The sequence below is a fragment of the Perca fluviatilis genome, chromosome 3 (assembly GCF_010015445.1).
Source record: "Perca fluviatilis chromosome 3, GENO_Pfluv_1.0, whole genome shotgun sequence".
Taxonomy (NCBI): domain Eukaryota; kingdom Metazoa; phylum Chordata; class Actinopteri; order Perciformes; family Percidae; genus Perca; species Perca fluviatilis.
The window spans coordinates 33923493-34211850 of record NC_053114.1 but is presented as its reverse complement, the minus strand read 5'-3'; the positions used below and the strand labels follow the sequence as shown (position 1 = coordinate 34211850).

General features: G+C 40.0%; 2 protein-coding genes across 7 annotated transcripts in view; one reads left to right on the top strand and one right to left on the bottom strand.

Annotated features, from left to right (window-relative positions):
- igdcc4 (immunoglobulin superfamily, DCC subclass, member 4) overlaps nt 1-3202 on the top strand; it is a 51281-nt gene extending 48079 nt beyond the window's left edge. For all 3 annotated transcript variants that reach the window (XM_039795695.1, XM_039795694.1, XM_039795693.1), the window contains one exon: nt 409-3202. In XM_039795695.1, coding sequence (XP_039651629.1) covers nt 409-903 — 495 coding nt within the window. In that variant the 3' untranslated portion in view covers nt 904-3202. The remainder of the gene's footprint in view (nt 1-408) is intronic.
- A 49727-nt stretch (nt 3203-52929) lies between these two features.
- On the bottom strand, nt 52930-175253 carry LOC120555884 (protein unc-13 homolog C). 4 transcript variants are annotated; one of them, XM_039795046.1, is made up of 34 exons: nt 174933-175253; nt 163239-167490; nt 147214-147236; nt 146502-146548; nt 145298-145376; nt 142866-142871; nt 142458-142529; nt 137854-138073; nt 136684-136911; nt 133473-133614; nt 131449-131618; nt 129551-129666; nt 129072-129235; nt 117209-117365; nt 116714-116782; nt 106114-106203; nt 104978-105106; nt 98422-98555; nt 96040-96125; nt 80624-80750; nt 79303-79399; nt 78272-78415; nt 77964-78041; nt 75716-75793; nt 74869-74895; nt 71399-71487; nt 70972-71109; nt 68214-68337; nt 67629-67688; nt 65523-65603; nt 61331-61478; nt 57236-57328; nt 55582-55741; nt 52930-54617 (listed from the first exon to the last, which is right to left on the bottom strand). In XM_039795046.1, the coding sequence occupies exons 2-34, from the start codon at nt 167290-167292 to the stop codon at nt 54332-54334; spliced, it is 7716 nt and encodes a 2571-aa protein (XP_039650980.1). In that variant the 5' UTR covers nt 167293-167490; nt 174933-175253; the 3' UTR covers nt 52930-54331. The 4 variants fall into 4 exon arrangements, with proteins under 4 accessions (XP_039650980.1, XP_039650982.1, XP_039650981.1 ...); XM_039795048.1 differs by lacking the exon at nt 74869-74895; XM_039795047.1 differs by lacking the exon at nt 142866-142871 and having other exon boundaries at nt 142458-142511.
- Nucleotides 175254-288358: the final 113105 nt, after the last annotated feature.

Sequence of the window (288358 nt, the reverse complement as noted above, 5' to 3'; positions counted from 1 at the left end):
TTTTTTTTTAAACAATAGGCCTTTTTTCTCTTAGGAAGAGGTTAGCAAAAGCTAAAGCAGGGTTCTCATTTCTGGCTGCTGAACATCAATTGTTCTGGCCAAAATGACAACTGTCTTTGGCAGATTTTATCAGGTAATGCTGGCTGGCAAAATAAAGCTAACGTTTTTTTTATCTTTTGCTTTAACTTTTTTTACAGGGGGAAACATAATTTGGATTATTAATTACTAAGCTATGATTGGCCCATCACTGTTCGGGGGAGGGTTTTAGCAAACTGCTGATATCAATGAAAAGAATAGCCATTACACACTTTACATGTGCTTAACCAAAAAACATTACATCTTTTAAGTGACCCAGGTAGATCAACTATTAGAACAACCTGAATTAACAGTGACATTGTTTTGTTGCAGGACGTAGAAGATTGTCTGTGTACATCTGTGTGCAGTAACCAGGTGGAGGCGGAAGTCATTGTTCACTCAGAGCTGTCAGTCCCAGGGAGGGAGAAAGAGGAGGAGGGCACCACCAGGGGACCCTCATTATCAGAGGACAGATATTCCCTTTTGAGTCAGCCAAGCCCACCAGGAGAGGGGGACACTCTCAAAAAACTATCACTGGCCCAAAGCCCCTCGAGTCTTTCCTTGATAAAGTTGGTGGCTAATCACAACGGGGAGCTACAAGGCACGGCAGACATAGAGCCACAGCCGGACATGGGGCTAACCAATGGCTTCCACTCCCCAAAGACTGTGCATTCTGTGCTGAGGTCAGAGCATCTGGAGAATGGGGACTCCAGACACTGCCTTTTGGCACCAGGGAAGGCCATCTCTGCAGGGCTGTCCCCTGCCCCCTTTGTCAGCTCTGGCTTTGTCCACTCTACCTCAGCAGCACACGGTTATCTGTGCCCATAGCCCCTGCATGGAGGGCATCGAACCTTACACACACATGCAGACATCAGACTGATTTTCTTTTCTGATTTCTTTCTTTCTTTACATACCCAGGAACAATCCATAGGGATTACTTTTATGCACCTCATTATTGGATTCTTTTCTCTTCCTTGCAAAGTTTTTATAGGTACTTTGAATCCATTGTTTCATACGTGCGTGTATAAACAGTATACATATACAGTATATTTTTAATAGTAGAGTACTGTATATATGTATGCATTCACTAGCATTGCAACCATATTTTCCTCTGGGTTTTTTCCTGTCTGTAGGAAAGAAAAGAAAGATTTAACTTAACCAAGCAGATGGAACTGGATTGAAGGAGGCTATTCCCACATGCTTATGGCTTTGTTCCACTCAGGAATGAGAAAGCTAGTACATATGTTCTGTGAGTGAGACAGGCTATCTATCATCATGGATGGAAGGATTGGAAATGCAAGCTTGATGGGTCTCCCTGGGCTTTGTCATGTGGATGCTACTTTACCGTAGCACTGAGGAATAAGCCTTAAAGGATATCTGCACCTCTGAGAGTGCAGAACACCTGTGTATCTCTCCAGCCTCCTGCTGTCTCAGGGTCCATGGTATCTCACAAAAACTCAAACGGTCACCCATTAACATACATTTACACACACATTTTTTCTGACTGGAGTGTGGGTGTCTCAGGTGCCTAATTATGGTAGGTGCGTTTATAACCTCTGTATATTTCTATAGATGATTCTATTGAATACAAGTACAAACACGTCAAAATTAAAAAGAAAAAAACACTCAAAATGTAAAAAGATTAGAAGGAGTATACAGATTTGGTACTAGGCACGGGCCGGTTACCGGTTTCAAGGTATACCGCGGTTTGAAAAAGTCCCGGTTTTAAAACCACTAACATTTTCTGTCATATGTCTAAGGTATGAGCTGTTTTTAATGAGTCTTCAAGGACAGAAAGTGCACTTTAGAAATCCCTCTCCCTGCCAGTGTGCAGTGTTTAAAAAATAAAATACATTGTGTTCAATGGAAAAAAAAGTTTTTTCATTTAAAACATTTTAAAGCTGTAATTGCAATACTGCAATACCGTGAAACCGTGATATCTCATACCGGGCCATGCCTATTTGGTACACATGAAGTATTCTTTTCCAAAATGTCATATATCCATGTGGTGTGATTTTGTGAAACAGGGATACTCAGTTGAAAAGTCATATGGTGGATATCTCATTTTGGAATCAAAGTATTTACGTGTTCATGTTGGTATTGGTTTAATTATGTTGCTGGGAGAACTAGAGAAGTTGTAACAACAACCCATTTGTAGACCACTTTGGCTCCCAGTTAGGGATGCACCAATATGATACTGTGCCATTAGTTGTCATTTAAATTTTCCCTATATGTGAAACACCTGCACCCCATGTTTTTAATTCAAGGGGAATTGAACTTGACTCTACAAGCATATCTCATTCCCGTTGTATGAGAAAATTTCCACAATGCTGTACTCTGCTACAGTACCAGAAATCATTATAACATTTCTGCATTTATCAGATAGGTAAGAAGTTTGATTAGAAAAAATAAATAAATGTGCTCCAACTTTATTTACATTGACTCCAGACCATTCAACGTATTTAGTATCAGATTCAACGTATTCAATCAGATTGCTTTCCATAATTGACTGATATGTGAAGCAGAATGAGTCAGTATTGGTTTTGTCAGTGTAAACGGGGAACTGGTGCATCCCTACTACTTATGAACAACACTACCTCATTTCTTTTCATAACGGTTTCCAGTGTGGTTTTATTAGTTGTATGTAACTAGCACCTTTTCAAGAACTTTTTCTGAACTTGTCTAATTTTACAGTCTTTGGTATTAGCAGAAATAATCGTCCGACGCTGACTGTATGTTCTTGTTATGTCAAAGACACGTTTAGCGCTTTAGTGCATTGCAGTTTCTTCTCAGATCTCTGAAGATTGTGTCACTCAGTATTTCGTAATTGTTAAAACCCTACAGAAAACATCAACACCCAGTGTTTTGATACGAAGCACCTGAAACTTAAGTCTAGTCATTTTCATCCAATTGCAGTTTTGGACCTGAAGTTCCAGTCAAAATCCCCCAACTATGGGCAAGGAAAGTAATTATGGAGGGAATATTTATTCATAATTCAAATTGAAAGTCCAAAGAGAAAATGAAGCAAGATCAAATTAAAAATAGTATTCTTATTAAAAACAGTATTATTTTACTACACTACTAGGAAAAACCATGCCATAATTAAATGTGAAATGTAAAAGCTTAAATGGAAATACTTAAATTAAAATCTCAAATAGAAAAAAATAAATAATTTTATTTTAGCCTTTTCCCTTTATAATTTTCAATTTGACATTTTATCTTTTGAATTTTATGTTTTACATTTGACATTGACATTTTAAGATTCACCTTTTAGATTTCGATTTAACATTAAGCTTTTCATTTGGAAGTGACAGGTGTCAATTTAAATGAGGAGGTGTGGCCCAACAGCTGGTGGGAGGGTCTGAAACCACTTCCAGCTGACAGCGGTTGCTGTGAGTATTACTGGCCGCCGGTAAGCAAGCGATCCCGGCCACCGCCAGCTGGCTGTCACCTAAGACTGGAGCTTCCAAGTCCGACAACATATCGGAGAAAATGTGCAATTGGCCATAAATTTTTGTAAAACTGCCCATATTCAAACTGTACACAGTTAATTTCCCGCATCTAAAAGGTTAATCTTAAAATGTCAATGTCAAATATAAAACATAAAATTCAAAAGATAAAATTGAAAATTGAAAATTATAAAGGGGAAAGGCTAAAATAAAAAAAATAAAAATTCTATTTGAGATTTTAATTTAAGTATTTCCATTTAAGCTTTTACATTTCATTAATTAAAATAATACTATTTTTAATTAAAATAATACTATTTTTAATTAAAATAATACTATTTTTAATTTGGACTTTCAATTTGAATTATGAATAAATATTCCCTCCATAAGTAATAGCTCCTACAATTTGACACTTGTGCCACTTGCAGGCATTTTGTGTTACTACCGCATTTTTTACAGGTTTTGTTTAAAGGCCGTTTTATGCATCTGCGTCGATTGACCAATAGCAAGCCGTCTTGACAGTGCTGATCTTTGAGGGGATGGAGAGTCCAAAATGGAGGATGTTATCATAGGTTATTAGCTGTTTTTCAGCATCTAGTTTTATTTAACCTCCTCTGTTGGAGTAAAAACTGTTCCATAAAAGAACAATGGTAAGCATACAGCAATGAGACAGGAATCAATGGTACAAAAACGTCATCTAAATAAACTGTGAACTTGTTGTCCTGTTAGCAACTGACCAAAAAACAAACTAGCTAACTGACTGTTAGCAGGCTTGTTAGCTCAGAGAGTGTTATTTAACCTCTTCAATAATTTTTTATTGAAGGAAATGGTGTGCAATGGTGAACAAAATGCCAGGGGCAAGGCAACAGAATGAGAGAAAGTAGAGAGAAGCTCAGGGGCATATTGTGACAGACTATCGCTAGCCCGGCTAATGAGTTAACAGTTCGCTCACCAGCTATAGCAATTCACCAACTAGCCCTGCGAGTAGTCACTACGTCACCAAGCTTCTGGCCCTATTTATTTCGCATGGACAGAGTGAATATCATTTTGTGGTGTGACCAGCGCTTACTGTAACAATCATTGCCTGCATGTGGCAGAACTGTTAAAATTACAGTAGCTTTAACTTTTTTTTTGCCTGTAGGAGCCGATAGTTGACTTGCCCTTTACTTATGAGAAATACTTTGTGAGTTAGTAACACGCTTCTTCATAGAGGTGCTTCACATCAAAAACTATTTAAAAAATGCTAACACCATACTATAACTCATTTCATTTGTGGTGGGAAGAAAGGACAAGGGTTACTCTAGTGTGATATCAACTGTAGATTAAGTTATGTCGTACATCTGTGTGATTCTGTGATAATGGCAAATTTGTCGAGGTTGGGATCAGTTAATAATAATAATAATAATAATAATAACAACAATATCCACTTCAAAGATTAACAAAATTAAGCAGAGCATTGAGTCCAGCCCTGTTGTGCATGATGTCTCATCTTCTCTGAGGTGGCTTTCTTGTCATCCAGCAGGGAAAAGGGAGTGGCTAAACCCCTTCTATGTTGCCAATGTGTCTAGCCATGTCCATGCAAGTGTAAAAATCTCACCAGCTAAACTCAATCATATCAGCAACAGAAATGTAAATGGTTCCTCGTGACATGTATGAAACACCCTGAACATGTTTCTCACCAACATAATGTGTTTTCTCTAAAACTTTTTTTGTTCTTAATTTTCCAAACAAAATGCATGGTTGATACCTCAAGGATAATTTTTTTTCTTTAGCCTTGCCATGTATGTACTTAACATCACAACAATTTTAACATGTTTTCGCTGCAGTAGCAGTCATTTAGGGACAGAAATGAATGTGTTCTTAGCAATCCTGGGTCAAACATTAACTGCAAAATATTTTGGGGGTGAAGGATAACAGGATAATTTAGATTTGACCAACTGTCAGTTACAGAAATGTTGATTAAATACCTTATCAGATTATATGGCACTCACTGTACCATGCTTTTTTGGCAAACCACACATAGATGCTATAAGGAGCATTTAAACAGCAAGGCATGAAGCTGCTGCACCACTAAACTCATCAATCTAAAGTGACAAGCATGTTTTACTTGTGGCCCCATTCCAATTAGTGATGCCAGAGCAGGATTCCATCAGCTGTGAAATCATTCATTTGTGTAACAATATAAATGTAGAGAAAGCAGTGCAGTTACAGCTTTCCACCCTGAGGTTCGATGGCCATTTGCCCTTTATATGCAGTAAGCTAAATCAACCCACCTAAACTACATGTGTATATTTTTGATCCAGGTTCTTTACTAATACTGTTCTATATTGATGCTGTTTCTTATTATCCTCAAAAGCCTGTATGTCCAGAAAGAAGCATAAAATGAAGCATAATCTCAAAAGCATTCCAGTTTCATACCTTAAACATACCTCTCTCAGTCCAGGTCAGCAATGATAATGAACGTTGAGAAGAGAAGTGCTAAAATCCCAGCATCTGTTCCTGCTCTGCTGTAATAGATTTCATGCAGACCTGGATTCAGTTCTTCCATTAACCATTTGCAGATACTGACGCCTAAGCTGCAGTTTTTGCAAAACTGCTTGGACAACAACCAAGTGGATGGAGGTCACTGAATCAGAGCCATAAAGATAGTGTTTCAAGTAAGTTGTCAGTTACTGTGACAAAAAATTAAATTGACCTTTCAAACAAAAAAAAAGTTTTATTTTGAATGTATATATCTAAGTGGAAGCAAAGCAACCATTGCTTTGCACATAGCAACGTTTCACCCTTCCAGTCTCTATTGTCACTGCAGACGGAGCACAGCCATTTGGCAATCAAGTAGACTAACATAAAGTACAAATTATTTGCTGTGATGCTTTTCTGCCCAGCAAAAGATCAATTAAACGCTACACCACTACACCAATTTGTTTAACACATTTGGAAATTGATTTGTGCCAGTGAGTTGCAGTATTTGGATGTTATTCAGACAAACAAAGAGTTTTTACGATAATGTAGCTGCCAAAATCCAATGTAGAATCTTAGTTGGAAATTGAAATGGTACAGTGTAGATTAATTTTAGTTACATACAGTATTTAAAATGAAGGGTTGTACAAATATTTCAGTCAATTTGTTTTGCCTGTTTTTCAAGTATTGATGCAGTAGTGGATCATTATGGTGTGTGGAGCCAACACATAGGGTCTGAAATGGGGATTAGCATAAAACCTGCCTCCAGCATAAAGGATGTATGCTCTCCTTATAAGAGCTATATTACCACTTTTAACCACTATCTTTATATACATGTAACTTTCTTCCTTTTGTTTGTCTTTTTGTTGGCTAGAACAATCAGATTTGATGAGAAGAAAATTACTCATGCTCTTATTTTGTAGAGATGATAATTACTTTGATAATTTGTTTATCTCATCCTCTTTTGTAAGGGTTTTATTAAACAGTATACCTCATGTTGGTAACTTGTTGATTTGATTCTGATCAGTTTCTCGATAATGCACATTTTGTAACGAGTAGAATATATATCTGTGAGCATCCTGTTGTTGTGTGAGCCAAGAGAGGACAGGATCAACTGTTTGATTTTACCTCAGTGAGAGTTTTTACTCATAACAGTGGCCTGGATGGTCCAGTCTAGTGGTGAAGGGGTAAACAAGTTAGGGGAGAAGGGAAGTGGAAGTCATCTAAATTGACTTTTACATTGTTATTCTGCAATAGTAGTTGCTTATTAAAGAGTTTAAAAGATGGGTTCACTCAAATGGTACTCATGCTTCAAACAAAAAGCAAAAATATGTCTACTTCTGCTGAATAACAGCTTAACAGTCAACTTTTTGGACGAACACCACTGTAACACAACCCAGGCGACTGACGTACTAAGCAAGGAGCAAGGGGGCAAGGAGAAGGGCTAAAGGGACATCCTCCCCAGGCAAGTCATACCTCTCAGTGCAGACAGCCATTTCAAAATAATTGTCTTTTTTCTTCTCAGGTTCCCCATCTTTGCATAAAATGGTAGAGGATCATGCCAGCATATCTGACTCAGATACATGTAATTTGTTGTCAAACGATGCCTCATTTTCTTCTTTTAGAAAGTAAATCAAGGAATTATGCATAAATGATATTTTGTTTTGTACAAATCTCTCAGTGTATTCCAGACTCTCTGGCTTTTCTCTGTACATTCTGGTGCTTTGGTGGTGAGCTGCTTGTGACAACTTGACAAGATGTCACATTGATTTGCATTTTTTGTACGTCTTCTTAGTTTTTTGTGCACCAGCTCAATTGTGCTTCTCAGAATGTGTGGTTATGTGCCACCAGCGACGTTCTGCAGCTACTCAGACACCTTTGTAATCATTGTGTACTGAACAAGACCTCATCCATGTCAAAAGATGCTACTGTGGAAGCAAACTGTAGGAATCACTCAATAGATTAGCACTTATTCTTGGCCCATGAGCAACTTTGGACTTTCATCTTTACATTTCTAGAAGTGCAATTTTTTTAGTCTGTAAAATGACTGATGGATTACTCAGTGTTAGTCATGGCGACCGTAGTCATGATTTGTGATAGAAACATTTCTTGTTCAGAGGTATCATCACAGGATAGGTACTTGTGGTTTGTAGAAATATTTCCACTGTGTTACCATAATGTGAAAATATCAAAACTCTCAAGATGTCTGTGGAAACTACTCTTCTGTAAATAAACATCAAAGAAAGTAAGGCTCAGTGTGATTTTTTTTTTAGTTTTTCAAACTCTGATTTCTTCAGCCTAACTTGAATCTCACTTTAATTTCCAATCACTTTATTTATCAGTCAATTATAATTCCCCATGTTTTTCTGGGATTTACGTTCCCAAAATTGCATTTACTGTAAGATGCCAGGGGACTTTGCTTCTTGGGTTATTTATGTTATATCTGTAAGATACATTGTGCTGGTTTGCAATGACAGATTCAAATTAATCTCACCCTCTTAACTGTGGGAAGGGCCCTGCAGATGATTATGTAAAAAGTATTACAATTAAAAGAACACATTATGTACTTACTGTTACTTACTGTTAAGAAGTTCCCCTCTAAAGCACATATTATCTACTGTATTGTGAAACACTGAACCAATTAAAGAGCTATTTTGGTCTATTATTTCCATTCAGTCACTTACGTTAGCCTTGATTTTGTTACTTTGTTGTTTTATATTTGTTGTCTTACTAAGAGTCACATATACGTAACTGAAATGTCACTTAATGCAACAGTTTGACAGTTTGGGAAACATGCTTATTGGCTTTCTTGCAGAGAGAAAAGAACAATTCCAAACATACATATGGTAAACATGAAGCTACAGCTAGCAGCGGATAACTTAGCTTACAAGACTCCAGGAAGTCACTGCTCCTGTTAAAGAAATAGTCTGGCCCATAAAACCACTATTTGTTTGTTTTTACACTTCAGCTTTTGTAAAAATTAAATAAATGAAATATAACATGGTAATTGGTGAGCTTTAGAGATGCTGCTAGGCAGATTTTGTTACCTTTAGGCAGAGGACAGAGATATTATAATCTAGTTTTTCCAGTCTTTATGCAAAGCTATTAAGCTAACTAGCTGCTGGCCGTAGCTTCACAGTTAACGCACATAAACAAGAGTGATATCAATTCTAGTACATCGTTAAATGCTGTGACTTGTGGAGCGTTTTTGTGTCAACTGAGACAAGAACATGTACTCATTTGATTATACTAAATGTGTAAATCAGAAATGTGTATAGGCTTAAGGGGATACTTTCTTGGAGAACAATTATTTACTGCAGACAATTACATTTGAATATAGTCATTTATCACTTAAAAGAATCAATAATATAGTGTGCAATTTAAATTGCATGCTTAAATGTATACAGGAAGAGGAGAAACCACCCAGGGCCCAGGCTACAGTTAAAAAAAATCCTGCATAGTAATAGCCGTTCTCCCAGCTTCTGTTTGGGCATACACATCAGCCGCGAGCCTGACATGCCCTCAGTTGCTTTGTGCCCCACCCTTTTCACTCAGCAAAGCCTCTGGGTTATAATCAGTCATACTTAAAGCTGTCATTATTTTATGAACCACCAGGGGGCAGTGTGAGCCTTCCCAATGATTCTTGGAAAGAAGCATAGTAACCTGGTGCCACTCCCATTAAGAGAGATTGCTGCCTGAGTGTTGAGCTGACCTCATAGCTTCCTTGGCTGCAGGATTGTGTAAATGTATTGAATATTGTATATTCCTTCCTCACTGCTATTCATTACCTAGATCAAAAATGAAAAAATAATAGTGAAAAACCGATTTCCCCGCAAGAAACTCAATCCTAATGTCATCAAAACCAAAAGGTGTGAGAAATATGTACGCATGTGATTGTGTGTGCATGTGCATAATGGGGGTGGGTGGGTCTGAGTGTGTTTATGTGTGCACAGTGGAGGCAGACAGACTGACTGAATAAAAAAGACAGGAGAGGGAAGTGATGGAGATAAGAGGGTAAGATAGACAGAGCTAAGACAGGAGCTGTGAGGTGACATCACGTGGCAGAATCCCCAGAAGAGTTAGATAAAAGCTACCGCTGAGCGACAGAGGGGTCGGGCTCACTATCTTCAGCCACTCATCACTGTTAATCAGAAGGTGAGGATCCTCTGCAGAGGTCTGATAGGGCACACGTGCACAAACCCACACATGAACACACAATATCACACACAGGCATATACGTAGACAAATACAAACACGCATGCATGCATTCTTATACTTAACTGTAGTCGCCAATGCACCTGTCTGAATGTGTAATGTGTATTGTTAGTGTGTGTCCTCCAGCAGCGGTGGAGTGGTCTCTGGGCTAGTTCAGCATGCCTCATATTTCATCACAGAGGCAGGCAAGTGGAGCACAGCAAGTCAGGTGAGGGCTGTACTCTGCCTATTGGGAAATAACTGCGAAGCTCTTGAATCAGCCCATTCATTCTGCCTCTTCCTGCTTCTGCTACTGTAGTAGTGTACTACTACAGTCTCCACCTTCAGTGTCAGCTCTTCTTGTTTCCCTGCTGAACTGTACGTGCTCTCTGACAGTTCAAAGCATACAGTAGAAGACACCCTGGGTTGGCAAGCATTTGCAAATCATTTTCTGTGTGCTGATAGAAACTGGGGCTTCTACTATCCAGTTAGCCACAGTACATAAAGAAAGACCAGGAGCAGAAATGCCACTATCATTAGATCCAAATGTTGTCTTGTATTTTATGCATTAGCCATGTAATTTTACATCTTAAAACATCATCCTGACATTTCTACAACCATCTGCCCTGAATGGTAAAATCCATCTTGTCCTCTATGTAGGTTAAAACAAAGGCTTATGTTCATTAGGTTTGAAATGTCACTGTTTATTTATCTTCGGATATTGGCTCGTTCAATTTCAACCTCTTACTCTAAAAGCATTATATTGACCGCATTCCATTTTCTTTGACTATTCCTGCTTTACATCCCCCATATAAAAGCTGCTGGTGTCATAGTGGGTGTAGGTGTACGTCATGTGCTGATGACATCGTGGGTACAGGTCTGCCGCATGACCTCAGCTGAATGTCATTCCATTTCTGCTGTCTTCCCTACTGTTTACAAAAAAAAAAGAAAATACAGAGAAAGTAAACCAGAAAGAAATATTAAAATAAATACCTATGAGTGTGTGTCTGTTGTAAAAATGTGCTTAGGGATACACCTGCTGTGTGTGTACTTTATATTTAAGCCATTTTTCTTCTCTTCATGTGAAAACTTTACTGGTATTCTGATAGATTTCACAACCACGCACATGTAGTTGTCTATATGCATATCCCTTTTTCCATCAGTATCTACATTTGTGTCTGCTGTCTTTCCCTGCATTCATTTGGCTAATCTCTGAAATAACTGTAAGAAGTAACGCTACTTACAGATGAGACATTTTCTCAATGTCAGCCCTGCTGCGAGTTATAACCTGCCAATCAAATATTCCCCAAACCAAACAAAGACAGCCTGAGAAGAAAGAGAATGAAGGAGGATGAGAAGGAAGATAAATGAATGAAGTCAGGCAGTGGAGGATTTGAGAGGATGACCGTGGGGAAAGTCATCTGCTTTATTTGGACTATACATATCTCTGAAATTATATTAAATCCTGTGTGCTTTACAATAAGCCTTAATACACCATATAAAGTAGCAGTAAAAGGTGAGCTCACAGGGGCATGGCTTGCAGAGAAACCAGAGAGCTGTCAGTAATGGCTGTGGACTGTTTGCCCCAGCTCCTTCTCTCCCCTGGGTTCTGTGTGCCGCTCTCCATTCAGTGTTGGCTGGCCACAATAGGACCCCAGAGAGTGAGCAGCTTTAAAACTCACTGTATACCAATTGTATATACTATAACCACGGGCAAAGTGTGACACTGTTATTTGAAGTGAAGAAGTGGTGCATACTTGACTCCCTTGACCAGACAATAGGAGGATTGAATGAAGGATGCAGGAGTTTTATACAGTTACAAATTCAATTTCTTTTTGACTTATCTTATCCTTCATTTTATTTCACTTACTTGCAGTCCAAAGCACACAGGTCCATGGCTGATAAGGGAATGCCTTGAATCTGACTGACAGCATGCCTGTCTCCCTGGTATTACATTGGGCCAACAGTGAGTTGATCCACCTATAGTTGTGAGCCAACCATGGCAATGAAAACCTCCAGCTTTGGGCGATGCATGTGGATTAAAGCCTGCATGATGCCTGCCAGTGAGAGCTTGCTCAGAGTAAAGTGCTGGCTCGTGGCCATCAGTCATCCGACAAGGCTTTTACTTGCCCTTACATTATATCGGCTCTGACCTGATGTCAAAGCTGCAGAAGCTCAAATCTCTGCATTCATTACACCAGACCTGGCAGAGTCATATAAACATACAAGTCCTCTAAACTCAAGGGATACAATTCTATCAGTGTTTATGCCTGCTAGCAACACAATGTTATGCCTTTCTTACTGTTTTGCAGTCTGTCAACAGCAGTGACATCCAAATTTATGTGGCTAATTCTGTTTGAAATATGTGACTGCATGAGAGTTTATGAGGTGGATGCAATGCACCCTCTTTGCATGTTTCCCCTGCTTTTGTTGTTGGCTTTGCTGTATTAATGCAGAGGAAATATGACAGAGTGCTATAGAAATAACGGCTTGTTTCATTGCCAATGACAAAGGGCAATGACAAAAAGTCAAAAAGCAATTTCTTGGACAAATAGTAGCATTATGTGTTGCATCCAGTGATAATAACCTCAATGCTAAATACTTACAGTAGATTTTGAGTGCACAAATTGAGCTTGTCTTCCATTACCAGTGAAATGTCTCCAGAGTTTGTCAACCTAATCTCAGATGATTTTTCTAAATTGTGATAATACTGGCGGGTTTATACATTTTTAACACATCCATGTATGCAGTTTGGAGCAGCAAGCATTTCTGTCACACAAATTATCCTCTCATCATGTGTTGAAAATTACGAAACAATGACTGTAGTTCCACATTCTAAATATAGATGTTGTGAGAACAATGACTCATTCTTTATCGAGCTTTGTGTAGTACAAAGCCGGCTGCTGACTGTGGCAGTGTTTGGTAGTGCAGCCTTGCTAGCTGGGCCTGATGCATGATACTTATTTCCACATCAGTGAATGGTACAGGCTGAATCTCAGTGGGCTGAGTGACCCACTTTTCAGCTCTCCAAGTGTATGTAAGCATTGTGCGCTGCACAGCACACAGCACTTGGCCGTTATCTAGAGTCACTCACATGTCTCTGCCAGCTTCTCGTGGAAAAGGGCTGGGACGACAGCAAGGCTTGCCAGCCATTAACATCACATCCCAAAGAGCATCAAGAACATTAATTAAAAAACTATTTGTTGTGTATCTTGCTTAGGCTTTAGTGTTACCATCACAGACCTGATGAAGAACCTTTGATGGTGTTGTACACTTTGCTGAATTTGAAATTAAAGAAAAATGTCGAGTGTTTGCTTATTGGTCATCTAATGTTATTCTGCAATAGTTGGGCCACCACTATCATCTACTGTATCTCCAATAGAGAAATGTGCTGATGCTATGATCCATATCCTAGAGTATGCTAAATGCCCTACTAACTGTTTAGAAAGTGCTTTACAAAGTAGCAAAAAAAAACAGGAAGGTTTGTGGTAACCGGCAGCAGTCAGGATATAAACAATTTGGTAACTGATAAACACATATACAAAACTGCAAACCAGAAGGCTACAGCAGCAAAACAACATAGACCTAATAGCAACAGCAAGCTTCCCTGTATTTTTGTAAATGTTCACTTAAAAAATGTTTTATGATTATTTTTTGGGCTTTTCCACCTTTAATTGATAGGACAGCTAGGTGAAAAAGGGGTGAGAGAGGGGGAAGACATGCAAGAAATCGTCACAGGTCAGACTCAAACCCTGGACCTCTGCGTCGAGGCATAAACCTCTAAGTATACGTGTGCCTACTCAACCTCTGAGCCAACCCGGCCACATTTTTTCAAATCTTTCAAAAATGCTCATATGCCCATTTGTACTTTCCATCTGTTCTAATCACTGTAATAATTTCTCCTGTCCATACTGACACTGAAATGATCCCTTAATGTGAGTCTAATGAGAGAGATCAGTGACAAAAATCTGTTCAGAGATCTGAACAAATGCATTCAGAATTTTAGCAGAAGCTAATATGAGTTTGACAAATCAATTTGTATTGCTATCCAATGAAGCTCAACAAGGAAATACTGTCCAGGACCTGATTTGGTAGAAAAAAGTCTGTAGCTTTAGAAGATACCCACCTGGTTTGTCAAGCCTGATCCAGTCTTACTGAAGCAGCTTCAGTCTGGCATCTTTTTTTTTTTTTTTTTAATTTTTAAAAAAAAAAAAAAACGGCACTGGAGGCTTTTCTCGGAGGAAAAGATGTTTTTGCTCTTCTCCCAACTAGTTTCGGCAAGAGTTTGATCTGATTGGTTGATTTGGCCCGTCTATCACCAACATAGGTGATGATAGACAGATGGTTTATCCAATCAGCTAACCAGTATTTTCGCCCCTTCCCAAAAGTTCTCCAATGGAAAGTTCCCAGATGTATATGCCGAGCAAATACGAAGCAATCCATCTGGCGGAGTCAGGTTAGCTTTAGAGTGCATTTCCACACAAATGAGGGCTGTGGGTTTTGTGGTAGTCTTTTGTAGAACCAAACCTATGGAGGGTTGGAGGTAAAACTTGTGCTTTATTGTGTGAATGCTGATTCAGCAGCAACATGTGACTTTTTTCGACATACTATACTGACTTTTTTCTACATACTATACATTGTTTTTTTATGACTTTTTGGACATAATACACTTTGACTATTTTGGACCTAATATACTAGGACTTTTTATATCACTTTTTCCAAAATACTATAATATGACTTTTTTGGACATGCTATACTGACGTTTTTCAAAATACTATACTATGCCACTTCAAAATTGGGTGGCAGTAGCTCAGTCTGTAGAGAGTTAGGTTGAGATCCAAAGGGCTGCATAGCATACCTGAGGGTTACTGGTTAAAGTCCCCACACAGACCAAAAGTACAGTGGTGGAGTGGTAGCTGGATAGGTGCCACTTCCCTTCCTTTTGACATACTATGATTTTTTTTTTTATTACTTTTTTTGACATACTATACTATGACTTTTTTACCGCTTTTATCAACACACTACATTATGATGTTTTTATCACTTTTTTTCAAATTACTATACTACTATACTATTCAAGTCACGTTTTGACCAAAGTACAGTTATGGACTGGTAGCTGGAGAGGTTCCACTTCACCTCCTGGGCACTGCCAAGTTGCTCTTGACCATTTTTATAATTTTTTTCCACATACTATGACTTTTTATCAATTTTATTCGACATCCTGTACTATGGCTTTTGTATCACTTTTTGTGACACACTACACTATGATGTTTTTATCACTTTTATTCAACATACCATACTATGACTTTTATATGACTTTCTTCGACTTATTGTGACAATTGTCAACATACCATACTATCACTTTAGCACTTTTTGAACATTCATGTTGGCACAGTGGCTCAGTGGTTAGCACTGCTCCAACTAGCACCAGCCAGGGCCATTTTGTGTGGAGTTTGCATGATCTTCCAGACTTTCTTTGACGTACTTCTGACTTTTTTATGACTTTTTCGACATACTATGCTGTTACTTTTTATAGCACTTTTTATCAACCCACTATGCTATGATTATTTTTGACATACTATACTATGACTTTTTTATGACTTTTTTCGACAAACTATGACGATTTTCGACATAGTATACTATGACAATTTTCAACATACTATACTATGACTTTTTTCAACATAATATACTATGACTTTTTAAGATTGTTTTGGCATTTTAGGCCTTTATTTTAGACAGCTCAGACATGAAAGGAAAAAGAGATGGGGAAGGACATGCAGCAAAGGGCCACAGGTCAGAATTGAACAGGCAGCCGCTGACTTTTTTTATCACTTATTTTGACATACCATACTATGACTTATTTTTTTTTCGATATACTATACTATGACTTTTTAATCCCTTTTTTCAACATACCATACTATGACTTGCTCGAATGCTCTTTAATCTCTATTTATTTTCTTTAAGGCTCACCAGGGCTGTAGCCAGTCCAAGCATGCACCATTAGAAAACACGTTCATACAAGACCCCACAATTATAGTTTTGAGTCTCCAGTCTGCCTGACTCACGTGTCTTTGAACTGCAGGACAGAACCAAACAGAACATGCACTTTAACATTAACACAGCATGGACAGGACCAACCTGAATCCACATCTGTGCTACAATGAGGCTACAAAAGCCACTGAGGCACTTTGCCCTTGACTGCTGCTTTTACTTGACAAAAAATTAAAAATATATACACGTTATTAATAAACATGAATTACTGTTATAAATAGACACAATATACTGTATAAATAATTAATATAAATCAATTTTAATGTGTGGTTATTGTTCATATTACTGTCTGTAATTGTAATTTTTTTGTCTGAAAAGTGCAGTGTCATGGCATAGGAGAGCAGCAGCTGGTCCCTCCAGCTGAAATCAAGCGTTTGCCCTGGTTTGATGTTTAATTATCACACCTGATTTTTTATAAAGTGCTTGCTACTGAGATTTACTGAAAGAGCCCTGGTAAACTTACCGTGGAAGGAGCCTCAAAAAAGCCTAAACAATACGTGATATCAATATAATGACCTCACCGTGAATTTGTGAACGTATTTTGTGTGGATAAAGTAAAAAAAATGTGTGTGTGTCCTGAGTATGTTTACATCTAGAGCTGTCTGCAGGAAATGCATTTTGTAGTTATAGGTTTAGTCTATATCCACGACCTTCCACTTCCAGGATTGCTCCTTTGCTGCCGGAAATTTCGCTGTATGTCCTTCTTTTCGGCTGGATGTCCGTTACCTTACGCTTTCTTTGTGTTGGAATTTTAAACTCTGGTCGATTTATAATAATAATAATTTATACTTTATTATTTATTAATCCCGCAAGGGGAAATTCCAATGTCTTCCCTGTTGTTTTTACACACAGGTCTGAATTATACACACATGCTCAGAACCTATACATGCACTAATGGAGAGATGTCAGAGTGAGGGAGCTGCCCATGGAAAGGCGCTCTGAGCAATTGGGGGTTCAGTGCCTTGCTCAAGAGCACCTTGGCAGTGCACAGAAGGTAAACTGGCACCTCTCCAGCTACCAGTCCACCACCATGCTTTGGTCCGATGGGGACTTGAACCAGCAACCCTCCAATTCCCAGCCCAACTCCCTACAGACTGAGCTACTGCCACCCATCAACCCATTACGAGGACTATGGTTATGATTTTATTCTTTAATCAGACCTTAATTGTGCATTACACATATATTGTAGAAATAAACAAATAATTGAAATATGTAAAGAAAGAAAGAAATATAAAGATACATCATGTGTCTAATACATTTGGTGGTTTAAATTATGTTTGATGTTAAACACTGTAGATTAAAACATCTATAAGGGGAAATCCCCACAGGCTGTAGTTTGGTGATGTAACTTATATAATAAATAGTTGCATAATGATGAAACCTTATTCATATTCAGATAAGCTTGATCTACTGTTACTCAGTAAAATGCTTCAGAAAAGTTAAACAGAAGTTTGAACATAAGAGAATCTAAATGATAATATCATAAATTGCAGTTGAAATGTTTAAGTGTCAAATGTTTTCATTCAAATTTGGAAACATTCCAAGAAAGAAAAGAAATTAGAACACAGTGATAAACATTCTATGACAAAGTGGCTTTGTGATGTCATAGAATGTTGAACAGACAGAAGGGGGTTTACAAAGCAGATATCAGTTCAGATCACACAGTCATTACTTTGCAGTAGTAAAGAGTACTTTCGAAAAGACTTAAAGATGAATATCCAAATTTTGTGTCCGTATGGACTGAAGAGCATAATGGAGTGTATTTCCAGGGCGACACTTCTCTCTCAACCTACCGACATCCCCGGCTTTTTACTGCAGTATTTGTCAGAGCTGATCAGTTTTAGAGAATTGTACCCTGAAGATGATCCTAAGATTGTTACCTTCTGCTACCAAGAGATGTGGGGTAAGCTACTGTTTAAATATATCAAATATACTATTTTAGTAATGGTTTGTGATGTCCTAATCTGATAAAGGCCTTTGCAGTAGATCAGTCAAGTAATGCTAATGTATGTATTGTAGTGGGTATACTGTACCACATATATGTAAAGGCTATATATATATATATATATATATATATATATATATATATATATATATAAATAAATATTATTTTCCTGGCTGAGAATTGGCCTTTTGGGGGGGCATATCAAAGTGTGGGGTCTGGGTGTCCTCCCCCAGTGTTATTTTAAGCATCAAAGACTTAATTTCCTGCATTCTGATACACATTTATGCACCAATTCATGGTGGGAATACCTTAATTTATCCTTTGAGAAGGAAAACACAGCTGACTTTCAAAATATATCAAAAATAGAATGGAATATAAAGCCGTAAGGGGGCTTTCACATCAGGAACCTAAGCCTGGATCACAAGAGTTGACCCCAAAGCAACGAGGACAAAATAAAATAGGCTACTTATATTTGTCTTAAATGTGTGGTCAGGGGAGGATACTGGCGTTAGTGTAGGCGGAGCATTTGGGCCCGGTCGCTACACACACATTACCTCTGAGAGGTGTGGGTCGATGAAAGATGAGAAAAGTCTCTCTGCATGTTCTGCAGTGTTTGTGTAGTTTGTTGTCACATTACTCGACCCCGTATTTGTGAATACAAATATCTGAAGTGAAAGTTCTGTCACAAAACTATGTTGTTGCATATCCTTGCACATTTTTAACTGGGTATATGGAAATCCTGGAGATTTCTTAGTGGATATGGTGCGTATACCTGCGTATCACGTAGACTACACCACTGGTGTGAGGTTTCTCAGATTTATACAGACAGCCAACCAACACAGCTACTGTAAAGGACTGAATATATTTTTTAATACCAACATTTATTCTAAATTCAAAACTCACTAAAAAAATTTAATACCATTGTCCAACATCAAAAATGTTTTAACAATTTTAATGCAGGACTAGTTTAGTCTAAATTTTGGCACAAATTCAAAGGGTTTTGATCAGGAATGAAGGCAAAATTGGGACATCACTAAAAGATCTATTAATGTTATCATCACTCAGACATACTTTGAAAAATATGCAGTATGTACTAATCTTGTGTTTTTGTAAATTGCCTTTTCCAGAGAATAAGTTCCTGAAAACAACAGTGAATCCGATCACCACCACCAAGACGTCACCAGAAGTTCCATCTCAGACTGAGCTAAAGGAGGCCCTGAAGACACTCTACTCAGATTTGGCGTCTTCTGGTGAACAAAAAAAGTTCAACCCATTAGGAAAAGACAAAAATCCCTCTGCAACTCCGATGTTCGTAAAACCAGCACCACCTCCCTGTGTTGGAAGAAAGTTTGGGAAGAATGTAGCACCACCTGTCCTTGTTGTTAAGAGAGAAGAGAAGCCAGCACCACCTCCCTGTGTTGGAAGAAAGTTTGGGAAGAGTGTAGCACCACCTGTCCTTGTTGTTAAGGGAGAAGAGAAGCCAGCATCACCTCCCTGTGTTGGAAGAAAGTTTGGGAAGAGTGTAGCACCACCTGTCCTTGTTGTTAAGGGAGAAGAGAAGCATGCACCACCTCCCTGTGTTGAAAGGAAGTTTGGGAAGAGTGTAGCACCACCTGTCCTTGTTGTTAAGGGAGAAGAGAAGCCAGCATCACCTCCCTGTGTTGGAAGAAATTTTGGGAAGAGTGTAGCACCACCTGTCCTTGTTGTTAAGGGAGAAGAGAAGCATGCACCACCTCCCTGTGTTGAAAGAAAGTTTGGGAAGAATGTAGCACCACCTGTCCTTGTTGTTAAGAGAGAAGAGAAGCCAGCACCACCTCCCTGTGTTGGAAGAAAGTTTGGGAAGAATGTAGCACCACCTGTCCTTGTTGTTAAGGGAGAAGAAAAGCCAGCATCACCTCCCTGTGTTGGAAGAAAGTTTGGGAAGAGTGTAGCACCACCTGTCCTTGTTGTTAAGGGAGAAGAGAAGCATGCACCACCTCCCTGTGTTGAAAGAAAGTTTGGGAAGAGTGTAGCACCACCTGTCCTTGTTGTTAAGGGAGAAGAGAAGCATGCACCACCTCCCTGTGTTGAAAGAAAGTTTGGGAAGAGTGTAACACCACCTGTCCTTGTTGTTAAGGGAGAAGAGAAGCCAGCACCACCTCCCTGTGTTGAAAGAAAGTTTGGGAAGAATGTAGCACCACCTGTCCTTGTTGGTAAGAGAGAAGAGAAGCCAGCACCACGTCCCTGTGTTGGAAGAAAGTTTGGGAAGAATGTAGCACCACCTGTCCTTGTTGTTAAGGGAGAAGAGAAGCCAGCATCACCTCCCTGTGTTGGAATAAAGTTTGGGAAGAGTGTAGCACCACCTGTCCTTGTTGTTAAGGGAGAAGAGAAGCATGCACCACCTCCCTGTGTTGAAAGAAAGTTTGGGAAGAGTGTAGCACCACCTGTCATTGTTGTTAAGGGAGAAGAGAAGCATGCACCACCTCCCTGTGTTGAAAGAAAGTTTGGGAAGAGTGTAGCACCACCTGTCCTTGTTGTTAAGGGAGAAGAGAAGCATGCACCACCTCCCTGTGTTGAAAGAAAGTTTGGGAAGAGTGTAGCACCACCTGTCCTTGTTGTTAAGGGAGAAGAGAAGCATGCACCACCTCCCTGTGTTGAAAGAAAGTTTGGGAAGAGTGTAGCACCACCTGTCATTGTTGTTAAGGGAGAAGAGAAGCATGCACCACCTCCCTGTGTTGAAAGAAAGTTTGGGAAGAGTGTAGCACCACCTGTCCTTGTTGTTAAGGGAGAAGAGAAGCATGCACCACCTCCCTGTGTTGAAAGAAAGTTTGGGAAGAGTGTAGCACCACCTGTCCTTGTTGTTAAGGGAGAAGAGAAGCATGCACCACCTCCCTGTATTGAAAGAAAGTTTGGCAAGAGTGTAGCACCACCTGTCTTTGTTGTTAAGGTAGAAGAGAAGCCTGCTTCACTTCCTTGTGTTGGAAGAAAGTTTGGGAAGAGTGTAGCACCACCTGTCCTTGTTGTTAAGGGAAAAGAGAAGCATGCACCACCTCCCTGTATTGAAAGAAAGTTTGGGAAGAGTGTAGCACCACCTGTCCTTGTTGTTAAGAGAGAAGAGAAGCCAGCATCACCTCCCTGTGTTGGAAGAAAGTTTGGCAAGAGTGTAGCACCACCTGTCCTTGTTATGGGAAAAGAGAAGCATGCACCAACTCCCTGTATTGAAAGAAAGTTTGGGAAGAATGTAGCACCACCTGTCCTTGCTTTTAAAAAAGAGAAGCTAGCACCACCTCCCCGCAATATCAACATGAAAACACGTAGAGTGTCCATATTTAGAGTTCCTTGTCCACCGCCAAGTGAAGCAACCACTGATGAGATCATGAAGACACCAGGAACACTAAAACTCAAAACAATTAATAAAAAATCACCTATACCTAAAGCTTTAACATCCAGTGCAACCAGTGACCCCTCCAAACTTCCCAATATCACAATACCAAAACTGACACGGAGTCTTGGTATTCCACCAATTCCACAGAAGAAAACCATACATTCCCTCTCACTTGAGAACAGGGAGGTGGTGCCAGAATGCAGAGCACTGGGGCCATTAAAACGAGCACCAAAACTTGAAGCAGGCAGAGTACCAAACACAGAGAGAGCCAAGATAAGACCTACAACACTGAGGGTCCAGCAGCCAGAGAAGGAGTGGAATCTGTCAAACAGATCACCAGAGAGGAAAAGGATTCTGTGGACAGACAGAGAGAAAGTAAAGCCAGTAGCAGAGAGGAAACCTCAGGGTTTTAATCTGGCACCTACCCACACTTGCCCTCATGTAACACCTGCTGCCATCATAAGATACAAGCGTATGCTGATAAGATCCTTACCTTTCGGCCACAATAGTCCTCTATGTTCACATCGCTATGGATTATAATTAAGACTCCTACCTGGGGATGTTAATAATTAACCATTTAACCGTTAACCAACAATAAGCATTCGGATCAATATTTGGTGCAAAAATAATGATTATTAAAAGTAACTTAAAGAATTATTTTCTTTTGCATGGTAAAAGAAAAATAGGCAGTGCATCCTATTTCTGCTAGTTTACTTGCTAGTGCAAACTGTGATGCGTCAACGACAATGCATGTAACATCGGGGCTGTGCGACTGGTACAAGTCTGCAGCCGTGCATGGACGCTGAACACGGAAAGTATATTTGAGCCTCCCAGGTGAACTAGGACTCAGTTGCCTGCTTGTTGGTTAACGGTTTATAATGAGATCGGTCAATGAGGGTCTAAATTAGCATGCCTACAATAATAGCAGTGACCTCAAAGTGATTTTGAGATGCTTAAAGAAATTGGCCTTTAACTAATGTTTGTGATGGAGCCCACCAGGTACCCATCATCCTTGGAAGGGGGTTCCCTCTTGCGTGGTCCTTCTCAAGGTTTCTTCCTTCTTTAACTGTTAAAAGTTTTGGGGGGAGTTTTACCTTGCCCGCTTGATGTAACGTGGAATGTAATTGCAGTCTCTGGCAATTACTGTAAGAAAATCAATAAAATAAAATACTTAAAAAAATAAAAAATAATCAAGGATATGTGATATTTTATTCATACAGAAAATACAGAAATAAATTATATAGATAGTCTATAGATAGAAACTTTTTCTTAAAATTTAAGGAAAAAAACATTCAGTTGGGAAATTGTCTTTCATTTTGAAATTATCAAATGCTAAAAAGCAACGCTACAGTTCACTCAAACATTTTGAATCATACCTACGGTGGCCGGGAAGTGCAATGCAACATTACAAAGAATGAAACACTTTTACATTTTGGAAAACAAAATAACATTTTGGAAAACAAATTTACATTTTGGAAAACAAAATAACATTTTAGAAAACAAATTTACATTTTGGAAAACAAAATAACATTTTAGAAAACAAATTTACATTTTAGAAAACAAATTTACATTTTGGAAAACAAAATAACATTTTAGAAAACAAATTTACATTTTGGAAAACAAAATAACATTTTCGAAAACAAATTTACATTTTAGAAAACAAATTTACATTTTGGAAAACAAATTTACATTTTGGAAAACAAATTTACATTTTAGAAAACAAATTTACATTTTGGAAAACAAAATAACATTTTAGAAAACAAATTTACATTTTGGAAAACAAAATAACATTTTCGAAAACAAATTTACATTTTAGAAAACAAATTTACATTTTGGAAAACAAATTTACATTTTGGAAAACAAAATAACATTTTAGAAAACAAATTTACATTTTGGAAAACAAAATAACATTTTAGAAAACAAATTTACATTTTGGAAAACAAAATAACATTTTCGAAAACAAATTTACATTTTCGAAAACAAATTAACAAGATGCAAAACACTTTTACCAGTCCCGAAACAAATTTACAAATGACAGATTCTTCACGGAAAGGGAATGTACCACATACCGGAAGTGATGAGGTTTTGTATACATGTCGCCTTGACTACGGCAGTTATGGATCGAATGCGTCAATAGAGCCGCCATCTTGGAACAGGGGAGGCACTGCCTTATATACTGTCTATGGGCCGTCTTTAATGCATCAGCGTCAATGTAGGCAAAGGTCTAACGGAAATAAAATCACTATAAATCGTCAAAATCTCATGCGATGTTCTAGTTTTTTTAAACAAAAAGACAAAGAGACTAATTAATGTGTTAATACAAAGAATATTTATTATAATCAGTTCACAGATATGAGTACAAACGGAAACTTCACCCTTCTGAACTAAGAGGTTCTGCTTCAAAGTGAAGTTTAAACAGACTGAAATGTCCAGGCTCACTCCCCCACTAATGATTCATTTATTTCTGCATGTATTTATTTATTTCGAGACTTTAAGTCGTGTTTCGTCGATCCACAGTCCGAGTCCCGCCAGACTCCCTTTAGGAAACCTGTGATTTAAACTTCAGCAGGCTGTGACAGTCCGCTCCGTTCAGTCCTGGATCTGATTCTCCCGGGCTTCCCTTCCCTCCAGCGGGCCCAGCAATCGGCGCTGGGTCTCCAGCTGCGTGGTGTCGGTTTTGGCTCCCAGGAATGGGCAGTGAGCTCCAGGTCCTGCAGCTGCAGACGGACTCAGCTGCCCCCTGCTGTAGCCGATCCGGCCGCGGCTGTCGATACGTTCCCTGTGTTTCCGTCAGGTCCGCGTCATATAAAAAACTCCAAACAACCACCACACGTAAAGAGACACATAAACTTCATTCACGCCATATACTCACTCACAACAACACAAATTGACTGCGCTCACCAACAACACCTCATCACTTCCGGTATGTGGTACATTCCCTTTCCGGAAGAATCTGTCATTTGTAAATTTGTTTCGGGACTGGTAAAAGTGTTTTGCATCTTGTTAATTTGTTTTCTAAAATGTAAATTTGTTTTCGAAAATGTAAATTTGTTTTCTAAAATGTTATTTTGTTTTCCAAAATGTAAATTTGTTTTCTAAAATGTAAATTTGTTTTCGAAAATGTTATTTTGTTTTCCAAAATGTAAATTTGTTTTCTAAAATGTTATTTTGTTTTCCAAAATGTAAATTTGTTTTCTAAAATGTTATTTTGTTTTCCAAAATGTAAATTTGTTTTCCAAAATGTAAATTTGTTTTCTAAAATGTAAATTTGTTTTCTAAAATGTTATTTTGTTTTCCAAAATGTAAATTTGTTTTCTAAAATGTTATTTTGTTTTCCAAAATGTAAATTTGTTTTCCAAAATGTTATTTTGGTTTCCAAAATGTAAATTTGTTTTCCAAAATGTAAATTTGTTTTCCAAAATGTAAAAGTGTTTCATTCTTTGTAATGTTGCATTGCACTTCCCGGCCACCGTACATACCAACCCTATTATAAATAATCCCTATTGTCTACTGGTATTTAATTCCAAATTTAATTCCATATTTAAACTAAGAAAGAAGAGATATTAGAATATCGGTTTTAACTGCAAACGTCTATCAAGACAGTAGTCACAAATTCTTCAGACATATTTTTTCAGCTAATCAAAATCTAAAACAGGCGAACAAGTCTGATAAACAAACAAGAGGGAAAAGTCACTGCATTCTGTGTCATGGCGGACTCATTCATTTTGTAGTTTTGAGGTTTATCATACCGAGATACATACCTGCAAGTTAAAGGATTTCCAATTTTTACTTTTAAAGCCTCTACACACCCATGGTCCATGCATACATGTGTGTTTTCACTTATGTCGCCTGATTAGACCTCTTCTAGGATTGATTTAGGTTTGATTGACAGCTCCCTCACATTCACCTTGTTATCATTCTTTTTGGCCCATTGCTTTTTGTGACATTGCAAAATTCCCAGCATAGCTCCACCCAACTTCAACCTGACTAGGTGTAATCAGCCAGTGTGAGGGCCTTTAGATAATGAGATGGATAATGTCTTCATTGGTTAATCACTGAGTGCAACATGCACCTGACAACGTTAGACAGGTAATAGTAATCCGCCAATCAAGCTAGTGAAAGTCCTAAAATGTAAACAGCAAATTTCCTTAAAATGTTATATTGATTTTTATATGTTTTTGTTATACATTTACACAATAATATACATATGTGGTCTTGAAATGAAAAGTCAAACTGTACACCTAAATGGAAACTCTTAAAAACAACTGCATTGTTGCTGTCATTGGAACACAAGCGAGTAATGGAGTACCATCTGCAGCGTTTACCAATTTTACAATAAATCGAGGAAAAATGAGCCGAAGCGGGAACTACTGAATATAGATAATAGAAAACGATTTTTTAAATTTTTTTTATTCAATACTTGGTTTTTGAACACCCAAAAAATATCATAACATTGCCTCATTGCCTGCAGCCACAATACCAATAAATGGGAAAGAGTGGGCCAAAAAAACCTATAGATTACACCTGTGTGTGATCAGTACTGTGTGATCAGTACTGTCTGTCTACGGTGGACAGCTGCACATCCTGCTGTCTCAGGGGTGTGCATTTGGTCTAGGTCTCCATACACAGACACACACAAATGTGTAAATACAACACAAGAAATAGAAAGAGTAACATGTTGGACTAGTAAAAGCACTGTGCACTCTGGGATGTCCTATTGCCTCTACACTGCACTGCAGTCTTTTTTTGCTGCTAACTCAACCTTTTGAGAGATGCTGCCTAATATGACACAGCAAGAAGGACAATAGTACATCAGCGACAAGGACCTCCCTGCATCATCCAAAGAGCAAGTTTATACACTTATAGTTGGCAGTCCGTTTGACCTTTCTCAAACTACAGCAGATTGTCCAATTACACAACACACAACTTTACATTTACATTTGAGTCTGTTCAAGCTGCAGTGACCCAAGGGTTTCACAAAAAGCTGTCATGAATATTGTTCAGGGCTGAGCAATGTATGGCTTGTTTATTGGTGGGCTGATTTACGCTTGATGCCTGCTTTTAATGCCACGTGCCTTTAAAATGTGTTATGGAATTGCAGTGTTATCTGTCCTATTATTATTATTGCCTTATCATTCACACATGGGACTAAAGTGTGGGGATAGTGGTAGGAGTAATGGAGGAGGCGAGTCTCATTACTTGGCAACCTCTGTGTGTCATTGCATTAGTCATTAGGGGTAATGGCAGACATGACTGGTATAGAAAAACAAATCATGGCTTGCCTGTTTTGATGTATGAGATGCAAAACACTGCTGTGATACAGCTCCTTAGTGTGATCTGCAGTGTGCATTTGTAATCTGGTTTACACTGCTAATGCAAAAAAAACTGTCTGGGTTGAGGATGATGTATCCTTGCTGACTAAAGGCCTATCACTCATTGACAGGGTCCTTGTGGATCCACCACCTCGTGATGTTTACACCAGAGGCGTTTAACATGGGAGTCATGAGATGATTTTCATTCATCACTCTTTCATTCTGTCCTAAGCTTTACAAGTATTTTACTTCTGCGCAATAATTTCAACAGTAGACCTTAAGCAATATTATCATGCTTGATAAATAGACAGAGAGACAGACAGACAGACAGACAGACCAAGAGACTGTACTGTTTGGTTCGGCCAAAAAAAATACTTTTAAATGTGGAAAATCATGATAACCATTCAAGTGGAGGCATGTGGAATTCAGAGCTCTGATAATAATTTGCACTTGCCTGAAATGCTGATACATTGTGTGGAAAGATACAGGACACAAGAGACAGAGGTTAATTACATATTTGATATGCATTGTCTGTTCTACATCATTTTTGCATCTCTCCGATGGATTTTAGATTCAAGAGATCTTGGAATACCTTCAGAAGAGTCTGCATATGTTCATCTTCGGAGGTCACTTCAATTTAATTGTTTCACTTCTAATTCAGAAGGAGCTATTAAGTCTAACCTGATAGCATCTGCAAAACAATTCAAACAAAAGATTAAACATAGAGGCTAGGTGATTTAAATCATAATTCTGGGCAGAGGCTAGCTTTCATCTGCTGGCAATCTCACTAAGGCTTGATACAGGAATGGCCTGGGCTTGACCCTCATTTTCGGTTTGTTTTGTAAAACTAAGGTTTGGCACCGTCTAGCACCCCAGAGAAACTGCCCTGCACCTTGTTATCAACACATCTTTCAGGGAGGAAGTGTCAGCCATCCTCTAGATGTCTATTCCAGTTTACTGTGTAGAAAGACACATCTATTTGGCATACACTGCATCAGGAACATTCAGCTCAAATGTGTTTATAGCACTGGAAAACAACATACTGCTTTCCTTTTTTCTTCCTATTTTAGCATAAATGGTGGTGCATTAAATATCCCATTTTTAAGAACCAACATGGTTGCTATACTGGATGAATGGCATTCTGTGTGTTTACTTTAAGTAATCGTAAGAGAACATTGAAAGTTTACAGTTTAGTTGAAGGTTCAACTATACAGTCTATAGCTCAAAATGTGCTCCATGGTTTGTTGATGGCCATTTAGAACCCTGTTGTATGTACATAAATCACTGCCTTTGCTGGTTTTCACTGCAGATGTATGGGTTTCACCCCTGACATGCCCACTGAACAAGAGCAAGCATATCTGAAAAGGCTGCTGCAAAACATCGCACACCATTGAGAGGAAACATCACTCAACCAGAAACTGTTGCAAACCACCGAAAGCACCATGAGTAATCTGTCAGTGTTAGGTACTGTAAGCTGTCAATCATAGAATTGTTTATTAAATTGACTTTCAAATAATATAATGTCTGAACCTTTTTACTGCCCTGTGCGCCAATTCCTGCTTATCTAGCAGGGGAAACAAATTCATATAAAGCATTTGCAAACACTATTTGACTTGGGTCAGCACAATAAGGATACAATGACTTATTGAAAGGCTCTATTCATGTTACAAGCATGCCATCTCAGACTGATTTTTCAGGTGAGGACATTAACAGAGTATCATTGTCCTAAAGAGAAGGCCTTGAGACACTCCCAGCCAAACAGATGACTTGTGCCACGAAGCCACGAGGACACTAGCTCAGGCCGAGTGTGCTCGGCTGATTTATGATTTCAGCGCTCTGCCGGAGCTGATGTGATTATGCAGGCAGCTCCCTGGGCCCCAAGCAGCACCATAAAGGTTATTAGAGGTGCTCCACCACTCCACACCGAGCCATATGGAGAGACCGTGGACAGATGAGTTTTTAACTGCCGCATCGTGGATCCAAACCCTCAAGGGGTATGGGATCACTTCTATGCAGCTGGTCAGCAGCATTAAATACCACACCATCACTTTCACCTCCTCTTATACAAGTTTCTAATCTCAGGCCGAGCTTGGCTATCAGCCTATCTATGTGGTTCCCACGACGACCTGACTAGGTCTTGCCAAAGGACTGCGTGCAGGGCCTCTGGGGAAAGAAAGAAATCGATACGGGATTGACTCTCCCTCCTTCGCGCTGATTCTCCCAGGCTGGGTCATGTAAAGTTATTTTCTTTGCCATGCTTGTGTTTATTGGGACTGCAGCTTATTGCTAGTCAGCCTGCACCAATATCCCCCGGCTTAAGAGAGATCACCAAAGATACTCTCAATGGCTTGTTAAAAGAATCTTCATTTGGAAGACAAATGACCAGATGCTAAAAGGCAATGAATCTGTATCTGAACAACCACTGTGCCCTGCCCTGAACTATTTGGTGAACATAACATGCAATCACATCTGAGCACAGATTGGACCAACACTTGGACTAAGACTGCTGGTTTTGCTCTTGCTTTAAACTAATTTTAAATCAATAACCACGGCAATTATTTTTATATTATCTCTTTTATTATCTATGTCTCTATGTTAAACAAAATCAATTTAGCCACAAAATGAAAGTTGTGTTATTATACTGTAAAACAGCATAATTGTATGATGGACACAAGTGGTGTGGCGGCTCAGTTGTTTTGCACTATGACCTCACAGGAAGAAGGCTGTAAACTGGCTTTGGTTTACACTGTGTAAAGTTTGAATGTTTGCATTTGCTTTTAGTGAGCCAGTTTTCTCCACCAGTCTAAAGACATGAGACTTTAAAGCACTCATAGGTGTGAGTGTCAGTGTATTTGTGTCTTCATATCTTTATGTCTTAGCCCTGGTTGGTGACTTGTCCAGGATTTTGACTGCATTCCTTCCACATCGTGCTTCAAATATCTTCTAGGAAAACAAAATCCTGCCCTTGTGACCCTGAAGAGAAATATGTGAGCATGGTAATTAAAAGAATAAATTACCATGGACATGCTCTTTTTGGAATCATCCGATCAATGTATTCCCAATAAACCTAGTGGATAATCAATAGCTAGACAGTCATCAGTGAGATTTATTTTGACAGCAGGCCTTCTGAAAGCACAACAATAGAAGTGTGTGGAGTTACAGCTGGCCTCTCTTGGGCTAACCTTTTTCAACTCATTATGGCCTCGTTCCAAAGCATTTCATTATCACGCTGCAGTAGCAGCCCCAGCTGAATACAACCAATATCTCTAATGACATTCTAATGTGCTTTACCAGCTAAAACAAACAAACCATCAGCCATGTCGTCATTAACAATTCACCATAACATCACATTACATTACCTGCCTGGGTTCATTTTCACTGTGAACCAAGAAGCCTTTCTTTACATGATTTAAAATAGAAAAATATGAAGGACCTTTAGAGCAGTATATCTGATTTGTATTTCTGGTGGATACTTCCCTTTTTGGCTTCAGCTGAGTAATACTTTACAATACGGTACACAAAATCAGCCTGGTGATTGGACTCTGATTCCAGGACTATGTATTAGATAACGATGAGTTACTACAGAACAGACTGTGAAAAAATATATTAATGAATTATAATAATTAGTTCATAAATATCTGTGAACAGACATACTGACCACTTTCTTAATGAGTAGTAGAAAACTAGTTGATTTGTAGATGACTCATTACTTAATCATTACATAACAATTAGTTCCTTTTCGGTGCACCCTCAAGTAAAGTGTTACATTATACTGAATTGTTATCAAGTTGTGATACTGTGGGAGGTGCTGCGGGAGTATGGGGTGAGGGGGTCTCTACTCAGTGCCATCCAATCTCTGTACGACCAAAGTGAGAGCTGTGTCCGGGTTCTCGGCAGTAAGTCGGACTCGTTTCAGGTGAGGGTTGGCCTCCGCCAGGGCTGCGCTTTGTCACCAATCCTGTTTGTAATATTTATGGACAGGATATCGAGGCGTAGTCGGGGTGGGGAGGGGTTGCAGTTCGGTGGGCTGGGGATCTCATCGCTGCTTTTTGCAGATGATGTGGTCCTGATGGCATCATCGGCCTGCGACCTTCAGCACTCACACTGTAAAAACAAAAATGTTGTGAAAACTCAAAATTTCAAGGCAACTTACTGCACTAGATTTTTGAGTTTTGAGGCCAACTCAAACTCCTACGTTTTGAAAATAGTTCAGCCAACTAATAATGTTTTGTTCAAATAATTAACTTTCATATGCTGTGCCAACTAATAATGTTTTGTTTAAATAATTTATCTTTCATAGATATAAAAACTTAAAATCTTAAGTTTCACATACTAAATAATTCAAAAAACAGTCATGTCAACTAATTATCTTTTGTTCAGATAATTAACTTTTGTGTGTAAAAACTAAGTTTCGACTAAAAAGGCGCCCCGCGCCAAATAGGGGCCCATCTAAAGCTGCTGATCTTGCATCACTTGACATAAAGGACCACTAGTGAGTACGGGGCTAATCGCAGAATACTGGCTGAAGGAAGCCTATTACTGCTCAAAGTCTAACACTGCAAAACTCCAGCTCTTCTTATCAAACGTAACAGTCACTTACCTCATGGTTACAAATGTAAACCAGCACAACAATGACAATTACCAGGCAACAAAACATTACATTCTAAGCAGACACGTTTAATAAACGGAATTCATAAAGTTACATTTGTATTTCGAACAAACTGCAAACTTTTCAGCAAAGTTTGACACAACCATTTACTGCCTTGCATCATGGGAATTGACCAGCCAATGAACCACCTGACTGCAGTACGCAAATCGGAGTTCAAGGCATAGAGCAGGCCGAAAAGGTAGGCAACTGAAAACCCCTGCAGAACTGCCCAGGAAACCCTGTTTTAGCGTGGAGCATGAAAAGAGTAATTGACCTGGCCTCAATTTGAGTCTAACTACAATTTCAAAGTGGCGCCACCATACATTTTGAAGTGAGACCAACTTATCACAATAAACTTAATACAGTGAGTTGAAGTAACTACTTTAACAAAGTTTATAATGCAATTATGTGTTTTTTGTTCTGTTTAATTGAAAATCAAAGTAAGATGAGCAATTTCAAGTTCTCGTTTTTACAGTGCACTGGATCGGTTCGCAGCCGAGTGTGAAGCGGTTGGGATGAGGATCAGCACCTCTAAATCGGAGGCCATGGTTCTCAGCAGGAAACCGATGGAATGCCTTCTCCAGGTAGGGAATGAGTCCTTACCCCAAGTGAAGGAGTTCAAGTACCTTGGGGTTTTGTTCGCGAGTGAGGGGACAATGGAGCGGGAGATTGGTCGGAGAATTGGCGCAGCGGGTGCAGTATTACATTCCATCTATCGCACCGTTGTGACGAAAAGAGAGCTGAGCCAGAAGGCAAAGCTCTCGATCTACCGGTCAGTTTTCGTTCCTACCCTCACCTATGGTCATGAAGGCTGGGTCATGACCGAAAGAACGAGATCCATCGTACAAGCGGCCGAAATGGGTTTCCTCAGGAGGGTGGCTGGCGTCTCCCTTAGAGATAGGGTGAGAAGCTCAGTCATCCGTGAGGAGCTCGGAGTAGCTCGCTCCCTTGGCGTCGAAAGGAGCCAGTTGAGGTGGTTCGGGCATCTGGTAAGGATGCCCCCTGGGCGCCTCCCCTAGGGAGGTGTTCCAGGCACGTCCAGCTGGGAGGAGGCCTCGGGGAAGACCCAGGACTAGGTGGAGGGATTATATCTCCAACCTGGCCTGGGAACGCCTCGGGATCCCCCAGTCGGAGCTGGTTAATGTTGCTCGGGAAAGGGAAGTTTGGGGTCCCCTGCTGGAGCTGCTCCCCCCGCGACCCGACACCGGATAAGCGGACGAAGATGGATGGATGGATGGATGGTTATCAAGTTGTCCCTCATTACTTTATGATTATGACAATAGAAATTATGGAATTCATAATTAGTCTCTTAATAACAAACCAGAAACAGTAGGATTCACAAGATAATCTTCTTAATTAGACCACATATATACTAATATTTCCATTTACAAGTCTGTAGCATTAGGGATAAAATTGCCTTAGAAATGTCATAAACAGAGTATGTACCAGTGTGAGTAATGCCTTGCTCAGTTTTAGGCTGATTTATGCCCGATTTACCCCTCCCGAGAATCTGAGAAAAAATCTTGTCGAGGACCTCGATCGGTTCCGATGTTCGGCGCAGATTATCTGGTAATGTGAGGCGTTCACAGATCGAATCTTGCACCTCCCGATCTGCTCGCAGACACATTGGGGCCGCCCCGATAATATCAAACATGTTTGATATCTAGGATTATAATCGGGCGTGAAACGACTATGATTACGTCAGTACTTCCACAATAGCCAATGAGAGACAGGTCTGCAAGGAGACGGAAGTGACGGAAACTTTTGAAAATGTCCGCGAAAGCAGCTGTAGTACGAGTCCTGGTGGACAACTGAGTTGGAAGAAAGGATGGTGGCGATGTGGCAACAGCACGAGTGCCTGTTTAATGTATCATCAAAAGAGTACCATAATCGGAATGATAAAGAGAAGAGCTGGGGAGAGATCGCTTCAGATTTGGACCTACCGGGTGAGTGTACAAAGTTGCTAGCGCACTAGCTAGCAACTTTGTAAACATTAGATCTAGGTCAATGATCATCTGCTACATTCAGGTCTAACAAAAGATGCATTGCACATAGTTTGTGTGAATAATATTATCGTCCACGCTTGTTTTATTTTTCTTTTGTTTTTTATTGGTACAAAGAATAAGTTACTACAGCAAGTTGCCGTGACACCGTATCCATTTTGTTTACATGCGCTTCCCCGTGAGATCGCGTCACATGAGATGCTAAATCTGGCAAGATAATCTTAAGAATATCTTGTAGTGTGTGATGCCCCACTATTTTCAAATCTTGTAGTGTTAGCATGTTTAAGATTTGAGGGAAGAAAATCTGCAAAGATTCTCCTCAAGTGTGTGCTGCAACCAGATTTCAAAATCGGTTAGGATTTTAAAACTCCTGTAGTGTGAGCCAGGCTTAAGCGTAAGGATTCGACCATGAAAAGGCAATAACTCCAAACACTGTTTTTTATTAATCCAATCCAAAAAGAAACTTCAATCTCAATAGATTTATTTGGTGTGTATTTGGTGTTGCTGGGCACACACACTTTACTGCTCCCAATACCAGCAGAAATAATGTTTCATTCCAGCAAATTATTACATCTCTGGTCAATTTAGTTCCAGGACTGTTGAAAAGATGATGAGAGTTAGCGTCGTGCTATGTTATATAGTATATCCAATATGAGTTATTCAGTAACAAACAATTCCTTAATTATCATGAGCGTTTCCTAAATTAGCTCCCCATAGCGCTGGCACGAAATATGACCCACAGGAGCGTTTTCCATCCTTATATCTAAACCAGATAATGTAACCGTTGCGATTTTAAACACGTCGTTAAAGCAACACCAAAGATTCTTTTGTACCTTAAAATGTTTCCAAAAACGTTTCAGTGGTTAACTCGTAACAGGGTGAACGGCACTATGCAAGTTTGCCAGATCGGGAAGCGTTTCTGTAGTTTGAATGAGACATAATGGACACAATTCCGCTTCCAACCTGTAGGGGGGCCGAAGAGGAAAAGTGCTTTGGTGTCGCTTTAACGTTATGAAACAGTCGCAGTTTGGTTAGGTTTAGGCACAAAATCATTTTTTTGGCAAGAGCAGTTGTAACTCCAGAGCTGTGCTGTGCTAGATTTTTGGATAGCCACCTATTATGCAATTTAAATATAATTTGCATCCACCATAAGCTATTTCAAATAATCCTGATATATTCTCAATCTGTGGCAATGGTTTAGCATTTACACTGAAAATGAATAGAATAAAGGAAAAAAGTGAAAAGGAAAAAGAAAAAGAAAAAAAAGATTCTACCTAAGCAATTGGCTTGTGGATTAACAACCAAATTATTTGCCTGGATATTACAGCTCACATGGTCCTTAATTGCATTGGTCCAGTACACTGCTGTTTTATCTATAGCACTATGGGGACATTTCTTGCTAATGTGTTTTGTTCAGTAAATTAGAGTTAAACAGATGGAAATGTTGACTTGGGTTTTGAAAGGCCATCCTAACCTTTTAAGTCAGAACAGCCAGGTCACTCCCCATTTTCCATTTAAAAACTCATCTTTGAACCTGTCTGCCCACTAGTTGCCATCACATCATTCTACCCCTTTCTGTTCTCTAAAACCAATAAATGGTTCCCAGCTTTACCCAACTATTCTAAGGTCTAATCTAGTCCGTTCCAATAACTAAAATATGTACACCTTACATAGTAATAGAATTGGTAAAAGGCCAGTTTATTAGAGAAAGACAGATTTTTCAGGGACAGAACCTTTTGTAGAGGAAAATCTCTGTAACAAAAAGGTAATTCTTAAGTTAAGTGTGTTTGTATTTCAGATCGCAAATACTTATTACTAGCAGTTGTAGCTGTGTAACCCTGCAGCAGCTTAAAAAACAATGTCAGTAGTTCCTGCCTGGATCAGATGACCAATCATAGAAGGCCGGCTAGGTGTTACGTGACATGGAGCCTAGAGTAGAAAAAACAGTTGAAACCGGAGCGTTCAGAGGACTTGGAAATCTAAACGTTTTAGATCGCAGGGATTTCTCTAAAATACATTTAGCTCATTATTTCAAGTTTTGGACACGTTTAACATGAAAATCCGACATTATAACATTATAGATATGACAGAAAATACGGAAAAGCATAATAGGTTGCCTTTAAAGTGTACTCCTCTGTTATCCCTCTACATAACAGCAGTGTTTTTCTTGATCTGTTATTTGACTGCCCAATTTTATGCTAGCCTGGGAAAACCATGACAAACTTCAGGCAAATTTGAGATTTGCTCTGCAAGTCAGTCTGGCCAAGAGCCCAATTCAAGCCCATTACCAATTTTTCCAAATCGAGGCACCAATCACAACCGTTGAGGCAGGCTTTAGACAATGATGATAGCGCAGCGACGGCAAGCAGCTTTTTGTTTACATTCAACATGACGGCCATTGAAGCCCAGCAACCCGTTGATGCCGCTGTCGCTGCTACGTCACCCGGATCGTTGATCTGATTGGTTGAAGTATCCAATTGCCCCCAGAGGCATTTGAGCGGCGTCCGTTGGTGACGCCCCTTTGGAAATGGGCTGTGAATTAACCTTACCCCAGACCCACTCTCAGTTACAACTGAGAAGGGTCTGGCGTCAACCAGGCTAATTTTATGCAGCAAAGTGGAAGAAAACAATCCCATAATCATTTGAAGTCAATTTCTCTGCCTTCCCCTTGGAGATATTACTCACACTATATACGCAATAAAAACGTAGGATCATGGCACTTGTCATCTGTATTCACAAGAGTTAGTCAGTCAGCGAGTGACTTTGGCGTCGTTGAGGCTCTGTGGGCGTAAAGGGATCCTGTCAGGTGTGGAAACAAAGACGAGTGTGTAAAGGGTTAGAGTGCTGGTGATAATGCATCATCTGACGGAGTATATACCTGTGCCATCTCCTCTCCTTATAGAGATTAATGACCCAGGCATCCATTTAAAAGCTATGGACGAGCCTGAACTACAGCATGTCACAAATCATCAAGTCTTTCAATGCACGTAAAAACAACAAATCCTAAATCAGAGGGCTGTGTGGCTGTGACAACCTTATACTGGTGTTTACAGAAGGTAAGGATTTGTTTCATTTAACATATGTTTCTTGTATCATAAAACAGACATTTATTTATTGAGGTATTTCTAAATAAATTCCTAAGTCTAAATGCCTTGCCTTACTCCAAATATGACTACTCACAATCACACAGGTATGCATTTATTGATAATTAATTATATTCAATTACATTCAAAATTCAATATTTTAGGAAGCCAAGACTTGTGTCATAAAGAATGTTCAGTATAGTCGGGGTATGATCTGCCGGCTTGACAAACCTAATCTATTTTCTGGAGCAAAAATACCAAGAATAAACAACACCTGAAAAGCGTCCTGCAAAGCAGCAAGCTCACCTGAGGAGATGCCTCAGAAACAAGCTTTGGTGCTACAGAGGTTGCTAAGCTAACGAGCAGCAAGAATTGCTGCCCTGTACCAGAAGGTGGACTCAAAATCACGAGATGCATAAATAACTTACTCTCTGTCTACTGACTTGAAAGGTCAGATTAACACAAAAAAGGAAAAAAACTTTTACCGCTTAGCGCTACCTCTGCCATTCAGTAAGCTCACTTAACTAGCCTAGAGGAAGCAACAAATGCCTACTCTGACAGAGTGGTGGACTGAGAGACCCACATGCTCCACTTAAAGGCAAAACTTGTAAGGAAGACAGCGGCAGTGAACCATCCGAATTCTAGGGATCAAAGAAAACTTAAGTTCTCACCCGACCCACTCAGTGGCCAAACTTCTTCAAGAGGGTCATTTCTGTACACACGACCAATATCCTGGCTTAAGTTAAGCAGTAGGTTTAAGATAACCCCATATTTTATTGATTCCCCTTGGGATATGAGGTCATTACTGAAAAAGTCAAATTAATCAGCAGAATTATTCAGAAGGGGAAATCAAATTATATAAGGCTTTACTCAGGCATATGGAATATAAAATGAAGCATAACAAAAAGTTTAGGGATATTTCTTACTCTAAACAATAACTGGGTTGAATACAGGGGCGATACAAACATGATTAACAGTGTAAGGTAATACTGTTTGGCTAGAGGCCTAGAGAAAAAATTCAGATAGTGTAAATAGGTTTGTTGCTACCCAGGCACAAAGGTACAGCAGAGGTACTTCTCATTGATAAAATGCTGTGCTATCATATTAGGACTGACATTATTTCCAGTTCAAGAGTGGGCCTCAAGCTCCCGAGGGCTGTGGTGAATGGGTACAATCTATTGCATGAGTCAATCTGGGAAATCATATTAATTTCAGAGCACAGCATACATTAACTATGGTCAACTAATGCTCTGTGAGTTACGCACAGTTGGTGTATTAGTAGCCAGTGTGGCAAAACGGCCTCTAGGTAGTAAAAACATTTATTGCAGAGTCTGATATAATGAATCATTAGGGAAAGAGGACCTTGTTACTTGAGCACCCAAGTGGACCAGAGGGAGTTGGTTAATTTGAATGTATGCTCCTATACATCTGGATCTGATAGCCTGAAGATAATCTGCCATGGACTGTTCGCTGTGCAGCCAAAGTCTACAGAGTGACATACAGTACCCTATGTAAAAATGAACAACCATCAAGAGGGGCCAACCAGAGTTCATTCATATCTTACTTTGCTTAAATATCTTGCTTCCTGAGGCTGTCGTGTGAACTCAACCGGAGAAATAAACAAAAGGAGAGATACGAGAGGAAGCGAGAGAAGGATCATATCCCTGTAATCCTGGACACAAAGAGTAAGCTGTTAAGACCGTGCTGTGAATTCATACTGATAAGTATTTATAGTATATTTTCATGCACAATATTTATCTATTTTGCTGGTACTTTTTTCTCTAGATTTTATAATCTCTGCAGTGATTAATCATATACAATAGAATATAATACAATAACTGTACTACTGTGTGTCTTTAAGAGAAGCCTACAGTAATGTATGGTCACATACAGTAATGTACAGGGAGTATGTGACCATAAAACATGTCTGCAATCACTGAAATAGTTGCAGACATTTGACTTAAAATAACAAATGTCAACCTCATGGGGTCGTTTGTGGAAAAGTCTGTACAAACTCCTGTACAAAGAAAATCTACATTATAAAGTAGTGCTAGTTTCCTGTTCTAATTTTCACTTGTGGATCATGGGGTCGCTTGTGGAAAAGTCTTTACAAACTCTTGTACAAAAAAATCTATATTATAAAGTAGTGCTAGTTTCCTGTTCTAATTTTGTGGAAATAAACTTGGTGTAAAGGTTAGAAGGATTGGCTGGGGACACTGTAGTGCCACATGTCCGTTTAGAGAACCACAGACACCCAAGCAGTTTGGTGGAAAGCGATGAAACCCCTCTCTGACCATCTGCCACAGGGCTTCCCTCTGTACTCTGCAGTCTGGACAGAAACAGGGGCAGACTGTGGTGACCTAATGTTGAAACTGAGACACTGCCTCCTTCCAGTTGGGCAATACGTCCCTGCCTGGTTATTGATGGTCAGAGTGGGAGATGTAGCCATAAGGAAGTTGTACATCTTAAACTGTCACTGCTGATATTTGCAGTCTGGCCACGTGCCTGAATCCCAAATGTTATGCTGCACAAACACACACCCGCACACACACATACTTATGCATATGCAAATATACACTTAACCCGGTACAAAAATAGGCACATATGCAAAAAAAAAAAGAAAAGCCATCACACCACACCGTATGCCATTTAGCAAATGGGCGACATGCATACAGTGTAAGAATGGGGTGTGAAAGGTGGCGCTATTCCAGTGATTATGATTAATAGCAAAACTGTCACTGTGCAACAGCTATGGCTGAGTGCCTGCATATAAGTTTATGTTCCATTCTATGAAGCTTTGTCACAATGGTGGTGGATTTGCGAGGCAGCACATGCACACAGTCATCTCCACACGTCAATTATATTTAACATGTTTGACAGCCATCATGCTACACAAAATTGTATGTGGCATTACAAACATTATAGGCAGGTCATCCATGAAGCTGCCTTAGCCTTGACAGAAATTACCAGAGATTATCTTAATGGTTGGTGGGTAGAAACACCTGTAAATATGCTATTTCTCATATAAATTGTCAAGAAACACAGCCCATTAACCCACTTGTAAAGACATTATTTTTGGTCTTAAATAATGAAACACTGTCTGATTTTGTTTTCCTTTTCAGATTTCCCTCAAGCTCAAATCCAGTCAGCTAGAGAGGTATTTAACAGCTCATTCCTGACTTCAAACCATGTAAGCTGCAGTGCAGGAGACAGAGCCAGCATTTACCTCTCAGCCAGGCTATAGGTTTGTCAGGGGGCCCCGGATTCAGATTGAGCAGAGAGCAATCCAACTGAGGCCCTAAAGCTGTAATTACACATGAACAGATGGCCTTCTTGGAGGACTTTCCTCACTCAGTCCCTTCTCTCAGACCTACTACCTGCAGCGCACAGAGCTCTCGCTGCCCTCAAAGCATTGCTGCACAAAGATTATTGTCCACAGTTAATGGTGGCTGGCAGGTTGGCTTTACTGTTGGAGAGGTGGCTGTGTTAGCAGGGAGCCATGAGCTCACTGAAACAGCCAAACCATCATGTCTTCCATGGGTGAGATAGATAGATAGATAGATAGATAGATAGATAGATAGATAGATAGATAGATAGATAGATAGATAGATAGATAGATAGATAGATAGATAGATAGATAGATAGATAGAAATTTACAAAAGTGCAGTATATAAAACAATGTGAGTCTTAGAGCTGGTGTTGTGTTATTAATCTGATGCACATACTGCAGAGAGGTCTTAAAATTCCCTAAGAGAATACATCCCTGAACATGAATATGTGTTTGAAAAAACATTTACTTTCTCTCAGATATAAATGAACGCTGCATTCACTGACTGAAAAAATACACTATACAGTACAGTGTAGTTGCTATATAATGAGAGTCTTTCTGTGGACTCCCATGACATAAAGATGGAGTGGATAGATGCTTCCTGTGCTAGCCATGTCCTTTGTTCTCTCTTTGAAATCATGCAGGTGATTTACGAGTGAGGAATACAAATAACGCCCCTGTTGTGTTGTGTATCACTGGCCCAGTGCAGACAGAAGCAGAAACATATTTCAGTCCAACTCTGGTTATTTGGCAAAGACAATGTATGGAAAGGAAAAAAGGAGAGCAAAAAAGAACATCTTAGAGAATGTATTTACCTGTTAACTAAAGTGTCATGCTTATGGGGCACCTCACAAATGATTCAGAGGCCCCAGAGCTCTGGAGCAAACAATAAATTGTAGATATTTACTGTTTCACGGGCCCAATTGAGCTGTTTTTAAGGGCCCCAGAATAAGACAGCTGTAATGATTTGTCAAATCAAAGTGATAAACTTGCCATTGAGCGATTTGGTGAACGGATTCTATTTGCAGGCACTTCCTTTTAATCAAAAGCTGCAAAATGAAACTGTGCTCAGTCAACTGAAAACTACATCCTATATGACTGTATCACAGAAGGAAATAAATGATGTCTCCCCCTCCCTTGTCGTCATGTGTGTTTGCTATAAAACTGTCAACCAGCAGAAGCAATTACAGCATTGTTTGCGGCAACTATACGCTAACGGTTGGCTGCTCAGGATCATGGTTCAGTTCAACATCTCATCTATCAGGGTCAAAAAACGGCCGCTCTGTCATCCTGCACGCCGTTACAGAGCTTGCTGCAGAAATCCCTCGCCATGTCTAATCACCATAAGATCCCACCTTGTGCCTCTATGGTGGTGCGTTACTTACTGCTCACCAAGTATAGCAGCCAACCTCTGTGCTTTAATGGCTGGCTCTTACTTCCCAATTGTGGCTGTAGACCTGCTTTTTTCGCTGTTTAATGGCAGGAGGAGGAGCAGGCTCCCCTTGCCCACTGAGACACATAGAGCTGTAATTACACTCAGCCAGATTGGTTAGGGAGGGAGGGCAGAGAGAGTTTACACCCATAGGACACACTCAAAACACATACTCAAGCACATACTATGGGACACACACACTCAGTACATCCACATGCAGGTCCCACAATGTTATCTTTCTTACAGCACATACTGTATATGGTACACATACACATACACATACACACACACACACACACACACACACACACACACACACACACACACACACACACGGTCCTGATGATTTATTAAAGCAGTCAGAGGAGAGAAGGAGCAGCACCACAGTCCAGTGATGGGAGGGGAAACCTGGAGAACTTGTGAGAACACAGTGTTACTGGACAGTAGATCCAGCTAGAAAACACTGCTTTCAAGAAAGAAAAGTAAGACATTAAAGGTCCCATGGCATGAAAATTTAACTTTATGAGTTTTTTTTAACATTAATATGCGTTCCCCCAGCCTGCATATGGTCCCCCAGTGGCTAGAAATGGCGATAGGTGTAAACCGAGCCCTGGGTATCCTGCTCTGCCTTTGAGAAAATGAAAGCTCAGATGGGCCGATCTGGAATCTGCTCCTTATGAGGTCATAAGGAGCAAGGGTACCTCCCCTTTCTCTGCTTTGCCAGCCCAGAGAATTTGGCCCACCCATGAGAGAGAGACATCATGGCTTTCAAACGAGAAAAGTGGCAGTTGGTCAAGGCCACACCCCCACCCTCCACCTTGCCCCCCCTTCTCTCCTCCTCAATAGCTACAGACACAGAAATGGCACATCCTAAGGAAAGCTCATTGTGGGACTGGCTCTAGTGGCTGTAATTCTACACCAAGGCTGAATTTCTGGAAAGAGACTTCAGATACAGTATTAGGGGACCACTAAGGCCTATATAAAAACATCCAAAGAGCACCATGTCATGGGACCTTTAAAGTAAAATTAGTTACCTAGTTTTAAAGGTATTACTGTAATTATAACCCGGAGCAACTTAAGGTTTTCTCCAGGAAAATACATCTGAAGAATAACATGGTGCGATACAGTAACACGATACGTTTCGTAGGATAATGAATCCCAGGAACTGTCTTGCAGGGACTGAAATGTTATAACAGTTTTTTCTCACAGCAGACACACAGGTGTGACAAATAACATTAATGATGGCTGCATTCAATTTAGGTGTGCCAGTGTCATTGCCCTGGAATGGTCCATGCTGGTCCACTGGGCTGGCTTGATAGCACTTCAATTTTTAAAATGTTGTAAGAAACATGCCATGGGCACTACTTCGTTCCATAGACCTTTGTCACAGAAGGCATTTTGACATATCACAGTAGGAAAAACACAGGTGTAAATTATAAAACGAATGATGGTTTCAGGTTCCTGGTATTGTGCATGCTGGTTCACTGTCACCCTGAGCTGTTATTATTATTAGTAACACCTATGCTTTTCCTACTATGACAGACTAAGTGTCTGCTGTAAAAAAAAGGCCTGTTGTGAGACGTTTTTCAGTGCACTATGCAGTGGCACTCAAACGAAATGGCGGAGGGTAAATATAGTGCACTAAATAGTAAAGAAGGTGTGATTTTGGACAGCATATAATAACATTATAAATGTTATTACATGAATCATTGAATTTAGGCAATTTTTATGGAGCTAGAACAGTCTCAATAAAGATAAATGCACACACTACATTCACACATGCACACACAGGATTCATACATGCACACACATGATTCATAAATACACACACAGGATACACAAATGCGCACAAAATTCACAAATACACACACGAAATTTAAAAAGCACAGGAGATTCACAAATGCATACAAAATTTACAAATGCACACAAAATTCATAAATGCACACACAATTCAAAAATGCAAACAAAATTAACAAATGCACGCAAGATTCAGAAATGCACAGGACAAGATTCAGAAATGTATTTCTGATGCACACACAAATATATCTTGATTTACAAACTGCTTGCGGTCTGTGGACTTCTTTGCATTTGTGTGTGGATTTTGAGACTCCCCTGACGTGGCTCAACACACAAATGCATTTTTTTAAACAGGGAATGATCTGCAACCAATCAGATATCTCTCTTGTTTTAGCCAATCACAAGAACGCACCCCACATGACATACGTCACGATTTGGGAGGTGCCTATCATTGACATATATATATATAATGAACCAATAGACCCCGTTGCTCTGGACGGAGACCAGTGAAGGCTATTAGAAGCACTTTTCCGGTGATCTCTTGCTTTACTGCGCAGCCTCCAACTGCGAGAGACAACATAAATGTGACGTGAGCAACGTGTCTGAAAGTTGTAAGTCTTCTGGTAGCTGTGCCAAAAGAAATCTCAATCATTCCCAATCTTACAGAGACGGAGAGCATAGGTATATGTAAGGAGATAACATAAACACAGGCTAATTATTGCTAACTAACATGCTAGTTAACATTAGTAATTAAACCTAAACAGCTAATGTAAGTCGAAACTGCCTGCGAGCTTCTCCTGTACTATACGGTAATTCCTCTACTGTGCGACAGTTAGTCACTTGGTTATGACACAATCGTTAGCCTATTTTTACAAAAACATCTGCTATGGAGCCATAACGTGAGGTACAAGGTAATTGAGCCTTTTATACATTGTCGTGTTTCTTTAGAAATAAACAATGGACAAATAGAGTCTTTAAATGCTTCAGATGTAACGTTATTCGCAGTCAAGTCAAAATGGCGGTCAGCGGAATGCTAACAGGAGGTGATACCTTTGTAGCAACAAAATGGCGCCATCGGAGGTTCGAGTTCTGAAGCGAAGCTTACCCCCTTGGTGCCTATGGCCTGAGCCCGTCCACCATTTCGGCATACCTACACTATCGGTAACCAGGGGCAACCATAGACTGTATAGGGGGCAACAGTGTGAGCGCTGCATTTCAAAACACTTGAAGAAATGGATGTGGAACTGTGAACTGGGCTGTTTAATTTGTTTTGTTGAGATGGAGAAAGTGAAGCAGCGTCAGTCCGCTTGCAGGAGAAGAATATTCTGTCGGCAACTTTGGCCGCAATGTGCGAAGGTAGGTAACGTTACTGACACTGATAGGCTACCGTTTTCTCTTATTTATCCCATGTCAATGAATTAAAAACTTTTCAAACGTTCATGTTTGTACTTTGTAGTTGTCATAACACTTACTGGTAAGGAGAATTGCATTAATTAATCTAAATTACATTAAGCTTACGGTAGCTAACAGTTTACATTAGCTAGCTTGTAGTTTACTGCATGTATGTAACATTAGCTCATTGTCCAGTAGCTTCTAGCTTTCAAACAAATGCAGTGCAAAATATGATCAGCACCTACAACAAGGTAAGGTGAGGTTGACACAGGTAGTATGATATGCAGTAAACTGCAAGTGAGAAAGGTTAAATAGTACTGTAAACACACAAGCTACAAGGCTACAACCAACATAAGAGCTAGGTGTAGCTAAGTGTGTTAAATGATCAACAGTTAGTCAGGTGAGACCATGATAAATAAACTACACCACTACACATTTACATGAAGTACCTTAATGTTACAGTATGCTAAAATATACTTGTGATACAATTCTAATCTTACCAGGACAGGTTGGATAACTACTGGACTAACCTAAAGCTTTCTCTTTCTGTCTGCAGCCTGGAAGCAACACCATCATCATCGGCAGCTGAGTCTGATCGTCGCTTCATGTTGAATATACTTGTGTACAGTATATAGTCATGTTTGAATAAATGTTATAAAAAAGATACACGTTTCGTTAATGTCTTTTAAGAGCTTGTATACCTAACTAGTTATTAAAACAGATAGCATCTGAGTATAATTATTCAGCTAGAAGTTTCCTGTCTCCAGGTCACAATTTGATGGAAAGATAAAATTGACATTGAAAACTGTTTACATTTTATATATATATATATATATATATAAAAAAAAAAAAAAAAATATAAAATGTATATATATATATATATATATATATATATATATATATATATATATATACACACACACACACACACACACACACACACACACACACATACACACACACAAAAGACAGACAAATCAGTTAATTTGATGCATTTATTTTTTGAATGGCAATCTGTAATATAGCAAATAATCTATTCAACATCTTTATTTGGCCTCTGCCTCCCTGCTTGTCTTTTGCTTTCCCTCTTATCTCCTTATGAATGCTCTTCACATGGGAAACTACTTATAAATTGTAGCTTTCATTTAACGTTGCTAGTGAAGTAAACAAGGTGCAGCTTTACCTCCCATCCTGCAGCTACAACTGATAAACACACATTTATAAGTCACTGCTAAAGTTACGCATATACAGTAACAGCTTATAAAAAGAGATGAAAATGCCACCGGACATTAAACTTTACAAACACAAATGGCACGAAAGACAGCGACCCAGCTAACAGCCTTGTGTTAAATGATTAGCATGGGTGTATTCACTTATGCTTATGGTGCGTTCTTTTTGTCTTGTAATCGCGACTAGTAGCTCGAGTGTGACGTCACATCCATGTCGAAAAACGGTTGTTGCGTTCTTTTTGTCACACAATACTACGATTCGGAGAAAAGATGGATTTTTTTAAACATTTTTAGTAACATTTAGGATTCTATTCACACAGTTATTGACATATTACACAAATATATCTCACTGTTTGATACATGAAAATTACATTTTGATTAACGTTAACGTTAGGCTACTGCTCTGCTTTCTGCTCAAGACTCGGCTTAAAGCCATTGTTGTCATATAGCAACATAGGGCATTCTTTTTGCAACTTCCGGTTCGTAACTCTGGAAAACGACTCGTAGATCGACTTCGGTGGACAAAAAGAACGCACCATTAGCAAGCACTGTAGTTAGCTAGTAGGCTAGGCAACAACGTTAGCTAGGTGCACTTCGTGGCTTTAAGAGCCGACAACATAAACACATTTTAAGAGAACTTACCCGAATGAATATGAGAACACACTCCCATCGACTGGGAGATTAGGTCGAAAGTAAAGTCCTTTCTTCTAATTGCAGCCACCCAATAAATCCGACATCTCTAGAATAAAGACCTCCGCAACCAACATAAACAATGAACATGAGCAGTTCAAAATGGAGGAAGGGGGATCTCTGGGGGCGGGGCGCTGTGCCGTGACAACACCTCCTCATTCTCAATTGGCTAATAAGTAAACAATCCCCCATGTGGGGTGCGTTCTTGTGATTGGCTAAAACAAGGGAGATATCTGATTGGTTGCAGATCATTCCCTGTTTAAAAAAATGCATTTGTGTGTTGAGCCCATTGACATATATGGTTGAGCCACGTCAGGGAAGTCTCAAAATTCACACACAAATGCAATGAAGTTCACAGACCGCAAGCAATTTGTTAATCAAGATATATTTGTGTGCGCATCAGAAATACATTTCTGAATCTTGTCCTGCGCATTTCTGAATCTTGTGTGCATTTGTACATTTTGTTTGCATTTCTGAATTGTGTGTGCATTTATGAATTTTGTATGCATTTGTGAATCTTCTGTGCTTTTTAAATTTTGTGTGTGTATTTGTGAATTTTGTGCGCATTTGTGTATCCTGTGTGTGTATTTATGAATCATGTGTGTGCATGTATGAATCCTGTGTGTGCATATGTGAATGTAGTGTGTGCATTTATTTTTATTGAGACTGTTCTAGCTCCATACTACTAGGCCTAAGAGCTGATGATGAAAATACATTCAAGTCTTGCCTGTCCTGAAGGTCAGGAAATGTTTGACATTCAAAGGTATGGAAATTCAAATCCACAGGATAATCTAAATAACATGTATATGCATGCCATCATTATGTAACACTATATTACATTTAGTTTGCATTCATTGATAAATATTTAAAGTGCCCATATTATGAAAAAATCACTTTTTCTGGGATTTGGGGTGTTCTTTTGTGTCTCTGGTGCTTCCACACACAAAAAAATCCATCCATGCTGTTTTGAGTGAGATACAGTTTCTGAATGTGTCCTGCCTTCAGTCTCCTAGTGAGCTGTTCAAAATCGACTCGGACTGTGACGTCACAGTCCGAAATGAGCTGGCTAACCACAACCGTTAGCTCGTTAGCATGCTAACCGTTAGCATTAGCATGCTAACGCTAATGCTAACGCTAGCATGCTACGTCGTTCTCAATAGCAAAGCACTGCTACAACCACACAAGTTACGAACATATCCAACAAAGAACTACTTACATGTGTGCCCTCATTTAGAAGTCTCCCAGCTTATCCTGCCTTGTAACTGACCAAAGTTGGAGAAACAGGCTTTCTTTTACTGTCTCTAGAGTTAGCTAGCTGACATGATCTACATCTGAGCTACTGAGCATGTGCGAGTGCAATCAAAGATAGTACAGAAGAAGAAGATGAAAAGAGGTCTCACTCTGTAGCTAAAACATAAACCAGGTGAAAAGAGGATCTGCAGCAGTGAGAGAGAGCTGTGCAGTACAACAAAAATATGGTGTTTTTTGAAAATTAAACCATGTAAACCTATTCTGGTACAACCTTAAAATACAGTTATGAACCTGAAAATGAGCATAATATGGGCGCTTTAAATAAGTGTTTCCTGTTGAAAACTGTTCCATGTTTTCCCTTTAGAAACATGCTTCCTATATTTTATTCTAATGCCTGAAGGAATAAAATGCAGTAGAATAGGTAATATACATTAAGTAACTATGACATATTGTATCATTTTGCTCCATATTTTGTGTTTGAATATAGTATTGCATTGTGTTTCTATTAGTCTAATTGCATTGGTGAAACTAGCCTATTTCATACATATTTTCATACTTGAATTATCTTGCTTCATGTGGTATCATATTATATGAAGTGCCGATATAAAGTAATAGAAGATATAAGATATAAGTTTATATATACCTTGCATCATATTTCTAGAAATCCACCATTTTGGATCTTTGGCCTGACTTGAAAAACATCCAGCTGTGAATGACTTATCCCTCCCTAGAGGTGAGCTTCATCAATCATCCCCTAAAGAATAAACAGCCCTCTGCTTTGAAGGACACAGAAAAGTCCAGGTTGGATGCTTCATGTCTGTCGGGCTGTTACTCATACATAACAGCTGGCTGCATTCCATTATCACACAGATGGACATGTTTCTTTGGCCCATAACTTCTGGATAATGTATCCTCCTCTTGTTGAGCTTCACTGCTGTTTTATCATCCTGTCATATGCTCAATTAGTTGCCCCAGGAATTCATGTATTTATTAATCTAATTTAAAGTATATCAGTAAGAGAAATCAGCTGCCTAGGTTGGCTGCTTGCCAGCTGCTTGTGCACACGCATACACACGCGCAGATCGGACTGTGAGGTTAACAACATGGCCGCCATCTTACCATAAATGATATCAAACAGCTCATCCTCAGACATCATAATTTGCCTACCATCAGTTTGTCCTTTGAAATGTGATGCAGAGGATGACTACAAATTCCTGCAGGAGTTGACAATATGCAAATGAGAGGTCAAGGTTTTGGAAGTCAAAGTTGATGTAATTTTGCATCTTGGCAGCTCTACGGTAGGATGAGTCAGGTTAATGTTTTTTTTTCTATTTTCCCTCCCTTCTGGGAGTATATGAGTGACAGTGTTTCCCTTCCCACTGCTTCAGTTTGCTCTTGTCTGCATGTTTTCCTCTTGTCCTTCTTTAACAATCTCTGATTATACATGGTGAGGAAACACGCTGGTGTGGCTGGCATACTTGGCTCAGGAAAAGAAAAGAACAGGAAAGAAAAGAAAAGATTGCACACACAATTTCAGGTGGGGGATTGGAGCATTTGGGGGTTTAAAAAAAAAAAAAAAACTGATGCAATTTCCTGTAATGTATTGTCATACCTGTCATTTCCTGTCATGTATTCAATCTGAATTCAGACACATTCCACATAATGCTGTAAATCAGTAATGTCCCACTATTACTGTAGCCATAGTGTATTATTTACAGGCATCTAATATCCATATATATATATATATATATATATATATATATATTGTAACTGTTGTATTGGCTATTCTAATATTTATGACCTATACAATCTGTATCTATATTCATGTTGATTGCCATGAAATGCCATTGATTTGAATCATCTGTCCTATAAACTATATCTGTCATTCAGATGAAGTGTGTGTTTTAATCCTGAATGGGCAATATGTCAACATGTCAGTTTATAAACTAAAAAGATAGGAGAGTGTGGCGTTGTGGTTGTTGGTGGAAGTCCTACATGCCAAAACATCTGCTGTGAAAATGGTATATTGGACATACAGTGACTTATCTGCACACTTCAATTACATTGTGAATTAAAGGATGTTAAAGCTTTAGTGCGTAACTTTTTGATATTAATAAATGTCCGTTACATTGAAACCATTGCCAAATGAGTTGCTACAAAGTTAATTAAGACTTTAATCAGCTCCACACAACTCTCTCTGTATTTCTCAGTATGGCTATGTTCAGCAGATTGTGTCATCCGGTGACTTTCCCGCGCAGAAACTCAAGTGAAGATAATTACCTCTTCTGAAGATTCCATCATGTTTTTTTAATCCTCCTGTCCTCCTTGGTTACTAGCAACTGCGCCGACAGTGTTGTTGTCATTACTTACAATTCCTCATGGGGGTGACAGAAACTATGCACTATAGCAGGGGTCACCAACACGGTGCCCGCGCACACCAGGTAGCCCCCAAGGACCACATGAGTAGCCCTCAGGCCTGTTCTAAAAATGAAAATTGAATATTGATATTATCTGTTTCCCACCTTGTTAAGTCATTGTTGATAATTATTGAGAGAAATCATTAACATGACCAGTGTCTTCACATAGATGAGTATCATTAATCATTAATAATCATATATAACTAAAGGCAAACTGAGCAAATGTGTTATTTCAGAAGAGTGTATCAAATTATTAGCCCTTTGTATGACTCAATACTCATAAAGTAGCTCTCAGTTTCAAAAAGGTTGGTGACCCCTGCACTATAGCTTTAAAAATAGAGTTTACAGTGCAGAACAACTTGGTTAAAATTATTCCGTATAGATGTTCATACATCAAATCATAGAGTACGCTAAAAAACCTACAAATACACACCACAAATGTGTCTTTATTAATCAGTAATGCAATTCCTGTGGAGAAAGATGAGCAGTGCCATCATGTCTGTTTGAAGGAATTCCATTGGTCTCCCTGTGCATTATAACTCTGGACTAAAAATATCTCACACATACCCCAACCATTTCTCTGACGTTCTTTACTGTCTGTATCTCTTTTCTATAGTTTCTCCATATCATCACTGGGCTCTCACACACCTGTGTTACGTGGAACCTCTCATTTTCTTTCTTTCCCCATCTCTGTTGTAAAGCTGTAAAGAAAAGACAAAAGGATGACACTGACAAATGGACTTACTTTGTCAGGCTTACTCATGTGCTGGTTCCAGGTGATTAGATTTACTGTGTGGGCTTTTGACCAAGGTGCCGGTGGGGCCTAGAATAATCAGCTTACAACAACGTCTTTTCTAATGTGGTTTTAGTAGCGGTGCTTTAAAATAATATTTATATTATAATATCAGACATTAACTGCTCTCTGAAGTAACACAGATGACCCAAATAAAAAGACATGAATGCAGAATTAATGTTTTGGCAGGTGACAAGTTTTTGAGGGATTATTTCCTGCCACAGACGTGCATTTCTTCTTGTGGGTGTTGAAAGACTGACAGAAAGTAGAGAATAACTGATCTCAAAACATCTCATCTTAAGCACCATGAAATCACAAAAACAGAGCAACTTTAACAAAGCAAAGTCTTCATGTTCAGTGCAAAGGATTACAGTATCTTGTGATAGTATCTGTAGCGTAGAGTGAACATCAAAAGGCAAAAAAGTCTCAGATGCAATGTGCACACACCACTAGGAAGATGCTATGCAGTAACTGGGGAGGAAATCGTTCAGCAGTGTCTCTCACCCTGGAATTTAAAACCATAAAAAAACATTAACTTTTTCAGACAATCCCGTAGTTAAAGCATCTGTTGTGATTCTTTCATTTTAGGGATATATTTGTTTATGTTTTAAAATGGCAATAAGGATCTTTAGTGTGAGTTTGGTATCTCTGGGGTTGAGTGTGTACAATTAGCCATTTTATATTGCAACACAGCATTGAAGGATAAAGTACATTTGTCTAATTTCGCAAAATGTGCGTTGTATTGCCGGATGTTTGTAACACTTCAGCAAATATACACATCAAAATCTATTAAGCTGTGGGGAGTTGTAGCGTACTACTGGATATTTTACTTGTGGTTCCAGTGGGAGCTGTGCAAAGTGTGATATATTGCCTCAAGTGATGTCATATGAGGCAGCATTGGTTGAAGTTGAAGACTGAAAATGAAAAATGAAAATCACAGTTTGCGTTGTTAGAAATATAACACATTCGAAGCTCTGACCAAACTGTCAGTGGTCAAGTTGCATTGGGGGTGATAAACATGCAAGGTTTTGACAAGGAAGAAGAATGTGTGGAATAAAAAAAGATATCTCTGGTTCTGATGCATCACTTTTTTTTCTTTTTCACTTTTCATTTCTGTCCATTGTGACTCTAACAATGTTACAGCTGTTCCATGCTAAATCAGTGGAGTACTCATTTCAGAACTTATATCATCTTACAGTGGTTGTACTGGCTATAACCCTAAAATACCAACCATGGGAGCAAACAGATCTGGAAACACATCTGCAAACCAGTGCAATGCAATGTGAAATAATTTTCACATTGAATGCAGCCTTTTTTTCTTATATATTGGCATTGATTTTTTTGTTAAAGATAATTTTTTGGAATTTTAGGCCTTTATTTAAGAGGACAGCTTAAAGGGGAGAGAGAGAGAGGGCAGCAATGGGACTAAGGTCAGAATCGAACCCGCGGCCGCTGTGGCGAGGACTGAGCCTCTGTACATGGGGTGCACACTCTACCACGTTAGCTACCCAGGCGCCCCACTACTGGCATCGATTGATTTGATTTGCTCTAAAACATCCGATTTGAATGCCACTGACCACATTTTCCATTAAGCGGGTTTCACACCGCCGTGCGGCAAGTGCCATGACAACCGCCTACCTGCAGGAGAGTTTCCCAAAAAAGCAAAGTGATTTTAAAAGCGGTGGCAACTGCTTCATACCCCTACCTCTGTGATCAAAACCACTTGCCTTCACTGAAATGACTAGAGGCGGCGAGTTACTGTATGGCGGTGTGAAAGCCCCTTTATGTATACTGAGGCAATTTCAGATTAAACATGACAAACTTGCATGCAAACTTTGTCAAACTGTTCTTCACGAGTATATTATATCTGTAAGTTTTTGATTTTGTAATTCTCAACACAAAATGCAAGGTGCATCAGGTGCAATGACTTTGTATGAATAGTAGTTGTTCTAATTACCAGTCACCTGATTCTGAATGATGATTGTGCTATGTGTAAAAGGGATGCTTACTGGACAACTGTTCAAAATGACCCAGATGTTTAAACACATTTGCACATACTTTATGCACATTGAAGAAAAGTAGACTTTTATACAATATCTCACTAAATATATTTACATGACATACAATTCGCCATCAGTGCAATACATAGGAATGTTGCATATTTACCAAATGTTAGACTCTTTCCTTCATGAAGAAAAATAACTCTAATGACAGAAGCTGATATAACTAATGTGTAAAGTAACATGTGCAACTTTCATATTGGTTAACAGCTTCACAGGAAATAACAAAAAAAATATCTTAGTACCACCCTATCAATAATCAAATATAAAGCATTGAAAAAGTAATAGATCACATGTACATATTTATCTTCATACATGTAATGGATTGCTTTTGTACAAATATTTTATATAACTTTGGCAGTTTTTCAGGAACAAAGTTATCGGAAAAATATGAAACAATAATATCAAACTGTCAGCAATGTCATGTAAGCTTGCCTTCCAAAGCTCATGTTCACAGTGGTCATTCAGAAAGGCTGGAAGCTGATGGCTCAAAACAACAAACAAAAAGCCAAAGAAAAAGAAAACATTTCCATCCTTTCTGCTAAGACTGTTAGCACTGGAGGCTGTCATCATTGTTGTCATGGTTATAAAATTACAAACACCTATGAAGGTTTACATAGCAGTCATCGCCATTTAAAAAAACACGGTCTTTTTTCAGGTTGACTTAAAATACAAACAGTTTGAAGGCAAGGGGACAGGACCCTGCTCGGTGGTCACTGTGGAATCATGGGAGAGACATGACCGAGAAGAGGACATGCACAACAGTGCTGTGTGGAAGAACGTGAAGCCAAAAAACGAGGGTGCAAAATGAAAGACTTTGCAACAATCAAAACGCCACACGGTCAGAAAATGACTTACACCGGACAAAATAATCGAGCAAATTTCAAACATACTAAGTTCACCATAATTCATATACGTTGGTTTTGTTCTTTTTTACACTGGTTTGGCACTTTATTGGAACAAATCTCTGTTCAAAAAGACTAAATGTTGTAAAAAAGGTATTTCATGTCTCGTTAACATAACTCGTAGAATATAGTACTTAATAGTAAGCATACGGTAAGTAAACACTAATACTGTAGTTTTAAAATGAACATTCCAACAGATGTTTTACGCACATGCACAAAAACAAACAAACACAACCTTCTCTCTTTCTCTCTCTCTCTCTCTCTCTCTCTCTCTCTCTCTCCCTCTGACTGTCTTGTTGCCTCGCCACATTTGGGCCTCCTGCGCTTCTCTTTGGACAATCACATTCTCCAGCTTTCATCCAGAGAGAACATCTGTTGCTACTGCTCCTTCTCCCTTTCCTCTTTATCTCTCATTTAAGACAACACAACTCAACACAACGGCCATTTTGCTGCACATTATGACACTTCCTCCGCCGAGCGTGTGTCTGTCTTGAGACGCACAAACTCTTTGGCCACCTCATCGTTGGTCCTTTGAGAGAGTATCCTCATGATGGTGAGGCCAGTTTCGTCCATGGAGATGCTCTTCATCAGGGGGTAGCAGGCGGAGCAGCTGCCCTTGTCTGCCAGCTCTCTGAGCTGGATCACCGTCATGCCGATGATGCGGTCCTCGCGGGCAAAGCAGTAGTCCTTTACTGAGACGTGCAGCTCGTAAGCCTCCGGACCATGTTCGTTACTTAGAACACTGGGAGAAAAAGGGAGAGATGAATGTTCACATGAAGCAAAATCAGCACTGTTTTACTATACTGCAAAAAGGAAATGATTTAACCCGCATGGTTAATAGAAATGTAGGGTTTACCACATAATGACATGTTCAGATACTGATGTAGTTTTTGGTTATTGTTTGAACTTAATGAAAAGCCCAGTGTCATTCTGATGAATTGTACATAAGTGCACACCAATTGCTTTTTGGACACTGACATTCAGCTTTGTTCGCAGTGAATATAGCGTGTCAGCAAGAGACTCTGGCTTGGTGACAATTCCCCAGCGGAAAGCCGCCTTATTATACAGTATGTGTGAATGTGATGAGACAATTCAGTCATACTTTGAAAGTGAAATTAATGTTTATATTCAAATGAGCCATTATTCGGAGCCAGCTTTTTGTTTTAGGTTATTTTCTAATTATCCCCAGCGACTTTAACGGCTTCTTAAAATTCAAATGACAATGGCAGGAGTGAATCTATATGCAGACAACACTGAGCCTGCACTGATCACACTGGTGTTGCTACAACTCAGTCTAAGATCACTTTAGCTCTGTGACTTTAGTTGGCGCAGCTCAGAATGACAGTGTCAAAGAGAAGACAAGTCTGTAGATTGCTAAAGCAGTCACTTGGCTTCCTTCAACAGTTTGAATGCAATGAGCAGAAGTGCTGGTAAAGCAATTGCATTCTATTCCCTGCTTAGAACAACTGGGAGGAATAGCAGTAAGGTTTTACAGGTATTTTGTGCAGATAGCATACTGGACTGAATACTAGTGTTTGAAGATACTGCAGCATGTTAAGGTACAGAATGCAGCAGCTACTGACTATTTTAGGTTGTATGTAGGCAGGCAAAATGCTTACAATGTGCTTACTAGGTAAAAACATCTTCCGCTTGCTCCCCCTTCTCTCCACCTCTGTGACTAACACTAAGGAAGCACGATTACTCACTATTGGAATGTTTCATTGTACTTTGGTGACCAATTGTTATTCTTGGTCTTGGTGCTGAATTTGCGCTTCTTGTCAGCCAGATGTGGTCCTACGGCGTTGACCTCAACAAACGGCCGGAACATGGCGTTGGTTTGCCAGGTGAGGTTGTTCACTGCAACCACTGAGAAATACAGAGAAAATAATAATTAGCGACAGCGTGGATATAGTTCAAAAGAAAGTAAAGAAAAATCCATATTATCTCTATAAGTGTTTTTATTATTTTCCCACAGAGAACTGGCTCAATGCAGAAAATGCTGCTGAGATACTGTCTATTTATATTTCTTTCGCATTTTGTTCTGTGGTGGTTGCCAGAGGTAATTCTGGGAAATGTAGAAAATGAATACAAAAACGCTAAACTGCATCTCTTCCTCCTGTAATAATAGAAACATCCATATATGATTGCCATAGTAACCTAACTGGCAATCATGTCGTCATGGTACTGCTGTCGGCTGATTATAGCTAATTGCCAGCTGTAGTGCATATGGTGCTACTTCAGGAGGTGGAACAAAAATTACTGCAGCTGTGGGGATGATGAGTCCGATTTTTGTTGCTGACATTTAGGAACCAAATATCAACAAGTATGTTATTATAGCAGTGGACTTCAAAAACAGTAGTTCCTTTTAAACAAGGCAAATACAAAATCTGTTTTTTTTCCAACTTTAAAAAAAAGTAAAGGCACTTGTTTAGGCGTTGAGCCAATGTGACAAGCCAGGCAGGTAATCACATACAGGAAGGCCACAGTGCAGCCAGATACTTTACAAAATAAAAGGAATTTCAAAATAAAACACCCAGGTTTAGAGAGAGAGAGAGAGAGAGAGAGAGAGACGTTCTGTAGAGTGGAGAGGAGAAGGATTGCTCTGTGCTGAGAAATGCGCGGCTGATATAAAAAGCCAGGCATGCAATCGGACACGAATCTATGCTTCCCAGCGCTTCGCCCGGCAGTGTGTTCCCGGTGTTAGGCTACATCCATACTACTACGTTTTCATTTTTAAAAGACATTTTGAAACAAAAATGATCAGCGTCCACACAACATTGCGTTTATGCTCCGACAAAGCATATCACATGACCATTCATATGTGAAGTGGGCATGCGCGTGTCTGTGTAAACAAGAAGCAGATTGTCTGACAATGACTAAAAGTAAGACCAGGGATTTATTTGCTTGGACCAAAGACGAGGTGGAACTACTGAACAGTATCTAACAGCTGGAACACACTGCACGGGTAAGCGTCTCGCGTATAGCAGCGTAGCGCAGCTATTTTTATTTCGGCACCCATGTTATCCAGTCTGTCCGGCCACAGGCAGGCGCGTAGTGTCTGCATAGACCTGTGCATTGCAGCAATAGTTTTGGCTTTAACTCTATTTATTGTGCGATACGTAAGCGTATGTGTCAAGCCAGGCAGGTGATCACATACAGGAAGACCACAGTGCAGCCGGATATTTTACCAAAATAAACACTTTCAAAATAAAACAGCCAGGTTTATGGTGATTTTAGCTGTCTTGACTCACAGCGAGACACACAATCAGGCACACGGAGAGAGAGACCGACAGACGGGCAGAGAGAGAGAGACACACACACACACACACACACACACACACACACACACAAAAAGCTCACCCTTCACGCTGACTTTGTGCTCTCCAGTGCCAGGGTGAGAGATGAGATTCACCTGCATCGACACCTCCCCCACGGATCCGTTGGATGACTGACCTGGACACACACCAAAACAACAACAAGAGAATTAGCATAATGAAAATCAGAGAGAATGGAGGAGTGACAGAGATGGAGCCAGAGAGAGACATAGAGAGATCGAGAAACAGAAATAAGAGAGAGAGAGAGAGAGAGAGAGAGAGAGAGAGAGAGAGAGAGAGAGAGGATGAAAGAACAGGATCCCAAACTGTGGGTGCAGCATTTTGTGCATGAGGTATCTATAAATTGATCCACAATGTGGTGTATAAACACCTTTCTGTGTGTCAAAGCTAAAATTCTAAACCCAAGAAAAGCAGTAGGGGTATCGACTTGATTCCACCCCTATGCAGCCCAGTAGGAAACAAAGCCAGGGGTTTTTCCTTTAGCTTGAGGCTGAACAAGAACAACAAGAGAAAAAAAAAACAAAACATGAAATAATCTGCCTGGTTTGACGGCCATGCAGGAGGCAGATGGTGTGAAGGGATGCACTAAATAAATAATGTTTTGCACAATGAAATCACAACGGTTCAATAGAAATACAAACAAAACATTGGAGTTGACTACATGCAGACAACTCAAGTGGAAGTGAAAGTAAAACATCGTATGAGAAAAAAGCTAAAGAGGGGGCGAACAAAAACAGAGTGTTCACCCTGGGGGCAGTGGTGGCCCTAATGGTTAAAGAAGCGAGCTTGTGACCGGGAGGTCGCCGGTTCAATCCCCAGACAGACATAAAATCTGGGTGGGGAAAGTGAAAGAGCAGTGCTTGTACCTCCCTCATTACCACCACTGAGGTGCCCTTGAGCAAGGCCCTTAACCCCAACTGCTCCAGTGGAGCTGCTCAGCAGATCAGTGCTTGTACTGGGCAGCTTCCGGGTATGAATGTGTAACTGTGTGAATGTGACAAGTATAACTGATTGCTGATCATGTGTCTCACTTTGCCTGATGCAGGAAGTGCTCCTGCCTTGTGTTTGATCCAGCCCAGATAACGGACAAACAGATGTCGAACACTGCAAGGCAAGTGCTGTTGTGGTTGCTGAAAGGGCATGTTGATCCAATAGCTAATCAATACGTTCCAAACATTATAGCTGGTAATAAAGAAACAAGCCTCCTGATTTATTGTAATGGTGCCCTGAGAGGTTGTGTGTGTGTGTGTGGGGCGACAGGTCCACACTTAAGCCCTGGACTTACGGTAAATTTAACTGAGCAATGGCATCACACACTTTAGCTATGGGCTAAAATAATGTTATAAATAAATATATTCTGTATGTGTTCTGACTGGAGTCAGAGACAAGACATTGCCAGTAAATGCCTTTATGAAATAATAAACAGGCATGTACACAGCTGACACTGGAATGGGCAGTTTGAGGGACATGGGAGGGTAAAGTGTGAATAAGATGAATGGCACATAAGGAAAGCAAAAGAAGATCAAACAAAGGTGGTAGCGAGGAGGGTCAGCAGATCGGGGAAAATGCTAACAAAAGGGGGTAACAGAAAAGAGAGGTGAGTTGTAGGCATTCATGGTTGCAATACCAACACTTTACTCTTAACCCACACAACGTGACACATCAACACAAGATTCCTTTATAAGTAGAAAGCTCTGGAATATTCATATTAAATTACTAAATGAAGAAAGATGTGCTTATTTTTGCCAGTACTGTCGTGCATTGTAGCTTAAAGGGATACGCCACCGTTTGTTGAAATAGGGCTTATCGCGGTCTCCCCTAGCTGTAGATAGGTGGGCCAACGCATTTTTTGTGCATGCATTGTTTTTGTCCGGTGCAACACCGGCAGCGCCGCCGCCGCGAGTAAAAGTGAGCCAACAAAAGACAAAAAAACAACCTAATTACTTGCACTGAGACAAAAAATGCGTTTGCCCACCTATCTACAGCCAGGGTAGACCGTGATAAGCACTATTTCAACAAACGGTGGCGTATTCCTTTAAAGCAGCTATACAACTCCTGTCGCTCCCTAAGAAAGACAAAAGTCTCCTGCAAGAACGGACTAGTGCATGGCACGGTCTAAATGTGTCAGAGCACAGGGAGTGGTGAATGATCAAAGTGTCCACGGTGCTTCATCAAGCATCAGCACATCCCCACACTGTTTACTGACCTAATGCACATCTGCCACCTCAGTAACTCCACTTACAGGCATCACATTGGACTACCTCAGATAAAGAGCGACAACATTGTGTCAACTCAGAGGGAGGAATAGGAGAAACACATTGAGCAATCTCAAAATAGCACACAGTGAAACACTGTGCGTCTATGCCCATCTGCCAGTCAGTGAGAGTGAGAACGCTAGTTGGGCCTGCTGGCTGTCTGGCTGACTAGCTTGCTCCCATTGCCATTCGGTTTCCTGCTGCCTGCCTATGCAGTGTTCTGCAAGAATGAACACAAAGAGGCAACCAGGAGCTTAAAGCTTCAACGCCCCACCGGGATGAAATTCCCTCTCAAATCTCTCCGAACACCTGAATGTATTTGTTACAAAAAGAGAAAAAAAAAGGTTCCATATAGAGACAGATGGATGTGACAAGAACAAATAAAAGTGGGTCGGTCATGATGGAGGGAAAGAGCAGAATGTATACATTTACTGTACACTACACATGTGTCTGTCATGACAATGATTTTATGTGTTTCTAATGAGAGAGAGAGAGCGAGAGCGAGAGAGAGCGAGAAAGAGAGAGAGAGAGAAATGGGAGCATTCAAACCCCTCAGGGCATGGGGTGAAGTGGCCGCTGAAAACTTTTCTTTTTTTCAGTTATTCATTTACAGTGAAAGAGATAAAGGACTTAAACAGCGAAGGGGAAATGCAATCACTGCAATGTCCACTGCACATATAAGCCTAAAGAAAATAAAATGACACAGAGAGATCTTCAGAACACACATACTGTTATGTAAAGGAATCTAAGACTGATGGGAAAACAGAACTATGTGGAGGTTAAAATGAGCCCGGTCTGGAGTCACATTATTTTCAATCGATTCTAAATACCAACAGAAACAGCTAGTGATTTGGTGGTAATAAGGCTTTCCTTCTTATTCATCACTTAACGAGTTGTTATAGAAGTGAAAGGCGGCAACAGCAGCAGCAACGAAATACGTTGTGAATTTCGCTATCAGACTTTATCAAGTTTAATTAAATAATTTTTACTAACTACAGCGGTGTCTGAAGAACGTGCTAAAGTACTGTGGTATAATACCCACAATGTGCCACTTTCACTATCTAAGCATCTTTAAAGGGGTCTACACACCAACCAGATGGCCGACCCTCAGCAGAAAAGCCAGTCGAGATGATCAGTCTCCCCGTGTTGGTCAAAAAACTGCCACAGAACACACCAAAAAGACGAGAGGAGACGAGACGTAATACATCTCTATAACAGCATGCGCCGCTAATCTGTATTGTTGTCCAAGAAATGAAATGATTGGACGAACGCGTCACACGGGTTTGTTTTCTCCGGAAATTCAAAGCCAGACTGTCATGGCGGCCGTTCAGAATACGATCTCATATTGTACTAAAATATCTCACTGAAACATGTTTCTGAAAACATTTTAAGCGAGAAATAGGCCGTGCAGTTGCTGAATCTGTCTTCATTTCAGCTCAACAAAGAGATTTTCGTCAGATTTTGAGAGACTCTAGTCACCTCATTCCGCTCGCCATTTCCGGGTGAGTCCCGACTGCCCTGCCGGCGACTGAACACGTCAGGTCGGCCAAAATGAACGCCGACAGCCCCCCAGACTGACAACGGCACGGGACATACTGAACAGATTCGCGTCACTGACCTCGCCAGACTGTCTAACGGCCGATAATCGGCTAAGTGTGTCCCGGCTATTAGCATCACTTGGTCTTGCTTACATTTCTTACCTTTATAGCAGTTTTCTGTTAGTCTGAATCTACCCCGGTGGACACTTTCTATGGTCACAGGACACAGCTCTTCACCTTAAAGCTGTCATCATTTGAATGCTGAGGTAATTCCATCCATTCCCTGAACTGAAACATAATTGAGGCTGACCTTGGCTAGATCATTACCTTGAGAGGTTTGGGTGCATATATATTTCTTGATCAAGGCATCTGTAGGTTGAGTGTAAAGGCTGAGAGCATATTTGAGGGACTTCATATCGGGGCTCTTTTCGAGGAAGGTTTTCTTCAGCCCATTTCCTCCAGCATGGAAGTATTGCTGAAAAACAAACAAACAAAAAAACAATAAAGATTTACAATTTTCCAAGGTGAACAGAAAGTTCGATGATGGCAACCTCCATTGAGTTCAAACACAACGGAAAGTTACACTTGGCTAAGAGAATAGCCTAGGATTATGTGGACAGTATGCATTTAAATAGGTGGCGCAAACACATAAAGAGACCAGACAAGAGACAGCAGTAATAGCCACTTGTGTAGCTAATTACCATACATTTAAATCTGAAACCCATGCTTGGATGGTTAATGCACATTTGTGCAGATAAGCCTGAAAGCTGAGGACAGACAAGGCTTTGCTTTCTTTTCAAATGCTGTCACCTCTCCCACATGTGGAAGGTGGGAGGGTGGCCACGGCCAGATCTTATTAAGAAAGAAGGTGCTGCTAAAAAGAAGTGAAGATGAAGCACTTGGAGACACATTCCTAAACCCCTAGCCTTTATTATTTTGTGCTTGTTATGTGTTTAACTAGCTCTCCTCTGTAACACATGACCATTATAGGAAAGAATGAGAATTTGTTGGGGTGTTTGCAGAGTTAGTGCAGGGTCTGTTGTCTTGATCAAAGTTAAAGAGTTGACACGGGCGCCCAGATCGCTCAGTTGGTAGAGCGGGCGCCCATGTATAGAGGATTACTCCTCGACGCAGCGGACCCGGGTTCGACTCCGACCTGCGGCCCTTTGCTGCATGTCATTCCCCCCTCTCTCTCCCCTTTCACTTCTTCAGCTGTCCTGTCAATTAAAGGCCTAAAATGCCCCCCAAAAAATTCAAAATAAAAGAGTTGACACACAATTATCTATTACACTTAGAGGCACTGGACAAAAATAATTAAAACTGTATAATAAGAAAACTAAATCTTCATCACACATAGAATGACGCTCCCAATGGGGGCTGGTTGGTAAAAATGTTTTGCCTGGTGTCAGGTCTATACTTGGAGATTGACTCAGCACATTAGGAGAGCCTGTTTTCTGTCTCACTAACGACTCATGAATCACAAAATTTGACTGACGCGTCTCTTCTGAACTATGCATAATCTGGCATGCAGGGGCGGAGTTTATCCAGAGGAAAAAAATTAACTAAATAGGAAACTGCATGTGAATTATCTAAAGGTAGCCTACAGCAAATACATTTATTTTATAAAAAAGTGTCTGCTTTTTGTTACAAAGAAACATTGAAACCAAGGCTAAGCTTACTGTAATTAATGTTGCACCTGTACTTTTTTAGAAATTGTATTGATGATTAAGGATGCAATTGAACATTGGTCTAGCAGAAGCTACATTCTGAGTGCCCAAAAGAGTTCAACCTTTATAAAACAAATATATTAAAATGGTAGAGGTTGCCCATATTAAGGATTTACCAACATTATATGATTTATGTGTATTCAATTCAAATAATTTTGTTGTTGGGGCATTTTAAGGTTTTGTTATGTTGTGGTTATACAGCCATATATGAAATACAGACATATATTAAATACAGACATATATTTAGAAAATACCATTTTAATCACCTACTCATGGCATTAAAACCGATGCACTTAAGTATATTGGTCAAGGAAAATTTAGCTTGATGTTGGAAGAGGTCCATTGTGTTACTGCTAGGCTGCAATGCTGCATTCCCTCTGGCAAAAAGTGCAGCCAACCCGGCAGAATCGAATCAAAACATCACCCTGCCTCTGGCAAAATTGCCTGTCAAACTGCCATCCTATCTATACTGATGTGTAGCCCATCCACACACACACATATATCTAGCACAACAAAGTTGGATTTGGTGAGAATAAAACAGCTGCCATATCTTCTACAATCACTCACAGATCAAGTTTAAGGAATTAATAGTGCATTATTGGGGATCAGTTAAATGGACTGCAGCCATCTTTCATCACATGCATGTTATCTGTTTCATCACATATGCACTCCTCTATGGGCCAGAATATTTACCCGTTATCCTACCCATTAGTTTTCACAGGTTCAAAGTTCAGTCTGGATAAAATATTTTCAGTGGGATAATCACTAACTGCACTCATGGCCAAACTATCAAGTATATATACTGTGTCTGAGCCACTGCATTTATATATCCCTGGCTCCTTACTACAATAGGCTACCCTTGGAGCAACATTTTCACTCAATAGTGAAATACTACTAGTATAATAATATATATTTGCAGTAGTCAATATGTACAGTATATTTGCTCCTTTTTAAATGAATCTATCCCATTTTTGTCTTTTGTAGATACAGGTTTAAAGCTGAAATATGAAAAATATGATGCAAGTAACCCTCTGAATAGCAACTCTCCTAAGGCATTACTGATCTGTGCTAATTGATTGTTCTCATTGTAATAATGATGAACAGAATTCAAGCTACAGGATTGATCTAAACCTGCAGGTAGTTTCCTTGGAGACAGCAGAATCAATTAGTTTTATCTGCACTTTATGATGCACTGTTCCCCCAATGGCACCTCACCATAACTCTCTTCTTGTCCCTGTAGAACTGAGGCATGATCTTTAAGTTGTTTCATATCCCTTACAGTTGTATGGCAGTAAATTAACAGCGTTGCATTTCACACTTTCTTTTGCTGAGAGACTTTGGGATTCTTTTCATATTCCTGGATATTAATAATGTCTCCTCAGATGTGTCTAGACTGGCATTATGTGTTTTGTGTAGAGATGCACCAATAGACCGGCCGGTGACCGGAATTGGCCGGTTTTCAGGTGCTCGGCCATGACCGGCGACCGACAGGTCAGTCTGACGTATGCCGATTTCATGCCGGTCAATGCTACAATTAACTGACAACATAAGTTATACGAGTTACAGTTCTCAAGGACGCACGCACACATGGACGCGACAGCACAGTCTCTTTTTCCTTTCTCTCAACTTTTCCGCCGTGTGTCGCGTGTACCCGCACGCAGTGTGAAGCGCGTGTCCGCGCTATTCTCGCACATGTAGAGAACCTTGTGAATTAACCTGCAACATGTCAGCTGTTTGGAAATTCTTCAGCGTGTGTGCAGAAGATAACAAGTTTGCAATATGCAACATCTGCAAGGAGACAGTAGGGCGTGGAGGGACGACACCAAAAACCAGAATCACATTTTTTTTAGTGTGATATTGGATGTGAAAAGAAGGAAATGGTTCTAACTTTGCACTTTAGATGTGTGTGAATTTCCCACACCAGGAGTAATTTATATAGTTCTATTTTATAGTGCTCCATTATCTGTTAAAAAAAATGTCTATGTTCTGTGCAAAATGTTATATCAAAGAAAAGATAGAAAATAAGTATTTGTGTGTGCTGTAAAGTGGTCAGAAAAAATTAAATCGGAATCGGCTAAAATCGGTATCGGCTGGCCTAGCTCAAAGAAAATCGGAATCGGCCTAGGAAGTTATAATCGGTGCATCTCTAGTTTTGTGTTTTTTTTTTTCAAGCAAGCACTTTGATCTGGGTGCATCATCTTCTTGCAGCTACATTGTGTCTTAACAAGAAGCATCAGGAAGATAAAAGTACTATCAAAAAGCAGAGATTTCGAATAATTCATGCAAGCCTGTTACAAGTCTCTTTTGCAATTTATGAGGCGACAGCGAAGAATATCGCTATCAATTATTATAAAAATTTAAATAAACACACACACATTTATACAGAGTATGTTTTTTTCTCCATTTGACATATACCTGTACTGTTAATGCACCTTTTCAAGCATCTAGACATAACCACTCTCTCAGTCCAGAATGTATACTTGTCATACCTTCTTTCTGTTCCTCCTGTCTAATATATATGTATATTAGACAGGAGGAATGGAGGAAAATAAAAGAAGGGGGTCAATAACATTGTATCCCCTGATGTCCCAAGCACATGACATGAGCCACAGCCTCTACGTTTTAGTGTCTTTGAGTTAAAAAATTCTAATTTAAGTCTGTTTACATACGTATCTCTGCTCTGCCTTACATGGCTCTCCCTTATATGCCTCTCCTGTTTTTTTCTAAAGGTCAAGTTTAGCCATCCAGGTATCTCTTGCTGTACAGCCAACAGTGCAATCGACAGAACTCACCTTGATGGTGGGTAGCACGAGGTCCATGGCTGCACACTGTCGTGGAGTCAGACTTCTGGCTTCCTCTCGAGTTACATGCTCCTGGAGGGATATCAGATCAAGTCAAACTCTCTACAGCTGGCAAAACCGGAAAACAAGTCGCATTTGAATGCTTTATATTTTAAGAAGTTTCTCCAGCTTAGTGGTAATAACCTTAGGTGAGCCATAGTGCTTGAGATTGAGCATTTACAAAACAGCACAAATTGCAGTCATTTAAACTGCAGTGTGTCTAAAAAAGTCTTGCTGTCTCACACAAGTTCTAAAAATCTATTTTAATAATGAAAAATGTTTTTTTTTTCATGATTAATTGAGTCAATTTCTTTTCCTGATTTGTAAATTGATTACAGTAAATAACTTCTGGCACTGCCTAATTTCCCAGATGTGTCCCATATAAGGCATACACAAACGCATTAATATTTTATGAAAGGGGCTTTGAAGAAACTAAATCACCGATGCAACCACTGCTACAAACCTTGGTCCTAATCTACACAGTTTCATGCGTCTGGCCCCTTGTGTCTACAAAAGTCTTGGTGTTAGTTGCTAAAATTTTATCAACAAAAACACACTAGAAGAGGCGGGTACAATGTGCAGCACTGTAGAAATGCACATACCATCCCTCAAATTTGAGGCTGCAGGTGAAACATACATATATATGTCTTTTGTATTCAGAATATGATATAGATTTAGTCAACTAAAAGTTAGTTTTAAACCAATTTTAAAGAGCTGGTGTGAGACAGAAAATGCTTTAATTGACATCTGCGCTAAGATGTTGTCTGTTTTCGATGCCAAAATTGCACTGGGCCCACTTGATTTGTACTGACTCAGTTCCAATCATATCCCCATCCTGTGAAAACAAAGTAATGGAGAGCCCAAAAATAACTAAAGGCTGCAGGCAGAAAGACATACTTCTCTCTAATGAAAACCCCATGATGCAGATGTATGGACACCATGATTATTATTTGATGAAATAAGGCCCTTTATTTGGAGATCATTTTTTTTGCGCAAATAGAATTGTTCGCTTGATTTCTAATATTATTACTTATGAGTCCAGAATTGTATATTCTCTAAAATAAATGGTTATCTACCAAACGGAAGCCAATTAAACACTAAAAATCCTTCTATGTATATATCCTTGGGCAGATAAGTGCAGCCCAAAAATGAACATGGGATTTGTAAAGCTCGAAGGACATGATTGTCAGTCATAATTATAAATAACAAGATGACTAGGAAACCACTTTAATGGTTTGGCAGGAAGACAGAAACACATCCATCTGTGTACTGACGTACTGTACCTAGAAGTTCCCACAAAGGACATCTAACAGAGCCCCACACAAAACACAAACATCAGTAAGAACATCCCAAGTAAACACACACACACACACACACACACACACACACACACACACAAACACACACAAATGCAGATAACACAATCAGTTCGCATCCCCCGTACTGTATGACTCAGAGCTAATATACCTCTCTGAGGTACTGTCATACAGCCGTTGTTAGTGAAACCACAATGTAACCACTGATCCGTTCCAATGCCTCACCGCACAGAGCTCGTGGGATTAAACATCCTCCGGTCACATCAGGAATTAGATACCAGCCTGGCTAGTGTTGCACTAAATTACACTGTACAATGCAAATGCCTACAGTAGCTTACATGATGTGCTTCCAAATTACATAACCCATCTATCCACATTTGTAAAAAAAAAAAAAAAAAGTGTAAAAACAATTAGGTGCAGGTTCTAGCTGATATTTTACAAATATACATTCCCAGCCAAACAATTATAGACTGTGGATGAGAGACACATCTATTTTTATAATTGGGTTAGCTTGTCATGATGTTATTCATGTTGACATTTAGTGGCATATCTGGCCAGCTACAAACATACCCTGTAGTGAGTTTCTTGTAGTGCTGTATATATTTGTATTATCTATAATGCTCTGATATACTGTTTACAATATAATACATGATCAATGTCAGCATAATTAGAGATTTCATGTAATACTGAGATGAGTCGGCTAAGCTTAGCAAAACTCGCCTTGGGTTCATCCAAAAATTACCTTCAGTTTGGACAGCTGTCCCAAGTCCTTGGCAGCATTGAATATCATCTGAGCTCCTTGCTGTTGGACAGACAACAATAATGTTGGAAACACTGAATACATAAATATCAAAACAATTATTATAAGAGCTTAATGTGATGTTGTTGAACTTAAACATTTAACACTTAAACATGAACTCTTTCTTGTAATTGTGTTTTAAAGCTGCACTAGTTATTTTGGAAACTCCGAGTGGCAGAGACGAAAATGTTTGAAAACCGCTTGACATGATGGTATTAAACTACACTTTCATGTTTCCATTGACAGCAATAACAAAAAGGAATAAATAAGATATTCCTGAGATGAAAAATGTCAACCCGGCTCGAAGAGAAGGATTAACAATTCACTCCACGTGTGTGAAGATTTAGAGATGCCATGTTTAATCTTCTGTACAGCAATTTGTATGTTATGAGGGAGTATGAGAGAGCTGAACAGATGGAGGAAATGAGATAGAGACAGGTGGAGAAGAGGAGGGAGGTGGAGGGCAGGCCAAGAGATGAAAAGAATAACAGAAATGGGGAAAAAACACAGATAATTGATCAAACTTACACTCTGGTCACTCAGTGGAGGCAGAACAATTGTTCTCTCGATAGTGTTCAGCACGATTTTCCATAGCTCTTTGAGGACTCGTTTCAGCACAGTCTTCTCACAAATCTTGGCAAATAACATCAAACTGCAAAGTGGCAAAAGAAGGGAATTTGTCAGGTCAACACTCGAAGCACGCGTCTCAAACTGAGCCAACACAGCTGAAAGCTCCAACAAGTGATGACGCCTTCATGAATTGTATAATTAAATAAAGAAAAACACCTGTGATTCATAGAATAAATGCAGCTGCTTTATGCTTTAATCTCACCCTATTGTACAAGCAAGGTCTCAGAGACAGGAAGAAGGATTTGGTATTTCCATATCATTAAGAGGATTCCCTTTAATACCCCATTGGCCTCAATGTTGCTTTGACAAATGGTTGAGAGTGATTCCTAGAGCTCAGCTGAAGCATATCTTCGCTATGGTTTTTCCAAGAATGCCACAGAAGTAAATGCAGTCCCTAGGATTAATTAATGGACATTCAGAGATATAGCTGTTCTCTTTTTCTGATGAAAACAAAGATAAAATGGTAGTAATCATTATACTGCTGTATTCATTTTAATGGGAATATTATTATTATTTTTTTTAAACTAAAACTGGAAATAGAAACAGAAATAAAATCAAACTGAAAAACTCATGAATGGAAATCTGTTGGGTGCTGTTGGCCCTTATTGACACAACACAACTTCCATCTCTGTGCAACTTCTTCAACTAAAACAATTAAAAGTAGATTTTGACACATGGCCATCATTAGATAGTAAGGAAGGACTCACCATAGTTGATATTGTACTTTTGTGGTCCCTAACCCATTGCAATTAATCAAATAACTAGAGCCAATTGACATGCAGTAAACCTGAGACTTTTGGGGCCCCCTGTGGCCTGGGAACCTGGGGAAGTTGCCCACTTTTCCCAGTTGGATAGCCTAGCCTTTGATGTACAACAACACGGCCCATACTTTCAATAAGACTGGGCATACACATGAATGGGTAGAGATGGCTGAAATGTGTGTCTTTATTAATTAACCTGACCTTATAGATTCTTTTTTTGTGATCAAAAATTTTTTATTAGAAAAGATTGAAATGTTACATTTACAGTCACATTTACTCTGAACGTGCATAGCACAAACTACAGTACGACATTGAATACATAGCTCATGAGAGATAAAAGCAAGATGGTGAAGTAGATGAAAGATAGCAGTTACAATGTCAAAATTAGCTACTAAGTATAAAGCATTACCCAGAAAATAATAGAAAAAAAAAAAATATATATATACTGTATATAAAAATAAAAAACACACACAAAAACATATATGTATAAAATAAGTAAAATTAAATAAAAATAAACACCCACAAATCTACGTTCAGGTCAGATTTTTCTGTTTCACAAGATGGTCTTGGATGGACAGTGTAATCTGCGACCATGCCTGGATGGTTGCTGCATGGCCTTGTTGAGGCATGCAGTTGTACACTCAAGAGAAGTAATATAACGGTAGGCAGTTAGCCAGTATTGTGTTAAGAGTAGATTAGGGTGGAACCAAAGCCTTAAGATGGTCTTCTTTGCTGCTGTAAGCCCTGCCAGGAGTAGTCTACGTTGGTTGTGAATCATCGTTAAGAAGGCAGAGGGAGGGACTAGGTTGTATGACAACATCCAGTAGTGATGACACTATAGAAAATACTTCTGTCCAGAAGCGTCGGGTAGGGGTGCACTACCAGAACATGTGCATTGTTGTGCCAAGTGCTTGATCCGGGCAGTGAGTGCAAATAGGATTTGGGACTAATTTCATTTTGAAGCGTTTCAATATGCCCGATGTATCAGCTTGAAGTGTACGAGTTGATGCGCAAGATTTTTTGAAGCACTACTACGCCTTCATAGCAGATCTCAACCTAAGATAGAGGAAATATGATGTACCTGGCAGATCAAAGTTGCTTTTTATGTCTAAAAATTGGCGCAGTGCTGCATTGTCAAATAAATCGCCGAAGACAGTGACTCCTTTACGAGCCCAAGACGGGAATACAAATGGCTTCCCACCGGACTGAAACTGACCTTATAGATTCTGATACAACCACATCACACCAAAATTAACAGTTGCTAAAATAAGATAATCCTTTATTAGTCCCACAGTAGACAAAATTTGACTAATTAATGTGTTCAGGAGGTGCTGTCACACCAGATGTTTTGCTTCGATTTCATTTCTATTCCATTTCACTTTGCACAGAGTTCAATCAATCAATCAATTGACCCCATCGAGTTTGAATGAGAGGGTGGGATTGGCCTGTCTTTTAGTAAACATTTTATCATTGGTGATATAACTGAAATAATACAAGCAGCAAAAAATAAGTGAGTGAAAAAACAGTGACAGGGGTTAATACAGTAAAGTAATCAAATTGAATCATAAGTATAATTTACAACTTTGTGGACAGCTGTTGTTAGCCCACTAACCATGCTAGATCCCAAAGCCTATGCAACCCCAGTCACGCTTCTTCCTGTCCCGTCTCCTTTTCTTCACACCATCATGCGAGTAAATGTCACCAGGGGAAATCCTTTCCTGACATCACCTCAACGCCAACACTCTCAAACTTGATGGCAAAGAATGGTGAGCCTATTTGAATTAATGACTTTCATTTGCTTTGCAAAAGAGGTTGGCACTTACTGGAGACCAAAGTACAAAACCGCCTCACATGTTAGAAGTTAAACTCTGACCTTGCATTCAGTATGTACCCACTTTTTATCCAGGAGGTCCATAAGAGGCCGGAGGACAGTCTCAGCGTCCATTGCAGGGTTGCTTCCTTTGGCCGTACCTTTCATCTGAACCAGCTCCTGGTTCATCTGCTTCACACAGTCCTCGATCACACCTTTGAAACTGTGTGATGGAAAACAATAATCCTTTAAACCCTTTGCTACTCGGTTAAATTTTTTTTTAATTTTAATTTTTTTTTTTTTTTGTTTAACCACTTGCTTTGCTCACTAAGCATTAGTTTGAGTCAATTCTATTTTGAGTAAATGTCCATCAATAACTAAGCAGTCTTGTAGTACAATTTCTTTATAAGAACAAGACATGAATGAATACAATTACCGTAATGAAAATGATCCCACACACACACACACACACACACACACCCAGACACAGATTACGTCGCATTAATGCTCACCTGGAGCCAAACACTCCGCTGAGTTCATCCAGCACCGTGTTGAGTTTATTCTGCAGCTCCTTTAGCAGATCACTGGCCTCGGCATCCAGCTGTCAGTGGAAGACGGACAGTTACTACATCATTACACTCCATACACTAGCCCACACTGAGAGCTCAGCTCTGAATCTCTGCCTCAACTGGGGTGGGGGTTTTAGGGGGGAGAGGACAGGCACAGAGGAGAGGTAACCTGCCTCTCTGGTGGCCTCCCACTCATTCTGCCTGCCATCTGTGCCAAGCGACGTTCTGAATACAAATGGACGGCTCACCTCCGAGCGCTGCAATGACGACTGCTTGCCGAGTCATGAGACATGGTGTCAGCAAAGAAGCAGCCAACTAGGGGTCTCTTAAAAGGGAATATTTCTGTGCACTACTACACAAGTTACAGTAGAGCAAGTATGCTGTTAGACAGCCTCGGCATTCTAACATTTTAGGGGAATAAAGCTTACTGTCATTTATACATAAATCCTTGTAACTACAGATGTTCTTCTGATACTGAAATCCTGGGATTTACTTATTATGTTCAGGAAGGAAATTGTTGCTGCATGTCAAATTCATTTGAGTGTGCAACTTTATTATTTAGGATACATTGGTGTATCTAGATTAAAATCTGTAGCTATACTTAGCTACAAGCCTCTTAAATCCATATATTATGTGCCTACATATCTAGTTGGATTTACTGAAAAATCTGACTTGACCTTGCAATGAACAATTTTAAATACCAGCTCACACAAACACATTTGAAAATTTGATTCACAGCATGTATGTGTCCATGCATGGCATGTGGTGGGTTTCTGCAGCGCCATATTTACGCATGTGCATGTGATGGATGTGCAGATGTGTGTGTTCTTCTTTGGTTTTGGGTATATTTTGAGAAAATGCATGGGTGGATATATGATATCCGTGCTGTGCTTTGTGTATTGTGCGCCATTAAGTAACTGCATGTATGAGTGCGTCTCTACCACTGTTTGTCTCATTGTTTATAAATTAGGTTCGCCATGTACAAATATATATATTGATGTTTTGGATGGGGGTGGAGAACACACATCGCTGAGGCACGGTGCCTGCGATGGATGTGCGAGGCCAGGCACCGCACCACATGCACGACAGATCGTCATATTAGAACTGATAAGCTTAGCCAAGGAGCCGCTCATCTTACACATTATAATGTTATGATGGCTCAGCTGTGAAGCATCGGTATTCTGCAGACATGCCTCTATCTGCAGCTCAACCGGGATAGATGTATATGTGTGTTTGAGTGTTCCCATGTGCACACTTCGTACTGCTGTCACTTCAATGGAAATGCATGCAAGAGTTTTCTGTCACAGAGTAAATTGACCACAGAGGTTGGAGTTGTTGTTTTACTCTTTGAGTAACGGATAACATCTTTTCAAGTGACAGCAAGGAAAATACCGTAGGCCTTGGTCTTTTATCAGTTCCTCTTGGCCTCTTTAGACTGGACTCTAATCTGTAGGCCTGGCAGTCTCTGAAATTGAGATTCTCTGGGGTGTTTTCCAAGAACACTGTGTCTTAATGGGAATGCTGCTACAGGAAATTCACCCCGTTGTCCGATACACCAAAGCACCTGTCGCCTGCTGAGAGGAGAAAATTCCATTCTGAATCCGTGTGGTTCCTAATGCTTCAATCATATGTCTACCTGAAGACTGCAATCCTGTCTGAAAGGCCTCAATTTAAAGGTACTTTGACTTGCCAAGTGAGGCAGTTTTGTAATTTGAAAATATCAAAGCTTCAGCTTCTGAAATGTTAGGTTAATAAAGGTCTTTGATTAGCTTAAAAATTGGATATAATGAGAGAATAAAATTATGAATGTTATATACATTAATGTATATTGGATAATATGAATATATCTGGTGTCTAATAACTCCTTGTCATCCCCCGGACACGCCTAAAAACCAAAGGGGACCGAGCCTTCTCTGTAGTAGCCCCCAAACTCTGGAATTCCCTCCCACCCCATATCAAATCATGTAATACAATTGCTAGTTTTAAATCAAATCTGAAGACGCATTTTTACTCTCTTGCTTTTAACTCTCCTTGATTCCTGTTTTTTTTTTTTTTATACATTGTTCCTTTGTTTATTTTATTCTATGTTGCATTGTTACTTTTTTTTACTTTCTGTAAAGCACTTTGGGTCAACAGTTGTTCGTTTAAATGTGCTATACAAATAAATTGATTTGACTTGACTTGACTAATGGCTTTCACTCATCGTAGATAGTTTCACTCCATGCTGACTGACATCCAGAGTCCTCCAGAGTGCACAAACTCTCCCCTGGCTTACAGCCTATCAACAGCAGCCCAGCCTTGCTTCCCTTTGCCTGTTTCAACAATACAATATCTACTCACTGGCAGGTTGTTATTCTGAAACATAGTTTGTCCTAAACAGTGACAAATAAATAAAGGTTTTTATAAACCACCATCTCTAAAGTGAGAAAAGCGTACTAGCAAACAGGCCGACAACCAAAATAAAGCCTGATACCAATCAGGGGAGATCAGTCCATGATGATTCCATAAATGTGGGCACTGTAAGAGATTATTGCTAATCTTTCTTATTGGCAATGCTATGATAACAGCTCTTGGTAATTACATTGGTTCCCTGGGTGGTAATTGCTGATAGGGAACTATTCTGTAATGAATAGGCTACTGTGCAGAGAGGAAACTAATGAAAAACTTTCACCTCAAATACACATAAGCTGTATAATTAGTTTTCAAGAGAAATTACTTAGGATGTTCTTAAAGATATACCTGATTGTCCATTAACAATGAACATCCATAATTTTAGTTTTCAAAAGGTATGTAAAGACTTCTGGTGTCATTATTCTTCAGACAATAATGGTCTGGGAGTGATCCAGGTCTAGAACTGCTAACTGTGGGGAGGTAGCAGCATGTCAGCCGAGGGCACAGCTGGAGAGATTTGTAAGTGTTTGAAAAGCTCATTAAACACGGTCTGAAAAATACTGTCTGAAGCATTTTGTTGCTGCAGCCTGGGAAATGGATAGAGATGATCAAAACCACAGCCAGCAATTTGGCGAGCCTCTGACACATTCTTTGCGTCATGGAAAGAAAAAGAAATAATGGACCACGAACTAAAATAAATATTGCACTTCTAAATTAGCTATGTATAGAGAAGTGGCTCACGGAAAATAAAAGCAAGCTAAAAAAAAGATGGATCGGGTGGGTTTAGCCACTATCCCCAAAGCGCTGGGGATGGTGAGCTTGAGCAGCCTGTCCAGAGGGGTGATGGGTAATTCAGATTCCATATGCTCTGTGGCACATGCTGCTAGAGGGGGCGGGGGGAGGGGAGTGAGAAGCATAGGAGCGTGAGGGGTGGTGGGGAGGCACGGGGGATGTGGGGGGCGTGCTTTTTCATATCATTCAGTAAATGTTGGGAAGGGGTGTTGAAGAGTCCTATCACACACCTTACAGAAGGACACAACCCCTTCCTCCTGGAGACAGAGAGAGAGAGCACAGAAAGGAAATGGGGGGGAAACAGAAGACACAACGACAGGAGACAAAACGCAAGGCAAGACAGGCGTTAGATACTGGAGAGACAAATGCATGCAAGTCATAAGAAGCCATGGCTGCTGCTTCTCAGGTTAGACTGACAGGGAAAATACTTAATGGTGTTTCAAACCCAACACACAGATTTAGGGTTTAACTCAATACTTACAAAAGGGCAACACATGTTATACACAAGGGGGGGGGGGGGTTAGATGTAGGAAAATAGTGATGGGGTACAAAGGATGTTATTGAGGAACTGTAGTAGAGGTAGAAGTCAAAAAGGTGATATTAGCAAACTGAACTACATGTCAGATAAGTCTATTGGATGGTTAAGTACAGAGCTGATGGAAGGATTACAGCACAGCATCACTGTTGGGGTCAATTCACTTTCACTTCATGTAAATGTCATCTGAAAAGATCATTTACATGATCATGACACAGCATTTATTTCACAGCAGAGAGCTGATCTGAGGATGGATGTTTATAAGCCTTTATATTAACTGGCCCCAACGTTGCCGAAGTGTCCTTCAGGAAGACACTGAATCCTTTTGAAGCCCTGGGGACACTGTTCTTTAGCTAACCTTGTGATTTGATCTTGCAGTGGGAGGATGCAGATCATTGCATTACTACATTGTAATAATTCATATATGATATGCCTTTTCTTAAACTTCTTTTAATTCAGGAATATCTTAATTTAATTGAAAGTGAATTGCCTCAAAACTTGACACAGACACAGCGGACAGATGCACTTAGGTAGGCACAGACCTGTTTGCCACCCATGGACTCAAACATCTTCTCCAGTTGGACACGGAGCTGCTGAATGTTGTTGAGGATGATGCAGGGCTGTAAAAGTACAACAATTAATAAAACTAGATTGTTTAGTATAGTGCAATGTATGATTCAATGTGTGAGAAGAACATCAACTATATATTTAATGGTGTTGAAATCCTACAAAAAACCTAACACATTACATTTACTATTTTTGAAAGCTGTAAGCATTGTACTAACAGTTTGTAAGCTTGAGACTAGCCCATATTAATGTAACACATTCTCGGAAGGGAAAAAACAGTAAAAATCCATCAGTTGTGATTTCCTGACACATCATTAATACAAAGATGCTAGGTTTCTGCGCGACATCGACAGTCAGCAGGGAAACGCAATACGTAATACAACAGGGAGGGAAATGTCTGCACTGAGTACGTCAGGCATTATCGATTCTCAGCTGCACAAGTTTAACAGATGACAGACATTAATCACACTGCTTTTTATGGAGACTGTGAGCAGAATTACTCACTTCAGTCAGTCACAGATTATGTATATTATCCGCCCAAAAAAACACTGACAAACATAGAACGCCCCAAAATTATGATAGTGGTAATGGATGGTAGTAAAATGATAATTCTGTGCCACACAGGAGAAGGATGATTGGTGTCTTTCAATCCACATAGCGGCCAATAGTGTCTCCGCGGCAGCACATAATCGCTTGCGCTCAACTAGATTTATAAGCATATTTGTACGGGAGTGATAAGATATTATAAATCTGAATGAAAGCGATGTAGATTTCCCTCAGCTCATTATATCTGGTGAAAAATCTGGTGAAAAATATAGAATAATGGGTCCGGTCCACTAACAATTTTATTGGATATGTTTTAATCTATCAGTTAAGTGCCAGGGGCAGCTGTGACATCACTTAGGACTTCATACACCAAAGAGTAAAAAGACAGCTATTTCCCAGTGGTTTGTTTATTGATTTACAGTGTTTGGTGGGGTAATGCTGTACGAATAGGGTGATGCTAAGATAACCAATTTGTCTGCAAATATCATTTTAAAGAAATGTATTCATATCAGAACATTGTTAACAAAAGCAGATCAAATTTTTATCTTACAAAATATTACATTCAGCATTGTGACTTTTTGGGGCAGCGCGGTGGTCGCCTCACGGCAAGAAGGTCCTGAGTTCAACCTGCCGACCGGCTTTTGTCTTTTTTGTGTAAAATTTGCATGTTCTCCGTGTGCCTGCGTGGGATTTCTCAGGCTGCTCCGGCTTCCTCCCACAGTTTAAAGACATGCAGGTTAGATTAATTGGTGACTAAAAAAGCCCGTAGGTGTGAATGATGAATGTTTCAGCCCTGTGATTGACTGGCGACCTCCTGTCCAGGATGTACACCGCCTCTCGCCCAGTGTCAGCTAGAATCGGCTCCAGCCCCCCGCGCCCCATGGATAAGCAGCTACAGTATAGCTACAGTAAAGGATGGAATGCGACTTTTGTCTAATCTGTGTCTATGTAAAATACTGTATACTTTCACCCCTTTAGGCTTTTGCAAATCCTTAAAGCAAACTGAAGTAAGATCAAACTTTGAACAGCTCATGTCCACTCTATGGCTGTGGTAACAAGCCACAAAAGTTGGGAACCACTGCTCTAGATTATCATCTTTACTTATACTACTGCTCTCTTTTAATGTTTTATGTTGTTGGCGGCAAAAACAGGCACACAGTACGTTCTCGGGTTAGGAAAGATGGCTATGATGTGGGTCATGTACTATATACGTGGCAGTACAATTAGGTCGAATTTGATGTAATCGTGCCGCTGTACAACTCCATCTGCCTCTTATTTCCGTTTTTCCATCATCTGTCCGCTCAGTGCTGTCTCGAGGACATTTCCTGTTTTCTCTGGGACAATTGTAATGAGCCTGTCAACACTGTAAAGAAACATCTGCCTCCTCCACTAGTACCCTGTGTGTTATCTCTCACTTCAACTTCAAAGACCAGTGAGGATAATTAGGCCCCTAAGAAGGCTCTGCATTTAGTCATCTATCACATTAAACAATAGACAGAGAGCCCAGAAAATACCAATGACTTTTCCCCATCAGCTATGGGCTGTGAGATGAAGAATTGCATCACAGTTAAAAGAGACACTTTGTTCAGTGCATTACAAAAGGCAGGGCAGGGCCAGATTTGCAATTTGACCAAAAACACTCAATGTAACCTTTGCTATTAATGCTTGCAGACTTACCACATTCTCCTTACTCAAATACAAAGGAAAGTCCTTGGATATGATTGCAGCATATTGCAGAAGAACTTTGTTGATAGTCTGCAGATAGGGAGAGAGACAAGTTTATAATTACAGTTTGTTTGCTTTTCTATTATTGAATTTCTGAAACTCACTGAGAAGATCTAAGCAGTCACAACCTAATAACCAGATAATATCAAACCGAATAAATACACCAGAGTGACTCCTTAGATCAATGGCAAACTCTTTAACTGTGAGTTATTACGCCCCACAGGAGTATGGAGGATGGGGAGGATTTCCAAGAGCCTGACCTTCGCAAAACGGCACATGAAGTGAGCCAGAGCCTGTGGGTTCGGACACTCCAGCTTCTTGATAATCTCAAAATTCTGGTTTAGTTGAGTGAACACATCCACTACCGAACATGAGAAGAGGGCGTGCTCCGAGGTTTGCTGGAACTGTTGCAGCATAGAGAGGAGGAGAGAGGGACATGAGGGTGGAAAAAGGGATGGGGGGTGGGGGTGGGTGGAAGAAGGAAAAAAGAGAAAGAGACAAATGCAAGTTCTCAGATCTAAAGCGCTTTAAGCACCTCCGAATAGTGAGACATTATGTAGGCACAGTGAAGAGAACGTTTGATTAATGTACCAATTACTGTATAACTACATCACTCACAGAGCAGAAATCTAGACCACTTACTGCCGATTACACTAACAGGTTTACTGTTATATGTGACTGCCAGGTAACTGCTGAGGTGCATTTATCAAAAGTTCCCACTTAAACCATCTGAAACTCTTTAGAGTTATCTCTCGAACGCATATGAATTCCTGCATTTATTCACGATTGACACAAAAGTCATTATCAAGCATATGTTTCATGTGTTTAGGTAGAGATGAATCAAATCAATCACTTTAACTTTTAACTTTGTTCAGTGGACGTCCTGGGTTACAATAATCACACAATCTGAAACATATAGTGCTATGCAATGTTTGTATGCGCTGAAGATGCATCAATATTTTGCGATCATTTCTTTGCCAAATGTGTTTTGTGAAGCTTTTCACACATTTCCTGTCATTATTGTCTAACATCCTCCTGTGCCTTTTACTGCCCTGAAAATCATGTTTTGCTTCCAGATTGTATTAATTTTTTATTGAAATTTTATTCCTATTCCTGTCTTGTGATGTCTCAGGGCGAGGAGTGTTTTTGACCGTGTAAAATCTTCTCTAACCCTCGCACCCTAATTTCAGTCTTAGCAGACCGTCCTTGTGAATAAGAAATAGGTCTAAAGTGGCTTGGTCGGTTAATACATAAAGCTACACACTGAGTTATAATTCAATGCTATACTTACTCCATCTTTCTTGTCCCTTTCCAGTGCCCCATTGAGGAAATCCATGGCAACATCCTCGTTCTCATCAAGCCACTGAATGACAAATGGCTCAAACCACCTAAAGAAAAAAAAAAACTTTCTATAATCAAATCATAGTTCGTTTTATTTTAACTCTAGAGGACTATATGAGTCGGGGCTAAGTATATAAGAAAATATCTGAGGCCAAGGCTTTTTAGCTTTATTTTTTTTAAATTATAGGGAAACCACTGCATTTTAGAGAAATCAATGAAAATGGATTGTGTTACACTCAAAAATGTATGCTGAAAATACCACGCAGATGTCAGTGTGGTTTTGGCCAAGGCTGGCTCAGGTTTCAGTGTGTGGACATAATTGACTTCGAGGCTCAGACAGAGGACAGCAGAGGACAGGACAGAGGAAGTACATTTGTTAGTAGAATAATAATGCTGAGCTTGTCCTCAAAGCAACGGATGTCCCCCCAAAACAGCTTTGTACTCTGGCTAAGGGCATCTGCTTCAGGAGGGAGAGACAATAAATAATGTGGGTGTGGCGACAGAGAAAGAGAATAGACAGGCAGACGGAAGAGTAAGGCTGTGTGTGTGTGTGTGTGTGTGTGTGTGTGTGTGTGTGTGTGTGTGTGTGTGAGAGAGAGACAGTGTTAGGAGGGGGACTCATTACACTGATAGACTGGGAGGATGGGAAAGGCCGTTGCGTTCTGTGCTTGCATTACACGTGTTTACATGCAACTATCCCTGCTTCACTGCAAATTATGCATGCACACTGTAAAACAGGGCTACGTGAAAAGAAGAACTAAAACTTGCTTTTAGGCTATAAATGTTTCTCCTCATCCAAAACAGTTTATCATCAGCTTGTTGGAATAAACTGCCAGCACAGATTACAGGAACATGACAGTGTTACAGATTCAGTTTTAACCAGAAACTAATCTGAACTGCCACTACCGTACAATATTCTGCACCATGAATGAACACTGTTATGTGTTCTGTTGACAATTTTTTGAAGCAAACAAAATCATCTGTACTCATCTTAATTTTTTTCCCAACATTGAACAGTTGGACATTTGACTTTTTTTGCAACATTTCTCTCAACTCTGAGTTACTCAATCCTTTCCTCTTAGGTTCCTGTTTGTTTTAACAAGCAGCCTATTCATGTTCTATTACGCATTCGTAATCAAATTCTACTATGTACAATTTTAACACTATATATATTATATATCTTTTTTTTTTTTTTGTGTGTGTGTATGTATAATGTATGTGTGTATGCATGTTTAAGTGTCTCACATGTGGGTGAAAATGAGAGGACTTACAGAGAATACTCAGGCGGAACATTCTTGAAGGCCGGCAGGTCACGAACATACTCATTATGGAACCATTTGACTTTGAAGTGAAGATTCATGTATTCAGTACTTTTGCATAGGCGGTGCTTGTCATGCTCTGTAATGCAGATTAAAACATTAGAACCACGCGTTAGCATATATAGTGTATCCACTGAAGTCACAACTCTTAAACAGAAAAACCTTGTTTTTAAATACTTATGGAGTCTAACACATACAAACACGTCTAGACTGACCAAAGAGCAGGTTAAATTGTAGGGCAGCACGGCAACAACAAATTGGCAGTCTATGACACAATAAACGTGTTGCATGTGCTCTGGACAAAAAAAAAAAAAAGCACTTCAGTTTTACTTTGAACTGCTCATGACTGAGACATTTAAATGGACCGCCTGATGTGAAAACGGCTGTGATTGGTTGTGAATGGCTGGAATGATAATTCAATTAGTGGGCCTATGACTTCCGTGTCCTGCATGAACTAACGCAATGCTTAATTAATAGAAATCTGCAAATATCTTAATGAGCATAAAAAAAAGACCTGGGTGGCAGTGGTTGCTTTTAAATCTGACTTTTTAACAGGCTCAATTATGCAGAGCCTTGAGCTGCCAAGAATAAGAAAGTAAAATGGAGCCTGTGAATGTGTCCAGCTCCCTTCAGAAGAAAGCCCTTGACTGACGAATGGCAAACAAACTAAAGCTAAAAAGGACTAGACTTTCATGTCAGCAGACAAGGCTGCTGAGTCATTTAGTCCAGCTCGCTGTAGACATTTCAGAACAATTAAACATTTCCATGGTATCCCCTGGAGGACATATTGATGGCGATGGTGCAAGAGAGGGAGTGAGGAAAAAAAGAGAGGAAACCAATGCAGTTGCATTAACATTATATACAAAAAAGTTAAAATGTAATTAGGGCTCATCAGAATACTTTGAAGCTTTCGATCATTGCCATGGTAATAGACGTATCAGCAATCAAATGCTTTTTTTAAATGTTTTATTATTATCAGTGTTTCTAAATTAGTTACCTAGACTTACTAGACTGACTGAAGACCAGGACCACAGTCGTCCCCTGACCTTAACCAAAAAGCTTTTATTACATCAACCTAACACAACCTTTACCATAGAAGTGGCAGATCTCTCGCGTCACTCTCGCATCACATTCACATGTCAGTCCACATTTGTTTACATAGCATTGTGTTGTATAAACACAAAGGCACCCTCAACTTCACTGAACAATAACTCATTAACCTCCCAAACTCGCTCCTAACCCGAGGCAAGTCACCATGCTCTCCCTCTCCCTGTCTCACTCCAACCCTTCCTGTGTGTATTTTTCGGTCTCTCTTACACTCTTAAATTAGCCTGACAAGCCAGACCCGCCCCTGTCTGCAAATTACATTTGCTGCCGATAGAGCGCGTCTAGATTTCTAGGCTAACTCTTAGTGGCTCTGTGTGACTTTTCAGTGTCTTGTTTTCACTTTTTTGTCTAACCATCTCTTTTTTATTTTGTTACTTTTCATAAAGTATGCAAATAGCCATATGGCTCGTTTCTCTGCAGCAAAGTGCAGACATCTATTTTTGGTTTGGCAGCTGTTAGAGTTTTCCCACAGATCAAATGTGGGGAATGGTGAAGCTACATCTGATCATAAATGGGTATTTGAGACATATTGGATTTTGCCAGGTGTGAACTCCAATCCATCTCAGCTGTATTTAGACAAAATGTGGCGGTAGACTATATCGGGACACAAGGCTAAAGAAGCTGTGATAGATTTCTTTTTTTTTTAGGTGCTTCCAAATGGTAAAGAAGAAATAAAGACACACATATTTGCATGCTGTTTGGCAGATACAATATTCATACATTCACCCAACATCAAAGACATTTTTAAATCCATGCATTGCACCCTGGCTGTCGTGCCTTAATCCTGATAAGAACCTTGGTGCTTACTCTGATGAATAGTGCATACCCTGCCTGCCTACACTCCTCTCTAAGCTTGGAGGGAAATATTTACATATGTGTAATTAACATATTTACCTGTGAATAATGTATTCAAATGCACAATGCAATATTTTATCCTTGGAATGGAGAAGATAATGAGTGTTCAACTCAAGTCAAGTTTAGATTATATATTTATTTATATTAGTGACTGCTGCTCATTTTTAACCTGCTTTTGAAACTGAGGTTTGACTGCATTCAAAAAAACTAAAATGACAAGGGCAGCGTGTCATATACAGCATGTATGCGTGTTCAGGTGTAACTTAAGGATTAGGATCAACTTAAATTTGTGTTATATTAATAACAATGTAGTCAGTGTTTCCCCTATATTCATTCTGCAGTGGCACAAGAGCACCGCAGTAAAGAATTCTGAAAAATTCAAATGATCAGAAATATCTCTGCTCTCGTGTTTCACCGAATGCAGGGACTGCTGAAATACATGGGCACGGACTGGTGCTACACTGACAACCTGTGCGGGCATCACGCTGCACACACGGAGCAGATGAGAGACAGGTAAAATGAAGATAACATCGTCGGTACCGGTTAACAGGCTCTGTAGTGAACAACAAGCTAATGTGCTGATAGATTCTGTGTTTTAAATAAGTGCTGCGCAGTGGATCTAATTTATGTGAAAAGTGGGTAAATATTCTGAAGTTCCTTTAAATAATTAAAGAAAAGAAACCTGAAAAAGTGTCTCTGATACATCTCTGATAGACCATATACTGTGTAACAAAAGGTGGATAGTTGCCATAGCCACCATGGCTTAACACATACTGTAGGAAACAGAGTGTCAGAATCAGATGAGCAGAAAATCACAGTATGGGCAAGTGGTCTGAAAGAAATGTATTGTTTGTAAATCTGTAAATACCCGATGAAATGAGAAATAAAAAATGTTTTTGTGTTAAGCAGCAAGCCTATTTTTTCAAGTAATTTTCTCCACTTATACAGTTAAAGGGATACGCCACCGTTTGTTGAAATAGGGCTTATCACGGTCTCCCCTAGCTGTAGATAGGTGCGCCGCCGCTAGTTAGCTTAGCGTAGTGAATGGAATCCTATTTTGCTGGTTAGCATGTTGTGAGTAAAAGTGAGCCAACAAAAGACAAAAAAACAACCTAATTACTTGCACTGATACAAAAAATGCATTGGCCAACCTATCTACAGCCAGGGTAGACCGTGATAAGCCCTATTTCAACAAATGGTGGCGTATTCCTTTAAGCCTAAGGTGGAGTTTGTTCAACGTGCACATATAGATTCTAACATATTTACACAAATCCCAGAAGACACACTATTAGACTGTTTAAAGTTGTGCAATATTTTACCGATAGCTGATATGAAAAGCCACAATGACACCAGCACCTTAGGGTTATTTTCTTTTGGAGCCAAACACTGGGAGAGGGCAGGGATCGCTGCTTTCATCAACACCTAACCTTCATGGCCGGAGTAGTTTTGATGGCTGAAATTGGTGAGGGAGGATTTAAGGTTTCACATGGATTCACCTAGTCAGTCTGTGTCATTGAAGGAGCAGGTGGCTTAAACATTGTGAATATTGAGTCGAGATTGTTTTACTAGAGAAGACCTGAAGTTATTCTGCCGCAGAGGTTGCGTTATATCTTGGCAGAGCGATCCACTGTGGCAGTGCCACTTTAATAACTGAGCTGGCGCTGCAAGGCAGCCTACACACATACAGGATGGACACACACATGCACACAATCACAGTTTGTCAAACTTTCTGCCCTACGCTCTGACTGCACACACACACACACACCCACACAGTCACACACACCTACACCCACACTCCCACACACACACACACACACACACCTAAAGAAAGCAGATGGAGGTCAGTTAGGAGACTGTAAAAAAGTAGGGGTCAGCAGGTGTTTTGTTTGGTGCTGCCAGACAGGTTCTGCTAGCTTGCTGTGTGTGAGCGTTTGCAGAGCGTGTGTCCACATTGCATCCATTCAAACACATGTACTGTATACAGTATATACCTGTACGTTATCAATGTAGTAGGTTTCTACTGCCCCAAATTTGTTGCTGTTTAAAAAAAAAAAAAAACACATTACTGCTTGACTAGAAGTTTTAAATGACTCACATAAACAAAATTTGTATGCCAAAAATTCATTGAGATATGCACACAAGTATAAACATTTGGTGCATCTGAGTTAAGGAAAGAGTGAAGAGTTTCTACAAATATCATACCAGACAAACGGCATGAAAAAAGTCGGAGCAATCTCAAGTTTGTTAGATGCACTACAAACTTGTTATGCTTTTCTAAGTTACAGTAACAACAACCATATTGAAACATTTGCGATTCTTAGATCAATACTACTAGAGGGGATATAAGTGTAATGTTTATTCCGAGAGTGGCTTTAGAGGAAAGCTAATGCAAAGCAGAAATGTACATCCTGGAGAGAGGATGAATATGCTCATATTTCTTATCTACAAGTGGGGAGTTTGGCCTGATGGTGGCACCAGAGCAAAGGCCAGGGTCACAAAAGATATTAGGATACATCCTAATGGAACTTTAATATTCATACCAATTTTCTAAGAACAGCATGAGGAGTATGCCCTATTGTCTTAGATAAGCATTTCTGATTCATTGGCTTACACATACGAATGTAGTCTAAAACAATGCTCTATATTCTTTAACTGAATTTAATTTACTGAATGGAGTGGCTCATGGTACCAGCCAAATAATCTGCAATAGCATTTTTCTTTCGAAAGCTGTGGTATGAAGACAGAAATAGAGGTTAAAAGAGGGTTAAGTTCTTGAAAAGCTTTCGTCTTTCAAAACCTTTCACTTTAGGAGTCATAAAGCTCATATTCTCTCTCTAGAAAATGGAAGCACAGAGGGACAGAATGCGCTTCTTTGCACACTCTGAATGAAAGCAAAAGGAAATAATTTTATATTTACTAGGCCCTGTGTGATTGTTTGAATAGAGGAGAGAATCTGAGGGAAATGAGGTCGCAGTGGGGCAGTGTTTTAAAAAATACTGCAATAAAACATACAAAAGATGCCTGACTTCAGAATGAGTCATCTGTTGTTGTTTCTTTTAAGAAAATGGTTTTGAATTTTTTTTGTATTGAAGAATTCCAACTAGAAATGTTGGCGGCAACAGAAATTTTTTCTTTCTTCTCAGAAATGTAATATATCATTAACTGATGAATTTCACTTTTCACTGACAGGAATTATTCTGTAAAAGCTGAGGTGTAAGATGTAAATGGGCAATCTGTCATTTTGGAAGGTAAATCAATTCCTATATTTTTGGATTGACATACACTACCGGTCAAAACCGTTACCAAAAACTGAAAAATAATGTACATTTCACTATTTTACAAAAAGGCCTTTTTCAGGGAACAAGAAATGGGTTAACAATGTAAAGCTGTTCTGCAGCAATGGAGGTTAATCAAGCTTTGAAAGTTGGTGCTACCAAATCCCACAGGTGTTCCAACTTGTCTGGATTACTTGCAACCCCCTCTGTTTGTATAAAAGTATTGTTGGAACACACTGTGGTACCATACCCACGTGAGCATTATTTGAACAGTATTGTACTGCAGAACGTAGTGTGTTGCTATAAAAATGGCGGGGAAAAGGCAATTAACAATGGAAGAGAGACAGACCATCATAACACTTAAGAATGTTGGTTTTTCCTACAGAGAAATTGCGAAGAAAGTCAAGGTGTCAGTGAGTACAGTATTCTTCACCATCAAAAGGCACTTAGAAACTGGGTGAAACTCTGACAGGAAGAGGTCTGGCAGACCCAAAGCCACAACAGAATCAGAAGACAAGTTTCTGAGAGTCAACAGCTTGCGTGATAGGCGGCTCACAGGACAACAGCTTCAATCACAGCTTAATAGTGGTCGTAATAAGCAAGTCTCAGTTTCAACTGTAAAGAGAAGACTTCGAGCTGCAGGTTTGATAGGCCGAGTTTTCAGCAAGAAAGCCATTGCTAAGACGTCCGAATAAGAAAAAGAGGCTTGCCTGGGCCAAGAAACATCGTCAATGGACTACTGAAGACTGGAAGAAATTTTCGGTTCATCATGCAGGATTTTTGTACGCCCTCGAGTAGGCGAAAGGATGTGACATCAACTGTCAAACATGGAGGAGGAAGCGTGATGGTCTGGGGCTGTTTTGCTGGATCCAGGCTGGGTGATTTGTATAGAGTGAAAGGCACCCTGAACTAAAATGGCTACCACAGCATTTTGCAGCGCCATGCATTACCCTCTGGTATGCGCCTAGTTGGTCAGGGGTTCATCCTACAGCAAGATAATGACCCAAAACATAAGTCCAAGCTATGCCAGAACTACCTTAGCAAAAAAGAACAAGATGGTAAGCTTAAAAACATGGAGTGGCCAGCACAGTCACCAGACTTAAACCCCATTACGCTGGTTTGGGATGAACTGGACAGAAAAGTGAAAGCAAAGCAACCTACAAGTGCCACACATTTATGGGAACTTCTGCAACAGAGTTGGGAAGAACTTTCTGAAGAATATTTGATTTCCATTGTAGAAAGAATGCCACAAGTGTGTTCAGCTGTTATATCTGCCAAAGGGGGCTACTTTGATGAGTCAAACATTTAGAATACATTTTGGTTTATAAATTGAGTCCATGATTTCTTTTTTAACTTAAATTGTTCATTTGTTCTATTCTTTCATTTCAGAGTACAATAAGACATTGAACTGCATGAATTTCAATAAAAACCTGAAAAAATTGGGGTGTTCTAAAACTTTTGACCGGTAGTGTATTTAAAAAAGCATTCAACATACTGTGTATGTGCAGGCATGTTTGAAAGTGTGCTATTGTATTGTCTTGTAGCATAACATAGACTGAAGCAAGCAGCGCTACAATGTGTTATTTTACTGATATTGAAGGTTTCTTTATCTATTTGTAAGGCATTTTTGTGCCCTGCAAACTATGAATGATGCAAAGGTTTTAAGAGGGACACAATGCACTGCGAATAAACGCCTAAGGACCAGGGGCTGCATTACAGAAACTTCCTATCTTAACTAGGAAGAGTCTAAGATAGGATTTTTTTTTCCAGTTTGGTATTAAGGAAGCAAATCCTGACTTAAGTTAGGATAGGATTGTTGACGTGGGAATTCTTCATCTGAAAAGGCCTTTTTTCCTAAATCAGGTTCTAACCCTAATTACCATTGTTACCAAAAATATGTGGAATATGTTTAGAAGACTTTGATTGCACATTTTTCAACTAGTTGACATATTTTGACAAACAAAAACGCAAGTTTAATGCAATTATAGCAGGAATGCTGGTGAGGCTGCGTTTATAATGAGTTAAAGCGCCCATATTATACTCATTTTCAGGTTCATAATTGTATTTTAAGGTTGTACCAGAATAGGTTTACATGGTTTAATTTTCAAGAAACACCATATTTTTGTTGTACTGCACAGCTCTCTCTCACTGCTGTAGATCCTCTTTTCACCTGGTTTCTGTTTTAGCTACAGAGTGAGACCTCTTTTCTTCTTCTTCTTCTGTACTATCTTTGATTGCACTCGCACATGCTCAGTAGCTCAGATGTAGATCATGTCAGCTAGCTAGCTCCATAGAAGTAAAAGACAGGCTGTTTCTCCAACTTCAGTCAGTTACAAGGCAGGATTAGCTGGGAGACTTCTAAATGAGGGCGCACATGTAAGTAGTTCTTTTGTAGATTATGGTGAACTTGTATGTGTTGTAGCAGTGCTTTGCTATTGAGAACGAGGTACCATGCTAGTGTTAGCATTAGCGTTAGCATGCTAATGCTAACGCTACGAGCTAACGGTTGCGGTTAGCCAGCTCATTTCGGATTGTGACGTCACAGTCCGAGGCCGATTTTGAACAGCTCACTAGGAGACTGAAAGCAGGACACATTCAGAAACTGTATCTCACTCAGAACAGCATGGATGGATTTTTTTCAAAGTTTGTATGTGTGTGGAAGCACCAAAGACACAAAAGAACACCCCAAATACCAGAAAAAGTGTTTTTTTCATAATATGGGCACTTTAAGATTTCCATGAAAAATTCCTCTCCTCCCTACATCACTTAACCCTCTCACCACCTTTATCCTCTCTATATATTTTCAGCCATAAATATCAGGTAACCGACTGCAATAGCTGCGTGTCCCATTGCCTTCTTTCCATCAGGTTAGATTGTTTCATTGTTAACTGCAATATGATGTGATACATAGCAGAATTATGACTGTAATTGGTTTAGTTAAATTAGATCGTGATGAGGGAAAAACTTACGCTTCATCTTTTAAAAAAAAACATTGCATTATAATGGTTAATTTTCTGTTTATGCTATCATGCAAATGGTTTGTGGCACCATACATTAGCAGCTTGCCACTCTCCACTTACTGGACAACAATAGTATGCCTGGAGAAGCCAGTCTGGTCTCTCTTCTTCATTTAGTGAGACATTTTCATTAAGAGCCGTTGTGATTGGTACAGCTGTTTAATAGAGATGTGAATCTCTGAGAAGATAATGATTAATTACCACACCCATCCTATTTATATTCCAATTCTTCTGCGCCTTTGCTAATATATACATATACCAACAAAAGCATCAAGTGTACTTACGCTCTCATATTCTGTACGCATATAATCTAGCATTGCAATAAGGCCGTTAAAATAGGGCCTTCATATTTGTGTGTGCTACATTATGCATGTGTGTGCGCATCTGTGCATGCTTACATAGTTGTATGTGTGTTTGTGCCTTTGTGTCCTGCTGGTGTGGGCGGTCCTGAGGGAGGAGTAGGCTCAAGGTCCCTGGTGAGGATGTCATCTTGTCTGACTCAGCCCACAGGGACAGACAAACTCACAGGAGACTTACTAACTCTCGGCCTTATTGATGTAAATGCTGTGGATATTATGATCAGCTGCAGCGGTTCACCACGGCATTTCCATACTCTAGTTACCATTCAGTGAATAGATCTACAGGAGTGTGTGGTTGGACAGGTTTGATCGAGACAAAAGGCTGGAGGACCAGAGTATCAGCCGAGGCCAGTATACAATAGTTATCTATGTGACATAATTCCTTCATCTTGGCTTCTGACCCAGTTCTGTCAAAGGGCCTCCTAAGCTGTATCACAGGGGCGTACTAACACAGCTCTGCTATGCCACCAGAACCCACACAGACACTAACTCAAACACGATGACATAATGCTTTAAGACACGGCCAAACTTATGATTTACTAATGTCCACTCTGCTTCAGTATAGTGAATCACCATTGCAGTGTAGATCTTTAAAACAAATGTCCACTGCAAAATGTAACATTTGAGAAATCTTTTGTTTTAAACCTATCAATATAGAAAAAGCCATACGCTGTTAGCTGAGGCAGCAGAGAGATCCGAAATGAATGTGCTGTGCTATACTGGAAACGGCAAAAATATATTATAAACTAACAGTTGGAAAACACAATAACTTATTCAAATCACACCGAAGGACAAGATACAGCCTTTAGCCACGCCCGAGCGTCGTACACCACGTCTTTCTTTGGAAACAAAACTCCCCTTGCAGAGGTACTTTAATTGAAATTCAGTTAAATTATTCTATGGATGGAAGCTGTTCCAACAGGCTGAATTTGAGTTAATGGGCTGCTGGAGCATTGGATCTTTAATGACATGCTCCAGAGACCACGGCCATTAAACAGCTATACACAGTGGATATACAGCATGTACTGTAGAACTTCATCACAGAAGTATTCTGAAGTCTAGACATAGTACATCTCCTCTTGATAATGAATCATTGTTTGATGCCAAAATACAGTGAAGTTATTCATATTGATCCATTATTAAGGCACAATTTGGATTGAGGTGACATAGGGGATCTCCTCCCCTTTTATTAGTAGTGATACCCTCTGTTCATCTTATCTGGAGGTTTGGTGAGCTGGCTCCACACTACCTGATTTAGTACCTTTTTGAGCGTTTATCATGGAGATAATGAATGAAAGAGTGGTCTCAGCCATAGTCATTCACTCTCTCACATCCTCCTTTTCCTGTTCTCAGTGTCTTATTTTATCCACTCTCTTTTTGTCTTGCATCCTACCTCTCTCTGTCGCTCTCCTTTTCTCTCTCTCACACACACACACACACACACACACACACACACACACACACACACACACACACACACACACACACACACACACACACACACACACACACACACACACACACACACACACACACACACACACACATTCAGAGATTCACACAGAGATGCTAAAATTAGCAGCATCCATTTCTGCACCAGCACTGGCACCAAAGGCCTCTGAGCAGAAAGCAGATGATGCATCAAAGACCTCATTAAGTAATTCACATGCACAGGCACCTACACGCACAGATTCCTCTTTTATTCTCATTCATTTTTTTCATACTTACATGCACAACTGAACACTTGCACTACTCCACAAATGCACAGACAAACACGCTTGCACGCACATACACACAAACGGAGAAACACAGACCAACAAAGCAGGACATTCTGGCCCGCCTCCTTCAGGGTGTCTCTGTCAGCCGCCCTACCAGTTATGTGTCACTTCTTATGTAATCAGGTCACTCTGAGTTACTTCCATTTGTCTGAATGAGAAAAACAGGCAGCAACCTGGACCTATACCTACTACTCCCACCTCATTATCACCATTCATTGTGTAAAAACACAAAGAGTACATGCATGAGTGAAGGAATATGCACATGCACACTGCAGCATACAAATGTGAACAGCATGCAGTGTTGGCATTAAGATATTTATACTGCCCGATCACTTTTATTTAACAATGGACACAAAAAATGTAATCAAAGATGACCTCGCAATCAACTGCTGGCATTCCTCTGTGAATGTGCAGCCGAAATATTGTTTTGTGACTGATCTTTGTAGAAAGCAGTGAGCCGTCATTAGAATGATTAAATCCTGTGTGGTTTCACAGATTTCTTTGACGTATAACCAAATATTGTTCTTTTCTGTAGCCACACATCTTTTTTTTTTTTTTTTCTAACACAGACACACATGTATGTGCCAGATGACCAGACCAATACAAAGAACAATTTACTTTTCTGTTAAAAGTCATTAAGCCTTTATTTGGCTTAGTCTGCTTACACTGCCTGCATTACTCTGCCTTTCAACAGCTGTGTTTCTGTACAAATGTCAAGCCAATTTTGAGCGAACGTTTAAAACTTGAAGAAATGCAAATGCAAGTCCATCAACTGGTTTGAAGCTAATAAACTAGGCTACAGTGTAGCGTTGTCAGAAGTTGGCAGATGTCAGTTATTAATGTAAATGGGTCATTCATTCAAGAATTTTAAAGATGCACATCATCATTATATTCTCTAACAAAAGCTATACTCACATTCTTGCGATATTAAGTGTGAGCAATACACAGACCATCTGTTTTTTATGTGGTTTTACAATCTATATAGTAAAACACATTATGTGGTTTACAATGTGCATGTTTGCAGCACACTGTTATGCGGTTTATGAGCTGTCAAAATGTCCTTCATTTAATTACTAGCCTGTCTCCACCAAACCAAACCTACAACTGTGACAGCCAGTAGGACCAACAAGAAATGAGCAATAATTCATACAAAGTGCTCCTTTGAGGAACATGACAGTCATGTCCTCCTCCTGGCACGTGTCACTGTGGGCGGGCAGTGATGTACTGACAAGATGAGGCAGAGGAGGCAAAGCAGGGAAAGAGGATTCAGGCTCAAGGAGCGAGAAAGAGGCTATATGTGACTGAGTGCATCCATGATTCTTGTCTACTTTTGTAACACGGACACACACACACACACACACACACACACACACACACACACACACACACACACACACACACACACACACACACACACACACAAACTGCCCAAACCTGCTGTGACAGCGGTCAGTAACACCCTAGGTGGTCACATGCCCAGATGCCCTGACTCAAATATGCACACATACATATACAGAGAGCCACATTTGCCCTGTGTGTCTCTCTCTACTTCTTTATTGATCTACTTAATTGTGTATATTATCCTTCATAAAAGTGAAAAGCCTAGTGATCTAAATAGTTATTGAACTATAATGAAACTGTGCTGTTTAGCAGAAGCATTGTAATCATTTGAAAATAATGAACCAAGACATGCAGCTCAGCACTGTCAAATTTTTTTTAGTCATAAATAAACAATGTGATAAACAATGTGTTTTGGTTAGGCACCAAGTGTATGAGGGCTTAGACCATTAAGATGGAAGTATATGATGCCCCTTTGCCATGCTCAAATATGCCTCATATGTTTTAAGCAATAAGCTAGTTTTGGGTTGATACCATTTGTTATACAGATTTGGTACCAATTTTGACAAGAGAATTGATAGAAATTGTCAAAGATCTCTATAAAAAACACATGACTGTAAGACACCAAGACCTTTAGGAACATGATAGAAAAATGCCATGCTGTGATTTGGCATTAAAGCCTTTTGTTATTTGGAGATTTCTGCCGGAATTGCATTTTTCGGCAATTGGATGGCGGGCACTTCTGTTCTGGAAAAGTGCTCAAAAAACCCTTATTATCAATGTACCTAAAGCCATACATCCTCTGAATGCCCTGAAATCTACTTTGTTGTTGTAAATAGGGTTAAACAGAAAAAGTTTGTTGCATATTAAGAGAAAAATGGGCTATACAATCTATTTATTTAATACAACTCATGGTGACGACACACAACCACACATGCCTTTTGTTGGAGCGGCTTATTGGGGTTGCATTTTAGGCTCTTTTTTTGCTAAAGGTCGAGTCTCTCACGACCAACTTCTGGACGGTTTAATCGGCCGTCCTAACACAAAGTCTGCCCGGCTGACAAACAGCTGACAACCTCGCAGCTAAACTAATTAATGCGGTGAAGAGAGGCTGGGACAGCCTTCTCTGCCTCTCGCATACGTAGACACCTGCAGATTTGTACTGGTCGCACAGTTCCATTCTGGGGGAATTTTTTTTTTTTTTTTAAAAAATTTTTTTTTGTTTGTTGATGGCTGTACAAAAAAAAAAATTTTTCTGATAAATTTTTTTTTTACGCTTGTCAGTTAATGATTGGTTAACCAGGGTTGGCTATCGGTCATTTAAAAAAATCTAGCATAGCAGCCCTAGTTTTAAAGTTTCATGTGGCTGTGATTATTCTAGAGGCCCCAACAGGTCATTTTATACAGTGAGGTCAAGTTTTAAAAAATGGTCTCACTTTCATGAAATGGCTACCATTTTTAGAACAGGCGAAAATAACACATTTGTATCGCATGAGAAAAAAAAAAGCATGGTTTAGCATAAAGTGGGCAGTAAAGGGGAGATTATTATACTACAGTTTTAACTTTCTCAACAGAGATGGTACTCTTTTTTACAATGTCAGTAGGTTGGATTTTGCGCAAAATATTCTGTTATCACAGTTCATTTTACAAGGATATGGTGAATGTTAAAAATGATAGATGTAAAAAAAAAAAAAGGTTAGGATTAGTGATTTAATGTAAATCTCAGTTCCCATAATCCAGTCATCTTCTTGCTGCTTTATAACTGCTGCTTTATAAGCTCATTACCTCAGAAATACACATTCATCTCTGCACACACATTAATGTCATTAAAATCTGATGCACGGGAACATTTAGATGCATAAAGTCCATTCACATCTCTGTATCCAAAAAGCAGATCACGTTTAAAACCACCTCATATACAAAATCATATTGCAGTACAATGTACAGAATCTATACATGTCCTGTGTGGGTATATCAATACACTGCAATTTGCTGTGGCACCTGGTTACCATAGCAACGCAAGATGGCTTAGCATGGGGAAAGCGGTACTGTAGGTGTGTGCTGAAAAGATGAGAATAAATCACCAATAAGCTCCTCTGCCTTTTCTCTAACACACATTAAAGTAGCAAATAGCATCCCCTCTGTCATGTCTAGTTCAACATTGGTCCATAGCTTCAACTTTGACTGGGCAAGATATGTATGAAAAAAATACCTGCATCAACCTAAATGTTATAGTGGGGCCACATAAGAGCACCACATAATCCATTATACCAATACATTTGCTGATTTCAGAAATGTTGTTGGGAATCTTCTCCACTCAAGTCAAATGCAAAACTATGTCTTATACAGCACCACAAAGACTACAAAAATCCATATCCAAATACATTTTGCAGCAAATGTATTGCTTAAATTAGGCACCATATGGATGCTATGGAATGATAGATATACACTCTTGAGTAATTAGTGGTAGTTGAAGAAAGTGATTGACTATTTTGGCTCATGCTAGATTACAGATTGTAAATCACTCCTTTCTTATGGTGCAAAATTCATCATTTAGTGCCTTTATTCTAAACACTATTGGAAATTCATATTATATGCTAATTGCACTGGCTGCTATGTATCCATAATTATGTTAAATTTGGGGGATTAGAATAGTTTGACAGTTTTGAGACACACACACACACACACACACACACACACACACACACTAGGGCTGCACGATATGAGGAAAATGTGCGATATGCGATAAAAAATTTGCGATATGCGATAACATTGTAACAATATCACTTGCGATAAATAAACAGATATTAAATTGTTCTCGGTTCTGCATTTCTGCTGCTTTCAGTATTCTGCTAAAATACAATAAATTGCGTATTGAATTTAAAACAAATACAAGGAAATCATTTCCAACTTTCTTTTACTGAAAAAAATGTAACATTGAATCAACATAAAAGGCAGTGCTAAAAAATAAAATAAAATGACAGTTAGATTTTAAAGTGCAGTATTCTGCTGATATTTTCTTCCTGAGTGTCTTTTGCGATATGTATATTGCGCCGGATGATATTGCGAGAACGATAAAAAAAAAAAAAATTATATATTGTACAGCCCTAACACACACACACACACACACACACACACACACACAAGCCTAAGCATCTCATCTGTTTTCGGTAATACGATTGATTAATTGTTTATCTTGATTAAAAGAAGTTCCAGTTTCTCAATTATGGTCAGTGAATGATAGAGTGAAATCAGGGATGTGTAATCTAGATTGGCAGTAGAGTCGACCACAGCAAGACACAGCCGATAAACAACACCGTGACACATGCCAATAAACAGCACTAAGATAAAAAAAAAGAGCACAGTAACACTTAAAGCTTCTTCCTGAGTAGGTTAACAGGGAGAAGGGACAAAATAGAATTAACTCCTAATTAGTGAATAGCTAACAAGTAGCTATCAGTCGTGACTACTCAGGCTGTTGTGTACCTTGTGGAAGTGGTTTCAAGTGTAACCTATTATTCTTTACCAACACTCAATCTATTTATACCATTTCTCTTCAGTTCCCATTCACTCCCTTACAGACTAACACACACATGGCCTCAAGCAAGAGATAATTGTCTGATCAGCAGCATTACTCACCTTCCATTGCATACTTCATATCCAGGGCAAAGAGGCTCCACATGATCTCAGCGCTGATCTTGCCAGCATTCAGCTCTTGTGGAAACCTGATGGAATTGAAACGGATTTCAATCAGACTCATTTCCGTATAATAACACGCTCGACTGGGTGGCCTGATGGCTTGGCCCAGTCTGAGTCTCTAACAAACGACTTAACAGATGTGCAAGAAGACATGGTTGGTGAATCTCAACTAATAACCCCCCTGTCATTTCCAAACCTGGTTGAATTGGGGCAGGACAGAGAGATGCATGCCTGTGGCTTACAGATGAGAGAAAGTGCAAGAGGAAATGACTACGCAAAGGAAGAGAGAGAGAGGGGGTGGCAACCTATTTGGTAAGTAATCTGCTATTTTGAATGCCTATAGATTTTCAGTCAAAGCTTTAATGTGAGATGTCAATGGTTTAATTATCCGTATCTTCAGACAGTGATGGGAGGACATTTATAGATGACCGGGCCGTGGCCTGAGAATTGATAGGTCAATTTATCTGGAAATGTTTTACTTTTGCCAGAGACCGCCCTGTTTCCAACAAAACATTTGTCTGACGATTTCTATTGAAACAGTTATCTGCTCAGACGGGAAACCAATGCCCAAGCTTGCCTGCACACTTACACACTCAGACTTTCCTCCTCCCCAACCTTTGGCACATCCTTTTATACAAGCACTGAGATTAGAAGGTGGGTTTGTGCTCCCAGTGGCTACTGGAGAAAAAAAACTAAACAAGAATCCCAGAAACAATTGCTCCCTCTTTCATCTCTATTACTCTCAGAATCGTTCTCTCAACCTCTGTTCTTCTTGTCTCATCATGCACACACATGGTGCACTGTGGGTGAGGCAGACAATAAAAATCTCCATCTGCAGCTACTGTGCATGCCTGTAGATGGTTTACAGTCAAGTTCTATGTGGTGAAATAAATGCTTTGTGGTTCACATTCTGCATGATGAGTATGCCTAGAAATAATCTCTAAAGCTTCTTATCCTTTACACTTTTAAAAAAACAACTGCAGCTTTCTGTTTTATATTTCCAGTCATTAAATAAATTCTGTATATCAGTCTAGTGGATCAACAATTTCTAGGCTAGATTCCCAAGTACCTGTAAATATTCTCAGCACAGAGCAACAGTAACATTTTAACATTTTTTTCCCTCTGGCAGCAGCTCCCATTATTTAAAGACAACAAGTCCACTCCTGGATTTGTTGGAAAAAAGCATGAGAGTTGCTGTCACTCTGGAACTTGACCAGGGGAATGTGAGGGAAATGGGCATGAATATTGCAAATCTATCATTAGACAGTATGGGTGAGAAAGCTCAGGGCATAAACAGAGTCGTAATAAGCATCATAAATCAGCAAGAGGAAGGAGAAAAAGAAAAAGGGGGAGGCGAGCGGATATGTATGAGCGAGACAAAAAGAGAAAAATATGCTTCATCTTATTTCTCGTCAGGCTCTGTTTTCATCAGGTTGTTTCATTTGTTGGATTTTATTAACCAAATCATCGGAAGGACGCCAACACAAACCCCCTCAAGTCCCCTCAACACCATCACCACAACCATATCTTTTTTCTCCAAATAAATCTCTCATCTGTTATATAATTCAGCAACACTGCATTCCCCTTTTATCCATCCATACTGTGGCTCACCATACAAACAAAGCATTTTTTACTGCTGACTTCCCTGGCTGCCTCGCAGCCCTCTTGTGCAACACTGTGCTCATTCATGTCTTCACATCAGAAAATAATTTTTTTTTAAATATACAGGAGCAAAAAGGCTTTTTGTTTTCTCTCAAACTCTCTTTAAAACAAATCCTAAAAATACTTAATATGGTACGTAAAGAGGGATTTCTCTTCCTTGTCTGTTTAATCCTGTGTGATGAATAATGAAGCCAGAAATACAGTAAAGAATTATATAAATATTGAACAAATAAGTATAATTAGCATGAGCCTTATTAAAGACCCAAACGTTACTTTTATTTATTTATTTTATATTTCCATATCAAACACTTCCTTAAACCTCCTTTCAAGTCAACCACATCTATGTCCATTTGGTCACGAATGGCTGGGTAAATCCTACAGCATGAAGCTTTAGAGCAAGCACTTAAAACGTAGCCTCTCACTGCATGTTAAGTGTGTTTTCAGTGTGGTCATTTATACCTTTAAATTTAAATTAAGCACACATGGTTACATGCAAATGGTATGTTGTTGACACAATGTTCAACAATGCATGGGTAATGAGAGAGTGCCTAACTGCTTACCACAGAAGCTTGCATAGCAACTAATTAAGTACACGTTGAACATGCATTTGATAAGCTGGCTTGGTAAAAAGCATGTGTCGCATAATAAAGTAGTACATACTGGTTAATGACTGGGGTGTAAGCCGTCCGGTCCTCGTCGATTACAGACACCATGAGAGTGATGAGTTTTGGCCAGAAGTCCAGGTTCTTTATTGACGGACCCTGCTCCTCCCGGGGAATGTCCTGCTTTCGGCTCTACAGAGAATAAAATTAGGATGTCCGAAGACAGTTTGAGTGTGTTGAAGGTGAACCAGAATATATAATATGGAAATTTGAGTTTTGGGATATGGCAAAAAATAAGAACTTGCCTAGGATCACAAAGAGAAAGCCATACGAAGACTGAACGCATACAGTAATAATATATTGCCAAGACATTTTTTACGCAATTGATAATATACTTGAATAAGAACCAAAGGTCAGGAAGTATTATGGTAGATTTTCACATTGTAAGAACAATAAAACAACTGAAAAATAACTGAACATTTTTAAAATGAGGCATGGATACCAGACTTACAACCAGATTCTAAATGTTACAATCCATAAGATTGTCATGAAATCAAAGCCAGCTTTTGATTTTATTCATGGTCAGGATTTGCAATAATGTACATTTACAAATTCTGTGATTACCAAATATAGTGTTTATCATTGTAGTGCAGAGTTCATCATTCCGCGTTGGATTCACATTACCGTCTCACACAAACAATAGAGATACACAGAAAAGAAATGATGCATGTATGTAATTCAGCGTTACTGTTAGGAATTTAATTTCAACGACATCAGCCTTGATCTTTATTGTTCTGCTAATGCAGTGGTTCCTTAAGTGGGGTCCTAGGTCCTTGACGAGGTGCCAGGGGGCCCCCAGCAAGAAAGGGGAATCATTTGTTTTCACTATAATTCCATCCATAAGTAACACAATAACAGTATGACTATTTTGGTCATTGATTTTTAACACTTTCTGTAATAAAACATCTAAAAGCAAAAATCCTATCCGATGAGGCCAGATGTTTTGAAACCAGAGCATGCAGATTGTGGTTGCATGATGGATAAAAAAGCAGATTATTGACTGACAACAACAGGATTTTGTTTGGCTACACCGGAAAGAGATACAGCAAACATAACAGGTTTTGCCAAATCAACAAGGACTGAAATCTTAAGGATTGCAAATATAAAGTTTTAAAAACATACGTATTCACCCTCCAGTATTATTTATGTAGATGGGGGTGTGCGTCAAAGTGTATTGCAGAAATCTCGATGGCTGTCCCGGGGTGAAAGGTGATAAATATGAAACCTCTCGCTGACTCTAGCATCTGCTCACCCCACACTGGGTGTAACCATAATGATCTGCAGCCAGCATGTCACTGTCACAGTCCTCCGCTATGCCTTGTTCAGATTCCACAGAAAACTAGCAAGGCCACGCACACAGAAAACACAGAGCTGAGTGCAAATACTGAAACAAACTCAGCCATACTAACAGCTCTGTATCAGACACGACAACATGCAACACACACACACATGCTTATGCACTCTGACAATAATAAATATGAACTATCACTGTGGACTATGGGTGCATACCCTCCCAAGAGGATGCAATACACATTCTCTCATTTGTGGATGTATCTCTGACTAAAGCAAAAGGTATGCTTGATGTATGTTGCTGAAAAAGAAGTGTTAAAATAAAGGATGTTCCAATCAGTTTAATAATTTAGGTTGAATAATTCAACAACCATAAGCCTATTAACTTTGGTGCAGCACATAGAGTAGATGTTGTAGTGAGAGCTGGGGAAATGGAAATGCAACATGAGGCAATTCATCATTGATGCAATCTTTAAAACCTAATCAGTTCATACAATAATCAACTTGTGTCCGATGACGTTGATTCTTGTTTTAAATGTCTGGTGGTGCAAGGCAGACGTTGCAGCTGGAGAAGCTACAGAATTTAATCTCACAGCAACAAGAAACTCAGATACGGCTTACAGCTGATTCTGTGTCAACCCAGGGTTCACTACTTTAATCATTTGGGTTTGGGGCTGCAAATGTTAAGTCTATTGCTGCGTGTGCCATGGTCATGAAAAAGTGATTACTACTCATTCCATGGGAGGTTCCATCCCAGGCATCATATCGATCAAAGCCTCATGCATTTCTAATTTGCATATTCACTTACGTTTGCTGTGTAGCAAGACATGAAAAATGCCAATGTGGAGGAAGGAATCTTGACCTAAAGACTGTTGGGACTTGCAATTTAAGCTGGATGCATGTAAACCTGGGTTCACATGGATCCAGTAGAGTAAATCATCGACAGTGTGCGCTACTAGAACTGGTGAAGAACGGCTGAGATGTGAAACAACATTGGTTAGTGTGATCATAAATTAAGGCAAGCAGCGTCAGTGACAGATTTGCTTGGCCCATTAATCATGAAATTGAAAATATTGAGAGGTTAACAAGTAGTTACTGGCCCCTTACTCATAGTTAATGAAATTAGAATAGGGATGCTTGCTTCAAAGAGGAAGGTCTGGCCTGGTATCAGAGGCCTGGGCCATCGGAGGAGAAATGCCACTACATGCAACAAGGTAAAATTCTGTTAAATAGGAGGCGTGATATGATGAAACAAATATCTCTGCAGGAGGTAACTCAGCTATGCAAAACCTGTCAGTGGGTGTATCTTTGTGCATGTGCGCGTGCATAGCTGTATGCATGTATGAAAGACACTGAAGGTTGTGTCATCCCACTAAATTGGATGCAGTATGCATCCCGCTAAAACATAGTGTAGACTCCCTGTGCTCATCTGTATTCACCTCAAGTAGGCACAAACACATTGTTAAAGGTGATTAAGTGGCTTTCTGTCTTTTTACAGTCAACAACAAACCCATGGGCTTCACTCTCAGTTGTACTAGGAGGTGAATACTGTACTGAATGAAGAGCGCAGTGTAGTTTCAATACTTTGCGTGCTCAATTGTGGTGGTGGGGGCACTAGCAGACATATTCATAGCTGTGTATCGCTCCTCTAGAGGGTAGCTAGTGGTTCATGTTTATTGTTTAGCACTTTCAGTCCCTGTGTGGGAGAAATCAGCATTAGCATACAACTGGCTCCTCATCAATTCTCACAATGTGACATAAATTACAGTCTCTGGTTGAAGGATGTTCCTGAAGAATGTGATCAAATTCCCAAGAGAAAGAGCTGTGGGTAGAACTGAAGCTGTTGCAATGCATTTTAAGGCCCAGAGATTTTACGTAGGAAAGAATGCACTCTAAGGCACACGTTCTGAAAACAAACGATGTTTTAGTCAAACAAAGTTAAATCAACCATTTGAGTATTGCTGGCAAATATGTGATAATGTTGATGATAGAGATTCTTTTCAAATCAATTTGAATTGCTTGCTCAGTAACAAGTGTAGTAGCCTTCTAGCTCCTTTTTGGCTCTTCTCACAAACAGGCACAGCGGATCCTTGCTTTTGCACGCCTGTCAACGATAACCGACCTCCCTCTTCAAAATCTCTTAGTCTACTTATGCATTAGTATATGCATAACGCATGAGCATGTGTGCATATGTTCATTGTTCATAGATGCATGTGCATGTTACCAGGCATTTCTGATCTGTGTACCATAATTGCCGAAAAATGATGGTAGTTTTTTTCCTTTTCCATGATTCATCTGCCCTCTTTCCCCTACGTCTTGCTTTTTCAAAATCCTCCTTTTCCTGCCAGGATTTAAGAAACTGTTAAGCTAGATTCCCCCTGCCACTCCTCCCCCCAGTAATTTTACGCCAAGGCAAAAGCTGAGAGCTTTGTTGTTATGTTATGCAAAAAGCCTCGTTGTGGCTGGGATATTTCACTGCCTGCCTGGCCACCGTGTCAGCTCTTGTGTCGCCACACTCAGTCACTGTTACCAACTGGAGAATTGGGGTCTGAAATGTGTTCTATCCGCTGAGTCAAAGGCTACCTAGTGTATGTGAACATAATAAGTTATAGTCACAATGAGATTTACTCTGGGGTGAAGCTGATGTCCTTTTCTTTTGCCGTGGAGGTGGCATTGATGGAGAGGCTGCCAATTGTGAAACTGTGGTGGACGAAGATGTAATTAGCAAAAGTGTATATCCCTCCGGTTTGGTAATTGCTTACCAACCCTCAGGCTGTTTAAACAAAGGCAGCTTATTATTCAACTTTTGAGTGGATTGCACCCATTATCCTAAAAGACATTATCTTCTGAGGTGTGGAGGCCATTCTCCTTGGGAAGTAAACCGTAAAATAATCAGGCGGAACTGCCTGTTGCCTGATTATTTCCTCAAGCAAGTAAACTAGCCCATGGAAATCTTCATGTGTTCGGAGAAGCAAACCCTAACTGATACCGTGTTTCTTGGAATTGTAATTAAGTGTGTCTGTGAGTTCTTAATATGAGAACATGTCTCCAGTTGCTTTTGGCATGCTAGTGATACATTCCTACATGGGGAGGCATTATGGCAGTATACTTTTATGCCAGTTTACTTATATTGTCAATGTTGAAACTTATTGTTTGTGCTCTTACATTATCCATTTGGACATTTGAGAGCCAAAAGAGCCTTAAACAGATGAGATGGTGATTTGAATCAGGTAAGTGCTGCCTGATACTTGGCTGCCTTTATGTGGCTCTTCACCACAGACTCTCTCTTTCTCAGAAGATTGAAGTCCTTTATGCAAAGTTTGCAATAGACATGGTGTACATTATTATTGTCTAGTAAATGTGAGTCATTACATATAGCCTATTGATTTCCAGCCAGGCTGGACTGAATTTATATTTTACTTACATGAATTTAAGTAAGCTACATCACCAAGCTTAGACAGCTCACTGTTTCCACTGATGAAGGTAGTACATTCATAAAGACTCCATTAAGTGTCAGTTATCTAGTTAGTGTTGCCTATCTGCCTGGCTAATTACCATATGTTGAGATGCTAGTTTGTAGATTAAATGTGATTACATAAATCAGCAGAGCAGGTATGCTGTCAGCTGCTTTCATTTAAGTTTAGCAGATCTTGCTCACACTGTTTACTCATGAAATTATTAAGAAATGCAGAAACTATACGCAAAGAACCTTTAAAATAACAATAAACACATATGCCAGTGTCCTGTGTGTACTATCCATAAGAATACAAAACCCTTTATTAGAAATAGTATTTTTCTTAATATTTTATAATATCTTGTTTGTTTGCTCTGGAGTGGCTGGGTTGGCATATATGGCTTTTTAATCCAAGGGAAGCCATAACAACAACAACCATAATGAAAGAAACAAAAGAACACTAAAGCTGAACAGCTGGCAAACAAATCCCATAACAAAAACAGGGTGAACAAATGCAACGGCGTTATTACAATTACAGTTAGCATTAACATTCAGCTTTTCAACATTTGCTGCAAGATGTACAAAGATTGCTTCAGCCACAGATGAGGCAATGTTGTTTAAGGTAAAACGTAGGGCTCAAACATTTCCAGTACTGATGCAGATACAGGACTTTCAAATTGGGTATTGAACGACGAGGCATTTTTCAATACAAGATACTTTAGAGGCAATTTGGTTGGTGCCTAAAAAGTATTGAATTTGGTACCCAGCCCTAGTATAACATGTCTCAAGATGATTGATAAGCACGGGGACAGGATTTCAACCAACTAACAAAATACCCCAATCTTTAAGACAAGAAACCAGATGTAGAAAAAAGTAAAACCCTCAGAGCAGAGTTTAACTCCCTGTTCTTCTTCTTTAAAAAAAAGTTTACAATGACTATCTGATTAGTTGGGTGTTTAGGAGGAAGGCGGAGGAAGAAGTGATTGGGTTAAGGGTTTGACTGACCAATGAGCCAATTATCATCAAGTTGCAACATGCAGTCGCCGCAGCAAAGAAAGGCTATATTCTGAAGATGAGAGGCACGGTCCAGGTCTGGTGCAAGAAGCATGCCTGCGCCTTATTTTGATTATACTCTAACACTATCCACACCTTATGACCTGGCACCTTAATCTCTTCTTCATCTTTTTGACACAATTAAACGCACAACTATAGTACAGCAACTATTCTTGCTCAACCTACATTTTAGCTAAATTGTCTCTGTGTATGATTTGACTAGCCTTTAGGGTTTCAAGATATATGAAAACTAAATCCAAGTGAGAACTTATTAAGTGTTAAAGTGACACATTGTTTAGTGTGTGCATCAATACATCTGCAAGATGTAATGTAAGGAATACAGAGTTCGCAAGATTCTGCAGTTATTTACTTTTTTCGGGTAAAAAGTAGTGTAACGCACTACCACTGAAAATTTGGTGACGAAACGTAGTTCCTTTTTCAATTCGGCGCAACGTTACTTTTCCCAGGGAGAGATTTGACAGCGACACTGTCTTCTCAGCTGTGCGCTCACAAGCTCCACACGGGACGTGACAGAGGCTACCAGCCTCTGGCACAGCCAAAGCTAATTTTTGAGAGCGTTTTAAGCTTCGTGGCTTTTTGCTGGACGGCGCTCTGAACTTCCCTAACACTGGTTATTTACTCTGTCCCTGTACCTAGTACAGCTATGTTGGTACCAGTGCAAAAGTAGAGGCCTGGCGTTAATGAACTGAACAGGTTGATTAGTAGTGATAGTCATAAGGATCTGGAAGCTGTTTACCTGGTCAAGGAGTTGGTTGTACAGTTCATGACAGTTATCAAAAATGTATTTGTATGTGGAGTCCAGACACGCCTTCACGCAGTCCTTCACCACCATACTGGCTCTCGGTGGACTCTGGAGCTCTTGTACCTGCAAACATACCCACAAATACACATGATTAAATGATTAAAATGTTAGGTGCTCTCCTTGGTCTCACAGAAGTTTATACTATATATCATGTTAGCAACCCAAATCAATGGCTTTTACTGTGTCTTAAATCAATTTCAATGTATAGTGTACCATCCATCAGTGGAGTGATAACATAATGATATCATATTAGATGTACATGAAATATTAATCCCAAGCTATAACTTCCTTGTGGTAAAAGGGCAACCTATTTGCATCCATTATGTATATCATAATTGGCATGTGGCCAGACTGGCATTTAGGTGTGTGTGCAGTATATCGTAAAGTAAAACTGTAGCTCCTGTGTGTGAGCAGCTGTGCGTATACACAGTAAAGCGCAGCATGGGCATTGCACAAATTGAAAGCATTGGTAAGCTAAAGTGACAGATTTCATTCCTTTGCTCATAGCTGCCATCTTAGCTATGCCTCAGTGCACCAGCGCTACACTCCCACTCCCGCCGAAAGAGAGCTGAATGGAGCCGAGCCCTTCATACAGCGGAAGATGTCAAGACATAGTGTTTGGGGGGGGTGAGGGGGGGTAGAGCGCGATAGAGCTGGAAGCATTTTAAACATGTACAGTAGGCTAAATGTGGTACGCAGTTCAACACACATAACAGAAACATGACCCCATTGTATCGGTCAAGAAATTGTGCAACAATAAATAACTTGGATTTGAATAATCAGTGGTGTTGAGAGGGACAGGTTTCCATGAATTATGAGTTTAATTGATTTTACCTAAACAAAAATGTGCTTAAAATCAATGTGGCTTTACGTTTATAATTGAATGTTCAGTATAGTATTACTAGTCACTCAGTAAAGGGCACAGCTTAAAAATAACCTCTACAAAGGTTAGTTAGCTTCATCATTTATTACAATGTTTAGGTTTCTTTCAATTTGTTTTGAATTTGTTCCTCCATCACCCATCAAATTGTACTTCCCGCCCATACCACACACACACACACACAAGCTACCTTCATTCTAAAGAAGGTGATGCTGGTCAGCAGATCAACAGTGGACTTCAGATCTTGGAGACGCTCTGGGTTTCCTGCAGGGAAATTATCCTGGAGTAAGAAGGAGAGAGAGGAAAAATAACATGAGGAGACATCTTGTTGAAAGCAGCCTTTTAAAGTCGCACACCCCCACCCACCACATGACATTGCTTAGCCCGCAACACTGAAATTGATTACAGAGCAACGCCCAGCAATCATACCGAAATGACCGTCTGTCTAATCGTTTAGTGGACAAGGGAGGTCTCTGCTGATGAAAACCTCTATTTCGGGGCCATGAAGTCATCAGGCAGAGCAGAGCACCGTGACGAGGAGCATATAAAGCCCTGACAGCCTGCAGGAAAGGCATCACTGCCCCATACATTATCCTATTTCTCCTACTCTCTCAGTGCTCTAATAAAATTTAGCTTGTTCTCTATCCCTCCCCTATTTTGTCAATAAATGCTCAATGGAGATTCAGGAAATGGAGCCAAATCTTCACAGCAGCCTGTAGGCTTGACAGTCCAAAAACAGGAGAGGTCTATCTCATATCAAGGCCGATCAGCAGAAGCAAAACTCGCCTGACATCTTTTGGACGTGGGCAGCATAGAGATTTTTATTGGGATGATGAATTAAATAAAAACCCTTCAGATGAGCAGTTTTCAAAGAAGAAGCAAGAAACACAAAACAGACAAAGGAGTTTTGAAAAATAATTGTTCCAACACAACCCGGAAACTCCCACTATGTGTAGGCCTACTCGTTTTTTGAGCAGTTTATCTGTCACCGGATTTACATCAGCCGCTTGAAAGGGCAAAGGCCAATGGGGAAACACCACTCAACACTCATGTCTTCACACTCACTCCGACCAATGGTGGAACATTTTCTTTTTTAGGTTATAGGCCTGGCCCTAGGTGATCCAGCCAAAAATGTCAGTTGTCTACTTACATTATATTTCTCTAGACTAATGATTAATAGGTAGCAGTCTAGTTTAGAGATGAATGTGTAGTCCCCAATAAAGATAAACAGCCTCCAGGAAAACAACCTTGACACACATTCTGCACAAGAAAATGTGAATATATATATATATATATATATATATATATATATATATATATATATATATATATATATATATATATATATTTGGCTTCTAACAGGGGAAAAAAAAAAAGAAAATCATTTGGGACCTTTCAAATGAACAAGTTCTAGTTTTAAAAGATTTTATTCAGTTCAATTTTAAAATGTGATTTAAGAAGCTTGAGTATCCTGTCTCATTCAGCCCACAGAATCCTTTCAATACAAATTCTTACAATCTATTACAATCAAAGAATATAATGTTCTTGCAGCTGTTGTACTGCTACCAGTCTTATTCACAGAATGGAGCATGTCAGTGCCATCATTCACTACCCTTTCTCTGTCTGCTGACACTGAACTTTCTTTAATAATAACGTCACATACATGTAGCCTTCAGACAAAAGTGAAACCATCAGTCCCTTTGAAACATGGACTCTGTAGCTTCCACTGCAACCTTGAGTGATGCCACCAGTACACCACCTAAAATCACTGTGCTGGAACAGTTACAACCACAGTTTGAGCAGATGAGTGACAGTTGTCGACGCGTTTGAATGTGAAAAAAATGTTTATAGAGTGAAACCAATTAGGTCTGCAATGTGCCTTTGTTGCTAAAAAGTAATAAAAAAAAAAAAGCTATGTAGGTAATCGAATAAGGCCCCTGCATTCCTCAAGCAATGTCAAACTAGTCTGTGCTTTCTTGCTTTTCCAATAGATACCTTTTATCAAGGAGAGGAAAATTACCCATGAAAGAGTTGAAATTGCACAGAAAAAAACTGCAATTTTCACTACTGCCAGGCTGCCTTTCAGTGATAGTGGAAGTCTGACCCATTGGGTCTGCTTGGTGTTTAAATGAAACTGTTTTTTCAAATTGCAGACATAATAAAATCTCATATCGTATTCTATACTTTTAAATAAAGGGGAAAAAAAGGTTCACAGTGTAGCATTTTTAATCTGTTAATTAGTGGATTCTGACATCAAAAGGTAATCTAGCTGTGTAACTATGGTGATTGAAGTCAAATAAAGTGAAGTGCTCATTGGCGCTCATTATGTTTGCTGCAAAGGAGGTAGGTGGGTTCCTCACAAACACAAAATATCATGATCTCAGCTACCAATCTAATTTGATATTTGACACCCTGTTTTGATGGGTGCACAAACATGCATTCATTATTGACTACATGTGTGTAAAGTGAGGAGCAACTGAATAGGATTTATCCAAATTACTGTATAATCACAGCTTCAGGAGAGGAAGCAAGTTTGGGATGCTTAAAAAGCTTAACACCAGCATGTACTACTTGTGAAATGGTAAAGCATTACTTACAAAGCACAACTGTGAATTGTTTTTATTTAATTCAGCGTCTCTCTGTTTCTGACGAGCATACAAAAATGATTAATCCAGTGTCTTACTGTACTTTACAATTGCTGATGTTTAACACAGAACAGATGTATTGCCCAGAAGCAAGCATGCATACGAAAAAAGCAAAGCATCCATCTCTGAGCCAAAGTAGAGACAACATCAGCACTGCCTTCCAAAGAAGACAGAAAGTCCATTATGAGACGGGACGAGGAGTGAGTGATGCTGATGAGCATTCAGTTCTTTGTCTTTGTTCTAGCGCACATTACATGTTATGTTGGGCCTGTGCCTACACTGAATGCAAAACCTTAAAGCAGTGACTGCTTATCATCAAAAACCAATACACCATACATTGTACACTGTGTATTTTAACATTTAACACTTTTACAAATGCAGCAGGATGGCTAAAAAAACCATTGCTAGTCAAACACCGGGCAACATGTGGAGTGAGTGCAGATAATCATGTGGAAAAAAGAGACCATAAGCAGCCATGCACTGACGTGTACTGGACCTCAAACTGCCACAGGAACACTGCACTGGTCACACTGCACGCTGACCATCCTGAGCAAAGGCAACGTAGTATGTCTGTATGAGGATTTGAGTGTCTATTTCAGTTAAAAAGGTATGAATGGTAGACTTAATGGGCAGCCTGGATGCCAGCCGAACTTAGCCCCGCCCACAACATTTGAGGTCGGGAAGTTTGGTCTGGACTTGATCCGTTGTGGAGCAACTATGCTCGAACAGAGCTGTTCGGACCAATCAAATTGTCAGGGTGGGCTTTAGACGATGATGGACAGATGATCAACAGTAACGTCTCGCTCTCACACACACACACACACACACAAACAGCCCCTCCCCTCCGTGAACACCGCGTCCACCACAAATTGCTTTCTAATCTGTGGGAAACACTGAATGGAAGGAACAGAGAACCACACATAAGGAAATTGGCGCCTCTGCCTTTGCTCTGTCGAAGGCTGCCTTTGGTTTGCAGCTTCCGTTGCTCTGATTGGTTGTAGGTCTGTCCAATTTCTTTCCTGGTTTGGTTTAAACACGCCCCATAATCACAGCCCAATGGAGCAGTATCAGACTCAGATTCTGACTAGAATCTGAGTATGATGACGTCAGGCTACTTAATAGGTATATATTTTAGATGTTTTGTTAAAAAGGGGCATCTCTCAAGCTCCACTCAGTTTAGGACAGAACTTCACACATTTATGACAGAGTTCTTATCTTCCGTGCATATCATAACTTTTATAATCAATTTTTTCCCTTATCAGAGTTGGCACAGAGGTAGTCTACATACACGACATTCCACTTCTGGGATTGCTCCGGTGCCGCCGGAAATTCTGCCTGATGTCCCTCATTTAGGCCGGATGTCCGTTGCCTTGGGCTTTCTTTGTGTTGGCATTCTAAACTCCGGTCGATTTATGAGGACTATGGTTAACTGCTCCTCAGATCTCTGCAGGGTAAATCCAGACAGCTAGCTAGACTATCTGTCCAATCTTATTTTTCTTGCATGAAAAAAACAACCTTTGAAAGTACACGTTCCACCGAAAACAAGTTCCTTCCCAAAGCTATTTTGCAGAGGCGCCGTTGCTCCGAAAGGCGCATAGCGCCGCCCAAGATGACTGTGATTTGTTTAAAGAAATGCCAATAAACCAGAGTACGTTTTTCTCCCATCCCGGAATGCTGTGTGGACTAGCCAGCCCCTCCTCTGCAGCGCTGTGGAGGAAGGTCTGGCAAAGCTAGACTAGCACAGAGGTTTCTTATCTTCGGCCCTCGGTGAAAGGTAATACTAGCTTGTCTCTTGTACTTGGCTTTTCACACATTGAAATATAATAATAAAGGGTTAGCTCTGGATTATGTAGGTTTTGCTCTGCAAAGAACAAAAGTATCCCAAATACTGGCAACTATGCAAATGCAGCTTTGTTTTATGCTAATATTTTATTCCTCCAGAAAATAGAAAATTACTGTACATTTGTCTGCCATGTGGGGATGACAGAGGCCTGTTTTCTGCTTCTTTAGCAGACTGTGATATGTATAAGTGCATCTTACCATAGAGCAACCTTGTGGATATTATCACAGAAGTGTAATTTGTTGTTCATGTGGTGCTTAACAGCTCAATGTTACTGAATATGACACAGTCCTGCTGTAGAGAGCAACAGGTACAGTATGGAACAACTACTATATGTTTTTTTTACATGAGGTGGCAGCAGGAACTACAGCTCGGTAAAGCAACAAAGCAATAATACTACACAGAGTTTCATTTTAAGAACATAACGCACAACTCCCAGGGGTGCTTACTGAACAAACATCACTTTATATGAAACTGTCCAAACTAAGCCAATGGCCCAAACCCCTCACAGCGTGTTCTGAACACTGAGATTTTATGTCCAACCCAGCGAAACCTGCAAATCCCAGCTGGGACAGACTGTCTATACAAGGTGTCACCCTGTATCAGGGCTGTTAGAATAAAGTTTAAAGGGAAGAAACGCATATGTAGCAAAATGTAGAGTGGCAGCTGCACCCCGGCTCCCTCTCTGCAGATTTAAGTCCCCTGTTTTACAAAAGCAAACTCAATATACCTCAGAATGTCATTATAGGGAAATCCATACGGTGAACAGGCGGAGTAGCCAGATCTGAATCCTATTACTGTCCAATAGTGGCAGGCCGGCTCTGTGGGACGGCTTCAAAAAGTGATAGAATGAAAGACATATGTGTGTGTGTGTGTGTGTGTGTGTGTGTGTGTGTGTGTGTGTGTGTGTGTGTGTGTGTGTGTGTGTGTGTGAGAAAGAACCACTGGTCTGTGGCAGGCTTGACAAGAGAGCAGCAGGGCACTGCTGGCAGGTGAAACCAACAGATATTCTGTGACTGCTCTCAGTGAACGTGTCATCACCAGACAGCCAGGCCATCTGAAAATAAAAGAGGCCATCCCTTCTTCACTTAAACCTCTGTCTCCTACTCTGTTGCCCTCCCCACCATCATCTGTTTCTCCTCTCTTTCCAAATCCATCTTTTTCCCTCCAACTCTCTCTGTCTTTGTCCAAATTCCATCTCCTGCAACTCACTCTCTGTTTGTTTCATCCAACACTCTTTTTTCCAAATCCTTTTTATCCCTCCCTTGTTATTTGCAACTTAATTATGTCTCCCTCAAGTCCTCTCTCTTTCATGATATCTAATCGCTGTCCTCTCTCCCTCTCTTTGGCTGGACCGCAGGCACCAGCCCTAGGACCTCGAAATTCTGTCCTTGTGTCGCTAAGTCACTGAGTCGCTCTGTCGCTGAGTGATGAAGTAATCCGTGTGATGTCAGTTGGAGTTTCCCCATTGGCCATTGTCCTTTCAAACTGTATTGCCGCGAAACAGGCTTTATCTTCGGTATTGTCCATCAATCAGCTGATTGACTTCTTCAATAAACGGGGGATGTTGACGTTCTTGCTGCTGCCACCTATTTCATCCGTTTAAATGCATTGGTTTAGCAGCATGGGCAGAGTAGGCTACATGCAGATGCTCGCAGTGGTTAAATTGGCTTTTGTAGGGAGGGGGAGCCCTTCTTTACGGGGAATGGTCGTCATTCAAAATCGCGCCGTAAAATGACTTAATGTGTTTTTACACCAAAGGGGCTCTTTTTCCAGTATTAATGTGTAAGGTAGGGTTGATTAGTTCAAACAAAGAGAAATACTTTACAATTCACTAACTTTATTATTATTTCTTACCTTTTAGAGGCTAATGTTAACAGGCAGGCAACGGATTTCACCCTTGGAAAATGTATGAAATTGAACATGTTTGAAAATATTGGTTGGCAAATATGTAAACATCTTTTTAAACAAGACAATTATTTTGATTTAAGAGAATCAGAAACCACTATTATAGCCTTTTTAACAGTGATTGGCTTGCCCAGCTTGTTAATAGCCAGTGTATGTTCATTTTAGCTTCCAGTTTGTTAGATGGCACCAACATTTGGTCTAATCATAACTGGCCTGGCAACCCAAAGGCCAAGGTTTTGCTTCCAGATTTGTGTGCTGACTTATGATGTGTGGGTCTGGGGGTCCTCCCCCAGAATTTGTTTTTAGCATTAAACACTTTATTTCCTGCATTTTGGTGAATTTGTATTCACATTACGTGATTGGTCTGCTGATACGGTAGATCTCAGACCGTCTGACAGACAGAGCGCTGTTTGAGACGTTTAGGGAAGTGGCTGTACGCTGCTCTACATCGGAGGTGGAAACCCGAAACTTATGGCAGAAATGCACGGAGCGCAAACGCGACACATTTGCTGCAGCATGTCGCCAGCAGAGCGCATCCATAAACCTGAAGCTGCCCAGCTTTTTACAGCGAGAATGGACACAAAGCGACGCAGTTTCATATTTGTCAGTCAACTTTTCAAAATACATTTGGGGCTGAAGCCCCGGCAAAATGTTTGATGCTGAAGGAGATGGAGCTGAGCTCCGGCAGGATGTGTAGTGGACCTGAGGAGGCGGAGCTGCGCTCCGGTGCGCTCCGGCCCAATTTAACCTCTGGATGCTCGGCACACCACCGTGTGTGTGTGTGTGTGTGTGTCTGCTTGTTTATCTATGTTGCTCTCTCTTCAGACACAAATGAATGTGTGGAACAAATAGGCCTAGTTAATTTAGAAAAAAAAAAACAATCACAAACACCAGTGACACAAGGCTATTTCTATATAAATATAGTGGATGGGCAGGTTTTGATATTTCATCATGTGAAAATCAGGGGAACTGAAACTCCAGGAGAACACCAGGGAGAGTGGCAGGGACAATAGTATACGTAGCAAACTAAGATAAACAGTTAGACTTCACACCGACAGCTTTTGTTTTAGCTTGTCACAATTCACTATTAGCCAAGCTAGAACGCTATGCTCGTGTGAAATATACGGCAGTGGATGAAAAGCTTTCTATATGTCTATATGTTTATACTTGTTGAACAGGTGTATTGATAATAGGGATGCACCGAATATTCGGCCACCGAAAATGTTCGGCCGAAATACTTTTATCACCGAAACAATACGGCCGAAAATGTTGTGATGACGCAAACAGAAACCGCGACCTGCACGTGTGTCAGTACCCGATCCGTTCCACCTGCAAAGCGTCTCCTAAGCAAAGAGGTTGAGACGGACCACGGAGTGAAAACAATGAAAAGTACGCTCTGAGAGTCCGTCAGCACACGTTTCACTGAGATCTATTTGGATCCTCTGCACTTCATCGCGACTGTACTTGTTCCGCGTTATAAAGACCATTACTTGGATGCGGAAATAAAGCAGGGCGCACGAGAAATGATCCAGGCCGCGATGGATACGGAGAACCCGCGTGGAGACGGAGCGCGCACGGAGCAGCGCCCAGCGCAGCGCCCAGCGCAGGAGGAGATCAGAGCGCAGAAAAAAAGACTCTTCTCTCTGCACCAGATGAGGGGCATGCACCCTCGTTGTCTGATATGTTCAGTGAAATCCTGCAAGAAAGTGCCTCAAATAATAATAATAATAATAATAATAACAATAGGTAAGCTATTCTGTTCTTAGGCTACTGTATACTGTATGTGACTATCAGATTGTAGCCATATTTCTGCTAGATATTTTTTTAATTAAACTTTAATATTAATTTATACAATTGCAATGCCTTGATTTTAGTAAAGTTAGTACACAGTCATAGCCATAAATTCAATGGTACTAATAATTGGCTTAATTTCTTTCGGTGTTTCGGTTTCGGTTTTCGGTCTTGGTTTCCTCTTTTTTCCGGTTTTCGGTTTCGGCCAAGAATTTTCATTTCGGTGCATCACTAATTGATAAAGTATTGGCCTTTTTAGTCACAAAGGTTTTATTGCACTTACTCCAGCTACAGTAACGAGTAGTTGTCTCCACAGTGGCCTCTCTGATCTCATACACGTTTCAGCCATACTAGGTTTTGACCTAGTTCGGTTTCCCCAGACAGCAGGATCTGCTCTTATTAGGGTTTTCTCTGTAATCACATATATAGTGTGTGCGAGAGATGTGGGTTTGTGTCTGTGGATGTGTGGTGTGTAACAGGTTTAGCACTCCTTGGATTGCTCTAGAAGATTATGTCATGATTTCTATCTGCTTGAGTAGAATACAGAGGCACCTTTAGAGGCAGATCTCTGTCAATTAAGAGATGCATTTCAGTTTCTTTATTTTACTATTTTTTGGGGATGTTTAATCTACACCATATGTTGATGATTCATGATTGGCACCTTTTCTCATTTATTTTGGGGTAAGGGAGGGGTAGCAATGTTTTTGATTGCTTTTGAAATAACGCATATTCATTGTAATCTGATAAGGTGTGCAGGGATGCAGGTGGTTAAAAAACTTTATATATTTTTGTTAATTTTGTATATTTTTTAATTTAATATAGCTTTTTAGGTATATTTCATTTTAGTAAGCTATGTGTCATTTTATACAAAATATAATTTTATAATAATTTGAATATTTTACACAAATAAGCAGGTACAGCTTATCTATCACTGAGCAGACAACAAGAAAAAGACAACATGTGCAAGACTGTGCCAAATGGCACAGCTTACTGTAGCCCAGTGAGGCATCAAATGGTGACTTTCAACAGTTTACATCAAAGGCATACAGCCATAGATATGACCGGTCAACCAGAAAATTCTCTTTATACAGGATTACAGCGGAACTTGCTAACAAATGTTGCCTGCTGCTCATCATTCAGTGACAATCACAGAACAAATATACCATGGAGAATGAACCTCCTACAGTAATCATACAGTAAAACAAAAAGGCCTATAAGTGTGACCGACTCAGTGGGGGATGAAACGGCACTACACCTGTATAGCATGATTCCTATCAAGTTCTGTCTAACCCCTCGAGGTTATAAAAGTCGAATATGTGCCCAAACTCTCGCCTTCAATGAGGATGGAGCAGGTTGAATAATTCTTTCTGTGAGGTTTGCCATTGTTTGCGTCGACTAAACTACTTCTGCTGCACCCGTTCTTCTTTTGATTATAACAAGTGCCCAGGCGTCACAATTTCACACAGCACCGTCTATGAGAATGGCGAGCTAAACTCATTTCAGGACAATAGTATAAACGCCATTACAAAACCGAAAAAAAAAATTAAATTTTTTTTGGAATTCTATGAATAGAGCTTGAATTGCATTGCCTTTTTTAGCACACCCCTACTATTCCTGTTCTCCATCTTGCTTCATTGCAGCAGTTCAGCTGTTCCTCCCTCTCTCTACTACCACCTGTGCATCACCCTGGTTTTTGCTACAGTATGCATGGTTAAAGAGATATTTTGCTGATTCAAATCCAGCTCTGTGTCATGGCAATGTGGGAAATAGAGCTGTCAATCTTCTTATATAATACCATTCAAATGTCATTCCTTATTCTTCTTAATATTCAAACCCCAAGGAGATGCTACTATTACATCTTGCAAGCTTTTCAACATTACCAACCCTGTTGTTGATGTTTATAAGGTGTCCAATACCTTAAATCCATTACCACTCAATCCATGAACCACCACGGCAGACAGAGTGTTAGACACTCACGACAGAGTCTGTTTATTGGACCATGAGGACCACTATTTCTTGAGCTGCTGATGGACCCCTCGACACCGTAGGGTGATTATTGGTATTTATGTGCCTGGCTACACCACTGGCTACAGTCTGCTGAAACTCTGCAAAAACAATAGTAATTTATCATTCCATTCATTAAATTTGATTAAAACCACAACGTCTTCAAGCCATATACTATGTGTTGTTAATACTATGTGAACATGAGTGTGGCACATGTGACATTAATAAATGTCAAACCATCACATCTAGAATGACATTGACCTTGCCTTATACACCTATGCAGAAAATACACATGGAAATGTGTCCAAGAAAGAAGAAAATTCAGTTGTTAACCACATTTGGAGGGCAACAGGCACACATTTGGCATCAACAACAAAGTGTAAAAGGATTGCTGCTCCAAGCCAGATATAGTAAGCACACAGTGTACTATAAACAGAGTTGAATCAACCTTGAAGCCTATCAAATCAACCAGGTGGCAGGTACCTTACTTGGGCTAAATTTTAACAGCAAACTGTAAAAATGATCCTTCTTTTGAAGTGAAGAAATTCACAGAGACAAACATGATTTCAGTTTAACACATCACATGCAAAGTTCATACATACTCGATATTTAGAGAGGTCGATCCTCAGTGAGTTATGCAGCTGGTCCAGTAATTTGACAAATTTCTCCCTCTGTCAGGATGAAAAATGTCACAATTCAGTTCAGTGTCACCACACCAAAAGCAATTTATTACACTGTGTGGTTGTTAGCATTGCTATGCCTGCAGTGATTCATTTTTACTTCCTGGAAAAAAATTTAGGGGTTTAGCTATAATGCCAGACTCGGCTTACTGCCTGGAAATATTATGTGATGCCTTACAACATTAGCTTATTAAAAGTTAAATCGGAAAGCACTGCAACCTCTGAGATTTTGGAGATTTTAGACAAGGTAGTAGCAACGTAAAGGGTTCAATATCAGACTACAAGACAGCAACTGATGTGACTTAAGACTAACTGGAGACCATAGAACCCACATTTTCATTTAGCACTATATTACTACACATCACTGCAGTAATGTCTGCAGATGTCAGACTCAAACCCAACAATAGGTGCACTTACACCAAAGTTGGACGCAGCAAATCGGTCAGAAGCGGAGGCAGTGGTTGTGGTGGTGGTGGTGGTGTGGGCGAAGTAGGCATTTATATTAGCAAGCAGGTTGCTCATCACTGCTGGCACACCGGGACACATGTATTTGGCGGACAGACAGGAGAAGTGCCTACAGAGGAGAAGAAACAGCTATTACTCTACGTAGCATGAGGAGCAGTGCTGTAGCCATTTTTGGACAAGAATCAATAGACAATCACATGAAAAAATTGAGACAGTTTGAGACCCCACATCAACGACTCAATTCCAGACATAGAAAATGATCAAGCCATGCTATTCAGCAATCCTCAATATCCACAAAGTTAAACAGCGCTAAACGAGAACATAGTTAAGAACAGTTAAGAAATATTTCCCTTGAAATATATATCTCTAAAAATATCCCATACCTTGCTTCTATCCATTGCTTTACAGTAACAACAGTAAAACAATAAAAAAAAAGTGAGCAGAAATATTGCAGTACAGTATTTCATCATTATTTTCACCTTCGTACTGCTGAAGAGAGAGCAACGTTTTTATGTTCCAAACAATTACTTCTGGTGGAAGAGTTAGTGCATAAGTAGTTAACTGCTCTGTTCATGTAGTAAAAAGTGTCTTTAATGACTACATATAGCAAATTATGTAATAAATCACAGCTGTATAACCTATACTATTAAGGACACAAGGCTACCAAGTTAAAGATGGAGCAAATAAGTTTGGTAGTAAATCAAGGGGTCCTGTGGGGGCTGAGGTGTAATCATATCCAGGGGAACAGAACAGAGAAATTTACATTTTACTGCGTACCATTAAACTTGTTTGTTTCTGTAACAAATACAATCGAGACAAACTCAGGCACAGTACGTGCACTTGCCGTAAGTGTTTTCCACTGAGGTGAATCCACATATGTCAACCTAGCACCAACTAAAACTCAATACAATGCACTGAAATGACACAAGTCATATTTACCAGGGGAGGGACTATAGCAGGGACCTTTTACTGTTGCAAACCGTCTTCTGTTTAGTTAAATCGTATTCCCTTTTTTAGTGTCTCCAGCGCCTTACTCCCGGAATTTTAAACTACACACAATGAGACACATCATCTACTACCACTTCAGATTTGCGATGATCTTTCTATCTCTTTCCCCGCACACACAGACACACATCTCCAACAGCACTACCCAGCAGTAATTATGTGCTGGAGGCTGAGATGCCTGGTTTGAGCAGGGATCTCTGCCTGAGTGAAGATCATATGCTCCTTTTAACGCTTCATACTGCTGCTTCACAAGCCATGTGGAATGCCTCCCACATTCAACATTCAATACCACATATAAAAAATGTATGTGCGCAATAATCTGTATGTTTACTTTAATGTAGCAGACAAAAATATACTCAAAGGCTTCTTCATCAGCCTCTGGCATGACCCATAGCAACCAAACATCTGGATGCATTGGATGTTTTTTACAGTAAACATGCCTGGGAGCTTAAAGCCAGCTGGGCTTTATACATATAGCATTTGTTTAATCCTCTTTCTGATATTAGGGGACATTTGTAGGGCTGCAAAATTAAATCGCAATATGGAATAGTGTAATATCCAAATCGCAAGGATATTGCAACATTGCAACATTTGTTAAAGGTGATGTGTCAAACCATTCTGAATTAAGTATAGTGGTGCAGCAGAGACAATACGGCCTACAAATCGTATCCTACAGACTAAAGAAAAAATCTTTGTTTGGTACACATTCTCGCATATCTTTTTTAAAAATTATTTTTTGGGCTTTTTCTGCCTTTATTTTGATAGGACAGCTAGGTGAGAAAGGGGTGAGAGAGGGGGAAGACATGCAGGAAATTGTCACAGATGGGATTCGAACCCTGGACCTCTGCGTCAAGGCATAAACCTCTCAGCACGGCCACTTTTTAGACATATTTTTCAATGAAAATGAGACTAATAATACAGAAATGATCATTCCCTCCAATATCGTGAATCGCAATATCAGTCAAAATAATCGCAATTAGATATTTTCCTTATATCGTGCAGCCCCAGACATTTGTGTAATCAACATGTTGTTTTTTCAGAAGTATTTTTATTTATCACAAGTTAGAGGTGACGATAAGTATCGTGAAGCTGGATGTTGAGCCTGGAGTACAGATATTTTGAAACTAAAAACTGCACAGTGAATCATTGCTTCATAAAGCCAAAGTGTTAGAAAAGGCACTGCGTTATGTGGAGTAATGATTACAGATTTACTCCCCCTCCTGAGTTCAGCGCATGCACACACATGCATACGCGCACACACTCACAAATAGAAACACAAACATCTTCTCATCAGGAGGCCTATTTAATTACTTTGCTTTCAGCCTCCAAATTACCAAAGAGCACTTGGGGTTAGGAGAGCAAAGAGAGTAATGCAAAGAGAGTGGTGATGGCATCCGCTGAATTCCCATGGTGCTTTTAGAGCTGGATCTCCTGAGCCAATTTTCAAGAGGAAGACGTTGCTTCTCCTCGTGTTACTCTGCCTTGGTTTTTACCGGCGGATGAGGCACACACTCACATATCATTTTACGGTTTCAGATGGCTTGGAGAAATTAGAAAACGATGATGAGAAACAGGAGGGTGGGAAGTGAGGGAGGTAGGGAGTGGTGATGAGTGAGATGAAGAAAAACGTACATAAGGGAAGGGCATGTTAGCAGTCGTTGTGTGGAGCATGTGAGGGACAGTTGAGTCTCTGAGCTGCTGTGATTTATGCAGCCATCATGTCAGGAGTGACTGGGAGTCAAGATTCTAAGATGACGAAAACAGAAAGGTAGGGCCTTTCATAAATGAAATGATGATGATATAAGAAACGCCACGCTTAAACAAGGTTCAAGCCTGAAGCATTGCCTCAACCTGAGAAAGCTGGTAATACGCCACTTACTGCTTCACTTGTCTGCAGTTAAATAACCCTACAATCCCTCATATGCTGAAATGCCCTGTCACAACAGTCTGTCACCTAGCATGTCCACACCAGTTTGCAGCACCAAAACAATGAACTGTGTCACCGACACATATTATTTCAAGACCATAAAAGCAACACAATTTCTCAGTGTCGCGTCATCTCAGGGATGCATGTGGCCACATTTCTGGACATGAAAGACAAATGTGAGCTGCGCCTTTCATTCAATTTGCCAACACAATATGTGTGTAATTAGAATCTGATTTACGAAGGCAGCAACTAATTACATAATCAGCTACTGGGAATGCACAAGTGTATTCTGAAAAGGAAGGAGAACTTAAAAGGTGCAGCTTGGTGATGCAATTTGAGATTTTTAAACGGCAACTCAGACTAAAATCACGATGTGGTGATGCTGCAGACACTCATTAACTCATTATTACTCACTAAATACATTAAATGCAAATAAAAGTCATACGCAAACAAAGAACCCCTGCCCTCTGGCAGGAAGTTGTCCATCAGGACCAAAACCTGCAGTCAGTCTTATTAACAAGGCCCCGGACCCCCACTGACATTGACTCTTAACCCCCACACCCCTATTTACTACACTTTGCATTAACCTACATCCTGTAATATACACCTGTATGGAGGACAGAACATGGCTTACGTCTAAATAAATAAATTCATGAATAAATGTTTAAATAAATACAGGAAAAAAATCAATAAATACAGGAATAAATAAATAAATGCATAAATAAATCAATACATGTATTAATAAATAAATAAAAGAATAAATAAATGCTTTAAATATATGTTTACATTTTTGTTCACCTACATTTATTCATTTCTGTATTTCTGTGTCCATATGCTAATGAGCCAGACAAAAGCAAATGATCCCCAATCCCTAGCGAATCTTCCTCCCTGTGTGATACAGATGTATGAAAACCAGCTCTAGTTAGCATAATGGCTACGACCAGCAGTCCTATGGCAGATCTGCTGCTGGATGTAAAATGCCCTTAAATAGGCAACCAGAACATCCGACTAGGGATCAATCCTCTTTTATTGATACTGCTTACTGTCAATAAATGTATCTTTCTTTTAGCTAAATTCAACATAATGATGAGAGAGAGAGAGAGAGAGAGAGAGAGAGAGAGAGAGAGAGAGAGATGTGCTTAGAGCAGAAAAACCAGATTTCTCTGCCATTTAAAAATCATATCCAGAATATGATCAAACACGGGATAAGCCTCATAACCGGAACATTCATGTCCAAAAACACACAAACATGCTAGCGCTTTGGGTCTAGCGATAGCAGCGTCCATAGCAACCACTAGCACTTTAGCAGCGGCGGTTCGAGTCATTAAAATATAATAATAGCGGATGATGGATTGAGGGTAATATAACGTATAATCAATGAGGACAATATTGAACAGAGGAGAGCTGCGGTCAGCCTGCCTGCTCCTGCAAAGTCTCACGCGTTACAGTCTATGGTCTCACCGTAAGGCAAAAGTAGTAGACCCGAATCAAGCTCACTCCTGTAGCCAATCATGCTTTAAACTGAGGTTAGGACCTCCTATATCATTAACATATGGACACAGAAATACAGAAATAAATAAATGTAGGTGGACAAAAATGTAGAAATACTTTTAAAGCATTAATTAATTTATTTATTCTTAAATTTTTTATACATTTATTTCTGCATTTATTTATTCTTCTATTTATTTATTTATTCATACATTTATTTCGACATGCATTTATTTATTCATTTATAATTGCATATATCTATTTATTTATTTATATCTGTATTTATTTATTCCTGTATTTATTTATTTCTGTATTTATTTATATATTTAGTTATGCATTTATTTATTGAAACTTAAAGGTGCAGTAGGTAAGACTTATAAAACTAACATTCTGTCATATTTGTTGAAACTGACCCTATGTTCCAGTAGAACTACATGAAGCAGGTAATTAAAAAAAAAAAAAGAAAATCCAGCTCCTCTGGCACCACCTACAGCCTGTAGTGTGATTTGCAAAAATCAACCGTTCCCTGTTCAGATGCACCAATCAGTGCCAGAGGGGTTGTCTAACTGCGTGTCAATCACTGCTCATGCAAACACATTCATTCTCCCTTGTGGGGGGAGGGGCTTAGGAGACCGTTTTGGGCTTTAGCGGAAAGGGGGGAGGGACTGAGAAGTTGTCGATGTTCACATTTTTGGGCTAAATCCTGGATCTTCGCAATCCTACCTACGGCACCTTTAAGTCATGTTCTGTCCTCCTTACACCTGCCCATTGCATACTATATATTTTTAACAATTCAGCCTCTTTTGTTAAACAGCTATTTTGTATAATTTGTTCCCTGTATTTATTATTTATTTCATATTAATGTTTACTATGTTTGTTTATGTACGTACCAACCAAGAAAATTCCTTGTTATACTTGGTAATAAATCCTTTTGTGATTCGGATTCTGAACAAGAGATAAGGGGCTTAATCCAAAGTTACGGTCTGTATCGGTTTATTTCACATAAATATCTGTATTTAGATTACTACCGTAAGTTGGCAGGGATTCTACCAAAGATTGCTTCATTATCTGTGTTTAGCCACCCACAAAATAACATTTACAACACAATATTTCAACCATGTACCTAAATTAATCAAATAATAAAGCGTGATTTGACTGAAATTCTCTACACTGTGTTACTGTTAATGATTTAAGGGAATAATAGAGGAGGGTTTAATGGTAGCAAATTTCAAGTCATAGCATTAGGAGTTAATGGGCGGATGTTCAGATGAATATGAGGAAGTATCTATGATAAAAGTTAGAAAGTTTTCTTAAAATCTTAAAAGCATGCACGCACTTTTGAGACAGTGTTGGGGGGGGTCGATGATTATTATACGTACTACTGGCATATACGGGTACTTCACTAAAACTCAAGGCCGCGCCCCCTTTTGGGGGATAGAAAACAGACGATCCCATAGAAGTCAATGTAATTTGACGTGTGTTTGGATCATAATTTTGACAAATCTGTGTGAATTCTTTTCTTGTTAAACAGATAATAATAATAATAATAATAATAATAATACATTTTATTTGTATTGCACTTTACACATGAATGACACATCTCAAAGTGCTACATGTGCACAGATAAAAACAGTAAACATTAAAACAGTTAAAAACAGCAAGAAAACAATAATTATATTAAGAAAATTCAATACAAAATAAGTGGGTAGGGTTATGTCTATTGGATCATAATTTTGACAAATCTGTGTGAATTCTTTTCTTGTTAAACAGATGCTTTTTTTTATACACGTCTAATGTTTATTGTGTGACTTTGCCGTCATGTCCCCGCACCTTCAGTCTTCCCATCAGTAGATCAATGACCCAACACGGTGGCCGCATACTGCTTATGTAGAAATACGTATCTGATGAAATCACTATTGTTAGGCTGAGTGTCGTCTGTAATTAATCAACCTGGTATTAATAACCAACTGTTCGATCTATAAGCTGAGATTTAGTTGGAGACGACAGTCTGATGCTGCTAAACTGTTAGCAGCCTCCCACTAAAGCTAACGTTAACTATCCATCAGTAGTAACTATCACCAGCATCATTTACCAAACCGACTGAGAATATTCACGTTTCTTATGAGCCTCATATATCAGTGTGAAAGTCTTGATTAACCCGCTACACAACAGCTTTTCAAGCATTTTCCTGTTTCTCTCCTGATGTGACAGCGCGATTCTTCCCTATCATAGGGAGCCTCAGCGATGCCGGTCTGGTCTATAGCCTGGAGCCAAAGCCCATCTATCAGGATCTATTTTAGGACATGGCAAGAGGACAAATCGAAGACCAGCGTTTTTGGATGTATTGTTGGTGCAACAAACTACTCAGCAACTTTTCGGCATAGTTATTAATTTGAAACGTTTGTTTAAAGAACACGTTTGGAGCGATTTACATTTCCTCCGCTGTTGTCATCTATGGGGAACGCAGAATTGTTTTCCCCCAGAAAGGAGCGTGGTGATGAGACCTTCCCTCAGATGACGTATTACCGGTAGTACGTATAGCAACAATTCAAATGTTGTGTGTCACTAGGGCTGGGCTATATGGAGAAAATCCGATATCACTATATTCATGTCAATTGCGACGATATTGTAGGGTTGACAATTGGTACTTTCACAACATATTTTCACAATGAGATTTTAGATATATAATCATCAATAATGTGGATATAATGACTAAGTGGGTAAAGGCAAATAATAGAACAGCTAGAACTGTCTGGTCAAAAAAATTACATCACTTTACTGTAATGCAGCCTGTAAAAGCAGGAAAAGACAACACTTATGGCATATTACGATATCCAAAATCTAAGACAATATCTAGTCTCAAATCACGATATCGATATAATATTGATATATTTCCCAGCCCTGTGTCACAGTCTGTTTATGTTTAAGTTTATTTATTTCAAAAAGGGACAGTGTATATTAATGAACATTTCGAAGAATGTAAATATACAGGATTATAGCCAAAGGCTAATTTCCATCCTTAGTCCCTGACAGGTTGATGGTCCCTATAAGTTAAGTTAAATCAGAGTAAAACATCACAATAAAAAAAATACATAAATTACAGAACAACAACAGGACAAATTACAGATTATCCCAGCTAATGACAACAGGTTTAATTTTGCAGTAGCCATTTTTTAAACTGTTTGGAAAGTGAGGTGAGAGTTGATAATTCAGGGATTGCGCTTGGTATAGAGTTCCAGGTAGTGGTTGCTCTAAAGGAAAAAATAGCCTGGCCAAATGCACTTCTCCTAAAGGGAACAGTGCAGTTACCTCTGGAGCCTGCTCTGGTTGAGCAGGTGGAACTAGACCATGAAGGATTTTAAAAACTAATATAGAGTCAATGTATTTCAGTGTTCTCCCAATCTAGCAGTTCAAGTTTCTTTAAAATCTGACAGTGATGGTACATTTTAGATTATCTATCTAAAACTATAGCTTGTTTATATGTTGTCTCTAAGGACTTTAGAGTTATCTTACATGCTGAGGCCCAACTAGTTATGCAATAGGTCATGTGAGACATGATCATTGCATCAAAGTATAGCCTAGCCGAAAAATTAGATTGTTTCTAATATATCTAAAATTGGACAAGTTAAATTTAATTTTGTTCACAGTTTTTTTTTATGTCCTGCTTGAAGTTCAGTTGTGAGTCCAAGATCACACCTAGGTATTTAAACTCTTGAACTACGTCAAGCCTTTTCTACCTTACAAAAATGTTGGGGTCTGTTTCAGACTTATTTACCCTTTTTGAAAAATACATGCACACAGTCTTGGACACATTTAGTTGCAAGTGAGAGCTCTCTAACCAGTTGCACACATTACTCATAACAGCTGTCTCTCTGTCCCTCCTCTCCATCCACATGCCCTATTCCCTATGGCATTTTCCTTCCATCCACCGGACTTTTCCTCTTTTCCACATCACCTGACTGCCACACCAATCCACACACCTGTTCCCACTTTACTAATCAGCTTTGCCTGGCCTTCTGTCAGTACCCGATCCGTTCCACCTGCACGATCCGTTCTGCGCATGTGCAAGATGACACGTATGCCATGACGTAGGCGTAGATGATAATGCTGCGTTCATTCCACCACCACCTTGGAATAACGGCAGCGCTTCCACCTGCACGATCCGTTCTGCGCATGCGCAAGATGTTCACACGCTAGCCTCCAGCTAACGTTAGTTAGCTAATAGCTAATTCGGCGGACCGCTAGGTGATTATAGCGGTAGCTAACAGTTAATTCGGCGGACCGCTAGGTGATTATAGCGGTCTGCCGTTAGCCTCCACCGGGAAGCTAACGTTAGTTTAGCTAACGGTTAATTTGGCTAACCGCTAGCTGATTGCAGCGGTCTGCCGTTAGCCTCCCCCGGGAAGCTAACGTTAGTTTAGCTAACGGTTAATTCGGCTAACCGCTAGCTGAGACAGCATGTAAACTTTAAAAGACCCTCAAAATAAAACTTGAAAATAAACATTAACATATATAACAGCTGTTACGTCAGTTCTACTTTACTTGTGCTCATTTAAAATACAATCACTCAATACTTGTCTTTATTGTTATTACTGTAATGTCTTAATGTAGCTGTAGCCTGCTTTTCCCATTAAGTTTAACTTAACGTTATTTTAGACTGAATCTAGCTGCAGAAACAACGTAACCAGTGGGGCGGTGCCTGTTATTTCGAGGTGGCATGAACGCAGCATTATCATCTGCGCCTACGTCATGGCATACGTGTCATCTTGCACATGCGCAGAACGGATCGTGCAGGTGGAACGGATCGGGTACTGACACCTTCACCATCTAACTCCTCACCTGCCTCTCATTCCCTCGTCATCCACTATCCACATATACTGGTCCACTTCCTTTCTTCCATTGTCAGTTCATCATAAGCTATGTTTCCATCCACACGTTTTTATCCGAATTAAGTGATATCGAATTAAAAATGCCTTATGGAAACAGGAAAATCCGACTGAATTTCATGAATATTGACTCAAAGAAAATATGTTCGGTCTCATCGGATTTTCTCTTGATCGATATACGGCTTATGCGATAAACGCTGATGGAAACGTTATTTGCCGAATAAATTATGAATTGCGATTAAGTTTTAGGTCATTTTATGGTTGCAACCCGCAATAAAACGAAGAAGAAGAAGAAGTTTCAGTTCATTTCCGCCCAGTATTTCCGCTCTGTTTGCACATATGAAAGCTATCAACAAAAACAGATGTAAGCGGACAAGCGAGGAGACAAGATACTTTTTTAATTTAATTTACCAGAAAAATATAACGGCTATTTTAGATAGCAAAAATCTAAGAAACGGCATCATTTATCAGGAGCTCGCGAAGGAAATTACCAACAAGGTAACCGACAGGGATTATTTAACGGCGACGAAAGCTTAACCGTGAGCGCGTTTAATGTATCTAAACAACGATCAATCATCACCAAAAAAATCCTCTCCTATATTGCTCATCATTACCACTTAAAACGGTCAAATCTAACCCAATGTCCAAATATTATGGACGTTATCTGACACGATGATGAAGAAAATATTAACGTGAGATAACTTCTATAATCGTTGGATTTCAATTTAGTTTTTTTGACAGGCTTAAGTGTTCATGACAAGCTATGACCATGATACATCTGGTGATGATTGATCGTTGTTTAGATACATTAAACCACGTTAAGCTTTTTCACGTTAAGCGTTTTAGAATGTCCCTTACGACAAGCCGTGGGACGTCCTGCGGAGTAAATGGAAGGCGCTCAAACAGCGATACATGTCTCAAAAAAGAGAGTTGTCTCGCAGTGGTGCCGGAGGGAAAATAAAAGGCAAGTTCCACCTTTTTGATGAGCTGGATCAGATCCTCAGCCAAAGGCCCATCGTAGCTTAGCTTGGCTTCTAATATTAACAACAACTACTACTTTTGTCTAGCAAAACTTTGTTCGCAAAAGTTTGCTTGAATGTTGTGCGATTCAGTGCAAAAATGAATGGAAACACCATAAAATGTCTCAAATCAATTCAATATACCAATTTAATCGCAAAACAGCATGTGACGTCATTACGCACCGGTTTTTATTCGCTTTAGAGCTGAACTTCAGATAATTCAATTGACAAGTGGATGGAAACTTAGCTATAGTTGTACTGTAATGCTGTGTTCTGTCTGCCAGTTACCGACAGTAGCTGCCTGTTACCGGTCTGCCATTTGGACTCTGTCTGTAAGCCATACACAATAAATCGCTGAATTCATCCTGCTACATCCAACTGTCTGCATTTGGATTCTATCCCTGTTCTCCTGCATAACCAACCGCGACAGTTGAGCATATTTCCTCAGAGCACATTATCTGTGCAAATCTGAATATATATTTGTTTACATCCCTACATAACCATATAACTTATATAAAAAGCATTGAAAGTAAGATAAATAACCCGGATAGAAGCTCAGACCAGAGTACATGGAGGGTGTAGATGGTGTCTGATGTCTCCAATGAGTTCCAAGTAACCGCAACCAATTTTTAAAAATGACTCTTCAAAAGAGTGCTGTTGCTGTAGTTCGTGACCTGGTTAGTGAGTCAGTTTGAAGCTCAAGTTTAATGACCACACAGCCAATACTGCTCGTATCCTCTTTGTCTTGTGTTGAACAGTGGTCAAATATTGTAAAAGCAGTATTCTTTTCAGTCATTACAGTTTAAACAATATGTACCAGAACGAGTTTTGAAAGAAAAAAATAATAAATGCAAAATCCTTTTTGGATTATATCTATTTCAAAGGGCCTCATAAAAAATATTATATATGGGAAACACTGCATCTGAAGTTAAGTGCACAGGACTTAGTAAATCTGGCAATCAATGTCTAATGTCAATGTCTCTGTATAGAGACAAAGAAAAACTAGTGGCCACTGGTGCACTGGAAGATAGATACATGTAAGTTTAGATGCATGATGCAGAATTCTGCAGTGGTAACCATTACATCAACACTGCACAAAGTGACATGGCATTGCATGACCTTGATTAATATTCAGTGATTTTAATATTTCAGGTGGTGGGTCTTTGCATGTGTGTGGGAAAGAGACATTTATAGATGGACAGGGTCACAGAAGATCAGAGAGAGACAGAGAGAGAGGGAAACGAGAGTGTTTATTTGTGTCCATGATCAATGTGACCAAGGCAGCTTGGGAGTTTTTCCAGGAGACCAATTAATCAATCAAACTTAGGAGCTCGATAGTCCTCCAAAGCTCTGATTCTGCTGAGGAGACATCTTTACTACTCCTCTTCTCCTTCTGCTCTACTTCTCTATCTCCTTCTCTCCTCCACTCTGCCGAATGAGACGATGACAGATTGGTGAGGTAAAAGGCCATAGATCAGGGTGGTACTCACGTCATAGCCTGATAGATGGACTCCACTCCGTATCTCATGGCAAACTCATCCACTATCTCCTGAGACACGTCGTCAAAGTAGACCTTCCATGCCTCGTCCCCTTTCACCTGCGGGATCTTCACCACCCCGCTGTTCTTCACCTCGGTCAGGTAGTGGAACAGGTTCTGTGAGTGGCACGGGAGATAACACAGAACAGTTTACGGTGATGGAGCACAGTGTCACAACAAGTAATAAAAGAGATAGTGTACACCAACAAATGTAGACCCTTATCAAAGCTGGACAAATCTTTTTTTACAATGCTGTAACTATTGATTGTTGAGAAATCCTGTTAGGTTGCTTTCTGGTGTAATCACAACAAATACAAATATATGTTTTCTTTAGTACCTGTCTTTGCAAACTTAATGCGTTGCTCCCCAAAGATAATGATTGGAGTTTAGAACGAATTTTACCTAACGCTGAATCACATAATGATGGTTTACCTCATGTAAACAGGTGTACTGGCCGTGAGGAGGAACCACATTCTCCTCCCCTTTCATCTCCACGCTGATCTTGAGTCTGATGGCACCAGATACCGCAGACTTGTCAGTCCTTTTATCTGTAACACACAACAACACTGGGTTAGACATAACTGGAAATGAACTGAAAAGTAACTACCAATTACAAGCCACATCTTAGGAAGGTTAGCCAACATGTGCCTCTAAATCCATGGTAACTATCATATTAAAGTAACGTTTTTGCTCGCTTTTCAAACTCCACAATCTCTATTCTAAAAAAAACAGTAGCATCTCTGTTTTCTTTATCCCAATACAGTACAGTAGCTATGCACTAAGAAGACCTGCTGAGGCTGCCAATCTCTTGTTCAGTCTCTGCACAGCTTCCTAAATTGTACATCACTAGTTTGGCATTCAAAATGTTCTCACAATCACTGATGGTGGAACAAATGTGAGACAAATTCAAATTATTATTATTTTCCTAAAGATTTTGTTCCATACAGTTAAATAGAGAAAAGCTCCAGCACATAGGATGGATTCCCAGTCAGTGAAAGACCTTTAATTTAATAAACAGAATTGTCCACCTTGGTATGGTTGTCCTTGACCACACCATAACAGAGTGACATATAAAACACTAAAGATGAAAAACAAAAGACATTAATCACATCATATAAAACACACAACATTAATGGCAATTAACATTAATGGCATGATATCATGTCCTGTAAAACATGAATGACATCTCATCACACACCCGGCAATGCTGTTTTAATGTATGACATAACACTTGCATTTGCAACTGGCTTTGGTGAGCTTAAGTTTATTTTGTGCATGCAAATATCAACACACATACTGTACAGTATATGCATATGCACGGTGTTGCTTGCATGCTCACATAAAGCCACACACAGACACACACACAAAGACACAGACATACACATTTAAATTAAAGTTAAATTTAAATTGCCCCTCTCTGCGCTCTCATATACAATTCCTCTCTGCAGTATCAAATGAGTGAACATTTCAGTCAGTGGGTCAAGAGACAGACAAGAGAAAAATAATAACGTGACAAAGGGACAGAGACTAGCACTGTAAACACAAAAGCACAGATTGAAGAGGAGCTGAAGAGGCTTAGAGAGGAGAGCAGCTGGATGGGTGGACACCCACACCAGCAAAGGCCTGTTTAAACATTTATTGTGGACATTTAAAAAGGCACAGAGCAGCAGCAGTGGTCAGGGGTCAAAATTACCACAAATTGCTTCCTTTTAGCTAGAGAGGCAAACAAAGACAGCACCCACCAGTCATAATACTTTAACAGAAGTGGAAGTTCCCATTATGCTGCCATTCAACCTCATGCAACATTAACAAAAAACAGTGACGTAAGAGAGCGGAAACAGTTAAAGACCCTGCATCAACAGCATCAGTACCCAAACTGAACCACACGTCTCTGTGGCTTCTTTGGTACATGGATGGTAATGGTGATCTCAATTGGACCACACTTTATTGGACCATACATTTACCCTCATATCCTGTTTAATGGCTACAGTACAACGGAAATGTGTAGAGGAATATGTGAAAGGTTTAAATGTTTATGTCCATGGTGTGTGTGTGTGTATATGTATGTATATATATATATATATATATGAAATGTCTCATAATCATAAAAAAGGGACTTTAAGCAGTAATGGTTGAAGGGATGGCTACAGTGTTCCAGAAACATTCCAACTGGTTGCCAAAGAAGTACGTACGGCTGCTAAGTCCCAAAACTCAGGTATCACACCTGTTTTACTGTATATAAAACAAAAAATCTAAAGTAAACATTTTAGCTAGATGATAGCCATGATAACTGCCACCGTTATTTTGTGTTAATCAAATGAGTAACATACCTAGATTGTACCAAACGTCCATCTCTCCACTGAGAGTGCGAACCTCGATGATGGTCTGGCCCAGGAAATCGTCCGACTCACGCTTGAAATGCTGCTTCACCCGTGATTTGATGTCATCATCCTCATCCCACACACGCACCTTGATGCGGTCAGTGGCATTGTGACATTCACTGCGATTTGGAAGATGATTATGCCAGGTCACAACAATCTCAACAACATGAACAATAACAGCCACAGCATATTCAGTGACAGCTCATCAGGTTGAGGTAGTCATTGGAGCAGAAAAACAGCCAATTCAAGTATAAATACAAGTTCAAAAACCTCTTTGACCCTTTTCTAAGTAACGTATGGAGAACAATTCTTGCCTGATTTCAAATGAGAGAATGTGTGTACCTGGAAGGAAGAATTACCCCAAGACATCGCATGACCTTTACTCTGCATCTCTATGTTTTTACTCCCAATGCAGGCAAATATCATCAGAGAAGTGTTGAATGTTTCACAAGAACAACTGTATAGCATTCATACAGTAGCTAGGATTATTTATTTGTAAAAGCTTTGTGTCCGTCTCTTCTTTGCATCAGTGCAGCTGACAGACTTTTCAGAATAATGACTCTGCTAAATAGAACAGAGGTGGCCAAAGCACTTAGCTTTAGATGGGGTTGGACTGTTCAGCTCTGGAATTAAAACCGACAGATTACATTTTGTTCTAATGACATCTTGGGTGCGACAGCCAGAGAAACAGTATCTGCAGTGGTTTTTAACTAATCCTGTTCCGGGGGAAGCACTGGCTGCTGCTGCTCCACTAGCACACAGTAATGTATCACTCTATTAATCTACATCCCTGTAGTAACGTAAAAGAGTTTTATCACAGCCACATATTGGAGTCTCATTACAGGTGTGGAAACCTTGTCTTTATGCAACTGGCATAGGGACATGCACACACAAGTACACATACAGAAAATCTCAGTAGTACATACAAAATAGTACTCTTAATTATTGTTACGTATCATTATTATTATTATGTATTATTATTATGTATTATTATTAACTATACTATTAAATGTTGTGATATATTGATCTCAACTATCTCACACAGCTAATGAATGACAGGGAGAAAAATATGGCTGCTATCAGGCTGTCAAAGAACAACCAAAACACTGCTGGAAAACCCTGTACAGTATCATCTGACAGTAGGTTACGTAGTGGGTCTCCTTGCTGTAAAGAGTGGCAGTTGTTTTGCAAACAGCAAGTATGCATTGCGTGAGCGGTGCAGCTACCTAACTGCTAACAGTAGGCAGTCTACAAATATGTTCAAATCTGCTGGACGCGTGAGCAGAGCGGCGCACATGCGGCTTGTGTTTCTCTCTTCTATATTTGCTGAACTGGTCTGGCTCACATTGTGTGTTCGGCATAATATAAATAGTTAATTTCTAGTAATTATCTATTCATTGGTTTTGGTCTTCATTCGTCTGTGACTCCTTGAGTTGGGTTCCTGGACATCATTTTTCTTGTTCGAGGCAGTTCACAACAGATGTACAGAGGCAGTACATTTGTATGAAACGAAAACATCTTTTTTTGTTTGGATAAGATTGTGGCAGAGTTAACATGTTAATTGGGTATTGATATTTCTGTTATTGCATACCTATATGGACCAAGGTAAATAGCCTGGTCAGTACAGCACTATGGAGAGCTCATACCGAATGAGAAGCCACGCACTACTAAAGCAGGAAAGCACAAAATTATTTATTGTGTTATGGAAACAACAGGGTTGAGACCTGTGTTGTCTGCACTGATGGATGCCATAGTAAAGACGTGTTTAGCTGTCTGCATCTCAAAAATCTCAGCAGTGCAGCTCATGAGTAACATGTCATAACTGATAGTAATTTCCCAAGCTATTATGTCAGAGTCAGTCATTTTAATTGTACGTATTCACTAATCCCTTAACATTCCCTTGAACAGACGATTCGTAATCTTAGTGGGAATTATCTGGTTGGACAGAGGTCAGATTAATAGAGAGCACTCACAAGTAGAATTTCTCATCCCAGACTGGGTTGAGGTTCCCGAAGATGGTCTTTGTCCTGCGTTTGGTCTTGCCCACCTGCACGGTGACGTAAGGATCACTGGAGCCAGTTTTATCCTTGGCCTGCAAGCCCTGTGCACTCATGACTGGAGACAAGACGGGGTTGGAAAAGAGTGAAGAGTTATGTGTACCACAAGCAACATATCTGACCATTTTAAGGTTTTAGATTTTTGATTTTATAGATGGAAGCTTACTCGTCCTGAACTTAATTACAACATTACTGATATCATATATTCTAAGAAATTCACTCAATTCTCGGGGGCATATTATTTTGGAAGGCAAAAACAGGAAGCATTGGTCTGGTGGGTGAGGTTTTACAGCAGTCTCTCAATTCCAGTCATGGAATCAACCTCTATATATTTTATTTTAGTGCTTACTAGTCAGTTTTTTATTTATTTGATTCTATAGCATCAACTTAAGAATCAAGGCCTTGTTACTGCCTCTACTGCCTACAACAACTTTGTGCACTTGCCAAAAGCTGAGGCAACTAAGCAGCTCTTTGGTTCATTGACAGCAGCCATTATTCATATTTTTGTGAAGTGTTAAGTATATCTATGATTGATCTATTCCAACATCCAGGCTATAGGTAGAGTCCACCCCTGTGTGTTTGCCCACTGCTACAAGATAGATTCAGAATCACACAGGAAGGTGCAGAGAAGGAGAGACAGTAGTATTTCAAAGCGCCATAAAAGGGAAAAAGGACACTGGGGCATTAAATATGCATAAGTGACAGTCTAAATAATTCAGGGTACACATATATCCCTCAGCTCAATGCTGACAAGTGTTGGTGGGAAGGATATAGAGGCTCAAAGTGCCATGGCCCACTTGCTCCATGAGTACTGAAAATCAAATGCCTCTTGCAGTAAAAGAGGGGTCCAAGACAGCGACATACAAATAGAGGAGTCAGTACTGTATGCTTCGAACAAAGTGCTTTTCAGATCATCCAACGGCATTTAATCCCTTTGATGGGAAATTTGTCAAAAGATGTGCACAATTATACCCACGATTATCCCTCCCCTCTGTATGAAGGCCGGCTTTTTGCCCCTCCTTCAAGTGTGTCTTCATTTTATGCATCCCTAAGCCTTAAATAGAGTAAACTGGGAGGCGAGTTGGGGTTTTAATAGCATTTCAATTCAGTACTGGATCTGCTGATTAAAATTCTAAGCTGGAAATTATTTTTAAAGAATTGAAACCAAGTTTACATGACTGCCTATATATATATATATATATATATATATATATATATATATATATATATATATATATATATATGAAAGAAAAATTAAATTTTTTTGCATGTTGCACCTTAATGCATGTTTGTTCGAGAATGATGTGATCAGGGCATTTACAGGTACAGTAGCAGATTTTCTAATTAGCCGATTATAAGTATGTCTGATCAAGGTTTATATTCACTGCCAGACCTCGTAATGTGCACACATTAGCCGGAAACCTGGAATATCTCATGGCCGCTGTGAGAGTGCTACAGAGTCAATGCCAGTCAATATTTATCTAACGAGTGACAAATAAACAACAACTCAATAACTACATTTTAAAATGGGACGTTAAATGAGCCCCTGAGAAATTGACCCTGGCAAGCCTGGATCTTTTCAATGTCTCTCACACTCCCCCTTTTTCCTCTCACTCTTGTTTTTCTGCCACTATTCCTCTCTTACAGTCCTCTTTCTCGCTATTCCCATCCTTTCTGTCCCCCTCTCATTTTTTCTCCCTCCCTCTCAGTTTCTACTTCTCTCCAGTATATTGACACTGCAAGAAATGCAAGGTGAGCAATAAATGAGCTGGGCCTGGCACAGTTACCACAGAGATGGATTGGAGTCTGGGGTTGAGGTCACAAAGCTCACTTCCTGGCCTTCTTTCTGCCAGTTAACTTGGAATTAAATCGAAATCCAATGCTTAAGTGATGTGTATGTAAATTAAGTATTGAAATGAAAGAAGAGCATTTTAACTTCAAAGATGATGATTCTTTTAGAGGTTCACGGTTTTCAGAATTAGGGATAAACAGAGGTTATGTAATCAAACAGGGTTCGCTAAGAGGGATGGTAAACAAAAACAACAGAGGTTAGGTAAGAAAAGGAAGAGCACATGAACATTTTCTGTTCAATCTGAGTGAATGCACCTAACCATTATGTAACCCAAAAAACTAGTACTGCTCCCAAAAAGAGATAAATATATGCATGATGAAGTAAAAAACAAGTAATTTTCCTTCTGAATGTGCAATGAATGTGTAACGTCCTGTATAGTTAAACTGCACTCAGGGGCATGCCATTTTGATTGGCATCTCTGAAAGAGCTTGAAGTGTAGCTGTGGGGGGGTTCATTTCCAAAGTACACTGTACAAATCAGCATGCCGGTGACCTCCAAAAAAACATGATTGGTCAGTTGCAGCAAGTACTCTTCCACTATAATAAGTCATCTCTATAAGCTGCCTCTTAATTACTGCCTCTTAGATGCTTTGCATTTACTTTGCTACCGTTTAACATTGGGCAAGCATTGTTACAACCTGATAAGCTTTCCCACTGCTCAACTTGTATCTTGTTTTCATCAGAGCTGCATGTCACAGACTGAGCTGCTATTCAAAATGTATGTGTTAAGGTACATGAGTCAAGTAGAGTAAATAGTAGATGAATATCCTGGTTTCGAAGTCTCTACATGAAAAGAAAATTCACCAATTATTGTCCACAAAGCAGTGATGCATTAATAACCTTCACAGCATTATCAACAAATTACTTCTCCCCAAAATACCTAATCAATTTTTATTTCTATTTCTAATTAAATATGCATTGCTGATTGTGGTTTAGGGTCAGAGGTTAATGACCAACATGTTAAGGTTAATAACAAGTAAATACTAATTAGAATAACAATGTTTGTCATTTGAGATCAGCCTGACTTGTAATGGCAGTTGTATTGATTTTGTATTAGATGACTGAGTAAAGGGTTATGGGTCATGGGTAACCTGCAGCAATATCAGGACATTACTAGTAAAAAAGGATTTATAACTATTCAGTTGATTGATGATTAATGTGTAAATGAGAGCTAATAAAAACTCCATGTCATAACTGACAGATTCTATCCTGGTAAAATGTATTATTTTAGTTGATGGTTAGAAGAATGAGCTTTCTAATATAATTACAAGCTAACCTGTGATGCTGATTTTGGCAGACCACTTGGAGGTCCCATCCAGAACAGCCTGCTTGGCTGTTTTCAGATGGCTGGTGAAGTCTTCTTTGGAGACGTGGAACATCTCCTGGATCACCTCAAATACTTCAGGAGTGTTCTTCTCCCTTATCTTCATGCGCTCCTTCATAGCCATAATGATATTCTGGGTCTTGTCCTCTGCCCCATGCTTGGAGCTCTTTTCCACTGCCCCTAAAAACAAGCCAAAAGTTACAGTGTTTTGGCTCAGTAGTTTGCATATTTAATCACCAGGAATTTGGAGAAAAACTGGTGAACAATCCCAGTACAGTGGGTATCTTTCATATGTATTCATACATATGTATATATATATTAAATAACTAAGGTTAGATAACTTAGTTTTCTCCTAAATACTGCAAGATTGTACAATACCGTGTTACACCATCTAGAAACTTATGTAATGTGTGCCACTATGACTCTGACTGTGTGAGCGTGTGACGAATAGGAAATTACAAATTCACACATTAATATTGGTTAATACTGTATGTGTGTTTATTCATGTGAATGTGTGTCTGTAAGACATAAAGGCGGTTATCTGATCACACTATCATGTATCTAGTGTGTGTTCATGAATGCAGATTGAAATGTGATAAAGACGAATTGCACTGTGAACTATAAAGCATTGTTATGCTAGTATAAAACATTGACTTTTATAATGGCCCGGGTGTAGCTAATCCATTTAGAGTGTGTGAGGATTGCCGTGAGCATCATCCTGAAGCTTGCATGTCACGTTGTTCCTATTTGACTACACCGTAACAACAGGAGTGTGCCTGATTGAGAAAGCTGATTGTAGACTGTAGTGTGTGTCAGTGAGCAGTTTAAATGCACCATGTGACTTGTAATAATAAGCGCAAGGGGATATGTAATATGTATCACACAAATCACCATAACAGCAGTCACGTGTACTGTAGGACTTACAGAATAGTGTTGGTATTCATATATAGACTCCCCCCTCACTCACACTCACACACACACACACACACACACACACACACACACACACACACACACACACACACACACACACACACACACACACACACACACACGCCTTTGGGTTTCAAAGTATTTGTAAATTGTACATCAAAGCATTATGGATTGAATTTACTTCCTTACTTTGTAAACAATCTGCATTGAGCAGGTCCTGGCACTTCTCGTGGCATTTAACGCCACACTCTGAGCAGCGCATGCCCTGACGGGCGATGCCCCACAGCAGCCCCTCACACTCATGGCAGTAGGTGGGTGCAGTTGCTGTCCACACCTCAAAGTTATGGGGTGTTGTGGATGAAATTGGGTAGATCAAGGCCTGGAGAGTCTTCTTGAAGACATGTAGTTTCTGAAAAGAAAGACAATGCATTGAGAAAGTAAAATAGGGGGATGCGAGAAAGAGAAGAGGCATGTTTGACTCATGGCACCATGAGCGAGAGAAAATAACAACATAAGTTAATAAAAACAGCGTTGTACTTAAATTGCTTTTTTGTTCAATACTGTACATCTTGAGAACAGTACTAAAAAAAGAGGATTACTTTTGCAGCTGCTGAGGGACCACAATAGCCTGAGATGATCACACACAGTTTTAGACAAAATTTAGAAGTTTCACGAAACAGCTTCAGAGGCCTTAATTGAAATGTATCTACAGTCTAAGTTGCATGAAAATTACTAAATTACTAAAATTATGAAAGTAATATTGGCAATTGTATAAATTGGCTCAACTGCAGCTATCATTCATCAGTACTGAAGCATTCTTCAACTTCATTTGTTAGAGCAAGTGATCTACCTGATGACATGATTCCAAGAGATAACATGTAGGAGGCTTTGTTGATCCTTTTCTGATGACCTTATCATCAATGGACAGGTCAGCCGTATGAGAGTAAGTCTTATATCTCATTAAGCTCAGATTAACAGCATCCTTAGCCCACAGGCTTTGTTCACATTGAGTGGTTTACTGACTAAAGCTCCCACAGACCAAATACTAAAGTCTACTAGAGGCCTGTCCAGTCTGATTGCTGTATAACAGAAGCCTCTTCAAATTGAATGCTTTACTGCAGCAGCCCTGCCATCCACAAGGACTGAAAAACAGGCCGGGACTTGCCAATTCTTGAAGGCAGAATCAATGGATGCTGTAAATAAGGTTTTTAAAAGTGAGCATTATCCAGATTGAGAGAGAGAGACAGAGCAAGCGAGAGAGAAAGTGACAGAGGAAGAGAAGGAGATGTATGGTGGTTAAATAAATCTCCAAGAGGTACTTGCTCTCCACTTCTACCGCGCTGCCCTCCTCAACACTTCTCCTCCACCCCTCCCCCTGCTGTCAGGCCCCTGTGTGTTGACAATGTGCTCTAACACCTGAACAGCAGCTCTGCACTTTACCACAAAGACTGCAGTGCTCACTGGAACACACTTAAGGACACAAATACGCACACACATACACTTGCATACATGATTAAATGACACCAGATGACAGGACAACAAGGCCATCTAACATTGTAAACCCTTGTTGATGCAACGAAGAGGCAGCTAAACCCTGGAGGACCTTTAATGAAACGCAGATAGAGACAGAGCTTTTTCTTTTAATCTGAGAACGATGACATGAAACAGATGTCTGTAATGTCATATCCACAACTTAGACCAAATCATGTACCAGTTATTTTCTGCATTTCTGTGACCATAGTAGTAATTGGTACTTTACTATTTATCTATTTTATTAACAAAGTCTATTTCTGGGCTCTTTCAATTCCCCTCCCTCTCAGTCCTGACACTACATGTCACACTATGCAGCAGATGTGGGAAGAGTGCTGCTTGTGTGAGTCTCGTGTGTTACATGGGAGGTAACCCTGGTGATTTTGTGCAAGACGCTGCTAGAATTGATTGACAGTCGCAGCCTTTGCCTGAGAGCAACATGACAGAGAAGAATCTAATCTCTCCTTCTCCTTTCACCCGTTCTTTCCAATTTCACCACCTATTGTCCTTGTCAACCACTTCATTGACCCTGCTATCCTGCCCATCCAGTTCCAGCCTTCTAAACCTCCAATCGTTTGCTGTAACTATCTCAACCTAACAAGGGATCCATGTGGTTTCCATCGCAAATTTAGACATTTGCAAACATTTTAAATCTAATATGTGTATGTATATTATTAAATCAATCTAATGTGCTTTTCTGTCTGGCAAGATTCAAATATCCATCCAAAGGTACTTTGTTGGTAGTCAAGCGCTTAAAAATCAATTTAGTTTATTTTGCTGTTAACAACCTGTCTGATGATATCTGAACTGACTTAAAGCTACGCATCACATCTTATTTCCAGATACTCCTTGAACCATGTCAGATTGTGGCTACCTTCTTCCTCTGTACAACTGAGTCCCTGCATGTGTCTCAGCAGGTAAACACAGCCCCAGTTTATGTTGACAGGCACTGTTAAAAGGCTCTGGTGCATAGATCACATGCAGCTCAGAACATTGAGCGGACACACATAAGCCTGCCCACACATAATGTTCTTTTCTGCTCTAAAAAGCAGATACATGGGAAACATGACACAGAAAGAGAAACCTCTATACGTCATCAATGAAAGAGTACGATATTTTCATCAAATTAAAATGAATTCCGTTGACAGAGGGGGAAAAAAATGGAAGAGGTGGGGAAGAGATGAGACAAAAACGTGATGGAAGCACACTAAATAGGTTCAAACATCTCTCCTGGGAGTAGGGGGCAGATTGTTCAACATGGCTGCCTGATACGTGACAAATCAGGGCCAGGGGGTCATGAGGACAAGTCACTCATAGCTTTGGTCTCATTCTCTTCCCATTTTACTCCTTTTCTCACCCTTCCTTTCCTCTTCCTTTCTCCTCCCTTCCCCTACAGTAACTCCTCTACACAGCATATGGCCGTTGACTGAGTACTCTCGCAGTCCTCACAGGAAAGCACTCTCCTGGACTTAATGCAGCAGATAAAACTCTGACATCTGCTTGTCCTACTTAGCAAGACCGCGCAATCTGCAGATTTGCTCGGAACCCAGCTCCCCTCGGCCACCAATTATTAAACTCTTCCTTGTTTACTCCGAATCACAATATTGGACAGCTATCACTGAAGTTCAAGTCCTTACTTACCACTGTGGTGCAATCACCAAATTTGCCAAAGAATCATCTCCCTTGCAACACCAATTAACACAGTGCATCAATCACGTCACTTCTCCCTCATCAGGGACATGAGTTGTTCATCCCTAAAGCCCCTTTCATGGAACCCATAGCTATTAGTAAGCAATCAAGACCCTGTCACTGTAGGGTAACTGGGCATGTGGACCACGAGGACCAAGTCAAGCGTTTGAAATAGATAAGTGATGCGAACATTGTACACAAATCAGTGTGCACAAATTTAGGGCCACGTCTCGTGTTGGAAAAGATAAAATATTTGCTCGTGATGTCCGGAGCACATTTCAATCCAGTAATCTCGGAGGCTTAGGCAGACCCGTGTTGCACATCAGTGGATATGAAATTGTCTGCTTGCTCTCTTGCCCGAGAAACTGTTTTCTCCTGCTGTTTGCTTCCTATAATGCCGTCTTCCCTCTGGGAGGGAAGAATTGCAATCAATTAATGCAGAGAAAGCTTTAGAGGTCAACACAAAAGTGCCTCGCACCATCGATGGAGACATTCTACTTGTTCTCCATAGCTCTGTCTATTATTAATCGTAGGGCATTGTCTAAATGAAATGATGGGGCTATCTCTTCATTTCTGAACTCAGCCAAATATTCTGACAGAAGGAGCACAGCAGAAAGAGTAGGTAGCTAGCCATAGAGACCATTCTAATAAACTGCAGTATGCATTATAGACAGAGACAGGCAGACAGACAGATGATGGCATGCTGTATATACATCTAAAGAAAAAACACCAGTAACAAATTCCATCCATCTCATTTTCATTTTGGAACCCAGTGTTCCTGGCAATGTTATCCCTGAAGTACAACGGCTGCAGCAAACAGCACAGCTATAAAAGGTTTGTCACAGTTCCAGCACCCTCCTCTCAAAACATCGCCCTAAAAAATAATAAGAACGTGGGTCCAGCATTCCATGGCCCTGCAGAAGCCCCCATTACCCACCAGGGCTATGTTCACACTTGGAAAAAGAAAAAGTTGACTAGGGCGCTTTTGTAGTGAAAAAAAAAAGCGGGCAGCGTTTTTATTCCAAAAAGCAGCCGAGAACAGCTACTGCTACAGCATACTAGCTAGAGCCCTATGTGGCGCGGTGCTAACGGTAGACAAACAAAGTGGTGGTGTGAGATAGAGAAAGAACAGAGAGAGAGGGTGGTGCTGCTAACGTTACATAAAACAAAGCGAGTTCCCTGTACAGGGAGCACCCGCTCATACCGTATAACTCGCTGTGCTCCGACTCTCAATGTTTTCTTGTTGTTATGAAAACGACCGGTCTGGCTACTCCGCTTGTCATTGGTCGGCTGTCAAAAGAGCGCTTTTTTTTTCAGAAAAGTTGAACTTTTAACTTTTTTTTTGCAGCTCCGAGCTGCAAAAAAGAAGTCGGTGGTGGTGTTTCAAAAAGCGCTCAGGACTTTTTTGAAAACACGGTTTACTCCATTTTTTTTTTTTATGCTCTCCATGTGTTTTTAGAATTTTTAGCACTATCATGTAGCACTTTGAGATTTGCGTAAATATAAAGTGCATTACAAATTAAATGTATTATAATGACTTTCCATGCAGGCATTGCTGGCATGTTAGTACTTACCAGGTCCTCATTATTCAGGGTGGACCGGTTCACCAGAGCGAACGAGATGCCTGCCTTTCGAGCAGTGAGGGTCTGAGAGAAGAAGAGGAAAAGAGAGATGATAAAGGGATAAATCTACCGACCCATTTTACCTATCTGCAGTTTTCTCAATGGATTTACACACACAACATGTAGAACACACATCCCGAGTTAAACATCTTGTGAATGGCTGGTAATATTTTGTGAAAGGAAAAAAAAGCCCTGAATAGAAATGGGTTACATAATATAATATCATTTGGATCGAGAAATTAGCTAAATACTAGTAAATGAAAAGATCTTTTTAAGTTTCTGTAATGGATGCGTCTACTGACTGAGAATTCATCTTTTGCTTTTAGCTTGTGCACAAGTGCAGACAGAAAGTAAGCTTACCAAAGCCTGTGAGATCCAAGAGGCCATGAATAGAGAATGAAAGAAATAAAGAAATTGAATTAGACAGTAAGTGGGAGAATGAATGCTGAAAGCACAAACAGCAAAGGGATTGTATTTATTATCCATACGTAAAGGTGTCTCAACTGCCATGCAGGACTGCTGGTTAGGGCACAGAGCGCTAGAAAGATTCAACTATTCATCAAGAGAGATTTACAGCCGTTGCATGATTCTTTATCCACTCATGCACTGGAAGTTACTAAACTGCAGTCATGCTTGGCATATATATATTCAGTTCTCTGTTGGATGAAGCTTTGATCATATTTTCTGCTGTCTGCTCTGCACATTAGTTTGACACAAACAGAGAAACACAAGTCACACACACTCACGTATGGGTGAAGCCAGCTGTACTGCACAACACAGACTCACACACACACACACAACACACACAAACGCACACACACACACTTACAAAACACAGACATCTGCTCAGACATTCACAAACTTACTCAAACATTAAAACGTACAACAGGTAACACAGACGCACACAGACATAAATGTAAATTAGCTGTCATATTGATATCCACTGAGATTGAGTGACCAGAGATTGATAAACATGTATCCCAAACTGGAGAAAGTTACAAAGGAATGCAGATGTGGACAGCTGACAATATTGGATCAGTCTTTACCACGACCCTCTTGTCTGTACAGCCCAGCTATGGTAAAGATCCATGGAAGCCATGGAGAATGTAGGAGAACGTGACCTCTACATGAACTGTGGGTGTTGATGTAAGTTTATCAACATGCACCAGCACTGCTGAGGTTGCTACGGGCAATACAATATGACCCTGTGTCCAGATGTTATCTATTCAGCGACAATATAGCATTCAATGCTTTGTGAATCAATTTGCCACGCTCTTTTTTTCAGTTTCTTTATGTTTTTGCATCCCGCCATGATATGGGGGAACCCTGCTGTCCATTCCAATTAAACGCTGTTGCTGCCCGGAAGCAATCACACAGCAAATGGGGGACATTGACAAAGGAGAGGCATGAAAAGGGACCAATCAGTTTGCTGACTACTGACTTCATCCCACGTGTAAAAGGCTTGCTCAGTGTCACTTTTACATGATTTAAAAGCCTCACACAGTTAAATCAGAAGTCAATGAAGTCTCTCGGATATATTTTTGGGTTGAGTTGTCAACATTTCAAGTTGAATGCAATTTTTTTCGACACCTGCTGAGTAATGAAAAAAAAAAGAAAAAGAAAAGTAAAATGGCCAAGCATCGGCGAGGCTGAAATCTGACAACTCACTGAAAAATATCACCCATAGCTGTTATGGGTCTATGTAGGAATGGCAAATATACACGCAAAATCCAAAAAAATTAAAAAATTAAAAAACGACAACCCATACTTACCAAGACATTGTTGGTTATTAATTTCATGAGAGATATGGACAAATACAGCATCAACTCATGTTGTTCACTGTGATATAAACATTCATCATCATCTATTTGTATGACATCAAGCTGTAATATTTCACAAGAATGTTTGAGTATTATTACAGGCTGTTTTAATTAACTTAATGTAAGAGTTCTGATCATTTTTCCATCCTTTTGACTTAAATACATGAAGACGAGAAACAAACATGTACACAAGACAGACGCACACTGTGCAGCACATAATGGACAAACAGACATGAATATTATTGGCATCACGACCGCATGCTGTCTCTCAGAAGGACTAACCATGTGGCACAGTGCTAAAGTGGACTGCACTGTAACAGGCCTCTCTGTGGGATATGTTATGACACATTATGTTGCAATAAAAACAAATGGGGGAGCATCACTGTGATGCAATGTCTTAAACACCCTCTCTAGGCTAATTAATCAAGCCATAGAGTTATGGCCAAGGTTACATTTAACATTCCCACAATGCAGCACTCTACACTAAATAGCCTGAGTATTAAATTGTTGGTTTTATCACCAATCAACTCCTTACTGGACAATTAAAATGTATGTAATCTTTTTAAGCTATTTCATTTTTTTAACTACATAGGTCTACATATGTGAGAAATGTATTTGTGTTTTGTGTGTGTGTGTGTGTGTGTGTATATATATATGTGTATATATATATGTGTGTGTGTGTGTGTGTGTGTGTGTGTGTGAGTATGTTTTAATAACCATTATTGTTGCAGAGAACTCAGCTAAAAACATACCAAGGCTAATATTAGTCCTAGGCTAGTCCATAGGGTATTATGATAAGAAACAAACACTGTCACTCTTAAGCACTGTAACGTTCTATCAGGTTCCCGATAAAGTTATTATTGTCTTCAGCAGGGGTCCATACTCACACAGAGCAGGATTCCACCAGCGTGGTATAAACTCCGATAGATTTGACATAAATCACACATAACCTTGTTGAGGCAGATGACTCACCAGGTCTCGGACAAGAGGCACTGTCCTCTTGCGGCGTAAATCTGGCATGCTGTCAATACCATAAAGAATACTGCCAGCCCTGGAGAAGCAGACAGATTTAAAGTGTATTAATATCATAATAATGCCATGCTGGGGGAGACATTACTACGGTGAAAGGGGGGCCTTGATTTACACAGCCAGCAAACACATGGATCATGGCTCCAACCTAACCTGTCTCACCCCTTCCTCTTCACTTCGCATGGTGCTGAGCAACACTTGGTGCTACATGTAATCCCTGGCACCCTCTGCTGTTCCTGTAGACTCTCTTTCGTCCATCTAATCTAAATGTTTATATGGGGTATTTCTGCTGTGATGACTGTTATTGATACATAGTACACCTATTACTGGATTTATATTACATTTTATGAATACTGAAGATGAATTTAATTCAACTGTCTCCACGCCTTCAACACTTCAGCTCCACTTCTCTTGCTCTCTCCATTCTCCAACTCTCTTGTGCACACTCCACGGCTCCCTCGCTGCCTTCCCACCGGTCTTGCTCCTTTCCCGTGAGGCTCTCAGTGGCATCACCTCAACTGTCACTCAAAGCCTCTCTAATGACCTCAACAAGACATCAAGGCCCCAATGCCTCCATAAATATAAAGCTCCTTAAGCTTTTCTGTCAGCCCTCTCAGCGACATCAGTGCATGACCCTAAAGATACACAACGTGACGAGCTGCGCTGACCCTTGCCTCGCCCTAGGGCCCCTGATTCTCGCTACCTATTTACAGTATGGACAATGCATACTGCAGATGGCTGCATAGTCATGACACGAGGTGGGGTAATGGAGGTTAAATATGATTATTAGCTATTTCCGCTCTTGACATCACATGACAACACTTAGCTCTTTCACAAAGACTTTCTAAGTTAATCGTTTTCTTTCACATTTCTGTGAAGGCATCAATCAGGCATGTGAATCCAAGAAGATATGTTCCTGTACAGATGTTGTGAAGGCATCAGGCATCTTGTATATTCATCTTGTCTCTGTGGTATGTCACAAAACAGGGAGCACGATACCTTAACTGGGGCTGCATGCCAAAGAATCAGCATGTCTGCAACATTTCTGCTACATGTGTCTCAGTGTGGGGGTACAAAACAGCACAGCAGGCAGCTAAGATTGATGTTATTGTGAACTGATCAGATCAGGAAGTGAGCCACCACTCACCCTCCAGACTGCAAGCCGAGCACTTTGGGGTCCAAAAGACTGTGAGGCTGCAGAAAGAAGAAACACACAATGTAAAACAAGAAACCTAAAGTAAAGTGCACACAACTAAACATAAAACAAACAACAGCAAAATGAAAACAAAAGAAATATACAGTATGACAAAATACAGTACATTTGGAGGTCAATTCGGGATTAGACAAATGATAGGAGATGAGGAGTATAGCACAGGGAGAAGGGAGGGAAGCACCACAGGCAGAAGACCAAATTATTCCACATCAGTGTAATTTGTGGGCTCAAGACTTAGAGTTTTGCCGCTCTTGGTGCTTCAGGCCAGATTTGCCTATTGCGTAACGCTCCCTTTTCACTGACCAAAATGTCCAATTTGAAACACAAATCATTTTATTTAAAGGAATAAAAGGATAACCAGTACAAAGTGACAACACGATGGCTCAAAGGCACATGCTGCATTCTCTTTCATACCTACAGATATCACTTCAATTTATCATTCCAGAAAAACAAACACACACTCTCACAAATGCACCGTACATGTATTATTTCAAATCCAATTCAAGGGAGACGCAAAATCTACACACCATCACACCACATACCATGAAAAAACAAAAGACAAATTTACAAACATATACACAAACACATGCAAATGCTGGGAAATCACAAGTGTTGACGTGGCTGATGATAAAAAATGACTTAAAACCTGTGTATCCAAAGCACTGCTGTCTGAAAGAAAATGACAGGAGGGCGGAGAGTTAGGAAAGGGCAGCTCACTGGAAAACACACGTACTTAGTTAGGACACTAATCTACTATTACCGCCTGATGACACAATTCTGTTTTGCCAAACATTTTATGCAGAAATGGAGACAAACATGCGCCTCAGGGAGAATGGCTATGAACAGAGGAATACGGTATAAAGTAGAACCAGTAGAAAAGGCTTAAAAGAAAGCTCTCAGCCAAAGGTTGAAATGTGAATATCATTTTTTTTTGCATAAAGAATATTTAAAAAACAATGCAGCACAAATTAAAAAATGATGCCTTTTATCGATAACATTATCTGAGTCAACAATCATACATGTAGCTATGGAGACATGGGACATTAAGTAAGCATAAGCAGTTGATATCATATTGCCATTTCAGAGACAAACTGTGAGAGGGCAACCCCTTTAAATAGGGGTGTAATTACTGTGCTATTGATCCATGGGTGATAAATGGCAGCATAATCATGATCTAATGTGCTACAAACAGAAAACAGCCGTTCACCAAAAGATCAAATTGCTGCAGTGATTAAAAACAACACAATACACTGTTGTTGAAATGCAGTTGCTGCATCACTAATACAGCAAGAGGCAATGTAAATCAGCTTCTTTCTTTAATTTTGCCAGTTTCTATTCAATTTTGTTTCGTCTGTTTAGTTGAAAGTTGAAACCTGTTAAAAAAAAAAGATCACACCATGAAAATATGAGTTGATAACTATTAAAATAGCAATTACTCTGGACCTGTGCAGTGATTGAGAACACAACGCATGGCAATTGGTGGATGCTATTACCCAGAGTGCTTTATAGTACCATTAGCGTTCACGACAAATGCATATCTTTTCATGATCATTTAAAAACATAAAAAATGCATTCCACTCAACATGAAAAGAATTAGGTTACTTTAAAATGTTGATAGTTGAAAAAAAGCACATTTTTGGTAAAACTGTGACAACATATTGTTACTGGGTGAGGTGACATCAAAAGCTGCACACACGCAGAGACACAGCACTCAAAGAGGAGCTAAGCTGAAAGTGGGTACCATGGACAGCGATCAGCTAAGCTACTTTCAGCATGGCTATACAAGATAGAGCCATCTCCTCTACCGGCAAGTCTGCAGCTGCACTAGATAAAGCCAGACCACAAAGATAGGCTATAGGCTGCTGATATAAACCTCATTTCACAGGTGCCTTAAATCTGTGGGGGAAAAAAATGTAATTGATTGGTATGAAAACCTCTGCCTATGTCTGCTATGGGCAAAGTGTTGTGCTGTGAACGGTAACAGTAAATCCTGAATTTCAGTGTCGACACACACAGTTACACCATACATACATCAGGGTTTGCCAGAGCAGAAAAGCCTGCACATGGCTGATAGCATAACCAGGACTGACGCTGACCCCTTCTCCAACACACACAGGAACATGTGTTCTTACTTGGACACAATCAAGCACACATTTACACAAAGACGCACTAACATACACTGGTGTGTGTCTTGGTATAGTGAATACACACACACACACACACACACACACACACACACACACACACACAGCGAGAGAACAAAGTCCTTTATGCCAGTACAAAAATGATTATTAAATCAAGAAACCCTTAATCAGTGATGACTGATTTCCACAAGACCCTTAGCCTGACAAACCAGGGAACTCACCATTGACAGGGCTCAATGTGAGGGGTGGGATAAACGGTTGTCTTTCAAATTCCCTCTGCACGTAATAGGATAGCGCTACAACCAGGCAGAGCAACGAAGAAGGTAGCGAAGCTAGTTGATAGATTAAACTTTTGCCGTATCCGGTCGGCAAAACTCCGAACACATCTGCCTTTTTTAAGAATCATTTCTGTGCCGTTCTTTGTTCTTTTCTCAAAGAAAAGCTTAACTCCAAGTCTTCCAGAAGACCGCTGTTCCCAGCAGCAGCAGCCATAAGCCCGCCCACCGACTCTATACACAATGTGATTGGCCTGACCAAAGTTTGGTTTTTCCAGCTCGCAAGCCAACGGAGAGTGCCTAGACCCCCCTGGCTGCAAAATAAATTTGCTGACGCTAGGGTGCGTCTAGATTTCTGGGCTACAAGACCCTCGTTTTTACAGATGTTTTTTAGCATTCAGCTAAAAAACATTCAGTTCATTCAGCAGTTCAAGCCTCAAGTATGAAAACACAGGATTGTATGGGCATGAACAAATCCCTAAAAGTATGGCACATGATTGAGGTCTATTACTCAACAGTATTAACGTTACAGTAAGGGACTGTTCGTTTTTTATTTCAGGGGCCACCGGATGAGTTTTGGGACCTTTAGTCAAAATACACATGACCCTCCCCTCGCCAGTAATAATTTTTCTATGACATCAAATGTGGCATTTAGGAAACCTTTATTGCAACCTTGGCACGGTAAGATGTCCAGACTAGTGCAACAGTAATTTTCGTTTTTTGCGTCCTGCTGTTCCCATCGTCAGCCAGGTAAAAAAATTTTTACTAAAGCTGTATATGAAATCAGATGTATTACCTACCACCATTTAGTTGTTTTGTGTTAAGATATTTATAAAATATCTGGTCATGCCAGACGTAATTATTCCAAGACTGTATGGCCGCCTCAATTATTCCACTAATTTTTTAAACAATGCAATTACCCGTTTTAGCCACCAGGGGGGAAGCTCCCCCTGCCCCACAGCAAACTCATGGGTCAGACCCATCTGGTAGCGAAGGAGGGCCGAGACTGAGAGCTACATGGATAAATATGCACCAAACAAGCCACTTTGAAATGTTGCTGTTTCTATGAATACAAAAGTTGGGTGACCCCCCCCTCAACAAAGAATAAAAAGACATGACCCTCCCCTATTTTCCTCTGGTGGTCCATTCCATAAATACCGATGGGTACCCCCCCCCCTCTGGACTAAAAATGTTGGATGACCCTCCCCTCAACAAAGAATAAAAAGACATGACCCTCCCCTATTTTCCTCTGGTGGTCCATTCCATAAATACCGAATGGTCCCTAACGTTACACCACTACTCAGCCCAGCTCCACGAACTCTTCAGCACACACACTTCTCATCTTCGGTATTTTTTATTTTATTTTTTTTAAACAATTCGCACTTGAACCAGGTTGGCACTAGCAACAGCTAGTTTAGCTTGGTTAGCTCCGGTGACACAGCACGCAGATTGCCCGAAGCTGTGGAAGTTATCACACTCCAACTCTACACAAAACCCAGGTGATACCAAGAGGACAACCTATACCCAGGGAAAAACTCTCACGTTGCCAGACTTATATCTACAGCGCTGCGAAGTAAACCTGGTATGAAGACACAACATGTAAAAAAACACAACTTTAGAATTACCGGAAGCAGGGATTAAAGTGAAAAAAAATCTTTTGACTGAACTTTTTTTCAGGCCAAGTCATAAGCTGTTCACATCTACCTATACAGACAGCACCCCTTTTGCGATCGCGCCCTATCATATTGTAGAAAAGCTTTACCTTATACTCCATTTAATAACTTCAAGCCAAAAATGTTTAAAGGGAGTTGTTGTTTTTTATTGTTAATATGCAATTCAACATCAAGTCAAATCTATAAAATCAAGTTTGCAAGACTACTGTTTTTAGTCAAGAGCTACTAATAATGAAACATATATAACTTTTCAGTGAAAGCTTTTTTTTATTATTTAAATTCAAACTAGATACTCTAGATAAGACAATATATAATGTAATATAATATACCAATGTAAATGGCAATTGCTTCAGTGATTGTTTCATCCCGCTGCTGCAGGGGGAATAAAGAGTTGGCCTACGGGTTTTTCTTTTCTCTCTCCCCGATGATCGGAACGTCTGGGTGATACCGTCAAATGTCCATTAGCTGGTTGGCTGCGTTTCACACATACCCTACCAAAGTGAGCACCGCCGACACCGTCATCGTCTTACACACAACCCTATCTCCGTTGCTAGCTGATCAGGATCCGGCAAGTGGGTCTTCCAGCTCCCCCGTTTCATTAGCTAGCGCTAGACTGACTCGCACGCCGATCCGCTAACCTCAGCCACATTGCTCTCAGCCTCGTCCGCATCTCTGGCCAGACCTTCAGCCCATTCTAACCGATGAGCTAACGTTAGCTCGTTAGTAGCACGGTGCGAGACGTTTTGTTTTCTTTCCTGACAACTGATTGATTTGCGCCCGAGCTTGGCTGTTTAGGGCCAGAGCTTTCTCACCATGTCCACGGATTTAAGAAAAAACACCATGTTGCGCCGTTATTATTGTTATAGCCTAGCTACATCCATGTGTCGCGCACCCCGCACTCACAATCCATTATACCCCAAGAAGTTAAACAGATTGCCCTACCTTATCAGCTGTCTCGATTGTGTCACTATAATCCCAAAACATTTAGCTAGACCATTCTTTGTGTGTTTTTTAAGCCAACGGGCTAATGAGACAAGCGTGTAGCTTGGCTACAGCATAGCTAGCTAGCTAAACAAAGCGAAACTCATGGCTGATGCATCTTCTTGAGCTGTCACTGATTGAGACACAGGAAGTTCTCAAAAACACTTTTAGGTCTGTAAACATGTGTAAACAGCACACAATTCACATTCATTCAACGGACCTAATATTTGTAGTTGCCTTATTCCTCTTCTTTGGCAGAGGCTAACCTCTGACATGCTGCGGCAGTTAACATTAGCATGTTTAGATGAAACATGTTAGGTCTGTCCTCAAAACCCCCACCAACTCTTGGTAAGACCAGACAGCAAACAAGCCACCTTGCTAAAATATCACATACAGTCGGCATCCTAACTTTATGGTTATTTTCTATCTTTAAACTTGAAACTCTACCACAACCCCTTTCATATTCGTTAACGTTACCGAAACAGGCTAAAAGCCCACAGCTGCCAATCCGCGTGTCGGACGCAGCTAAACTATATAATGCTAAAAAGAAAAATGTTATCTGCCTTTTCTATATTTTTATTATTATTCATTAATTAATTTGTTTATTATGTTTTGGTATAATTCAGCACGAATGAATGTTTACACTGAAATATATTAAAGGAATACGCCACCGTTTGTTGAAATAGGGCTTATTATGCTCTACCCTGGCTGTAGATAGGTGGGCATTTTTTGTCTCAGTGCATGTAATTAGGTTGTTTTTTTGTCTTTTGTTGGCTCACTTTTACTCATAACATGCTAACCGGCAACATAGGATTCCATTCACTACGCTAAGCTAACTAGCGGCGGCGCTGCCGGTGTTGCACCGGACTAAAACAATGCATGCTCAAAAAATGCGTTGGCCCACCTATCTACAGCTAGGGGAGACCGCGATAAGCCCTATTTCAACAAACGGTGGTGTATCCCTTTAAGTGTTACGTTCACTAAAATATTGTTTTAACATAATAATAAGACTTCTCCTACTTTGAACATTCACTTTTTTGTCCTGCACCAGCAACTACATGGATGTACACAACATCGTCTTTTTTGAGCTGTGAAGGTGGGTCTCAGCAGTAGGCCTACTGCCACTCCAGCCAGGCCTGCCTTCAACCGGCTACAGAAGTGTCTGTATTCAGATGCTAATTCACACTCCCAAGGGCATTCTGTAACCAGGTCAGCCTTGCTTGGAATATTTATAGAGGTCTGCTGTTAGTGAAGTATGCTGCTTACTCCTGGGGGAGCTAAGGAGGTAGACCCTCTTTTTGCTTAGTGCACCATTTCTCGAGAAAGTGTGGATATGAAAAATGCAGATGCCGGGAATGAAGAGTCTCTGTTGTTGGCTTAGGTGCTACCATCCAAATTAAAAGCACTGAATGATTCAATATTGCTGTTTTCATTGGACTGTTGTTAACAGGGAAAGCCTCTTCTCCACAGTTTACTCTCACAACTTGGAGTAAGTGTCAGACTAGACACTTAAAACACCGTACTATCTCTCTCTGGTTGTGATGTTGCCAAATCATCCTCATTATTCAATCATGAAGTTACTTTTTACCCTAAACATTAATAATAATAATAATAATAATAATAATAAACTACGTTAATTTCAGAATAATTCAGATTTAGGCAATAGTTTTGCTTTATATGTACAATGTAAATCTCAGTTTCAAAAACAGCATCTCTGATTACATAAGGGCTGATAACCCATTTTACCCCAATGCTCTATTCCTGGTTTATTGCCTACAGGGATTCTATTTTGCGTGGAAATTGAACTAAATAAACCCTCTGACATCAGCCTACCACAGATAGATATCTTGGAAAGGAAATCACAGGTGTAACGTTAACTAATCACATTAATTATGGCTTTGTTCCAAGGTGAAATAGCGTAATTCATCCATTCAATACCTTATTAATTAACGTTACACCTGTGCTCTTTCTGCTATGACATACAGTATCACAATGTCTGGATTTTTTCAGTTAAGAAGTAACGTTAGAGATTAATACTGTATTAATACTGAATTTGCCCAACTGGACACACCAGCCCATAAGTACTTTATGTAAAACTTAGACAACTAAAACAGCTTTTTCTTTTAGCATGATGAGCACACATCAGGTACACGAGATGAAGGCATAAAGCTAATGAGCAGCCCACAGCACCTCATACCCGCGCAAAGTCACCGTTTGGGCTGGTGGACTACTACCAAACGCCGCTGCTCTGACAGAGCTCCAGGGCCTGCAACTCCCCTCTTCCTGCTAGCTAGCTAAATGCCTGGTGTATGTGAGTGAAAGCGCGGTCAGCGAGCTTGTTACGCCAGCATTCTCTTATCACAGATTCTAGTTAATCTTATAATGTGTGTAATTATAATGTGTTGAGTTATTTAAACAAAACGATTGGGGAAATAAACGCCGCTTGTCCATGAGTCTCATTGATAGAGCCTGCGGCTGGATGGAGCTCTATCAATGAGAGCTAGCTAGCCTCCTCTTAGAATTCCTCTGGAATTCACAAATATTCATTAACTTGAAATCGGACACCGTTGTTAGCTTTATAAAACATTTAGTTAGATGTTGTATAAGTGGCGTGACGAAATTCAAACTGTAAATATACTCGAATTACGACCAAAAATGAAGCTAACTAGCCGCAATCTGTACACATAGGATTGAAGGGACAGTCGCAGCTAAAGAGAACCGTACAGCTCACAAATATTCATTAACTTGAAATCGGACACCGTTGTTAGCTTTATAAAACATATAGTTAGATGTTGTATAAGTAGTACGTCGAAATTCAAACTGTAAATAATCCAATTACGACCAAAAATGAAGCTAACTAGCCGCAATCTGTACACATAGGATTGAAGGGACAGTCGCAGCTAACGAAACCCTTACAGCTCACAAATATTCATTAACTTGAAATCGGACACCATTGTTAGCTTTATAAAACATATAGTTAGATGTTGTATAAGTGGCGTGACGAAATTCAAACTGTAAATATACTCAAATTACGACCAAAAATGAAGCTAACTAGCCGCAATCTGTACACATAGGATTGCAGGGACAGTCGCAGGTAACGAAACCCGTACAGCTCACACAATATTCATTAACTTGAAATCGATACCGTTGTTAGCTTTATAACTATAAAACATATAGTAATTTGTATAAGTGTTTATAAGTGTGATCGAAATTCAAACTGTAAATATACTCAAATTACGACACCAAAAATGAAGCTAACTAGCCGCAATCTGTACACATAGAGGATTGCAGGGACAGTCGCCAGCTAACGAAACCCGTACAGCTCACAAATATTCATTAACTTGAAATCGGACACCGTTGTTAGCTTTATAAAACATATAGTTAGATGTTGTATAAGTAGCGTGCGGAAATTCAAACTGTAAATATACTTCACAATTACACAAAAATGAAGCTAACGAGCCACAATCTGTACAAATAGGATTGAAGGGACAGTTGCAGCTAACGAAAACCCTTACAGCTCACAAATACTCATTAACTTGAAATCGGACACCCGTTAGCGTAGTTGTCTTTATAAAACATATAGTTAGATGTTGTATAGCTAGTGGCGTGACATGTGTGTAACATGTGGTAAGAGAGTTGCGTAATGTCAAGTCAAGCGCGCTCACACACACGGGCCATTTAGCTAGCAGGAAGAGAGGAGATGCAGGCCCTGGAGCTATGTCAGGTCCGCCGTGCGCTGGTAGTAGTCCACCAGCCCAAACGGTGACTTTGCACGGTATGAGGTGCGGTGGGTGGAAGCAGCGTCGGAGCTCAATCGAGCTCACAGCAAGCCGGGTGTGTGTCTGTGGAGGAAGGCAGGCCAGGCGAGCCAGGCAACACAGGCAGCTGAACTCCGACACACAGTTTTACCAAATTTGCAATTAGCCATCCATTTTCGTAAAACGGCCCATATTTGAGCTTTATATAGTTGATTTCCGCATAAAAAAGTCTCAGAAGTGAATTTGGTAAGGAAACATTGCAGTGTCTGGAATATGAGATTTTGTCGCGTTTCTAATGTCTGTGTATTGGGGATTCGCTCAACCAATCAGCACATTACCTCTAATGCGTGTGTATGGCGAGTCGCTCAAGCAATCAGCACGCGTCTCTATGTGTGTGTACGGGGCTAAGGCTCAACCAAGCAGCGCCGAGCTCATCTAAATATTCATGACCATACCATATTTGGAAGAAAAGCTCTTGTTACAAATAGGGCCAAAACACAGGGATGCATAAGGGCCAATAAAATATCAACCAGGCCATTTTCAGCCCAACTAATGTTACATACCCCATTAGGAGACCATAAGGAACAGTGTGAAATACCCTATATAATCATTCTATCAGCACCTCATACCCGCGCAAAGTCACCGTTTGGGCTGGTGGACTACTACCAAACGCCGCTGCTCTGACAGAGCTCCAGGGCCTGCAACTCCCCTCTTCCTGCTAGCTAGCTAAATGCCTGGTGTATGTGAGTGAATGTCAGCGTATACGCCAGCATTTTTTCACCGTTCTCTTATCACACCGATTCTAGTTAATTCTATAATGTGTGTAATTATAATGTGTTGAGTTATTTAAACAAAACGCATTTGGGAAATAAACGCCGCTTGTCCATGAGTCTATTGATATAGCCTGCGGCTGGATGGAGCTCTATCAATGAGAGCTAGCTAGCCTCCTCTTAGAATTCCTCTGGAATTCACAAATATTCATTAACTTGAAACGGACACCTTGTTAGCTTTATAAAACATTTAGTTAGATGTTGTATAAGTGGCGTGGACGAAATTCAAACTGTAAATATACCGAATTACGACCAACGAAAATGAAGCTAACTAGCCGCAATCTGTACACATAGGATTGAAGGGACAGTCGCAGCTAAAGAGAACCGGACAGGCTCACAAATATTCATTAACTTGAAATCGAACCACTTGTTAGCTTTATAAAACATATAGTTAGATGTTGTATAAGTAGCGCACAAATTTAAACTGTAAATATACCCAATTACGACACAAAATGAAGCTAACTAGCCGCAATCTGTACACATAGGATTGAAGGGACAGTTGCGAGCTAACGAAACCCCTTTACAGCTCACAAATATTCATTAACTTGAAATAGCGACACCATTGTTAGCTTTATAAAACATATAGTTAGATGTTGTATAAGTGGCGTGAAGAAATTCAAACTGTAAATATACTCAAATTACGCGACCAAAAATGAAGCTAACTAGCCGCCAAATCTGTACACATAGGATTGCAGGGAAAGTCAGCTAGCAGAAACCCGTACAGCTCACAAATATTCATTAACTTGAAATCGGAACACGTTGTTAGCTTTATAAAACATATAGTTAGATGTTGTATAAGTAGCGTGTCGAAATTCAAACTGTAAATATACTCAAATTACGCCAAAAAGAAGCTAACGAGCGCATAATCTGTACACATAGGATTGAAGGGACAGTTGCAGCTAAGAAACCCATACAGCTCACAAATATTCATTAACTTGAAATCGGACACCGTTGTTAGCTTTATAAAACATATAGTTAGATGTTGTATAGCTAAGTGGTGTGACATGTGTGTAACATGTGGTAAGAGATAGCTGGTGTAACAAGCTCGCTGACCGGCTCTCACACAGGCCATTTAGCTAGCAGGAAGAGAGGAGATGCAGGCCCTGGAGCTATGTCAGGGCAGCGCGTTTGGTAGTAGTCCACCAGCCCAAACGGTGACTTTGCACGGGTATGAGGTGCTGTGGGCTGCAGCAACCCGTGCGGGAGCTCAATCGAGCTCACAGCAAGCCGGGGTCTGTGTCTGTGGAGGAAGGCAGGCCAGGCAACCAGCAACAGCAACACAGGCAGCTGAACTCCGACACACAAGTTTTACCAAATTTGCAATTAGCCATCCATTTTCGTTAAAACGGCCCATATTTGAGCTTTATATAGTTGATTTCTCGCATAAAAAAGTCTCAGAAGTGAATTTGGTAAGGAAACATTGCAGTGTCTGGAATATGAGATTTTTTCGCGTTTCTAATGTCTGTGTATTGGGGATTCGCTCAACCAACCACAGCACATGACCTCTAATGCGTGTGTATGGCGAATTCGCTCAAGCAATCAGCGCACGTCTCTATGTGTGTACGGGGCTAAGGCTCAACCAAGGCGCGCAGCGCTCATCTAAATATTCATGACCATACCATATTTGGAAGAAAAGCTCTTGTTACAAATAGGGCCAAAACACAGGGATGCATAAGGGCCAATAAAATATCAACCAGGCCATTTTCAGCCCAACTAATGTTACATACCCCATTAGGAGACCATAAGGAACAGTGTGAAATACCCTATATAATCATTCTATCACCCCTTTAAAGCATTGCTTAAAACTGGACAGTCTTTATAGACTCTTTAATGTCAGGTAACATTGGCTATTTGCTACATTTTTGTGTCAAACATAAAATGTAGCTGGATTTCTTAGCTTTTTTGTAGCTGGATAGAATGCTATAGACAAGGCCTCTAAATGACATGTAGATAGATGAAGAAAAGAGCCAAAAGCCATCAGACAGTGAGAACACATGGTCACACATTTATATTTGGAGTCATATGTCCGGAGTCTACAGCATGCCTCACCTCACACATGCACGAGTCAACAAAGAGAAGTGAGTCAAAATCAGTGAATGAGTAGACAGTCAGATTGTCTTTTAACCAGAGATGTCAAAACTATTCACATTCATTACTCAGATAGAAGTATAGATACTAGGGTTTAAAAAGACTTCTGTAGAAGTTGAACAACTCCAGCTTTTTATTCAAGTAAAAGTGTAAAAGTACAGGTTTCAAAAGTACTTAAAGTATAAAAGTAAAAGTAATGTAAGGAAAAAAAAATAATATCAATATGCTTTTTCAAATTAGCGAGTTTTGGAAACAATTAGCTCGTGGTACTTGGGTGCCCAGAGCTTGCAGCGCATTCGAAAGGAGTTGTTTTTGCATCCAACCATTTCGAAAAATTCTTCCAGGTACGGCCAGGGATGTAGAAGGGTTGGCTGGTCTTCCTGGGTACCAAACTCCTCGCTGGTGCTTGGTTGGGACATTTCGCTCGAGTTCTCTTGAGTCTCTGCCGCGGACATCTTCATACTAGGCTACATACGTCTGCTATTTCCTCGCTGGAGTGTGACGTGGTTTGTGTCATGTGCAGGTGCGATGGATCGCATACAAACCAATAGGGTGTTGGAATGGTATGTTTATACTTCCATCCGGAAGGCGCGATTTATCTGGATAGTTTTTTTTTTTTTAACGATGACAAGCCGGAATGAAAACAAGCCAAACTGAAACAGGAGTAACGAGGCTATTTTTAAAATGTAAGGAGAAGAAAGTACAGATAATTGCGTGAAAATGTAAGGAGTTGAAGTAAAAAATCTGCTGTAAAATAATTACTCCAGTAAAGTAAAGATACCCCAAGTTTCTACTTAAGTAAGGTAACAAAGTATTTGTACTTTGTTACTTGACACCTGTGCTTTTAACTCTTCTCGGCTGGTAATCCAGCAAAAGCCATGTACAAGATTTAAAATGGACAATCATTGTCAATAAATAGACATTGCAGTAAATAAATGCCAGATATGTTTGAGGGATTTAGATGTATGTTCGCTATAACAAACATTTTCCACCAGAGAGCACTGACAAGTTTATTTTTCAACTGTAACATATTTCGCAGTATGTATTGGTCACAGTTCCTTGATAAACTGTTTACAGTATGTTATGTGCAATGTTAAATAAAGAATATATAGGTCCATTTATTGTACCAGATCTTTTTAACTCATGTATCAATATTGGTATTGGCCTCAAAAATCCTTGATTGTTGATTGTGACGTAATTACAATTGGTAATAGCAATTCAAATTATTGGTGCATCCCTTTTGCCTTTATTCTCACTGTGTTGACATGAATGACTTAACACACATTTAAGAAGTAAATTGAATTGACTTAGTTAAGCAATAGTAATGGCATATATAGGACTATAATTTTCATGATTATTTATAGTGTACTGCCATTTCTATCTTGCCTACCAATACCTCATATGAGTTGCGGTTTGTTGGTATTAAACGGTTACATTCAATCATATAACAGAGAAGGAATCTCTCCTAATTTAACTGCAGTTTATAACAGTTCTGAATTTCTTATCTGCAGGATGTTTGGTCAATGTGGCCACTGAAAAGGTTTGTGCACACATCTGTCACACAGTCTTCAGGTGTAGCCTGTATTCCCTGAACTAGAACCTACCTTCATATGTAGGTCAAGAGCTTTTTCATTTTAAGTAAGAGTGGAAATTCCCTGGTCTCTTTTTTTCATTCCAACTGAAAGACTATTTTTCCTTCAATAAATCAATCTTAACCATTTATATACCCATGTTGATTTTAAATCGCATCCTTTTTACGTAAACCTTGACCAACCTTTATTTATTGGGAAGAAGTTATGGTAGTTCCTGAGGCCAGCCCTAGTGTAGCTTTTAAAGTCAATTAAATGTTGATAAAAAAAAGAAGAGGTATAAACCTCCATAAACGTATCCCTTGAGCCACAGGCCGCTACAAAAGAATGTGCAAAGCCCAATTGCAATGATGTTGGGACGTTGTGTAAATAAAAACAGAATACTATGATTTGCACAAAAAAAACTATAAAGTTTATCAGTTTGAACATTAAATATCTTGTCTTTGTAGTGCTTTCAATTGAATATAGGTTGTAAAGGATTTGCAATTCACTGTATTCTGTTTTTATTTTCGTTTTACTTGGGGTGTGACGAGACACTCAGCTCACGAGATGAGATGAGACACGAGATTGGGTTCATGAGAACGAGGACGAGACAAGATTTTAACACTATTTTAAAGAAAACTTAGATGATTAAATATGACTGGAAATATAGTCTTTTATTCAATCGGAAATCACAAAATGACAAATAAGCATTGTGAAAGGTTTTGCCACAAACTCAAATTCTTTCGTTCAAATGCTTCTCTCCTGTGTAACTAACCTCTTCAGACCTAATAACTCCCAAACCTCTCTTCTCCCAAACCCATCCCTACAAACTATTTATCAAAAAATATGAATTTCTTACATTGCACTGTAACTTTTAGTCTTGTGTTTGTATCTTATTCTTTTTTAGTGTGTTTTATTTTCATGACCGATTTTAATTGCTCTTTAATGTTTTATGTAAAGCACTTTAAATGGCCTTGTTGTTGAAAGGTGCTATAGGTACTATAAAGTAGCCTTGCCTTGCCAGTACAACCTCAGCCTGTCAGTATGTCACCAGGGCATATGAACACTTTTGTCTTGTGCCTGTCAGTCAATCACCAGGGCATCAGAGAGCACCAGTCTGTCTCGGAAGTTAAAGCTTTAGTGCGTAACTTTTTGATATTAATGAACGTCCGTTACATTCAAGCCATTGCCAAATGAGTTGTTACAAAGCTAATTAAGACTATCAGCTCCACAAAAAATCGAGCAAAGATAATAACCTCTTCTGAAGAGTCCATCATGTTTTGTGTGTGTAGTTCCACTTGGGTGTGACTGCCGTTCTGTTATGTTGAATCCTTGATGGTCATTAAACCAAGTTTGAAATAAAACAACTTGTTTCCATTCATGTTAACTCTCAACATGGTGTCAGAAGAACTTTTCCGGAATGTTTTTAGGAGAGGATGATGAATAGCGTGCTAGACGGCGCGGCAAAAGGGCTGAACAGTCAACATGGCGGACAGATTCCGGAGACCAGGCTCACTCATTTTTGACGGTAACATTGGTGAAAACTGGCAGATTTTTGAACAAGAATATGACATTTTCATCACGGCAGGACACTCTGACAAGCCGGCCATTGAACATGAACGGTCTTTTGTGTATGCGGGAGAAGTGCGCGAGCCCAGTGAGGATGGAAACATCCTCGTTTCCCGCGGAATCCAAAGAGGATCCTAAATGCCTCAAGAGTAAATTTCTGGAGATGTGCAATCCTCAAACCAATGTTACAATGGAGAGACAAAAGTTCAACACACGAAATCAAAAGGCTGGTGACACAATTGAATCACATGTCAGTGATTTAAGGATTAAAGCATGCAATTTTGGAGATCTCCATGAAGAGCTCATTAGAGATTGTGGTATTTATAATGACAATTTAAAAAAGGTGTTACTGCATGATAGTAATTTGACATTACCGAAGGCTGTCTCCATCTGCCAAATGCATGAGATGACTGAAAAGCACAATAAAACACAGCACACTCTCACGAGTATTGATGCAGTTCAAGCTAGGTTCTTGAGGAGACAAACGTCTGAGATAAAGATGAAAAACCAGTCAGAGAAAACTGGGACGCAGTATACTGCCAACTGCAATAGCTGTGGGGGTAGACGTGCAGCTAAGAGAGACAAATGCCCAGCTTTTGATCAACAGTGCCATGTCTGCAACATGAATCATTTTTTAAAAAGTGCTGCAGATCCACACAGCAGACCTACAACAGGCAGAGACCTAGGAGGAGTGTTCACCAGGTAGAACCTGACCAAGCCAACAGCAGTACTGATGAAACATTCTATGTCGATGGAATAGGACTGCAATTGACTGTTGATTCAACTAGTACCCAGATAGAGCAAAAATATGAAGCTTTTGTCACTGTGCAAGTAAATGACACCCCAGTTGAAATGAAAGTAGACACAGGTTCCAAGTGTAATGTCTTGTCAATAAGCACATTTGAACAACTATGGAATGATGGAGAGAAACTATGCACTACAGCTTTAAACAAACTGCACAGCGATCTCGCCATTTTATTATATTGCAGCCGTCTGCGTGAAGTTTTAAAAAGTGTAACCACACTTTACCGGCATTTCCGTGTCTCACTGTGACTTGAACAAACTGGAGAGGCGGTGTTTTATTTTCAGTTTTTCAACTCAAAGTAATTTACCAATTCAAAGAGACATCCTTCAATTTAATCAAAGTCTGAGGTTGCCATAAATGCAACGGTATTGAACCACCAAGTTACAAGTCTATGGCTTCTCTCCACCACATAAATTAAAAGTATTCACAATGATTCAGACTTCCACTAAAAACATATGTTTTTGTATGTTTTAGCTCATTAACTTAAAATTGTGTACAATCAACATTTATTCACGCAATTTTCCAAATCATACTATAACTTTATGGATTCAATTTACCTTTTCATAGTCAGCCTTTGGTTAATATTCATTTCAGAATAAACAACTTTTCAAGGATGCTCCAACATCTGAGACTTAAGAGTTATTGTGGTATCTTCTCAGTGCAATACATGACGTTATAAATTTACGCCCTTTCGCTGATATCCATGTTTGCTAGTTGTTTGTCTTTTCTGACAAATCTCAGAGAGGAAACTTGAATGCACCAACAGTGCACCAACAAAACCAAGACCTTTCAAAACAGTTGCTGCTGAGATGTTGGCTATTTTTGTAAAGTACTGTTAAGTATTGATATAGTTCTTTAAGTCCCAGGTGCATGGTTTGACGACTGTTACTGTTACGGTTGTACCAATGGAAAGCTTTGTAAAACAGTAAAAAATCAAAGTGACACGGTGACAAACAAAAAAGAGTTAAGAGTCATACCTCCTGCCAGGATCTGCTGCTCCAGTTCAGCCATCTGTTTCCTGTAGGCCCTCAGTGCTGCTTCCTTGAATGTGGGTCGAACACGTTTCTTGGGTGGGGCCTCTGTGGGCTTCTCCTCTGAAACATTTTTGTTCTCATCCTCCTGCTGTTGCTCCACCTTTTCAGACACCTCAGCAGCCTCCTCTATTATCTCCTCTACATCCTCTAACTCCTCATCACCCTCTTCTGTCTCCTCTGTCACATCAATGTCGTCCGGTTCTTCTACGTCTACATACTCCACCATTGCGTCATATTCAGCAGTGTCCTCTGTGAGTTGGGTTTCATATTCTTCATTGTACTCTTCATCCAAACTGCAATCATACTCCAGAACACATGCCTCTTTACTTGCCTCAAAGTCCTCTGTGGCTTCAAATTCTTGAGAGGCTTCAAAATCCTGAAAGGCATCATTGTCTTGAGAGGCCTCAAGGTCATCAGACACACTATAGTCCTGAGAAGTCTCGCACTCCTGCGCGGGCTCATCTGTCTCCTCTGTCTCATTAGCATTAGTTCTGTTCTCCAAGTTAGCTAGTACCTGCTCCATTACTTCAACATAGTGGGTCTCATTGTCCACTGGTTGTTCCACAGCTTCTGCCTCAGCACCTGCTTTCACTTCCTCTGACTTGTTAAATACAGGCTCTGTGTGGGCATCTGAGTCTATTGTAGTACAAGAGTTATTTGCACCAGAGGTGGACAGGGTGCGGAAACGCCCCATAAATGATGAGTTGTTGGGCTCTTCAGGAGGAGCAGGGGTAGGAGTCTGAGAGCCAGACTTCCAAACAACCTCCAGAGCTGACTTAGCCCTCTGCAGTGTAGAACCAAAGCCAAAACCAAAGGACTTCTCACTGAGATCTATGCTGAGCCTACTACTCCAAGACTTGGGAACCTCCTCAACCTTCTCTGTTCGAATCTCGCTTTGACTGCGGTACATAGTTGAAGACTTATTCTGGGTCTGGTGAAAGCTATGATTGATATCCAGTTCAGGGAATTTATCTTTAGGAACTACTTTGGGGGTTTCCTTAGGGGCATCTTTAGAGGCTACTTTGGGTGCTACTTTAGGGGCTTCTGTTGGAGTGGCTTTAGGGGTCTCTATGGGGGGCACCTTAGGACTCTCTTTAGGGGCTACCTCCTGGGCTTCTTTAGGGGGAATCTTAGAAACTTCTTTAGTGGGTACTTTAACAGTCTCATCAGATGCTGCTTTAGGTATCTCTTTGGGGACCTCTTTTGGGGGCAGTTTTGCAGCTTCTTTGGTAACCTCTTTAGCAACAATGTTCAGACTTTCTCTTGATGCAATTTGTGGGGGATCTTTAGCAATGATTTTAGGAGACTCTTTAGGGGATTCTTTAGGGGACTCCTTAGGGGTTGAAACAGGGCTCTCAACTGGGGTTATTTTAGGGCTTTCTTTAGGGGACTCTTTAGGGCTTTCTTTAGGAGTCATTATCGGGATTTCTTTTGGGGTCACTTTAGGAGTGACTTTAGCAGCCACACTAGAAGTTATCCTAGATGCCACTTTAGATACTTCTTTAACAATTGGCATAGTGGCATCTTTAGGTGTGACTTTAGGAATGTCTTTAGGGAGGGCTTGAGAGGATTCTTTAGCTGCAGATTTCTGAATCTCTTTAGATGACTCTTTAGGAGCTGCTTTAGAAGTCACTTTAGATGAAACCTTAGCAGATACCTTTGAGCTTTCCTTTGGCAATATTTTCATGGTTTCTTCCTTAGGAGCCAATTTAGTTTGTTTATGTGTAACTTTCGTAGCAGCTTTAGGGGTATCTTTAGATGATATTTTTGTGTTTTCTTTTGTGATCATCTTGTTTCCCTCCTTAGGCTGCCGGGCAGATGTCTTGATGACAGACTCCCGTTCTGTAATGGGAGGAATAATGTGGGTGGTTATAAGTGGTAGGGATGGTTCTCTGTCAAGCATCATGAATTCCTCATCTCCTTCAAATTGTAAATCAACCTCCTGACATTTAGTGATGTTTTCTGGGAAACCGGGTATGGTTGATGGGTCAAAGGGACTGCTAACCTCTATGGAGGCTTCCAAGCCAGAGTCAGCACCCTGCTCCAGATGATGCCAGTCTTTCCAGGGTGATAGGTCACCTTGCAGAGAGAGCTGGGAGCCACTGTAGTGGCTTCTGTCCCCAGACATGCAGACAAGCCCATTGCTCACCCCACTGTCAATAGTTTCTGTAGTCTCAATCTCATTGTGTTCATAAGTTTGATTCTCATGGCTGAGTGGGTGACTGTCGCTAGCATACCAGGAAGAAGCCATGTCTTCTTGTTTTCTCTGCCACAGTTCCTGATCTGAAGAGGACAGCAGGGAGCAGCCATTAACCCGTGTAAAGAACTGACTCTCTGAAAAGTCTTCTGAGTATGACTGGCAAAGCTTTGAGCAGTCAGACTCAGAGCGGCTGAGTTTAGGGGTAGAATACTCACTCTGGGAAAGCCAACCAGGGGTCAAATCAGAGTAGTAAGCCTTTGCATGTTTGTCTGGGTCATAGTACAAGTCATCAGCATAGTGAACAGCGCCTGAGTAGCCTGCTTCCTCTCCTGACCGGCTATGGTCATGGGATCGCCTCTTCTCTGATTTGCTCTTGTGAACAGGCTTTGAAATCACCATTGCATATTTATTTCTGCTTAATTCGTCCAATTCTTTATCACTGTCCATTGAGTCCCAGTCATCACTCTCCCCCACTTTATCCTTTCCTGAGACCTTTATATCCATGCTTTCATAGGTTTGCGAGGAAGACATTGTCTTGTCTTTTCTCTCCTTTCCATCATGAGTTAAACTATCAGTAGATACTGTAATGCCTGTTCCTTTAAGTTTATAGCACTTTTTCAAGACTATATCCCTCTCTTGGGTTGTTGCAAAAATGACAATAATAGGGCGGGGTTTTGCATTAGAACATTCTCTTTGTTGCCCTAACCTATGAGCAAGCTCAATTTTAATTGTTTTAAGGGCATCAGTGAAACCCATTTTGTCTTTTAGTATTTTATATATTAGACTCTCGGTTTTCTCTGGCTTTTCTTCAGGAACATTGAGAAACCGCAAGGTTGAATTATTGGCCTGGTGGCTAATTTGTTTTATGTAGTCATGAATATCACGTGTTTCCCTTCTAGACTGGACAAATCCTGAGCGAAGCTGCTCAATCTCACTCTGAACTACTTCCACACTGCTGGATATCTCATCAATGGAGCTTTTTAGGGCATTTACATGACCACGTAGCTCAGACAGTTCTGTCTCTATCTGGCTGATCCCCTGAAGCTCCTTAAAGATCATCTCCATGACATCCTGGGTCTGACTGATGCAACCTGTGGAAGAGGAGCCAGGCTCCAGTGTCGAGCTCTTTTGCTGCCGTCCAGCACGGTCCAAGGACTTGCTCCGGATGCCCAAGGTTTTCCTCCAATTGCTCACCTCGGAGTCTGAGGAGACACATTCCTGACTCTTTTTCCATTTTCTTAACTTGCGTAGAGCACCCAGCCTAAGTGTGTGTAAACTGGAGCGTTCCACTCGTTCACCCTCAGAGCTGCCATCAGAGGGAGCCAAACTAATGAGGCTCTTCCTGTTTCGTCTTACTGGCATAGTGTGTGATTTATGCTCATCCAGTCTCCTGACAAGTTTTGTCTCACTCAAGAAGTCAGAGTAACTGCTATCAATCGAAAGAACCTCAGGAAATATACTTTCATTATTATTCAAAAAAATAGGGTTTTTTGGGAGTCCATTTGCTATAGCTACACGATAACTGAAAGTGGGTGACAGGGATGAGCAGTCGTTCTTTCCGTCGTCTTCTTCAAGCGATATGTTACGTGCCGAAGAGCATTTGGAAATCTTTTTAACTGTAGTCTTCAGTGTGGTAGAGAGAGTTAGATTGTGTGCTTGCAAATCAGTGGTCAATTTAGGCTCTTTATTTTCGCTTCTCTCTTTCTTCTTTATTGGGTTTGCCAATTTCTTTGTAAACATTCCTTTGCAAATCTTTTTAATGTAGGATGATATAGTATTGATTAGGACAGAAACCATGGATGGCAATCCTGTGGACTGTTTTTATCATCTAGTAAAAGAAGAAGTTGGATGAGAATACAGCGGTGGTGAGCCAAGAATAATCAACTTGTGATTGACAGTGGAATCCCAGCTCACAATCACTAAAACTACAGTCCGCGTTGAGACTCACAAATACTTTTAAATCCAGTGGCCTTCCTTCTGATAAGGAACATCTCTCTGAAAGAAAAAAACAACAACAAATATTTACTTTACAATTTGGTTGCAGATTCCCAGATCACACTCAAAGACAAGCAGGAAGAACCTATACTGAGTTATTACTTTACAAGTACCCAGACATTGGACAATCTGCTAAATCTGTAACATGCATAATGTGAAAAGTCTCTCATTGAGCAATCACCAAACTTATGCAAATAAACCAGTGATTCAGATGCAGAAAATTTTAATTTAATTTTATGATTTTATGTATGTTTTATAAAAGAATATTAAGTACATGTCTTTACAGTACGGCTGAACGATTAATTGCATTTGCAATAATATCGCAATATGTTAAAACGCGATTTCCTAATCGCAAAGGCTGCGATTTGGTCACGTGACTCGCGAGAGCAAATCAGTCTGCACTCCGCAGAGAAAGCATCAACTTAGCACGCTAACGCTACGCCGTACCTTGAGCAGATTTCTGTCATTCAAACAACTCTGAGTTGTAGTTTTTTAACAGCCATTTTAATAAAATGTAGGGTTTTCAGGCTTCAGTCCATACATGCAGTTAATGGATACAGGCACGCAGAACTGAAGGCTTAGCAACGATTAGCCCTGATTAGCGGTTAGCTCCAGTTAGCTAGCTGCGTAATAAAGATATGGAGTGGAGGAGACTGCCACGGAGAGGGGTAACAACGAGACTCTGATAAATGACGTTCGGGGAGCTTTCACAGCAGCGTGGCTGCATTGTTTCAACGGTTTTATTAGTACAGTTAATCCCACGACAAGACCAGCAGCAGCATGCTACTACTAACGTAAAAATAGCCTCTCTGAGCAAGTGCAATGTTGATGCTGTCATGGACGCGGCACGCAACTTCATGAGGGGCTGGAGGCAGCTCCTCTGTGTGCGCTGTAAAAAAAATACACCATTGTATATACTGTATATACTATATTTTTACTTATTTAACTGTCTAGTAAAGTTCAAAGACAGTGTTTAAAAAGTGCAATCCACATGTTTACATATGTTTATTACAGTAAATAATAATTAAATAATCTAAATACTACTAAGTGTGGTAAAGCCACATATTTGTTTTTATATTTCTGCAATCTGCACTTTTGTTTGTGTGATTTGGTTCTGAGTTTCATATGAATGTTTACACCAGGCTCAATATACTACTGTGACTGAAGTAGTTAAATAAAAGATGTCATTCATATAAATTCATGCATCACCTAATTTCATCATCACATACAGGTCTGGCCTCCAGGAAAGAACAGTTTGTTTAATCTATCTAATCATGTGTTGTTCATACTATACAATGATTTATTGCTTGTCTTTGTTGAATAATACAGAAGACAAAGAGCTTAAAAAAGAATCGCATATTAAATCGCAATCGTAATATTTTTGAAAAAAAAACCCCAATTAGATTATTTTCAAAAATCAGCCCTACTTTACAGCAAATCCCACAGAGCATCCTAGTCACCCATCCTACTCAGATAACCCTTAAACCGCATGCCAGAGTTACTGACACAGAAAGAGGGGGAAGACAAAGAGAGAGAATGAAAATGATTGTGTGTATGTGGTTGTGTGTAGAAGGGTTGGAGGAATGTGTATATGACTATATGTGCATTGTGTGTACTGTATGTGTCAGTCAAGGTCAATAAACATTGGCTACACTGATATTCAGCTTCTACAGCAGGAGAGCCAATTATTCTAATTGCTTCACTGCTACAATACTCTTGTGTGTTCATCATAAATGAATATCTAGCTTGATTAAAAATGCTAAATAACCTGAATTTGATCTTAATACACATATGCTATAAATATTTATTTTTCTTGTTTTCATTTTCAACACAATAATGTTCTACAATCATATTCAAACACAAGACAAAATCTGTTTGTTGGCGATTTTCCATATATTGATTGATAATGAAGTTAAGTGTTGTAGTACATTTAATGTCCCAAACACTTTAATTGGAATGGTTCAGATTCTGAACCATTCAGGTGTCATAATGTATATCTGCAGCAGACTATAAAGCTACATTAGAGGATGAAATGGCCATCTTATTCTTGTGGAAAAGACGCCAGAGACTTCTTGAATCATGCTGCATAGTGTCAAGCCTTCAACAGCTTGAAAAGGCTCTGAGAGGTGTGTATTTTTTATAGAGTGGGACTGGCTAACTGAGAGGAAAGAGCGATGCTTGTTGTGCAGAGAATCTGACAGCTGCTCCACAGACCACAGAGACATGCTCACTTCAAATGAGCTGTGAAACACAGCATCACAGTTAGCTTTTAATGCTAAACTCTAAAGAAGGACCAGGCATTAGCAAATAGAGCTTACGACTAGGTTACCAGCGTAGACGTGTTTCTGCCAGATTCATGTATGACGTGAATCAAGGGGCTCGACTTGTTAACTTCACGGGATAAGGTTTGAGGCAGGCCTGGGGCAAGAATGTTTGTGCAAGGAAAACATTTTTTATTATATGTAATAAAAAAAAAAAAGGGTCGTGAAGAAAGGGGGTAGGTGAGTTAACTAACTGCAGTATGGTACTTTAACCTAAGCCATCATTCACTTGTGAATTACTGATTCTTTAAAATGCTATCCCTAAACTGTCCTACTCTAGTCACTGGTCAGTAATGGAATAACAACAGAATGAGGTAAAAACTACAGTATATTGTATGGTATGAGGAAGTTCATGACTCAGCTCTGTTGTAGAATGGCGTGAAGCCAGGAGCTGCCTTTTGCAACTGACGGGTCACGACCCAAAACTGTCCCCCCATAAGATAAAATCACATTAGATATTGTTAAAAAATGTTCTGACATTGCCTCAAATACTGTACTTTCACTGAAAATTTTAGCTCTCATATGCATTTCAAACGTCTATCTGCGTGCAAATAACTGAGACACAGCACAAGCACAGTCAACTTTTGTTAATCAGTGAGCAGCTGAGGGTTAAGTGCCTTGCTCAAAAGGCACCTGTAGTTGTTAGGGTAGGGGAGTGATGGATTATTGACTTACTCCACCAGGATAAGTGAATAAGTCATTTCTATGTTGATACATGAATTGATATGGTATGGTATCCCAATAAAATAAAATAAAAATCATTCCTAAACCTTTTTTAAGGACTGTGTTGGTGTGTACAGACTACACTTTATTGTCATTTCCCTCACCCTCATGTCAGTTTTGTTGCAACTGGTGTAAAAGTCAACAGTTCTCATTATTATTAGTACAAAACATTTGGTAACTTCACTTAATTCCCAGCAAAGTTTCACCTATCTTTAAACTGATTAAAGCTCTAATCAGCCAATAAGTAATTGACTGCTTTGCGGATTGATAAACGATGTGATTAAAAAGAGTTTCAGCAGGATGAACTAAGACAGGAAAATGTATATTATACAGTCGTAAGAGGCACCATTTTATTATAATTGAAAACGTGGCCGGTTGGGTCAGTGGGTAGAGCAGGCGCACATATACTAAAGAGGTTTATGCATCGACACAGAGGTCCAGGGTGCGAGTCCGACCTGTGACGATTTCCTGCATGTCTTTCCTCTCTTTCTCACCTAGCTGTCCTGTCAATTAAAGGCGGAAAAGCCCCAAAAAAATATCTTTTAAAAAAAGAAATTATAATTGAAAACAAGTCTTTACTTATAATCAGTCAATCTGAAATTAGTGAGTTCTTTCCCAATGTGAATTCCGATAGCCTAGCGTGTAGAAATCCCAAAATTGACTGTATAATAAATCAACATATTTTATTATCTACACACTTGAATAACACAATAATTAGCAGAATTGAATGTGGGCATGAAATAAAAATAAAACTTTAAGTGGAAATGTAGCGTATTAAAATGAAACAAAATTAGGTGAAATTGAAAGGAACATATCACTAAACTCAGTCAGACATTTGGATAACAAAAATATCGGATTAAAAAAAATAATCAATTGGTTGCAAAATTATTGGAGGAATGTGATGGATGATTATAACAACTGCCAAACTTTCTTAGCCAAAGAGAGAAAACGTTGGCGTTAAACTCTACTCCTTCGATCATATAGAGCAGAGATCTTGGTGGTGTCTTTTGCGAGACATTGGTGGAGGTCATTGCTCTGAAGCAGGGCTAGCTGGTTTGTTTGTCAGGGCTGAGATTAAGCACTTCTCGCTGGGCTTTTGGGTCAGCATTGCTGGGTTTTCCCCAGACCTTCTGTATGATCAAACAAACTGTTGTTGCAAAGATCTTTTAAAGAGGCAGAGTCTCTTAAAGCTGCATAAATGTGCTGCTAATGCATGGCTAAAGACATTTCCTGCTGTGTTTGTCAGTGTTAATGTGCTGTATGCTGACCAGATATGGCTACCAAAAAAATACTCGAATATAACCAAATTATATCAAATCTGTTACGCAAAAAAGTTTTAAATTCAAGGCTCAAAAGTGGTTGGACAAGAATAAAGCATTTCACCGAAGCAAAAAATATTAACCCAATATTGAGAACAATACAGCATGTCGCAGCGTACGCAGAAGGTAGGGAAACTTTGGCTTTGAGTTGAGCTAATGGTTTTGGTGTGGTTTAAAAAAGAAAGGAAAAATAACCAGCATTATATTATTAATAGTAACAAAATAGACAAAAATTCATCACATGTGGTAAATATCAGATTTGTGTCATTTTGGACACAGCTCTGTAGGCCAGCTGTGACGGTTGGACAGACAAAAAAGGTCTGTATTGCTGAGAAAAAGGAAGTTGTGTAGAGTTCATAGTTCATTTAGTTATAAGTCCGAATTATGTTTACTTTTTGTTCATAATCACATAAAAATAGGTCTTGCTTCAAGGATGTAATTTGTGCATAACATGTACTACACTAGGACATAAGTTGTGCATGACATGTACTTTACTTTCAGTCCATATTATGCAATATGTAAAATTGATGGCCCATTTTATGAAGTACATTCAATCAAAACGTACATGTTTTTTTGAAGCTGCATCATGTTAAATGACTCAACCATTGTGGAACATTATCATATAACACTCCAGACAAAATATGCCCAATAATGACTGCTGGTTAATTTTGAGCAATTATCTTAATGCATTTGTGATGCAATTTTTGTCATGTACTTAATGGACTAAATTGAGCTACAGCTACAATCATGGCTGATAGCATCTGGGATATGTCTGTTTACAGCAGTGACTGAAACATAATTTATGAAGCGCTGTGGCTGCACTCTTTCAGGACAAGTCACAATAAAAGAGCACTAGTGTCTAATGAGTGTTGATTACCAATTAGGGAGTTGCCTTTCTCTTTACAGAGCCAGGGTTGTGACATCTGCATGTTAAGGTTTGAGGAATGAAGCATTCACCCTCTTCTAAAGCTTGATTTGGTACGCAAATTACTTGATAATACCCATAAGGTATTGCCCGTATAGTTCCATTACAGCATAATGACGCAAGAATCAGTAGTAAAGTATGACAGATAACTAGATCCCCTTATTCCACTCGTGTGTGTTATCAATTTGACGAAAACGTTGCTCTGTGAGCAGACTCAGCAGCAAATGGGCTACAAATGAAATAGTACCATTTATTCCGAGCCATCGTGACAAGCACATGTGAGAATGAGATTACATGTTATTTAGGTCTACAGTATCTCCGCTATTGTTCATCCTCGCATTGTAGTGTAATAAAAGAAGATTCAGTGTGATACAGCTCATTCTCCAGCACCTCAGTAGAGATAAGTGGACAGTAGCTATTGGTTTTTATAATAGGTTGAAAACATTTAATTTATGTAAGTAGCATGTGTTCACACACACACACACACACACACACACACACACACACTTCCCGCTGTAAAAATAAGGCCCTGCTAAAACATACAGTCCCTACAATAGGTAGCTATTATTGAGATTATTTATTATGATATCATCATATAATGTGCTCAAGCATAGTATGTGATCCACAGGCATATACATTTTTGTGTATTGTGTTTTTTTATCCTAACAAGCTGCTTGTTTCACCCTTTATCATTCAAAATGTATGTGCCTTTAAGCAAGGCACTGAACCTCCAACTGCTCCAATGTATTAGTATGTAACTTACTCACCAAATAACATGAATAGCATGTTGTAAAAAAAAAAAAACTTGTTCCGTAATCAACTTCCTTGGACAGATAAGAGCTTCCAAAAAATAGTTCCCCGCCATAATGATAAAAGAAAATCTGGGAATTCCTGTGGTCCTGAGATAGAGCCCCTCCCATTTGTGAGTCAGACTAGAGAAACCTCCAGAGAAAGGGGGAGCACCTCAGCCACACCCACTCACTCTATGCTCTGGGGCACTGCTATATCCCAGGTCCTGCATTTATGCCCAGGGACCTTTTTCCCCGACTTTACCTCAATGCATCTGATTAGCAGAGCACTCTAAAACAGTCAACTTCTCACAGTTGTACAGTCTCTGCCACTCCCCTTAAATGAAAATGAGTTGGAGGCATGCTAACCTATTTCTCACAATAGTACAAATCTCATCTTCTCTCCTGATGAAAACGCAAGTATGCCAATTTGAGGTTATTATGCTGCAAGCAATTATAGGCCTAATACATGCTGTGGTGTGCTGTTCATTCTTTTATCATTCTGGGTGAGACTTAGAAACGGATGCATATAGATGAGAGATGCTTTTGTGTTACGTCATGTCTCCAGAACACATGATTATGGATTATGGCCGAGTGTGGATTGGTGTATAGCCTACATGTGGGTGTGTGCATGCCTGTGCGTCTGTGTGTGCAGCCGTGTGTGCACACACGTGTGCCATGCATGCCTCCGTGCATGATTGCTTTAAAGCATGCATTCGCTGCTCCGAGAGAAGCGCGAAGCATAGCAGTGGGGGATAAGCATATGAGGGTGTGTGCATCCTCAGATAATAATGCCCTCACGCCCATCCTGAGCTTCTGCCTCCCCTTTCCTAACCTGTGTATTTCCCAACAGTGAAATATCTGCCTGCAGCCCTAGGAACCTAGCCAACATCACAACAGATTGTCTCGCCTCATAAATCAAAATATTACATTTTCTTTGGCCAGGCATAACGAGAACCAGTCTCATCGCATTTTGCTCAGTGTGAAACAACAGCATTGCTCACATGCGTTCATGTTGTGCGTTACGCATAACATCACGGGAGAAAGGTTAGGAGCAATGGGACATTTGTGGAATCGACAGTGTTTGTATCAGAATTGGATTTTTAGAATAAATTACAGAACGATTGAATAACACTAACACCTTACAATTTTTTTGCACTGTATTTTTCACCCCAGCTACATCGACAAATGATGCTATCTAACCGCATCATTCTCAAATAACGTTTCATTAATCCACTGGCAGGGCCACAGAGGGAGGGGAGGGAAGCAACAAGAAGATATGGATTAAGTCAAACAGTCAAGAACCCCCTCCGCCCCGCCATGCAAACAGGCATCCAGCGCCTAAATGGGCTCCCGCTGCACATACCTGGTTGTGTCAAATTCCCGTGCAGGACGCCAGCGGTAGTGAGCACAACGAGCCGTGTGGAGTCGATCCTCCGGTTCCAGCGAATGGTCGGTGCGAGGAGAGCAGCTGAGGAGGGCAGGGCGGGAAGAGAGCGGCTCGGTGCGCAGCTGCCTGCTAATACCACAGCTCACAGCATCTCTCCGCGTCCATCAGACACCACATCCCACAGCCCTGCCTCCGCGCAGAAACACACACACACCTCTCCTCCATGCCACCTTCTGTAGGCTAGCCTACCACCCCGCTCTCCCTCCAATGCTGTGCTCTCCTATTCGCGTTGTGGGGGTGGGGACCGAAGATGCTGCCTTTTAATGCCGCAAGCTGCTGGCTTTTATTTTCTCCACGATTGACACACATGTACACACACACACGGTCGCACACCCCTCCTGCTTGTAGGCAGTGTCACATCACGGGGTGTCTAGTCCAAAACGGGATGCAGACGGGTGGTGGTGGTGGTGATGATGGGGAGGTAGACAGCGCTGCTCTTGGCTGCCCAGACTGAGGCTATGCTCCCCGGCTGGAGAATGTCTGTCCCTCCCCTGTACAAAACTCTCTCTCTCTCTCTCTCTCTCTCTCTCTCTCTCTCTCTCTCTCTCTCTATCTCTCTCTCTCTCTCTCTCTCTCTCTCTCTCTCTCTCTCTCTCTCTCTCTCTCTCTCTCTCTCTGCTCACTGAGCCGGCTTGAAAGAATCGAGCTCACAAACAGGCTTGCGCGAGATGCCTTAAGTGAGAGGGAAGCAAAAATAAAAGGAGGGGAGGGATGGGGGAGTGTGTGTGTTTGTGTGTGTGTGTGTGTGTGTGCGTGCGTGTGTGTTGTGTATGGTAACTAGGCTATATCACACCACTGCAAAACTATAGGCTACATATTCCAATGGAAACATTAGTGATGATGAGTCAATGAACCCTTGAGCACCACAGGCACACATACAAAAAGAATGTTAAGCTACAGAGGTATTGCTTTCATTTTTCGTCAGGGTTCGTGCATATGTCGTGAACGCGCACCACTGCTTTTGTGCGCGCGTGCAAGAGTTTATGAGCATGCCTGCGGGGTACGTGGAGCGCACTTTCATCTTTCTGTCTCACACGCACACAAAACACTATAGGCCTGGGCTACACACACACACTTCATGATCCGAGTCACCATCCATTCTCCATAGAAGCCCATTCTCATCAGTAGGCTACACCACACACGACAGAGCTTCACGTAAACTCACACATCATCTAATTACGACTCTCACTGGAAATGTCGTCATACATCATTGCTCATGCAGTTAGATTAGTCGTCTGGTGTGTAGTATCAAAACACCATCGGCGTTGTGAATTGAATTTCAGCTATGAAAAATCTATGTTTTGGAATAAAAAAAATACACTTAACAACGTGACAAAATGGCAAGAGGTAATTTCTTTAATTTGCCCTCTTGTGACATTTCGCTAATTGATGCTTTCGTTTCAGGTTGACAGGGACAAAATGAAGACGGACACACAGCGAAGTGGAAATACTGCAGGTAGGCCGAGAGTGTCACATGCTAGTCCACATCATTTCATCGACTCCCGCCCCTCTGCCTTGGTGGTGATTAAGCATTCAAATAAAACCCATCTCGCTCCGTCTCTATCTCTCAGCTGCCTCCCCCCCACCCCTCCTCCCCCTGTGCGTGGGTCTGCCTCCCTCTGTCAGTCTTGCTCTCCTCTCTCAGCTGAGATGTGTGTCATGCGTTCCTCCAACAGCCACTAATTGTCTGCATGGCCTTCTAGCGAAATCACATTTCTCTCACTCTCTCACACACTCTCTCTCACTCTCTCACACACACTCTCTCTCTCTCTCTCTCTGTCACATGGGAGAGGGGTAGGATGTACGGAGATGTGTGCGGTTGCGTGCGCAAGCGTGTGCCGGTGGGGGTTTGGAGGAGAGGGATGCGCGATACTGATGTTGTGCATAGCTGCTGCTCGCCCCCTGCTGGTGATGAAAGCAAATTCAACCTAGTACCTCATCTGTTTCTGATCCAGTCTGACCCACATGATCCCCTCCAATCACTGCAACACCCTTGTGTTCAACCAAAGATAGCAGAGCAAAGGCTGATTTATGTTAGCATATGACATGGTTCACCTCAAGTCTAATCTGATCTAAAACTAAATCACAAATTAGTTGTGTCTGAAGAATGGTATGGAGTATTTTAATTGTGCAATATTTATCATATGCTGTAGTGTTGGCAATCACAGTCAATGTCTGAGTTATCTACAATTTCTTTAAAAAAAGACAAACCATACATTGTTGGGTTCTCCCCCTTCTTCTATTACACACTTTTTGTATTTCAGTTTAATTCTCCATCCCTTTCTCTCCAGTGTATTTCACTCTTCCACTTACTGCCTTTTCTGGAAACAGAGACCCTTGCTTCTGTTTGTGCCTTGAGCTGCCAAGGGAGAGCTAGCCAAGGCTCCCGAGGTCTTCTCCACCTCCATCCCCCACCCTACTCTCCTCTCTCCAGCCCTTGCCTCTCCAAGCTTGTGTATCAAATCCCATTCGCGCTCTCTCTCTCTCTCTCTCTTTCTCTCTCTCTCTCTCTCTCTCTCTCTCTCTCTCTCTCTCTCCAATGTTTCATTTTAAATTGAACACATTCCACATTAAAACACCCATGTCTCTGATTCTTAATGGGGTTTTTTGTAGATTCAACTGACAACATGGAATTAAATAGAGCAGAAATATTCTGATTTGGCAAACACTAACCTACAACAACCTCTGTGCAGCAGGACAACCTGGTAAACCGATATATTGAACAATGCTTCTTAGCCTTCAAACTCCAATCAGCCTTAAAAACACTCTGTTCAAGTTGTCAATCAATCACCAAGAAGACACCATAGTGTAATTTTAAACACAAATTCCGACAGTGCTGATAGAAGAGAAACAAACTCAAGGTGCATCTGTTATTTCTGAAATAGCTCTTTGTAAAACCATTAAAGTGCTCATATTATGCTCATCTTCAGGTTCATAATTGTATTTACAGGTTGTACCAGAATAGGTTTACAAGGTTTAATTAAAAAAAAACACCATATATTTGTCGTACTGCACATTGCTGCAGCTCCTCTTTTCACCCTGTGTGTTGAGCTCTCGGTTTTAGCTACAGAGTGAGGCATCTCACTTCTGTACCATCTTTGTTGGGAGTCACACATGCGCAGTAGCTAGGTAAGGACTACTAGCCAGTCAGAAGCAGAGTATGAGCGCGTGCCACGCTAGCAGCTCGGCGAGCATTATAACGTGTGTTACAAAGTGACGCACTGTACGGAAGTAAAGGCTGGACTATAATAGAGCTGTTTGGAGCAGTTTGTGAACAGTGTTTTCTGCTGGAGATGGTAAGTCCCTTTGGGGTGGACCTTTTCACTTTTTCACTTTGTAAACCTATAATATGCACAAAAAAGATATAGAACACAATAAAGGTAAGGGGAAAAGCCAAAAATCATAATATGAGCATTTAAGTTAACATGCTTATTGCTGTGAGCTGATTGCAAACAAACAAAATAAACTATTTTCGGCTTTTAAACATCACTCATGATCGTGATGTCATTCAGTGATGTGATCACTGGCATTAAATCTGAAAAGTATGCCATTTTGTAACCATCATTCAGAAAACACAGATTTTATTTCAGTTTATTTCAGGGAGCTTTTAAGTATTATTTCACATGTGAATCCATCTTTTAGCTAGCCCATTTGACATTGTATCAACATCTGTTCTGAAAAGAGTCAATGACGCCAGCCTACACGTGAAGAGTTGTACTGTTACTGCCTGCGTCCCCATCCCCAACTACTATGGGCAACCATTTCGCCTCTCGTTTATTGCAAACTTGTTTATTAATTTCACAGTCCCTCAGAACTATAAATATATTCATATTTATTTCCACCTTTTCCAGAGAAAATAGTGCCTGTACACATCCTGGACTTTAACTACGCTTTAACTCCACAAAGACCATCTTTGTGTCACAAGTGACATGTGTTACTGTTTCTTCTCATTACCAGTGCTGCATTAGACAGTATTAATCATTATCTAATAAAAAGTTCTAGGACTTTAAAAAATGATTGTGATTCGTCAGTAGCTCCGTTAGTCATGTGCCTAAGGAATCAATTCTTCTGTCCAATCTTGTTCCGCGTATCTTCTCATAGGCCACGTAATTTGCCATTTTACTCTCTCTTATTGTATTGTTGTTGAGGTTGATAGTTATACTGTATCTCTTGTGTAACCATAATGATTCAATGAAGCTAGACAATTCAAAATTGCTTTGGTGTGATGAAAATTAAAGAATTCCTCAAACTTTGCAGCAGCTTAACTATGAAAAACCTGATTGTTTTCTTACCGGCCTCATTCATCTGTTATATCACACCTATAATGCTTTATTAACATGTCCAAGCAGTTGTTACCTTTACAGTAAGGCTTTTGACAATTTTTCAATTCAATTCAATTCAATTTTCTTTATAGTATCAAATCATAACAAGAGTTATCTCGAGACACTTTACAGATAGAGTAGGTCTAGACCACACTCTATAATTTACAAAGCCCCAACAATTCTATTAATTCCCCCAAAAGCAAGCAGTGCGACAGTGGCGAGGAAAAACAAGACATAATTCACACATATGCCCCCATATTATCTTTCCCTATCAAATGGTTAACTAAGTAAGCCCACTGCTATATTTAATGAACAGAGCCAGAGAACCTCTGGTTAGCCTTATATGCAGCAAATATATACATTTGTGTGTTTGCTTTGTTTTCTGACCTGCAAAGGTGACGCTAAATTATGAGTCTTTTGCAGATATAGGATGTGTATGCTTAAGTTATGGTTCAAGACTTGCAGCTTTCATTTTTAAACCATAAATTAAAATATTGAGACCTTCATCCTCTTGAGGCAGAACACAGGAAAAGTTGGCACTAATGAGACAGGCAGATGGCCTTTATATAGCCCTTTAGTGGTTAAAATCCTACCACCGAAGCATGAAGGGATAGCTGTGGGCTGATGTAGCATTACATTTAGCACATGACCATCAGCTTGAAGGAAAATATCTTTACATTTATGTTGAGAAGAGAGAGCACATTTAGGAGTGTATTCCGATCACACAGCTGTCGACACACAGCTGGCATCAATTCACGCTGCCTTCAGCACTATGGTGGTTTAACATTTTCATCATATTAGCACCTGGCGAACCAGAAAGAGGTTAATATTGTATTGTCTACAGAATACCACAGAAAAGATGTGGTGAATTGAAATTAGGATGGGTTGAGAGTATGATGATGGTGGTGGTGGAATATTTTTTACACCCATCCATAAACAGTAACCCGTACAGCGATGATGAAGTCTAAAAGCTATGCTTGGGTAAATTTACACCGAAGCAACTCAAGGAACACGTTTCCAGAGGTCCATTTATTTATTATTGTTTAAACATTCCGGTTCTGTCACTGATTCCTAATTTGTTCCAATTTGTCAGCAAAGAAACAAGATCAAGAGTCTGCAGCTAGGCAACTCTGTGAGGCTGTGCTTCTCCACAGCTGTCATTTCTTCTAACTGCCAGTGGGCTAACATGCTTAGAATGACAATGCTAACATGTTGATGTTTCGCAGCCAGGTATACTGTTTTCCATGTTCACCATCTTAGTTTTGCATGTTACCACTAAACAGAATGTACAGATGAGGCTGATAAAGACTGAAATGTCCTTAGTTAGATGGAAAATGTATATTATATATAATTGTTGTATTATATTGTGTATATATATGTATATGTATTCTGTAACAAATGTCATGGAAATTCATTCAATAGATGTTGAGACAGTGTACTCAAAACTGCAACTATAAACCTCAGGTAGTGCTAAAGGGAATTCTCCTTTGGGAACCATGAATGTATGTACAACATTTAGTGGCAATCCATCTGGTAGATGTTGAGATATCTTACTGATAAAAGGAAAACTGGGACCCACTCGACTCACTTCAGGAAAAGTCATTACGATACGTCATCTGGGAACCATTAAAGTCTGTACAAAATGTCATGGCAAACCATCTAATAGATGTTGAGGCATTCCATTATTTTTGGCAAAAAATATCTGCATGCTGAACCAAGGCAACTAGTGAACATTATTGGGGAGAAATTAAAGTGGATTTCAGAAAAAAGTTTAAAAGAGCAACTTGAGATTAAAGGATAATGTCAGGATGTAAGGCATGGCAAGGCAGCTTTTATTGTAAAGCAAATTTCATCAACAAGGCAAATCAAAGTGTGCAGGCCAGCAGGTGCAATTTGACTATCATTTGTGCATTAACATTCCCAGTATTGCACAGTGTCCATTTTATTTTCAAAATGTCACCACTGAGTATGGTTCATTTTAACAACCTGTTGTATTTTTCTCAAACAGTCACAGAAAGTGATAGTGTAAGGATTAAGTACAGACCACTAGGGCTATAGTTCGGCATATCATTTTATACAGTTTTCTGGAAGAGCCCTGGTTCCTTGAGAGAATGAAAATGTTTTGCGACAATATTAAAATGCTCATGGGAGAATGCAAAATATGTGAAAGAGGATCTTTTCTTTCCCCTCCTATTTAATATTCTCCCCAGCGTCTCATTTAAGTACAAATGTCTGTTTGTATCTAATCACATTTTAGCATTTGTTCACATCCATCCTATCATTAAAAAACTGAGTTATGCTACAGACTTACGTCAGTGTTAGTAGAAGAGAAGGTTCACGGATACAAAACATAAGCAAAACACGTATACTGTTAGTCCTCAAAGCTCACGGAAATGTTCAGAGCTAGCAATTCAATCTGTGTGACAAACCACGTTTAATGTATCACTAAGTACAAAGCCTTAATAAGAAGCACTGCTGTAAAATCATGGATCCCTTCAGTCAAGTGAGTGCTGGGTGAGTAAGTGGGTAAGATAAAGATGAACAGGGTTTTGTTTGGATAGAGTTTTCAGTTTGAGAAATAAATGTGCATTTCTTGCACTCTCATGTTGGAAATTTAGTATCAAAACCAAAAATCCAGTTTGAGAAAGAGGGTGTTGTTTGGGTTCAAGAGACATTGAAAGAGATGCTGGATCAATCAGAGGGTGTTTAACTCTGTAGCAGAGCCAGAATCCTCTCCTCAATTTGCCCAACTGCTGCATTGCAGATAAAAAACCCTCCTCTGCCAGACACCTTATTCACACAATAGGGAATGGCTAACCTCCTAATCTCACTAAATCACACCCTATCAGGTAGAGGGTATTATTTTCAGCAATCATTCTCTTTTATTATATATGAAATTGGACAAATACAGTAAATCTGCAGTTCAGAGTGCACCAAACAAACAAATGAGCTTGCTCTTGACATAACTGTCCATTAAATATTACAATACACGGGCTGTAGAATTTTTTGAAGAAATCTATCTCTAGTTATACTAGAAACAATCGAGTCTATACTGTATTTGTTATTGAGGTGGGGACTTGATATAATAATTCAATCACATCTTAAACACATCTTAACACTTTCAAACAACTGCGCTGGCATGATTTATCTTTCTATGTACAGTAGCTCTGAATAATTACATTTTCAGCCAACTTATTTCATAAAATTTAATAAAAACCGTCGACACAGGATACAAATCCTTATGTAAATACTAATTCCTCCTCGCTCACTTGTTAGTTGCACTCAGGTGAAATGCTTACATTCAAAATGATTTGCACTCATCTAAAATGAACCAACGTTAACTAGAACAGATATATTTCATTTGGTGTAAGTATGGTTTATTCATGTAATACCACTGGGGATGTGCTGCTTTACTTGCAATGCTTAATTGCACTTCAATGCTAAATGCATAACAACTCCAAATGTCAAATGAGCAGTAGCCTACGCTGGACAGTGTGTAGCATGTACGTAAGCACGTGGGATAGTGCGAGCCTCAGTGGACTAGGAATATTGATCATTTGGAATTAACGACTTCCCTGCAAATTTCCCACTTTGCAAAGTCATCCAGTGAGCGCTATGGAGGGCCTGTTCTGCCCTAGGGCTGTGTGTTGGACACCCCTGTGTTAAACAGTTTCCATTAACAATCTAATGTTGACATGCATGTGATGTGGAATTATACTACAATACTGCACATCATATCCAATACCACAATATACACAGCAAACATAAGATTGTAGACACATATCACTGCAGTGAAATAACATTGACATTGATGATGTTATTTGGGAAGGTTCAACTGTATTAGATGTCCATTATTGAGCAATTTTACTATACAGATTTAAACACTTGATACAATTAAAGCTAGTGAAAATGCTAGCATAATGTGGTTTACCAGATATAATAAGAAAACACTAAAATACTACTACTGCTACTACTAATAATAATAACAATAATAACGTCTCATTTAAAATATTATATTAACCATTAAAATAACAATTATAATGACGATGATAATGTGCTGTGCTACATGCTACTGGTAAAATAAACCATGACAGAATAAAACGATGTAAGTTTGTTCAACCCCTTTGAATTATGTACAGAATTGAGACGTGGCAAAGCAATTTGTCTCTCCTACAGTACAGTACCGTTGTGCTGCTTCACTAAGCTAATTATCACCTTTGCTGTTGACTGCAGCAGGTAAACCAGGACGTTTTGAGGGAGTGAGTGAGGCTCAACACTTGCAACCTTAATGAGCTGAGAGCTTATCCTCATGCCCCAGACTACAAACTGTCCTGCTCCTCTGAAACCCCTGGCTTTTTTGAATGGAATATTTCACAGCCAGGATCGCAATAATTAGCTATTCTTACTGCTCAAGCTGCCTAACAGGAAAATTGTCTCAATTACCGCTGCTGTTTACACCCTACTAACTGTGATTAGCCGTCAGTCTGGAGTTGGAGGTGATTTGTCAGACTGTAAAGCACAATGGTAAATTAATGATGACAACTCCGTGTGGCTTCACGGACCGTCATAGTCCAGCACATAACTCCCAGTGAAGCCAAAACTTAATATTTTTACGTTTCAGTTTTTTAACATAAACAAGATACATGTGTTAATTAGTGAGTTTACGTAAGTAGAGCTAGCCAGGCCAGGCCCCCTGCGCTAAGCTAAGATAACCGGCTGTTTATCCGTAGCTTAATGTTGAAAGAACAAATAGGAGAGTGGTATCTTCTTATCTAGCTCTCACTAAAACGTCAACATGTGTATGTCACAAAATGTCTAAGTATTCCTTTAAAAATACAATACAAAACAAGAACACACAGTTTAATTAAAGTGACTTGTGTTTGTGGCCTGGTTAGCTCAGTTGGTAGAGTAGGTGCACATATATAGAGGTGTATGCCTCGACGCAAAAGGTCCAGGGTTTGAGTCCGACCTGTGACAATTTCCCGCATGTCTTTCCCCTTTCATATCTAGCTGTCCTATCCATTAAAGGAGGAAATACCCATAAAAAATAATCAACAACGAAAAAATGACTTGGTTTTTTTTTTTGCATTGTAACTGTAGCATTTATCAGTCCAGCAAACCTGATGATGCTGTGTGGTTATATGCCCACCATCAGCAAATACAACATTAATTAAATTAAACTTGATGGCAAGGCTTGCTATGTGACTTGATTTGGCTTGATGTGACCTAACAAACGAGGACCAGAGACTTAATTTGAGAATTGGCCCTTTGGCTCAAGACCAGAACGTTTAATTTGAGAACTTGTGAACAGGGTGACTGACTTTCACCTCTGGTTAGTGGTGTCGCTGAATGATTCAGACTCACCCAGAGCTAGGAGCTGCCCATCTCTCTATTTCCCCTTCTGTCTGTGTCTTGCTCTCTTCTCTCTCACACACACACACACACACACACACACACACACACACACACACACACACACACACACACACACACACACACACACACACACACACACACACACACACACACACACACACACAATCACCAACAGTGACAACCTGTTGATAACCATTCCTGTCCTCAGCTCATTTCACTTCTTACTTGCAGCTGAGTCACTACAACACACACGCACAATATTACCAATACACTGTGCACAACAATAACCCCTTAAGTGAAAATACACACACACACACACACTTGCTCAGGTGTGGATGCCTGATGCTTCAACAATGAGAGAGAGCATAGCTGTTTATCATTAGAATTAGCTCTGAGCACTGCAAAGACTCTACAATACAGCGTTAGCGGCATGGCTGTGTCAGCACACTTCCTGTTTATGGTTTAGTCCCACAGCAGGCTGCAGACGCCAGATAACAACAGGCACAAGGCATGCTGGGAGATAAAAGCGCCACAATATGTGCTGGGGACCTCGTAGCCCCTGCCGTTGCCTGATGTGGCATCAGTCAGTATTACTTCTTAGAATGGTACACCCTCAAACAGCCCTGCAGATGAGAGAAAGAGGGGATGATGGAGAAAGCAGGGAAGAAAGAGAAACGTGTTTTTGTGATACAGACATATACCGTAGTTATGTTAAACATTTACAAAACACTAAAGCTGCAGTTGTTTTATTCCTGATAATTCATACGCAAATGGCGTTTCCACACTCATGCTCATCGAATGTATATTGTGCCCCATACTGCATGTTTGTGGTTGAATGATCACATCTCTATGATAAGGAGTCTTGCCTGAAACTAAAGGATGTGAAGAATAACAGCAGGTCCAAGGCTATAGAGATGACTCGTAAAATAGCCAACAGATCTGAATCCCAAGTAAATGTGTAAAAGTGCTTAAATTGCCACTTAGTATCAATCAGGTTTGTTCTAGCCTTGAGCGAGACACATATTTCCTTTTCCAGTTACGGGGTCAGGAAAGGATTATGCATGTCTATTGAGTTAGATCTACACACAATATATCTGAGTAAACAAATTTTATATAGTGCCAGGACAGGACAGTAGGACATTTTTCTTAGTTTTGGCTCTGTACTCTAGCATACTGGCAAACAATGACTACGGTTAAAGTGCTGACTCTTAGCTTTAATTTGAGGGTGAGATGAATCATGTTTTATACCCAGTCCCCTTTTTTTAGATTCCGAAAGTTTTTTGTGGTCAATGACTGGTGCTCTGACTGGCTTGTATTGCAGGAGGGCTACACTTCTACACACACATTTTGGAAAAGCAAGTGTTGATGATCCATTTAAACCATTTAAACATTTTTGACAACTACAATTATGTGTTTTTTTGCCATCTTTTTTTGAGGATCCTGTCCTACTAGTGCAATCTGTTCCTCACATTTTCTCTGTAAACACCGAACTTGCATAAATTACAAAGGCAAGCAGCCGGCAACCGTTCCAGCGGCTCTGTTAGGCTGTACTTGGCCAGAACAGAGCTTTGCGCTAAATGCTAACATCAGCATGATAACATGCTCACAATAATAATGCTGATGTTTAGCCAGTGTAGGGTTAACCATCTTGGGGAAACCCAGAATGGTTGTACAAAATGTTGTGGCAATCTATCTAGTACATGTTTAGATATTTAAATGAGTAAGTGAAAGCATTGACTACTCGTGGTGTGAGGGGAAGAGTCAGAACCATTAGAATTTATCCTCTAGCTTGAAAATCTGAAGTGTATTTTGTGGCAGTCCATCCAATAGTTGTCGACATATTTCACTATAAACCAGAAATATCAATCTCATTGTGGTGTTAAGGGAAAAAATGGGGGATTACTGTGCCACTACACAAATATAAGTAAACCTTGGTATAGAGGTCAATAAAGATCAAGTGTTAAGATCCTGGCTCAATAAAAGCAGTTAAAACTTTGCATCATTGTTTTGGCATTTCATTGTTAATGCCAAACCTTTAGAAAATGTCGGTGTGAATTGGAAACTTTGAACACATAAATGCCATGATCACATTTATCCACATTAGGGTGGACATGGCTTAAATGAATGAGACTCCAGCTGCACTGCATGCCAGGTTAAAAGCTGAAACATCCTTTCAGCTTTAAAAAGGTCACACCTATTCCTCAAAAATGTTGTGGATGTGTGCTGGATGAGCTGTCTGTTGATTCCTCTATAAGAGTTCAACAGCAATTTCTGAGGACAGCAGCAGCAGATAGGCTGCTCTAATCTGTACTATCCACAATGTGAAAAGCCTCCATTGGGAAGATCAATGTACCCATGGAACCGGGTTCATTACGAGTCAATGCAAATTTACACATACCCAGTAGCTGTACCTGTGTCCTTGTGAGATCCCCCCACTGACATCCATGTCTGTGCCATTATTTGTTACCTTAAACAGCTGTACCACATGTCCAATGTGCAATAATTACCCCAATCTAAACCCAAGATCACCTGACTTGATGTCCTCACTCAAGTGTAAGTGTAGAAGTCCAATTAGCACAAACAATGCCATAAGCATTGCAGAAGTGCACAGAAAGACACATACAGTACTGTTCTGTACTGTACCTTACAGCCTGACACCAGGCATACTGTAGATGAAGGGTGTGTTGTTTACAACCTCCTGGCAGAATGAAGCTGTAAATGTCTGTACATACGTCTGCCATTGGAGAATATGACTGCCCTCGCTACAACAGTCTAATTATTATTATTATTAAAGCCTCAGTGATAAATGTGGCTCTGTTTTGATTTAGTTGTAGCTGCCCTCACTGCATTCTGCACACTGCGTCTTTTCTATCTCTCTCTCTTTCTCTCTCTCACACACACACACACACACGTACACACACACATACGTACACACACACACACATACACACACACACATACGTACACACACACGTACACCAAAATTGAAATCCCCATGAGAGCAATTATCATGGAGTTTTACAGTATGCACTTGTGTTATTAATCTCTTCACTGACTTTGCTGTGACAATACAGCACTTTCTGTTGTTATTTACGGAACAATTCTTGGCCGATGGGTTTTTCTGCAGTCTATAATTACAGGCACAAATAAGCTGATGTATGGAAACCTAGCAGCTCGAAGAGTAAGTTAGCTTGTGATTGGGCAGTTGCGGTGGGGGTGTGGGTGTGGCAGGGGTCAGCAACCTTTGCTATCAAAACTATGGGCGCTTATTACCTGCCTCATTTAGTCTGGTTTAATCGCACTACAGTTGGTTTGCCCCGCTGGTGCGGTTCGTTTTGGGCAGGTGTGAATGCGGCAATCGCACTCAGGTGCGCACCAAAAGCGTACCATACAAGCGTGATGAGGTGGTCTCGGTACACTTTCAATCGAACTCTGGTGGGTTTGTTTGTAGTGGGAACGTGACCTAACCTCGAACCGCACCAAGTCTCCCGTAGTCCGGTGTGCTTTGCAATCTGCCATGCGGCAGAATGTGCAAACTGTAGCAGCTTGCGGTGTTTCTCTCACAGAACGAAACAGCAGTCAAGCTCTCCGTCCGTCACTCGCATCTCCGTGGTCAAACCAGCCGACGCTAAAGTTGGAAAGAGCGAAGTTTCGGTGACCAGAGCAGACGTAGGAACGACGCTCGCGAAGCAATTTCTGATTATTTAAATGAAATGAGCTGGTTTGACCCATAGACGGTTAATATTATTGGTGGGGGGATGACTCAACTCAACGACATGGATAACCAGTAGAGTGCCTAATGCTGCATTCCATTTACCTTTACAGAAGACGGAGCACGGAGCTGGGAATGATGTGGCACCCGAGTCTGAACCCCATTATATTCAACAGGGTGGGGAAAGTGAGGTTTGCTTCAACCAGGTTAGCCATTGTTAGCAATACCAGTTGACAACAATGCATTGTGTGGTATTTTGCACGTACAAACACCATAGCAACATGTCCACAGATAGAAGATTGACACTACTGTGTGTATGACTGATTTAATGAGACACTAATAAGACAGAGGTGCTAATAAACAGTACTGTCAAGAACATCTATGCTAATTATGACATTTCTTACAAATGTCTAATATGATAAAATAATGATGTGATGACATTTTATATCCAAAAGCTTAAGGTCAACTTCACTGTTACATCATAATATTCTGCAAAAAATGGTTTGCTGACCATTATTAAACACCATAACTCTGGAACAGAAGGGGAGATTGTGACCATATTTCACATTTGGTCAGATAATGAATTGGTGACACTAATCTTGGGTGCCCATCTTGAAACTGTGGTGATTGTACAGATCTTCTGCGCCGCTGCGTTGAAGATGTGTGTGAATCATCCATGTTTTGCTAAAAAATATGCTTAAAGGAGAACTCCGGGCAATTTTTACGTTAATCTTGATCGCTATACATATGTGAGTACTGTCGATAGCAAAATGCCGCGAAGGCATGAACGGTCTTCTGGAGGACATCCACCAGACCAGCGGGCGCTCGTTGGATTGTTGTCGACCGCGGTAAGTGAGGAGGGCGGGGAGGAAGCAGAAGCAAGGACGCCGGCCGGGCCTGCTAGCCCGGCTAAGGAAACCACAACGATCGACACTGACAAGACTCCTACTCACCAACACCAGATGGATCACACACAAAATGGATATGTATGCTACTAATACACACAGAACTGCTGCGTGATGATTATTACTGAAGCCTGGCTGAACACACTCACTCATCCCAGACGGCAGCTAGCAGCTAACAGGGTAGGTGAATTTAAACAACGTCTTAGTTAAAAACGCATCTTGTTGTCATGTAAGGGCCCTGTTCATGTTGCACATGAATTTTAATTTTAATTGCATTTTGTGTCTGTTAAGAGGCACAAAGGCACTCTTTATCTTATGCCCCCAAAACTGCCGTTTTAGCTGAGTGGGAGCTCTGGGCATTAGCTGCAGCAGCTCCCTGTTGCTAGCACCGATTTGGCTCGGGGGTTTTTTGCTATCGAAAGTACTCACAAACATATAGCGATCAAGATCAACGTAAAAATTGCCCGGAGTTCTCCTTTAATACCTTTTTATTAAATTGCTTTAAAGTCTGGACAAACATGCAACTTGACTGGATGGTGAGGCATAAAACCGCAAGGCAGTAATTCTAGTTTTTGTATACCGCAATGTATATGGCTAACTTGTTTGCAAACAGTTGCCAAGCAGATATAGAGCAACATATATTTGAAGTTGTGTTTCTGGCCACCTGCCGAATGTAAGTCCAAAATCCACTCTCCTTTTAACTCTGTGTTTGGCCAACTCCTGAGGGGCATGCCTGGCTCTTTAGCTGATGCTCCACTATGTTGCCATTTTGTGCTGGGCATTTTGTGCTGGGCAAGTAGCATACAGCAGGATTTTGGAGCTTTTTCCACAGAAAACAGCGGCCACCTGTGGCCAATAATAAAGCAGATGAGGTGAGAGTAAACTAAAACAGTAAAGTTACGTGAAAACTAAAACAATGACTCTAGAAAGTTCTGCAGAGCTGAAGAGTCTCATAATAAATGTCTGTGGGTTTATCACACACACAAGTAGGTAAGTGATATAACATATCGTATAACATATTGATTATTGCCACTTTTAAGTACTACTAAAGTGGTTACAAAAGTATCTATGTTTTACAAGTAAACACACTGAGTTTGGGTAAGAAACTCTAGTGGCACATGTGTATTGCATGCACTTACAACCTCAGCCCACTCAATCTCTATTAGAATGGTAATTTATGAACATATTCTTTTCCCCTTAGCGGTCCCTCCTAGTATGTTGAACATCAACTAAATGTTTATTCCAGATTCAGTCAGTCAGTCTAACATGAATAATAACAGTAATTGTCTCATCCAGGTCACAGGATTTCTATGAAATTAGCCTGGCTCATATAATCACACATGGCAGGTGGCCTGACACGGCTTGTGCCGGGCTGTTTTTATTGTGTACTCCAGTATGTTCGTTCATACCGTATTATTATTATTAGTATATTATAGTGTGGATCTTTTTTTCTTTTAATGGTGTGGGGGACTGTTTTTAAAGTTCATGATGCAATGTGTCAGTCTAGCATCTGTATGTAAAGCTAAGTTAAGTTTGTTCCAAAAGAGTGTTGTGTAGGCTCTGTTAACATGTTTAAGTTCAAACAATTTTTGAATTTCTACAAAGCTAATTAAGACTATCAGCTCCACACAACTCTCTCTGTATTTCTCAGTATGGCTATGTTCAGAAGATTGTGGCGTCAGGTGACTTTCCCGTACAGAAGCTCGAGTGAAGATTATTACCGGTGCGGTGCATGGTCATGGAAGTTTTGTATCATGTGGACGTGCCGACAGTTTTGTTGTCATTACTTAGAATTCCTCATGGGGGCAGCAAAAACTACGCTCTATAGCTTTAAACATAAATAACTGTTTTTTTTAAGAAAATGTTAAAATGTCCATTTTGATGCAATACACACAGTAAGAGTTGGTAAAACTGTCAAATAGAGTCATGATGAGAGTCAATGCAAATCAGTTTTCAAAAATTTAAATCGACTCTGGTGTTATTCATACTGTTTCATTACTGTGCTGTTTTTATGGTTTTGTATTGACTTTGTGGTTTTACTGTGTTGTTGTTTTTATAGTTTTGCTATATTTTGGTTGTACAGCAACTGTTGCTGTTGATTTTTAATGTGGTTTATAAATACTTTTATAAAGGTGGGTGAACTCATTTTCTTTCTCTTTTTTATGTAGGCTATACTACATTTTTAGAATAGTGAGCATATATAATTCAGTTTTACCTATTCAAAATGCCAAAAAGTTTAAATTCAAAATAAGAGTTTTTGCAGAGTACTCTATGCTATGCTTTTTTATCTTGAAGATTGGATTAGTGGATGAGTTTTAGAAGTAAGAACCTCTAACTACTATGAAACCTCTAACTGGCAAAAACACCTTCAAGACCCCAACAGCAAATCAAGTTGCCTTTGATTTTGCTTAAACAATAACCAGATATTATATGATAAATCCATGTTTCCACACCAGGAATCTGAGATATGGTGCTCCTCAGCCCCCATTATTCAATATTGAAAGCTTGTAATTTCCATGAGTTCTTACATGCGCAGTTGGTGAGGTTAGTGAGAGATAGAAGGAAGAGGAGGCCGTGGGAGGGTAAACAACAGGGGTTTGAAGGGAGAGAGGCGAGGTGAGATCGTAACAGATGGCCTTTCTCTGGACTTCGTCCATAGGCTTCATAAACACACGCACACACACATATTCACAGCCAGTATTCTAGTACTGAAAACGCCTGTTGGAGAATCACAGATGACCAGAATATTAAGCTTCCTGTTTATTTGCAACTAAAGACAATAAACAAGGAACAGTAAAATCCTACCAGCTCTGGTGGCACTGCTCAGCTGATCCTTCATTACTATAATAAAATAGTATTTGCTTATTATTATTCTCATTCCAAGTAAAAAAAAAGAAATTTGAAATGCTCATTTAATTATTCCTACATCAAACTTAACAATAGCTGATCCTGCCCATCCTGTCCATTACCTTCATCATTACAACTCAATCTTAGCTAAAGGTGACTCGTTGCAACAAGTCATAATGTGTTCTGTTGTCATAATTCTGCCATTAAGTGGATTTTTCATTTGCCAGAGAACATACAACAAGAGATCTGAGGCATTCCTCATAAGAATAAAAACCAATTAGCTTGCTCATTGAACGTGTAACCTCCCCTTGTTAACATGTACTAATTGTAAGCCTTGTCTTAAAGCTTGTGTGTATTGTTGCAGAAATAGAAAGAACAAAATAAAACGCTGTATGTTGTTGAGGTTGAAAGATCCAACCAACTCCTGATAGAGACTTTGTGAAGGAGCAAACACTCAAAGTTATGATTTATCATTTGAGAACTTCTTTGCATTTTAATTAAAACCAGTGATGCATGAGGCTACAACCAAACTTGTTTTCGCCCAAAGAAATTTGTAATTATCTTAAACAGAAACAATTTCCCCTGCAATTGTCCCAACTAATACTTTTGAAACTGAGTACCAACACGTACACAACTATCATTACCAGAGGTAAGGTGGTAATCATTATTTTTCATTAGTTAAGTAAATTAAGTTAGTACATTTCGGAAGAAGAAAACGTGTTACATCATCGGTTACAATATTCAAAATACAATATCTTTTTTAATGCCTTTCTTCTTCAGTCCACGTTCTGTTTGTTTTGTTCTCAGAAACCTTGATGTCAAATATGACTCTTTGTTGTCAGGTAGCCACTACACTTAAGCATTACAAAAAATAGCCACAGACCCTCTTCCACAGTCACCCCCACTTTGACAAATGCAAAAAATTAAGTGAACCCCACACTACATATACTGTCCTAGCAATTTAGACAAAGGAGTTTCCCAGGTTACTCAATCATTACAATGGCCTCCATTGATCCTAAGATTAATATGCTCTCATTTCCCTTCAAAATCAGTATAATCAATATAAAAAATGGTTGAATCCATCACAGTGGCCACTAGCTGGAAGACTAACTGGTAGATCCTGCTGACAAATGATTTCTGCACACTGTCTCATACACTTAATGGAATCACTGAAAATGATGAACACATGTGCCCTGTGGCCTGTTCTGTGACCTTTAACCTGCATCAAATCCAGTTCCTTAATGCCCAGTTCCTTAAAGGTCCCATGACATGGTGCTCTTTGGATGCTTTTATATAGACCTTAGTGGTCCCCTAATACTATATCTGAAGTCTCTTTCCCGAAATTCAGCCTTGGTGCAGAATTACAGCCACTAGAGCCAGTCCCACAATGAGCTTTCCTTAGGATGTGCCATTTCTGTGTCTGTAGCTATTGAGGAGGAGAGAAGGGGGGGCAAGGTGGAGGGTGGGGGTGTGGCCTTGACCAACTGCCACTTTTCTCGTTTGAAAGCCATGATGTCTCTCTCTCATGGGTTGGCCAAATTCTCTGGGCGGGCAAAGCAGAGAAAGGGGAGGTAACCTTGCTCCTTATGACCTCATAACAAGCAAGATTCCAGAACGGCTCATCTGAGCTTTCATTTTCTCAAAGGCAGAGTAGGATACCCAGGGCTCGGTTTACATCTATCACCATTTCAAGCCAATTGGGGACCATAGGCAGGCTGGGGGAACGCACATTAATGTTAAAAAACCTCATAAAGTGAAATTTTCATGCCATGGGACCTTTAATACCGTGGTATTAAGATATTTGATTGAGATCCTTGAACAATCAATGACACGGCTATTTTCAACTCTACCACCAGCACCAGCAGACGTGAGTGTCAGAGCTGCCTCGCATACATACACATTAATACATCGATTTGTGTACTAGTCCAGTCAGGTTGAACAAAATGCAGCATCTCTGCAATAATAATTAATAAAGGCTGGTTTAAAGTACTTCTTCCTGCCTCTATGTATTAATACTCATGGGTAGCCTAAATGGGTTCCATTCAGACCTTAACATTAAGTCTTTTACTGTGTGTATATGTCAACAAGATTCAACTAGACATTTTCACCTGGCTATACCAAATGTTCAGATCTGTTGTGGTATTTATGCAAATTAGGACATACGTAATTAGATTATGCACCGTTTGCCCATGTTAACAAACAATTTCAAAAAATTTTTAATACATCTTTTGTTTGTCTTGATGTAAGTAATCAACTCAGTAATTTTTATGGTGATATCTAAAGGTTAAAAGTTTTACTCTTTTCATGTGAGAAAAATAATGAATAGGCGTATGAATAGGCTATAGTCTTTTTCGAAACTTTCCCCTAATGGGATTCTTCGGGGCTTTTTTTTTTTCCTTACTCAGGACATAATGAGGACAAAATCAGTTGAGTTTTCTTCTGTTGCAATTTGTTCAAGTTTGACCCACATTTTGGCTTAGAATGACTGGACTACGGTATAAATATGGGATTGAAAATACTCTGCAATAACACAGAGGTGCTTCGGGTGATCAAATATTACATGCATGAATCTTAACTGCATTTTATTTTTGCACCACTTTTTCCTACAGCACTTGAATAAAGTGTCTCTCTTCTTGCAATAAAATAGCATAGAGAATACATATATGTTAATGTCAGGTGGGCCCAAGGCTATACTGTTGTTTTCATGTAACAGATTATAAGGCCATCTTCTATTCTTTGGGGTGTGTTCAAGTGCCCTACACAACCATGCACAGCTTTCATAAAGTCCAGGGGAAATAATGCCCGCAAAGATACAATATATTAATTGGCAAATAGATAATCCAGCCAAAACTGTCTGTTTCTTATATTTTGACTGATTTTCCCCCACAAGCTGTTTTAGCTGAATGTCCCTCTTCATCCTTTCACTTTAATTGGCCTGACATGTGGGGGAATCATGCAAGTTAATGACATTCAAAAACATACAATCTTTTCATGCCGAAATCTCACCGTGCTCCACACTCATTATTTTTTCAATTCAACCTGTTAAATATTCTCAGTTATCAACCCTGTGGGAAGAACCACAGGATATGTGGTTGCAAATCTCACCAATACAAATAATACACTAAAATAATGACACTCATTTGTTTTGTTTTGTTGGCTTAGCAGGATATTGCCTTGCAAGGTTGGTGGGTCTCAGATATAAGGGGATAACCCATGCCTTAGCATTTATGCAGGTTACTCCATCATGAATACAACTGCTGGTTTCAGGTTCTGGCACCCCTCACTTTTCAAAACCATCAATTCACCAGCAACCCTCGTGTCTCTGCCTTACTCAACCTTAAGACCTCTTGATTTACAAAGTAATCTCTACGATCCGACTAACACACATGCAGGCACATGCATACAGTAAACTCAAGGATCCTCTCTGACAGAAAGCATGTTGAGTCTACAGAGCCAAGGCCTGTAGTGGATTTTAGGAGAGGGGCGAGTGACTGGAAGTGTCTGACCTGATTAGAATCAGCAATATCAATAAGCCTCCCTCTGTACTGAGTGTCAAGCAGCACCAGCTGAATCTGAGACCCTGAGCCATCATAGAATCTGTTCTTCCATCTGTTTGTGTGCATTAAATGGGGACACTGAATAAATAAAAGCACACAGACAGTGACCTTGCAAGAGTTATAGCTGCTAATTTACAGTAATGTAGCAATTGGACAAACTCTTTAAGACATTTAATTTAGGAAAGATGAAAATTCCTGCAGTTTCCCATCATCTCTTATTCATACTTAAGCAAGCAGAGTCTGTTCTATTTTAAAAGTAGTCTAAACACTCTTAAGCACATGACCATAGATGGCTCAATTTGGAACAAATGTACAAAATGTTTTTGGAGGCACTCAGGATGATGCCATCCACAGCAAGAAAACTACAATGAATATAATAATATATAAAATAAAATAATCAAGATAAGAACAGTGCAGAGCGGCAAGGTGTAAGCCAGGCTTGGAATGGGACTCATTTTCAGCCCTGGATTTCCATGCCTTAGACTGGCTGATTTTACTTCACGACTGACTATATTAAAATAATGTAAATGTACCTTCTGCAATAGTGCACTGTTCTTTACAGCCTTGCATTTCAGTGTGTTTTTGTAAAATATCATAATTTCCAATTCAAAACAGTAAGTTTTGCTTCACAATGTAGATTTAGAAAGTGGTTATATTGTAACTAATCTGATCATGTTTGCTTGTTCCCACACTGTGGTGCAACAGCTTAGATGTGCCTTCCACATTGACAGCAGCCATCTCTTGCACACTACTGGCTCTGCTTCTAAAAAAATGTGTCATAATTCTCAGCACAAATCTCTCTTTCTGATCGGGTCAGTTTCAGAAACGTAGTGCCGAATCATCTGGCATCATTAATTATTTCAGGGCATTTTTCATATAGAACAGGTCTACACCATAAACTTCATTAATATTAAAGGAGAACTCCGGGCAATTTTTACGTTAATATTGATCGCTATATGTATATGAGTACTGTCGATACCAAAAAACGAGCCGAATCGGTGCTAGCAACACGGAGTTGCTGCAGCTAATGCCGAGAGCTCCCACTCAGCTAAAACGGCAGTTATGGGGGCATAAGATAAAGAGTGTCTTTGTGCCTCTTAACAGACACAAAATGCAATTAAAATGTCTGTGCAACACGAACAGGGCCCTTACATGACAACAAGATGCGTTTAGCAACTTAGCCATTGTTTAAATTCGCCTACCCTCTTAGCTGCTAGCTGCCGTCTGGGATGAGTCAGTGTGTTCAGCCAGGCTCCAGTAATAATCATCACGCAGCAGTTCCATGTGTATTTGTAGCATAGGCCTACATATCTATTTTGTGTGCTGTCGTTGGTAAATATGAGTCTCTGCAGTGGCGAATTGTGTGGTAGTTTCCTTAGCCAGGCTAGCAGCCCCGACCGGGCATCCTTCTACTTCCTCCCCGCCTCCCTTGCCTGCCGCTGCCGACAACAATCCACAGGCGCCCGCTGGTCTGGTGGATGTCCTCCAGAGGACAGTTCATGCGCTCACGGCGAAAATTTTTGAAGTTTATTGCCCCTCTATAATAGGTAATTGAGCACCTACCTTTCTAAAGAGAAGGGGTAAAGCGATCTGTCAACAAAACCGATCTGTCAACAACCCGTAGCTCCTATGGCGCCATTTTGATGCTAACAAGCACTCACTCGCCGTTAGCATTCCATTGACTGCCATTCATTTTGATGTCACTTTGAGAGCGAGTAACTTTACATCTGAAGCGTTTAAAGACTTTATTTGTCCATTGTTTATTTCTAAAGAAACACGACAATGTATAAAAGGCTCCATTACCTTGTATCTCACGTTATGGCTCCGTAGCAGACGTTTTTGTAAAAATAGGCTAACCAAGCGACTTACTGTTGCATAGTAGAGGAATTACCGTATGGTACAGGAGTTTGCAGGCAGTTTCGACTTACATTAGCTGTTTAAGTTTAAACTAGCATTTTAGTTAGCAATAATTAGCCTGTGCCTATGTTATCTCCTTACATATAACTACACTCTCCGTCTCTGCAAGATTGGGAATGATTGAGATTTCTCTTGGCATAGCTACCAGAAGACTTACAACTTTCAGACAGGTTGCTCAGGTCACATTTACGTCGTCTCTCTCAGTTGGAGGCTGCGCAGTAACGCTCAGTGCTCACCGGAAAAGTTCTTCTAATATCTTTCACTGGCCTCCATCCAGAGAAACGGGATCTGTTGGTCCAGTTTATATACTGTCTATGGGAGAAATGGCATGATATGGATATGAGGCTCCATCTGCATTTTCCTACTGTGCTGCAGTTCACCTATGATAGCAAGAAGAAGGTGTGACTGTCTTATTAAAGTGGTGATAGAATGCAAAACCGATTTTACATAGTTGAATAACGACAGTTCGGTGGGTAAATAGGACATAGAAGCTCAAAATCCCATTGACACCCCTTTACTATGAAAATCTCATATTTTGAAACTGCCGCTGAAAACGGGCGAATCTCAACAAAGCTAGATGCTTACGTAAGCATCTCAAAACCTGTACCTTTGTCACGCCCATGGGTGTATTAAGAGAACAGTCACGCCCCAACATTTACATAGGCTACACAACTGACCTGAGATCAGGTAGTCTTCTGAATCTAGGTCACGCAGATCTCTGCTATTCCATTACAAAATTCACTTCTGAAACTTTTTTATGCGAGAAATCAACCATGTTAAGCTCAAATATGGGCCGTTTTACGAAAATGGATGGCTAATTGCAAATTCTGTCCGACTGTCTGTCGGAGTTCAGCGGCCGTTGCTGCCTGGGTTGCTACATCGCTGCCCTGCCTGTCCTCCGTCACAGACCACGGCCTGCTGTGAGCCGGCCCGGCCCGGTGCTCAATACCCGCGCAAACTCACCCTTTTCTGGGTGACTGTAACTACCACACGCCGCTGCCCTGACAGAGCTCAAGGCCTGCAGCTCGCTGTTCTCCCTCCCCTCTTCCTGCTACCGGCCGGCCAGTGAGTGACTGAGAGCGCGGTCAGCGAGCTTGTTACGCCCGCAGGTTCCAGTTAATCTTATAATGGATATGTGTGTTGAGTTATTTGAACAAACAATCGGGGAAATAAACGCCTCTTGTCCGTAAGTCTCATTGATAGAGCCCGCGGTGAGCTGGAGTCCATCAATGAGAGCTAGCTATAGCCTCCTCCTAACGAGACATCTGACATTCACAAAAATGCATTCAATTGAAATCCGAAATCGGACAAGTGTTAGCTAAGCTTTGTAAGAGCTTGGGGAACCTGTAATATTCATGCCGTGACGAAATTCAAATTGTAAATATACTAAAGTTATGCCGAAAGTGTAGCTAGCTAGCTGCGATATTTCCCCATTGTATTGAATGGGACATATAGCTAGCAGCTGCTCATCCTACAAAGACGCCTCACGTTCATAAAAATGCCTTAAAATCAAATCGGACACAACGGTTAGCTTTATAAGACATTGGGGAATGATGTTATATAAGTGGCGTGACGAAATTCAAACCCGTAAATATATTATAGTTATGCCGGCAGCCAGCCGCGGAGCCCCGGTAGTGCAGGAAATCCACAAAGGGTGACTTTGCCCTGGGTAAGGAGCCCAGCAGGCTGCCGCTTTCTCGTCAGACTGTGTGGACCTCCTAAAGTCCGACACGTCTTACCAAATTTGCAATTAGCCATAAATTTTCGTAAAACGGCCCATATTTGAGCTTTATATAGTTGATTTCTCGCATAAAAAAGTCTCAGAAGTGAATTTGGTAAGGAAACATTGCAGTGTCTGGAATATGAGATTGTGTCGCGTCTCTAATGTGTGTGTATTGAGGATTCGCTCAACCAATCAGCGCGCGTCTCTAATGTGTTTATGGCGATTCACACAACCAATCAGCGCGCGTCTCTAATGTGTGCGTATGGCAATTCGCTCAACCAATCAGCGCGCAGCTCATCTAAATATTCATGAGCATACCATATTTGGAAGAAAAGCTCTTGTTACAAATAAGGCCAAAACACAGGGATGCATAAGGGCGAATAAAATATCAAACAGGCCATTTTCAGCCCAACCAATGTTACATACCCCATTAGGAGACCATAAGGAACAGTGTGAAATACCCTATATAACCATTCTATCACCCCTTTAAAGCTAAACCTTTATTAAATTAGGTTGTTAAGAGCAGTTTCACTGGTGGGTCTGGTTATGTCTCTGTATTTTAAAATCCTTCATTCCTTTCCTCTAAGTAGAAACGGTAGAAATGGTTGACTAGACCCCTTAGACCGTGTTTGGTGATTTTTAAACTTTTTTGAATTTGATAATGATGAACAACAGAAGAGTGCTAGCATAACCCAATGAAAAGAAAAGACAATTGATGTTGCATTTATTGAAGAAGAGGCTCATTAGCCAGAAACAGAGATAATGAAGTGGATAATGGACTGGGTGGGGGTCATTAAAACAGGCTTTTTTCCAAGGGAAAACATGAGGTTCCTATATTATTTTTTCAAAAGCTGTGTGTAACTATATGACCAGTATTAGTGTGGGTAGTTTTCCATGAGTGAATGCTTATTTGTTGTTGAGGTATGCCTCTCAAAAAAATGCTGCAATAATCAGTGTGGGTGAGTTACTTTTGTGATAAATGATTAATTACAAATCACCCACTGAAAAAGCAATTATTTTACAAATTACTCAAAAGCAAAGTAATCAGTTGCATTTCACATTACTTTGATTACTCAGCTGAGTTCCGTCAAAGTCTCCACACCCACACATCACATTGAGGTGTAGAAAGAGAAAAAAAGACATCAAGGTTCAATTAAACAGCCTACGTTTTGGATGTATTTACTGACCATCAACGGTAGGGGTTACCCTGAATAGTCGATTGCTGCGATGCTTCATTGCTTCGCTCAAAGATCCTGATTCGACTGCCAGTGTCACAATTTAATCTTCGCAGCGCCGTAAAGTCCAGTTCAGACCAAAGATTCTGGACGAGGTGAGTGTAAACTTGCAGCTACTTGCAATGCGCTAGTCTGCAATGTTCTGAAACCTGCCAGTTTACACCAATGCGACGAGATGAGACAGAGTATGATCTTCATAGCACAACTTTGTACTTCCGTCCTAACTTCAGGCTTTTTTTGTAGCTGGATATCCTTTATTGCGTCTAAATATGAATTTGCATACGGTAGTGATAGAGAGATACTTGCTACAGCTACATTTCTAGCGATGAAACGGCGAAAACAATTTATTTCTGTGATTTACGGCTTTGTTTTAACGACACTCGCTCTCCTCAGTCACTCTCTAGGTCGCTTGACCATATACTGTGCTTCCGGTACAGACCGCTGCAACTTTATCCTGCAACGTTCTAAATCGTTTTTTTGCATCGATTTTGCAAATCTTTGAAGCTTTTAATAAATCTTGTGGGTAAGTGGGTAATCCATGATCGGTGACCGATGGTCGCCCCCACCTACATCATTTGAAGATCAGGTGACGATAGGCAATACTTGACAATTCTGATTCGACTATGAAAATTCTTAGTCGGGGACACCCCTAATCAACTAATATAACGTTAGCCACCGTGTCTAACATTGACTGGCTTTAACTTCATGTTCCACAAGCTCGGTCTGAACTTGGAAAAACTGCTTTTAGTCCACCTGACTCATGGAACAAAATACAACACTTTCTTGAAATCAACTCACTTGTTCCTTTCGGACATTTTAGAAATCTGATTTTGGACCTGCAAACTTTTGTTTTAATTAAATGAAATTATGATGGTTTTGCTTCCTTTTCTGTGTTGTTTTTGGTATATTCTTGTTTTTTGTTTTTCCCTTTCCTCGTCTTTGTAATTGACTTGATGTCATTGTAGTTGAGGGCCGCATGGTTGAATGGATGAATGACTGTCTGCACAGCATCACTCGAAGAGACCCATCCTCACGGTGAAGCAGTGGGCTCTCAACACACCCTCAAACTCATAGGCAAAAGCAGGTGCTTCCTGAATAACTGCTGAATGGCTATCAAATTGTAATCCCTTAGACTACTCGTAACTGAAAAAATGTACAATGTACTCCTTGATGATTTCAAGGAGTAACACATAAAAATAGGTTGCCATTCATATATTGACACAAAAAGATAAATTTAGCAATATCACATGAGAGAATGCTGTTGTTGAATATCATCACAGCTGTAATTCTACAAGCGACAGTCTTAAGAGACAACAGATTATCATCTACTACTAGACCTAAATCCAAGAATACAAAGCGTTCATTCCGTCTTCCTTTGTGGCACCCAGTGAAGAAAATACACAACGCTCTTGTTGAAGTGACTCAGCATTGCCCTCTGACTGTCGTGTTTGTTGATGCTTCTTCAGCATCAATGAGCATCTTGTCTGTGAGACCATGCATTGCTGACCATTGAACCTTGTGAAGTTTAATACACTCATTTCTTGACTGAACTGCACGTCACACTGGTCATGACACACTTATTCTCCTTGTCACAACAACTCCAGAAGCAAAACCTACTTGCTTACTTTGATCTTCTGGCATTCTTGGCTACTCACAACAAAATAATTAATTCACTTATGAAATAGACCAAGGAGTATTTTACACTGGAGGCTTGGTGATGCCTTGGTAAATGCACAAAACAACTATTCTGTTGTTTATTGCGTTTGCAGATAGGGCAGATTGGGCAGATAGTCTAGCTAGGTGTCTTGATTTACCCTGCAGAGATCTGAGGAGCAGTTCACCTGATAGTCCTCATAAATCAACTGGAGTTTAAAATTCCACACAAAGAAAGTGTAAGGTAAGGACATCTGGCTGAAAAGAGTGGAATCTGGCAGAATTTTCGCCAGCAAGGGAGCAATCCTGGAAGTGGAACGTCGTGGATATACATCCTTATTAATGGGTAATTAGCGACATATTAGACCAGAACGACACCGTAATCTAAAGTGAGATCCATGGTTATTTTACACTTTTTGATCTTATTCGACTTTTATAGAAGATAATTTGTAACAATTTACAACAAAACCGTACAGCAATCTAAATTGGGATCCATCCTTGATTCCCTCTGTCAGATTTATTTATTTATTTATTGTTTGATTGATTGATTGGCTGATTGTGTATGGCCTATTGCAGTTTGGGCAGTTTTGGGCAGTTTTGGGCTGTTTGTCATTTCCCTGTGAAGAGAGCACAGAGAGTTTTTAGCCTTTTCCTTGAAGATTGAAAGTATTAACATTACAAACGGTACAGCATAGGGGTGTAATTATTAACAATCCAGTTTCTGTAATAAAACACAGGGAATACAACTAGGCCTAACGTGACATGAATGTCTATGAGTTGTCACATCATTACAGCATTAAACGACTGTAAATGAGATCTGCATTCCTTTTGGATGAAACGTTCCCAGCAAAAATAAATTACAGAGCAAGCTAGCTAGGCTAGCCAGGTAACGTTAAAGTTAGCTCAGTAACGTTACCTAACGAGGCTAATTTCCAAACAGGCTAATTACTGAAATACGTCTTTACCAGTATTGCCGCAGCACAAATGAATACGCTTAACATCAAATTAACATTGCAACGTCAGGAAATACATAGAATCTAGATATTGTGCTTCATGAACCTTAAATCAATATTATTATTACTTACCATTAGTGATTTCTGCACAGAAAAACAGGATGAGTGGGAACCATAACTGCGCCCTTCTCAGCAAGTGAATGAGACGGAAGTAAATACGCCCCAAATTTCAAGATAAAAGTCTCTGAACATAAAGTTGTGAATATGGTGTCTAAATAATTTAACTGTGTTTGTTTACTGTCTAATAAAGACCACAATAATCACAAATCACTGTGTGTTGCTTGTTTGTGTGGTGACAACAGGGGGTTCACTTCACTGAGGTTGATTTGGTTTTGATTTGAGTGGAAGATACGTGTGTGTGCGTTAGGGCTGGGCACCGATGTCGATACTTTTATGGCACAGACCGAAAATACTCCGATCCTATGAGCATCTAAAAGCATCAGCTTTCAGTGCCAAATTTCGGTTTCAAAACCATCTGAGCACGTAAGCGCAAGCATCTGTCCTCTCTGCATATTGACAGAGAGCGGAGCTCCAACACACACACACACACACGCACAGAGGTGCGGACGGAGTAAGCTCAAGCAAACTACGTCGGCTCTGCAGTTTTGTTGAAGTCACAGTGAGTCATGGCAATGCCGATAAAGTGGTTTCAAGTGTTGTTACAGTTTTTCAAAACTTCACGCAGACAGCATTTGCTGCGATATGATTTTAATGGAGAGGCAAAAGCTGTCACGGTGCTGTTGACATTATTACACCTAGTTGGCTACTAGACAGTCCCTCCAGAAAAATTTTCATCAAACCGCAGTTTTTGCAAGTTCCCGCAATTTTTGCAAGTTCCCGCAATTTTTGCAAGTTCCCGCAATTTCATTACATAAAATTGCTTAAATATCTCGCATATTCCATCGCATTTTTTAAGAAAAAAACTCCGCATTTTTCTGGAAGGACTGACTAGACTATTACACTTCCTCTGAGACAAGCAGGCACAACAGTGGTTTCTATGCCCTGGTGACTGACTGACAGGCTGAGGTTGTAAGGCAAGGCAACTTCATTTCTACAGCACCTTTCAGCAACAAGGCAATTCAATTGCATTCCTTTGCACTTAAAGATGCAGTAGGTAAGTCTTATAAAAGTAACTTTCTGTCATATTTGCTGAAACTGACCCTATGATCCAGTAGAACTACATGAATTATGTAATATAAAAAAAATCCAGCTCCTCTGGCACCACCTACAGCCTGTAGTGCGATTGGCAAAACCCACCGCTCCCGGTTGATTTTCTCCAATCAGGGCCACAGGGGGGTCTATCTGCCTGTCAATCACTGCTCAGGCACGTACACGCATATAAGAGCGTTCTCCCCTCCCCCTTCCCCCGCGCACGAGCTGCAGAAAAGTTCCCCAAAACTCCGTGGTGAAGTGGCTTTTCAGAGGTGGCGTGAGCTCCGGGATTTTAAAGATCACAACCAGTTTTATTAATGTTACTCCGAGTTAGCAGTGTTACCAGAATTTAAAAATTTTGATAACTGTTTGGATTCACAATTAAGGTGGAAAATAAAAGTTTTGTTTAATGTCTTTTTGTTAATGTTGAAATGGATTTTAAAACATATGATATCGAAAAAAGTATCGTTAAGGAACCAGCATCGAAACTGAAGTATCGAAATTGGCACCGGATCGAAAGATTTTGAACGATGCCCAGCCCTAGTGTACGTGGGTGCGTGTGCAAGCATGCAGCAGAGCAGTGGATGTTTATATCACAAGATAGCAAAGATATTCATGTGGTGGGTTAACATAATGTTTGTGAGGACATGTGGGTGTTTGTGTGAGAGGGACACACTTACACACAGAGACGAAGAGAAGCTACATTGCTCATGGGCTTGGTTAGTTCTGCAAATGCAAAGGAAGCTGCGTAATCAGGGCCCAGGGAGAGGACATTCCTAGTTCCTCTCTAACTGCAAATGATGAATAAGGGCTGTCCCAGAGGAGTGCTCTCCTACCAGTAGCTGTGATGGCTGATGACATCACTTATTAGAGGTCACAGTAAAGAGCACATACTGCTGAAAGGGACAGCCTGGAATTAAACAAAGACGACTGTAGTTAAAGTGGCTTCGACTCCTTAGAAGGGCAATCAATACTAATGCATTGTTCTCACCGTTGCTTAATCCTTGCATAGCAATAAATGCCAAATGCCACTGCTACCTATGTTAAGAAATCATTATTTTTTTTATTTTGTTACATCTAAAATCTGTTATCACCCTCATGGTTGTAATGGCATCCCGGCTATGCGCAGATGCATTTGCACACCTGCATTTATGCATTTACATATGTATCATAGTGTATATGTGTGTGTGTGTGTGTGTGTGTGTGTGTGTGTGTGTGTGTTTGTATGCATGTAAATATGTGCTGAACTTCTAACTTGCATGTACGTATCCATTAAAGAGGTTTTAGATGACAATTTGTGCTTAATCAAGCAAAAGCTGCTGTTTTACCTTGTAGTGTTCTTACTTTCTTTGATGTTTATGTCATACTGTAAATTTCAGCAGTGAAATTAAAGTGGCAATGGAATTGACTGCTTGGGCACGATTGCATTGTTTATTGTATGCCTATATTTGAAGTTTCACATGAGACATGGAATGCTTGCCAAGGACACAGCCCACAGAAATGTGATATTACATTTCAGTGGCCCTCTTTCCAGTCAACAGAACCTACTTTCTTCTGTCGAGAGTTATTACATTCTGCAAAAGAGACCTAAAGGGGCAACAGCATTGAGGTGGGAAAATTATGATCATACAAATTGTAATGATGAAGATGACTATAGTCTTCATCCCTAGGCCATATGACTATTTACATTACGTCAGAAGTTCGTGCTGTGTGGGTGCCAGAGTGATGAGACCGATTGGGTGTAATCCGGGCTGACACCCGCCCACATCTTGTTTCCCAACATCCACGTTCACGTGGCGACACACACACACACACACACACACACACACGCACACGCACACGCACACGCACACGCACACGCACACGCACACGCACACACACACACATGCTAATTGCAATGTAAACAGAAAGTGACAGACCCACAGAGAAAAGAGTTACACAAACACAGGGAGATGCAGTTTTACTAAATTGTTTTGAAATTTTTTGAATTTTTTTAAACTTGATGCATTGACAAAGCAGAGCACAGCTGCAGTGTAAACAGATTTTCTATGCTTTATAATGCAGCTCATAAAAATGCAAATAAAGGATCTCTCTCTTCCAGATGTAGAGGAGGAGGTGAGGTTAGATAAGAAGCACTGTTTACAGAAGGCAAAAACATAAAGGCGGTGATACAATTTCTCTCAGAGCACACTCCTCAGAACACCATTGTCTCCAACACCGCTCCATGGGAAATAAAACACTCTCTTCACTCTTGTTACCTCACTTCCCCTCTTCCAACACCTCCTCACACTCCTAAACGCTTCTTCCAAATCCCTGATGGCCAAGCTTAGTGCTTCTTTGTTTCAGGACGGATATTCCAATCGGAAAAGATGAATTAACGGTTTAAAGACCATTGCTCTGGTTTCCTGTTGCCTCCTCACTTTCTACACCCTCCTCCCACTATACCACTAGTGCATACATAGGAGGAAGACATGGATATGGTTTTAGCTCGTGATGCTATTTACACTGGAGGGAAACATAACAATACAAAAACTCTAAAGCCTTGCAAGAAGCCCCTAAAGGCTATAGTGTTCATCACACACAACAAATTAGAGTGTTGGACAGAACAAACAACATACTGACTGAGAGATGGGAATGCCACATATGACAAATCTACATGGAAAGGTTGAAAATGCAGTGGTTCAGTGTACAAAGAAAAAAATTCTCTCACAGTGAACACAGTGCCGGACCATTGGAGTTTCCAAACAGCTGAAATGAATGAGCGCGTTGGATTGAGACCAGAAAAATAACAGTATCAGTCATTTGTTCAAACACTATGTTGACACTTTTCCTGACAAGTGAGCTCTTACAGTCCTTCAGAAGAAAAAGCAGAAGTAGTGTGACAATGACTACATTTATATGCACATAGTATTCTGGGTTTTGCCCTTATTCCAAAAAGACAATATTCTGACTAAGCTGTTTGCATGGCTAATGAAAGTGAATATTCCACTAATATTTCTGTTTACATGCAGCCGTGCAAAATAGGATTTCCACCGCTGGCGGACTTGTTCAACCGAACACAGCCTCTCTCATTCCTTCATTGACCTTCTTAAAAAGGTTGTCGTTGTGATGTTTGCTCATATCCAAAAAACCTGTTGATATCCAAGTCTTTCGTAATGTTTAAAAGTAGGTGTGCTTTGCCTTCTGACCAGAGATTTGGGCTTTGCATGACGGGCGTGGTTTACTTGTGTGTGTGTGACTGTTTGTTTAAAACAGCAATGGCAGATGTGATAGAAAGATGGTTCATCCAATCACCAGCCAGGTATTTTTTTGAAGTACCTGTGTGGTTCTGTGGTACAAACCATCTGGCGCTTCAGGTTAGTAATATTCACTTGCTTTGCATCCACTGACAATGGATGCATGTATTTTCATCACCAGGAATGGTTTCCAGCCTTTGTGGATGGTAGCCATTCGTGTTTTTAACAGTAATGGAACACATAGGTGTTCCATTACTGTGAGTGTGAGTGTGAGTGACACTGTGTGACTGACATTTCATGAAAGTGTGAAACCCCACCTGAACAGCGGTACAAATCTTGCCTCTGCTGAGTGAATGGTGCAGCAACACCGACAACACCTCGCCCTCTGATCCACCATCCGATACGGTTTGATGGACTGGGGATCGGAAAAAAGAGAGAGAAGAGGGGTGAGAGGGGCTGAGACAGATATTGAGACACTAGTTAAAACACTTTGGTTAAAACCTGCTTCTGCATTAATGACAAAATATATATGAAAGAGATGAAGTTAAGATTGTGAGCTGGATCCAAGCCCACAACACTCCATGATATCCAAGATCTGCAACACCTGCACACTCCGATAGCTTTGCAGCCATAAAAGAGAAGTGGAAAAGGAGTTGAGAGGTAAGGGTGAGGTTGGGTGATGGAAATTAATTTGGTGCAGAACCTTTTACCGGCTTGACAGTTTTGCAGCAGCCGGCCTTGGTTCATGCTGCTGTCTGTCATGTCTTTTGGAGGTTAGATAAGCCGTGCATCTCTAGCTCACTAACAGCCTCTGAATGATGGGCAGGATGCTGTGATAAGCAGATATTACCACTTCTGCAGCTGCTGGGCTGCTTTTTGATGAATGGATGTAAAACAACCTCACATCCGTACACGTTACTTGCACAAAAATGGGCAATGACACCTTTTTCACAATTTATTTCCTTTCCTCTTTGTAAGGAAATCGCATTACATCGCAATCAAAAAGACCCATTATCGTTGGTGCTTGAAACTGAGCTGCTTCAGAAAGTGGAATATGAATAAGCAGCTTGAGATGAAAGAAAGCAGGACCGCAGCTGACTAGATACAGCTGATCTCAGGAAAGAATACTAGTATAGATTATAGTAACATCTCTTATTCATTTATGATTGTCTGTAGACTCTGTGTCTTGACAGCTTGTGTCATTTGTTCAGAGGCCTCTAACAACCTAAATTATGTTTGTGTTTACCTGAGAAGGACCTCTTGTGGCTGTGTGAATTACAGTATGACTCTTTTCTGTTGGGACCAAAAGTGGGAAGCAGTGTGACACTCAACTTTTCAATGATGTAGTACTCCAATATTATAGCTAGTCATATTATCATACTTCTCACACTGCAGGTTGAAGCAGTGACACCTAAATGTTAAATAATTGCTAATTAATGGTCTCTTTTCTTTACGATTCTCTTGTTTTATGTCTATGTTAAATACATGCCACACAAAGAAACTTGTAGTCATTATACAGTATGGCATTGTTTGACTGAAGCATGAGTTGCGAAGTTATGGGAGTTATATGATCTTGACAGCAACAACAAAAAGAAATATATATTGTATCTATTTTAAATAAAGTCAAATTGTGTATGTTACCAATATTTTGTTGAGTTATTTTGACTTACTCAAATCAACCCAACATTAGTTAAAATGTTATGTTATTACCTGCTATGCATAATAAGAAAATAATGGAGATATCGTTTTGTAAATTAACCCTAAACGTAAATTAAGATACTATCTTGTTAGTGCAACAACAACTTTCCAGTGGGAATATGGCAAAAAAGAACTATGAACTAGTTCATTTTAAAATTTGTGAACTGAACCTTGAACTAGTTCATGTAGAAAGTGAACTTTCCCAACACTGGTCCTTGCCACCATGAGACAAATCGGCATTGCAAATTGAACATGTAGCTCGACTTGAATCGCCTTCTTTTGACTGAAAGTACTGCCAAACAACACTTTTTCTTTCTCCAAGCCTACTGCATTGAACGGTCCACCTACATAAAGACCTTCCCGTAATCAATGGTGGCGTCATTACGTCGACCAGCGTAGCGCGCGTAGTGCAAGCATAGGGTTCGGTTCGGTGGAAAAAAATTGTAAGGTTCGGCAGAAACTGAACTCTGTCAAAAAGCCCAATATTCGGCTGAATCCAAAGCCGAATCCTGGATTTGGTGCATCCCTGAAATAAAGGACTGTGTAAGTGTCTCTGATCATCAAAGCATGACTGGGTGGATCACATTTGCAGGCTGGAAAAAGACTCCCTGTGAGTGTGCTCAGGCACGCATGTCGACATGTCTCATTCCCTGGGTTTAGTTCAGTGTGAATTTCTTTATGGAAAATCCATTTTCTGTTAAGGGGTTACATTAGGTCAGACTGAATATCCAACCAGTGTGGATCAGCTAAAAAATGGGTTCGGAACAGCTTATGGCATGTCATCATAATAGCGGTCATTACCAGTATCATCACTGTCACAACGCCATTGACACGAGCGGCATCATCAAGTTATTTATTGGTTCTAATTAAAAGATTTGGTGGGAGCCAACAATTTCAACATGTCAACGTCTGCATTGATGGAATCCATGTTATAATTTACATAAACTTTATAAATTATACTACCACTTTGATTCCCTTCAATTATTAACTTGTCATCATGATCTAATGTTTGCCATGTTTATCATTCCAGCATCCTCATTCTCGTTATTACCTCTTGTCAGAAGAGTAACAGCACACAAGATTGTTGTTGTGTGTCTGTGCTGATTGGTTATGATTGCTGTAGTGTCTTGCTCAGCACTAAACAATCACTTTGCAGTAAGTGTTACCAATACTTTGACATCACCGGACTGACAGTAGCCCCGGTGCAGACATCAAATGTGGACAATTCAGCTGAGACTAGTGAAGCAACCAAAGAATCTCTTAGCCAGAATTTAGGCCTGTGCCAAAAAGCAACTAGATATCCAATTAATGAATATATAAAATACATTCTAGAGGAATATGTGACAACTTTTTAGTAACATTGTGACTGCATAGCTATTGGTAGGCAAAAGCTAAAAATAAAGATCCATTGAAAGAATTTGGCTCTAAACCATCTGTTCGTCAGGCTTGCATATTCAGGTGCTATTAACATAGATGAGTGCATAAAAGATGCTTTTATGACATACAAAACTGTGTGCAAAAGCATTCTCTAAAACAAATGCAAATGAAAAGTTAATGAGTATCCTTTGTTGTGGTGGACACACTAATCAAAGTCTCCGTAGGGAGGAGGTAGGGGGTGGATGGATGGGTCCAACAAACATGGGACCTTCACCCAGTCAAACCACAAGTCAATGTTGACCTTCAACAGTAACTTAAGTTACATGACAAACTTATTTTAACCCAAACCATGATCACACCATAGCACCATGCTCTCATTGTTTTGGATGCTCCCCTGTGGCAGAGGAAATTCTGTTAGCCTTGGTGGGAAAAAAAAACCTACGTTAGAGACAGATGGCCACACAGCACATTTTTAGGCATGGCAGGAAAGTAGCAGAAGTCCAATGTAAAAACTGCCAATGTAGCGGCGTACCTGAAGTGGAACTGAAGAATCATCCGTTTTTTCTAATATATGAACAATAAAACTACATTTACATTGAGTTTTTGAGTACATATTTTCAGAATCTGTACAAATCGTATGCACATTTAGAGATCTGTCTACACATTCACAAATCTGAACAAGGGGAGATTATTAAAAAAAGATCACTCCCACAGATTCAAATAATAATAAAAATGTAAAATATGTTGTGAAAGGCATTTACCTATCTTGGGAGCCGTGTCATTATTTATTACCATGGCAAAGCAAGGGAGGATGGGTTATTGGTTTTTGGGGCAACAGGTAGGCAAAGTGACAGATAAGAGGATGGTCCATACTGTCTTATAAATATAACTTATTAGATTATAATAATATTGATTGTCATGTCATATTTATACCTGTGAGTGAAAACTCTCAGGAGTAATACTATTACTTGCTGAGACACAAAACAAATACGTGCAAACAGTTTGTTTTCTGCTCTGTTTTATAATGAATGACATACAGTACATGTTGCACCTGAAACAAACACTGTTTACCTCTTATTTTGCAAGTGAAGTTTATAGACAGATTGCAGTAGAAGAAAAGCATAGGATTATTATAATTTAAATGGATTCAAATCATCAACTTCAGGACTCCTGAAATGACGAATATATAATATAAAAGGAAATGATGCTGCTGCATGTGATCTGTCAGCCTGTTGTTGAGTCACAGGTGTATAGACTGAAACACATGCCCTTTGAAGTGTGCCATTTCAATTGCAAAATGAGAGTTTCTCGGCAGACTGAATTTGCAATTGCAATTTTTCAAATTCTCAAAACAACCTGTTATGTTTTCCTGACATGTGACCTCTTGCAGTTGTGTGAATAATGGCGGCCCTTTCTTCAGTTGCAAAGGTGGTGATGCATAATGTTTTAATATCACCTCAGAAAGACTTAGAAAGGAGATCAGTGTTGGATGTTTGGGCGTATAAAGCATTTTGTTTTGACACAGATCATCCCACTCCCTAACAGTCAATTTTGGTCTCTTTTAACTGTGTAGGTGATCTTTCCTTAACCTTAATCAAGTAGTTTTAGTTGCTTAAAAAGGTTCCGTGATAAATATTTTTTTATATTTACAATGGATCAAATAACCACACGTATGTCAAAGGGCTTACTCATACTGACAAACCCACGGAGAATTATCATCCAAATCTGCAGTTCTCCTCAGCACAGTGTCTTTAAAGCGTAACCCTCGCCAAAATGCAACCTTTTTGTGAATATAGCCGAGTCAAACTTTCGTTTAAAAGCATAATTGGGACGGAAACGGCACTTTTAAGATTGCCCGTATTCTCGTTTTCGAAGTATCACCAGGGGCTCTACACATGAACTTGAGAATTGAGAACACGGTTTTTGTACACAGAGTTTACTAAAAAGAAAGGTTTTAACAACTCACTATAGCTGTTGGTTTTTCCAGTCGCAGTCCATCTAGCCAGTCAAAAAGAGTCGGGTATATACGGTAAATCTTAAAAGTGGCGTTTCCGTCCTAATTATGCTTTTAAACGAAAGTTTGACTCGGGTATATTTACAAAAATACCCTAGGTTGCATTTTGGCGAGAGTTAAGCTCCGTTTTGGTTTTGCTGCCCACAACTTTATTGTTTTGGTTCACTCTCACTGCTCTCGTCAGCTGTTGCAGTGAAAAAGCTAAAAGAGCCAGATATTTCCAGAGTGGATGGACACCAAACAGACCCAAACGTAGAGTGAGTATTGGATTTGCATTCCAAATGAATGCTAATTTTTCTCCTGATTGTGTTTACAACTGGTTTCAGCTGCCTCGAGGTGCTAAAAAAAGCAATTTATCAATGCATGTTTGAATTTAAAGTGGACATATTATGCTTTTCCATATTTTCTGTCATATCTACAATGTTATAATGTCAGTATTTAATGATAAATGTGGCCAAAACTTATAATGAGGTAAAAGTATTTTACACAAATCCCTGTGAGCTAAAACTTTCAGATTTCCAACTGTTCTGAACGCTCTGGTTTTAACAGTTTTTTTCTACTATCGGCTAAATGTTACGCAACTCTAAGCCGGCCTTCTATGACTGGTCATCTGCTTCAGGTAGGCAGGACTGGAATGTAATGGTAGTAAAATATGTCATCTTGGCTGCCAGTGTTGTTAAATTCTCCCCAATTCCAGGTCATGTTACTTCTGAAACATTTCCCGTCATGTAGCTAGTATTCTATTTAAAAGCCTTTATCTGCGGTTTTTGACTGTAGAAAGTGCTGCTGTATCCTATAGTGTCCACTGCTAACTATAGTAGCTACATGCTAAAGGCAGCAAAAGATGTCATCTTGGCTGCCAATTTATTAAATTCTCCCCAATTTCAGGTCACATTACTGCTGAAACATGTCAGACAGGGATGTAGTGGAGGCTAAACGCACGTAAACGCCATTTACGCACCTTCCGAATTTCGGAAATAGCGTTTACCCACCTCCAAAGTGCGTTAATCCACCTCTAAATAGCGTTTATCCACCTCTAAATAGCCTATCGTTCCTAAGCCATTCTAAATTAAGCCTATGTCATATTGCGCTGCATTATGGTATTGAGAAGGACGAGATGTCGTCACGACACAGAGATCACAGCATCCTCCCCCTTCCGCCATTTTGGGAGGATACCTGCCAGCACGCGTCCAGTGTTTGTGTTGGTAGCAGTCATGAGAATGAGGACATACCATGGTAGCTTGCTGTCAGTGTTGACCAATCTCTTGTGTAGCGCTGTCAAGACAGCAGCCCTCCTCCTGATGCCAGCAAAGGGCCTCGACTACAAGCCCAAAGTGAGTGAGCTCGGAAAACAGTACTAAACTTCATGTTTTTGAGGTCAATTTGGTTCACGGTAGATTCATGCCACTGACTCAACAAGCCACAACGTTGATTAGGTTACTCCTTTCAGACACAAAGTTGCAAGTTACCTCTACCTTTTCCCATTAGCCCATGTTACAAGTAAAATTCAGGATATATTGTCAGATAAATAACTGGATGTAATTTCATGCATTCTCTGGACAACAAGATCCCTTTGCTAGTCAGCTAGTTAATGTTATAATAATATTAACCAACCGTGTTTGTGGTGTAGCCTGAAATAGAGTTTAATTTATCATAATTAGCTCACCAATAAAACACAATCTAGAGTACAATGTATTCACACAACTTTTTGTGGATGATGCTACATGGCTTCAAATCCCAGACATAATAAAGTCCTTAGAGAAATAACTGGGCTAGTTTACTCTGACTGGCTACCATTTGAAATTATTGACGGGGGAGTCACCCGCTAAATAATTTATTTTAATGGTTTGTCTGAAAGGGTTAGCCTATAGGCCTTATAATGTGACCGGCTACTTGACAGGATGTGGTGTGCTAAGCTGTCTTTTCTCCATTTTAACTTAATTTTACAGACAGAGGTGAGACAGACAATGATGCAGAGAGCACAGAGAGAAGAGATATAGAGAGGAGGGAGATAGAGAGAGGAGATGAGGAAAGAGGAGGAAAAGAGGTAAGACAAACAGAGAATGAAGAAACAGAGACAGGACAATTCGAGAGAGAAGGAACAGAGAGAGGAGAGACCGAGAGAGGAGAAGCTGAGGACGAAGGAACAGAGAGAGGAGAGACAGAGAGAGGAGAAGCTAAGGACGAAGGAACAGAGAGAGGAGAGACCGAGAGAAGAGAAGCTGAGGACGAAGGAACAGAGAGAGGAGAGACCGAGAGAGGAGAAGCTGAGGACGAAGGAACAGAGAGGGGAGAGACAGAGAGAGGAGAAGCTGAGGACGAAGGAACAGAGAGAGGAGAGACAGAGAGAGGAGAAGCTGAGGACGAAGGAACAGAGAGAGGAGAGACCGAGAGAAGAGAAGCTGAGGACGAAGGAACAGAGAGAGGAGAGACCGAGAGAGGAGAAGCTGAGGACGAAGGAACAGAGAGGGGAGAGACAGAGAGAGGAGAAGCTGAGGACGAAGGAACAGAGAGGGGAGAGACAGAGAGAGGAGAAGCTGAGGACGAAGGAACAGAGAGAGGAGAGACAGAGAGAGGAGAAGCTGAGGACGAAGGAACAGAGAGGGGAGAGACCGAGAGAGGAGAAGCTGAGGACGAAGGAACAGAGAGAGGAGAGACAGAGAGAGGAGAAGCTGAGGACGAAGGAACAGAGAGAGGAGAGACCGAGAGAAGAGAAGCTGAGGACGAAGGAACAGATAGAGGAGAGACCGAGAGAGGAGAAGCTGAGGACGAAGGAACAGAGAGAGGAGAGACAGAGAGAGGAGAAGCTGAGGACGAAGGAACAGAGAGGGGAGAGACCGAGAGAGGAGAAGCTGAGGACGAAGGAACAGAGAGAGGAGAGACAGAGAGAGGAGAAGCTGAGGACGAAGGAACAGAGAGAGGAGAGACCGAGAGAAGAGAAGCTGAGGACGAAGGAACAGATAGAGGAGAGACCGAGAGCAGATGCCACCCACGCATTTGGACTGAAACAGTCAGTTTAAAAAAGCTAACCCTTGGCTAATTGTCAATGGTGATTTTCTTGGGTGTCATACTTGCCAAAATGTCAAATCCCTCGGTGTGTTTAAAGAGACGGGCATGTCTCTTTCTAATGAATGGTCGCAGACTAAAGTTACGTACAGCCGCAATGGCAATCACCAATATCAGCTGTCATAGTTAAGAAGCAAAATCTACAAGCATGGGACATCAAAAAGTCACAAGGCAGCTGAAAATAAAGTGAACACAAAAAACACAATTGATGTTTCCATTAAAATAACAAGTGGAGGAGGAAGCAGAGAAGACAGCCTCATTGTTTCGAACAGCATACATCATAGCAAAGAACAACAGGCCATACACAGGCTACCAGGAGCTGGTGGTGCTCCAGCAAGAAAATGGTATTAACATGGGCACCACTCTCCATTCCAGATATACTGCAAAAGGTGTAATTGATCACACATCAAAGAAATGAGACAGAAAATATTGCACCACATGCTAACTAAGGACCACAGGTTCAGTGTTTTAATTGACGAGTCCACAACTCTTAGCAAGAAATCGGCAGTAGTAGTGTATTTAACGTCCGTAATGAATGATGTGCCCACAGTTATATTCAGTTATAGTATATATATTATGATATAATATATATTTGCCTGGATGAAAATTTAATTGCTTTTGCTTGTGATGGAGCAAGTGCCATGCTAGGGAGGAAATCCGGGGTTGCTACCCGTCTACAATATGTATCCAAATCTTATAGTGTGGCACTGCCACAGATTGGAATTGGCTGTGGGGGATACAGTCAAACGTGTTAACAACATAAACCATTTCACGTCATTTTTAGACAAAATTTACACACTCCACCATAGGTCACCAAAGAACTGCCGTGAACTGGCTCAGCATGCACAACATCATGAAATAAGTCTGCAGAAAATTGGGAGGGTCCTTGATGTTCAATGGGCAACCAGCAGCTTCAAAACAGTTAAAGCTGTATGGAACTTGTAGAAAGCTTTGCATCAGCACTTTACTGCTGCTTCTGTGGATGGCACAAGAGATGAAAATGAGAAGGCTATGTACAAGGGTCTGATGGACAAAATGGAGACACAAGGATTTTTGTGTGATTTAGCCTTAATGTATGACACATTAAAGGAAATTGCACACCTTTCCCTGTACTTGCAAGGAAGAGAAATGACACTCACAAAAGCAGACAAACTTATGAGAACAACCATTCGCGTTATTTCATCCATGATGACTGCTCCAGGTGATAAAAGACAAGAAGCTCTTACAGCTGCAGAGAGACAGGAGTTTAATAGCATTCCCTTAACAACCAGTCCGAGGGTAAGACAGATAGACTCATCAGTGTTCTTTCAGTCACTCGTTGGGAACCTGGAGGACAGGTTGTCCAGCACTGGCTCAAGCAGACACCCTGGCGTATCAGCTGAGAACACCACTCAGTACATAGATTTGCTTGATCCCTTTACATTTCTCAATCCAGAAAACTGGCCTGTTCCCTTACATGAGCAGTATGGGGAAGCTTGCATCAAACAGCTCACACTAAGGTTCAGGCTTGACCAAAGGAAAGTGCTTGATGGCTTCAGGGATTACAAAGATGACGATACCTGAAGACTGTGCAGTGCAGAAATGTGAGCGAGGATTCAACTTAATGAATATCATCATGTGTCCACTGAGATGTAGACTCATGATCAAAAGTATCTTGTTAACCTGAATGGTCCTCCATTAAAAGTGGAACCCAATGGAGTATGTGAAATCTTGGCTGGTAAAGCAAAGAGGAGCTACAGACACACGGACACGCCCCTGCAATCCATCACCTCAAGTGGACAAAGAGGCACTCTGTAGAGCTGAAGATCTTTGCCTGAACCCGACGGGACCCGATGGGTTCCGTCGGGTTCGGTCTTAATTTCTCGGGCCGGGCTCGGGCTTGCGCTTTGGGTTGCATGGTAAATGAGCAGTTTTCCAAAGACCCAACAGTACAGGAGATTCAGAGGGAATCTAGCCTGCACCAGGTTAAAGACTTTTCCCTCTACAGGGCTACATACAGTATACCTTCATGTGAGATGTGAGCCCATGTTCAATTCAACATATTGTATTTGTTCACTTGTTTATCACCTGTGAGAATGTACTTGAATATTCTGCTAAAAAGACAAAGACAGAAGCATAATGCGATATTATTATGTACAAGTGCATTGCATTGGAAGCCCTGGATATGAGCCTCCCTCTTTATAGATTTCAACAATATTATTCCTTCTTGAGTCTTTTTAACAAGAACTTAGATTAATGTATGAATTGAATAGTGATTGTGTGACCTATGAGGGAACAACCAGTGATACCCTTGGTACCATCAAATGATAGCCTATAGCGATGTCATCAGGATACACATACACCGGTAGGCCGTCGTGGTCCACCTGATCACAGAATTTATAGTTTACCCACCTCTTTTTTACCACTACACCCCTGATGTCAGATTGGGTAGTGTTTGGTTTAGAAGCCTTTATCTGCAATTTTTGACATTAGAAAGTGCTGCTTCATTCCATTTTAATCTAACGTTAGCCTAGTGTTAAATATTAAGTAGCTGCATGCTAATGCGAGATAGCTGTAATCTTGGCGGCCAATGCTGGTCATTTCTCCCCAATTTCGGGTCACTTTACTGCTGGAACATGTCCGGTTGTGTTTTTGGTTTAGAAGCCTGGTGATTTTTCATGGCACAAAGTACTGTTTATACTCAACTAATGAAACAACAGTCGAGGCTGTGGCAGAGCCATAGACAGTATATAAGAATGAACCATCAGATCCCGTTGCTCTGAATGGTGAAGGCTGTTAGAAGCACTTTTCCGGTGAGCGCTAGCGTTACTGCGCAGCCTCCAACTGAAAGAGACAATGTAAATGTGACGTGAGCAACCTGTCTGAAAGTTGTAAGTCTTCTGGTAGCTGTGCCAAGAGAAATCTCAAACATTCCCAATCTTGCAGAGACGGAGAGTTTAGGTATATGTAAGGAGATAACATGGGCACAGGCTAATTATTGCTAACTAAAATGCTAGTTAACATTAGTAATTAAACCTAAACGGCTCATGTAAGTCGAAACTGCCTGTGAGCTTCTCCTGTACTATACGGTAATTCCTCTACTATGTGACACAATCGTTAGCCTATTTTACAAAAACGTCTGCTACGGAGCCATAACGTGAGGTACAAGGTAATGGAGCCTTTTATACATTGTCGTGTTTCTTTAGAAATAAACAATGGACAAATAGAGTCTTTAAACGCTTCAGATGTTAAGTTATTCGCTGTCAAACTGACGTCAAAATGAATGGCAGTCAGCGGAATGCTAACGGGAGGTGATCACTTTGTAGCATCAAAATGGCGCCATAGGAGGTTTGAGTTCTGAAGCGAAGCTTACCCCCTTGGACAGAGCCATTGACATATATATTAATGGACCAATAGACCCCGTTGCTCTGGACGGAGACCAGTGAAGGCTATTAGAAGCACTTTTCCAGTGATCTCTTCCTTTACTGCGCAGCCTCCAACTGACAGAGACAACGTAAATGTGACGTGAGCAACCTGTCTGAAAGTGTGAAGTCTTCTGGTAGCTGTGCCAAGAGAAATCTCAATCATTTCCAATCTTACAGAGACGGAGAGTGTAGGTATATGTAAGGAGATAACATAAGCACAGGCTAATTATTGCTAACTAACATGCTAGTTAACATTCGTAATTAAACCTATACAGATAATGTAAGTCGAAACTGCCTGCGAGCTTCTCCTGTACTATACGGTAATTCCTCTACTGTGCGACAGTAAGTCACTTAGTTATGACACAATCGTTAGCGTATTTTTACAAAAACATCTGCTACGGAGCCATAACGTGAGGTACAAGGTAATGGAGCCTTTTAGACATTGTCGTGTTTCTTTAGAACTAAACAATGGACAAATAGAGTCTTTAAACGCTTCAGATGTAAAGTTATTCGCAGTCAAGTGACGTAAAAAACAAATGGCGGTCAGTGGAATGCTAACAAGAGGTGATACCTTTGTAGCAACAAAATGGCTCCATCGGAGGTTCGCGTTCAGAAGCGAAGCTTACCCCCTTGGGCAGAGCAGAGTGCAGATTCCAGGAAACAATCTGGCCAATCAGAACAGACTGGGCTTTTTCAGGAGGGGGGCTTAAAGAGACAGAGTGTGAATACATGTGCAGTAGCCACAGTTTTTTTTTTAACATTAAAGCATGTAAAAATGTTCTAGTACAAACACAAAATACAAGTATTATCCTGAAAATGCTATATAATAGTTGCCCTTTAAACATTAATAGAGGTAGCAAATAGCAAACAGCAATTTCTGCATGTAGTTAGATGACAAGATTGATACCATTCTTATACCTGTCTGTTAAGGCTACTGCCAGCAGCTGGTTAGCTTAGCTTAGCATAGCAACTGGAAACAGGGGGAAACAGCTATAGCTTTGTCCTAAGGCAACAAAAAAAGGTCTCTTAACAAGTATCTTCTATTGTCAGTCCATGCAAAATCAGAAGTGTAGGGAGTTATGTTTGGGACTATTTCTCAACCAGGAGCTGTTGCCAGGCAACCATCCATGACTCTAGGAAGATGCTGCTCTCTGGCTTGCTAGACGTTTGACTTTCTTCAGCAGCTGGTTTAGTTTGGATTGCTGCTATTTTGTGCTGAGCTGGTAGCAGTCAAGCTTGTCTGAGCTTGTGGGCTCAAAGTATAGACTGTATACGAAGAAAGAATGTAGTATTATTTTTTAGGCAACAAAAAATCTACTTTCATGAAGTGAGGAGGGTAGAAGTTGAAGCCAAAAACCAAGTTCTGTCATGAGATCATTCCCATATTTACATTGCAATTTCAGTTTGCAGCACTTTGTCTGTAAAAGATCTGAATGTCATGCAACTCACAATGCTGGAAGCACGAGTCAGTTCTGAATTACTGTAAGTGTGCGGGAGGTGAGAAGCTGACTCTTTTGGGGTCAACTCTCCATCGTGGGACATCATCACTGTGCCTCAGGCGTGTTCCTGGTTAGAGGTGGCATTTTATTTCTTCATTATTGCCGCCTACACTTCCTCAACTGGATAGAAGGAGATTTAAGAAGATTAGAAATGATGTTAACGTCTTGTGACATCCTATCCTCGACAGCATCACCCGGGGTGTAGGCCACAGACACGAGCTCCAGTGCAATTCCACTCACACAAATACAATTCTGGGAACCACAGTGTCAAAACACAGCAATGTGAACTGTGATGAATAGGAGTTATTTGCAAAGCACAGGCTTACACACATTACCACACCAACCTACACTATTAATATATTGTATACAAGTGCCACTGACAGGGCTCATTAGTGACATTGGCACTAATCAAACACATGACATTGGTAAATCACACTTCCCAAAAGGAAATGTTTATTTTGAATAAATAAAACATATTTGCACCACCGTTTATTGGTTTTATATTAAGCATCACATACTTACATTCAATTTTCAAACCAGTCTATTTTGAAATTATACTAAACTCACCGTGATGAGTTATGCTGTAGGAAATCACAGTTCTAAAGGCAAATGTCAGGACTGTCACTCTGTGACCTTACACAATGGAATGTATTTGAACGCAACACATGTAACCTAATCCTAAACTATGTTGTAGGATTGACGTAGTTCCTTTGATTCATGATGCCTACTCACTTTAGTGACAAACTAAACCTGTAATGCAGGTGCATGTTACAAAGTATAGTTTGGTCACAATTATCCAATCAGCACAGCTCGCTAGTTTGATTTGTTTCTCTCTTTTGTTGCACATACTGTAAATTTAAAATGTAATGAATCATGATAACTTCAAATTTTTACCCACATTTGAATGACAGTTCGAAAAAGTAACACTTTACAATACGGTAAACTACACTAAACGAGTGAGGAATGAATTAGGACTACAATATAAATCGTTAATGAGCAGTTCCTGAATAACTCTGAATCAAGGACTATATAGTAGATAAAAGTTACTAGAGATCCAATCACAAAGATGATTATAATAGATATTTTTTCCAGATAGACAACTCCTGCGTCCTGCACATACAATTTAATGGCACTGAGCAAACGGGCGAGGAACAATGTGATATACTCTCATATCTTATTCATCTAAAATGCTGATTATTTGATGCTTTCATATATCAACACTGTTCACTAACACCAGGCTGGAGACCTAGTTTACCTGTTGGGCCACACACTTAAAAAAATGACACCACCCAAAACTAGCAGTCAGTCCGACCGTTACGAAAAACGCTAGCAAAGCAACATTGTACAGAAAATAAGCACATCAGAAACATTAGGTTGGGCACCAGTGTTTAACTATATACAGTATCTTTAAATGTTACAGTTACAGCTGAAAATGACAACAGGAATAAACAAGTTTGCCGAATTCACATATCTCCACAATTGAAATCAATGCCAGTTATCTACTCGGAAGTGGTTTTTGTGCCACGGTGAATTAGACTATTATTTTGAAGCCAACCATTGAGTCTCCATTCCACTGTTAATGTCAAGATCAGAGTTAGGGTAAAAAATCCTGTGCCAATTCAGCAAAAAGGGCATCTGACCTTTGCTGAAGATCTTTTTTGTCATATGCTAATTAAGTGAATATTAATAATGAACTGTCCAAACCAAATGCTACCATAAAAACATTGTTTCTCTCTCTTCACAATGATCTGTGAGTGTTTGCTCCACATTTAGGTCTCTCATGGGACATTACTTTGAAGGTACTCTTAAACCTGATAAAAAAATTTGCTGTGGTAAATATAGCTGACTGATTTATTTAAAAAGATACAAAACCCCAATATTGACTTTCATCATCCTCCCTGTGGGCCGGCCCAATGTTGTGTTTTCCTGGAAATCGATATTTGACCCCTGGCCCAGTACTGTATCTCACATTCAGCATGACTTTGGGGGGGTAATTCTATCTACACAGCTGTTAATGTTAAAAGCTCCCTCTGCTGCATGCACTCAAACTATAAAAGATAGAATCAGCAATGAGAAGTCTGGTTATTTTCAACCTTACAGTTTTACTTAAGAGCATCCAGCCGGCCAACACAATCCTCTGCAACTTAAGTAAAGGTCAATTAAAAACCCAAACTTTCAACACAATGACACAAACACAAACATATGCCAGGTTTTTATACTCAGATTTGTTTACTCCACTTACCGAATCTGGTTTGCTGTGCAGCACTATATCTGTTATATTCACTAGCATTAGCAATGGCTACAGGCTGTTCAAGTACTCCAGTGCTGTTTTCATGTCATAACAGATTTTTCTGATGTTAAATTTCACTGAACTTTAAACGATAAAAAAACATTTATGACAACTTCTTTTGAGTTAAATGTTAAGAAAGATATGTGGGAATTTTTGCAGGCTATGACATCTCCTATTTGGCATTAATAAATTCCTTAAAGTGTCAACAAACTCAGTAAATATAACAGTAAAATCCACTGATGCCAGCAGTCTGAGGTATTTACACCAAACTGGATGTGAGGGTTCAAACCACCATTTACGCGAGAGCAGCACCATTGCGTTACAGTAATGCAAAGCTGTACTGTGCAAATGTCTCAATTTTGAATCAAATACCTGTAAATTATGATGAACGCCACATTTGTGACTGGTGCAGATAGCTGGGATTGTCATTTATCATGAGAGAAAGTGAGAGTAAGTATGTGAACGAAATATGAATGTACAATTAAGTACAAGAAAGAAGCATTTTGTTATAGCAGAATTGTAGTAACACTAGAGGCAGCACAGCATTTGCATAGTCAACGCTAATGCATACAGTATACACACACACACACACACACACACACACACACACACACACACACACACATCATCTGCCTCACTAAATCAATGTGAAGAGGAAATGACAATTCCTTCTCAAGTATCAATAATACCTCAAAACAGAGACATAAAGCTATCAATCTTTCCTTTCAATCACCAAGAGACTCTGAGAGGTGTCTGCTGTGTGAAGGATTTACAGCTTTAGGTTCATTTGATAGAGAGGATTCTCTTAAAGCCTGAAACAGGTGGCATCGTCTGAGATCATTACTTTCATTCATCTGTAGCTTGTGGTATTTGGAATACTATGACAGAGATAAGGCCACCGAGTGAGAAGACCATTTGACAGGTTGGGAACAGAAATTATAATATGCATAGCCTTTACAGACTACTCTTTATGGGTAAAGGGAGGGGGAAATGGCAGTTTATTTGCCCACTACACAATCTCTCCTGTCAAATCAAAATAAATCTTCCAATCATACCTGAAACCAGTGAGCTCCAAAAATAAAGGCCAAGCACTATCTTTATGAAACAAATCTTCCTCCCACTTTGATGTTAACTGTAAGGATGATGTACACCAGCAAAAGAGATGAGAAAGATTTGATTATAGCATCTTTAAATTTATTCTAACCTTGACATTTTAGTGTGTGTTGCTCAGTTATCAAAGTACAACTCATTCCTGCATCTCACTGATTTTAAATGTCCCATGACAGGGTGCTCTTTGGATGCTTTCATATAGACCTTAGTGGTCCCCTAATACTGTATCTGAAGTCTATTTTATATAGACCTTAGTGGTCCCCTAATACTGTATCTGAAGTCTATTTTATATAGACCTTAGTGGTCCCCTAATACTGTATCTGAAGTCTATTTTATATAGACCTTAGTGGTCCGCTAATACTGTATCTGAAGTCTATTTTATATAGACCTTAGTGGTCCCCTAATACTGTATCTGAAGTCTCTTTCCCGAAATTCAGCCTTGGTGCAGAATTACAGCCACTAGATCTAGTCCCACAATGAGCTTTCCTGACTCCTCATTTCCACAGCTTGCGGAACGGCTGCGGCCATGACTGACAGCTGTAGTCGCGAATTCACATAGAATATAACCACAAAACCAACAACAGTTAGTTTCCATCCAGAGGAGTAGAGGGGAAACAGCTCTGTGCTGTGTTTTCAAGGTGTAGTGCACCTTTATTTTGTTTCTGTGCTCGACTTCCTGTCCCGCACTATCTGCCATGTGCTGAATTGCTGCGGAGCTCAAATAGAAGCTCTGCGTATCTGCTCCGGAGGGCTGCGGACTGACGGAACTGGGACGGAGTAGGGACGCAGACGTTTCGCAGTCTGTGGAAATACACAGATTGACTTTAATGGAAACCTAATGACTCCGTCAACGTTCCGGAGATGTTCCGCAGACGTTCTGCAGACGTTCTGCAGACGTTCTGCAGACGTTCTGCAGACGTTCTGCAGACGTTCTGCAGACGTTCCGCATCCAGTGGAAATTGCCGGTTAGTATGTGCCATTTCTGTGTCTGTAGCTATTGAGGAGGAGAGAGGGGGGGGAAAGGTGGATGTTGGGGGTGTGGCCTTGACCAACTGCCACTTTGCTCATTTGAAAGCCATGATGTCTCTCTCTCATAGGTGGGCTAAATTCTCTGGGCGGGCAAAACAGAGAAGGATGAGGTAACCTTGCTCCTTATGACCTCATAAGGAGCAAGATTCCAGATCGGCTTTCATTTTCTCGGTTTACACCTATCGCCATTTCTAGCCACGGGGGGACCATAGGCAGGCTGGGGGAATGCATATTAATGTTAAAAAGCCTCATTAAGTGAAATTGTCATGCCATGGGACCTTTAAGTGAAATGCTCAAAAACAATGTAATTATAGGATAATTAATGCAGCAAATTCTGACATTGCCTTATAATTCTGTGTGCAAAAAAAGAATCAGTGGAACCCTAAATGTTATTACGCCATACAGTATAAGAAGTGTTAAATCTGTTTTTCCTGCAGAAATAAAGTCTGCAGAACTGAATTCAACAAATCTACATTACTAATCTGTATCTATTTGAAAATGGGACACTCCGAGTTTCAGCTCATTGGTGTCAGTGTCAGTTATTGCCGGTTCAAAGTAAGGCTTGGCTTAGGCTTTTGGACTAACACAGGCTTTGCATTTAATAATTTGTGGATGTGGAGTTTAAATTAAGTGGCTGTTGGCCAGCCAGTTTAACTCTAACAAAAAACAATATTCTGCATTATGGAAAATGTAGGAACCAGCATTCTTCTTGGAGCTTGACCCATATGAGGAACTGCTGCATCCATTTTGACAATTTATTTTTCTAATCTCACCCTTACCAGTCCACCCAGCTTTATGGAAGTTCAACACTAATTCGCTGGAATACCCCTTTAATCTATATCCTCAAGGACAGGATTTTTCTGAGCCTAAGCAAATTTTACTAATACCGTTAACCATGTACAAATATGTTACTCGGTTAGTGTATATTTAAATCTAGCCTGTGCAAATATCAACTCGTATGAACAAGCAATAGATATATTTAACCGTAACCGACACCTACTCAATCCATAAGTGCATTCTCCATTTTACCCGAGCTAAACACTACAAACAAAGTAAGAAATCTTCTGAATAGGGCACATTCATTGGGCATGGTAATCGATAACAATTACTTAAAGAACACGGTATTGTACATGCGCAGCACATCACCGTCTTCATATTGAACGCTCACAAAGATCTAAAGGAGAAATTAATCCCACCATCCCTTTACAAGTGGGAGATGTTGAGTAATTTCAACCTACAAACTGAGGATTTGCACTAAAACCTACAAACATGTACACATACAGCAGCACAGCCTACTGTAGTGTACACTTGCATGCTTAAAGGATTACACACACACACACACACACACACACACACGGTTTACTGTAATCTGTGGCTAGTTGCCTCTGGCACTAATGAAGTCATGCTGCTGCTCCATCATGAAAACACTGAAAGACATAACACGAATATACCTCACACGTACACACAGAAATATGCACTGTAGATGTAAAGCCTCATTCCTCTTAAATTAGTCCTCATCTGATTTCTGATTTATTTATTGTACATGCGTCTCTGTTTCATCATGTCCACTTCTATCTTTACATGCATGCATCTAAGTATGCCCGCTTGAATTCCCCAGCCTCCTGGGTTTCTGTGAGTAAATGTCCCAGAGGAGCATTCTGGCAGCAGATACCAACAGCTAAATTATTCTCACTCTTCCATCAATCCATGGCAGAAAACGAAAGCTGAGAAAAACCTCATCCTCTGACTATGTTATCACAATGGGGTGGAAGTGTGGTGGAGCGGGAGGATTAATCCTTGACTTGTGTGTGTGTGTGTGTGTGTGTACATTGAAATGTATGCATTAATGTGTGCATATGGTATCAAGAGTGTGACATTATGTATCAAAGGTTCATAAGGAGTGACTTAGACACGCACACACAGACATGCAAATACAGTATTGTTCCCACATTATTTTTTTATTATGTGCAGACACGCATGGCGGCTGTGTGAGTGTGTCTGAGTATTTAAATATGTGTGTGTACTATATGTGTGTCTGCTACATGTGCCAAAAAATGTGTGTCTCCATATATGTGTGGTCAGGCTTGTTAATATTCTGCACAAAGTGCAGACAACCTCCCGGTGCAGCGACACCTGGTCATGCCTCAGAGCGTCAGGCCGCTGTGGGACACTCCTGACAGCCTGACACTGACACACAGACAGACATGCGCACGCACGCACGCACAAACACACACACACACACACACACACACACACACACACACAAACACACACACACACCACGAGATCTTTGTCTTTGGTCTGGCTCCTTGGTCCTTTTAAAGGTTTATTTCTTTATATATTGTTTCAGATTCTCACACAGAATAAATTGGAATTCCAGATTTTTCATTTTTGGGCATTTTTCCATGAGATTAATACATTACCAAAATAGTTGCTGATTAAATCTGTTTTGATCAATGAATTGATTAAGATCAGCTAAGTGTTGCTCTGATATATATTTGTATCAACACATGAACCATGGGCTTCATCCAACATCTATTGTATGTTAAAGGGAGACTTATCAGATATTCATCCCTGGTAGACTTGGCAGGTGGAGGTAAAGAACAATGACTGTGACCAACTTGAATTCATGCTGGTTTTAATAGATTTCAATGGTGACAAGGTTTTAAAGGTGGAAGAATTGTTGTTTTAGCCGTTTACATTTACAGGTTGTGTCTATGTTTACTTAAACTTGTGGCTAATTGTGTTACAGTCACATGTTAAGCCTACAGTGATTATTTGATACTATAAAAGCAAATGCAAACAGACAAAACACAAGCAAATTAAGAAAACAACTTCATTAATTTGACAACACATGAGTAGCATTCAGCAAACGCGCTACAAATACACACAACAAAAACCAAATACATAAATGCGCTGCAAATACACACAACACAACCAAATACATAAATGCGCTGCAAATACACACAACACAACCAAATACATAAACGCGCTGCAAATAAAAAACGATGCAAAAAGAAAAGCACACAAACCCCGAAAACAAATGCAACAAAAAAACGCTGCATCCCGATTACACAACGGTAGTTCTCCAGGCCTCTAGAGGGAGCAGCTAAGTGGAACAGCTGGATTTTCGACCCCACGGGGAGATAGCACTATTAGAGTAGGGTTTCTTAGAGAACCCCCGTCTCATGCCCTCCCGTCCATAGACTGTATATTAAATTAATATTATTATTATTAATAACATAATATAATATATTAGTAATATACAGTCTATGCTCCCGTCTCATGCTCTCCCGGCTGGTGCCGTGCCCAAGCTTTGACTTTTCAAAATAAAAGCTTTTGTCTGGTCCGCTGTTCGTACTTTGGTGTTTTGGATGTTTTTGAACTAAACAGTATGGCTATCATGCTAATGAATACAATAACTTTTTCAGCAGATGCCTTACTTACAACACCATGGAGCAAGCAAAGCAGTTTTGTGTTTATGTGCGGGCGGGATTTATTCAGTTTGATAAATCCCACGGTAAATTGGCTGGTTTACTAAACAGGGAGGGACTATAAATCCTGTCTGTTTTTTGTATTTCAAGAGCAAATTGCTCCACAATATGAATACAGATTGATCACTTATTTTGTTGTATAATCCCAATATTACACTTGAGGAGGCCTACACTTCAGTGATGCGCCTTTCGGACCTCGAAATTAAACCCTCTCATGTAATATGGCTTAAACAAAGGTCAACGTTAAACGCTGATGCAGTTTTAAATGTTTTATTACCACGAGTTTACAGACACGTCTCTGCTGATTGAGTATCACCTGTGACCTGAGCCGAGACACACCCACCAAACGAGAGAAAACATCTCAAACATAGACTTAATATTTACAGTCTATGATCTCACCGTTGCACACCGTTCTGAGATATCTCTCTCTCTCTCTCTCTCTCTCTCTCTCTCTCTCTCTCTCTCTCTCTTTCGCTCTCTCTGCATTTGCAGCGCGTTTATGTATTTGGTTGCATGTATTTGCAGTGCATTTGCTGAATGATGCGCATGTGTTGTCAAATTAATGAAGTTGTTTTCTTAATTTGCTTGTGTTTTGTCTATTTGCATGTGTTTTCTGCAGTTGCAGGGCGTTTGCCCCTGTTGGTCACTGTAGTTGCTTGATATTGGAAGATTAAAAACTCATGTTCATGAGAAGGTGACAGTCTTGTACTACAGCGCCAATGTCAGCTATGCCTTCAGAACAGTACATGTCGCTAATTCTAACTGACAGTAATGTTACTCAGGCAAGTCAGTCCTGTTCATCAGATCAAATGATCCTTCTGATAAAGTGCAGACAGGAAATGAAAACTCTGCAACTGCCACCACTCACTGTGTGTTTGTATGACTTGGCAGACTCAAGAAATTAACTAAATTGTGCAATATTATATAAATAACATTTCAATTTTATTTAATTTTTTTTAGTTTTTCCCCTTAAGTGAGTAGACTTGTGCAGAGAAAAAACAATAACATTACAGATGAAAGCATCCCCTCTGTCTTGACAACAGCACGTATGCCTCAGAAGTCATCTTCAGTTGGAGGGGGATTGACATTTAAAACAAAGGAAGGACATAATTAATATTCTCATCACTAAGAGAAAGTTTGCCAACTTGCAGAGCATCAAAGAAGAATCAATCTGCACCTCCACTGTACGCATGCAGGTTCCAGGGCTCAGCTCCAATGTAATAAAATGGAGGAGGTATTTATCACCGTGTCCTTGCTGTATACCCTCTGCAGCAATGGTGCTCAGTCCCACACCAACAAATGCAAGATAGCACGGATGATCGAATCATGTTGTAAGGGCAACAAACATTTCCTCTTTCACCATTGTAGATTAAAATAAACTTTGTATGCTGTAATACACACAGTCTGTATTAATCATTGTGTTTTGCATTCTGAAATCTACAGTGATATCCAGTACTACAGCTAAATAGCTGCATGATGTTAATGCTTATGATTGAAGAAGAGGAGGGTGGACAACTGGACAGCTTGTGTATATACTGAACTCTCCGTACACACAAGTAACGTTGCTCTACAGACTTTTTAGTAAAGATCTTATTATCTTATTGCACCATCCTGATCGGCACCTAGGAAATCAACCACAACACACTTTATTAAACCTTTTTAAGAAAGGTTTTTTTTTATCTTAAAACCCACTCAGAAGACTGCATTATGCATGTATTATGTACAGAGGCGATGTTTTTTTCATTAGTTTCAAGTATAATAGTCATAATGAAGAGGAGACAATAAGACAGGTCAATCAATTAAACCTATTGATGCCCAATCCAACTCAGTTTCAGAAGTCTGACTCCAACATTTAACAGATAGCATGTATCAAATAATACAGGTTTCAATGAACACAAAAGCCATTTCATGTGCTAAAACAAGCATGAATTCAACAATGATAGTTGTAGCCAAGTCCATGTTCATGAATTTACTCTGAAAAAACAAAACAACAAACACACACAGACAGACGATAAGGACAGAAGAACACATGGGACAGGAGAAATAGAGTCTGCACACTAGATAATGCTCCCATTAAAAATATGTATTAAATAACCAACAAGGTGACATTTCAAGCTCTTCCTGCTCTTCTTCAGACATGAGTTTACTCTGCACATGTCCAGCACAAGAACTGCATGGGATTTTGATTTGTAATTTATCTCCAAACAAACTACACTCAACAAAATTATAAACGCAACACTTTTGTTTTTGCCCCCATTTTTTATGAGCTGAACTAAAAGATTTAAGACTTTTTCTGTGTACAGAAAAGAACAATTTCTCTCAAATATTGTTCACAAATCTGTCTAAATCTGTGTTAGTGAGCACTTCTCCTTTGCCAAGAAAATCCATCCACCTCACAGGTGTGGCATATCAAGATGCTGATTAGATAGCATGATTATTGCACAGGTGTGCCTTAGGCTGGCCACAATAACAAGCTACTCTAAAATGTACAGTTTTACTGTATTGGGGGAAGGGGGGGGCCGAAAACCAGTCAGCAAAAAAAAAAAAAAAAAAAAAAGAAGTTGCTGGATATTAGCAGGACCTGGAACACGCTGTCGTATACGCCGATCCAGAGCATCCCAAACATGCTCAATGGGTGACATGTCCGGTGAGTATGCTGGCCATGCAAGAACTGGGATGTTTTCAGCTTCCAGCAATTGTGTATAGATCCTTGCAACATGGGGCCGTGCATTATCATGCTGCAACATGAGGTGATAGTTGTGGATGAATGGCACAACAATGGGCCCCAGGATCTCGTCACAGTATCTCTGCATTCAAAATGCCATCAATAAAATACACCTGTGTTCATTGTCGATAACATACGCCTGCCCATACCATAACCCCACCGCCACCATGGGCCACTCGATCCACAACATTGACATCATCAAACCGCTCACCCACATGAAGCCATGCACGCTGTCTGCCATCTGCCCCGTACAGTGTAAACCGGGATTCATCCATGAAGAGAACACCTCTCCAAAGTGCCAGATGCCACCGAATGTGAGCATTTGCCCACTCAAGTCGAACTGCAGTCAGGTCGAGACCCCGATGAGGATGACGAGCATGCAGATGAGCTTCCCTGAGATGGTTTCTTAGAGTTTGTGCAGAAATTCGTTGGTTAAGCTAATCGATTGTTTCAGACGATCTTGGAGGTGAAGATGCTGGATATTGAGGTCCTGGGCTGGTGTGGTTACCCGTGGTCTGCGGTTGTGAGGCCAGTTGGATGTACTGCCAAATTCTCTGAAACGCCTTTGGAGACAGCTTATGGTAGAGAAATGAACATTCAATTCACGGGCAACAGCTCTGGTGGACATGCCTGCAGTCAGCATGCCAATTGCACGCTCCCTCAAAACTTGCAACATCTGTGTGCTGTTATCAAGCACACAGAAAATGGACCCACGAGGCAAGACTCAAAGTGTAAAATACAAAAGTTTATTTAGAAGTTAAATAAACTGAGCAACAGTGTCCAAATAATGACAGGCAAAGGAAAAATCCAAAAAACAGGCAAAGGTCCAAAATCCAGGGAAAAAACAGGAATTGGAAAATTAAACAGAAAATGTAACATAAACTCAAAACAACAACTTGACACAGGGATGAAACATGACAGCTGTGTGATAAAACTGCACATTTTAGAGAGGCCTGCAACTTTTTTTTTTTACTGACTTGTTTTCGGACCCCCGCCGGACCCCCCCGGAACCCCACCAATACAGTAAAACTGCACATTTTAGAGTGGCCTGCCAATATCCAGCAACTTCTTTTTTTTTTGTTTACTGACTGGGTACCGTTATTTTGTTCTTTCGTTATTGTTGTTACTGTTATTGTGGCCAGCCTAAGGCACACCTGTGTAATAATCATGCAGTCTAATCAGCATCTTCATATGGCACACCTGTGAGGTGGATGGATTTTCTCAGCAAAGCAGAAGTGCTCACTAACGCAGATTTAGATAGATTTGTGAACAATATTTGAGAGAAATAGCTCTTTTGTGTACATAGAAAAAGTCTTAGATCTTTGAGTTCAGCTCATAAAGAAATGGGGGCAAAAACAAAAGTGTTGCGTTTATAATTTTGTTGAGTGTATGTTCCAACAGACACTGTACCTTGTGTTTTAAATTATATGAAGACGAGCAAACTAACGTTCCATGCAATTGCTCATCAGGACAAAGACCAAATCCAGCAGCAATATGACTACTACTGAGACCTGTGCTATAGACAGCTGTCCTTTTAATAGAAGGAAATAGACATTCATACCTCTATTCTGCCTACACCCTCTAATTCAGCTATTTTTCCTCACTCTCTCCGTCTTTGTCGAAATTGCCTCTTTTTCTTCTTCTCCTGCAGAAATAGGCTTATGGGGATTTGGAAACGATACTGCCCCAGGTTTTACTCATTATTGCTGTAGATTTGCTGGGCAGCCAGTATGGATATGCAAGTATACTGTATACTGTATGTGCATGTTATCTGTAAATTAAAATTAAAAGTTGGCTAATGTATTCATAGTTTATAGTTGAATGCAGCTAAACACATTCAAAACACAGTGTAGATATGCTTCTGCATCTACTGTGGAATGTGTTTGGATGGCAAGCTGATTAAAAAGAAGCCTAACTTAATATGTACAGTATAGCAAAGAGATAGGGCAACACATCTAACCCAACACATTATTCAACATATGGCCTTTTAATGTTTAAAATCAATATTGCATTATCCATCTTTACTCGCCATCAAGGGCAATAGATTAAAATGGCATCTTGTACCTGTTAATAGGTATGTGGTAATATTGATATCTGTAATGTAGTACTACCGCTCTTGTGGGAACAATAACATCTTGTTTTATTTGTTTGGTTCCAGAGGCGACAGCTAATGACGGTTACAAGTATTTTAAAAGCTTTTTGGAAACAGAGGCCAACGTTGACTCCAATGATTGTGGGTGACATTAACCTCAGAGGTCAAACTACCATGTTTGGGATGAGTAACATAAACGTGCTATAATTATGTTATTAAAGTTAGACTTTTTTAATTACCCAAATTGTGTTGTATAAATAGAAGTAGCTTGTTGGCGAGTTACCAAATTGTAGTTGTGCGTTTTGAGACAATGGACAATGTGTCAGGTTGGTGTGTGGGTGTGAGGAAGGGGACCCAGATGACAATTCAGGCTGACAAAAACAGTTCATTAACTTTTGAAGAACTGAAGATGCATATACCTACTACTACTTACTACAAGCAGCTGAAAAGGTTCCAGGTTTAGAGGCTGGCAAGACCAAGACATAAAGCAACATTAACAATCTGGATAGAAATGAGTGGAAATGTACTGATGATATACTGCAGGGCTGATGAGGGAAAGTGGAAACAGGTGAGCAGGTGGGTGGGAAAGGTCATGTGATGGGAATGGCTGGAAAGGGGTTACTACAGGGCAAGAGGGAGTGACTGGAAATGGGAGTTAGGTGACAGGGACATGTGGAAAAGTCTGAGGGCATCTGGTTGATAGGTAGAAAAATGAGGGAGCCTGGGGAAGTGGAAATGTGGCAAAAAGTAGGGACAGAGAGGCAGCAAATTTAGAGAGGCAAGGCAAGTTTATTTGTACTGCATAGCACAAACAACAAGGCCATTAATTGTGCTTTACATAGGACATAAAATGCATTACGAAGAGACACACAAGGCAATATTAAAAGACACAATTAAAAGAGTAATAAATAGAAGGGGAAAAAAGCTAAAACACAATAAAACAGGACATAAATATATGAGACACTTTGACAATGTGTTTGATCCTTCTGTAAATCAAATGTGAAATTATAATTCAGGTGTCGGTGTCTACAAAGTCCTGTATGTATACTAACTGGGGACATGAGGAGACAGGTAGAAAGATACAGACAGAAACACAGGCAGACACATAGGTAGACAGAATCGGTTGTACAGTATTCACGCACAGACAGAGACGACTGTCTCTGCCAATAGCTTCGCAAAGTAGAGTAGACTTCCCATCAGTTTAGTCCTAAGGGAGTGGAGAACAGAGAGCAAGAGAAAGACTGAGTGGAACAGAATGGGAAGAGACAATAACTCTGTCTCAGCTGATCAATACACTCTCAGAAGATCGATCATCATCGTCCCCATCAGCCACTAGATGAGCAACCTAAACCAAAGCCTGTGATCCCAAGCCCTGACTCAAGAGAGGCCTCAATCGTGTGACCCCTTTGATGACTCATTCTGGACCAGATACTGCAGTCTCCAATCCACTCAAGCATTTGGCTGAGGAGTCAGAAATACTTTCAGTAGGCAGAGTTGGAAAGAAACACCAACTACTGGCCAAATGCTGGTAAACGTTGGCTGTTAAAAATTGAGTCTATGATGTTTTTAATTAAAACACTAATATATATGAAGGAGTTGCTATACATTAGAAAAAACAGGGGATTCGAAATCCGGCAGATATCCCCACGGCGACGGAGCAATCCCGGAAGTGAATCGTCAAGGATATAGACTATACACAAACCAACCAGCCAACAGTTTGCAAGGCTGCAGACCCGATAAGAAGGAGGAACACAACTACTTTTAAACACTATCAAAGACCTAGATATCAATAGGTTTTTGGATATGCGCACACATCACTACGCCGACCCTTTCAAGAAGATGGTTGAAGGAAGGAAAGAGGGATGCTGTGTACGCACAGTTCAAAGTCCACCACCGCTGGTAAACTTTAAAAAAATCGTATTTTGCACGGCTACATGTAAACAGAATATTAGTGGAATATTCACTTTCATTAGCCATGTAAACAGCTTAGTCGGAATATCGTCTTTTTTACCAGCAAATTATGTGCATGTACGTGCGAACGTAGTCATTGATGACCTGCAACTTGTGGATAATGTGTGCCGACTACTGTCTTTGTCTTACCCATGTGCTGAGGGGCTAAAGAGAAGATAGTGGAGGTTCAATTCCACCTGCGGCTGATCATCATGAATCTGGCAACAGGCTGATTCTGAGTTTCTCCATCAAGTCCATCAAGTCATTACTGTAAGCCATCAAGATTGTTTGTCTAGGCTCTGGAGAATTAAAGCTTGCTGTGATGCAAAATGGAGTCAGGAGTGGAGACAATGAAGGAGTCACCTGATCTGCTGACACATCAACAGCCCCAAAGGAATATCCATAATTAGCTTGAAGAAATGCTCTAAAAGCATTTTAATTAAATCAAAACAAAGATTCCACACAGGGCTCTCCAATCTGCAAAGTAATAAATGGAGCTACTGTATAAGCTCACACACACACACACACACACACACACACACACACACACACACACACACACACACACGCGTACAGAACATGAATACATAATTTTGATTATGTTAGGTACACTTTTTGTTGATTTCTATAAAGATTCTCAGTCAGTTCATAGAATAGGTATGTAAAGCTTTAGTGCGTAACTTTTTGATATTAATGAATGTCCGTTACATTCAAGCCATTGCCAAATGAGTTGTTACAAAGCTAATTAAACATGCAGTAGGTAAGACTTATAAAACTAACTTTCTGTCATATTTGCTGAAACTGACCCTATGTTCCAGTAGAACTACATTAAGCAGGTAATTAAAAAATAAGAATCTGGCTCCTCGGGCACCACCTACAGCCTGTAGTGTGATTTGCAAAAATCAACCGCTCCCTGTTCAGATTCACCAATCAGGGCCAGGGGGGGTGTCTAACTGCGTGTCAGTCACTGCTCATGCACACGCATTCATTCTCCCTCGTGGGGGGAGGGGCTTAGGAGACCGTTTGTTTTTTTTAGCAGAAAGGGGGGTAGGGACTGAGAAGTTGTCGATGTTCAAATTCTTTGGCTAAATCCCAGATCTTCACAATTTACCTACAACACCTTTAAGACTATCAGCTCCACACAACTCTCTCTGTATTTCTCAGTATGGCTATGTTCAGGAGATTGTGTCGTTCCGGTGACTTTCCGACAGTTTTGTTGTCATTGGGTGGCAGAAACTACGCACTATAGCTTTAAAAATGTATTTTGCAAAAAACGCATAAACTCATAAATGTTTTTCATTTTTTAACATTTGTTTAATAAGTGTGATCATCCTCATCCGCCATTGCATTTAGGTTTTGATCACTTTCAGTCTGACTCATTTTGAAATGATTCATGTAAAAATCTAGTGTATTTTAAAAGCTGACGGAGGCTCATGCAGCTTGCCTTGATATACTTTGGTTTGTCCTTGTTTCCTCTAAACACTACAACAGAGGTGGTGAGTACAGATCTGGCATTATCCATAGGGTCACAATGGCCACATTTATGGAAATTACACCAGGTTAAGATATACTTTTCCTTTAAGGCCAAAGAATCCTGGTTCAGCATTGTTTAGATACATGTCAGAAATCAATCGACTTATACAGGTGCAGGTCAAAATGCACCAGCTAGAGTACACCTGTCACTGGTCAATGGGTCAAACACTGGGGAAATCTAAGGGCTAAATTTGGGACTGTCAGAGCCTATTTGTGCTCACTAAGCACATCTACTCACATCCATCAACATATCTACACTCTCTCTTAGAACAGGCTTTCCTTTGCCCTCAAACAGTCATACATAAAACCACACAAACAAATATGCACATGTACACATACACACTCACACAACAGGACCCTAAAGTGTGGCTTTCCCATTTCCCCTGCCCACACAAAGTCGCATGTCAGCTCTGATTATCAGCACTGTTCGCTGCTTGCTTCAGGAGCTTCTATTTAAGATCTGTTTTTCCTCTTTGCAAGTGAGCACACAAACAGGCTTTGCTTAGAATTGTCATTTTAATATTATCTGCTGAAATCTGTCCATATATCTATGCTATAATATGAGCACTGCTGTGTCCACACACTTGGGTGTGCAGCTTCTGTGGTCATTTAAATGTGTCAACATAATGCATGCTAGCTTTTCCACCCATTATTTTAAGATGTATTAAGTAAAATTCTGAGTCTCACCATCTGTCCAACAAGCATAATATGCTATCTGTATACGCTTCTGAACAGATAATAACTAATTGTTCTGTGTTGAGATAGCAAATGTGCCACTCTTTGAAGAGCGAAAGAAAATGTTCCTTATTATTGATCTGATAAAGTACCTGTTTGTTCTACTACGCATCAACTGCAGTAATAAGACACAGCAGTAAGGCAGAAGCAGACCGAGAAACCGAGACAGGCGTAAAGACACAGCGAGAGATAAAACAGCATGTGGCAGGAAGAGTGTATAAATGTGAAAGCAGTGACAAATGCACTTCATTTCTCTCCGGCACATCCCATGTTGCAGATAGTGCTCTGAGACAGGTACATGTGACAGTGGAGAAACAAACAGAGAAAGAGAGAGAGTCACACAGACACGCTGAGTCCCAAAGGGGAGAAAGAGGAAGATAAAGAGCAAGAGTAAGATCTACAGAGAGAGAGAGGGAAAGAAATGGGTGAGTGCTGTGTGATTCATGGGGACTTTTACTGCTTCAGAAAGGTGTCGCCTCCCATCACAGTCCAGAATCAGCTTGGTGTAGCACATACAGCAGCAGGTAATACTGCCTCCTCCTCACTTTATCTCGCCTTCCTTTCACTCTCTCATCTGTCATCTCTCTCCCTCTCAGAAATGCAGAAACACACACAAAAAATAGAAGACTGAATTTAAAAGAGAGATCCCGAAGTAAGACAACCTCAAAGATTGAGACCTGAAAAGCATCCCCTCCTGCTGTGTTCTCTAAGGAAAGGCCATGAAGTGACAATAAAAAAACAGCACTGACTGAGGATTATAGAATAAACAAAGGCAGTGTGTGTAGCCAGTGCATCAAAAGTCAAGGACAGAGATTTCACCCTTTATTTAAAAAAAAATTGCCTTAAGGAATTCCATTTACTTTCACTGAGTGACAATATTGTACAACCCAGCAATGGTGCACACCTCCATTGTTGACAATAATAGCTGAGAGAATCTAAGACACTGTTCAACATTAATATACTGTACATATCTCTGGCCCAGCAAAATGAGGTTCTAGCCCTTAATGATAAAATCAATCCGGCTCTGGCCCTTAAGAGCAACAAACACACTGGCAGTGACATTTGCCACAAGCTTATTGACCAGGAACAAAGTCACTCTCCACATTGAATTAGGCATGGGCCGGTTACTGGTTTCAAGGTATAGTTTGGGGCGACCTCTAGCTCACCCAGCAAGACCCCATGTAGGCTCCTTTGCTGCGGCCCGGGTTTGAGTCTGAACTGCGGCCCTTTGCTGTGTGTCATCCCCCATCTCTCTCCTACCTTTCCTGTCTATCCACTGTGACTATCTAATAAAGGCAAAAAGCCCCAAAAAATTATCTTAAAAAGAAAAAAATTATCTTAAAAAGAAAAAAAGGTATACTTTGAAAAAGTCAAGGTTTCAAAACCACTATCATTTTCCATCATACCGTTCCTAAGGTATGAGCTGTTTCTTATGAGTGGTCAAGGAGAGAAACTGCAGTTTAGTAATCCCTCTCCCTGTCAGTGGGCAGTGTGTTTAAAAAGAAAATACATTGTCTTCAATGGAGAAAAAAAAAAAGTTGTCCTCAGGTCAAATTTGACCCATTTTCAAAGGTTTTAATGTCAGAAATATGGGTTTCTTTGAACCAAATTGCCCAAAAATAACATAGATGTATTTTTTATGGAACCCATACAACATTTAAACAAAAAAAAAGATTATTTTTGGGTGTTTTATTCAATTTTATAGCATTTAAAAAAAAAATGTAATGGTTTCAAAACCGTATCCAAAACTTTGGTATAATGTCATGTAAGTTAGGGTTATTGACCATTAATTTTGAAAAGTGTTGAAAAAAGTGAAAGAAAATCACCAAAAGCATAAAAAAGTGCCAAAAATGTCAGAAAAAGTGCCAAAAAAAGTTCATTTTCAATAACTTACTATTACTGTGTAGATTTTTTTATCAATCCATTGTAATTGCCCCTTTAAAGCTATAGCGTGTAGTTTCTGTCACCACCATGAGAATCAAAATCAGAATGAGAACCAACTTTATTGGCCAGGTTTGTGTAAACAAACAAGGAATTTGACTCTGGTTAATCTTTGCTCCTTAAGTACAACGCTCACTTAACATATAAAGAATAAAAACAGAAATATAAAAATACTGTTAAGTGTACAGTATAACAATACAACACCATTTTGTAAACATAGCCATACTGAGAAAAGTTTTGTGGAGCTGATAGGGTTAATTAGCTTCCTATCAACTCATTTGGCAATGGCTTGACTGTAACGGACGTTTATTTATATGTACTATGTTTGAATTCTTCTCCACACGGTTATTGTTAGTTTGTGTGTGCAGAGTTTCTTTAGGCTATATCTTACACAGAGCGGTTAGGACCCAGAGAAATTACAAGGCGTTAAACTACAACCTATAAACACTTATCAAATGATTACTCCTAAACGCTTGATGGTGTTTTAAGCCCCCAGCGTCACCTTCCAGGCAGCGCTGCAACCGTTGACTTCAAGGCACCTAATAATAACCTTAACCCTAACCCTAATCCCTAACCCTAACCCTAACCCTAACCCTAACCATAACCATAACCATAACCACTGCCTAATTAAGGAGGTGTTTAAGTGTTTTAGTCACACCAGTGGTCCCCAACGTCTCCTTCCAAGCGTTGCCTGGAAGGAGACGTTTGGGGCTTAAAACACTGATAAACCTCCTAAACATTCCCTCTACTAAAGGGACTTGTCTTTTTATCATGTCTGTTGTACAGTGAGTTTAAAGTTAAAGTTAAAGAACTGTCACTCATTTATTAGTTTCAATCAGAAACATATGCACAATAAGGTGCAGATTTTGTATTTCCAGAAATCTCTATATGTTTTTGCAGTTTACCACCTTCTGTATGCTAATGATGTTAGATGCTAACACTGTGTAACTGAGAAATATTTAGTCAAGATTCACTTTAACTGATGAGAAAGTCTTGACAAACTTTCCTTCTCATTAAATATTTTGAATCATTTTTAATCAACCTTGACAATTACAGCAATTTATATTAGAGGCAGGTTTGTGAAAGAAATGTTGCGCCTCATTTCCTCCCATGTCTTTGACTGGGGGGACACACACATTGTTTATAATACATCAGAGTCCTGCGAGAGAGTATCACTTCAATCAATCAGAGGGTAAAGTCTAGCTTTATTACCAATGTTTTGTTAATTCTGCTTAGACCAAGGAAGATTTGTGACCTGTTAATAGGCAGAAAGTAAACATTTACACAGGTACTCGATTTCTTTACCGTTCATTTTCATATCATTACCTTTTAAGTATCACAGAAAGTCTGTACTTTTTACTTCTGTAGGGATTTTACATGTTTAAGGGTCTTTATTTACAGGAGTTTTATCTTTAGCGATCATATTTGTAACACTTGTGTGACCCTGGAACTGTAGTCAGCAGTGTTACAAGTAGCACTACAGTAAATGCTTATAGTCCTCTACTCCTAGAAATGACACAGGAAAAGGCATTGTATTGATTATGTGAGTTCATGGTTTTACTGCCACAATAACTAATTAATTACCTGCAGCTCTTAATCGAACCAGTGCACTTTGGAAAAGTCACTTGCTGACAAAGGAGGAGCAGTTTAAAAAGCAGACAATTCCCTCGAATGTTTCACCGCAGATTTAAGCAGGTAACAACCTGCAGAGCATATTGCACATTATTTTTATAATTTGCTACTAATTTCCTTTCATTTTTTAATTATCCGAATGTATTTTCCTTCAGAGTGAGTGTGGCCTTCAAAAAGCAGATGGTGGGACCTTTTTTCCATTCATATGGAAGAAAGTATTTTACTATTATTCCTTAATTACATAGAGTATGTAAGAATCATCAAACTAAACTGTTGAAATGGGCCTGTGCAAGTTATATAGTAGGGGTGGGCAATATGACCTAAAATTTGTGTCACGGTTAAGAAACATTCTTCATCCTACAACACATAAAATCAGTGACTGACAGGAAGATGGCTTCCCTGGATAAAGTGTTACTGTAACATGCGGCTGATATTACAACAGTCTGACTTGCAGGCTCTAGCTTTCTTTTAATTCTCCCCATCATCCAAATGGACTGAAATCTTCGCTTACACAACACATCTATCTTAACTTGACATCAGAATCCTAGTATTTACAGGAGTTGCATTAAGATACTGTCAAGATAGGGATACAAACAAGTATAAATATCCAAAAGAGATTTGAGTCTGACTTTTCTATATGGGAAAAGTTTCCAAACCATACAGCACTGTACTGTAGGGTGTATACGCTTGTCCTGAAATTCACTAATGTCCTATCTAAATGCAATTTCTATTTTTTTTCTATTTAGATGTCAGGTAAATGTCACTTTTCTAATGTGTGTGTGGGGTGGATTTTATTATGTCATATATTACATTATGTTAGATTAGATCAGATAAAATAAGATTAGCTGAAAACATAATTATCTCCATGACCTTAATGATCTCCATTGGGACGTTGCAGCAAAGATTACGATTAGTGCTGTTCTGACTGTATGTACAGTACAGTAGGTGCAGAGCAAAGTGTACATGTGACAGTGTGTGTGTATGTGTGTGTGTGTGTGTGTGTGTGTGTTTGCGTGTTTGGGGGGTGCATATACACTTGACATTTATGTCAGACTGAGAGATACCTAACTCATGTTCAATGGTTAATCATATGTGTGAAAAGCAAGATGTGGTGTGTGTCAACAAAGAAAAGGTTACCCTCTCCAACTAAGAGGACAGAAACAGATGGATCACTACAGAGAGAGTGCACACACACACACACACACACACACACACACACACACACACAGAAAACAAACAAAAATAACCTGGGGCTACGCATTTATTCCTGTTCCAAGTATTTGTGACAAGGCTGAAGTGAGCCCTTTAATCAGGAGACCTCTCGTTGCTTAAAGGCATACAGTGAATAGTCCTTTGCAATACATTTTGCTTGGGCATGCAGCAAACCTAAATCAAAACGGGTATGAATAAAAAGGGTATGGCTTTGGACATACAGTACAATCCTATGTGACTCAGGTTTGGTGTGGAGATATTAAAGCAAAAGTAGGCGTTAGTATAAAAGATCAACAAATAGGTTGTAAATGTTTAACTGTGAGACATAATAATAATAATTCATAGGATGCAATTATTTCATTTTCAGAGAAGATCACTTTTCACAGTTATGTTATTACAGTATTCCACTTTTAGGACGCATCATTTCATTGTTGTTACATTGTAAACATGTTGCTCAAGTGGTGCTGGTCAGTGTAAAGAATATGTAGATAGTGATGCAAATAGGTAATGCAAATCCTTGTTTTTGTTAGTTAATCATGCGGTAGTCTATATCGACGACGATTCATTTAGGGGATTGCTCCGGTGTCCCCGGAAGATCCGCCAGATGTCCCTCATTTTCGTCTGGATGTCCCTCACCTTCTGCTTTCTTTGTGTTGCCATTCTAAACTCCGGTGGATTTATGAGGACTATGGTTACCTGTTCCTCAGATCTCTGCAGGGTAAATCCAGACAGCTAACTAGACTATCTATCCAATCAAGAGTTTTCTGTTGCACAACTAAAACAAGTTCAGTCAGGACCACTTTGTCAAAATAGAGTCATTCATCTGCAATTTGTATTTGGCGGTATGGCTCTTTTCTGGGGCAAAGAGAGCACACCTCCCTGCCCTTCCATGTGCATACATGAAAAGCCTTAAACGGGGAGAGCAGCAGTGCAGGATCCCCATAGGGTACAGAACAGAGCAGCATCAATGACAGAGAGACACGACATTGATTAAGTCAGACAACATGAATTTAAAAGGAGGAGCTTGGGTGGAGGTGGGTTGCAAGAGATGCAGCAAGGTAGGCTGGGAAAAGCAGTTTAAATAGAGTGCGCTATTTGGAAATCCAATCAAAAGATGGAATCAGCTGAGCCATCAGCTGGTATGCTGGTTTAGGAACTGTTAGCTATGAGCTGAGATAATAGCCGAGCTTGACTCCGTGACCTGCCAGAACTTACGCTATGCTTCATTTTTGAACAAGCACATGTTCCACCATAACAAGTTTCTTCCCAAGGCTATTTTGCAGAGGTACCATTATTGCGTCCAGCGCTTAGCGCTGCCAAAGACGATTGTGATTGGTTCAAAGAAATGCCAATAAACCAATGCATGTTTTTCTCCTATTCCGGAATGCTGTGTGGACTAGCCAGACCTTTCTCCGCAGCACTGTGGAGAGGTCTGGCAATGCGAGACTAATCATGCGGTGATCTGTTGGTAATGCCTAGGGGATCCAGTAGGTGGAATATTACCACCCTCTCGCCAACCTCGCCTCCCCCCACTATTTCCCCAGTTTATTTAGGGCACAACATACATAACCAGGTGAAAAAAACATGTAGCAGATAAAATAAATACACTCCTGTAAACAAATTCTCTTTCCAGCTGTTCACACACATTTTGGACAGCAAGAAAGGATGTAGTTTTACATTCTCTCTGAAAAGTACCTCACAGTATAAATGTTGGTGGTCTATTAGCCACGTGTTTCTTTTAACGGGAAAATAGGCGCTGCTGCTGCTGAGAAGTGAAAGTTATGGTTAGATAATACTCTTTTGTGAAGGGAATATATTGTGAATACTGCCAAAAAGTTGCTTAGTTATTTTCTCACTGATGGAAATATGAGGGATTGAGGGAACTGATTTAGACTGCTGATGTATGGTGACCCTGAGGGTCAAAACACGACATTTCAGAAAACGCAACAGGAATTCTAGAAAACACAACTACGTTTGAGAAAACAACCCAACATTTCACAAAATACACATACAACGCATTGAGCTGAAAGACTATAAAGCCTCTCAGTGGATTCACTTGTTTTTCTCTTTCTCTCTTTAGCAGAGGGGCTGAATGTTTCTCAGACAAGGATGAATTCTGTGAAACGGAAACGGAAAATGTTTGTGAGGGCTGGCCTGTGTTGTCAATACATCCTTTATCTCATCGTGTGCACTGAAAATTAAGTAATATGTTTACACATACGTATAAGGCAATATGTGGGCAAGGTTACAGGGAATAGCATGTTTAAAACTGTATTAATAATTTCATTTTAACTTTTTAAAATTCATTCACAAAAAAATAGGACAGAGCAAGAAACACACAGTGGTGCTTCCAAATCCCTGCGCTGCAAGGAAAGAAATACGGACTCAGCAGGTGCCTGTGCTCTATCGGATTTATTTGGAGAGACATCGTCTCAGCCCAAAAGGCAGGGCTCTCCTGTGTCCCTGCAGGATCAGGCTGAGGATAAGGTCAAGAAATACAAACAGGCAGAGCCATTGTGCCCTAGTGGGGATCCAGTCAGCTGGTGGAGAAAGCATCACGCTGTTTTCTCTTATTTAGCTTGAAATATACTCTGCAATACAGGTCCAAATGTAACAACAGAGAGAGTGTAGAAGACATAATGTATTGCTCTAACTTTCTGCCTAAATTGTACAAGTTCATTATAAAAACACCTACTGGCTGTCGCAATACAAAACCTTTTGTATTCCAAAATCTCCTTGCATCATGATAGTCATGTGACTTATTGATGCAAATTTAATAAAAAAAAAAAAACATTGTAAAAAATAACTAGTGTAAAATATCACCCATCTCCAATCTTGCAAAAATGCAGTTTAAGCACCACCACCATCATTTATTGTACATCATCATCGACTCCCATCATCACAGTTTAGGCAAGGCGATTTTAAGAGTTGTACACACAAATATGCATCACTATAAGACCCAGCAGTGTGATGAGGAGTGTAAGACAGAGCTGCTTCCTGATCTTCCAGTGTGTCAGGAGTGGGAGGGAGTTTACAGTTTACAAAGACAATACCTTGAGCTGTTATGCACCCAGCACCCAGCACCCGGCCTGTACTATAAGCACCCTGGCCTGGGAAAACGCCCCGAGCAGTGGTGGGCAGAATGAAGTGGACAGGGTAATATTGCCCTCTGGTGGACAAGGAGGACAGTATTTCAGTTGAATCACAAATGTGGTCTTTTTTTACACAATATCTTGCAGATTCTGGTCACGGTCAGCATAATAAATACTTGGGACTATTCTATTGCCTTCCAAAGATGCCATTGCTCATAGAAACCACATTGTTTACATAGTACAGAGCTGGTTTCCTAGTATATTTCATGCTAAATTTGAAAACATTTGTGTATCTTAAAAATAGCAAAAGATAAAATAAATGTATTAATCAGTAAATAGGCCATAGAATGGGATGGTGAGGTGATTGAACATTTGAATAGCTTTCTAGTGATGCTACTATTGCTTCTTCATGCTGATTTGAATTTCATAAATTATTGATTAGCCTTGTGTGTATTATCAAGTACATAACATCATAAATTGCTACAATTTGCCATGATCACACTTCTAACCCATCCTAAAGGGAATGACATGGCAACAGTAAGAAGAAATGAAATAATTAAAAAAAGGATGTCTAGATTTGCTTTACTATTGCTTGTTTTTCTCTCTATCCTGTGCCTCACATTGCACTTACACCATCATCGACAGACCTGTTGTAATGCAGCTTCTTCTCATCTAAATAGATTACTTTCCTCATACATCATCATGGTTCATTAGCAAGCATTCTTTCCCACCCCCGGCTCTCAATGCGTGATTACAATGGTTCTTTCTGCCTTCACATTCCTATAAAGGCATACCTATCCCAATTCTAGCAGATAAACACAATCTGTGGCACATTTTATATTTACATTTACGATAATTGCCCAGAGCAGTTTGCAATAAGAAAGCAGCTCATGGAGACAAAAACACAGGACATACCTAATGATGTGTTCCTTTAATTACAGAAAAATCTTTGGAAACTGTTAATTGTTGCAATCCAATTAAATTTCAAATTATGAAAAGACATAAAAAAAGAATGTAGTACTGAAACACTTGCAAGTACATTTGCAGTTCAAATACAGCAGCAGACAGAACATCTCTTCATGACCAGTATTACTTTTGGTCATTATATCCAGTGGAGAGAGTGCTTGGTTGTGCAGTATAATAACCAGTGTTGCACTTTCCTTTGAGCTCCTCCAGCAATTACGCAAATGCTACTGCAGCAAGGCCACCGCTTCGGAGGTAAACATAGCTTCAAATATAATAGTAATAATAATAATAATAATAATAATAATTTGTTTATTTAATATAGCACCTTTTACAAAGTGCTTCTCAAGAGAAAATGTTTTAAAGGTCCCATGACATGGTGCTCTTTGGATGCTTTTATATAGACCTTAGTGGTCCCCTAATACTGTATCTGAAGTCTCTTTCCCGAAATTCAGCCTTGGTGCAGAATTACAGCCACTAGAGCCAGTCCCACAATGAGCTTTCCTTAGGATGTGCCATTTTTGTGTCTCTAGCTATTGAGGAGGAGAGAGGGCGGGGCAAGGCAGAGAAAGGGGAGGTAACCTTGCTTGTTATGACCTCATAACAAGCAACATTCCAGAATGGCTCATCTGAGCTTTCATTTTCTCAAAGGCAGAATAGGATACCCAGGGCTCGGTTTACATCTATCGCCATTTCTAGCCAATTGGGGACCATAGACAGGCTGGGGGAATGCATATTAATGTTAAAAAACCTCATAAAGTGAAATTTTCATGCCATGGGACCTTTAAAATAAGACATGATAACAGTAAAATGAACAAGCAAATAACAATGGCAAAAAAAGTAATACAAGACCACCACAAACATAAAACTAAAACATAGTAAATGTCCCCCTTGTATTTGTCTCATTAGTACAGTAGAGGGGTTACTGTAAATGGTTAATGACACCGTCCTCAGAGGCATTTATCTAGAGATCTAGTGACTGGGGATAGAGGGTGGGCTTCAATATCTTTAGCAGCTTACCCTGCACTCTGATCTCCCTGGTTGGGAGTGATAAGAATTTTTTCCCTTAGGGTATCACTGCAGTACCACCTTATTATTCATTATAAAAAAGCACTCATGATATTTATAATTCAGCCATTACTCATAATACGCACTACACTTGCAAAACCCCAACAAAACAAATATCAACTGTTGTCTGGACACGCCATTCTGAAGGTATTATTTTACTGTTTTGCTGTGTTTCCTCATGACAACCGTAGGTGGCACTAACATACTGCTTACTGCTGTGTGTTGCTTAGTGTACTTCCTCTTATATGGTAACTTGCATGTTGCTATAAACACTGAAACGAAGGAGCTGCTGAGTAAAACCTTTTTCATACCAGCAGCAGAGGTCTGAGTGGCTTGACAATTACTAATATCAGTCATTTTTAAGTCAGATGCCAGGGTACCTATCCTGGAGCAAACTATCAACTTGTTAATTTAGCAGTTTTGCCCTGAACAATCATTTGCAGGCTAAAACAACCCTAAAAACAGCAAATAACCTAAAATTATCTTTGTCTTTTGAGTTTTACAAGAAAACCTACACTCACAGCCCAATATACTGAATAACAATTGTCATAGCATAAACAGATCATCAACTAAAATGCTTTGTTCTCTGCAATATTTTTGCATACTTCTTCTTTAATGCGATCTATAGACATAGGCCTAGATTAATCAATCCTGTGCAAGAGCAGAGTAAAGTTAGAAGGTACACCTTGGCTATACACGCTGCAGGCATACAGTTGCATTTACATTCTAATCTCATATACGCTGACATTTGCACAAGAAATTAATCATGCATGCAGAGAGCCATGTATATTCGCAAAACCATCAGGGATCCATTCCCAGGGAGTCCTCAACATACAGGCAAGGTGCACACTTGAAGACAAGGCAGTCTCAGGCAAGATAATTACACACACACACACACACACACACACACACACACACACACACACACACACACAGTCAATTACTCAAGTGCACTTTATGTCAGTGCCTATGAGGCAAAGATGAAATGTTCAACATAGCCATTCACTGCATTACTAAATGTCTAGATTGTGATCATGTTATTTAGGCCTTTAACACCCTACAATTAGTATGATAAATAACAACAGCAACGGTGGATATTTTTTATGTCATACATTAATCCAGAATTGTATTTTATTTATAAATAACAGTACCACAGTTTTTCAGGTAGGGCTTTTTTTACATAAGTGTCGTGAAAAATAAGATAAGGTAAAATATGATAATCTGAAAATTGAAATCTTAGCTTTGAAAACACAGGACAGGTTTTTTCAGAGAGCACTTCCAGCACTCCATGAACTCCAATTGCACTGCCCTTGCATTAATCAAATAAATTAGCTAAAATAAAGTTACAATAGTTCACGCAGTTTTGATGCTACATGTACCAGTAGGTCTACAGCCTACATTTTTATAATCGGCTATTAACAGGCATTTTGAGAAGTAGGAGTGCAACTTACATGATAAAAAAAGAAATGAGAAGGACCTGAGGGAGGGAGGCACCTCCAGCAGCACACTCCTGCTGAGGCTGGCATTTAATTAAAAGAGAGAGAGCGTGTTCTGCTCTTCAACTAAAAAGTCACGTACTTTTCAAAAAGGGCATATAGCCTATATGTGAGTCAGTACATAATATTTTTACTCATCTGCTTTAGTACTGCTTTAAAGGTTTCTTACTCTAGAGGTCAGGGTACCAGGTAGAGTTGCTTGTTTTTGCATTATCGTATCCTTTCTTGGGACATTTAAGCCTTTTAACTGTTTTGTCGTTGTTTCTTTATACATATTGATTACTTGTGAATATTGTGAAAATTTAACTGAATTGAGTGCATCAATGCACCAGACAGAACAGTGCACAACTATTGATGCAAACTCCTGCATACTCACATACATCAACGTAATCATTAAACACTATAGCAGACATTTGTATGGCTTAGTAATACGTCCGCTGATGTTCTTTGCATGTTTGCTGACAGATACAGAGAAACAAGAGAACACTTTTTGGGAAGTCAAAGGCAGTTATGTATTATATACCTGAGTTATGTCTTTTGTAAGTATCATTGACTTTTTATCAGAGGGGATTTGTTTTTTAAGTTTCTCCCAGTGTGTGTGATCATGGACACACCTCTAAAACAGCTGTAGATCATCATGTGATCATGATTTGTATTGTAGTTGTATTTAAGCACTATGCACTTCATGCATGTCACTTTACTATGATGTGTCTTGAAAAAGGTCCTTGGTACCGAAACATCGAAAAATAAACTAAATGCAGAGGTGAAAAGTGTGTGGGGAATTTTATTTTATTTCTTTTTGAAATGGCTTAGTAATACCTTCATAAATTATAGTCTCTCTTTACTATAGTACTATACTGAACAGTAGATGTTTGATAATGCCTCAAAATCCATGTCATCAGAAAATCTGTTTCCCCAACAGAGACAATTTTTCTTTCAAAAACACTCTCTCTCTTTTTCTCTCTCTCTCACACACACACACACACACACACACTCTCTCTCTCTCTCTCTCTCTCTCTCTCTCTCTCTCTCTCTCTCTCTGTCTCTCTCTCTCTCGGCTCTCTCTTGTTGATGCCATTGTGCAGTCTGGCCACTAAGTGTAGCTGTAAGTCCACAGCTGAGTCAAACAGCAGCAAGGTAAAAGGCATGTACTCTGAAACTTACATTAAAGCCAAAGTTATCATCAGGGACACTTTGGGTCAGTGCAATGCTGTGGTACAGAAATATGTTTCACAAAATATAATCATGAGCGGTTACAAAATGATTCAATCATTTCTCAGTGCTACTCCTACTTTATATTCACACATCCATCGACACATCTGTGAAACAAAATCAATGAGTCTTACAGAGTCGCTGAGCAGCTCAGCCACATTAGATGGGGGATAAATGCCTTCAGGGATGTAGTGCACCAAACATTTGAGGGGGCACAGTTTCATTCAAACCTGTCCATAAGGAATATCATATACTGTAAACATAGACAATAAAGCCAAATGTGGGAATTGTAATTTGGATGCACTATTTGAATATTTCTGAAGAAAGACAGAATATGAAGATCAAGAAATTAGTTGTATTGGAAAGAATATTAAATATTTGAGGTAGTTTGATTTTGCATGACATGAGTAAATTATTGATAAAATGTACCTTAATGGTCTCTCTTAACAGAAGCAAAACAGTATACAGCATACAGTATCTCAGTCCGTCCTCCTGGTCTTTTTAGTTAAAAAGAGATTCAAACCAGCAATTTTAGGTGATAACCTCCACAACCTGAATTAAAACTGTCAACATTGAGTGTTGTGCTTTGACCATAGACGTAAGTTGAGCATATTGTGGGCAGGTCACTGCAAAAGGAAAAAAGACCATTGCATTCAATTGTCCTGTGTGTTCTCATGTCTGTAGACACAATTATTCAACAAGCACTCGTAAGAAGGATCTTATTATGCAGTTATTTGTATATCTGTGACAACAAGAGAGGCAATACAGTACGAATTCAAGGCACACTGCGTTGTCATGCAAAAACTGTAAACGCCTTAAGTCACATGGCTACATGATTTAAAAAAACAAAACAAGACAAAACATGTCAACTTCCAGCAAAGTAAGAAGAACTCAGATTTTACCCAGATCTTATGAATGATTTCTAATTTCTTAGTTTCATTTCATTTCATTACATTTCATTACATTCAAATTGTTTTGTTAGTTCTCTTCTGTGGTGCTGTCACATGTTTTTCCCATCCCATCTGGGATTTATAAAGTTGTATCTAAATTGAACCTTCAAATACTGTTACAATATTGGTAGTTTACAGTAGTCCACATCGTAATGCATCATATTTTTTAGGATAATCATATGTTGTATATGTGTTTAGCAGACAAAAATCTTAAATTGTTAAGTCAAATAAATGTAATGAAGTAAAAAGTACAATATTTTCCTCTGTATTTAGCGGAGTGTAAGTATACAAGTATAGAATGAATATACTCAAGTAAAGTACCTGGATATTGTAAATTATTGTAAGTATGTACTTGGTTACTTTCAACCAGTGTCAAATGCACACCGGTTTTCTTCAGGTTTATGACATTTCTCTATCGTGTTTAATATCTGTGTCTGTACTTTGGGATAATACACTGTTTCAGATGTATGCTGTGCAAAAAGCAAGAATAAGGTCCAGAATTAGACACATAGATGGGCTGAAGATGGCATCCTTTTTAAGAGCAGTGAATTACTCTGACACGCAGAAAGGGATGAAGAAGGAGGACAATGGGGAGGGAGGACGGAAACACTCTGTTTACTTTGCTTGATCAGACAGCCATATAGTCATTTAGTTGGTTCCTAATTGCTGAGTAATCGTCTGATTGTAACCATTTGCTGCTTGCAATCTGTGTTAGCAAGCAAATACTTTAATCAGGTTAATATCAAACAGTTGCCTGTAAAAACATGACATTTACAACAGAGCGCTATAAAGCTGTGTAAGCCAATCAATAAGCACACGTGCACCTATGCACACACGCACGCAACCAAGCACAATGCATGATTTAATGTCAGCGTCTCAGCATGGAGCTGAGCCAAACAGCAACACACCCACTAACTCTTCTCTCCCACTCGCCATCTTTTCTTTCTCTGTCTCTTTGTCTGTCTTGTAATTTCCCTAAATGTGAGAAATATTCATATCTAAATGTCACGTGTCACAAATTATTGTTTTGAAGGAAAGCAATAATTTAATTATTGATTGACCTATTTACAGTTGTGAAACTTTTGCGTTTATTATTTTACACATTATGTAATATTACAGAACTCAAAGTAGTTTTTATCTAGAGTGATAACCACAAGCTGTAGTGAGTGACCAAGTCAGACGTTTAATTCCTTTTATTTTACTTTATAATTTTTACTTTCTTGCCTTGTAAATCAGTGAGAGTGCGTAATGAAGTTTGATGTTGAGTGCTCAAACTTTTGGAAAGCAGTGCCGTGTAGGAGGCTGAATCCCCAAAAAGTTAATACAACCAATAATCCCCACTAACAGAAGTGTAGGCTAATTTCTTATTGACATGTTACATATGTGTTTGTTTTACAGATGGAAACACAATGCTAGTGACCTGTACGGCTACAGTGTAATTTTATTTTTTTACAAATATCACACATGACTGTTTTCAAGATTTAATTAAATTCCTTCAAGTAGAGCTCTAATCCTCTTTTTCATGAACACAAGTTTTATTTGTATATCAGTTATTTGTATATCTGTGACAACAAGAGAAGCAATACAATATGAATTCAAGGCACACTGCTTTGTCATGCAAAACATGTAAAAGCCTTAATTCACATGGCTACATGATTAAAAAACAAGACAAAACATGTCAACTTCCAGCAAAGTAAGAAGTATTAAGATTTCTTATGAATAATTTCTAATTTTTGTTAGATCTCTGTGCTGCTGTCACATGTTAAATTTCCCTGGGATTGATAAAGTTCTAAATTTAAACTTCAAATGCTGTTACAACATTGGTAGGTAACAGTAATTCACAGTGTAGTGCATCATATTTTTTAAGATGATCATATGTTGTTTATGTGTTTTGTAGATAATCTTAATTTGTTAATCTATCAAATAAATATAATGAAGTAAAACTAGTGTAAAACTATAAAGTATAAAATGAATATACTAAAGTACCTGAATATTGTAAATTAGTACATGTACTTAGATACTTTTTCATGAATAAAAATAGTTCATACGGCTAAATATTCCTTACATCCTACACTTGGAAACTGCCAAGTGCATGTGTTCATTGTCCCCTCATATGTTGGCTGTAGAGCAAATCCACTGGAGACATTTTAGGTTTGATCACTTGCTCAACAGCATCTCAGTGGTAGCTATATGTAAGGGGGGAGGATGTTTTTGACCGAGCTTTCTAATCAGTTTTAACCAGCCATTTGTAACATTGTAAACCACTTGTTTCTTCACCACCAGCCACCTTTTCAACCCCTACACTTCTCCCACCACTAATACGTGCTAAATACCATGCTGTTGAGTATTTCTTTGACTGTATTCATGCACCACTTTAGTATACTCCAGATATAGCCTATGCTATTACATTATTGACTGACATGGCATTGAGGCTCCCTGGATTATCAATCAATCAATCATGTGTTTCAGTCTGTTTGACAAACAGCAGCTCCTTTCATGTCATTAACTTTCCCTGCTGGTTATTGGATCAGCAAACACACTGTAGTGTGCATATTCCGCTAGAGCACCATCATTAAATCATACACTTAGCCCTCAACCCACGGATGACTCAACCTATCAGGTAAAACACGACATTGTAAAGTTCTGTGGGTTTAAATCAGTGCTTTATGGTGGTAAAACATTGGACGTATTGCTTTTCTGTCTGTTTTTCTCCACCTTTATCTTTTGTCTGCCAACAGACGACTACAGCTGCATAATGGAGCAGTGTTTCTCTGTGGTCAATGTATACAGTACATCTGTTTTCTTTCTTTGTTTATTTCCTTCTTTCCTTTTTTGATTGATTGCCTGCTTCTACCTTTGTCTTTGCAAGTTCGGTTTTGAGGTAGGTTACATGAGCTAACCTTTACTAAGAGTTTATCTTGACTGCACCTTTACTAACTGGAGTAGTGGAGTGTCTTTAAATTATTCACAGAAAAGTTTTTTTTAAAGGGGGGTTCAAAGTTGGGTTATAAAAGTATCTGCAATTGTGATTTTATGATCAATTCACAAAGTGGGGCTTCTTTTTCTTCACTTTCCTATCGATTCTTTTTTCAAAAACAGCCTTAACCAAGCTTTGCAGAATGGTGCAGTCTCAGATCTATAATAAAGAAACTGTCCTCCCCGAAAAAAGACCCACTTAAAGGCCCTGACACGCCAAGTCGACCACCGGCGGTCGGTCCAAGTTGCCGACAGTGAGCGCCCTAGTTTGTGCGGTGTGTCCCCCACTGTCGCCACGCGTCTGCCTTCGTCTGCCTTGTTTTGGTTGAACCAGCGTCTGCCATTGGCTAAACAGCCAATTCATCTGATAGGCTGTTCGGCTTGAAAACAAGAGTGAGGAAAGCAAACAAACGACTGTGAGAGGCCTCACAAGGCATCCATTCATCTCATCTGATCAATCCAATACGCATAGAGCTGTCAAAACTGGTCAAAAATGACATTCGAATGTTCCTTCTAAAAAACACACAGATTCAAATGATTGATGAATTATGAACTATTTTTATATATATTTTTTATGTCCATAAGATGGCAAACGTACAACGAGATATACATAACTACTTGTGTTGGTATATTTATTTTGTTATAACATGTCTTTTAACAGATCTCTACATACCAACACATTACAAAATAAACTAACGTTAACAAACTATTAGGCTATCCTATACCGTGATATATAATATAAAGACCGTAATAGACCTCTCTCTCTCTCTGCACCCTCTGCACCGCTAAACAATTAGCCCCCTAGCAAGCAAGCTAGCTTACTAGCAATTAGTAAAATATAACAACTTAATGTTTCATTCATACACATCATAGGAAAACCCATTGCTATTGCCACATGAGTGACAATTTTGTTTGGCTAATTTTCTGTAACCAGTGTAGGATAAAAACATGTTGGGTGGGTGGAATTAGCAAGCTAACGTAAGCTAACGAGCCAGTAGCGGGCCATTTGGGTTTGGTTCCTCCTCTCCCACAGGGAGAATTCTTTGCAGAGAGAACAGATGACAGCCCGGGGGTTTGGCTAACCAGTTAGCCATCTCCTGGTTTCTACTGTCTTCCCGATGGGTATTGAAGCAGAGGGGCCGTAGGCTTTGTTCTTTTCTGCTCTGTTCTGCCACTGCTGATTCAAGCAAACGCTGTTTGTTGTGGGTATCATAGCAACGTTTTTATCCGGTTTCCCTTTTTGAATGACAAATAGATTACTGCCGTCTGCTGGTATAGAGAGGCAAAGTCCCTCCCCTTCCGGTGGACCGCCAAGGGACCTTAACTCGGAAAAAATATGAACGGTAGTGAATGGGGAAAGACAAATTATTTTTTGATCCCGTTTGAATTGAGCCATGAATTACACATATGATGTTCATTGGTTTAATAAATAATTTCGCAAGTCAAGAAAGTCTCAGTTTATTGTTAAACTGTTGAAGTATAAGGCTGTGAAAATACGTAATTAGAAAGACTACACATTTCAAAGTCGCATGGATGACATCTCGCTGAAGCTACAATGTCTGTGTGTATTGTACCGGGGATGTAACGTTATTCAAATGAGCAGAGGATCTTACTTGTTCTTTTGCTTATCTGCTTCACTGGATAAAACACATCAGGTAAGATAACGTTACATGTGTTGTGATGATGATAGCTATCTAGCGAGCAAGTTGAGCATCAAGCTAGGTGACGTAAATTGTGTGAGACGAGAGATGTAGTTCACTGAGTGGTTTCACACGGCTAACTGAGACTTTCTTCGGTTGAAAGATTATCTTTTAAATTGACGAACATCATATTTGTAATCCATGACTCAATTCAAACAGGATCAAAAAATAATTTTCCTCTCCTTCATGCGGAGTTTACCACAGTTAGTAAAAGTATTTTACTTGATCCCCAGGTTCTCAAATGCTCTGTGAACTGGAGATTTTGGGGTTAGCCCCAAACATAAAATTAGAACAAATTCACAATGCCATGCACAAGCACATATACAATATACTGTGCTGTACTTATTATTGAATGAAACATTTGTTTTTAATGAGTTATTAGTCAACTCCAACTTAAAGAAAATGCATCTGATAAAATAGGCCTACATTACACAATGTAGAATTGTTGCTTGACATTATCAAAATGAAATAATCAAATGCTTCACCTGTAGCTGGCCTGCTGCCAATTTTAATCCAGCTTTGCTTCTTTGAGCTCAGTCGTATTTGTTGTGTATGCATACTTAAGCACACACATTAGGCTATACATATATTTTTTAAGTTTTTAAGTTTATTACATTTAAAGTGACCATTTGTAACTTTTTTATGTTTCTGAACTGTCATTTTTCATACATTGATCTTAAATTACCTATAACAACAAACGAGACTAACAAAAAAAAGTTAGATTTTTTCCGCGCTGTCACAGAATGATTTGCGGCAGGTAGACACGGCGCTACAGTAACACATTCTAATGGGTCACAGATTTCTTTGCACCACCGGAAAGCCTGTGTTAGTATCCAGCCTTTTATAGCCAGATAAAAGGAAGCAGGATATTTCTTTACATAGCCTGCCAAATTGTATTTTATTAGAAGTTATCTGTTGTAGTTATGGCTGATACCAGGGCAGGACCATCACAGAAAAGAAGGAAATTAAAAGAACAACAACTAAAAGCTAAAAGGGAAAGGGAAAGTGACAACGGCCGATAACGCGTAAAGCGTACGTGGGTTTCATGAAATGCGCTATATGAAGTTATTATTACCGTTTGTTGCTACAACAATCTTTTAATGCTTTGGCTCGTGACAGGGATACCCGTTTTTTCTCAAAAGACATAGCTAAGTTACCGTATGCCACACTTGAAACGCAACGATGCATCTGTAACTTTTATGGTAAATTAATGGTTTTCTGTCTGCAAAACATTCATCGCAACTGTATGACCTCCCCATAACGCTAACTCGGTAATACAGTGGGCAATACAGCACCATAAAGAAAAGACCTTTGCGACAGCAGGTGTGGTAAAACACTACCACTTTTGTCCAAAGAATCAACACAAACTGAAAGTTACATATAGCAGCTTTTAACCAATTGGGACATTGATTCATCATCTCAAAACAAAATAGCCAGAAGTCGACTTCTATCAGCTTTCACTAACGTTACATCTGATTGTTGGTTTACAACTCACATAAGATATTGACTGTAAACAATGTCTAATCTAGCATGAGTTAATATTAACAGTCTATGGTTAAGAGCCCAAACCATCACATCCCTGAGCCTCCCTCTTCGCTACAGAGCGCACAGTTAACGGACGTAACGTAGATACGTTAATATAAGGCTGCCTGACGCGATGCAAATGTTACAAGCTGAAGCTGCACATTATTCACAGGCTATTATCTCCATAACTTCAAAAACTCAAGTGAAGACAGAAGGGCTTTCCGTCTCTTTCATAACTTCTAAACCGTCTCTGGCCTGGCGGTCCGTGTGTGAGAATATAAACAAAGTTACGTGACTGGGGAAAGAGGGCCTCGCTGAGGGCAAAATAAAAAGTTTATTTTAGCTCTTTCTCCAGAGGGGCAGCTGAGCCAATAAGGGCAAATGGGCTGTTGCCCGGGCAAAAATAGCCCATACCTGTGCAATGGTGCAAGTCCCTCGTAAAATTTTACGCACTATGCAAATAAGTACGTAGTGTACGAAGTGCACGATTTGAGACACACTGCCTGTAATGTCATGATGACGTAGTCATGAAGAGCGACAACGGTAGCAAGTAGTTTTAAAGACCGATAATCCGCAGAAGGATGCAGGTTGGGGTGGTGGATGGGTCAAACAACACAGGTCTTTAAGCCAGGAGACTGGGTTAGGGATAGGGGACCGTGTCCTGTTGTTGTCCAGTGTGTCACTTAAACACACATTTTGTAACCCCACCCACAATGTTTCCCTAACTTTAAATAAGTGGTTTTGCGTTGAAAAATGACACCAAGGGGTCCCGACCCAGAGCGTTAAAAAGTGACGCCAAGGGGCATCGGGTAGCTCACCTGGTGGGGCGTGTGCCCCACATACGGAGGCTGAGTTCTCGCTGCAGGGGCTGCGGGTTCAGATCCAGCCTGTGGCCCTTTGCTGCATTCATTCTCTCTCTCTCCCTTTCAGTCATATCAAATAAAGGCCTAAAATTACCTTAAAAAAATAATAAATAAATAGTGACGCCAGTGGGACCGGACCAAGCGTCAGTATTTGATGAGTTGGGAGTCAGAATGTGAGGACACCCTTTAAAATTCTGCCCGCACACAGCAAATGAGAGACAGTTTTTGTGAAGATCTGCGTCCTTTAGTCATGACAAACTTCTTTAAATATAGCGATTGTCACATTACAACATAAATGAATATTATACTATTACGGATAGCACAAAGTACACTTGCATTTAATAAAAATCAACTGTTGACACATACGTATCAAATCCATGCAACGTACTGATACCACTGAGCAATAATGCATACCTAACATCATAATTTAGACAGTCGTTACAAGACAAAAACGCTGTGAAGTATGCATGCTAATTTAAATAAAAATAAAATATTGTTTGATAACACTCTAACTTGTGCTCACTCTTATTACTGTAATAATTTGGATACATCAAGTAGGCTGAAAAAAATGTTTTTTTTAATTTTATTGAGTGCAAACTTGAACAGTTTCACCCCAGTTTTGACTATCTTGTCACAGCTGCTTCTTTTTAATTTTGGCAGTTTTGCTCAGACTGAATAAAGCAGAGCGAAAAATACTCTGACACTGCAGACATTGTAGATATAACTCCCATTGTAAGATAAATAAATAAATAAGTAGATTAAAAAAAAAGAAAACGCCTCCCGGTGTAAATGCTGCAATTTGCCTCTCAGCTGGTGGAGGCAGCTTTGACAACGGCTAAACAGCTCTGAGGCACAAAAACAATCAATACAGATCCTCTACTCCATCCCGAGCCCACCTGCTCTCTGCACCGAGTCCCACACAGGGAGGCAACCCCCACCTCCACCACCACTGTACATGTGCACAAACAAAGACACACACATAAATATGCAAACACACACACACACAGCCTTCCTATGTCACATACCAGAGTTTTCAACATGACACAGATGAAACGCCTCACCTAGTGAAAACTGTCATCATGTCTCACCTTGTCTATTGTAAATTAATAACTCTGATTTCTTCACTTCCATATACACAAGGCTGATGTTTGAGTCTTAGCATGCACACTAGGTGGTCCCACTGTTCCAAACCTCGCTTCCTCACATTGCTCCTGTTATTTGTGTGTGTTACTCCCGCTCAACGCCCACTTCCAGGATTACGGCGCAGCTCGCCACCAGACAATCAAGCAGGCGCCATGACACGCAGAGTCCTCCTTCACAGTTGGGCTATACACTTTGACTCCTCTTTTTCATATTGCAGTGTTGTTGATGCACCCATGTTCATACTCAAGGTCCATTTGATGCATGTGTCAGGCGTGAGGTGGAGGTTTAACTGATTACATCAAACTCCAGTGTGGTAAAAGAGCACAAAGGTGTCAATCTGGGCCCTGTGATGGGAGATCAGTGGAACAGTAATGCAATGGTAGTGAGTTATTAAATGAATAAAGAGGCAGAGCTGCCGAAGAGTATTGATTTTTCACAGCTCCCTGAGGCTCTGAGGGCTTTCAAGGCAGGGGAAGGACACGCACGCACACACACACACACACACACACACACACACATGCACGCACGCACACACACACCCACGCACGCGCGCGCACACACACACAAACACACAGGCATGGACACACATGTATGCACACATGTATGCACACATATACAGACACACATACAGACGGAGAGAGAAAGGTTTAAGAGTGAAAAGGATAATGGCCCCAGCAGTTGCAGTCTCACTTAAAACACAGTTTGGGCTCTCAAGGTTTCCCACCGGTCACCGATCGCCGATAAAAGGACTCATTCGGAACCAGCTGGGTTTTGTTCTCTTTTGCTCGCCTCAGCTGTAATGCATGCACTCAACGTTTTGCACAATGCTAGCCACACTCACACACATGCTTTACTGGATATAGAGAAGCAATATCTGTGTTTATAGCAGCTTCCTTCGCCACCTGGGGCTCGGTGTAGGGAAGAAAGAAATCAGTTGAAAACCTCTTAATCATAAAAATATGAAGCTTAACAGGTTTAACAAAAGCTCCGGTGTGATGAATTGCCTTATCTGATTAAGCTGAGCGATTTACCCTGAAGGTGAATGAATACCAGGAGAACCTGCCTCCAGTCAGAGTATCGAAATACTATTTTGCTTTGCTAATTCTCAAAAATACACATTATTGGTGTATTATCTTGATTGAAGCAAAAATCAATGATTTGCCTAATCCTGCTCGTAATAAGGCACCAGCACGCATGGTTAAGTCTTAACTGCCTGAAGTTGAAGTGAGCTCTCTGCAGTCATTTTGGTCGACCACACTGAAAATACACAAACCGCAGCTTCTTTGTGTGTCATTTTGATGAATGCCTGGGGCATTTTCACAGAGTGCAAATGTGAGAAAGCCGAGATCCATCTTGATTCTAGGAGTCCATCGGAGTCCATGAGGGGAGGGTCAATGTCCATCTGTTAGCTTGACGTGACACAAAAGGAAAGACAGACCACTGACCTCATACTTGGACTGTGTGTGTGTGTGTGTGTGTGTGTGTGTATTTATTTCTACATAGATCCAACAGTAAAGAGACATGTATCGCTGTCTCCCCTCCTCTTTTCTTTTCATAGACTCTTGTAAAGGCGTAACAATCCCTCCCTCAGCATGCACAGACATTCAAAGAGATTCAGCCTTTGTAATGAGTCCTGAAGGGCATCTTGATTGCAGGAACATGAAAAAATGCTGCCAATTGCTGGCGTCTTTTCTCTATGAGATGTTTGAGCTCTGTCTTATTGATAAAAACCTTTTCACAATAATGGCCCTAAAGGTTTCTTTGTTCTTTGCCAATGACGGCAGGTGCACACAGGTCTTTCAACAACTCCTGCGTCTTTGTACTTTGGCGGGTGACAGAAACATGTGTATTCACTGACTGATTTTAAAGCATAAAATCCTGTTGAAACCTTGTAAAAGTAGCCTGGCTGACACCAGACCCTTCTCAGTTGTAACTGAGAGTGACTTGCAGAGCAAATCTCAAATTTGCTGGAAGTTCGTCAAGGTTTACCCAGGCTATTGTAAAAGGAGAATTGGTACTCATTCTGCCCTTCTGAAGCAATTAACACTTTTGTAAGTGGGTTACAGGCTAAACCATTGCTTTCTATTTGGCCTTGGTTAGATGTATTTTCTGAGTTTAAGGTTAAGAGAGGAGGCCTAGGGGCAGAAATATGTGTCACAAGAAACTGAATTTGAATCATTTATATTTAAATTTGTTTTGCTCAACTTGAATAATGCATTATTAAAAAAAATGAATCTGAATAGCATCATTTGAAATTGAATTTAGTCTGGAACTTCCAATAAACTTGAAACTGAATAATATAACAAAATAGTTTGATTCATCGTTTGATCGAAATTCAACTCTCTACTTTCACATTCAGTTCACATGATTCAGATTCAGTTCTTGCAATTCAATTTCAGTTTACTGAGACACAAATCCGGTCTTTGACAAAGAGCAATCGAGTGCAGACTCACAGAACTCACAGTCCAAGTAGCCAAAGATGCTCTATTACAAGCCTATGTTTTGATAGTTTGTTTATTGGATACAATCTTAAATCCAAAGTGGCCGAAAGGAAGGTCCATCTTAACTAAATATGACAGCAATAGTAGCTTGGAAATTGATGAATTTCATGATACTACATTCTGTTTCAGGTTCATTGGAATCCAGGTCCAAACTAACTATTTCAAAGTATGCTGTTTCATTCAGTTTGTTAATGCAAATATTCAAGTAAAACAATACAAACATAAATGATTCAAATTCAGTTTGTACATGTTTCTGCCCATAGAGGCTTTTGTTTGAGTCTTGACGATGAGGCTGTAATGGAGTGTCATTTAGGTGAAATGTGAACTGAAGACAGAGGAGGCAGACATTTTTCTGATATGATGAGTCTTATAAAGTAGAATCAGCAACAGACTAGTCTACTAGGCATCTAAACCCAAAAGAATAACCTCAGGTAAAAGGCTGAATGTCACTGATATTGTGCTGTGACTGTGAGTAATAAAAAACAGTTTTTTAGCAGTGCAGTGGATGGAATGTTAGCTATTTACGTTTCACAGCCAAAAAATAACATTGTACAGAAATATATGTAGTGCAGGATTTATAGAAGTGGAAAGCATCCAGCCAGACAGAAGCAAATCAGGACAGAGAGGAGAGGAGAGACAAATAGACGGCAGCTGGGACAGACAAAAATCCCAGTTGCACTCGGCTCCGCTGGCTGAGCACATTCCCACCATTCAGACTGCAGGGAAATCAATAGTTTTCTTCCTCACATACAAATGAATTTTTTCAAGGTGGACTTGTGTCATGCTGAAAGATTCAACATTTTTTACATTCGGAAGGAGAATGGCCTGTTAAACCTTAAATGATGAATGATGAACAACAACAGCTTTATCTGCCCTGAGCCCGGTGTTTACTTATGCGTCCTTATACTTTTATTTGTTAAACATTTGGCACAGTTTCTAGTACATGTATCTCCATGCAGATTTACAGCCGGATAGTTTTTACAACTGGATCATTCTCAAACTGGATTTCAAGACAAAGCACTTTCACCAACTCAAGACATATAGTAAATGAAATACCTGTGGGTTTTGGACTGTTGTCTTCGGACAAAAACAGCAATTTGAAGATGTCACTTTGGGTTCTTGGAAACTGTGATGAGTAATTTTCACTATTGTTGGACATTTTACAGACTAAATGATGAATTGGGAAAATAATCTGCAGATTAATCGATACTGAAATTAAACTGCAACCTTAACATCTGTGAAATTCTATTTACTCTAAAATCACAGTAATCACGTGTGGTGTGTATCTAAGCCTCCCACCTTTACTATGTTTCTAAACATGTCCCCATTTATGAATAGACGCTTTACTTTGGTCATTCATATCAATCCAAGCATCGTTTGGCTATGTGAATTATTGTTCTAATGATTTCATCCGAGGCAAAATCTTCATTTCAGCAGAAGGATGAGAGAGAATGACTCAAACAGGTGGGGTCTGTTTAGCAGCGTAATCCTAATTTTCTGACATTTAGGAAAATGTACATTAGTCCAATTGGCTTACATTGACAAAATGCCTAACACCACAACACTGACTAACTTAATTTTGTATGATTTTTTTTTATCACAGCCTACATTCTCGAGGTTGTCAGGGGAGATTCCTCAGTCTTGACCGATCTGGTATACGCGCTGCCAGCATGTACTGCTTTGTTGTTTAGACAGTAATTACAGACAACAGAGCGAGTTGTATCCACAGGTGCTGTATATCTAACAACACAGAGGAATTAATGCAGTTAGCATGGGCCGCTGTAGCACTGTCTCCTGCTGAGAGTGTAACCCAACAGGCCTTTAATGCAGAGTGGAGCTGTGAGGAGTGCCAGCCTACGGTGAGCTGATTCAATCCTCCCCTCCTGCCTGTTTTAACACAGGATCCTTTAATGCAGCCCTAACAACATTTGGGGAGTATTTTTAAACAAAATGAAATTGCAGAGGCGCCACCTCCGTCTGCCCCGGTGTGGCGTGGGATACAGTTCCTCTAGTCGAGCATGCTCAGAGAGGCTGCAGGAATTTAAACTCCTACTAATGAAGATGGGGGGAGTGCTGTTTCTCCACTATAGGATTACATTGCCATTCAGCACTATAATGCAGAGTCCTACATGGCAGGGGGTTTCATACAGTGTGGCACAAAGGCACACGCATGGGCGTGTCTTGAGTTAGATTATGATTGTTGATGTAGTCAATGCAATATGCCAAGTTGAAGAGGCTGTGGCAAGTGACATTTTCAATGATCAATTATTTGTTTTCATAATAGTTTATCTACTTTACTAAGATATATTGAAGCAGCATACAGTTTACACTACACAGTATGCCCTCCAAGTCATCAGGGGACCACTGCACCCATTTGTAGTCTGTTTTTTTGCGTTTGACTCCCCGTGCGCACATGTTCGTGCACATATGTTGTGTGTGTGTGTGCTTGCTATGCGTCCGGATATGTGTCTCATGTCATGGCAGCTGTAGCCTCTGAATGTTTGATGTGACCACTGGTGTGAGGAGAGGATCTGGAGTCTTGAGGTCAAGAGGGTGTGCTTTGACATACTGAGGAGAGAGAGGCGCAGACGAGGGAGACTCCTTGATGTTTGTCCTGTCGATAGCTTTTCTCAGGGGAATATTCTGTCTGAATGTGTGTGGGGCTTCCATCTTACTGGGCTACAGTTTGCCTGTGTGGCCTGCTGATATACGGTGGCTTAGCCCCTAAACTGCTTATGTTTGGTGTCTTGAATAGTTCAGTAGTTGGAATGTTGAACTCATGCAGTGGGAAGCAGATCATTTCTCACCAGGGCCACACATGTCAAAATCTGGGGATTCAGGTGGATGTTACACATCCTTGTTTAATATAGGATTGGTTGTCTTTTGTCACAGTGTGTTCGTGAGAAAACATAACAGTCCTGGGCAGGTAGCCCAGTTAAGGCTGCAATGTTATTTTGCAGCACAGTGTCAATATATAGGGGAGCTTCTGTATGGCTCTATAGGTTCCTCTGGGTGACACTGTTGTCGCCCAGTTTCACAAATGTCCCCACGCTTTGTCATGACACACACTCACATGGACATGAACACACATACAGTACACCGAGGTTGCTCTTTCACCACTACAATGGAACGCCAGGAAACAAATTTCAAAAGTTATGTTGTCTTTTTCTTTTCTTTTTGTTTTGAAAAATATTCACCCTCACATTTAAAAGAGAGCTCATGGTAACAGGCAAAAGGGATTTGAAACTACATGTGCACTTTAGATCAGTCGGCTGTGGAGGCTCTGTTTTGATTTTAGCCCATATTGACTCCTGGGTAGCAGGGGGTGGAAATAAACATGGTTTAGGGGTGGGTGAAAGGTTTGCAACATTCTCAGTTATTGGATTCAGTTTTAAAGAGAAAATAATATATAATTGAGCTAAAATGGTCAGCAGCTGGCTCACCAACAGAGAGCTGAGCTGACCACTGTATTTTAATGTGCTGAAAGACAACGATTTCTTTAGACATCTCAATGTCCATTTCTGCATGTGGTGTGAAAAACCAATTCTCTCAACATAGAGTCAAAGTATCAGTCAATATTAGTAACATACCGACAACTTATCAACCACTCAATACTGTTACTGATCATTTCTCTGAGTCTCTTTTCCTGAGAGGTTTTCCAAGTGTTGTGTGTGTTTGGGTTCGTGTGTGTGAGCATGTGCTTGCCTATTTGTGTAGAGAAAGCATGAGAGAGAGAGAGAGAGAGAGAGAGAGAGAGAGAGAGAGAGAGGGGAAGAGGTGTAGTAATCCATTAAACAGTCCCTCCATCTACGGATTAGGTTAGGCCATCAGGAGATGGCTCCTTCACTCTGAGAGAGGGCCAAGGTGTGGGTCAAGCATTTAGTAATAAGCTCAACTGTCCTATAGTGGCATGTAACCAAGGTTACCAGGCTGACCCTGTCCTAGCAACACCTCTCCAAGTCACACAGGATGCTAGTGATGCACACACACACACACACACACACACACACACACACACACACACACACACACACACACACACACACACACACACACACACACACACACACACACACACACACACACACACAGAGGGGTCATTGCACATTTCCCAACTACTGTAACACTATCTTTCTACTTCTCTTTCTCTTTCCATGCTTTCCCGAAATCTCGGGCTTGTCCCGACAAGACCCCATCCGTCCTCTCGCGGGATGACGGTACAGTTTCACGTGGCTTATTTGACACTCAGCAAAATAAAAGCCTTCAACTTAAGAGCACTGCCAGAGGTCAGTTCAGGTGTCCGATATCAACTGTGGTATAATTGCAGGGTCATCTCTCTTCAGGATGGTCAGAGGGACTTTAGCCTCGACCACTAGCCTGGGGACCAGCCATCGCAGCGTTGAGGCCCCGCAGAATGCTGATGCACCATTTGTCTGAGGCATGTTCTGGTCCACATGATGGATGACATGCGCTGATGCACAGCACAGGCTCTAAGTGATTGGGGAAGATTGAAGACACCCAATTCACTTACAGTAGCTTTGCTCTCCATTCCATAACTAGGCAATCAGTGCGATGGGCACGTGTAAAATGTACAAGTATTTGCTGGATATCCCAGACCTGCTGCGCTGTTACGCTGCACAACCTGGACTATTGCTGCTGCACTTATCGTTGAGCTTTACTCTGCAAGTGTCATGTGTGTGGAGTTTGAGTTGGAAATCATATAGTGTTGCTGGAGTTTAGGCCTCTTCAGGCTATTTCCCGTCTACATACATCTTGGAAGTAGGTTAAGTTGTGCCAGAAATCCCTACCTTTGTAAAATCAGCAGTAGTCAGGTACACAAGGCATTGGACTGGGCTATTACTCAATATGTACGTAAATGGGTAATAATAATATTAAAAAGAACAGCTACTGTAACCTGCTGTATTTGCTACAAGTCACTGTTTGCTTCTGTTTGCATATAGGACAACCCCAGTGAGTTTAGCATTTCAATAATGTTCGATAACCTTTACAGGTTTTCACCCCAAAATAGAGTTATGCCGAGATCGAAAAGTGGCTAATGGCATGCCACTGTGGTCCAGAGGCATAAGACGATCCCCTGGCAGCTTATGTCGCTCACGACTGCGGCATGTGCTGGTAGCTGATGCCATGCCACTGTGGTACATCGGAACAAACCCTGATGGCAAAGGCCGCTCACTATAGCTCAAGCTCTAATACTAACTTTGAGTACATCGGCAAGAACATGTAAAACTACTTTACTGTTTGTCACCGACAGTTGCCTACCACTGAGTACACACATCCCTCATGTGAGGAGGGCCCAAAAAGATGCTAGAAAGAATACCTGTGGATATGGGGAAGGGGAGCCCAAAGAGAATGCTTTTGTACAGGGCCCAGAATGTTGTGCTACACCCATGGCTGTCGTGTTTTGCATGTTTTATGCTTCTGTATCACAGTGGCACGCCATCAGCCACTTTTCGATCTTGGCACTGCTGCCAACATTTGTGCATTTTTAAAAGGTGCAGATTTGGGTCCCCCATACCAAAATTTGTTGAATTTGCTAATTTTCACCACACTTTAAAATGACGTCCTGTGCACTTAAAAAACACTTCCAGTGATAGAAAGTCAGGGGAAACATGGTGAAAAAAGAAAACCGGATTATGCACACAGTATTTTTTTTAATCTAATTTAGATTTAGTTCACCAATGATCTAAAATGACTTACTAATCACTTTTTTTAAACATATATTTGAATATATAAATAAAATGTCTGATGTACAGATGAAAAATAGGCATTTTGTGTGTTCTTTAAAATTTGTAATTAAGGGCCATGTAATATAATAATATAGGGCCATGTTTAACTAGTGTTACTGATGTACACAAACAATTATTTAACTTTCATTTAACCAGGAATATACTCATTGAGATTAAGAATCTCTTTTACAAGAGTGTCCTGGCCAAGACAGACAGCACAATTAACAGAGTTTCATTTAATATCAGAAAATATTAATAACTTTATATTATAAACCTAGACCTAATGTTTTTCTCTGGTGTCCATTTTTGACGAAGAGCAGGTTCCAATCCTATATTTTCAGTTTTGATAGAGAAGTTGTTTACATTTGGATCATTGTATTTTTTATTTGAATGGAAATCTGCTCTATGAGCTGTGTGCTTTTTTCTATAATGGAGCCCCACCCCTGTCTACATTAAAATATTTCCTGTGTCTGACTCTTTGATGAGGAAGCACATGCTGAGATGGGCACATACTGAATCAAGGGCTACAAGATGGTATGCACTCTGCATTACAGCAACAAAAAGATGAGAAAGTATTGATCATAATGTAGCAAGCCTCATACTTTGAAGAATGAAGGGTAATCACCTATATGTGGTTGTTTTTCTCTTTAGGCTCCTTTCACACGCTGAATGTGATTGTCCCTGAATGTCCTTGATGATTTTGTCATTGATTTTCTCCACAGCACCGGACGGATTTCCTTTTGATGAGCCGCGGAGTAATTCCACTTTGTAAGTGTCGACTTAGGGATGATGTGGCATCACTGACTATCAATGACCATTTCTTGGGAATCCTTTTTAATAGTAGATTTTGTAACATCTGCATTTTCTGTGCAGTATCTTTAGATATTTAAAAAAATGTTTTGAAAAGTTTCACATGAATGTGTTAAAAGTTCTGACACAGCCCTGACACAGTCTTATTGTAGTGAATCAAACTGTTGTTATGTATTTTAGTTGCTGTTTTTATTTTATCCCCTATGTGCAAGCTCTCCTGGCCACTGTTCAATTTTTTAATACTCCCTTTAGAGTGTTGAATGTGAATGTCATTGAATGTCCTTCATGAATTTGCCATTGATTTTTCTTTTCCATGAAGCAGTTTTCCTCAGGCTATGTGCCAACCACAGCTACAGGTAGCTGGGGCAGTAAAATGAAAACTGCATTTGAATTCTTTTGTCACATTATCCTTAATAAAAGGAAATCATTAGAACTAAAAGATGCAACAACCCTCATAGATTATTCTTTTATGGGTGCATCAAAAAAGAATATCATAATCCTTTATGTATGTGCCATATTGTTAGGGTTACATTTTAGGATTTTAATTGCATGGAAATTAAGACTTAACTGACCTTATATGGGAAAATAAAGGATGTATAAATTTTTCTGTAAATAATTTGTAAATAGTAGTTACTTTTGGCAATTTTGCAGTAAAAATGAAATGCAGGCATATGTGACAAGGAAAGGAGGGGTGAAGAAGAAAATGATGGTGTGAGAGAGAGGGAGAAGTGTATTTTTAGCTGCATATCTGCCACACGTCTTTCTGTCTTTGATGGCTTATGTCCGTCAGATCTCTGGAGCGTGGCAGCCTCCGCCTTGAAGCTGCATTGGGGAGATGCACACACACACACACACACACACACACATACACTTCTCGTAGGTGATGGATGTGGCAAAAACAAGTGACAGAAAGGAAACAGAGGAGGACGAGAGATAACAACCTGTTGGGTCTGAAGCAACACATTAGAAATAATCTGTATTGGAATAAGATATAGTAGGCCTTATTATGTGATAAACACTAAATGAACATCATTGCCTTCTTCTGACAGACAGCCTACGTGATAGGTCTTCTCTGTCTTGGTCTTTAGGGTCCCAAGGTTTGTCCGGCAGCTCGCCTCCTGGGAAGAGAGTCTGGACACAGGAAAGGTATAGATCCCTGTCTCCCTGTCAGACTGCTTCATTAGCCTCAGACGCACACACACACACACACACACACACACACACACACACACTTACAGGCAGACACAGCCACACGTACACACATACACCAATAAACAGTTAAACCATCGAAAATTGAAACCTGAATGTATGTTCTAAGATGTTGCATAAAAGCTCACTTGGGTTGTCTCCCTAATATTCTTAGGATTGGTATTCCATTGTTTTTTTCGGTGGTTATTGGCATCTACAGTACAGAGAGTGAACATGATATCACATATTTGCAATGTAAATCGGTCCTATTTAAGACTTTGGATAAGTAGGTTTGCTGCAGAGTTTGAATGAATTGTATCTTCTCAACCCACTGTTTGGACATGCCAAAGTGCATCAAGTATACCATGGGCGATTTTTGACCCTTTTTAGGGGGGCTCAAACTTTCATCTCAGCCCCCCATAATATTAAAAAAAATATTTTTATATCAATTTTGGTGCTTCAAGTGAGAGTTTGCAAACATGTCTGTTAGTGACAGAGGACAAACAGTTACAGGTTCAAAGAGCTTAAAACAAGTTTAATATCCTGTGTCGCTGTCGCCAATGCTATGCACCTGTAACCCAATCAAGGAAAGGGTTAACAGAAACGTAGTTTTGGCCAATCGGAGGTGGTTGTGCCAGACTCCCGCCTTTAGCTGAGTCTCTATCTGATCTGTCAGAGGGAGAGCAGGAGTGTGGTTATGAAATTTAACGTTGGTAGTCTCCAGAGAAAAAGTTGGTAATTTCAGGGCGCAGGTTAGAACCCAAATTGAAACATAAGCAACTAAATTTGCTGAATGTTAGAACATTGTGTCTAACTGGTCGTTTACTGTGACTCATAAGTGTCAGGTTTAGTTCCATCGTAGTGTTAATAGTGTCAAAAAATGTTGACGTTGTTGTTCAGTTGCTAGCTCAGAGATTATCTGATAATGAAATTATTGATTTAGCAGGGGGGGCTAACGCTTTGGCAAGGCACTGTATCCGTGTCACATTCTCATTAGGGGCTGAGCCCCCCTAAAGGTTAGATCCTAGAATCGCCCCTGTAATCCGGCCTGCTGGAGATGAAACATGAGTTAGTGTTTTGTCATCTCTCTGGTTTACGACAGTGCCATGGCAATAATTATAAGACAAATAATCTTTCATTTATCACTCTATATATATAATTCAGAGATTAAGAATAAATAACAGGCTGGTGGTTACAATTTCATCTGGCAAAAAAGAGCCTTTCTCATCTCTACTGGACTCTACACCACATTTTACAGTTGGTGCCAAACGCTTTGGAGTTAGTGGGAAATCTGCAGGATTGTGGGGTTGCAGGTGAGGTGAGTCTGCTAACAGACCTTCTTGTGTTAATTAAGGTGTTATTACAGTATATTCCAAGGTATCGCTTAATCAACAACTATGCCCCATGCCGCTGCTCTGTTTTGTGTTAAAATCTCAAGATCAATGTTGCTTGTCACTGGGTCCCTCTCACCTCTCCTGTCCTGCTCTCTACTGGTCACTGTGTCATGACGGAGAACAACATATTTGTCCTGGACAACACAAACATCTCTGTTATAATATTAAATCATACACATGCTGTGTTTGCATAGGAGATTGCAATCAATGAGGGTCTGGAAAGTCCACATGTATATGATCTTGACTATAAGAGAAGTCGGTCGGCAGTGTGAGGAGACCTCGAGCATGACCACATAAGGAGAAAATAGAGACCCTAGAGATAAACATATAAAGCCCAACAATAGTTTTGGTTAAGTTTTCTTAAGTTTATATGGAGTGTTAAAAAAATGATATAAAACGGTAATAAACAAATAAAATTAACATAATATTAATGAAAACAACTAAAACAACACTGTAATGGTACACTATTACCCAGATGCAAAATATTACACAAAAGTCATAAAATGACGAGGGAGAGTGGAGAAGCTGGGACAGAAACCAAGCTGTATGGTTTGTAGCTCTCCTCTAGGACCGGGGGCCTGGTTGCCATGGTGATGCAGTATTTCTCCAGAATTGCACATATTGATCCGCAGAGGCGTCGACGGCCAAGCAGAAGTGAGAAGAAAATGTGTGTATGTCTGTGTGTTCAGGGGGGGATGGGCTGTAGGGGAAGAGGAAAGCGAGGGAGAGCGTAGGTTGGAGTAGAATCACCAGACAATGACTCGTGCTGCTAGACACACACACACACACACACACACACACACACACACACACATACACACACAGTATACCTTTATGGGATAGTCCCTTCATTGTTGTGTTTCTGGTCTTTTTTTAAATACAGTTTGTTCATGTTTGTTTTAAAGTTGCTCTAATGAGTAAGACTCTGCTGTGTGTGTGTGTGTGTGTGTGTGTGCGTACGTGTGTGCGTGTGCGTGTGTGTGTGTGTTTCTGATGCATAAGCTTGTTTAGCGTACACATACAGTGACATACTTCGAGCCGAGTGATACACAGAACAGCTCAGAAAAACGCTCGTAGGCGAACTCCAGTTAAAGCAAAAATACCTAAATACCTGTAATCCTTGTATAATTTATTCTTGAACTGTGCAATTTTAATGAATATTTGACATACTAAAAACTGACTAAAGCTGGAAGCAACAAGAGGCCCAAACAAAAAAGCCCAGTCTGTGATGTAATCAAAAGACAAAGCCGAAACAACTCTGCTGTTTCACTGATAATTATCTGAGAATGATTCGGTAAATATCTACAGGGAAATATTTTACTTTAAATGTAAAAAACATGAAGTTTCTGCATTCAGTTTTGTGCTACTGTGGTATGTTTCACGTCAGAACAGCTGTAGTGTATAGTTTATATGTAAAAAGATTATTCTTTAAACATTTCTATTTATTTACTCTATTTAGTAAAAAGACAATAAGAACAAAACCACAGATGGAGCATGAACACATACTGTAAGCAGCAAAGTTCTAACTGTGACTGTATGATATCATCTTATGTATTCCTTATCAGCCAGAAGCAACGAACCCAACAGAAAACTAAAACACAGCACATTCACCCTAGAATGTTCATGGTATTTAACAAAAATGAGGGCCATTAAATGGCGAGCAAGCAGAGATGAAGGGAGCAGGGAGCCTGTTTGAAAAGCTGTGTGGATGTGAAAGCTGAATTCCATGAACGCTGTTTGAAAACTGTAATCCCAGCCGAAAGGTCAAAAGTCTCAGCAGGTTTTTTATTTGTGTCTTTGTGCTGCTGTTTTAAGCCCAGAACACGCTTTGTACTCAAAGAGCAACATGAGGGGTCTGTGAGGGGATTAGTCTGAATGATGACGGCGGAGGCGGTGATGTGCGAGGGCGTGTGAGCGTGCACAGACGCACAGGCGCACATGCACGTGAGTATATTGCTGCTGTCAAATTGAAACCTTGTAAAAGTAAACTTTTCAGGAGTTAACATAAAAAATGATACTTGATTTTTTTGATGAAAGCTGGTGTGCTTAGGACATTTTTTCCTTACCACTGACAGCAATATGACAAATTACTCAGACATGAGTTTTTCATTTTCCTGTTCTGTTTCATTATCTCTGCCAGGCATAAGCCTGGAGGGGATCATGCATTCGGTCATGTGTATGAGTGCATGCGTGTGTGTATCAAAGACTGTATAAAATATGGACATAGTCTCTGATTTCACCCATAGATTTCTCAATACCCAAAATTAAGTTCAAAGTGGGTGGCACCTGGTGGCTCCGGCCACCGCCATCTTGGCAGCGCCTTACATCATAGAAAAGTTGGTATAATTTTGAACCTGCATACCCGATATGTTATGATCCACTAAAGTACAAGATAAATACGTCCCTGTTTTTGTTATCTCTGTCGCCATCAACTTTTCTTTGTTTGGGAGAGGCATGGGAGTTAAGGAATGTGTGGTGTGTTGCACCAAAATGTTCTAATTAAATAAAGTTTAAATTGAGACGTTTGGACTTATTGTCCGTATATTATTTCCTTTAAGTCAAGTTGGGTGAACCCAGGACACTCGGTTACTATAGGCCTACCATTACACTACTGTCTGCATCTTAAAAGAAAACTGAGACTATTCAGCACTCCCTGATCACCACCCACATGCCCCCAGACACACTCCTTATCCTTGCAGACGATAAGGTATATAGGCTAAAATGAAAATGTTCTCTTTCATCAGCCATTGGAAGTTGTAAGTAATGGCTTTGTACTTAGTTGGTAGAATTTTGAGTTATAATCATCTTCTTCTAACGTTTGACATTAGACCTAACTGCAGTCGTAATGGAGGATAGGATAGGATAAGAGCATAAAGGAAGCATCTATAGGGAATGACATGAAAGAAAACGTTTTTTGATTTTTGTTGCAATTCCAAGAGTACAGCTTGTATTACTATACAGAAGAAACTATTGTATACCTGAATTTATCATGCATAAAAAAACAACTGAATTAGACACTTGCAACTTGACAAGGTATGTGGTGCTATACCTTGTCAAGTTGCAAGTGTCTAATTCAGTTGTTTTTTTTATAATAAAAATATTGTGAAATGGTAGAAATGTAATCCCATCAGCTCTTTCAACTTGTGCATGATTCATCATAAAGCCAAAAAAACACTCTTTTCAGGGCCGTGCAGTCCTGTTCGGTGCTGTTACGGTATCAGTGCTATTACCCCGTCTCAATGATGCAGGAGTAAAAATTCCTCAGTATTTGTTTGTGAAACAGTCTCTGCCTTGACTTTCTCACCACTGAGTCAGTATACAGCACCCATGTCAGACCCTCAGTGATGTAGACACCAAGGTCCTCTCCACCGAGGACCCGTTGACGTTAAGGGGGTCGTAGTTCTTGCACTGCTTCTTCCCAAAGTCTACTATCATCTCTTTAGTCTTGCTGACATCAGGAGTAGGTTGTTGTCCTTACATCAGAAAGGTCAAGTCCTCTGCTTCTCTCAGGTAGGTCTTTTCGTTGTTGTCTGTGATCAGGCGCACCACAGCTGTGTCATCAGCAAACTTGATAATGGTGTTGGAGTCAAAAGTGGCTTGTGTGTGTACAGGGTACAGCAGGGGACTCAAAAGACAGAACACAGCCCTGGGGTGCTCCAGTGTTAAGGTCACTACAGAGGTGAGTACCACTGAGTGGCAGTCATTCAGACAGGCTGGTCTTGTTTTCTTGGGTACAGGAATGATGGTGGACTTCTTGAAGCATGTGAGTATGACAGACTGAAACAGTGACAGGTTGAATATCATTGTGAATACCGGTTTACCTAGTTGGTCAGCACTCAGTTTGAGAACCCGCCCACTGATACCGTCAGGTCCTGCTGCTTTCTTGGTGTTAACGTGCTTGAAAGCCCTCCTGATGTCATGTTCAAAAAGGGAGATGGGTGTGAGAGTTGCACCCACCAATCCATTAACCTCTGCTTCTGGCCTCAAAGCGAGCATAGCATGTATTTTTGCAGAGACACATTGGAAGTGTCATGATGAAGGTTTTCATAGCAGGAGTTTTCTATATTTTAGCAATGCAGTATCCTGCATCTCCATTTGTTTTCTGAAATGTTGGTTAGAAGGGAAAAACTCTCTCTGCTCTTATGTATGACAGGTATCAAATAAGTGTAGGTCAGCAGTTAAACCCACACACAAAAATGCCCAATGTCTTGTCTTGTTAGCTGAGCTAGATGAGCATGCTAAATTAGTGCATCAGAGAAAATAAAGCAAGGCCTGTACAAAGCAAAGTTGCAGACACACACACGTGCGCACACACACACACACACACACACACACACACACACACAACGTTCACAGAGCATGCGGACAAATGTTGCACAACAGTATAACAACACAGCGTTAGCCCAGAGGTCCTCTGGCCAGGGACGAGAGCTGAATTTAAGAGCCTCAATCACTTTCTCAAAAACACAACTAATCCTCTGTCTCTGCACAACAAACACACACACACAACACCTCTTCCCTCTCTCACACTCTTTTGCCCTCTTTCCCACTCTACACTCAATGCAGCACGCTCATGATGTGAGAGGGAGAGTGCATGTATGTATGCATGCGTGTGTGTGTGTGTGTGTGTGTGTGTGTGTGTGTGTGTGTGTGTGTGTGTGTGTGTGTGTGTGTGTGTGTGTGTGTGTGTGTGTGTGTGTGTGCGCCCGCCTATGTGTCAGTGTGTTTATTTGTCTTTGTCTACATTGTGATTGTGATGGTGTGCTTGGAGACATTGTTAGCCCCAACAGAGGATTGCCGCCGTGTGTTTCAGCTCAAGGTCTCAGCCTCCGTCTCCGGCTGTGGTCTCAGCTCCTTCCAGCTGCTCCTGAAAGCTCCACTCTCCCTGAATGAGCTGCTAACCTTGGCACCAAATCAATATTAGCCAAACTCTTTGAAGAATCACAGATGGAACTGGCCTCACAGCTCTGTGCTCTCGGTGCTGTGCGTTCAATGTGTACGTGTGTGCCTGTGTGTGTGTGTGTGTGTGTAATTGATGCCAGCCTCCCTTTCCTGTTTGGCCTGCGTCCAGAGAGTTGCACAGTGTGATGGTGGAGTATCTGCACTCATTCATGATTGATCTCAACAAACACACACAAATACATCATTATCATCTTTCATCTGTTTTTTTCATCATTAATTTAACATTTTGGCAAATTCCTTAATTCTCCTACCCTGAAAGTAAGAAATAAGGTGATTCTTTCTTCATTCCTCGCAGCTGTTTTTGTCCTTGGCTCAAACGCACACTTAAACACACATGCTTCCTGTAACACAGCCCGGTATCATCTGATCTGGGTGTTGGTGAAGCTGATCGATGGTTGTGTTGAAATATCTCAGGGTATGATGAGATGCTGCATTCACACAGGCACAGAAACATATCAATAGCCTGGAGGCTCGCACCCATCATCTCTGTTTCCAAATACAATTAAATAGCTTCTTTTACAAATTCACTCTGTGAACAAGCAAACATTCATACAAATAGATACACACCTGAATAGATTTTTAGATATATTTTATTTATGCCAGTGCTGGTGTTATGAATTAAGAGACTGAACAGACACTTTGTATATAATTAAGTGTTGGAAACAGATACATTTAAACAGAATGGGAAACCAGTCAAAATAATAGTACTTTTCAAAGACCAACACAAAGTAATAAATATAGGGAAATTAGCTGGTTTCAGGGAGGTCAGATGATGAAGAGCAGCCTTAGCGGTGAAAGGGAGTTACTTGTTAAAGAAACTTAGGCAGCAGTGTTTTACAGGTTTTTCAGCTACAAGACTATTTAACCACAGACCTCAGCAGGGTTTGCTGATACAGTACAGATATATTGTGCTGGTCTGTAACTCACCATGATTACCAAAGGTAGTAACCAGGATTGTACACTATAGAAGTCAAATCAATTGAGCATCAGTGTTGTTCTGTTTGACATGTGGAAAATCAAAGGAGTTATTTACTTTTTACATAGTCTGACAGGAGAGATATGACAGGAAATGTAGGGAAGGATGCGCAACAAAGGTTTACCACCTTTGAGTCTTTTCCTGCTTCCGACGTTAGCTACATGCTAGCTACGTCCAAGCTACATGATTGCTGGATATACCAAACTTACTTTTCTTCACTTTCCTGGAGCACGAGCGGATAGCTGAAAGCAACATCGCGACTGTTGTGTGGAATAAGGTTGCCGAAAAAAAGGCGCTGCGCTTTTCCATGTCTATTTTTTCGCTAAGAGGAAACTCAACAAAAAGCCATTTGCCAACAATAAATATCAAACAAAAGCCAGACACTATATAGTATTAAGTTGCTGTGAGCTGTAGCCTACATTCACCACTTCTAACCAGAGGCAGAACATAACGTAATCTCAGAGATTATTTCTTCACAGCGCTGTGCAATGCGAGAAAATCTCAGAGCTGAACCGGGCAGACACAGCACTTTTCATCAGACTCACCCCGGGTAAAAATTAAGTATACTGCTAACTAATAGCATTACCGTCGCCAAAATACCCACGCGAATCAAATCCCCTACTTCACCGTTTACTGTCAAGCCACTAAACCTGTATGGAAATGAACACCTCTGCTGAAATGTTAAATTTGTTAACGATCATACGACACGAGACAACACCGTCTCTCTCTCTCTCTCTCTCTCTCTCTCTCTCTCTGCACGCACGCTCACACACACCCACACACACACACACACACACAAAGTCCGATTCTGGTGGTTGATGAACGCAGATATGTGCTGATTGGCTGTCATAACGGACCAGGTGGGTAGCACACTGCCATGAGTCCATGACGCTAATGTCTGATTACTCCACATTGTCATTGTGATATTTTGTGATTACATTCCGAATCTGCAACGTTCTCTGTCAGGTAAATCAATAAGTTAGTAGTAGGGTATACAAGGGAGTTGCATATGAAGTGGTTTGGGGTCCTTCTGTAAGTACATTTGGGGTACAATTTGATTTTGATGAATTCTACAATCAGCAACACCACAGGCGAAGCAATCGGCCCGTTCCAAACAGGTAAATTTTCAACGGGCACTGTACTAGTTTTACTAATTTGCTGTTAAAATAACAATGAAATGCTGCGCTACTTTAGACCAAGCTTTTGTTGGTCAATGGCGCGATCACTTCCCGCTGCCTCAAGATAGCAATACGCCAAGAATTCACCTGAACACACCTCCCTGTAAGACCAGCACGCCCATAGGCCCATGCGCTGCACCGGGTGTAAGATAGCCCATAGAGTTCAAGTGAGTAACTTGAACGAATGCAATAAGCTGTTATCCTCTTCATTTTCTCCACAAAATATGATCCAGTTTCACCAAAGTCAGTGGTGGAAGCGTTACAACACTTCTCCAGGGAGATCATAACTGCTCACCAAAGTTCTTGGCACAGTGTGGGAATGAAGGAGGCTCCATTCACCTTATTACAATTTAGAGTAGGATCAAAATGATTTTGATATTTTATGGTAAAAAATTACATAATGTTGCTATAAGTACATGTTGAATCAGAGAGTCTTTAGAAACAGAAAAGAATAGTGGAGATTTGAGCACTTTTCACTCATCAAATCTACTGAGGTCAAATTTGTCCATCTCCTAACTTGAGTCTATTGGTGGCAAGGACAGCCACACAATAACAAATACATTCCTCTGATTGTATTCTGCCATCATTTTTCTTTGTCTCCTTCTTTCTGCTCTCCCATCTCATTTCTTTCCCCTTCCTCCTGTCCTCATTATTTATCTTTAGTCTATTCTATTACCTCCCCCCCCCCAGTTCTTATGCCTTCCTGCCTTCTTGTATTGATTTTCATTTATAGGTTTTCATCCTTTTCACTCCCATTTCTCTGCACTGATCGCACCTTGCAGCTTGCCTCTCACTCTGACTCTTTCCTCACTTTGCCACAAGTAAATGCCTTCCACATTCTCCTGCTGTTCTTTTGCTATAATATCAGATATTTTGGGGATTTGCAATATCAAGAGGCTATTGATAGGACAAAAAGCATGAATTGGTAGCTTTATGCTATTTAAAAGCCATAAAGGTCACCCTCCTTCTACATGCGTCGAAGAAAGGTAGTTGGTATGGATCCAGAAAGCTTTCAGCGAAAAAGAATTACCATACAGTATTCAATGTAGTACCAGAACTCAGTCTGCTTCATGGATACTCATATCAAGTGTTGGCTGTGAGTAACGAGTGAGGAGGTGGATTATTGGCTCAATAAAAACAAATAAAGAAAATCAGAATTGTCACAATGTTGCCAGGCTTGTGCTACTGAATCTCATACCAAGCACCTTTGCAGACAATTGTTTAATTAAATACAAAGACACAATTGTTTTTTGTTGCATTGTGACTCATGCACATTTTTGTATTCACCATTGTGAGAAAAAAAGGAGAATTTCACACAACAAAGCTTCAAGGCATGTTGTCGGGAATATTTTTTTAAATAGGAATAATACTACTGTCATCATGCAGAGCTGTACTGTGGCAGAAATACAAAGCGGTCCATGACTTGATTTAAAAACAGGAGGTGGTCAAGGGGGTGTGACAGTCATGGAGATATAAGAGAATACCTACTAATAGGCTACAAGTGATGTTCACTGTCGGGTGGAACAGAGGATGTTCCGATCCGGACAGCGACTAAGACACATAAATCCGTTTATTCAAGTGGTTCTTGCATGAAACCAATTTTCTTACTGTCTACATCGTAAGACATATCTAACACTTTCAGATTTATAGCTTTGTAGTGCTAATAATAGTCATGAAGGCAGACTAGTCCCATGTTATAACCATGCTGAAAATACATGACAAAACCCCCAAATTAGATGAATAGCTTTCAGATTGTGTGCAAACTAGACTCCATGTTTGTTTTGACTCTCCAGCCAACAAGGAAGCGGCAGAGTATCAATGGAGCAAAATGTCAACTTAGAAGAGAGATAACGAAATGGCGTCGTCGGTAATGCATGCCCTTATTCCTTCGCTCCTTACGCAAACATGCTAATATCGATGCTGGTTATTAATTGACCAGACAAAGAATTGTCTGAGGAAGCAGGCTGTTTTACGCTGATAACAACAGACGCTGTCTCTGTCAAGAGTCTTGATAGCAAAAAAGAGACAGTAACGAGAGACTGTCCAGGAATGAGCTGATGTTCACAACACTGGTCTTTACTTTCTTCACTGTGCAAGTCTAAGATACCATTGTGCTAATATGCCCTTTTACTTACAGTAATACATCAGATCTCGAAAAAACCTTGGATTATATTGAATTACAATGTTGTTTTGCATGTAATGCTGATGTTTTAAAAGAAATGAATGCTCTATACAATATATGTCTATGGCACCTACAGTATAAGGATAGGGAAAGATCATGGTATTGTAAAATACCTAAAATAAAATACTGTAAACTGTGGTTTTAATTAAAGTAAAACAGTTAATGATAGGGAAAGGTCATGGTGGTAGATGCCGTTATTAAAAAGGTGACCAATGGGTCTCATTCACCAAACGTTCTTAAGAACAAATGTGTTCTTAAACCCCACTTGCACAGTTTTCACGAAGATTCTGGCATTCACCAATGTTTTGTTATTTGGGATTTTTTCTTAGGTTAGAACAGAATCTACGCACACTCAAGAGCACTCTTACACACAATTTAGAGCTGACAAGTTTGCACAAGCAAGTAGCTATACCGTTTTCTCTCCATTTTGTAACTAATTATTTTCATTATTTTACACATAATTATACGTTTGTTTGTTTTAATAAATACACACTACTGCTCATTTGTAAAGCACTTTGAATTGCCATTGTGTATGAATTGTGCTAGGCTTATATAAATAAACTTTCCTTGCTTTGCCTTCAGTTCACATCAATTATGTTAACAGGAAACAGTGCTATCCAATAATAAGTGACTGATTACGCTAATTACATGCCAAGAGTATCTTCTATGTTTTGAAAACATTTTATGCCTCAGATTTAAGATGAAACCATTTATTTTCTGCTTCATCAGTTCTGTGCCCTTCTCCGGATACAGCGTTCACTGCATGAGTAACTGCTTTCCATGCATCTTTTTTTTTGCTGCTTAGTATGCACTGCTGACACTAATAAATATAATACCTCGTTTTTCACTACTGTAATTTTTTAGAATTACTAAAGTTTTTCTCTCTTTTGGAGTCGAGGCTTCCTCCGTCTTTGCTGCATCTTTTGGACATTTCTCTAAGTGTGCACACGACACGGCCTTGCCATCTCATGCCCTTTTATGGGAATTACGAGGGCGTTTGCCTGTGTTAAAAAGAGTTAACGGACATTGGGATTCATCATTCTAAGAACCCACCTGCGAACAATTCTGCTGTTTAAGAACACGTCATGAATCAGACATAGACTTTTCTTAGGGACTTTGTTAAGAACATATTTAAGAGAAAACTTTTGTAATGGGACAAAACCATCAACAAAACTATCTACATATAGGACACACTACTTTCTATTTTGGTACGGAGGTAAATAGTGAACTGTTAAATCATCCAATATGGAACTAATTTACTGGAATATTGGGCTGAGTTGACAATGTTTCAATCACACATGGTCTTCTTAAGGTAAAGTGGGACTATAAATAACATTTACCTTGATATGTCGTGGTATGGTTGTGGATGAGGGTCATGTGCTGCCTGTTCGTACCAAAGTTTCAGCTATTGATAAGTTTCATGTTGCCATTACAAAAAAGGAACTAACTAAGGTTTTGTGATTTATTTAAACAACTAACGGACTAGTTCCATTAGCCCCTCGCTTGGACCAGCCTTCTTCACGTGGATGCCAGCCATATTGGATATATAGCCATATATTGATCATCCAGTTAGCTTATTTTCTAAGAAGTTTAATTCCTACCAGCTGAAATACTCAGTGGCAGAAAAAGAAGTGCTGGCATTGATCTTGGCTTTGAGACACATCCATGTCTACCTTGATGCTGGGAGGCCAAATATTGTATATAACCCAGTCACCTTTTTGAACTCTCTTCAGAATCCAAACCAAAGGATCATGTGGTGGGTTCTGTTTTTGCAGCCTTGTAACCTGGATATCTGACACATCAACATTATGGCAGATGATGCCCTTTTCCTGCGCACCTTTGTAAGTCTTTACAACTTCATTAATGGTAGCATCCTTTCCACTCTGTTCTCTGCAGTGTCTCCCCTGGTCTTCTGGAGAGGGGAGGAGCCTCTGTAAATCAGACCTGCAAGATCGTCTCACTATATGTGTGGTCTCCCTCCTTTTGCACACACTTTTGAGCTAGGTTGTGACATCTGAGATTGCTTTTTTCCATGAGAAGAAGTGAAGCCTCAACTTTAATAAAGAAACAAGAGAATCCGTGTGTGGTCTGCTTTGATTTGGTGTGAATATGAGTACTTTCTAACATAGATCAACCGCAGCACTCCACTTCCTCCACTTCTTGGTTTGCCCCACCGCAGGTCCTCACCTCCAGTACTACTTTGTTATTTTCCTCTTACTGATTGAAAAAATCTAAAAGTGTCAGTAAAACAGGGGTCTTTGCCCCTGTAGCCTGGCATTACCAAGAGTCCTATTATCTTCCATGATAGCTGTGAGACATGGGCACACACACACACACACACACACACACACACACATGAACAATGGCACATCGATCCCACATCACTAAATTCTGACATTCTGAAGACGCCCATACACACACACATCCACAACAAAAACATTGATTTGCCCTCCTCCCTCTGCAGAAAAACACTGCCAATCTTCACCAGGCTGTAATTTTATGGCACAACAAAATGAAAGGGTAATTTTCGCGGGATAGTGAAGGAGAGGCACAATCGGAGATAAAGGGACAAAGTTTGGTGTCTGAAAGGCCGGTGATGATGATAGCAGCCGTGAAGGGAGAGAAAAAAGGAGAGAAAGAAAGGCCGTTTGACAAGGCTGACAGCCTCACGCCTCGCTACCCAGCTCAGCACAGAAAGACAGGTGCTAAAACACTGCAATTTAGATAGTTTACTGGCCATTGTCAAAACACTAGCGCAATCTGTGGAGGGTTTAACGGGTTTAAAGTCACTCAGTGTAGGACCCCACCACCTCCACCTCCTCCTACTCATTACTTTTTACTGCTGGCTCTTGTTCATTTTTTTGTTAGCGTGGACCTATGCTGAGTGTACAAAATATAAGTCTTGCTAGATTTCATAGAAAATGTAAATCTGTTACCATCCAGGCATGTTACTACTACTAGGTTACTATTACTATTATACCACTACTATTACAGTTTTTCTTGATTGCTTTGACCTGCTTAAAGAAACTGGGATCCACTCGGTTTTAATCATCACTGTCTCTGCAGAGCAGAAGACACCTCTTGCAGATGTGTAAACATCATTGGATTTTCCCCACCCTTTTGCAGAACAGTTAACACGGAGGTCATTTAAGCAGTCCAAACTCCGTTGTTTTAGCTATGGTAACCAAACAGAAACCATCTGTTCCTAACTATTAGAAACTACCTACATCAGTATGAAATCACTGAAGCACCTGTTTGACACTCCTTCACACAAATCTTCAATTAGCAATCAGTCTGCAGGGTTAGTCCATGTGGCCCCATCGTCAAGACAGAAGAGACTGACTATCAATAGTGGCTATTTCTTATACTCTACAGTAATAGATGTTTATACTTTACTGTAATAGATTTTATTTTTATTTTCTTAATTTATTATACTCAAATAGATTTTATTTTGGGTTACATGTATTTTGTGTAATATTTACAGTATTTCAGTTTTCAGCCACAGTTTGAAAATAAGAATCAATGGAATCAATAAAATTAGCATCAAAGCATTTCTGATTCTGGATCCAATTCTTTGCAAGAAGGCAAATTTGACAACAAATGGCACTGGCATGAAAGCTACGTACAGTAATAGGCTACAATGACAAGCAGTGGTGCACTGATTCGCACTGAGTGCTGTATTTTGTATTTTGCTGTCCACTGTGTAATGGTTGATTGGAAGAGCTCATACACTGTTGACTGCTGCATCAATGCAATCAACAAAAACTGTAACACTACTGCTATAAGTTACTATTTCTGTGGCCTTTTTTAAAATCGTATTATGATAATATACATGTTACTGTAAAGTATTTATATATATACTGTATATATATATATATATATATATTTTAGTTTGTTTTTTCCTTTTGTCTATTTATATATATAGTAATCTCTGTAGTTTTAATTGTTCATTACTGTAACTACAACTTCGCTTAATATGAATTGATGAGTGATGTTCTGTTCTCTTGAAAAATAGGTACATTTTGCAAATTGTTGGCACAGCAAGATGGTACTAAAAGTATACTTAGATCATATGTTTTCCTATTGTATCATTTGATATCAAAAGAAGGCCTTAGCAGCTTAACACAGATGAACACTACACAGTACACTATCAAAGTTTAAAGACACTTTTTCTGCTGCCCCACCTTTTGGGTAAGAAATGCAGTCTTTGAAAGCCACAGGACAAGATTATGTCAGAAATGGTATCGTAGTATATGAGTCTGTGCAGAAGATTTTATTGTGATTAGTCAATGTTGCCTCTTCTTCTTTGCTTTGTCCTCCCTTTTGTGCCAGATGGTATCAGTTTATTGTGTAGCACTGATGAAGAGAACCCATACTTTTTATTCAGTTTGAAGGAAGGCCAAGATTGATTGATATTGATAACTTTAAATGGAGGTTTTGGTCTGTGGTTTGCAGACTGGAAGATGTCCAACATTTTCTACTTTTCCTGCCCTCACAGACAGAAAGGGGTGCTGTCTCTGTATGGATAAATACACTGTGCAAAGCCAAGAAGTCTCTGACAGTTCATCAGTTTTTCTTCTCTTTTGTCTTTCCACTTGTATCATTAATTTTATCCTCTGTTTTGCTAACAACCATACAACCTTTTTAGCTAAGAATGACCCCATGGATATCTGTGAGAATTTGTTTTATGTAATGTCAAAATTTAAATGTGTCCAATATTACAAAATAACAGCAAACATAATGACATTGCCCTCAGCAATTTAGTGCTAATTAACTAATGTTAGCATGCTAAACCAAGATGGTCAAATTGGTAAGGCACCTTTTATTGCATGTCACTAGCCATTTCTCTCTCTCCTCGTTTCCTGTCACATCTCTATTGTCGATTATCCATTTACAGGTATGAAGTGCCTAAAGAAATTCAACATTATGCCAAAGAACAGCCTCAAACAGCAAATAACATTGCTGTACTTTAAGTCCTGTTAGTGTTTTGATATGTTTGAAAATGTAACATGACAATGTAGTAAATGTTAATGTTGCCTCGTTTTTTGCAAATTTTGCATCACCCTTGGCCCATCCGCAAGGCACCCCATAATACTGTGGCACTCATTTTGGTAAACTGGGATCTCAATACCTCTCTATTTCAAAGCAGTTCACAGGACAAAATTTTTACCATTACCATGATTCATCGTGCCGGCGTAATGTTAAAGACAAGTGTCCATTTGGGATGAAGTTGACCTGTTGCCATTTATTGTATTTTACTGGTTTTGTCCAGCTGTAATTATAATGCATAGACTAGGTGTTCCTGTCCTAGATATACCTTTTGGAATGTGGAAGAAGATAAACAACCAGAAAGAAAGACTGCAAGAGAAAAAGAAAGAGTGGAAAGTGAGTTTCTAAACAGATTTAGGGTTAGATTGGGTTTTGACTGTACATTGATGATATAATAATAATAATAATAATAATAATAATAATAATAATAATAATAATAATAACTTTTATTTATATAGAATTTACAGAATTACTGTGGCTAAGCTAAAGGAGGTTGTAGGCTGTGGTAAACAGGTGGTGTTTCAGGAGTTTTTTAAATATGTCCAGGGATGTAGCATTTCAGATATCTGCACGGAGGGTGTTCCAGAGGGATGGGGCTGCAACACTAAAGGCTCTGTCCCCGAAGGTACAGAGTCGGGTGTGGAGAATGGAGAGCAGGCCAGCGTCTGAGGACTGCAGGTTTCGGGGTGGGTTGTATGGATGGAGGAGGTCAGAGAGGTACTGTGGGGCCAGGGCATAAAGAGATTTGTAGGTGAGAAGGAGGATTTGACTGTATATGTGAAAAAGCGAACAAGTGCAATTAGAGAGGCCTCGAGGGAGCTGGGCTGACCAGGAAAGGGTTGTGATAGATAGATAGATAGATAGATAGATAGATAGATAGATAGATAGATAGATAAGATAAGATAGATAGATAGATAGATAGATAGATAGATAGATAGATAGATAGATAGATGTGGTGGGATGAGGGGAGAAATCGGTGGGAGAGACGGGAATTTGGGGGAGGGGTTGCAGTTTAGAGGTCGTAACCTTGGGTATTGATCAGGTTTTGTCGTTTCCATGGCGACTGGAGGCCCCCACTCTCTGACCTGCTGGAGTACATTAGACCTGAGATCCATAACGCCAGTTTGTTCGCTCCTTCACTTCCTCTCTCCTCTTCCTTTCTTTCTCACACACATACTGTGACACACCTACACAACGGTGCAAACACATTCGTCAATACACACACACACACACACACACACACACACACACACACACACACATACACACAGCTGCTCATCCAAGCACAGGAAGAAACTGAATTAAACCTTAAAAACAATCTGGATCTACAGAGAGGACAATTCATCATGATCTCTGTGTGTCAGAGGTGTGCGTATGTGTGAGTGGGTTTGGTGAGGTGAGAAGGTGGAAGGGGGTGACTGCAACACTCCAGCCACTGACCAGTTATCCACACACACACACACAAACAAACAGTGCTCACATCACAGCACTGATCTTTAAACACTCATCCACATTCCAGCCAAGGTCAGCTAGATTGTAAATTAAGCTACATACCTAGCCAGCTGTGTGCGTGTGTGTGTGTGTGTGTGTGTGTGTGTGTGTGTGTGTGTGTGTGTGTGTGTGTGTGTGTGTGTGTGTGTGTGTGTGTGTGTGTGTGTGTGTGTGTGTGTGTGTGTGTGTGAGCGAGAAGAAAAGAGACTGGGTGAAAAAAAGGAAGCATAAGATGAAAGATAGAGGGGGGAAACGAAAAACGAGAATAAACATAGTTCAAATCAAGGAAGTGTGTTGGAGATTGGCTAATTCAACTTTATTCCACACTTAGTTTTCTCTCATTCCAGCCTGGCAGCATTTCCTTTATTTAAATTTTTCTTAACTGTCTTCTTCCCTTAAATCACAATAAGAGATGCACTAATTCTTCATGCTTTTCTCTCAGTTTTTTCATTTGCTCAGCTTTTAATCCACTATTTGTTGCTCTCTTTGGCTTTCTTTTCTGTCTGTTTTCTGATTGGTTCTCTCTCTCTGTGTGTACTGTATGTCCATCACTCCTGGAGGCAACTGAGGCAGAAGAAGGGCTCTGTAGTTTGTCCCGTAGGCTGGCAGGGGCCCGCAGAGCCGACGGGCAGCCTCTTTGTGAGGAAATGATTTTCTCGGTGCTGAGGAGGACACTCCAAATCATCTCCAGCAATCTCAGTAATGGCCCTGAGACGCTGCTGCCTTTGTCCTGTAATGGTGACAGATGACTGGCTGGGCAGACGGGGGCCATCCAGACGCCAGGCGAAGGAGAGAACAAACCTCCACGCGCACACACACGTACACACACAAAAACACTTGCATAAAATGCCACTCCACTGGCGGCCGGTGTGATTGCGGGTAATTGTCTCTTCTCGGGCTGTGGTGTTAGTGGTTATCCTTAACGATCACTCTCAAAGAGGAGTTCTAACTATCTGTCCTTTCAAAGGAAAGATGATTCCACTTTACAGAGTCACGCCTAAGCACTCCACCATCGCCACGGCTTCGAACATAAGAGATACGACAATACAGCTTTTAATGTTGGTGCATTAAAAGTGATTGGACACAGCACAGTTGACGTGTGGGCATATCAACAGTTAGCCCAAATATATAATTTAACATTAACATAAAGTGTAATCACTTGGGTCTTCTGGAGTTAATTATTACCAGATAATTAATTTAACATTTTAAATATATATATATAAAAATAAAATATCAAGTAAAAGGCACCTCCAACATACAGTGTATGCACGGTGCAAAAGTGGGATTTAGCATGTAAATGAGACGTTACTCATTTGAGACGTTACGAGAATAGACGTCTCCGAACCAGAAGTGTTGCCACTGCCATTTTGGGGATTTTATCCACAAGCGCAAACTAAATGCTGTGTAACGTGTGAAAATATGATTTAA

Coding starts and splice junctions, on each gene's coding strand:
- LOC120555884 (XM_039795046.1), bottom strand. CDS start 167,292: ATGGTTTCTGTCCTAATCAATACTATATCATCCTACATTAAAAAGATT. Junction 145,377..146,501: donor CTCGGCTTGCAGTCTGGAGG/GTGAGTGGTGGC, acceptor CTGCTTCTCCAG/GGCTGGCAGTATTCTTTATG. Junction 106,204..116,713: donor TCGACCTCTCTAAATATCGA/GTATGTATGAAC, acceptor TTCTTACTCCAG/GATAATTTCCCTGCAGGAAA.